The sequence below is a fragment of the Miniopterus schreibersii genome (genome assembly GCF_964146895.1).
Source record: "Miniopterus schreibersii genome assembly, chromosome: 15".
Lineage (NCBI taxonomy): Eukaryota > Metazoa > Chordata > Mammalia > Chiroptera > Miniopteridae > Miniopterus > Miniopterus schreibersii.
The window spans coordinates 51,893,856-52,173,420 of record NC_138115.1 but is presented as its reverse complement, the minus strand read 5'-3'; the positions used below and the strand labels follow the sequence as shown (position 1 = coordinate 52,173,420).

The 279,565-nt window shown below is 56.7% G+C and overlaps 3 protein-coding genes across 8 annotated transcripts; 2 read left to right on the top strand and 1 right to left on the bottom strand.

Moving 5' to 3' along the window:
* Window positions 1-39,779: 39,779 nt before the first annotated feature.
* LOC308568132 (histone-lysine N-methyltransferase SETMAR) lies at window positions 39,780-45,390 on the top strand. Its single transcript, XM_081160673.1, has 2 exons — window positions 39,780-39,940; window positions 43,702-45,390. The coding sequence occupies exons 1-2, from the start codon at window positions 39,821-39,823 to the stop codon at window positions 44,494-44,496; spliced, it is 915 nt and encodes a 304-aa protein (XP_081016799.1). The 5' UTR covers window positions 39,780-39,820; the 3' UTR covers window positions 44,497-45,390.
* A 5,129-nt stretch (window positions 45,391-50,519) lies between these two features.
* SUMF1 (sulfatase modifying factor 1) lies at window positions 50,520-67,610 on the bottom strand. 3 transcript variants are annotated; one of them, XM_081160670.1, is made up of 9 exons: window positions 67,335-67,610; window positions 64,982-65,155; window positions 62,467-62,541; window positions 59,445-59,527; window positions 58,542-58,664; window positions 57,760-57,874; window positions 57,362-57,475; window positions 55,479-55,538; window positions 50,520-51,443 (listed from the first exon to the last, which is right to left on the bottom strand). In XM_081160670.1, exons 1-9 carry the CDS (start codon window positions 67,602-67,604, stop codon window positions 51,333-51,335), a joined length of 1,125 nt encoding a protein of 374 aa, XP_081016796.1. In that variant the 5' UTR covers window positions 67,605-67,610; the 3' UTR covers window positions 50,520-51,332. The 3 variants fall into 3 exon arrangements, with proteins under 3 accessions (XP_081016796.1, XP_081016797.1, XP_081016798.1); XM_081160671.1 differs by lacking the exon at window positions 50,520-51,443 and adding an exon at window positions 52,232-52,308; XM_081160672.1 differs by lacking the exon at window positions 50,520-51,443 and adding an exon at window positions 52,251-52,269.
* Window positions 67,611-78,232: 10,622 nt separating this feature from the next.
* ITPR1 (inositol 1,4,5-trisphosphate receptor type 1) lies at window positions 78,233-260,027 on the top strand. 4 transcript variants are annotated; one of them, XM_081159977.1, is made up of 62 exons: window positions 78,233-78,411; window positions 79,212-79,292; window positions 95,896-96,003; window positions 98,447-98,517; window positions 146,838-146,953; window positions 151,222-151,308; window positions 152,068-152,226; window positions 152,350-152,448; window positions 153,432-153,515; window positions 153,616-153,762; window positions 154,212-154,307; window positions 155,927-155,971; window positions 158,798-158,952; window positions 159,808-159,907; window positions 160,656-160,816; window positions 161,731-161,872; window positions 162,111-162,269; window positions 163,832-164,004; window positions 164,973-165,092; window positions 165,834-166,028; window positions 166,421-166,672; window positions 167,255-167,396; window positions 168,090-168,243; window positions 168,967-169,154; window positions 170,445-170,583; window positions 171,430-171,484; window positions 173,356-173,521; window positions 173,674-173,844; window positions 174,313-174,378; window positions 175,270-175,407; window positions 175,777-175,902; window positions 177,972-178,172; window positions 180,196-180,447; window positions 181,158-181,283; window positions 182,047-182,175; window positions 182,517-182,637; window positions 183,620-183,804; window positions 186,465-186,613; window positions 187,220-187,331; window positions 190,923-190,955; window positions 198,342-198,377; window positions 199,426-199,476; window positions 203,920-204,052; window positions 206,184-206,374; window positions 220,123-220,303; window positions 221,733-221,986; window positions 224,183-224,383; window positions 225,818-225,928; window positions 227,561-227,656; window positions 229,430-229,576; window positions 230,530-230,634; window positions 233,359-233,551; window positions 235,794-235,916; window positions 238,292-238,467; window positions 240,240-240,404; window positions 240,754-240,949; window positions 241,092-241,184; window positions 242,226-242,368; window positions 242,778-242,943; window positions 244,105-244,265; window positions 253,104-253,265; window positions 258,701-260,027. In XM_081159977.1, the coding sequence occupies exons 3-62, from the start codon at window positions 95,912-95,914 to the stop codon at window positions 258,785-258,787; spliced, it is 8,277 nt and encodes a 2,758-aa protein (XP_081016103.1). In that variant the 5' UTR covers window positions 78,233-78,411; window positions 79,212-79,292; window positions 95,896-95,911; the 3' UTR covers window positions 258,788-260,027. The 4 variants fall into 4 exon arrangements, with proteins under 4 accessions (XP_081016103.1, XP_081016104.1, XP_081016105.1 ...); XM_081159978.1 differs by lacking the exons at window positions 190,923-190,955; window positions 198,342-198,377; window positions 199,426-199,476 and having other exon boundaries at window positions 171,430-171,488; window positions 173,360-173,521; XM_081159979.1 differs by lacking the exons at window positions 155,927-155,971; window positions 190,923-190,955; window positions 198,342-198,377; window positions 199,426-199,476 and having other exon boundaries at window positions 171,430-171,488; window positions 173,360-173,521.
* Window positions 260,028-279,565: the final 19,538 nt, after the last annotated feature.

The window sequence follows — 279,565 nt, the reverse complement described above, 5'->3', positions numbered from 1 at the left end:
TTCCCGGGCAGGGGTCAGAGGTGGTCACGGGGACACGCATCCGAGCACGTGCCCAGCCTGTGTCACCGCGCATGCGCATAATAGGAGCAGGGAGACCGCCTGGGACGCTGCCGCACACCTGCAGGCCCCTCCCCCGCACCTGCAGGCCCCTCCCCCGCACCTGCAGGCCCCTCCCCCGCACCTGCAGGCCCCTCCCCCCGCACCTGCAGGCCCCTCCCCCGCACCTGCAGGCCCCTCCCCCCGCACCTGCAGGCCCCTCCCCCGCACCTGCAGGCCCCTCCCCCGCACCTGCAGGCCCCTCCCCCCGCACCTGTGGGCGGTCCTCCGCCAGAGGAAACCAGCTGGGCGGACAGCACATTTTGCGGGAGAACAGAGCCCTGCGCTCGCCAACACTGGGGAAACTGGAGTTCAAAGCCAAGACCAGACATTAAATATCATTACGGGAGGCACGGCTGTCGGGCCCTGCCAAGGCCTAACAGCCAAATTAGCAATAAATCCTGACGCCCCGTCTCTCGGCTCCGCTCGGCCAATCCGACGGCGACGGCGCGTTTCCTTGCAGCCGGGGAGCACACACTTGCCAAAGGGAAAAAATAAATGCAGTTGATTAAATTTGGTTTTGAGTAATGGGTTCATTGACATTCTCGGGCTGGAGGAAAATGGCATTTCTAATTTACAGAAATCACTACGTGAAATACAGTTATGGCTGCTCAGAGAACACCCGTGCTAAATAAATTCAAGTCGGCCCATTTAATGAAGCTGTTTAGAGGTACCTAATGACAGCCCCTCCAATTACCACTCGGGTAGGGCCGGTGTGCAACCTGCCAGGGCCGGTCCCCTCCTCGCTGGCTGGGGTCGCTGGGTGGCTTGATGCCCAAGAACCCAGACGGGGCGATCCAGGCTCCTCACACCCTCATTTACAGATCAGGACACAGAGGCCCAGACAGGCTGCCTGAGGTGCCCCAGGCACAAGAACTGACAAGAGGCAGAGCCCGGAGGGACTCCAAGCTTCCTGCCCCCCGGCACCCAGGCACTAACCCCGTCGTCACTCCCACCCGGCACCCAGGCACTAACCCTGACATCACTCGTCACCGCCTCCTAGGTGCCAAGCACTGTGTTCTCGCCTCTGGTTCCAAGGACACATCATGGTAACAAAGTATCACGACCCTATTTGCAACTTGAGCCGAAGGACAGCAATAAACCTTTGAGAGTCTCCATGGGGGGGGGCAGCGTGTTGCAGACTCGCCTCGCCTGCGGGAAGCGGAGGCCTCAGGGAGCGGGGCGGAGCCTGGGTCTGAGAGAGAGTCATCAGGCTTGAAAAGGAATTCCAGGGCTCGCCGAGCAGGGAGACAGACAGGATTCCCTGGCTACAGAACTGTGAAATGGATTCCTTTAAAAACCATATAAAAATGAGAGGAGAAAAGTAAGTGTCGTGGCACTAAAGGCACGTGTCCCGGGACTCAGGAGGGCCACAGCCGGCCCCCCCGGCTAAGGGACAGTCGCGACCCAAAGGAAGTTAGGGACGGGTAAGGAGAGTGGGACACGGGTACCAATGTTTCAACAATAACGTCAGCAAGGGTCGTGCAGAGCCTGCTGGCTTTTTTTAAACATGAAACGCAGCATGTTGACGGCGGCCCCTCCGGGAACGGGAGCAGCTGGGCCCTCAGTGGTTTCCGCTCTGTCAGAAACGCCCGCGTGACCTCGGCGGAGCTGAGCACGTGGGAGCCACATCGGGAGCGTGGGCCTCGGCGGATCAGCCACGACACCTCCCACACTCACGGCCCCTCGGGGGAGGCCTCTCTGGCCACAGGACGCTGGCCACACGCCCCCCGGCGGCCCCCCTCAGGCTGGCCACCAGTCCCTGGAGACAGCTGGAGCGAACCTCTGCCCGGCGGGGAGGCTGAAGGAGCAGCTGCTGGGGAGGGGAGGGGAGGGGAGCGGGCTGAGCAGGGTTTGGGGGCAGCGCCCTGAATGATGGGGTTATGGGCGCCGCAGGACAGTGCTGCTGGTTTTGTACCCTAAACTTCATCTTTTATGTGTCCCCATAAAAAAAGGTCGAGTGGCACTTTAGGATGAATTTTCTTTGTTCAAAGCTTTGTCTGGCTTCACCCATTATTTCAAATCAGTTAAACCTGAAAAGCAGTGAAAATTAAGTGAGTTGTCAGCTGTTAAAGTGTGTGTACATTTGGGGGGGACACCCTATAGTTTTTCAGAACAAAGCAGGACATGTGGCCCTGTCCCCGCCACGTGTGCAGTGCACAGTGACATCATAGCTTCCGAGAGAGACCTCTGCAAGTGCTCCCGGGAAACCCGTCCCATCCGGGGCCTGGAAACGGCTCTTCACCGCCACTGACGGGAACAGCAGGAGGGAAGCAAAGCTACGCGGGAGAGAGTCCCCCTGGGGTGATGCAGACAATGCAAAAGTCACCATCAATAAAGACGCGAGGGATAAGAGACCTGAGTCAGAACGACAGGCAGGCTGCTCAGGAGCAGCCAACTATGAATCCAGTGTTTAAATGTTTAATGATATCATGAAATTTCCCTTCAGTCCACGTCGTCTCTGCCAGGAGCGTGGCAGAATCCACGGTAATGGTTTGCGCTCCGAGTCCCAGGGTCTGTCCTAATGCAAAGGTTACTGGCTTGGGTCCCACTCTCCTCACTCGCAGGCCCCAGCACTGGCACTAGTCTCCTGTCACCATTAAAATGACAAAGAGCTTTTTTTTTTTTTGTAATTCTCACCCCAGGATATTTTTTTCATTGCTTTTCAGAGAGAGTGGAAAGGAGGGAGGGAGAGAGAGAAACATGGATGTGAGAGACAGACATCGGTTGGTTGCCCCCCACACATGCCCCGACAGGGCTGGGGATGGAGCCTGCAACCAAGGTACATGTCCTTGACCAGAATCGAACCCGGGACCCTTCAGTCCGCAGGCCGACGCTCTAGCCACTGAGCCAAACTGGCCAGGGTGACAAATAGCTATTTTTGAATAATTTTTATTTTTTGATAATTGTTATAAAATTTCACCCCTGCAGCCGAGATGCCTTCTCCCCATCTTCCCACTTGGTTCTGTTTTAAGCGACCATATTAATGATATTTTTCTACTGGAAATAATTGGAGAATCTAAAGCTGAGAAATAAGCACTTTCCTTGCCGAGTTGCGTCCCCTCTGCCTTCCCTCCACCAGCCCCGGGAGATGTGAACACTGGTCCTCAGGGCGGTGTCCGCAGTTAATGATTCATGGTCGGAGGCTGGGAGCCGTCTAATGAACTAAAGGCAGCGCTGCACCGGAGCCAGCTTTGCTTGCAAACTAATAGCACCCGGTACATACAAACTCCGGGCCGTGCGCGCGTCTCCCAGCCTGCGGTGCGCTCTTAATTCAAGACTTGCCACCTTCATTTTGTCTGACCCCAACCTCCGAGTCATTAAAGATGTACCATTTTCTTTTTTTGGTCTTAATATATCTTTATTGACTTCGGAGAGAGGAAGGGAGCGGGGGAGAGAGAAACATCAATGATGAGAGAGTCACTGATCGGCTGCCTCCTGCCCACCCCCTCCTGAGGACCGAGCCCAAAACCCTGGCCTGTGCCCTGACCAGGAATGGCACCGGTGACCTCTTGGTGCATGGGTCAATGCTCAGCCACTGAGCCACACCAGCTGGGTTCGTATTCTTGTTTATAGATGAGTAAAACCAGCGTGAGCCAAGTAAAGGAACTTGCCCAATGTTGGTCAGCTAGCAAGAGGCAGATCCACGTCCAAGCCGCAGCAGGGGCCCGCTGTGCCCAGGGAGGTCTCTGAGCTTGCTACTCATGGAGATAAGACCTGGATTTCAAAAATGAGCCAAGTAGATTTTTTTTTTTTTTAGGAATGATAAAAAAAATTGTTGGACAGCCCGGCCGGGCGTGGCTCAGCGGTTGAGCGTTGACCTGGGATCCAGGTGATCGGGGTTCAATTCCCGGTCAGGGCACATGCCTGGGTTGCGGGCTCGATCAATGACTCTCTCATCATTGATGTTTCTCTCTCTCTCCCCCTCTCCTTTCCTTTCTCTGAAATCAATAAAGATATATTTTTTAAAAAATTGTTGGACAGAAATGTCACGAGGCTCCCTCTCAAATCCTTGCCAATTCACCTGCTAAGGAGCAACGGCTATGAAATTGGGACTTTGTTCCCAAACACTCTTCCTAACTCAGAAAAATGGGGGACAGATGATATTCCGACAGCTGACTTTCCCACTTAAGTCTCCGTCACCCTCAATCTTTGTCAAAATGGGTTTCTTGTAATTAAGAATCATGGTCCTCGGAGGAGACACGCGGCAACTCAGCAGCGCAGAACCTGCTGAAAAATCCCATCGCATATGGAAGCCGCACACTTGGCGCCCCCCCCCCCCCCCGCCACCCGCAGGCTCCGCTGGGCGAGGGAGACGCGGCGGGCGGCTGCCCTGGAGCACTCAAAGCACTGGCCCTCGTCCCTCGGCGACAGCCGCTCCCGTTGCCACCTCACACCATCGCTACGAAGAAAAAGACACTTTATGGGAAGGAAATTCACTCCCAGGGAGGGGAAGTCCTTCCGATTTGTTCACCTGCTGGAAGTTGTTAGTAGGGCCGATGTCCCCAATATACACCGTGTCAGGAGGCCACAGCTCCCACCGGCTCCTTCTCACCCCGACAGATGTGTCACTTTTCCTCCTCTGGTCTCCACACGCACGCGGGAGTCCTGAACTGTACCTGATCTGTCCACATCTTACAGGGCTTCGTTCTCAAAGCAAATGCTTGTAAGACTTATCTTTTTTCTTTCTTTCTTTCATACCTTGTATCCATCAAGGGGAGTTGGGTTTAATTTTCCCGGAGCTAAAAAGGGTGATATAATTGAAAGAATTAAACAATTAACCATTCGCCTGCAGTCCTTGCTGAGCACACAGCGAGCTGCTGCAACGGGAAGAAGCCTGAGCTGGAGACCCCGAGCGCCTGCCCTGAGCTCCTCCAGGTCCCGACGCAGCAACAATGTAACGATGTCTCCAGACACTTGGAGATTAAAAAATAATTCTGGACCCAGCTACTTGTTTTTGTTGAAGGCAACAAACGAAGATCCCTAAACATTCAAGGTTCAGAAAATAGACCTTCCAGGTGCCCTGTTCTTAGAACAGTTACTGGGAAGTCAGAACAGAACCAACATTTATAGTTTTTTTAAATATGTTGAGAGAGAGAAAATGCAAGAGGAAAACATCTATTGGCTGCCTCCCACACACCCCCTACCAGGGATGGAGCCCACAACCTGGGCAGGTGCCCTGACCGGGCGTCGAACCGTGACCTGCTGGTTCGTGGGTCGACGCTCAACCGCTGAGCCACGCCAGCTGGGCTAGAACCTCTTTTCCATCGCATTTCCAGAGACAACACAAATATTTCCAGAGAAACACTGGGCTTCTCACATATCCCCGATAGTACTGAGAAGAAATCTTCAGGACACGTGGAAAGAAACAAAATGGGTGGGGGTGAAAACCGGTGGTGTCTCCGGAAGCCGGAACTCTCCCAGGAAATGCTGTCCCTTTCGAACGCGTCGCCGATGGGTGCAGCTGGTCGGCAGGAACGGTTCTCTCCATGACAGGGACACCATGAGAGGGACCTGTTGCTGCTCAGCCTCGGAGACCGTCAGGTGAGAGAGCTCCAGTGGGGGAGCGTGAAGGACGCCCGGGGAGGAGCCGGGCCCGCTGGGAGTGGGGGGCTTGATCCACCCCGGATGCGGCGCGCCCCTTGGCGCTCCGGCTGGAAGGCCCGTGGGAACGCGGTGCGCGGTGCTCCCGACATGTGCAGAGAACGCCCGGTAATTAAGCAAGAGCAAAACGCTACAGAAAGTGAAATGAGATTACTTCCCACGCTTTTCAGCCAAAAATATTTCTGGTGTTAATATTAGAATGACCTAAAAACTTCTCAGAGAATAAAGTTTAGAGCTGGAAATATCTCTGTGGCAAATATCCAGGTAAGTAAAGTGGTCACGTAGCCGGATAATTTTTAAAAAGCCAGAAATAGAACCTGCGGCCAGTACCAGGCCCAGCTTAATGGTTTTGACCCCCAGGTGGCCAGCAGGCAACAGATAAACAACACACCTGATTTTCAGAAGCATCAGAGACTTTCCTCCTATCGCTGCTTATGGGCAACAGGGTCACGGCACAAACCCTGACCACAGGAGCATCACACAAAAAGGCGTGTGTGTGTGTGTGCGTGTGTGTGTGTGCGTGTGTATGTGCGTGTGCGTGGACATAACCCCATTACACACAGAAGCATCCTTCCCGTCCACTCCCAGCTCTGTGCTCTTTCCTCAGTGACAGCCTTAGCCATCCCTGTGCCACAGGAGGGGGAGTGGGGACCGCCATCAAGAAAGGCAAAAGCGGTGAGCTTTTGACCTCTCTTTTCAGGACGAAGGATCTTGTCTCACGATGCTGCTGTAACATTACCCTGTGAGGAGTAAAAATGCTCCTGGGTGAATCCAGGCAGTTCCAGCTTCTCTGGGTCCACCACAGATTTCCCTGAGCTCCTTACCTGGCCTCCACCACATTTAAAAGGCCTACGACCCCCAAATTACCCAAATCCTGCGGAGCAAAGAGAGGGACATGGTCATCGCCACAACACTCAGTCCCTCGCAGGTAGAGATGCCGTCTCCTGAAAGACAACACTCCTTCTGCGCCAACTGGAAAATTATAAGTTATCATGTTTTTAACAAGGGGCCAAGGAACTAGAGAATCAGAAAATTTTTTACTATTACTTCAAAAGGACTATTAAAGTTTTTAATTAAACAATTCTTCATAGCCCTGGGCGGGTGGCTCAGCTGGTCGGGCGTCAGCCTGAGCACCCAAAGGTCGCTGGTCGCTCAGGCTCGGTCCCCAGGAGGCCTGCAGGAGGCAGCCGACCGACCGATGCTTCGCTCTCACAGAGACGGTTCTCTCTCTCCTCCTCTCCCTTCCTCCCTCTAAAAATCAATAAACTGTTCTTTAAAAAAAAAATTTTTTTCATAGTTAATTATTTATACATTCAGCCATTTTTAAAAAACAAACTGGTTTATTCAGTCTCCGTGTTGCATTTTAATGGCACCTATAGTTATTTTATGGGTATTTACAGAGATCTTGAGCTTCTTGTAAAATCTGCTACCATAGTAATCTCAGCAAATAATTAGCTCCTAGGGGAAAATCCAGCTCTTCATAACTTCATGTTGAAACAAAAAATAGCCTTTAGCTCTCCTTCCTAAATTATCCTCCACTTGCTGCTCGCACGTTGTCCCCCCTGCTTTTCAAGAAATACATTTTTTTCTTAGAAATGCTTTCAGACATGGTACCCACTTCTTCAAAATATTTAAGAATAAAAAACAATTTCATTTTAAGTAAACTGTTAACAGGTTTAGAAAAATTAATATCCCACAGAATGTATAACCATTTAATTATTTTTAAAATGAAAAGCCAACTCTGTTCTTCCCCTCCCCCCCGTTTCACAATCCCCCGTGGCCAGAAACAGGCGGCAAATGAAGTGCGATGAACACTCCTTCTGCTCGCTCAGGGCAAGTGACTCTCCTCGAGCTGAGTGTCAGTCGCACCCCTAACGAGTTCACAAATAATGTGACGCGTAAATCCTGAGTTCTCATGTCTACATGTTTTATTGCTTATGTATATATTGTGTTTTATTTTAAAGTTTTAAAGAAACTTAACAGATGCCCAAAACAGCCCTAGCTGGTTTGGCTCTGTGGTTAGAGCCTCGGTCTGTGGACTGAAAGGTCCCGGGTTCAAGTCCAGCCAAGGGCATGTGCCCCAGCTGCAGGCTCGGTCCCTGGCCCCCACTGGGGCGCTGCGGGAGGCAACCAGTTGGTGTGTCTCTCACATCGATGTTTTTCTCTCTCCCCCCACCGGCTCCCTCCCTTCCTCTCTCTCTCTGAAAAGCAGTGGAAAAAATATCCTCATGTAAGGATTAAAAATATATATAATTAAATTAGAGCAGTGTTTTAAGTAAATTTTATCAAAAAACCAGGTGTCCCTTATAAAAAGTAAAGCAACATCAAGTAATAAAAATGATCACTCTAACTTTGCCACCAAATCTCGGCAAGACGAGACAGCTGGGCACGCGAAATGCGCCTCAGGCTGACCTATCAAGAATCGCAGTCCCACCGTGAGATGCGTCTTATGTGGGTCCATGAGCTCGTATCCACGAGGAGGCAAAAATCGTTGGCTTCGGAAAGACCCCCAACCGAACACGTACGTCCTGTCTCAAACCCTACTGTCCTCAAGTGCATCGAAACGTTCAGAAAGCTTATTTGTGATAACAGAACGCCACCGCAGAGCCAGGAAGAAAGGGACAGGTGGGCTCCCTTTTCCGCTCTCCTATTATTACTTCAGTGGGTTTATCTAAAAATCTTTCTGATCCCTCCTCTGACTCACCAAAAGCAAATGTTGAAAAGTGGAAACCCCGTGGAGCTTCTCATTTTTTATTAAGCGCCATCCGCGTCTCCGACATCAATAAAATACGACAGCCCCGGACGGGAACAGGCGGCCCTTAGACTGTGCCGACGCTTCGTCTCGCCCGTCGGCAGAGCAGCGGCCGAGCCCGGCGGGAAGGGACAGCCGTGGGCGGGAACAGAGACGTGCATCTAGTCCCGGTGCCTGGGGATGCCGGCTGCTTTCATCTGTTCTCGGCACCGAATAGTTTTAAAAAGTCATAACGCCTTTTAGAAAGTAAATATGTGAGCGTGACCAATAAAGACGCGTCCGTCGGATGAAGGTGATCATCTCTCCGAGGCAGGTGCCTGGAAGGAGGCGGCTAGAATTCACTGAGCGCCCGCCACACCCAGGCACCCCTGGGTGCTGTGGCTACAGGACTGAGTGCGAGGAAGCGGGAGGTCGCTGCCCTGGAGACGTTAACGAGAGGGCAGGTGAACCATAGACGATCCAAACCAGCGCCCTCCAAATGGAAATGATATTTAATGGACTGTTATTATTATAATTGAACAACCTAAATCGACCCTTTAAATCAAAGTCGCGAGAGAATTTTACCCTTCGACGGGGCCCTGGGAGATCACGACGACCTCCTAGCGCCTCGTTTCTGTCTGTGCGGAGCCTGCAGGGCTGAGGGTAACCGGCGACTTGGTTACATAAGCAGAACCCTAAGGCTCAACCCGTCGCATCAGAAATGCCCAGGCCGAGCATCCTTAAACCATTAGGATACCTTCCCAGAAGGTATCCTAACGCTTTTCCATAATGAAAAGCAAAATTGTGCTGATTTCTGCTTGTTAACAATAACAGTAGTGATGACAATGGACATGACACTGGCTCACCGTTTCCTGAGTGCAGACTATGGGCCCGAGTCACTGAGCTCAGCGCTCTACACACACAAACTCATTCAATCCTCAAAAAAATACCCAACTCACAGCAGAGGCAACCGCGGCTCAGCAAGTTTCAATAACTCAGCCAGGTGGCACATCGAGCAAACAGCGGAGCCACGATGGGAATCCAGACGTGTTCTGTCCCTTTCGGCATCATATATAAGCATCCAACCAATGAACCTTTTTCCTAAAACTACCGCAGCAGAAAGACGGGCGCACACCCTTTGCTGCTGTGCTCGTTCGGAGATGGCGCCCACTTCCCCCCCCCTTGAGCCTGGGCTTCCCGGCCACTCGCTTTGCGCAGCGGCAGGTGGCGGAGGCGGCTCTGCAGCTCCCACTGTCATGCTCTTGGAACATACTTGGAACAGCTCTGACATGGCCTGCGGGGCCCAAGCCACATGAGAGACCACACGGAGAAGAACCAGCCGGCGGCCCCAGCAGCCCTCGCCCAGTGCCGGCCATGCGTGCAACCCGCCCTGACAGCCCCAGGCCAGTCGAGCACCAGGATCACCGCAGCCCCATCAACATATATATTGGAGGATATTTTCACTTAGAAGAGAATTCTAAGTCAGTAAGATTGTTGTTCTGTGTTGCCTGGTATATAAAGATGTCTATTGCCTTCTGGGTTACATTGTTTCTAGCAAGAAATCAGTGGTCACTCTTAGTTGGTTCCTCTGTGTGTAAGGTCTATTTTCTTTAGCTGCTTTTAAGATTTTTTTTAATCGCTGGCTTTCGATAATTTTTTTATGATAGACTTTGGTGTAGTTCTCTTGTGTTTCTTCTGCGTGGGGGCTCATCAAGCTTCTTAGGTCAGAATGTTTAGAGATTTCATCCAATTTGGAGATTTTTCAGCCATCAGTATTTTATGTCCTGGTTCCATTCTTTTTTCTGGGACTCCAGTTACTTATGCATTTTGGATAGTGATGCTCTCAGCCGGGAATGCCTGAGGCACTCACCTGGGCTTGTACTACCTGTGGGCTCCTCAGACACTTCCCAGCTGGAGCCAGCATTGTGGCTGGGCCAGCCCTTGTGGTTCTTACGATTGTAAGATGTACCTCAGCAACAGCTGTCAGGGAACTTAGAAAGCAATAAGGTTTATCACTCACTAGTCCTGAAGGATACACAGCATGCCCAGGGCCCAACAGTGAGGTTGTGGGAGGAGACAGAGAACCTGAGGTTCTGCCCTTATTGGGTTTAGGGTGAGGTACCTAGGGTTTTGAGTTCACTCTTGCTTGGGGAATTTAAAACCTGAGAGCAGGAATGAAAGCCTGGGAAGGGAAAAGCAGTGTCACTCAAGTGGTCAGTCATCTGTGTCACCCGGGGCTTTCTACAAAGGGAGCTTCTAAAAGGGGAGATCACAGGTGGGAAGCCTGGCTCTTCATACAGCTTCGTAGCTGGCCTTGCGTTTGTTCAGGACAGATGTCTTTGAAATGAACACCTCAGCAGGCAAAAGCTCAAGGTCAAGCACTTACCCTGCAGGAAAAGAGATCACTGTCAGGAACTTACTCTACAGTACATCCGACTGCTGTGGTTCCATGGGACATTCGGGCTCTTGTCTATGTTTTTAAGACTTTTTTTCCTCTGTGTGCTTCGGTTTAAATGATTTCCACTGGTCTGTCTTCAAGTTCTATGGTCTCTTTTTCTGGGGGGAGTGGGGGTGTCTCATCTGCTGTTATACCCATCCATGTAATTTTTCATTTCTGATTCTGTGTTTCTCAGTTTTAGAAGTTCCATGGACTCTCTTTATATTTCTATTTACCTCTTCATTACATTCATGATTTCCTGTAAATCCTGATGCATATTTATCAGAGCTATTTTTAAATCCGTGTCTGCTAATTCCAGTTTCCATCATTCCTTTGTCTGATTCTACTGGCTGATTTGTCTTCTGATTATGAGTCACGTTTCCCTGCTACTTACAATGTCTAGTAATTTTTAATTAGATGAAGGGCATGGGGAATGTTCTTTTGTTGAGTATCTGGGTTTTGTTGTCTTCCTTTAAAGAGTATTGAAGTTTGGTTTTGGCTGTCAATTGACATCACCTGCAAATGGCCCGAATATTTTCAAGGATTATTTTTCCGCTCCGTTAAAATAGGTCAAGTGTAGCCTTTACTTTAGAGCTTGTTTAGTCCTACTACTGGACCATCACCCTTGAGGGGTCTCCAATGATATACCAGGTGTTCAATGAAGCCTCTCAAAATCAGGGGTGGGAAACATCTGGCCCGCAGGCTGTATCCAGCCTGTGAAATCATTTAGTCTGGCCCTGTCAAGGCAACCTTTAGGCAGGACTCGAAATTGAATAAATATAGGAGCTTTTTTCATAGCTAATTTTTAAGTTGATAATTCTGTATGGCCTGCGAATGATGTTATCAATATCCAAATGGGCCTTGGCAGAAAAAAGGTTCCCCACCCCTGTATCCAGCCACAAACCAAGACCTCAGCCTAGACCTTGTGCCTTTCCCTTACCCTTGCTCCCCCATCAATGAGACCTCGCAAGAATAACTCAGAAATGTCTCTATGTTCACTGCCGCCATCTCTGTCCAAGCCACCAACACTTCCCTCCTGACTGCCTCCTAACTAATCTCTCTTGTTCTGAGTTCCCCACTTCTGGTCATTTGCCACACAGCCACCAGGGTGACCATTGAGAATAAAATCCACACCCCTGTTAACTGCCTACAAGGCCAGACTACACTTGGCCCCTTCCTTCTCTAACCTCATTGTGCACCACCGGCTCCCTTGACCACTCACTCGGCCCAGCCATGCTGACCTCCAACACTCCAAGCTGCTTCTACCCCAGGGCCTTTGCACAAGCTGCTCCTTCCGTCAGGAATGTTCTTCTCTCCATCCTGAAAAGCTGACTGCTTTCATGCTTCAGGGCTCCTATTAAATGTCACATGTAAAAAAAGGCCGCCTCTGACCACCCACCCGGACTAGGCCTTTGCTTCCTCCTGGTCCACTCCAGAGCAGCACCTTAATTATGTCCTTCAAAGAACAGACGACATTTGTAATCACTAATTTATGTGGTTGTGGTTATGGCCCATCCTGTGTCTTTCAGCTAAATCCCAACAAGAATTAGATCTGTCTTTCCTGCTGGTGAGCCACTGTATCACCCACATGTAGCATACAGTAGATGCTCCATAAGTACTCTTTGAATTCATGAAAATGAAGGACATTTATAACACTGTTTTCTCTACCTGAAGAGGACATGAAACATATGGCCTCTGATCCTACGTCAACATATTCTATTCCATGTAAGAGCAGGAATGTGGCAACTGAGGACTGCTAACCACTGGAGGCTATCAGCACCTGCTATCCAGAGGCGCTCGTTACACGCGTCCCATCCATCAAGGGTGAATTAAATTCTGGCTTAAAGACAGAATGAAATGGCTTCACCGGCCCCTTACAAACTTACGACTTTATGAAAAATCCATCAGCTCTCCTCCTTCCAGCACACTGATAACTAGGTAATTACCCTTTTAATGAAAAAGGAACCATTTTTATATCTCTCTTCATTGAATTATGGGCCTCAGAATTGAATCAAAGTCTAATAGACATCAAGCACCACTTCCTACCCGTTCCCAGCAAAGATGAGTGAAGATCTGTAGCGATGTCTGGGGACTCGGGGCGGCGCTGACAGGGTCCTACCGCCTCCTCTGGCCACCCTCTGCTGTGAGCACCGAGCCCAGAGATGTCCCTCTGCTGCCCTCCTCAGCGTGGGAGCCGGTTCCTAAGGCAGCAGAGGGGCCTGCGTGCCCCGTGTATCTGTTCATGGGCTGTGGTCTTTTGGTTTTTGTTTTTATTAACCTTCACCTGAGGACATTTTTCCATTGATTTTTAGAGAGAGTGGAAGAGGGGGGGGTGAGGGAGAGAGAGAGAAACATTGATGAGAGACACCAATTGGTTGCCTCCTGCAAGCACCCCAACCGGGGCTGGGGATTGAACCTGCAACCCAGGTATGTGCCCTTGAGCAGGAATCGAACCCATAACCCTCCAGTGTGCGGGCCGACACTCTAACCACTGAGCCTTGCTGGCCAGGGCTCTGTTCACGGGTTTTCAGTGAGGACCTGAGGTGGAGGTTTTGCACAGATCCCTTCTCCACCCTCCCGTGTGGGCTGAAGCCAGAGGGCTCTGCCCGGAGCAGACCAGCCCCACACTGCACTGCACCTGGCCACAGTCCCAACCTACCTTCCAGGGTCCAAGCCCCTGTCCCCAGTCTGCCCGTTACTCCCTGAGCACTCACATCAGAGGACGGATCCCTGGAACCACAACACTGACACCCACCCGGCCTGTGCCCGGAGCCCACAGCCTGTACCTCGGCCCCCCGCTCACCCCATTTACTGACGCTTCTCGGTTATCAGCAGTGGCTCAGTTAAGCCCTCAGCAGCCAGCTACCCAACTCCAGAGCCAGGGCTGTTCTTCTCGCCCTGAGATTTTCTGGCCTAACCGTCGGCGTCCAGGAGCTCAGCCCACGGACATTCACGACGGAGACTCCCCAGGCTGTCATGCTCACAGCTGAGCCCACGCGCTAGGCTGGTCTCTCCACGCTGATCCTCTGTGATCTCTTTTCCTACGACTGGCCGTCTGGAAGGTCTTGTAAACCTTGACCTTCTCAACATTAGCACTAAAAATCATTATCGCCCGGTCGGCGTGGCTCAGTGGTTGAGAGTCAACCCGTGAACCAGGAGGTCGCAGTTCGATTCCCGGTCCCCGGTTGGGGCACAGGCCCGGGGTTCAGGCTTGGTCCCCAGCAGGGGGCATGCAGGAGGCAGCCGAGCAATGACTCTCATCACCGATGTTTCTCTCTCTCCCCCTCTCTCTTCCCCTCTCTGAAAAATCAACAAAAATATATTAGAGGGGGAAAAAAAGAAAAACTTCGTTATTTGCAGTTAAGATAAAGCACAGTGTGAAAATGCAGCCTCGGAAGCTGAACAGCTTCTCTCCCCTTGAGGGGTTTTGCACAACTTTCCGCGTTGGGTACCAAGGACATTTCTTTTCTCAGCTGACAGGGAGAACAGCAAGTTACATTAGCTGATGAAAGCCCTCTGCTGACAAAAGGTGCTTCAGAAAAGTCACTCGAGAAGGGAGCGCTGTCGATGGCATTATTAAAGTAAAATGTCACATCTTCGCGAAGCTAAAAGTCTCTGGATTGCGGTTAAAAGTCTGGTCGGCTCCAAATACAATGGGAAGCCTGCTAAGAGCCCTGTCTTTCTCACACTGGCCTCAACATACTTAACAGTTAGAATATAAATCCTGACTCTTGAAGCCCACCTGTCCTTTCCATTCCAGGCCATGCAGGGGCTCCTGGGTGAACGACAGAACTAGATGAGAAAGGATCTATTCTGGTTTTCTATTTGTATTGATTTTTCAGAGAGAGAGGAATGGAGAGGGAGAGAGAGAGAAACATCCATGAGAGGCATTGATCAGCTGCCTCCTGCACGCCCCCGACTGGAGATCGAGCCCGCACCCCGGCCACGTGCCTGGTGGGGAATTGAACCCTGACCTTCTGGTTCAGAGGTCGGTGCTCAACCACTGAGCCACACCGGCCAGGCAAGACAGGTTCTGTTCTGAGCACCAAATACTGGACATTGTGGAAATCATGATATTGAAACAATGTCATGCAAGTTAAAGCAACAATTGGGGAGCAGTTTTGTCCACCTGCTAGGCAAGAACGCTTCTATTTGAATGTTGGCCGGTGCGCAGGAAGCGGGTGTCCCCACGTGCTGTTACTGCAAGTGTATTTGTACAGAACGTCTAGCAGACATTTGAGGGGTGTTAGAATGTAAAATGCAGACACCCTGACCCAGTGATTCCTCTTCAAGGCAGCCTAGGGGGATACAGACCCTGGCAGGAGGACTCACTTGGACAGAGACGCCACTGAGGTCGAGGGAGGCAGCTTCCCTGGTCACTGCTCACAAAGCCAGGCCAGCTGACACGTCACCCTCCGCGTCTCCCCAGACCCAACGCCCATCCGGAGCATCCTTCCCTCCCCCTAGCTGGGACCTGCGGGGCCCTTTGGTCTCTGGGCCTTCGGGAGGTCTGCCTGGCCACGCGAGGCAGCACAGCCATCACGGAGCAGCTCTGTGCCCCAGGGAGTCCGGGCCGCACGGAAGGGCTTTCCAGAGAAAACACCCAGTGTCTGGGCCAACGAGACGCTTCAGCCAATCCCTGGCGATTCAGAGACTCGCTATAGGAAACGCAGGCTGTGCCCACCTCACCCCACCCCCCACCCCCGGTGTGGCTCAGCAGTTGAAAATCACCCTAGGACCCAGGAGATCAAGGTTCGACTTCCAGTCATCCCCAGCGAGGGGTGTGCAGGAGGCAGCCGATCAATGACCCAGCTGCTCAGTCTGTGTGGTTGGGGGGGGCAGGGGGACTTTATCTCCAACTTCAAGGGTAAGCGTGTGACCAACCAGAGCATCTTATCTCACGACCCCAGCAACTGGCTCAGACTTGGGCCTGGAATGCAATTCGGTCCAGCAAGAGTCAGGCCCAGGACACTTTTTCAAATCGATCAGTCGTAACAAGTCCCGCATTTCCTCTGTTTGGACCTATAAGGAAGGAAGCCTGGAGCTCCCGGGGTCATCGCCGCGGCCAGACTGTGTGAGCCAGTTGCCAGGACAGAGGGATGTAGAGGGACGCGTGGAGCTCAAAACTCGAGCCACTCCTGAAACCCTAGCTGAGCTCTGCAGCCGGTTACAGGAGCCCACACAGTCCTGTGGATAGCGGAGCTATTTTGAATTTCTCACATCTGCAGCCGAAAACAACAGAATCCCAAGAAAGGAAAACCTAAACCACCTGCCTCGGTGGTAGCAGCAGCAGCAGCAGCAGCAGCAGCGAGAAAGTGCCGAGCAGGCTTCCCCCCCCTCCCCGAAGAAACAGGAAAACAGGAGAGGCGGCTATGCGGGGCCAGGCGTCGGCTGCGAGGCCTGCCTGGGAGAAGCGGCGAATGCGGGAGCTGTCACATCCAGAGACGCGCAGCATCGGCCCTGTGAATGGTGCATCGCACGGAGCAGCTGCGGGGCCTGAGCAGCCGGGAGAGGGTTAAGTAACCTCCCAGCACAGCACCTGGATAGTAGGGTCCCCGGGGAGCCCTGCCCACCAGCAGCATCCCCGTGAGAGACACCCAGGAGAACAGCCCCCCGGGTTGTGGCCACAAACAACTGGACGGTCCTTTGTCCGGGGTGGCCTGGGTGGGGAACAGCTAGACGCCAGCTAGAGTCTGGCTGGGGGATGTAACCCAGCAAAGGCTCAGCCCCCGGCCCTCAGCCCTCCCAGCAGGAGAGACTGTAGGAAACTGTTCAAGATCATAGCCCCAGAGGGACAGACCTGGGCAGCTATGACAGCTGGCTCTGCCCCTGTCCGTTGCGTGACCTTGGGAAAATCTCTCAACCACTCCACGCCCAGGTTCATCATTCGCAACATGGGGATAACACCACCACTCCCAAAGTTTGGGGGCAGGTAAGATGTTTAACCCTGTGCCTGGCACCATGTAAATTGCTCCGTAGGCCTTAAGCACTGTCATCATCATCGTCACCACCCAGAAGGTGTGGGAATAGAAACTGTTGGAGTGTCCAGGTGCCGTCCATTGAGAAGAGCGGGTTATAATTTCCCTCCCTGGAACCCGGAGCAGCTGGAGGCCAGGCTCAGCTCGGGGCTCATGTGAACCACGGAGACCCTGGGTGGTGGGGACCTGGATTCCTGACGGGGGGTACGGCTTATAACAGAAGATCATGTAGATTCTACCCTGATTTATTTGCTCATTTCTCCATATGCCTCAGCCTTGTTTTCCCAGGTGGGTTATCAACTTCTACACCGCACAGCCATTCCTTTCACATCTTATTAAATCCCTCGAGGTCCTAAGTCAACATCAAAGGCCCCGGTTGATTGGCTGATTGTCACCGACGGCCCAGAATGAGTGGCCCTGGTCGTCCCCACGTGTCAGAAAATCTCGCCTGTTATGGGCAGAGTGTGAGAAGAGGAGGCGGGAAGGTTGAACGAAGAGCCTGGCGCCACCGCGGTTCACTGGTACTGACGGCAGAAAAGAAACCCTCCCTGCAGGCTGATGAGGGCAGTTAAGCAGACAGACAACCAGGTCCCCTGCCTGCCAAAGAAGAACGAAGAAAACGTGAGTAAATATGAAGTGAATTCATCGGATAGGATTTACAATCACAGCTGCTAGAGTCAGAAGGAGTCTCAGATCACGTCTCCATCTGCTGGCTCTGTGCTGAGAAGGTATTTCTCTGCCCTTGTGAGCACAGAATGAACCCCAGAAGGTGTGGGGCAGGCCTCAGGCACACAGTAGGTTTGAGTCTAGAAGGTGCAGGCAGGCCTCAGGCACACAGTAGGTTTGAGGCCAGGAAGTGCAGGCAGGCCTCAGGCACACAGTAGGTTTGAGCCCAGGAGGTGCAGGCAGGCCTCAGGCACACAGTAGGTTTGAGCCCAGGAGGTGCAGGCAGGCCTCAGGCACACAGTAGGTTTGAGCCCAGGAGGTGCAGGCAGGCCTCAGGCACACAGTAGGTTTGAGCCCAGGAGGTGCAGGCCGGCCTCAGGCACACAGTAGGTTTGAGCCCAGGAGGTGCAGGCCGGCCTCAGGCACAGGGCAGATCAGCCCCGAGCAGCAGCGTGAAGCGCGGTTTTCATTCTGAGGTTCTCCCCAGGCCTCTTCCACTGCACCGAGCTGCTTCTCTGCTAAAAATCACTCTGTCTGGAGGTTGGCGGTCACTCCTACGTTCATTCGCCACCCCCTGAGCACATGCCGCTGGCCAGGCGCTGTGCTGCGCGGCAGGAATACAAAAAGAACACAATGTATCGTCGAAGCGCTCGGGGGTCCAGCCAGGAAACATTGACACACAGCGGGCTACAGGGTAACTCCGCGGGGATGTCAGGAGGTGCTGTGGGAGCACCAAGGGGGCCGGTCGCTCCGCCGGGGGTAGGGGGAGGCCTCCCAGGGACGTTTAGCGCCAGGGGCTGGGCAGAGGCACCGCAGACAGAGGAACCAGGAGGCCGAGGCGTGAACAGCTCGTGCGAGCAGCAAGCACGAGAGAAATCCCACCTCCGAGACCAGACAGCCTCCGCCTCTGCGCAGACCTCTTCTGATCGGCATTTCACTGAGTGCACCAAGTCCCCCTGCGCCCCCAGGCATCGCCCTGCCCTCCCCGCCCCCACCCACGCTGCGCCCCTGCCCAGGAGGCCCTTCCTCCGTCCCCTGCCAGCTCCCCGCGGTCCGGCTGACGGATCCCCAGCATTACTGCTTCCCCAAGCGCCCAGGGGGAGTTCATGTTCCCTCCTTTATGCTCCAATTTTTGCATCTCCTGCTAGAGCTTATTTTAATTATTTGTTCGCATACATGCCTGTCTCCTGAACGAGTCTGTGAAGGTCTCGGGGACAGCTGGCCTTTAAGTAACTGTATGTGTGATACGCCTGTGAATGAGTGGATGACAATTCCCACGGAAAGCCGGGTGCTAAGGGAGACGGAGAGAGACAACGCAGCACCGTCCTCAGGGGAGACGGACAGACACACATCACTCGCCAGCAGGAGAACGTTCAGAACTGAGGCCCCCGGGAAACTGCCACTCGAACGAAGCCCTGACTGTGCTCCGGAGATGCTCACGGGCAACGGCTTTGCTTTTTATTTTTATTATTTTTTATTTTTGTTAATCCTTCCCCAAGGATATTTTTTCTATTGATTTTTAGAGAAAGTGGAAGGGAAGGAGGGAGGGAGAGAGAGAGAGAAACATCAATGTAAGGGAGACCCATCGATTGGCTGCCTCCAGAACATGCCCCGACCAGGGCCGGGGATCGAACCCACAACCCAGGTACGTGCCCTTGACCAGGAATCCAACCTGCGACTCCTCGGTGTGCAGGCAGCCACTCTAACCACTGAACCACACTGGCCAGGGCTCCACTGCTTTGCTTTGACTTAAAACTCCCCCTTGAGATTCATACACTCGGATCCCTCCCGGCTGTGTCCTCAGAGCCCACACGGGCGGCCTGAGCAGCGGATCTTCAGCCGTAAAGTCGTATTAAACTAGCGCAGGGGGCAGAAAATGACCGCCTGGCCTTCTCTTCATCGGCCGGCACGCAATCCATTAAAAAGGCGTTAAACTCATCGCTCAGAGTGCAAACGAGAGGAGACGCGTCTCCTGGCAGAAGAGGCAAGGAGATAACAAACTCACTGCTCCGCCGGCCCTCCGCTCCTCCGCCTCGACGTCGCCGTTGGTTAGACGCGTGACTCGTCCGAGCGAAACGCAGCCACCGGTCCTGAGAATAGAGGTTTTATTAAACCTTGTTAAGCACCGAAGGGCCTGAAGGCTTCGCCTCCCCTCGGCCCTCGCGAGCTGCTCGGCTCCTCGCTCCCAGGATTGAAGAAATAGCTCAGTGGCCGCCCCTGGTGCCCGCAGCTGTGTGTTATTAAACCGCCTGTCACTCAAGCCTCGGTACCAAAGAACACCTGGGTCATCCGGGGCTTTGCACCACCCCCTTTCCTTCTCGAAATAAGAGCAGAAGCTGTAGGCCTGCAGTTGCTGTTCATAATCATTCCAGGGCCCTGGCCGGTTTGGCTCAGTGGTTAGAGCGCCAGCCTGGGGCCCAAAGGGTCACAGGTTCAATCCCCAGCCCGGAGGGAGGCAATAAATTGATGTCTCTCTCTGCCCCTCCCTTACCTCCCTCCCACTCTCTCTAAAAATCAATGGAAAAATATCCTTGGGCAATACGCTTCAGCTCCGAGCTAGAGGCTCAGGTCTGTGCCTCCGAGAGCATTTCCTCCGTAGCTGGGGACTCTGAACATCACTCAGGCCAACCAAGCAATTCTCTACATGGCACACAATGCGACTACGGGCAGGAAGAGGTCCCCTTGGACCAGAAGGTGCTCAGGAAAGGCTTCTTGTGGGGAGGAGAAGCGTATTTTTGGTGGGGGGAAGAAACAGTGAGATTTGAAGAGCTGTAAGCAGGAAGCTGCAGCAGCTAATATTCGTGAGCATTTCCCAAGGGCCAGGTGCTCCTCCGAGGCCCTTACCCTCACCAGCGGACTCCGTCTTCACCCAAAGAGCTGGGCAAACTGTCACCTCCCTTCACGGGTGGGGAAGCCCCGGCCGTTTCCCGAGTCCACAGCTGGACATTACGCCGCTCCAGGCACAGGGAGCGAGGAGCACAGTGTCCGGGAAGCAAGTCACGTAGCAAGAGGGGGGCAGAGCGTAAACCCCTCAATCAGGAGATGAGTGGCGCAGCCCCGGCCAGTTTGGCTCAGCGGTTAGAGCCTCGGCCCGAGGACTGAAGCGTCCTGGGTTCGATTCTGGCCAAGGGCATGTACCTCGGTTGCAGGCTCCATCCCTGGCCCTGGTCGGGGCTTGTGGGAGGCAGCCCATCGACGTGTCTCTCTCACATCCATGTTCCTCTCTCTCTCCCTTCCACTCTCTCTGGAAGAAATGGAAAAAAATATCCTCAGGTGAGGGTAAGAAACCAGATGAGAGGTGCAGGTAGAGGGAGGAAAGATGGGAAACCACACGACAGTGGATTATATTAGGTGAGGCTTAGAACGGCGATTTGACAACGAAAGCGCAGGAGATGCCAGGTGTTGATAAGAAGAGAAAGTATACAAATCACCTGAAATCACTCCCCCGGCTCATCGCCAAGACACTGGCTGGCGCAGGTCCGTGGTGAGGCTGCCGTGCTGACAAATAACCACAGTGACCTTCCCCAAGGTCAGAGCCTTCCAGCAGAAAGAGCAAAAGGTCAGGTGACCCTGTTCACAGGAGGGCCTGGGCGGAGGAAGAACACGTGGGAGGAATTGTCACAAGTCCCCTGCAGAGCCGCGGCCGTGCCAACCCCATCTGGTGCCGCAGCGAAGAAAAGCCGGGACAGCAGCCACCTGGGACGTCATCCAACGCCGCGGCCCGGAAAGCGTCGCCCTGCGTCCCGAGCTCCCAGGTCGAGCTCCAGCCACGAAAAGCGTGAGCTGAGCTTGTCACAGCTGACATTTCTCCCACAAAGTGAAGATTCTATTCTGAACTTAAATGAAACTTCAAGAAAAGGAGCAGCAGAATTGGCGTCTCCCTCTCTTCTTCAGGCACGCGGCTAACAGGTGATGAACGAGGGCCGCGGGGTGTCAACGCCGAGGACATTCGCTCAGAGAGCCGAGCCCTGCAGCCTCGGCCGGCAGGTCAGACGCACGCCCAGGGCAGCAGAGGGGCCGCGCTGCTGCTCAGCCCGCCCGAAAGCTTCCAAACAAGGGGTTCTGCGTAAGCTCAGGCACGAAGCCGCAGGCCTGTGGGCTCGGACGGGTGTAGAAAGTCTAAACCAGAGCCACCTAAAGCCTAAGTGGCCGGGAATGTGTAGAAACAATGTATGAGGGAGCAAGTGAAACAATGTTACAATATGTTACAATATGTTACAATATGTTACAATATGTTACAATGTTACACAGAACAGACCCGTGTCAGTTCCCTCTGGCCAGGCGGCAGGTCATGAAAGTAAAGGAAACAAGGGTGTGTGGTCCGCTGTGGTTTTCGCAATCTTTATGCTCTCCTCTGCTTTCCACCACTTTGAATGGAGCGGGGTGGAGGGGACCCGTGGGGGCAGGGGGGGAGTGGGACACCTGTAATACTTGCAACGATAAAGATTTTAAAAAATAAATAAAATTTTTAAAAAATAGTGAACACAAAGAACTAATCCTCTAGTTAAATGTCAAGCACTGACCACGGTGAGTGTGTCCACATAATAAAATACCCTCAACGGCACGGCCAGAGGCGACGGGAAAAGGCAGAGCCCTGGACACCCAGCCTGCGGGTCAGGCTCCTCCTTCGAGGGGGAGCATCCCAGTGCCGAGTTTCACGAGAAGGAAAACATACTACTGTCCTTTGTAAAAACAAGAGGGATTTAAAAATGCTACACATTTGAAAAGCCAAGAAAAGGCAAAACTCATAAAAAGTACTATATTCTTTCCCCCGTTTGCTTCTAGAAAAACTGTCCTCAGGATAACAAAAGGTCCCGAGCTCGATCTTACCATCTGGGACATTTAGAAGGTCCTAGGGGACGGTACTTATTTATGTGCTGAGGCTTCATATCATTTTTCAAAACCTTGTTACTAAGCCACTCGGTATGTTAGGTTTTTACCTGACTTTGTCCCTCCAGCTGCCACGAGGCGGAGGCCACCGTGCCGTGTGACAGAAACGGAGGTCCAGGGATCGGACCACAGGCCCGGCCCTGTGCCCACGGCCTCGTGGCCTGGGACAGTGCGTCCCCTCTCTGCGCCTGAGTGTCCCCCTCTGCAAAAGCACAGTGTGGGCTCACCTTGAGTCTAATCCTGGCTGCCCACCCTGAGGAGCCGAGTCAGACACCGACTTTTCTCAAATCCGTTTGTCTTCCAGAGCCACAGAGGTGACACCTCCTGCGCCTGGCCGACCTTCCTTCTCAGCGGCTGTGCCAGGCAGCGTTGGGCGAGGCTCCCGCGCCGGGGCCCGGCTGCCTGAGCCTCCGAGCGCTGTCGCCCTGGCAGCGGCCACGAGCTGCAGCCCCGGCCCGAGGTCTTCTCAGAGCCCCCCCCGTGGCCAGGCCAGGGGACACCCGGGGGCCGTCGACAGCTGAGACTCTCTCCTCGGCTCAGGGCACAGTCTGGGATTCGCCGTGGCCGGGTCTAGCGCAGCGCTGCCTTCTGATGGGAGGGCTGACCCTCTACCAGGCACCAGCTAACGAAAGGGCAGAGCGGCCCCGTCATAAGCGGCCGACAGTGACAGACCCGCAGCCGTAGGGAGCAGAGGTTCAAATACGCCCAAGAGACAGTGCTTCCTGCGGACACGTCGCTGCTGAACAGTGGGGGGGGGGGGCCGGGGGTCTAACTCGGTCTTTATGACAAGGCTGTAAGGCAGCGGGAACTCTTACCCCTGCCGTCCTACAACGTGGAAGCTGAGGTTGCAGAGAGAAAGAAACCCTCCCACGGGCTCACGGCTACCAAGCGGCCCTCAGTGGGGTCCCCTGGCTGCCGTACCTCTGGGCCGGGCCCACTGGGCTCTTCAGGCCGAGGGGCGTGTCAGCCTCCTGCCAGGGCTAATCCCCGGCCCCCATCGCCATCATAAATGGGACCTTCCTCAGATTCGCTGCCACGCGCCTTCTCCTTCCGCTGGTCCCGACTGGTAAACACTTACCCCAGTGACGTGTTCACAGCTGCCAGGGACACTTGGCCACGGTGTCCAGCTCCTCGCTCGGCCCCACGCTCTCGGTCCCCAGGCCCCTTCCTCCGGCGGGCAGCTGCCGGCTCCGACTCGCCACCGTCTGCCCCTCCCTGTCCCAGCTCTTCCGGGTGCACTGAGAAGCTGCTGAGCCCTCCCCTGGCCCCTGCCCCCGCCCTCCTCCTGCCTCGTGCTCTGTCCCCCAGCTGACAGGCCCACTGCGTAATCTGGGTCCAGGAACAGCATCGAAGCACGCTCTGAAAACCTCGGGGAAAACACGTTTGAATCAAACCTTGTACTTCTTTCAACTCTAAACTTGTAAACTATTCTCACCAAGAAAAAGTCATTCTGCCCAAAAGGGATAAAAAATCGACCACCCTGCGCGTTGTGCCCTCGGGGTCACAGCCTGTTCCTACACCGATCGACCGTGCGCATCGGGCCCAGCTTCTCAGGCGAGTTTGAAATTCTCGCCAGGCTCGCGGCCGCGAACCCTCTCGAAGGCTGCCATCAATCAGCCGCCCGGCGCTCTCTTCCACCCTGGAGATTTATGGCAGAAACGGGGGCCCAGGAGTCACGTGGGCCCCTGGGGCGCGTTCCCACCAAGGGCGAGCGCTGGGTGGGTGGACGTAACTGTGGTCATAGCCTTGTCTTCCCAGAGCGTGACTGCGGGGAGGGGAGGGGGAGTGTGTCGTGGCCGCCTCCTGTTAGAGCGCAGGGCCCGGCCCAGCGGCTGGCGTTTCATTTGGGATTTCGGATCCCCCCCATCCCTCCCCCGCTGTGAGACAATGATCCCCTGACCTCCGGCTGTCCTTCAAGCCATGGGCCCAGGAAGCTCGTGTCTGTCTCCTCGCCGGCCTCCGCGTCTCTAAACGTGCCGGCTGTCACCAAAACTAAAACAGTTCTTTTGTGACACCCTCCAAACCACATTAGTCACCAAGAGCTGACAATGATACCAACAGACTGAAACGGATGCGCGGAAGGGTGACCGCACAGGCCCACAGAACAGCGGGTGTTTTCTCTACGCGCGGTTCAAGGCTCTGCGGCTTCCTAAGCGATATCGTGACACCTCGGCTGCGGAGACGGGTACCGATGACCGTGCCGCTCGGCTGCAGAAGGCGAGAGTTCAGCTTCCTGCAGCGAAACCAGTCGCTCGCTCGGCCCCGATTCCTAGGCGGCTTCGGGCGCAGGCTTCTCAGACACTGACATTTCCAAATGCGTGTTTCAAGTGAAGTCAAGCCCTCGGGCAGCCTGGGGAGGTCGGAGAGCCGCCAGCAGGACCGGCCAGCTGACCGGCACAGCTCCCTGGCCGCGCCCCCCCCCGTTGAGGAGATGCAGCCCATTAGGTGCCAAATGTTCAGCGACTGTCGTTAATCGGCGGGTATTAATTCTCCAAGGAGGCAGCAAATCTCACGCTGGACGCAGTGACATCAGCCCCTCGCAGTCAGGCACGATCCCGTCCCTGCTGGTCAAGGTGAACACTGGCTGCTGGTTACACCGCGTGTCCCTTACTTCCCAGAACCCATAGTCGGTGTCTGACAGCCTTTATCATCAACTCTTCATGATGAAGCTAAAGAACAGGTTCAGCCTGGCCGTGTGCTCAGTGGTCACGGCGTTGCCTGGGCACCGAAGGGTCTCGGGTTCCACCCCCAGTCAGGGGCACGTACCTGGGCTGCAGGCTCATCCCCGGCCCTGAGCAGGGCACTTATGGGAGGCAACCCCTCCCCGATGTGTCTCTCCCACACCGACGTTTCTCTCTCTCGCCTCCCTTCCTTCCCCTCTCTCTAAAAATCAATAGAAAAAATATCCTCAAGTGAAGATTAACAACAAAAAATCCGCAGGTGCTGATGTCTCCTCAGGCAGGGAGAGGAAGGCCCCACCGCCTCCCCGGTCCTGGGACGCGGGCCAGCTTTGCCAGCGGAGGGGCAGCTGCTCTCGCTGGTCTGTCTCCTCTCCCTCTCCGGCTGCTGCGGTGACAGGTGACAGGGGTGGGACGCGCCCCCGTAGGGGGAGGGACCTGCTTTCTTACCTCCTCTGTCCCGTCAGCAACGTGCAGAGCTGGTCCAGAGCACGGTCAACGCTGCCCTGGGGTCACACCCGATACTAAACCACCAATCCCCGTGTGCATTTTAATTTTCAGTGTTTTGCATCTTCTGTCTCATTCCACCTGCACTGCAGCTGTGTGAGTTTGCTCCAGCTGCCTGATCCAAGCACCACAAACTGGGTGCTTGAAACAACAGAAGTTACTGTCCCTTGGTCTGAAGGTAGAAGGCTAATGCCCCGGGGTCTGTCGGCAGGGCTGTGGCCTCCTCGGGGCGCCTGGGGGTTTGCCAGCACCTCGAGCATCCCTGGCTGGCAGGTGCATCACTGTGACCTCCACCCTCACCATCACTGCGTTCTCCCTGGGCATCTGTCTGTCTTTACGGGGACATCTGTGTATAAGGACACCAGTCATACTGGATTAGGGGCCTGTCCAACTCCAGCATGGCCTCACCTTAACTGGTTACATCTGAGATTAGACCTTATTTCCAAATAAGTTCCCAGTCTGAGGCATGGGGGCTGCAGTCAACGTATCGTTTTTCAGGTGGGGACACAATTCAACCCACAAAACAGCCCTGTGAGTAAGGTGTTCAGGAGGCATTATTATTAATGGGTTAAAAGAGATTAAAGGACATTCCTACATCTGTAATCCAGCCCCCTCATTCTGCATGTAAGAAAACTGACTCCGAGAAATGATATGACGGCCTCGGTGTCATGTGGCGGCGAGTGGCAGATGGGAAGGTGAGAGATGAGACGTGGTGGGTGACCTGGTTTATAAAGGTCACCTCACTGGTCCCCGTCTGCTGACTCGGCAGGTTGGGCTAATGGGACAGGTGTAGCTCCAGACATAGCCTTTCCAAATGCCACGCTTGGTGAAGGGCCGAGCATCCCGGGGGGAGGAGGCAGGTCCACAGAGGAGGGTCTGTACGGAGTGACACCCGGTCCTGGCGCGCTCAGCCCCGGCTCCCGCAGGCTCCCACCCACTGATGCTCCCAGGGGCACCACTGTGACACAAGCCATACTCGGGGGAGGCAGACACGCTCCCCTCTCAATATGCCCGTCCCAGGTGCCAACGTGAAACTGCGACCTAACCTTCCACCGTCTTCCCTGCAGTTCCAGGCCCCTGCGACTGCTCGTATAATCAGCTTCTTGCCACACCTCCCGGGGATGGGCAGAGCTGTGATTGAAAAATGAGAAGATGAGGCTCGAAGAGGCAAAGAGGAAGGTATAAACTCACAGCCGGTGCAGGGGCTGGACTAGAGGCCCGGATCTCCGGTCCCAGCCTGGAGTCCCCATCGCCCTCCCCTCTCCGTGTGACTCGGCTTTGAAGTTGTAAGATTTCAGAACCGGGAGGAAATTAATCCTATTAAGTAACACAGAAGGGACAGCAGAGGACAAACCATTTCCAAGACCACACTAAGACATCGGGTAACTGTCCCTGTCTCCACGTGATCTGGGTCAGTTAATAGCCTCACCTTTCCGGTGCAAGAGAAATATGAAATATGCATAAGCTGAGGAAATATCACCTTCCGATGAAAAGCAGTTTTACCATAACCTTGGCTCCGGAATCATTCGGAAGCCCTACAGTCACCTTTTCTGTGGGTTAAAAACTGAGAAGCTGCACAAAATTAGTGGCCACCAAACCAATTTCCACAACAATCGATAGAAAAAGTCTCAGAAGAAGAAGGTATGGGAAATAACAGAGACGGATAAAACCAGTCATGTCGGGGGAAACTCAAGCACGGCCTCGAGAGCAATACCCTTTGTTCAGCGGACACTCGGTAAGATAAATCGCTTTGAGATAAACGAAGGCAGCCGAGAGGGACGGGACAGGCCGGCTGCACCACGTCACCGCGAGTCCCTGGCTCGGCTTTCAATGCCGTCGCCCCTCCACCTGAGACGACTCGGCTCCCATGCCGAGAACGTATCCCACGAATGATAAAGTGTTTCCAAGTGTCAGTGTTTCGGATCATCAAAGGAAACATCAGATTAGTAGAAACTGAAAACATGCCGAGAAGCGTTAGTTTGTATCTCCCCCCCCCACACACAACCTGTCCAGGGGCTGCAACAAGCAGCTGAGGGTCTATCCACCTGCTTTCGGAGACATCAGACCCTCTGCCCTCCATTTACCCGCCACAGTGTTTCAGCGTCAGGAGCAGGCCGTTCCGATACAATGTAACGTTTGTGCTCATCGCAGATCATCTCCCTGCCCAGCCGTCTTCACCCAGAATCGCAGAGAAACCTATAAATAAACAACAGCAAGAGTAACAGTAACTTAGCAGGCGTTTAGCTTTGGCTTTGTGGGGGCACCGTGCTGAAGGCTCATTCACACACATGCACTTTTTCATCTGGACAAGCATGTCATGTGGGCATTCTAATCATCCCCGTTTTTAATACGTTTTTATTGATTTTTTTTTAGAGAGAGAGGAAGGGAGAGGGAGAGAAAAATAGAAACATCGATGAGGGAGAACCACCGATCGGCTGCCTCCTGCACGACCCCTACTGGGGATCGAGCCCCCAGCCCAGGCATGTCCCCTGACCGGGAATCGAAACTGTGACCTCTTGGGTTCATAGGTCGACACTCAACCACTGAGCAACACCGGCCTGGCCATTCCCATTTTACACTGAAGAAAACTGAGGCTCAGAGAAATAAGGGAACATCCCCAAGGCCACACGGCTGAGATAAAGGGTCTCCCGACTCCCACCTTGCAATCGGCGCTTGGCCGAGCCCCTCCTGTTTCACTAAACTGGTGGAGCGAATGCACGAAGACAAAGAAAGAGAGGCCCTGATGGCCACTGGTCACACGCAGCTGGAAAGCAAGGCCTGGGCGGAGGCACCGCTGCCCCCCTGCCCGCCGCTCCGTCGGACGGCGCCGGGCTCTGGGGCTGGACACTCGGCGCCCGTTTGCCTGCCCGCCACCCCCTCCCTGGGAGAGGGTCCCACGGGAGCCGCGATGCGGACTGAACGGCTCCTCCACGCTCCAAAGGCTTTTCTTCATTGCTTTTTTTTTTCTTTCTGCTTTTTCTACAATGAGACAAAGAAGCAATTACCTCTCTGGCGGCTCACCTGCTTCCCCCGCTTCACTGGGCGAGAGAGGGGAGGACGTGGGAACGCGGACCCGAAACCAAGGCCTGGAGCCTGAAGGCGATGGACGCAGCCTTCGGACCCCATGAGACCTGCGTGGAAACCGCGGCTCACGTTGCTTCCCCGCTCCGCGCCGAGGAAAACGCAGCTGCCTGTGATTCAGGCAACACAGACATGACCATGGGTTGTTTTCTGAATAATACATGTAAGGTGCAGGAAGCCCAATACAGCTTTACTTGCATTTACATAGAGATTTACATTTTACAAAGCACTTTCACATACACCATCTCACTTATTTCCTAAAACAGTGCTAATTCTTTAAGCAATCATTTGAGCTTAGAATTTAAAGGAATTTCGAGGGAAAAAAATTATCATTTTGAGCACTTACCAGGGGGAGCAATTTGCATTCAGTGTCTCCGATCCCCAAAACAACCGGTTATGTCAACAGCTATCAATCTGTGCGCCGGCGCCCGCGGGCGGGACTCTCCACCCGTCGCTAACCCACCGGCTCCGCATCTCGTTCCTGCGAACGCCACGAGGAGGGGACCGCCGGCCGCGGTGCTCCTGCCCAGATGTCCGCACCTCTGGTGAAGGAAAGAGGGGGCAGAGGCCCTTTCTCCTGTCACCGGCGCTTATTATTAAACCCGCCCCGGGCCCCGTGCAGCCTTCTCTAAGTGCCAACGAACCACCCCCCGGCCTCGCCCACCATCACTGTCACGCTGACCCACCTCCTTTCAATTAAAAACCATCCGAACTCCAGGCGCCCCCTCCCGTCGTGTCCCAGGGTCCCTCGAAGATCGCCGGCAGCGGTCCAGCCGTTTCTCTGTACCCGGATCATCCTAAACTCGGTTAAAACGACAGGCCCCCTGCGGATGTCCGCCCCTCCCTCCAGCAGCACTCCACTTACCCGGGTTTGAAAGGAATGTTCCCCGGCAGCTTCCCCCCTTTTCTCTGTTAGTTTAACTTTTTCTCACTTTTTTCTGTAGTGTTAACACCATGAGAAGTCCCTTCCACGCTCTTTTTTTAACGCAAGTATAAACAGAATATCGTTCGCTTTATCGCAGGGCTTTTTGCAGACTCCACGGCTCAGCCCCTGGCCCGGCCCGTGACTCGGGCCTCGCTGGGAGCCTGCGCGCCGGGCCCTCTGGTGCCAGCGCGGCTCCGGGCGCTAAGCCCGACGGCGGACGAGCCCACCCGACCGACCGGGGCACCAACGCCGCGCGGCCCAGGCGGGCTGGAGGGCGGGTGGAGGGGTGGCGGGTTTCCGGGGGCGAAAGTCTTCGTGGCTGACAATCAGCTCGTCATACAAGCAGAAAACAGCAGCGTTAAGCGCAGACGGTGTGCTTGGCTCATAGCCCCCGGTTTTTCCCGGTCCTGTCACTACCGCGAGCGACTCGGTGGCACAGCAGCAGCCGTCCTGGCTCCTCCGCCTTCGGTCTCCTCCGTCGACCTCACCTGCGCCCCGGCTCTGACCCCCGCGCTCCTTCCCCGGGGCGCCACCAGCACTTAGGTCCGCGTCCTGGGACGGGACAGACGTACAGTGGCTTCAGAAACCCCCGAGTCCAGGAAACCACGGCCGGTACCAAGAACCCCGGAGGGCAGAGGAGTCGGCGTAGACGCCTCCTGCCGACCCAGCTGCGTCTGTTGGAGCAAATAACCATAATTAATGGAAACAAGTTGAACGTACAAAAGGCCGTGAGCCCGCGGCGATGCTCAACGGAGAAAGATTCATATAAAGATATCAAAGCGCAGTGACGTGAATCTGGAGCGAGCACAACAGGAGGCTGAACTCGTGCGGATTTTAACGAGTAGGAAAGAAACAGGAAGGGGCACCTTCCTCCCGCCAAGCGCACGTCTGTCCGCGGAGCGCGGGCGCGGGCCCGCTTCTCTGCGTCGGGAGCGAAGGGGGAGCCTGCGGCTGGGAGCCAGCGCCCGGGGACAGCAGCCGGGGCGGGACACGGGCGCCTGGGCCGCCGCCCGACGGGCGAACGCGGGCCCTGCGGCTAATTCGTTCCAGCAACAGGACGGTCGGCTCGGAAACGTCCCACGGAAACGGGACGAGGACGCGGCTTCGTCTCTTTGCCTCCCGGGGAACAAAGCCTCTGGTTGCAGTAACTTGTACTAAGGATAACAACTTGTATTAAGAAACACACACCTGGTGTCTCACCATATGTCACGGAAATACAATGGGTAACAAATGTGAGGCCGTTGAAAGGAAAGAGCAGATCCTTTGCCAGAAACATACATCAAACCTCAAAAATCCCAAGCCTGACCCCGGCATCGCCCTGCGGTCAGGACAGTCGCGGCCACAGGACCCTCCCCGAGGCTCAGGGACGGCGTGTGCCCGGGGTCTCCGCGCGAGGCCGCTCGCTGCTGGGCGTCCGCCGCGGGGATGGGGGAGCCGCCCGGGCACCTGCCTCGGTACCCCGGCGCGGGGTCCAGTCCGGGTGCTGGGAGGCCCTGGGCTCACGTTTCAGAAACAGACGAGCGACGAGCCGCTGGACGCGGGGGCAGGACGGTGCCCTCGGCGCCACCCCGACGGGCGAAGCGAGGGGTCGTCAGCAGCAGTTAGTCCGGCTCTGAGCCCGCCCCATCCCGGCTGCAAAGCAACCCGGATACGGTGACAGCGGAAGCGAGTTCACTAGAATCGAATCAAGGCCTTCCTGCCCGCGGCCTCGCGGGAGCCGTGAGCCATGCCTTTCCGAGAGCCCGAGGTCCCTCCGCCAGCAGGTTATTTAAGGCGACAGCACGGCCTTCGATGGCGCCGAGCGTGGAGGAGGCCCCGCCGACCGCACACGGAGATGAACAGGGAAGGGGAGCGTCTGCCTAGAAACGCGGCAGAGTCTCCGCCATTCCTCCTGAGAGGCCCAAGGCTCTGCCTGCGTCACCAGGACGCGGCGAGAACTTAAGGGGAAAGGCCCGTCCGGCTCGGCCCGCGGCCCACACGGCGGCCTCCAACCAGATTCAGCTCTTACCATCGTTTCGAAAACGATCCTATGCTATAAAATAAGCCCGGGATGGTTTCAACCTGAAAAGGTACATAAGCAGATAGTAACCTTCGCAAGACAGTGCCCCAAACGTACTGAATTCAGAACAGCGATTTACTCACCAGCTGCTCCGCGAGCTGGTGGCCGGACACGGCCCATCAGAGCCCAGGGGCTGCCCCCGGGTGTGTGCCGAACGTGACCGTTTGAATGCCGGGGGACCTCCGCCAACACCGATGACGGGGGGTTTGAATGAGCTGATTTAACGTCAAGTAATTAGACCGGAGGGCCGCCGTCTGGCGCGGACAAAGCTGCAGCATCGGCCGTCAGGGCCTCGGCAGCGGGAAGAGTGAATTAGGCTCATCCAGGAATAATATCGCGTCATTAAGATACACATTTAGGAGGAGAATCCGAAATGTCTCTGCCTGTCGCCCTTAAGATGATCTAATCTGTCAGGAGACTGTCGCTAACGACCTGGGGTCCGGACGGGTCTCACGTAAGTACAGAGGCCCCGAGTCTGTGTCCAGGGCCTGCCCGGCGGCTGTGCAGGAGCCGAGGGCTGGCGGGAGGTCAACACAGTCAACGCGTTTGAGGTTCCCAAGAAACGTATTCCCAGCCGGTGACGCTTCTGTAACGGGGGCCGAGAAGGCCGGAGCCGCACCCACAGCCCAGATGCTCCTCCAGAGAGACACTGTCCCGAGGAACCTCCTGCGGTCTCCCGGGAGGGGCCGGCCACACCGGAGGGAGCGGCTCAGGCGCGCAGTCCTCCCGCGACGACTCCCGGGGCGGGTTTGCTCCCAGGTGACGCGCAGCAGGAGAACCTGACCCACCGCGGGGACCGCTGACCGTTCAGAGGCAAACGGCCACAATTCAGCTTAAAGAAAATAAGGAGCCCCGGCCAGCGTGGCTCAACGGTTGAGCGTCGGCCTAGGATCCAGGAGATCGGGGTTTGATTCCCGGTCAGGGCACAGGCCAGGGTTGCGGGCTCGATCCCCAGTTGGGGGCGCGCGGGGGGCAGCCGATCAATGACTCTCATCATTGGTGTTTCTCTCTCTCCCTCTCCCTTCCTCTCTCTGAAATCAGTAAAAACATTTTTTTTTTTTAAAAAAAAGGGCTCATCCTTTGAGGATGAATCTTGCATCTCTAGCAGAGTTTCTGTCCGTTGTCCCTGTTCGCACCTGGCGATGCCGTTTTAATCTAGATTCAGGGCAGCATACGTGACCTTCATAAAGCACCAGGCGAAGACACAGCTATGCAAGGGGCTAGCTGTTCAGGACACCGTGCTCATTCAGTATAATACAAGAGGCTCAAATGTGGGTTATTTATGTATTTCTTCCCGTTCAACAAAATAACATTTGGATTAAATGCGGGCTATGTGGCTTTTTAAACTATGGGTTTTATTTTTATTTGGGTTTTTTTTCCTATCAATAATCTCAGCGCCTTGCCTTTCGGTTATAAACAGCCCTGAACACCTGGGCAGGGAACCTGGGAAACCTCAAAATGCCAGGCGATGAATAATTCCCCGTCCGGCCTCCCCGCCGAGAGCTCGGTGGCCCTGCCACGAAGCCTGGTGGCAAAAGGATTTTTCAAATAAATAACTGCCACTAAGTAGTTTCAGATCATAAAAGTATCACTTGCACGTAGGGCGGCTGGGAAACAGTTACCTTTTATAACATGTATCTTTTAAAAATAAAGTCAATAGTATTGAGAACGTCAATGTAACCATCCTGCTGAAGGGGGGGGCGTTGGGGTGACCTGGAACGTTTCTCAGATGCCACAAGTGGCCTTGGTTTTGAAAACAGAAAAACAACGGAGATGAAATGCAGTCATCTGTCTGTCCAGCTCAATAATTAATGAATAAATCATCGTTAGTGACTCAGGAACCTGGGTCATCAGGGTGAAAATCAATTTTACAGCCGGGGTGAGGTCACTCAGGGATGGAACAGAGCTCGGAAATTCAGATGCTTACTCAGGGACCGAGCAGGGAACATAAATAAAAAATCCCGCCCGCAGAAGGCAATCAATGGGCGCTGCTCAATTCTGGCTAATGGCTGCCTTGCAAAAAAAAAAAAAATTTAAGCCCCAGTGTTATCAGTTCACCCTCGGTGCCCGGCAGAGCGTGGGGGCCTGCGCCGCGCGGACCTGTCCCTGACGCCCCAGTCGGCGCCTGTGCTGCGGGCGTCTGAGCCGATGCAGACGGACGGCGGGTGGACAGGAGAGAGGCCGCCCCCGGGGCCTGAGAGTCCCCTGAGGGTCCCACTGCATCTGTCCACGGCCCACAGGCTGTCCTCTCGGGCCGTCCGTCCCGGATGCTCACGTCGGCCAGAATCCACCAGGAAAACTATTCTGGGAGCACAAGGAAGGAAACCGAGCCCACACCGTCCGCGGCCCCAGCTTCCCAGGACGGCCAGGACAGGCCCAGGCCGCAGGCCCCATCCCGCCGCGTCCCGAGCTGCTGGAAGCAGGAGTACGTCTGCGCCACGCCTCGTCCAGGCAGACAGCCGAAAGGGGGGGTGGCCCTCCTGTCCCAACACTGGCCTTGGGGACGCCTGAAGTGCCCCCTTCGTGGCCGAGCGAACCGCAGGGTGGGATGGAGAGAGCCGAGCACGAGAAAACCCAGCGACCCTCGACCCTCGCCGCCCCGCAGAGCTCATCGGAAACCCGCCTCCGCCACCGCGCCCTCGGCCGCGGCTCCCGGACAGGCGCCTCCCTCTGAGCCCAAACTGAGCCGCATGTTCTCCGGGTCCCACCAGTGACGGAGCAGCCGGGGGACGAGGGGAGTCGATCTCCCAAAGCTACAACAGGAACACAGCCAATCCCTCGCGTTATTTACACGACCTTCCCCAGAGACGCCCATCGCTTTATTCCCTTGTCCTGGGGCAAACGGGAGAGGGAGCAGCTGTGACTCCTACGGAACAGGGGACGAGGGGTCTCAGGATGGTGAACCGAGCCCCCCCCCCCGGGCCTGACTTCAGCAATCGCTGAGCTAGGGAGTCGAGTTAAAAATAAAGCTCTCGCCCCAAAGCCCGCAGGATACAGCCCGGTGACGTGCGCTGAGCCAGCAGCCTCCAGAGCCGCCTCCCAGGCGACGCAAAGCCGCGCACCGCCCGGGGCGACACCGAGACCCGGCTCGTTAGGCGCGTGGGGAGCGGGGAGGCCGCGCGAAGGGCCGCTGGCAGCGCAGTGTCAGCACCGCCTGGCGCTCCTGCCAGCGAGCATCGCCGCTAACCAGCCCGGGAAAGGGGACTCGGGGCGACGGCAGTTTTGAGGGCCACGAATGTCCCCGTGATGGGCGGCCTCGCTACGCTGTTTCATCAGCAGAAGCGCCGGGAGGCGCCGTGTCCCAGTCCCCCCACGCGGCGTGCGGGTGTCCAGCTCAGCCGCCCTCCTGCCACCTTCCGGGCGCTTCTCTCCTGAGAGACGTAACAGCCGCTTAGGTTTTCCACGGGCCTGACTAACGGGGCGATAAAACGGGCACAGTCACAGAGTTTCCAGCGGCAGGAAGTGGGCTCGTGGCAAACGCCGGGGGCGGCCAGGAGGCAGGGGGACACTTAGCCCGCATCAGACCCGACTGCAGCAGCCACCTCCCAGCCCAACCTTCGTCGGCTAATACTCAGGGCCAAGGGCCTCCTCTGCCCCTGGCGCGAGCAGGGGGAGCCCTGCCGCGTGGATTTGCTGTCGTGACACTCGGATTCCTGCTCCGATTCCTGAGGATCCGAACGCTGATTCCCCTAAAGGTGATCTGGCCGAACCCTCGGCCCCACGGATCACAGACTCATGGGCCATGTTTTCTGTCCCCTTAAAATTCCCACAGTCATTTTAATTAAGTGACTTCAAGTGTCATTTGTCTTTTTCTTTTTCTTTTTTTGGCAATCATGATTATGGTTCCTCACATATAAATAACACTTCAGAGCTTATAAGACACTTTTTCACAAATGCTATTACTTAAATTCTCATCGTGGTATTTCTGTTAAGCGTCCCAAGCTTACCTAACTACCCCCCAAAGTATAGTGCTTCACAGACAAAAGTATTTCAAACCTTCCCAATTTATTTCTAAGCAGTAAAATGTGATTTTCTTCATTTAAAGAATGAAAGAATTACAGAATCATATTTCAGAAGTCAGAGCAGGGAACCTGCATCCCGGGCATGTGCCCTGACCAGGAATCAAACCTGCGCCCTTTGGGTGCCCGGGCCAGCACCCCACCCAACTGAGTCACCCAGCCAGGGGCATGTTTATGTTTTAAAAAAACTTCCAAACTCCTTCCCAAAGGGGCCGAACCATTTCCTGTTTCTGTTACCTTTGGTTTTTTGTCATTGATGTAAGATTAGTTGACCTACGTTCATTAAGAAACAAAGTTATTCACCACAGTGTCGCAGTAACTATGTAGCAGACCCTGGGGTATGACTCCCAGATTCTCCTTCAGGACCGAGGGGTCTGTTCTTCAGCTTCAGGGAGCTGCCAGCTGGTGTCCTCAGATGCCACCCTCACCCAGAAACTGCCTTTGGCCAATGAGCCACCTTTCTCAGGGCCGTGGGCCCTCCTGGGGCAGCCAGTCCCCGCTGACTGGTTGGCGTGAGGCTATGCGGGCGCAGTCTCCTCGCCCAGCTCAGGACAGCTCCGAGGGCGTCCAGCCTCAGGGCGGGGCCGAGCGGGGCCCTGGTTGGAACCCGTTACCCCCAGCTTCTGCCTTCTCTCTTCCCTTCCTCCGGGAAGGGTGGTCTCCAGAGCCCTCCCTCCAAAGCTTCCGCACCTACTCTCAGTCTCTGAGTGGGCTCTGGGAGGAGATCAGCCTTCAAAGCAACCCATTGCTACCTTTTATAGCCCAATTTACACTTGTCTAGTGAAGCAGCTCCCTCTACCGGCAAGAAAAAGAGTGTTTTCTAGAAGCCGGCAGCCAAACTCCAATCCCTGCGCAGAGCCAGCCCCTGTGATCTGAGTATCTACGGGGGGGGGGGGGGGGGGGGGGGGGGCTAGTTAAACAAGGAGCCCTGTGCTGAGAATAAGGAATTGAATCATCACAGAAATTCCTGCACTTTGTTCTCAAAAAAAAAAAAAAAAAGTATTTTCATTGGCTCTTCCTATATCGCCCAGAGATCTGTAGGATATGTAGGAATAAACTTTCTTTAGTGTGCTCTAGAAAAGAGCAGAATTCGCCCGGCTGGAGTGGCTCAGCTGGTGGAGCGTCGTCCTGCGCACTGAAAGGCTGCGGATCCGATCCCCGGTCAGGGCACATGCCTGGGCTGCAGGTTCGATCCCCGGTCGGGGTGCACGTGGGAGGCAACCGATCGATGTTTCTCTCTCACATCAGTGTTTCTCTCTCTCCCCCTCCTTTCCTCTCTCTCTCTAAAATGGATAAAAACTTTTTTTTTTTAAAGGATAGACACCCGTTTTTCTGAGTGGCAGTGGCAGGAAATCAAGCAATAATGATGTACGTTACTGCAAGCGAGTGAGAACCATAACCGCTCGCACTGGCCCGCGAGGAGCGTGACACCCCGCGCAGCGACTGCAGTTGTCGGGTTATAACTGAGCGTGAAAGTACTAAAATCGCAGTGCGGTATTTGCGGAGATGCACTGACTAATGGAAACTTAAATGGACTTATATGTAAATCATAAGTAAATAAGTTAGAAACCAAAGAACTGTTTGAAAGGAAGGACGCTGAGTTAAAAAGCTAACAGAAGCAGAGGTTCGATATCTCACGTGTAAATATTAGTGACTCTCAGCCGTTCTTTAACGTAGCACCTCAGGTCGCTAGGACTCAAAAAACACATACGGAAGTGTTTGCTTAGAAACTGAGGCGAATCTAAGGCAAAGAAAGTAGCTTAAATTCCACTTTTCAATGATGCAAGAGCTCAACCCGGCCGGCCCTGCTGGAGGTGTGTGAGACACTCTGGTGGAGCATGTTTCGCTGCGACTGTGGCGATCTCCAGCTGTATTCGTGACTTTTTCCAGCTTCACTGCTGATAAACACAACTAGTTCTGAACTGTATAAAATTCTAGGTTGTCCACATGGTCAACACACGTGACTTGGAATTTAAATTCCGCGTGAGTATCCAGGTGATGCAGCTCCTGTGACAGCAAGCGGGGGATTTGTCTGTCTGTTTTGCGTGTTTTTTTAAATCATCACCCGAAGATCCTTTTTCCATTGCTTTTCAGAGACAGTGGGAGAGAGAGAGGGAGAGAGAAACTCATCGGTTGGTTGCCTCCAGCACACGCCCCGACCAGGTCGGGGACAGAACCTGCAACGGAGGCTCGTGCCCTTGACTGGGACCCTTCAGTCCACAGGCCGACGCCCTAACCCCCCGAGCCAGACCGGCCAGGGCCTGCAAGTATTTTCAAGCTCTTTCTTCATTTCAGCCGTTCATGTACAATGAGTGTTTTATCATTTGTAGTCAAGTGGGAAACAGGGTGGAGTCACCGCACCACCTGCTGGAAGGTTCGGGGGTTGCTGCCTCGGGGCTAAAAGCGTCTTTGAAGGATGGGAGGGGGGAAGGTGAAGGGTGGCTGCTCAGGCCCCGCCATCCCCTCAGGCTCTTCTGCCCCCGATTCTCATTCCTCAAAACACGGAGCCCGCTCTCGCTGCAAATGAAAACGACGGGAAAACGGCTGGTGGAAGCGACCTCTGCTCTGCACCTCCAGGAGGCCGGCGCCTGCTTTCTGGCTGGTGTTCGGGTCCTGCCTGCCGGTGGACTGGGTTCTGAGGACAGACAGACAGCACTTTCTGTGAGGAGCCCGAGCCCGCCCGCACCCACCCTCATCAACAGCTTAATACTCAGGAATTTTGCAAGCCAGTTGTTAAACCGTTCGCAGACTGGCATCAGCCATGGTAGGTATATTTATACAATGAAATCAGAAAACATTACAAATCAAGACACTTTTTAAAAAAATTTTTTACCAGCGTTACCTCCTCCACACCTCATGCTCTCTACGAGCAGCATGTAGAGGGGAGAGGCGGGGCCCGCTCCTACCTCACGGGACTGTCCTAAGGACGAAGCCAAACCCGCAAAGAAGGCTCTGTCTGCTGTCTGGCGGGTAGTGTGGGCTCACCCATATTCTCACTATTCCCCGCACCCCATCCCAGTGCCCTGCAAGCAGCAAGTTCTCAATAAACACCCAGTTGTCAAATAAAATAAAGAATTTCAACGGGAAATTGTAAGACGTGGTAACACGGCTGGTCCCAGATTAAGAAAGAACGGGACCCACCGTTACCAGGAGGAAAGCGCTTTACCTGTGAATAGCCCAGGTGTTTCCTTTCTTTCCCTCTTCCGGCTCTCAATCACCCTCTCTCTCCCTTCCCCCCTTTCCCTCCCCCTCTCGCCTCTCTCCCCTCTTCCTTCCACTCTCTCCGAAAAGCAATGGAAAAAATACCCTCAGGTGAAGATTATAAAAGAAATGCCTGCAGGCTGAAACAAATAGCACTGTGCACAAGGCCTTGGTTAAATGCCGGTCACTCTGGAACATCAGCTTTGATCTTGGTCTACACACAACTCTCATCCAGGACAGGGGGCGACACAGCCTGTGCAGGAGGGTGGTCAGGGCTTAAAAGTCTGGCCTTCTGGCATCGAGAAGGGGAGGCGGCGCCTTGCCTGTGATTCACCTCCTGGGCTCTTTCCTAAGGACACGGTCAAATAGGACGATTCTTTCTCCGGCCGGCTGTCACCGCCAAGTTGTGTGTGTACTTTATAGTGAATTTTTTTCCTTTTGTGTGTGAAAGCCAGACCCAGAGCAGACGGCCGGGCTCGGTGCCAGGGCACCGGACAGATGGTTGTCTCACCTGGCCAGGTACTGCCAGACTCAGACAAAAGTCCCAGCAACAAATACCTCCAAAACTGGGGTCTGAAAGCACAGTCTCAGCGTCCTGTTTAATTTACCGAGTGAAAACAAAGACCCACGTTCGGGGAAAACTAAGTGTGATGAGAAAACTCAGATTTCATCTTCAGCGAGAGGTGGTTTGCTGCGTCACCAGCCAAGCATTTCGCTTTGTGTTCCCAAAGCTTCGTCCCAACCTGAAAGGTTTCATATTATTTGCTGCGCATTCGACTCAAAACCAGGGCGAGCCTGGTCTGAGAGGCCCCTTGTGACAGGAAAGGAAAAAAACTACAACTCCCGTGAGGCGGTGGGGCTGGGGGAGCACGACTCCCAGCATGCTTCGCGGGGCGCACGCTCCTGTAGGCGCAGGCGCTTCGGGACCGGACGTAGCCGCTCGGCGGGATGGCGGCGTCCGAAGAGGAGGAGCCTGCGGCCCCCGAGGAGCCCGTGGACCTGGCGTGCGGCCTGGAGGACGTGCCCGTGAGCGTGTGGCCCCCGGGGGCGTGGCCGCCGCCCTTCCAGGTAGGGGGCGGGGCTCGGCCTCCCGGAGAGCTGGGCGCCCGGACCCCCGCCCTCCCGCTGGGGGCGGGGCTTGGCGGCCGCGGGCGCTGCGCACGCAGCCTGTGGCGTGGGATGCGCCCTGCAGGCGGGGGCGGGGCCAGACGTGGCACGTGGTACGTGCGCGCCGCTCACGTGGCCGTGCTCACGAGGTGCAGGTGCGGCTGCAGGTGGGCTGCAGACGGGACTGTGCACCGCGCACCTGTCTGCAGGGGGCAGATCTGAAAAGCACAGGTCCGGCCTTTTTGGTTGACGTTCCACAGTGGCCTTAACGGGAGTCTTACTATTTCTGCCCGTAGACTGGCAGCTCCCTGAAGGGCAGAAGCAGAGGTGTCATGAGGTCCTTTGGAAAGAGCCCCGAAAACCTGGCTTTTTGCCCCGGTTCTGTCCCCAGGTCTCCCTGAGGGGTCTGGGGCAAATCTTGACCCTCTGGGCCCAGGTGTCTCGTGTGTAAGGTAAGGCATGGGGCCTGTTAACGGATCTCCGCCACGTGCCGTGGTTAAAAACGTGGCCCTTGAGTCGGACTAATCTGAGTCCGCCTCGTGCTGCGAGTTCCCGGGCAAATATCAACTGGCCTCCGCTCGGCCTTGGCGTCCTCCGCGCACAATTAAAATGACAGCGCCTCTCGCGCAGGATGCTTGGAGGATTACAACTAAAACGCAGTTCCTGGTTGCAGAAAGCACTCAGTAATCGCTCCTTACTATTACTACCTCAGAGCCCTTTCTAACTGTCTCATCCCTCTGACCTTGACCCGCGTGTTGCCTAAGGAACAGGAATGACCAAAATGAAAAAACAAAACAAAACAAAAAAACAAGGATGCTGGAGTGGAAAGCAGTGGTCCTCTGGACCCAGAGGCAGGGGGCCAGGTAGCCGGCTTAGCCATCTTAGCTGTTTCTCAGATCCTGTGTTTCTTCATCTGCAGAATGAAAATACTTAAAAATGGATAACCCTTGTCACATCCATTATCGATATCAAACCCTGTCTGTCCCTTCCTAGAGTTGTTCAGGGATCAAATAAGAGACTCGATAGCAATTCAAAGAGCAGAGCAGGATGTCAGTGTCAGGAATGGTTATTTCTTCAAACTACCGTGGCAGTTACACAACACTGATCCGTAAAAGCTTAGGCGAAACCGAACACTAGAATGCCTGGTCAGAAACACTAATACATGTTTCCTTTATTCAGCAAATGACTGAGTGCTAGGCATTGAAGATAAAATAGTGACAACACACCATTCCTGCCCTTGCGTTTACAAGAGCAGATAGGAAGCACTTGTTGCTATGGGGGGGGGGGGGCGCAGATGGTAAGGAAGCCTTGTCCTCACACCTGCAGTTGATGGGCATAAATGAAAATCAGGACAAAGACTCAGCCCCACAGTGTTCTGGCTGCCTGGCTATATGTGTAGCTCTGGGTAGAGTTAGTCACAGAAAGAAGACAAGATCGCTTCCTCCTGGAGTTTATAGTCTCACCAAGAAGATAAAACATTTTCGAAACATTTAAATGAGCCTAAAAATGCCTTTAAGGAGTTTGCTTGCATATGTTCATGGAGCACAGAAAGCAGTCTTATAAAAGGTCAGAACAGCTGGCTGGCCCCAAACCCTGCCTTCCCAGGCATGTGCACACTCAAGAATTAAGGCCAGAAAAACTCAAGCTAAAAATAACTTTGTGTCTAGTTAGCTTTTGGGAACTGTGTAAAAAGGCAAAAAGAGCATTCTGACGTTCCAACTGGAAACAAGTTTTTCCAACTGGGAGAAAAAGAAAAAATTGATTCTCTTGAACTAAGAGTCAGATCTAGCTATTTTTCAGGTCCCTGAAACCAGCTTCAGACATCCTTTTTAAGGTCTCCACTTGCCCTTGACAAGATTTATCTGGCTCGCAGTCTCCTAATAGCTGCTTGGAGCAAAAACAAAGTCACGCAGGGCTAGAGGCCAAGTACAAAGATTCTTGTAGCTGGTGTTTCCAAACAACCAAAAAAGGCATGAAGATTTTCACGGCACTTCCTTAGAATTCAGAACCAAGGCCTGGGTTTTAAGCCCAGGATGTTGTGCAGCATCCTGCTGCATTCTCCTGGGTTTCAAGACAGAATGGGACTCAGAAAAGTCAGGCCTCCGATCAGAAGTTACCAGGAGCTCAATGAAGCAATGATAAAAATATTCCCTGAGTCACCAGTTCCATGCCTGGTGCTGTGGACAGGAACCTGAGCCCTCACCATTGCCACACCCCAAACCTCATGAACATACGTTTCCTTGAGACAGATTTGTTTAAAAGACAAGACCCCACATTCAGTGCAACTAGAGAGCCCTTCAGTTGTGCCTTTTAGATCCCAAGTTCATGCTGTTAAAGCAAGTCTAGTTCAGGGGAGGGAGAAACTGCACATGAGAACAGCCAAGGAGATATATTTGCTCTTCCGCATGCCATGTCCTGTCTCCATTTTGGCTTCTTGGGTGACCATGGTTTATAAAAAAATTTTCCTCTTTAAGTTTTCTGTTGAAAAACTTGAACTCTCCACCCAGTTCTTCAAGGATCTGGTTTCTCGTGCATCGTTGTGCACTGAGCATTCTGCATTTATTCCCAACTCTTACCCTTAAGCCGTGGATGGGGTGGGATGTCACCCCATGGTAGATAGTGTGAGAATTGAGTTGCATTGTAGGAGGCTCAGCTGGTGTCCACAGCATTGCTTGTTCGAGGAGGGGGGGTCCTCCCTCCACCCCGCCCCCACTGAATAAGAAGAGCATTTCTTTGCATGGACACGATACATTAAGTCTAAGTATCTGTTAATACTATGTAACATCTACAGTAAGTCTAAGTATCTGTTAATACTGTGTAACATCTACAGTAAGTCTGATGATCTATTAATACTATGTAACATCTACAGTAAGTAAGTATCTGTTAATACTATATAACATCTACAGTAAGTCTAAGTATCTATTAATACTATATAACAAATATGATTTTGGGGATTCTGTCTGCAAGTTCTTGGCCAAATGCCTATTTTTAACATTGTGAAGATTCAAATAGAACTATAGTGTCTTTTTAAGACATCAGAGAGTATTTGCCCTGGCCAGGAGCTCAGTTGGTTACAGTTCCATCCCCAGTCAGGACACATGCAAGAATCAACCAATGAATGGTCTCCCCCCTCTCTCTAACATCAATAATAAACATTTTTTGAAATAAAAATCATAGACTATTTAAGAATTTACAGTCTTTAAATTAAAAAAAAAAAAATCATTTTAAAAAAACTCAATGGAAGACTGTCCCAAAGGCCATTTTTCATTCATTTCTCATTTTCACTTACCCCCAAAGGACCTGAGGTGACTTGCAGTGAAGATGCATATGTGTTTGTATTATCAGATAAATGTAAAAAAAATCAAAGCCCAGGATAAAGCCCTTCACTTCATTCAAAGCCTAAATTCAGTGCTAGTTTTCCCGACACCCAGGCTTGAAGGGTAACAAAATGGGTTAGCAAGCCTTCAGTTTCTGATAAAACAAAAAAATATATTTTTTCTATTGTGTTTCCTATACCAAAAACGAAAGCACAGAATTTGAAACCTTAAAATTAACTACCTTTTCTAAATTGGAGAGTTACATTTCAGACAGCATTTTACCACACTGCGCTCCGTTAGTGTCTTTGTCGCGTCTTTTATATCCGCGCGGTGCCGAGTAGCTCCGCCCTGCGCTGTGGCGTGCGGGTGTGACGTCACGCTGACGCCGCGTTTCCGGTTTTGCAGTACTCGCCGGACCCCGTGGCCGGGCCCGGGGCCGAGGCCGACCCGGCGGAGGTGACCTTCCCCGGCTGCGCCTGCCTCCACCGGCCGTGCGCCGCAGGCACGTGCCCCTGCGTCCGCGGCGAGCACTACGACGGGGACGCGCGGCTCAGGGACCTGGGCGCGGCCGCGCGGCGCAGGCCCGTCTTCGAGTGCAACGCGCTGTGCCGGTGCGCGGGGCGCTGCGGGAACCGCGTGGTGCAGCGGGGCCTGCGGCTGCGGCTGCAGGTGTTCCGCACGCGCGCCAAGGGCTGGGGCCTGCGCGCCCTGCAGCCCGTGCCCCGCGGCCGCTTCGTCTGCGAGTACGCGGGCGAGGTGCTGGGGCCCCGCGAGGCCCGCGCCAGGGTCCGGCGGCAGGCGGCGCGGGACGCCAATTACATCATCGCCGTGCGGGAGCACGCGGCGCGCGGGCAGCTGATGGAGACGTTCGTGGACCCCACGCGCGTCGGCAACGTGGGAAGGTTCCTCAACCACTCCTGCGAGCCCAACCTGCTCATGGTCCCCGTGCGCGTGGACTCGATGGTGCCCCGGCTGGCGCTGTTCGCCGCCAGAGACATTGCGGCCGGGGAAGAGCTCTCCTACGACTACTCGGGGAGGTTCCTGAACCCCGCGGGCGCGGAGGACGGCGGGGGGCCCGGCGACGGGAAGCGGGGGAAGCCCTGTTACTGCGGGGCCGCGTCGTGCGCGGGCGTCCTGCCCTACGACGGCTCCCTGTACCGCGCCCCGGAAACGCCCGCCGCCGCCCCGGGGGGCGTGTAGGAGGCACCCGGCCTCTGCGCGGGACGGCGAGGCCCGCCCGGGGCCCCCGGAGAAAAGCTCTGCTCGGGCCAGCAGGTCGCCCGCACCCCCGGCGGCAGGTGGTGAGACTAACTCGGGGATGGGGCGGCGGCTACAGGCGGGCCAGCGACACCTTTCGCCGTCGAGGGTGGCGCTCTGGGTCTCAGCTGACACAGGGCTGCCCAGCTAAGCGCTGGGCACATATGCCCTGGTCCGTGTGGCTCAGTGGTTGACCACCATCCCAAGCACCGGAAGGTCACCGGTTTGATTCCCCGTCAGGGCACGTGCCCGGTTGTGGGCGCAAACCCTGGTGGGGGGTGCGAGGCAGCCCGTGGGTGTCAGTGCTGTGCTCTGACATCCACGACGTTTCTCTCTCCCCCTCCCTTCTGTCTAAAAATCAATAAACTGGTCTTTACAAATGCATAAATAACTTCCGGGAAGGCAAACATCAAGTTCCTTTGTTAAAGCAAGGACGTCGCAAAAACAAGTTACTTATGAAGGTTTGTCAGATATTTTGGAAGCTATGGTTAAGTCCTAGCGTGTGATTCCTGTGTGTATGTGTGTATGTCATACAGAATCTATTTAACATATGTCACTATACACACGTGTGTGTTTGTAAATGCTTAGAAAAAAGCCTGGGAAGACACACTGGCGGTTGACAGCAGTTACCTGCGGCAGAAACGCGGAGAAGACCAGAGTCAGAGTCCAGGGCTGCTAGGGATACTTTGTATATTTTTTAGAGTTTCTATTTTTACCTTATGCATTTTATTGTTCTTACAATTTCAAAATAACAATGAAGGTTTTTGTAGTGATGCTGAGTGGGTAGCTGTTAATAATTACTATTAATAAAGGCAGTAGAAATTCAGAAAATCATCAGTAAGAGGACAAGACCATTCCTGAGCCTCGCCTCCCCTCTGCAGGTCCCGTTCTCCGTCTCCACCTTCTTAAAAATCTAGAGGCTGGAACTGAAAAATATGGTAGGACAATTACTTCCTATGGAATGAAGTTTTGCACCCCCTTTCTACCCCCCCCCCCAGATTCCCCACATCCCCAGAACCCCTTATAAAAGGTTCTTCTACGGGACAGCATTGGTACAAAAACTGCCAAAAACTATGTGGCCACTAGAGGGAGGCGTTACACACAGAACCGTTTCAGTTGCCACTGGGGGGGGGGGGCGACCCCCAAGGTTCCCAGCCCCCGGAGGCTGAGATGCAGGGCTGGCTCCACAGGAGACTGTCCCGAGCTACAGCCCACAGCGACCAGCGTGTGATTCAGCCCTTGGCTTGCCTCCTATGTCCCGAAGCAAAAGGTTTCAGGAATAAAGATGAAATTACAAGTGGGAATGTGGTGGTTTCCTCCTGGAACTGAGACAAAGCTGACTTGGAAGCTGCCCTAACCTGCGTCTCCAGCGGCAATGCCCGGTGTCCAGCCGGGCAGCAGCGTTAGGTGCAGAGTGGGGACCTGTGGCCCAGTTTCACCAGGACTGGAGGGTTTGGCCGGCAGACTCCATCCAACAAGCGCGCGTCGGGACACTTGTCCCAGTCCTCAGGGCCCCCAGTCCTTCCCAGCGCGCTTGCCGAGGGGGTGAGCCTGGCACCGTGAGCTGATGGGGCACCTCTGAGCCCCACTCTTCCCGGAGGACCAGTGCTTCCCTCCTACCCAGCCTTCCCCACTGCGCCCCTAAACATCCCTTCTTTATGAAGATGGTCGTTTTACAAGGAGGGGCATGGTCGGGGTGGGGGGGGCAGGGATGAAAGCCGCCCTGTGAAAAGGTCACGACGCGAGCTCGTTACCTCAGAGGAACTGCTGACTGCGCTGACCCTCCAAGTTAGGAGTGGACACAAGGCAGGTCCAAGTTTCTGCCTTTTCTAGAAGTATTTCCACTTAATTTTCAAAATCTGAAGAGCAAATAGGTCCAGTAACTCGCCCTAAGTCACAGTATTAGCCAGGGTAGGTAGGACAAGAACCAAGACCTGGCCCGCCTGGCGCTAACCTCTAACCCGACCCACCTCCTGCTCTGCCGCTTCTCCCTGGAGGCGTCCCCCAGTCCCCTCCCCTCATCCACCCACTACCCCCACCCCACGCTCACAGTAAAACTGTGGATTGGACGGTAAGTGGGGAGAACAGAAGTCACCAAGGTGGCGAGTCCTGGTCCCGCCTCACTCAGCCAGGTCCCCTGGGCGCTGTGCAAACCCTCTGAGTCCCAGTTTCCTAAGAGGCCGAACAGTCACGAGTAACAGCAAAATGAAGACAACCACCCCCAGGAGAAAGCTGCTTCATACAGGCAACACCTTGGCTTCTCTCACTGGCTTTAAAGTACAACCACCGTCCAAGGGGGCAGACGTGATGACACACGGGGTCCCCCTGAACGTAGCGGGGGACCTCACACTTCAAATACCGCCCGCTGAGGGGCCCGTGGGCGGAGTCCTCCCGCTCCGGCAGCTGCTGGGGTCACAGGGCCTTCCTCTGTGTCATTCAAAAGCAAATGCAATTTTATTTGGCAAGTGGAGCGGCAGAAAATTGTGAGCTTCAATAAAGCAACCCGAAGGGCTCTTCCTCACAGGCGTGGAGGTGAACACAGGTGACCCTCTTATCAGTGCCACCTGACGGGGGCAGGACAGCTTATCTCTCTTCCCTGAGGCCACCTGGTTTCGCTTTCCCCCTACACCGTGATTGGCGCAGCTCGTGTTACCCTGAGGCCGTGCCAGGCTGACCTGCTGGAAAGTTGCTCTGATCAGTCTTCCATTTCCCCCTCCACAGGGAGCTTGTCAAACGTGGCCCAGGCCCAGGGCGGGAGCAGTTCCACGCGGCCTCCAATCACAGTGGCATGGAGCCCCTTCCTGCCGACACTGGGACTGATTGCGGGGGGGGGGGGGGGGGGGGGGGGGGGGGTCCAGCCTTCTCAGCAGGACTACTCGGTCAATCACCACGTGAGGACAGATGAGAATCTGACCTGAGGCTGAAAAACCCCTCCCCCAGTGCTAAGCCCCTGAACTTTCTGATCCTAAATAGGCGGTTTCAAGAGGAAAGGAGCCTGGCTTGCCAGGAGGCCTCCCTTGATTATTTGTGATGGTTTTGCTTAATCAAAAAGTAATTAAGCTCCTGCTCTAATGGTCTCAACCTGAAAGTGAGAGGAAGGAAGGTGCTCCGGCCAGCTGCCCAGCTCAGGCTCCCTCGGGGTTAATCATTTCCACTGGGTTTCAGGATCTGAAACAACAAAGGCTGACTTCCCCTAACAGCAGGACGGACTCTGCCAGGCTAGACCCACAAGGCCTGCCCCGGGCTTGTTTTCATTGCAGAGAATGGATATTTAATAGAAGGAACCAGCAGTCAGAAACGGACATTTCTGTCCAGCCAGTGTGGTTCAGTGGTTGAGTGCCAACCTAGGATCCAGGAGGTCGAGGTTTGATTCCTGCTCAGGGCACATGCCCGGGTTGCTGGCTCGATCCCCAGCAGGGGGCGTGCAGGAGGCAGCCGATCCATGACTCTCATCATTGATGTTTCTCTCTCTCTCCTTCTCTCTTCCTCTCTAAAATCAATAAAAACATATTTTTTTAAAAAAAAAAAGCCACCCCCATTCGTGCTGTCGGGTAGTAACCTGCCCAGCTGGAAATAATATAGTAAGCGCTGACGTTGATGAAAAGGGACTGTCGGGGGCAATGCAGAGCCCTGGGCCTGCTGAGGGCCTGAGGTGGAGGGCAGGGCCGAGGAGAGGCTGGAGGGCACTTGCAGGTGAGGTGAGGCCCCTGGGCAGGCCCGTCCCTTCCTCACACTGGACATTCCTAATTGGTACTTTACTTCCTCCACAGGTCATTTTTTCCGATAGAAAACAGGTGAGATTTGGGGCTGCAGGAATGAGCCGCCTCTTCAAATCCAGGCTGGAGGTGGCCCACATGCCCAGGCCATCTCATCAGGTCTTCACAGACCTGTGTGTGGGTCGGCATCAGCTGCCGGCACCGACTCCGAAGACTTCCCATGAACAGGCAGGCAGGCGGCCACCCGGGGAGCCGCACGAGCCAGCAGCCCCAGGCCATTGCTGCGTGGCGGCCACGGGCCAGGGCGGAGCAGCATCCACACACTTGCCGCCCCCCAACCCACTTCCCCGGGTGCCAGGCCCGCAACCTCCCTTCTCCTCCTGATAGCAGCCTGCAGGGGAGGGGAGCTCTCATCGGAGAAATACTGCCATTGGCAAGGTTCACATTTGCTAGAAGGAGGGAGAAACAGGCACAAAATACCAGAGAAAATCAGTCCCACACTAGCCTCTTGCCTCAGCTTCCTGAGTCTTGGGACAGAAAACACCTGTCTCTACGTTGCTTTTTGTTTTGTTTTCAAAATACTCTCCGAAGTCAGCCACGGATTTTCCCACAGGCATCAACCCTACGAGTAGCCTGGGAATGTGATCTGTTTTCAGAGGTGATCGCCCAGGGGACCAGAGCCCCGAGGTCCTCGTGGAGGGAGGCCCACCGCCGTGGTTTACGTGGACAACAGGATTCTCAGTGAAGGCCGTCCGTGCAAAACAGAAGTCACCATCCTGTAGTCTGGAGCGACCACCTCCCCGAGTGTCCTCCCAGCCCTGCCAGCCCTGTTCTCTGGGTGTCCCCCCCATCCTGTTCTGAGTGTCTCCCCAGCCCTGTTCTCTGGGTGTCCCTCCAGCCCTGTCCTCTGGGTGTCCCCCCGGTCCTGTCCTCTGGGTGTCCCTCCAGCCCTGCTTTCCCCCATGCCCCCTCTTTTTCACATGTGGTTTTGCAGGAGGTGAGGCTTTCTGGGAATGTGCATGTGGCATTCAAGCTGAAGTCAGCACAATGCCACCTCAGTCTGTTCATTGTCAATACGCATGTCGTGGTGTGCTGGCAACCGCGTCTGCAGCCGGGTGTGCGCTTCAGCTGGGAGCCTGGAAATGTGGTTCTTAGATGAAGGGCTTGCTAGGAATTTGTCTTAAATCCTTTCTAATATTACGCTGTGGCTAAAAATGCAATTCTAAAGACTAAGCCAAAACACACGCCAAAATATTTATGCTATAGAGCATTAACTAACAGAAGGTTCCAAAATAGACAGCGAAAATGTAAGCAGGTGGGACGTAACCAGTAAAAACAAAGACGCGACTTGACAAGTGGGGCTTGAAGAATAAAATTCCTTTTTCCTCACATTCCTTTTTCCAATTAAGCAAATGCCTTTTGTCTGTTTGTTTTGCTTGGAATTAACCATCAATTGGTGAAAGTCTGTCAGGAAACATTCTACATCCACAAACTGACAGATTAATAAATGTGGAGACACCCAGGCGGAGACAAGTGTCTGACGGGAGAGGCTGGACACAAAGTAGCAATCGCGCACCTGAAGGGAGAGGCTGGACACAAAGTAGCAATCGTGCGCCTGAGGGGAGAGGCTGGACACAAAGTAACAATCGCGCACCTGAAGGGAGAGGCTGGACACAAAGTAGCAATCGCGCACCTGAAGGGAGAGGCTGGACACAAAGTAGCAATCGTGCGCCTGAGGGGAGAGGCTGGACACAAAGTAACAATCGCGCACCTGAAGGGAGAGGCTGGACACAAAGTAGCAATCGCGCACCTGAAGGGAGAGGCTGGACACAAAGTAGCAATCGCGCGCCTGACCGGACACCTGCTGAGTGTTCACTGACTTTCTGAGCAACTAACATAAAGACCAGCCATTTCTTTCAAATGACAGGTAGAAATGTCCCCAGGGTCTTCTGATGACAGTGACCCTTGCTTGACAGCATCACTCTACAGCACGGGGTCTCCTGACGTGAGGGCTTCGCGGGGCCACCAACGCAGCAGCCCCTGGATGCCACCTCCCCTCCTGGGCACCAAGACACAGATCACAGCGAGGCTCCTGGTGGGACAGCCTCGCTCTCTGGAGCAGCAATTCCCACAGGAGGCTCGCACGTCAGTTATCAAGTAGCTAAGGGTCAGGAAAGTTTTCTAGCAAACAAAACCCATCCACACCAGTCACTTTGATAAAAGAACACACACAAAGGGGAAGAGAAAGGAGCCGGAGAGAGTGAAGGCAGAAGGCAGGTAGTTTATTCCACGTCGCGCTGGCTCAGGCACCTGACCCTCAGCCGGTGGATCCTCGCTTCCCTTCACAGAAACGGGCCCCTGAACGCAGTCGCCCAGCTCCCGCTCCTCCTCCCCTCCATCTGGGATTTAGCAGCTTGCGACTGCCCCCGGAACCAAGGCACTTAACATTAGAAGATAAAGCTCAGTAGAGCCCCCCGACATCCTGCGCGTTCAGAAAGCTGAACTCAGCCCACCGTCACCCTGTGGGAGTCATGGTAACAGCGTGAAAGACACGCATTTCCTTGGAAAACAAAGTGCGAGTGACTATAGACTCATCACGGCCCCCCATCCTTCCTGAAAGCAGCCCCTAAGAGAGAACTCTTATTTACATGATTAGAATTACGCAAGGGTCACACATGGAAAAAATAGCTCAAAATAGCCTGTCATAAACTCCCTGTGAAGTCAACAGACTCCCAACAGACTCAGAGAACTGGGGACAGTCTCAGGGTCTAACCCAGCACAGAGCCCCAGAGAACACAGCCCCAGAGCCTGGCTCTGGGCTCCCTCCACCCCGTTCCTTCAAAGACCCCCAAAATGAAACATGGCAATGGTCCCTGGACACGCTGCACCCCACGGAGCACATGTGGGATGCAGGTCAGTGATCTGGCCTTGCAAGGCAGTTCCTTTGGTGGTTGGGCAGGTACGACCCCCTTGGGCATCTGTACACAGGCAGCCCACTGGGCCAAGGGAAGCCGAGCGCTGGTGAGACACGACTTCTGGGCCTCGCGAAGGCTCTGCTCGGGCTCAGCTGACAACGGGCAGGCGGTCGGCAGCGCAGCGGAACCCCAGGTTGGAGGCGGAGCTGTCGGGGGTGTTCTGGCTCCTGGCCGCACATCGGTACCTATAGCAGTAGGACTGCAGAGAGGGCAGAGGTGAGTGCTCTGAGCCTCAGCCAGTGGCTCCCTGGGCAGGTTCAGGTGGCACCCAACACCTGCAGACCCTAACCCCGCTGCACACACGGCCCACGTGCTTGGAGGAGGGCAGCGCAGAGATCACACGCTCTCCAGTGCCCTTCGCCTCACACACGCAGCACAGAAACAACACGAAGGTATCAGGTACGCACCACTCAGATCATCAAAAATAAACTTACAGGGTGTCCATCTTTTAGACTGGCGGGCAGCCACTAGTACGATGTCTTTAGTAATACTTAACGACACAGGAAAGTGTCGTGATACAATGTCAAATGATAAAGTCGGAAACTGCGCATGTGGCAGGGTCTCCCTCTAGGTAAGCAGGTAGCCGGAGAGAAAAGACTGGAGATTCCAAATGCTCCACAGCCTGACAGTGGGGACCCTTGGCTGCAGAGTCTCAAGGTCCCTACACTGTGTGTCCGACGAGCTCAGAGTCTACAGCTTTGCCAGAAATAAGTGGCAGAGATATAGCCAAGGGTCCTGGAGTCTGCAAACTGGGTCCACAGCTAGGCAAACTGGGTCCACAGCGTGCTCCAAAGAAGAGAAGAAAGTTCTCAGAGTAAGAAGCACACTCTTAGCCGGGGACTGGTCCAGGATGGTGATGGGTCACACAGCCAGGCGGTCAGTCATGGCCAGGCGGTCAGTGACAGCCAGGTGGTCTGGGCAGCCCCGGGGCTTGGATAATGGACTGCAGGAGGAGGTATCTGTGAGTCCTGCAGGGGTGAGTCCTGCCAGGGTCACCTGGAGGTCCGGACTGTATGCAGGCATCACTGGTGCAGGAATGGGAATGTTTTATTTGTATAAAAAAGCTAAAAGCCATGATGACAAAAAGGGTTAGACCTTTATTAGATGACAGCTGGCCCGAGAGTCTTCCCTGAACCCGAATGAGTGGGAAAGACCAACTCTCAGCACAAGTCGGCACTGAGTGGCCGGGCGTCACGGGAGATGGAGGCGATTGGCATCGCTGGTCCACTTCGGATGCACCCACTCGCTCGCCAATGTTTACTAACAATCCCAGTGACGGCCACTGATGAACACGCAACTGGGGGAGAAAGCGGCCTGATTCTACATGTCCTCGCTGCTCTTTTGTTCCAAGCCTTTTAGCACCAAAGCTGGCTATTAATGATGTTAGCTCTTTGAGTGGCTGAAATATGGGTCATTTTATTAATTAAGAGCAGAGGGAGTGGGAAGGACCTGTTTTCACCCTACTTCATCAAAGTGGCTAATTACTGTGTGAAATTGATCCCCACAACTGTGCTAAGAATGGGATCCTGGACAAGGGAACAACCCATTTAAGACAATGACGTATCCACTGTGGGGCTCAGAGGTCAAGTGTGGTTCCTGAGAAAGGAAGACTTTCGGGGAAAAGGGAAAGCTCATTATAAACAAAATCATCACAGAAAATCGCAAGCACAGCCCAGATCTCTCGGTGTCCCATCCGTCGCTCTTCCCACTGGCACCAGAGCCTGTTGTGAATAACCCTGGAGTAAAATGTTGGGAGGGGGAGGGTTCCCGCCATGCTGTGGGTTGAGCAGAAGACCCAGCAGGGATGAATTTAACAACATTCAGGAACAGCAGCTAATGTTTCCTGAGTGGTTACTACGAGAACTGTCCTAAGAACTTCACATGTATTAATTCACGCATCCTCCCAATAGTCCTAGGGGTGGGTGTATTATGTCTGGCTTGTATACCTGAAGGAAAACTGAGGCACAGGGATGCTGGCAGGGTGCCCAGGTCCCATGGCTGGTAAGAGGTGGGCCCATAACTACAGCCTTTTCAGTCCATCCCAGAGTCTGTGCTCTTCACTGGACGCCATGTGGCCTGTGCCCTCTTCCTCATGAAGTTGTACTGTGGATGGACTTTCAAAGGTTGCAAATAGCCCCACTAGAGTGGCTCAGGGGTTGAGCCTAGGATCCAGAAGATCGAGGTTTGATTCCCAGTCAAGACATGTGCCTGGGTGCAGGCTTGATCCCCAACACGGGGCGTGCAGGAGGCAGGTGATCCATGACTCTCTCTCATCATTGATGTTTCTCTCTCTCTCTTTCTCCCTTCCTCTCTCTGAAATCAATAAGACACATTTTTTTTAAAAAAAGTTGTGACGAATCATCAGAGATACTTTAGCTGTGCAAATTGGCCCTGGCCCTCAGTCAGAAGTAGGTCACCGTCTGAGCAAGGTGATTGTTTTCTAAATGAATTTCATTCTTCTTTAAACTTTCTTTCCTCTATTGATTTCCACCTCTGCCTTTAAGTCACTTCCAGGACCCTGCCTCCCTAATTAGGAGTTCATGAGTTGGATCCACACTCGGAGGAAGAGGAAACAGGCTAAGGATGGTGGTGTTCACTGAGTCTTCACGACGAGCCAGGCCCTGCCCCTGTGCTCACACACGTGGGTGCATTCGTTCCACATGAGGGCCTTAAGGTAGGTGCCTCCATGACCCGCATTTCACAAATGTGAATAGTGACGCTTACAAAGGTTAAGTCCCAGGGTCACTGAGCAGCAAGGGGCAGGTACAGAGCTCCCGCCCAGACTTAATGCCAGAGTCCAGGTCTTACTAATTCAGTGAGAGCTGCTACTTTAATTCAGTGGAAAGTATGAGCACCCTGGAAGTAATTCACAACCAACACTGGGATGTTCTCCTGGTATTCTCTCTTCTGGAATGTTCTCTCTACCCCTCTGAGCTTGACTAAACCACAACTTTCCTTCAGGTAGACTAAGAAAATTAAATATGCACAATAGAAACTCTAAGTCAATCACTAAAATTTTAAAACAATGAGTTATAGCCAATAAGCCAAAGGAGAAAAATACCGTGAAAAAAAAACCAAAAACCTCAATCCCAAAGAAGTTAAAAAAAAAAAAAAAAATGAGAGTGAGGAAGAGAAAAGGGAACAAAGAACAGAGGAAACAAAAACAAATTTCAAGATGGCAAATTTACACCCAACCATATCAATTATCACATTAATGTAAATGGTCTAAATAGCCAATGAAAAGGCAAAGATTATGCCAATATATTCAATAACTCAGATGAAATGAACAAATTCCTTGAAAGACACAAACTGCCAGATAGTACTCAAAAAGAAACAGATAATCTGTATAACCCTGAAGCTATTAACTAAATTAAATTTATAGTTACAACTCTAGGCCCAAAACATTTCCCGTGGGGAATTCTATCAAATACAGGGTGGGGCAAAAGTAGGTTTACAGTTGTGAGTATGAAAAAAACAGAGTTTATTCTTATATTATTATTTATCAATTATTGTATTATTTTCCATACTCAACTGTAAACCTACTTTTGCCCTACCCTGTAATATTACCATCTGGACTGAGTGACCATTGGGAAGCTTCCTGTAATAACCATGTGCAAAATGCCATCTTTTCACAGGGGCAGAAAGACAGATGCTGAAGTGCTGGAGACGCTAAAATATATAAAGAAGCAGCGAGAGAAATGGTAGTTGATATCCAAAGTCCTGAAAATGGTTCCTCATAAAACCCAGCGTCACTCTGACTCACCAAGAACAGCCAACTCTGACCCAGATGCTACCCAAAAAGCAACCCTCTGAGGTTGACGCTTCTCCCCAGAGCACACCTGGGACGCTCCCATCCAGTGCACCAAGTCCACCCTTTACAATCTCACCTACTCTCAACAGAGTCCAGACATGTGCAGAGTCTCAAGTCAATTAGGGCTGTGCCTCGACTTACGTGCTGGAGGAGGTCCACACCCACCCCGGGTCACGGGACCACAGGGTCTCTCACAGGGTCGAGACTGGACATGGACTCTGGTTGACAACAGGTCACTCACAACCTCCGCTCTGGGGCCCCTCTCTCCACACCTGCCCCAAGGTGGAGATGATTAACCGACTCTGTTGGCTCCGATGGGGTCAGGTCTGTATTAGCAGACACGGCAGGACATTATGGGCTGAGATTCACAATGGATCCGTAAACCCGCTGTGAGACACCACACAGCTCGGTGACTCCACTCACCTTGTGGCACATGTAGGAGCCTCCTTTCTTCACCCGGTCATTCCCAGACGGGGGCCCTTTCTGTGGGGGAAGGGAAGAGAGCTCCTGAGTCTAGAGCGAGCTGCCCTTCGCAGTCGGATGAGGTCATTCAGTCCGACCAGCGCCTTGTGGTTGCCCGAGCTCCGCACACACTGCCACCACGGCCCGTGCCTGCGCCCCCCCGGCCCCTCTCTAATGCCCCGCGTGCTCTAAGGTCCAGCCCCCAGCCCTCAGCGCCTCTCGCCTCGTGGCTGAGATGCTGGGCGGCGCCCTCGCATCACCTGCTCGTGCTGAACGGGGTTCCCTGCTTCCTAACTGCCTGCTCGCCGGCCGGGCCAGCCTCCGAGTGAGGTTCGCCTGCCCTCCCACCAGACGCCTAATAAACCCTTTGCCGACTGAAGAAAGGGATTTGCTGTTTACATTTAAAACAATTTTAGCTCGGGTTTACTGAGGTATAATTTACATGCAGAAAACTTTTTAGCCCTGTTACATGCAACTTCTGATGAACTTCGACTAATGTAAGGGCATATAGCCTCCATCTGGCGCCTCCTATGAGGCGACACAGTTCAGTCCTGTGCAAATACTAACTTGTGTCATCTCCATGACAACTTCTGGGGCAGGTGAAGTAAGAGGCTGACGGGGATCCCCAGGCAGCCGGCCCCAGGAGGTGGCCGCGGTTTGAGGAACCACGGCTACGGCTGTAATGAGCCTGGAGCCAGACCCAGCAGCCCAGGGCAAGCGCGCAGCTCCTCACACGGCTCTGAGGAGCTAAGTGACCCGCACAAGGCCCCACCTGGTGAGCCACAGCCACGGGGCAGCAGGCAGACCCAGCTCGGCTGGACCGCGGCGGCTCACTCCCGACGGATGATGCTGTGGGAACCGGTGGGAGAAAGCGACAGAAAGGACAGCCCAGCCCTGCCAGTGTGGCTCAGCCGGCTGGAGCGTCGTCCTGGACACTGAAAGGTTGCGGGTTTGATTCCCGGGTCAGGGCACATACAGAAGGGAACCAATCAATGTTCTCTCTCACATCGATGTTTCTCTCTCCTGCCCCCCCCTACTCTCCTTTCCTCTCTCTAAAATCCACAAGCATATCCTCAAGTGAGGATTAAAAAAATTAAAAAAGGACAGCCCACTGCCACTGGCCTCCACCTAACTGACGAATTCTAGTTTGCTAGAGATGGGATTTTTACACAGTTTTTTTCCCCAATCCCAATCTGTTCACACAGCAAAAAATATCCAGAGGTATTTTTCTTGAAGGCAGTGCTTTCCACGCCCTCCCCCCGCACGCAGTGTCTCAGTTTTGTAGACTCTGCTGGGAGGCCTTGGCTTTAGAAGCAGACAGTGGACCAGCTGCTGTCAACGCTCTCCCATAGAACAGGGAAGACTTACACAAGCAGGGCTGCCTCGGGTCCCCCAGGCACCTGAGACTGACACTGCAGAGTTCAGGAAACAGCCACTAAATGCCAACTTCCCTGACTCAACACCCAACCAGTAAGTAACCTTTCTTGTTCTCTCCGAAGAATGCTCCTGAATCAATCGGTACTTCAACCAATCGGAAGTCAGGCAGCTTATACATGACAAATACCATCTAGCAGACCGCACCAGCGATTAATAAGATGTCAGTGATTTTTCAGTTACTTATCTCACTCTAATCAACTTAGGAGACTGAATAGAAATTCTCACAGGCAGAGTCCCTCAAATATCACCACCATCATCTGCAGTGACACACAATGCTGCCAGGCTGAAATAAGAAACAGATATCCATCCCTCTGGGGAAACTCCGAGGTTAACTCACGAGCGTGTGTACACCCCTCAGAAACACAGGAAGTCCCCCCAGGGGACAGAATGCACCGGGAGCTACTCACAGGGTTAAGTGCTTCCTCCGCAGAATGGTGGACGGTCCACCAGTCCGACGTCCACTCCCAGGCGTTCCCCACTATGTTGTACAGACCGTAACCATTGGGAGGAAAAGCATCGACCTGGGGACAAGGAAGGTACAATACGGTCCCACTACTCCTCTCAGTCAGAAAACCTCTCTGGTGCAGAAATGCAGTAAGCACTGTGACTTCAAAGCCTGAATATTAATCTTCATCCCACAGTCAAATGTGTTATGAAAACACTGCCTGTTAATTACTAGGATCCACTGTGTGCGCAGTGGATGGACGTGGGACAGGACACGAGTCAGAGAGGAGCGAGGCGGGCACCCGTCCCTCCCACCTCTGGTTCCCGGAGCCACCACCTCCTTCCACAGCCCTGGACTCACGGGTGCGGTGCCTCGGAAGCCGTCCTCAGCGGTGTTGGCCACAGGAAACTCGCCCTGCCAGATGTTGGCATAGTGCTGGCCCTTCGGCTGCAGTTTGTTGCCCCAGGGGAAGAGTCTGCCAGGAGACACATGGGCGTGAGCGGGTTCCTGGCCTGAAGTCACGGGCAGGGATGCAATGAAGGGGGGAACACCGCTCACTTGCTCTGAGCTACATGATTTTAAATCTTAAATGTGTAAAAGAATATAAAGCTTTTAATTGGGATTTTTTTAAACTTCTGCATGGCCAGCTCACATCAAGTTCCCCACCACCCCAACCTCTGGGGTACTCAGGAGGCCTGGAGGAAGTCCCAGAACTAAGGGGACGTCCAGAGGCTGAGAAGACAACCCTGGTCTGGAATTCCACGCAGCCTGACAGCACTGTCACACACTTTTATAAAGGCTTCACTGTTTTAGGAGCTTCTCCTGTAAGACATGGCCCCAGTGTGAATTTCCTGTCCTGCAGCTCTAGAGGTGGAGAAATGCCGGGCTTCGGGAGACGCCTGAACTAAAAAAATGCCGGAAGCCAGGCCCCACCAAGAGCCCTAAGGAGGCCTGTTCCACCAGGGCCTGTCCTGTGGGGGCCATGGGTCTGCAGAGAGCCCGCCGCCTGACACCTAGTGACCCACTGATTGTGTTGCAGCAACTTCGTGAACATGAGGAAAGCCCAGGACAAAGAGCTGTGGCTGTCAGGTCGACTTTCTACCCAGGAGGTTGGCACAGGCTCAGACAGGATGGCCCCATACCTGTCACGCAGGCCCCCCCGGCAGCTGTACTCCCACTCAGCTTCCGTGGGCAGGCGCTTCCCGGCCCACGCACAGTAGGCCGCGGCATCGTTCCAGGAGACGTGCAAAACCGGGTGGTCAGGCCTGGGGACACAGGAGGGAAGAGGGAGGGCTCGGGAACCAGCTTCAGCAAAGCGCCAGTCACCCTCCACTCACTATGACAGCAACACCTGCTCTAGCTCCCGGCACACCTGGCCCCTTGATGAGGGCAATAACCAGGAACGTGGTCAAAACAGGGGCTTGAGGTGCTGCCTGAAAGTAGGTCAGGAGGAAGCTTTCCTGGGGACTGAGACACTGAGTCCTGGCCCAGACGTCCCACCTCAGGGCTGAGTGCTGCTCTATTTCTGTGGAGATAATTACTTCCCTGCCCTTGGAGACTTGCTGACCGACTTGCTGCTCGGTGGATCTATAGTCAGATGGTAGCTTAGAAGTGTGTCAGCCCAGGATTGGGGTAAGAGGAATCCTGAGCCAAGGCCTGAGCTTCCACAGCGGCCACCTGGCAGACACACTGCGTATCCAGAGAGTCCTTCTACTGACCCGCTCAGAGAGGAGCAGCGGACAGGAGGCAAAGAGCAAATGTGTCACGAGATGGGTAACTGGCCCATCAAAGGGGGAAAAACCTACATGAGCCCTTTTTGACAGGATGGATGAAGAAAGAAAGAGGCCACTTATAAGAGCCTCCTGTGAGCTGGCGCAGTGTCAGGCCTTCATGTAAATATGTTATTTCCTGTCACTTTACTTTCCGATGAACCAGTTCGTTTACCATTCTCACCCTTTCGCAGACGATGACAGCACTGGGTTCCTCGCAGCAGCACATCTGTTTGGACTGAAACATGTCACCTGGGGAAGAACTGGCAGCCTCACCTGTGCAGGACGGTGGAGTCGGGCCCCTCCGGGTGTCTCCAGTTGGCGCCTTTCACAGGTAACCACCAGGGAGCAGCCGCGACCTCAAAGGAAACAGAACGAGCCAGGTTAGTTAGCTGCGATGGCTGCAGGAAAGCGGCGCAGCAAAACTCACCACGGTCTCCATCCACACAATACCTTTCCTAGAACACCAAAAATAAGGACTTACATGTAAATAAGTCTTTAACAAAGAGTAGTATTGCATATCACAGAGCACTACCGTGGCCAGGTAAATATGCACTGAGAAGGCGTGTATTCCCAGGCTCCTTAAAAGGCGCACTGCTGGGTGCACAGGACAACGCCCAACCAACCGAGCCACACTGGCCAGGGCTAACTCCATGTTTTTAAAAACTTGAACTCCTGCTTGTGTCTTGAAATTAATGCCAGCCCACCACGCTTAGGAACTGATAAACAACTTTGAGAGTCATCCACAAGCCAATTACTCAAGGTCGTGCTGCGATCCTGACCTCTCCCAGTCCCTTTCTTTCTCAGGAAGAGGCCCAGGTGTGCAGTGTGCAGGGATCAGCAGCATGTGAGCGGCCTGCCCTCCATGGCAACCCTCATCCTGAAAAGAGAAATTTGGGGTGAGGTGTGTTGCTCACCACGTTTCCTGTTCCACTGAGGCACTTCCAGAATCTGGGAAATTCCCTCATATACAGGGCAGGGACTTTGCTGACCTACTTCTAGTCAACATCTCCTAGCAACTGTCTTGGGTTTAAGTTGAAACAGTTGCACCAGGCAGCCAGGAGCCAGTTACGATGTAACTAGGATCTGGTGGACACTGAGATCCCCTGAGAAACGGACGTCGGGAAGCAAAGGCCACAATTCCCACCTCTCCCTGGGGACGTAACCAGACATGGAGTAGCAGCTTCGAGACGAGGGGAAGGAGCAAGGTGCCGCGATCCGAGCCAGAGCGGTAACGGTGCTTCTCACGCGGTCAGGGTAAAGCGGTGCCAGGGACGGACAGAGCGAGCTACCACGCCCAAGCGCAGAGACGACAGGCTGACGACTTGACAACCCCTCTTAAGAATCAAACGCGCGTAGACAAGCAAATTAGAAAGACGGACGTGCCCAGCCGGGCGTGGCTCAGCGGTTGAGCGTCAACCTGGGATCTGGGCGATCGGGGTTCGATTCCCGGTGGGGGCACATGCCCGGGTTGTGGGCTCGATCAATGACTCTCTCATCATTGATGTTTCTCTCTCTCTCTCCCTCTCCTTTCCTCTCTCTGAAATCAATAAAGATATATTTTTAAAAATAATTAAAAAAATAGAAAAACGGACGTTTCCTGAGACGCAGTATAAATGTGGCTGTCACCCCTATAAAACAGCTTGGGAGGATTTCCGTACAGCACCAGTGAACAGGAGAAACTGCAGGTCTGCTCCAATCCGTGACTTATAAATAAAACAGGAGAATCTAGCAACCGAAGGAACCAAGCGGAATGGAAGGCAGGCAGTAAAATGCTTTGTTCAGCACCCAATACAAATATGGAAAGTAGACAATTGGGCTTAAAAAAAAGGGTAAGAACAAATTCATCCTTAGAATACAGTCAAGTCTGACAGCTTATTTCATTAATCCTAAGCCAGGTGCCTGGGCTACTTAACAGAATGCCTGAGAGAAACGCATGCCTTTTCAAACAGTACAAATATTTATTTATAACATTAAGGCAAAGTGAAATTTGTCAATACTTCTTGCTCGGTTCTCAGTGAAATTCCCACGTAAGAATACAGCGCATTCCTGGGCACCAGTCAGTATAATCAAGCACTGACCACGTGTCCTTCCTTCTAATCTGCAATTGTTTCAAGAAGCGGCTTTGCCAGATGAAAAGTCCCGTCCACTCTAAACTAAGTTTTTCTTAGAACTGCCGGCCCCGGGGCATGACCCCCTGCTCGGGGTCTATCCGCACTGCGGAGGTTCAAGATGCGAACGCCAACGTGGGGAGGGTGGGATGTCAGGACCGCTGTTACTTCTTAATCCAAGTCAGACCTCAAAAGACCAGGACCTGAAGGGCTGGAGGACAGTGCAGATATTCCCGCTCCGAGCCCCAGGATCCCCGCACTCTGACCCCCACGAGCAGGGGGAAAACTGCACCGATACCTGATCCTATCAGCTCTCACCCTCCACGGCTATCTCGCTTCCTGCTTCCTCAATTCCCAAGTCAGGTGCACAACTGCTCTTTTCAAAAGCAGACACAAAATACCGAGGTGGGACCGTGTTCCCTTCTTATCTTATCTGATCAGCCAGCCCCAGACCGCTCTCCTGAATAGCTCACCCCCTGTGAACCTGCCTCAACCCAACGACCAGGCCAGCGTTCTCCTGCCAAGAAGACAGTGACACTCCAACACGGGATGGGTCACGCCAGGTCTGAGCCCAGCAGCTTTCAAACATGAAGTGCTCCTACCTGGGACACCCACCAGCATCCTTCCATTTCTGACGAATGTTTACTAAGTGATCATGAGTGACAACTGCTCTGTTGGAACCCAGCGATGAGTGACACACACATTCCACCCCCTCCCCCCCATCGAGGAGCAGATCTGGTAAAGGAGAGGCAATGGACACACCTGCACAAGTCACTGTAGGTGAGATAAACTCACAAAAGGCAGGCACAGAAGCCATCAGAACAAGCAGATGAATCATCTAAGTCTGGGGTGTGGAACAACAGAGGGCATTTCAAACGGGCGTCCCAGAGTGAGCCGAGCTGACCACATACCGCAGAAGGTGCTGGTCCAAGCTCAGGGACAGGTAGGCCCTCTGCCAGGTGCTCGGCCTCAGGTGATCCCAGCACGAGCTCCTCTTTGTCCACAGGCTTCCCTCCCAGGCCTCCTCCTCACCCCGGACCAACCGGCCCATTCCCCCTCCCCTGACCAACCCACCCACTGTCCCTTCCCAGACCAGCCCGCCCACTCTGCCTGGGGGAGGAGGGGCACTGGCACGTGTCTTTCTCCACGGGCAGGAGAGAACTCCGAGGGCCCTGTGAGTTACTCACTGCCTGCTGGATGCCGGCCTTCACCTGCTCACTCAGCATGCCCTCAAAGACAAAGGAGTCACCGAACTTCTCAGCCTGCAAGGAAAGGGACAGAACCAGGAAGGGCTGTCTTGATGTGCGTCACACGGGCCAGCTCTCTGCGTGGTTCAAGTGATGCTCCTGGTCCAAGTAAATTGAGGGTCTCCTGTGACTTCCTGGGGATTCAGAAAGGACCTAAAAGCATCTGACTCCCTACCAGAGCGGGTGACTGTCACTTAGAGACCACTTCCACTCAGGGCTCAGGGTGACTGTCACTTAGAGACCATTCCCACTCAGGGCTCGTGTGGCTGATGTGAACGCCGCCCGCAGGAAGAGGCTAGCTTTGGAGAAGGTGCTGAGGGAAAGACGTCCCCTAAGCATCATGGATGACTCTGCAGAAGAACAGTATCTGCACATGAGACGCCACACTCGACCCACTGAGAGAACTATTCCACCTTGTTGCTGATGCTCATACATCCTGCCCCTCGAAGGTCTGCGCTTGGAAATGTCAGGCACAGGCGGAATCTGTACTTCATTTCCTCTATTTACCACTGCTGTCAGCCCCAGCCACTGGCTCCCTCTGCTGCAGGTGGCCCATTCTGCAGACACCCACCTGCCCTGGCTCTCCTGATGCTACAATCCCGGTTTCCTCCCTCACCTGATGCTACAATCCCGGTTTCCCTCCGTTTCCACTCTTCCTGCTCACCTGAAACACACAGGCTTTTCCTCCAGCCCCCACGCACTGCTGTTCCCTAGCTCTGCCCCAGCCCTGCTCTTCCTATTGTCCCCATAGCCTCTCGGGCTTCATGCAGTCAAGGGGGCCTGGCCAGCTTGTTAGAGATGGACTCTGGAGGTTTGGGGTAAGGCCAGGAACCTGCACATGAGAAAGGCTCAGCTGCCAACTCTCAGTCCAAGAGACCACACTGTGGGACACACCTCGTACCGTGGGACAACCTCCCAGTGTCACAGCTGTAACAAACACCAGCATGTAAATGACTCCCCCCCCCCCCCCCCCCCGCCAGCCCTGTCCTCACTAGACATCACCTGCCTGCTGGTCCCTGTGTTTCAGGCCCTGTGAGTGCCTCAAACTCCTCCTGAGTGGAGCTCACCTTCTGGCCTTTGCTTTACCCCCGCTCTTCCTCCAGGGCTCCCCGTGGCCACACCCAGCCTGGTACCTAACCCTTCATCCAACACCTACCGAACGCCTACCTTGTGTGGGCTTTGGGGTAAATGATGGAGCTACAGGTCAGTTTTAGAGAGGCGTGGTCCCTGTCCTCATAGGGCTTACATGGGGGGAGGAGAAACAGACAAAACTCCAGCTAAACAAAGACAGCAAGAAAATAACCACAACTTCACTTGACCTTGTAAGGCAAAGAATACGAGAAAAGGCTCCCTGTGGCAGAGCGAGCAGAGCAGACTCTGAGAGGGACGTGTGAGCCAAGTCGACTCACGGATGACAGGCAGCCAGCCATGCACAGCGGGGGCAGGCGGGGGCAGGACGCTCCAGGGAGGGGGACACAGGGGCCCCTGGGGTGAGAGATGCCGAGTTGTCCAGAGAAAGAAGCGAGAGCAGCGGGGCTGAGGCATGGCGAGCGAGAGGCGAGTGATGGAAAGCGAAGTGGAAGGTCAGAAAACCGTGAAGCGGCAGAAACAGGGAGCATTTTATCCAGAACAGGGGTTCTTAACCCTTCCTGCGTCCTGGACCCCTTTGCAGTATGAAGCTTAAAGGGCCTCCTTCTCAGAGTGAAATGTTTGAGTGCATAAAATAAAGTCAATACGATTATCAAGAAAACTACTCATATCAGAATAGCCATCGAACAAGTTTGTGCTGTGGTAATACACACCTGCTCTGTATTAACGTGTTAAACAAGACCTAGCGGCAGGTCTCACCATCATCATCATCATCATCATCATCCTAAAGAAATGTCATGTCAGCAGCAACAATGAGACAGAAAGTGTCTGGCTTGTTTCTGCAGGTGACAGAATTACAGGCCCTGGTATGACGGGTGTCTGCACGAGGTCCAGCCCTGCCTGCCACGGGGTCGCCTGTGAGTTGGGCACTGGTCTAAAACCAGGAACATGCAAAGCTGCAGTTCTGCACCTGTCTCTTGGGAAACGTAATACTTCTGGAACAAGCACACTGCAATTCTTTGAGCAGAAAAGCGGCCTCACTTTATGTGCTACCTGTTATCCCAAAATCCCAGTGGGCAGTGGCACTGCCGGACGTACTGAGGCACTAACACGATACAGCAGAATATAGGCGAAGGGCACAGGCCCTGGGTCACACTGGTCAGGCTGGCATCCCAGCTCCCCACCAACTAGCCCTGCGACTCAACGCCAGACCCTTTTCTCCAAGCCTCAGTTTGCCACCTAAAGAGTAACCTGCCGCAGGGAGATGCTAAAACTAAATTAGATGCTAATATGCAAAGCATTCAGCACATGCTGGTGCACAGGGAATGTGGCGGAAAAGCAGCTGTCCTTCCCCCTGCCCCATTACCTCGGTCACGTAGCCGGTGGCGTTCACGAACCTCTCAAAGTCCGAGTTACTGACTTCATAGGCGTCCATGTAAAAGGCATCCAAGGTGACCCTCCTGGCAGGCGCCTCCCCATCCTGCTTGATCTGAGGGTCATCCGTGCCCATTGTAAACACGCCGGCAGGGATGGGGACCATCTGCAGTGAGGGGGGAACACCCAGCACACAGTAAGCACCTGGAGTTAGCAAACCCCACAGCGGGAATCACTGTCCAACCAGTCAGACCATCCCACACGGCAAAGAAACCAAGGGACCAGTCACAAGGAGAAGCGCAAACACTTCAGAAAAGGGGTTTCTTTAGTCAAAACTCTACAGGGTACAAACTAGGGCCTGGCTACAGCCCCACCCCGCTAATGATGGGGGTCAGAGGCCTGGAGATTACTCCTCTTAACGCACGTGTGTGCCCTTTATCCTGGAACACGCTCAGCTTCTTTTAATTATTGTTAAAAGCAAATGTAAAAACGCCACGTGGTGCCTTGGAAAGCCCACTGAGGGAACGTGGGCCTCCCATGAGTGGAAAATCTAAAGTTTACTAAGGGACCGCGTCTCATCCTTATGTCTTTGTCCTAAATTAATTCCTTAACGAGACTCTAATTGCAATTCCTTAGTTCACGGTTCCTCCTTTGTATTTCTACTGACCGTCTTGGCTAGTGGTGGCCTTCAATCCTGTGCCTGTATTTCCCAATGAATGTGGAGCTTTGTTCATCTATGACACATGCGTAGTAACTGTCCTCACCTGTCCTAAGATTTCAGGCTTGACTCTGCCGTCCCCTGATCCCCGGCATGACAGGGGTCACCCAGTCCTGCTGGATCTCCCCAACACCCATCCCTCCAGCCTCTCCCTCTTCTATCACCCCCACACTGCAGCCGCCTCACCACTGGCCTCCCTGTCCGTCCCACCCTTCCTCACACTCCTTGCTCCTAAGCCTGGACCCTCCACTCACTCATCCATTCCACACACCCTACTGAGCCTCCTGAAATGCCCGTCTCCCGTGCCCGATGCGATTTATGACAGCTGTTTGTAACACAAAAATAAAGATCAGGAACAACCTGCATGTTCACCAATGGTGGACAAGTTAAGTAAATCTTGGGCCAGCCAGAAAATGGAAAACTACGCAGCCGTAAGAAAACGAGAAAAAAACAATGGCACTTTTAACATGTTGACCTGGAGCAATCTCCCCAAGATAAGGCACTGAGGGAACAAGGCAGGGCGCCGCAGCAAGCATGGAGTCACTTGTGAGAAAAGGGGGTGAGGGAGAACAGAGCCCCCTGTTTTCCTATTTTCTTATATTTGCAGACAGGGCCCTGGGAAGATACACAAGAAACTCAGGGAGTGGTGGTTTGAGGGGACAGGTATTAGGTCAGCGGGAAATGTTACACCGGGCACCCTTCCACAGCATTAGTTTTTCTTTTTAAACCATGTCAGCGTACTGAGTAGTAAAAAATAAACAATAGAGTGTCATCGTGAGCACGCTACCTTCCCAGTTAAATTCTCCAGGGATCCCCGTCGCCTTTCAGTGTAAGATTAAAAATCGGAACATCAGAGCCCAACTTCTCACCATCTTGCTGGTGGCCTCGCGTGTTCGAATGCAACCTCCTCCAGGAAGCCTTCCCTGCCTGCACCTCCCTCCCGTGGCCCGCACCTAGGCCCCTCCTTTGAGTTCCTCTGATAAAAATATCTCTATGGATCCTAACAATCTGCCAAGAAGCAAAACTAGAATGCTACAGACGGGAGCTACTAAAGCGGTTATGAAAACGGCCTCACGGGAGGCTCCGGGAAGGGCGCCGAGGGGAAGCCTCCGCCGCAGGCCCGGCCCAGCCGCAGCCGCCGCCGCCTGCAGGGCGCAGGGCGCAGGGCGCAGGGCGCAGGGCGCAGGGCGCAGGGCGCAGGGCGCAGGGCGCAGGGCGCAGGGCGCAGGGCGCAGGGCGCAGGGCGCAGGGCGCAGGGCGCAGGGCGCAGGGCTGACCGCGGCGTCTGCGCACCTGCGCGGCCGCTGGCGGCGAGCGAAGGCGGGGGCGGGCCGAGCGCGGGGGTCGGGGGGAAAGGGCGCCGCCCGCAACCCCTTCACAGTGAAGGTGAACTTAAACAAGACGGGCGACGGGGCCGGCGGGCGGGGTGAGGGTGGCGGACGGCGTCCCCGAGGCCAGCCCCCGGCGCTCGGAAGGAGGCCGCGCACGGGCCCAGCAGGGAGCCGCCCCGTCGGGCCCCGGCCCCCGGCGCCGACGTGCGCGCGCCCTGCCCGCCCCCGGCGCCGCCCTCGCGTCCCCCGCCCGCCCGCGGCGCCCACCCACCCGCCCGCCGGGCCCGAGCGCGCACCTTGGAGGGAGCCGGCGGCCGCGGCGCAGGGCCCAGGCCCGGGCCCGGGGCGTTCGCCTCTCGCGAGTACCGGTGCGCGGCCGCCGCTCGGCCGGGGGCGCCGGGCCGCTGGGGGGCGCCGCAGCCGCACGAGCCCGCGAGGGACCCCGCGCCCGGCCCGGCCTCCTCTCCCGCCGCCGCCGCGCCCGGCAGCACGAGCAGCGGCAGCAGGGCCAGCAGCCCGAGCGCGGCGCGGCGCCCACCGGCCGACCCCGGCGCGGGCGCAGCCATGTTGTCCCTGAGCCACGTGACTGCGAGGGTCACGTGGCTCCGCCCCCCTTAAAGGAGCCGCACCGCGCGCCGTCGGGCCGCAAACGTGGCTTTCCTACCCTCTCTCCAGTTACCTCTTATTGCCCGCGTCCCTCCTCAGCGCCGCGGATGTAAGAACGTGACAAAACCCTGCAAAACTCATCCTGGCCTGCCACAGGCTACGTGCCCCGTCGTTATTTCTTGGTTGAAAACACCGTGACCAAATTTATTTAGCATTTGCTATGCGCCCGGCACCATGCTAAGCAAGCCCTTCGCTCTGTGAAATCTCATTGAATCCTCGCAACGACCCTGCAGTATTGGGTACATAGAGCAACTAAGTGACGTGCCCAAGGTCGCAGGGCAGACTCGAAAAGGAGACTTCAGCCCCGCCGCGCTGGGTCTCGGTGCCTCGGACCTGGCCCCCGAAGCCCGGGCGTTGACCCGGACCCCGTGCTGGGGGCGGTGAAGCCGCACGAGTGCGAGGCCCTGTCGCCGAGGGATCAGCTGGAGAAACCCAGGCTGTGGGCCTATGGCTGCCGAGCGCCACTCCAGGCGCTTGAGGACAGCGCACGGAGCGAAACACATGAAAATTCCGGCCCTTGCGGAAATTATATTAAATAACTTCTAAAAATGCGAAAGAAAATACTCTGAACATTGCTTGGTACATAGGAATGCCTTAAAATGATTAGCTGTGATTATTACAGTGATCAAACTAATAGATAAGGTGGGCGTTCCAAGGTCATTTTTAAGATAACAGGACGCTTTCCACGGTGTATTTAGCAAAAGTGAGCAGTCCCAGGAGGCAGAAGCAGCCTGCCACGTGGCTCTCCTTGGCCGCGGGTCCGAGCCCCCGCGTGGTGAAGCCGGCTGGCTGGCAGGCCGCGCGTTCAGGCCCCTCCGTCTTGCTAATGGGCGCTGCCGCCGGTGGGGGAGGCTTACAGAGCGAGCTCTCCATTTCATTTCTGTTGGGGGCTTTTCTCTTCTGCTCCTGTTACGACGGCTCTGTCTCCTCGCCCTCCTGCCAAGTGCCAAGAGGAGGGGCCGGAGGTTCCTTCAAGAAAACGCAGAGGAGGGGCACGTTTTAAGGACGCGCGGGCGGCACGGGGGCTGCAGACAGCGGGAGAGCCCTATGTCAGAAGGGACGGGGCGCTGCCGAGGCCAGAGCCAGGACCGGAGGGCCTGCAGCCGGAGGGCTCCGCGGTCACGGCCACCTCCCCGGGGCCTGCCGCCCCGCCCCGCCCCGCCCCGCCCCGCGCGGCCCCGCGCACGTGGGCCGTCCCCGCCCACTCTTTCGCCTCCCTCGCTCTCCCCTCGAGGTCTCGTTTCATCTCCCGGCGCAGCTTCGGCTCAGCTACGACACAGGCCCCGTTTCCAGACGGCCCAGGACCCCTGCCGCTGACGCTCGGGACACCGCGGGCCCCCTCCCAGGCGTCGCCGAGGGGGGGGGCCGGGCCCCGGGGTGCGTCCCCTGGTCCAATCAGCTGCAAGGAGAAGTGCCGGCTCCGGCGATGATGGGCGGGCCCAGCTGCCACTCAGCCGCCCGGGGCGGGCCGAGGAGCTGCCTCGCTCTCAAGTTCACAGACGGCGGCTGACTCAGCTCCGCGGGGCCCGAGCGATGCTGTCGCCGCTCCCGGTACCGGTGCAGTGCCGGGGCCGGACCGGCGCCGCGGCTGACGTCGCCCGCGCAGCCTTGCCCTTCCGTCTTCCAGCTGCGCGCCCAGCTGGCTCCCTGATGCCCCCGGGCACCGACGGAAATTCAGAGCCTGCGGAAGATGCGCCTCTGGGCCCGAGCGGGAGGAGCGCCAGGAGTAGGCACAGTCGGGGTGCGCTTCTAGCTCCTCGCTTCCTCGGTGCTTGAGGTCAAGTAAAAGGAGGGGCGGTGAATCCCAACTTTTCCAAGGAGAGCCCCGTTGTGAAGGGGAAGTATATCACACACATGTAGTAGATCCAAGGTGTCCCCCAAAATGTTTACGCACACTCTGAATCATTAGAAAGGCAGTGTTTATTAAAATACGTTTTATTTTCAAAATCGAGCCATCAGCTGTTCAAGGGTGTAATACATCTTGGGAGGAACAGCCTGTATATTTACATTTCAGGCGCTCACACAGTAGCAGTTTTACTTTTAGTATCCATTTATTTTTGAAAATGAAATGGCAGATGCCGCCATAAGGCAGTGCATTAGCAACGGAAACTGCCTATTAAACACATCAGCACCTGTATATATTTGAAAGGTACAAATATATATTACATTTTCAGGCTTCAAATAGTGCTTAACATATAAATGAGCTCCCAGTCCTTGTCATCACTCTGGTTCCCCAGGAGTCCGCGGCCCAAGGCCTGGCAATTGCGGAGAAAGTAACTTCTTTCTGGGAAGACTACAGCTATCACCCCTTCTTGGGCGGCCTAGTGTCTGGGGTCAGAGTGAAAGGCAGGGCTTTGGGTCCCTGCATCTATATGGGAGACGGGAGGTCTAGTCACTATGTTCTAAGAGCCTGAGTTTCGTATCTTGCTACTTCATAACAGCACTCTATGGAGATCAATTAGGTAGGTATGAGTAGGGAAAGAAATGCTAACTTGTATTATTATGTAACACTTCGATTCTGAGACACATTTCCATCCCACTGTGTTGTTTCTGAAATCTGGAGGGTGAGCTCAGATGCTAGCTGTTTAGGGGAATTCACAGAAAGGCCAACGCCCAGCCCCTGGAGGACCTGAGGGCTCTGGAACCATGGGAAGCCTCAGCCCTTCTCTGAGAGACAGGCCACAGGGCCCAGCCAGGCAGCCCAATGTTCCTGGAGTCATTTCCCAGCCAGACTTCCCTGTTCCCTGAGCACAGCCATGATGCCTTCGTGCCATAGACCTGCTGCTCTAGCTCAGCACCCGTCAGAATCCCCCAGAGGGCTGATTAAAACACAGATCCCCGGGCCCTGCTCCCTGAACGGATCCGGTACACCTGGGTGCAGCCCAAGATTTTTCCTTTCTGACAATTTCCCAAAGGATGCCGATGTTGCCGGTCCGAGGCCCACAGTTTGGGAAGCATTGGCCGTAGTGTGTGAGAGCTGGAGACTCAGGCAGTCTTCCCTGCTCCCACGTTGAATGATCTTGGGCAACTAACTTAAATTTTGGAATTCTTTACTTTCTTCATCTCTCAATTAGGGTTCATCAAACCCTCTCTTACAAGGATTCAATAGAGTGATCCGTGTAAAGCACTTAGCACATGGTAAGACCTCAATAAACAGTTTCGGGTCTAATGTGTTTACCATAGTAAGGGAACGTTACCAAGTGTAACATGTAGGACCCCAGAGGCTCATCCACAGACAAGCTGAGGGCAAGCATCAGTATCGCCTGGGAAACTGTGTCCCGGGACTGTCCAACTCCTGCAAGTCTCCCGCCCACCGGGTAGCACTCAGCTCTGCCACTCCCGAGGCCTCCTTGAGACGAGAGTCTGAATAAATGCTTCACCCACCGAACAGAATAAAGAGGAAGCAGAAAGTCTTAAAACCTTCTGAGAAAATTCAGCTAACAATAGAAAGAGGAAACTCATTTGGGTGCGAGGCAATGGCTCCAGAAATGAGTAAAAAGCAAACTGGGCCAGGAGCAGATTAATTGGAAAATAATTTCAGAAAAGGAAACGGAGCTGTGCCACGCTGAGCCCTCTGGGAAATCTGACAAAAGTAAGAGTCGGAGGGGTTTTTCCCTCCCGGGTCTGGGATAATTGGTATTACAATCATGTGAAAAAAAATGTAAGTCGCCCTGGAGTGGCCCCATTGTCCTGGACAAGGAGTTCTTTCTCGGGGTCACAGACGAGCAGCTTAGGCCGCTGGGAAGCCGGGCCGTTCCGTGATGCCCCAGGAGAAAGCGTCGGGCGAGCCTGGCCAGTGGATGGACCAGCCAATAACCCAGGGGGCTAACCCACTGTCATCAGCGGTGGATTTGGTATCAGTTATGTAGTAACACGTATATAATAAAAATATGTAATAAAGGACTTTAATTGTGCCTCCTGTTTAAAACGTCACCATAACGAAGGGCTGGTTGAGAGAATAGAGGAGAGGCTGCTGGGTTAGTTTAGTGGTGTCCGGGTGGGAGACCTGAGGGTCCCCGACCGAGCGCCAGCCTGGGGGGGCGGGAAGGCTGGTCCCGCTCCGCAGAGCCTCCGCGGGCCGTGTGGTCTGGAAGAGCCATGAATCTCTAGGTGTCTGCTCCTCCACCAGCAAAAGGCGGCGCGGAGGAGATCCCTTGCTACTGAAGTGCTCCCCCCGAGTACACTTTTTCACAATTTCCCTTTCAACGGAAGGGCCGCGTGTCATAAATAACTTCCTGTAACCAGCTGCCGCGGCGCTCCTGCTTGCAAGTAGCGAAGTTACACGAATCATGAAAGGCTATGGCTTTAACTAAGCACCTCTCGCTCACCGGGTACTGACTAGCTGCTATCTTTACTTCTCTTGGGCAGGCAGATTCCCGGGAGTGGAAAAGGCAGGCGCCTGACTCCAGGCCAGTTGCAGGCCTGGTGGGCTTCTGAAGACTGGCCTGTCTAGGACAGAGATAACTTACTAGGTAGTACTGGCGATATCTTAATTTAATAAAAAACTTTAATGAATAAATTTCTCTTACTGTACATAGTTCAGTAATAAACAGTGAGGCCAGTTAGCTTGTTTATAGTACTTCAGGGATCTCCATGATCACTTTGACCCTTAGCGACCCAGATACCCCAGGCACATAAAGATGCTCAGGAATATATTGACTGCATGGGGGTCCATATAATATATATTGTGTCCACCGTGTGCCAGGCACTGTGGGAGGAGCTGGGGAACCCATGGGATCAAAGCACATAGCACTGGAAATTACTCTGAAAGCCGCCCATGAACCCTAAGCTCTACCAACACCTGCCAGCTCTCTGCTATCCTGTGCTTTATGGATGCCAAGGGTTGTCGAGGATGTGTCTTTAGCAGAATGTACCTTTCTGTGAGCAAAGTTCCCTGTGCTTCCTGAACAGGCTTCTTCTCTGTGGGGGATGATAGAAATCCATGGGGGTGATGGACATCCGTGGGGGGGGGTGGACATCCGTGGGGGTGATGGACATCCATGGGGGTGATGGACATCCATGGGGGTGGTGGACATCCGTGGGGGTGATGGACATCCATGGGGGTGATGGACATCCATGGGGGTGGTGGACATCCGTGGGGGTGATGGACATCCATGGGGGTGGTGGACATCCATGGGGGTGATGGGCATCCATGGGGGTGGTGGACATCCATGGGGGTGGTGGACGTCCGTGGGGGTGATGGACGTCCGTGGGGGTGATGGACGTCCGTGGGGGTGGTGGACGTCCGTGGGGGTGATGGACATCCGTGGGGGTGGTGGACATCCATGGGGGTGGTGGACGTCCGTGGGGGGGTGGACATCCGTGGGGGTGGTGGACATCCATGGGAGTGATAGAAATCCATGCTTTTCCTCAAAGCTAGACTCTGAGAGGCAAACTTTACTGTTTCCTTGTTTCCCCAAGATTGTTCTGCTTCTACTACATTTTGAATGAAATAGCGACTCCAAAATAAGACTCATAATTTAATGGCTGCAATTAATCAACAAGTAATTGCTTGCTGGTTGGGTTACTCCATGAAACACAGGATGGTGGTTTTCTCCCTCCTGTCGTCTGGAGTAGGGACTCACATGTCGCCAAGCGCCACGCTGTGGCTTCAGAACATTGTTCAGTCCAGCACTGCAAGGCCACCTTTCCTTTTATTTTTAATATTGGTGTCTCTTCCCTTGTGATCGTGCTCTGAAAATAAGGTAAGTGGAAGAGAAACGAAGGCTAATTTAATCTGAGGACCTACTTTCTCATACTGGTTTGGGGTCAGATGTTCACAAGTGAACTTCCCCAAAACCAGGTAAACATTTTACTTGTTCCGATGGCCAAGTGGTTATTCAGTAACGAACAGGTGACCAATAGTGAGCCGATATCGCCCGACCCAGTCTTTGAAAGGCCACACCTAGGCACTTGTTACTACGTGGGCATCTTTGTGCGGAGCCTTGTTGCAACATTTTCTCATCACTCAGGTACAAAACAGTATCTTCAGGAACCTGGAAACCTGCTTTTCCTAGGCGTGGGATTCTTGTGGAAATATTTCCCTTTCAAGTAGCCTTACACACCCTTGTTTATGGTAAGAGTACTGTCTGCCTGTTTAACTGGTCCCCTGAGGAAGCCGATTTTCACAGAAGGGCTCATTTGCTCCAGGGGGAGCCAATTCCGTCTGTCCCCTCAAGGCTTTCGGGGTGGAGGGAGGCGAGCCTGCCTAGAAAATACTAGAAACCTTTCTGCTTCCTGCCCTTCTCCTCCTAAGAGGTCACACAGGTACCGAGGAAAATAAAAGGGCTTGTTTGAGGGACAGTCAAGGACGAAGCTACTCAGAAGTGATTCCCCTCCTCACGCGCTTTACCGTGTACGCGTTTCAGTGACCAAGGAGCGTCCCGCTGGTGGGAGCCTTCGGCGGAGACATAGTCCAGGGTGAAGCGGCAGGTGCTGGGTGCTGGGCAAGGAATGGAAAACGACCGGGGGGCCTGGGCAGCACCTGGGCCATGTCCGAGCCACAGCTGCGGGGCCTGCAAACTATTACTGGAGAGAAGAAACAGTGAGCGAGGTGGGGTGGAAAACCAGCTGAGGACTACAGCCTGTGATCACAAAGCGGCCTCTGTGACCCTCCAAACACCACGTCTGACATCCCCCTGCCGGAGGTGGCGATGAAGGAAAGGCAGACGCCAGAAGCATGCCGCATTCTGCACGGCGCCTGCCATTCCCCAGCGCCCGGCTCAGCGCCCGTTAGCTACGGATGCAAACAGCAAGCGCTTAGGACCCACGAACGGCTCCTGCACAGAGCCCTCCCCCCCCCCCCCCCCCCCGGGCTGACCCCGAAACCTATCTGCTGTGGGAAGGAGGGAGCTCATGATTCAGGTGACCCACAGCCTAAAACTACAGTTAGGGAAATACTGCTTTAAGTCTGGGCACAAAATGATGTGGGAACAAAGGAAGCAGTTACGTTGCCCGAATCTGGATGCACTGATACAGCCGGGGAAGTGAGAAAGCCGCGTGGCCCACTTAACCGGCAACTCCTTTCCCTATGAGGTCTATCGATCTCTAGATAACTTTCCCAGGAGAAGTTAACACGAAGCCTGTAAAAATTCTCGAGTTTCCCACTTCCCCTTTCTCAGGCATAATTCCCTCTGCTTTTCTGGTTGACCTGAAAAGACCCTCAGGACTATTATATTGCAGCAGTTAGAACTACTCATAACCTGGAGATTCTTGACACAAACGTTGCCCAGTTATAGTAATTAGCTGGCTTTGCATTTTCCCTAGAAAGTTAAATTTAGACCATCTGGTGTGGCTCAGCGGTTGAGCATCGACCTGTGAACGAGTTCGATTCCTGGTCAGGGCACATACCGGGGTTGCGGGCTCGATCCCCAGTAGGGGGCGTGCAGGAGGCAGCCGATCGATGATTCTCTCTCATCATTGACGTTTCTCTATCTCCCTCTCCCTTCCTCTTCTGAAATCAATAAAAGCATTAAAAAGAAAAAAAAAAAAAAGAATCAGACTAGGATGCAATAATGTCTGATTGCTCCAATATCGTCGATGGTAAGTTTGGCCCCTTGGTTAATCGGGGGGACTGCTGTATTTCTTCATCGTAGAGGTCCATTTCCCACTTCACAATTCGTGGGTCGTGTTCTCATCAACCTTTCATCCGAGGAGTTGGGCACCTATTGATATCTTTGTCTAAATAATTACATGGGAAGCTGCAAAATGGTGATTTTTCTAACTTTATTATTCTTTCTACTTATATGAGCTGAACTCTTCTGTAAAGAAGAACTTTCTGTTTTCCTTTTGACAAACATTTCCTTTCCATTCATCCACTGGGATAAGATAATAGGGCTTTCCCAGGATTTCTTCAAGTCCCCAGATCTCGCCCAGCTGCTGGAGCAATTTCGGGTAGTCGTCTGGGAGATGTGAGGCGGGCGATGGGGGAATGTCTGAGATGATAGTAAACCTCTAGCTCACAGGAAAATGTGTAAGAAAGTAACAAGAGTCCTTTGTCTGCTATGGTGTAGCCATCACTCCCATATGGCATAAAGTGGTTGTCACTGTTTCATTTTTGCATTCTTTCCTTGTAGCTACTATGCGCCAAGAGGTTGCTGGTTCCATTCTCGGTCAGGACACATGCCTGGGTTGCAGGCTCCATCCCCAGTAGGGGCCGTGCAGGAGGCAGCCGATTGATGATTCTCTCTCATCATTGGTATTTCTATCTCTTTCCCTCTCCCATCCTTTTTAATATCAATAATAATTTTTTAAAAAGTAGAGCCAAAACCCCCTTTGGTTTTCATGGGGGAGAGAGGAGACAGATGGAGAAGGTGTAGACCCCTTTGTTGTGACAAGATGGGGGAGTTTCTTGATCGCTGGGAGTAGTAGTTTAAGGCATCGGGCAGAGGCCGTAGTGCCCAGTGACCAGGGACAGCGCTGGAAGAGAGGAGGGGTGGAGCGAATATAATAGGTGCAAATTTGGTCTACTTCAGAGCTGTGCTCATCCCTGGACTGGTATTAAATTCTTATAGGAGCAGATACAGAGCAAACACCTACAGCGCAAATGCTGACATTGGGGAGGCTGTGGAGGGTAGAAGTTAAGGTCCAGGGTTCAGGAGTCAGAGAGCCCACCACCCGTGTCACTTGGGGGAAGTTACTTAATGTCCGTGTGCCTCAGTTTCCCCCTAAGTGAAACATGATTCGTCAATAGGATTTGATGAGATGATGTAGGTAAGGAGCTCGGAATAACGCCTGGCACGTGGCTTGTAGCTGATACATGTCAGCTGTTATTCATTGGGCATCATGTCGGTAATAGTTATCAGCTACAGTGCTCCCCTAATTTATTCCTGAAGTTTCCCAAGACCGTCAGCTCTACACCAAGCAGTCCTGGTAGAAAGTAGGCAAGTTCTAATGGGTTTTCTCCTATAATGGCAAAACTGGGGCAAAGAGATGAAAATGAGTTGCCCCAGGGCTCAGAGGCTGCTCCTGAAAGGGGAGGCAGTGGGGGGGGGGATCTCCCCAAAGATTAGGACTCAGTACCGGCTTCGCTGCTCAGTTCACGAGTCATCTTGGGAAAGCGCCTGATCTCTCTGAGCCCTCAGGTGTGCACCTGTCCCACGGGAGTAAAGAAAATGCCTAAGGGTTGTTAAAACGCATTAACACGGGTGCATGAAACGTGCCTGGGGTCTGGGCTCAGTCCAATCAGTCTCCCGGGGTATTATGCCCACTGTTGTTACCGGCAGGTCCTGTGTGGCACAGCCAGGGCCTCTCTGGGACACTGGACGTCGTGGCTCCCCATCCTGCGCCAGCGCTGGCACCCAGGAGGCATTTGGAAACGTTTGTGGAACGAATGCACATCGTCGGGGGAAGGAAGGGCAGCGGCCGGCTGCCTGGAGCTCAGCCCGCCCTCCTGGGCAGCGGCCACAAACCCGCCTCGTCCCTGACGCCCCCGGAGCCGCGCGAGGGCGCATCGCCGGGACGCGCGCCTCTGTGCCAGCCGCGCTCTCCGAAGCCCCTTTTTTTTCTGGTTGGCGGTTTATTTATTTAAGAATTTACAGCTCCCCCGCTCAGAGGGGCTGCTGCAGCAGGTCAGGCCGGGGTCGCAGTCTGAATGTTTTCTCCCCGCCCCCCAACACACACACACACACACACACACACACAGACACACACACACGAGCGCTGGCAGGGCACACACACACACACACAGACACACACACACCCCCGAGTGCTGGCAGGGCACACACACAGACACACGCACACACACATATACAGACACACACACACACACACACACACACACACACACGAGCGCTGGCAGGGCACACACACACACACACACCGAGCCCGGGAGGGAGAGGCCGGCGCCCCAACGTCCCGCGGGGCGAGGGGGGGCGCACGCAGTTCGGGGCCCCCGCGCCACTTGCCAGTGTCCCCCCGCTGCGGGGACCGTCGCTCCCAGGCTGAGTTTTCCGTGCAAACCCGAGCTGCCCCCACAGAGACCACCTCGCGCCCTGGGTCCCTGGCCGCGAGCGCGGCGCTCCTACGGCCTGGATTTCTGAAATTCTTGGCTCGGACGCGGCCGGGGAGGGCGGGTCCCGCCGGTGAAAACTTCCCAGCGCAGAAACCCGAGCTGCCGCGGCCCCCGGCCCCCGGCGGGTACCTGGACTCTGGGGCAGGGGGCCGGCCGCGGGAGGAGGGAGGTCCCCAGAGGTCGGGGGCGCCCTCCAGGGGTGGCTTTGGGTGCCGGCCCGCAAACCCAGACAGCTCCCGGGGGGGCGGGGGTGCAGGACCAGGGTGCAGACCCGGGACACCCCGCAGGACGCCTCTCCCCGCCCGCGGGTCTGGCAGAGCCCCGCCCCCGCGCGGGGGATTCTGGGAGTTGTAGTCCGCCCCGCCGCCCCGGGCCTCCGCGACCCGGGCGGCGGACTACATTGCCCAGGGAGCTCCCCGGCCTATATAAGGCTCCGGGGCTCGCCTCGAAGTGCAGTAACCATGTGGCTGTGCTGCTGAGCGCGTCCGCGGGCTCGCCGGCGGGAGGCGCGGGCAGGCGGGGAGGCGGGAGAGGCGGAGGCGGCGCGGGCGGAGGCGAGAGCGCGCCGGGGTGCGGGCGCCGCGCTGCCATCCTCGCGGACGAGCTCCTCTGCGCGGGCATGGGGTCGCCCGGCTGCCGCTGACCCCTGTCCTCGCCCTGCTCCCCCAGACCGGCGCGGCGCCCCGGGCACCCAGGTAGCGGTGGGGCCGGGCCGAGGGCGCGGGGAGTTGCACCGTCCTCAGGACGCACAAGTTTTTGTGGTTGTTTTTTTTTGTTTTTTTTTTCCCCCGTTGTCTGGGACTTGTTGGTGGATTTGCGAGCACTTGCAGGCATCTGTGGGTTCTTTTACTGCGGGCATTTTTTGGGGGGTGGGGTGGGTGCATGTGAGGTTAAAAAACAGAAAGAAAACATTCTCGACGCCGGTGACCGGCGTCGAGGGCGACCCGGTCTGCACCGGACCCGCATCCCCCGAGCTGGGAACTGTTGCAGCAGCTGCAGGAAATAGGTGGTGGTGTTTTTTGGGGGGGGGGCGGTTGCGGGGGTGTCCTACGCGAGTCCGCTCGAGGAAACCGTCTTTCTCAAAACGTAGCGGTCGCCGGAGCTGCGGGGCCGGGGGAGTCGTGCGGGTGCGGGGGCCCCGGGGGGAGGGCTCCGAAAAACGGAAGGACGCCCGGGGCGCGGGAGGAACGGAGCGGGGAGCAGCCCCGGGGGATGCGGGCCCCCGACGCGCGGCCTGCGCCCCGGGGACGCGCGCTCGGGGTCCGCCGAGAACTTGGCCCGGTCGTGGGCCGCGCGCGTCCCGTGCGCAGGACGCGAAGTTACCTGGACTCCTCGCCCGCGTGGTCCCACCCACCTGCCCGTCCCCCGGGGGCGCCGGGGGGGGGGCGGTCTCTCCAGGACGGAGATGAAAGTAGGTGGGAGGTGGGGATCCCCAGCGTTTCTTTCGGGGACCCGCCTCCTGGTCTCACGCGCCGTCTTCTCTCTGAATCCTCAGGAGCTGACCGCAGAGGAGCCGGATCCGCGCCCCTGGCTGGACGGACGCGCTTTGGCGACAGGGTGCCTGACCCGGGGTCAGGTGAGTGGGAGCCTGTGGCGAAAGCTGCGGCCCTGGGAGCGTGTGTCCCGCGCATCCACGGAGCTGGGGAGGGGAGAGAAGGGAAACTGCGAGGCCCGGGCTCCAGAACCTGGCGCTGCCTCGGGGAGGGCCTTAGGGAGCCGGTGACACCCAGGGGCAAGTGTGCCCAGCTCCTTGGGCCCCGCGCAGAGTGGGAGCCGCGGGAAGGTTTAGGAGACGAGAGGGCAAGGCCATGAAGTGGGCAGCGGGAGGGGTGCCCGCCGGTGGCCTGAGAACCCAGCCTCCCCCGGCAGCCAGCCGATGACTTAAATTCTGAAGGATGCAGTGGGTTTCGCCTGCCAAGATGGGGAAGCAGAAGCGAACTTCTCTCCCTCTCTCTCTAAAATAGTCACTTTCTTTTTTCTCGCTGTGAGCATGCGGTTCATCAGGGCAGGTTGTACGGCGAGAAATGAACGTGGCTGCTGCCAAATGGAAAGAGTTAGACTTTAAAAAGGGAAGTTCTTGGAGCAGAAGGTACGGCATCCAGCCCTTGACTCGAGCCGTCCATCTGGATGCCCTGGGATCGGATGGGTCCCTGTCCTTAGGGGCCCTTGTGGGCTGTGAGCTGAGGGCGACGTTTATCTGTAAACACAAGCAGCTCCTGTTTTTCCCCCCGAAATGGTCAGACTGCATTTCAAGGAAGGAAGGTTTTAGTGGGGGCACGTCGGTCCCCGTTGCTGCAGATCCAGCCGTCCAAAGTTTTTTCGTCTGCAATGGTCGGGAGCGGGGTAAACAAGAGGGTAACGGGGGAGGGGGCCGGGTCTTAGTAACTTCTTTAACATTCTAAATATTTAGCTGTTCCCTGGGCTACAATCTTTGGGCTTTTCTAATTAGAAAAGAAAAGCCAGACACTTCATTATAGTAGCCTAGTGCTCTTGTTTCCTGTTGATAAGATCCTGGGGAGTGCGGGCGGGTTGGGAAGCATTAGGATGTGTGAGGTCTAGTTCCTTCTGGGGGCTCTGGGGACTCGTGTGGCTGCGTGGGCACTCAGAAGGCCAAGGGCCGGGTTCAGCTCCCCTCTCCTGAGCGAGCTACAGGCCAGGAAAAACCGGCCCAAGAGTCTTCTCCCACTGGTTGCTGACAGTAATGCCGACACATTAAGTACTGGGGAGCCGGGGCCAGGCCATCTTACAGGAACCCCCGGGGTCAGGCGCAGGTGGAGAAACAGGTGCGGAGGGTGAAATCACGTGCCCAGTGGCTCACACAGGGTGGAGGCTGGGGCTGTCCTGTGCCCACAAATGCACCGAAGTTGGGGGATGGTGAGAGAGAAGCAAGGAAATACGATAAACTCACTGCTGTTGATGAAATAAGTCTTGCTTGTGTCCCGCCAATGGGGAGTGAACCCTACTCCCCCTGATGTAAGAAGGGGCTGATGGGGCCGCAGATGCAGGGGTAACAGAGGGTGGATAATTGGGGAGGGCCTGGGCGCTTTGGAAGGCTGCACGCTGAAAGCCTGAATGTGGGGAACAGAAGCCAAACCATGAGGAGTCTTGCCCGAGTTCAGCCTCAGATGCACTTCCTATCCCATCCTGGTGATCTCCATCGGGAGTGGGGAGGGTCCAGCTGTGTACGGCCCCCAAAATCATCTGGTCTGGCCCTGCCAAGGGACCGCAGGCGGGACTCGAAATTCAGTAAATCTAGGAGCTTTTTTCATAGCTAATTTTTAAGTTGATAATTTTGTGTGGCCCACAAATGGTGTTATAAATATCCAGGTGGTCCTCGGCAGAAAAAAGGTCCCCCGCCACCCCAGTCTCCATCAAGGCCTCTGAGCAGGTTAAAGGGATCAGGCATTTCCCCACCTGAACAACTTGGAAGCTGAGGTCCCAGTGAGTCTGAGCTGTGAAATGTGGAAACCTCGCCTCAAACGTTTCGGTTCGTTTTGTGGCCAGTTGGGCAGAACCTTTTGCTCTTTCCTTTCTCCTGCGTGTGTGTTAAAAGTACAGTCTGCTCTTTGAATTATTTAAATCAGAACAGAAGATCTATCAAGGTGGCCTTATCGGGCAGAGAAAGTTCGTCACGCTCTGAATGTATTACTCCTGGCTCCACCTGGAGCCCCGTGGAACTTGCTGGAGTCAACAAGGTGTCTCCCATTCCGACCAAGTGGGCCCCTCTGGCGGGGGTGGGCCCTTCTGAGGAGACCGGGTGGTTGCTTAGCGAAGTAGATGAGCTCAACAGGACACATCTGTTGCCTTTTTCCCTCAAAATATTTCAGCTGAGGAAGACCTGGGTATTAAAGTGGGAGACAGACGAAGGAAGCTTCTAATCCGCTGGTGTATAACCAGCTGAGTTCCAGAGAAAAAAAATCTCATGGCTCTTTGCTCCTGTATAATGAGCTCATGGAAACTGATTTCTTTACAGGCAGTTCTTAAGAAACAAACCAAAGTGAAACAACAAACACCTAACACAAAAGCAGGCCTGGAGCTAGGTTTCTAGGTCAGGCTGTCCTTGGGCCCATCCCGTTAGGGGATCGACACTAGGCCAGCGTCCCATCTTGGGTGCTGCAGGTTTGCTCTTTTAAAATGAAACATAACTGCATCGCAGGCTGGGTAGTAACTGGGAGCGCATGCCATTTTTTTAGTTCGCGTTTGCTGTTTCAAGTTTTCGCACAGCTCTTTCGATGAAGGCGGCGAAGGCCCGACGTCAGCGACATGACTGACGTCATTTCTGTTACTCCTGCCAGTTGTCACAGTGCCGGTGGTTCTGAGGGTAGCGAGGCTGAGCTGAGAAAACCCTGAACGCGGCGCCTGTTGGGCCGCGGCTCAGAGCGAACCAGGCGCCGGCCGTCCAGGCTCCTGCCTGAGCTGGACGTAGTGTGAGCCGTTGGCTGAGGTAACTGTTCGAGAAGCTCTAACACCCGTTCAAGCGCTTACAGCGCAGACGGTTATTCCTTCATTTCTCCTCTGGTCTCTCGGTGGCAGGGTGTGTTTTAAAAGCTGGGGATCCAGCATGAAAGCCCGTTCCCCAGGGGCTTTGCTCCCTCTGGGGGAGCACCCAGTATGAATAAGCCAGTCTTATAGGATAACCGGTAGCGAGCGCTGTGGGGAGGGCAAAGCAGCGTCAGGGGCTCGGGGGTAAGCGTGGGTGCCGAGGGGGAGAAGCCCGATCCCTGTGCACTGTCGGTGGGCAGCAGTGAGCGGGCCTCTCGGAAAGGCAGCGTGGAATTAGCGGGTGACCAGCAGTGTACCCCTAGGTGTGTTCCTGAGAGAATGGGAGGCGGGGACTTGAGCAGGGACTTGTACCCCCAGATTCACAGCGGCGGCGCTCACGATAGCAGGACCGAAACAACCCAGTGCGCCCGGCGGGTGAATGGGTGAGCTCAGTGTGGCCTAGACACGCGGTGGACCGTCGCTTGGCCTTGAAAAGGAGCCGCATGGGTGCATCTGGAGGACACTGGGCCAAAGACAATCAGGACAAGTATTTATAATCGCAATTACGTGAGGTACCTAGAGCACTGGAATCCGTAGAGACAGTAAAATAGTGTTTGCTGGGTGGTGGGGGGAACGGGGACTTTGTTTGATGGGTATAGAGTTTCACTTTGGGAAGCGGAAACCGTTCTGGAGATGGATGCGTTGTCCAATAGTGAGTGTCCCTGATGCCACTGAGCTGTACGCTTGAAAGTGGTTAAAATGGTCAGTTTTATTTTATGTGTGTGTGTTACCACTAAACAAACAATAACAGCAGGGCAGGGGCTGGCGGAGTGCTCGGTGGGGCTGGGCGCCAGGGAAGGCTCTTTAACATGGTGCGTTTCAGCTCTGCCCGGTTGGGCTCAGTGGTTAGGGCATCGGCCTGAGGACTGAAGGGTCCCAGGCTGAGCTCCGGCCGAGGGCGTGTACCTGGGTTGCAGGGTCAATCCCCAGCCCTGGTCGGGGTGCGTTCGGGGGGCAGCCAATCGATGTGTCTCTCTCACATCCATGTTTCTCTCTCCCCCTCCGCTCTTTGAAAAATCAGTGGAAAAAACATCCTCAGGTGAGGATTAGCCATATACATATATGTTTAGTACATTTGAGCAGAGAGCTGAGGGAGCGAGTGGTTGGCCATGTAGCTACCTGGGCAAAAGGACCTTCCGAAGGGCTGGGCAGCAAGTACAAAGGGCCCGAGATGGGAGCACATGTGCCTCACTGGGGAAGGTCAGGGGGTCAGGGTGACTCGGGCCGAGGGCGAGTGTTAGGTGTTCACACGGGGGAGGGAGTCAAGGTCAGGTGGTGTAGGGGAGCAGTGGTTTATGCCTCAGGATTTCTAAAGGCTCACGATTCTCAGTGTGGTTCCCGACATCACCGCCCGACACCGTCCTCTCTGAAGAGACGGGTGAGGGTGTCAGGGTCACGTTCCAGGTCAGAACTCGATGGAGGGTGAAACTCATTTCTGGACGGTCTGGTTAAACACACGGCTTACCTGGGATTGTCATTCGCTGCAGGGGGAAAGGAGTCCTCTTTGATGAAGGGCGAACCTACAGGGGGTTTGGACAACACCTTCTAGGGACCTGATGATATTCCCATGGGTCTGTCTTCAAGGCAAACTCCTGCGCCCGGCCAGTCTGACCTTGAGGGGGGAGCCGCGCGAGGAGGACTCCGACTGGGCCGTAGCGTTACCCTTGAGGGGCGTGAGGCTCCAGATAAGCGGTCCTGCCCCGGAACTGAAGCCATCCCTTCACCTGTGCGCACTTATAACAAACACGCGTTTTGTTACTTAGTGTGTAAAATGTACATACTCAGTTACAGTGAAACGTCAGGAAGTAAAGATCAGCAACAAAGTAAAACCGGTCACCCCCAGCCCCACCACCCGAGGCGGGGGTCAGACTTTCTCCGTGTTCACATACACAGAAGTTACGCGTGTATTTATGTGTCATGAAGAGAGACTCCGACAGTGCTTCCTGTTCGGGACCTTGCCTTTGACTCTGTATCTGGAGCATTTTTCTTGTTAGTAGGTCGACATCTGTGTCTTCATTTTTCCAAAGGTGGCTCTACCTTTGATGGGATTTCACTTGCGTGATGACATGCGTGGAACCACTAGGGTACAGTGAGCGTGTCATTCAGGTGCCGTCACCGTCACCGAGTCCAGGCTTCCTCTTTCAGTTTACGCTGTTCTGTTTTGTTTTTTTTAAATAAGTGCACGATAGAGCACCATTCAAGTGTTAGCTATCTTATTACGGGGATAAAGCCTCGTAATCATTCCTTTAAATATAGAATTTCTCATTTGTTCTTCAAAGTAACCCAATGCCGTGAGGTAGGTAGGGCCAGGTGCACTTTTCTGTCTGCATTTAAAAGAAAAACTTGACGCCCTGGCTGGTGCGGCTCAGCTGGTGGAGCATCTCCCCGGTCCCCCGAGAGGCCGCCGGTCCCCTTCCCTGCCAGGGCGCGTGCCCAGGCTGCGGGTCAGTCACAGCCGGGGGCCTGCAGGACGCAGCTGATGGGTGGTTCTCATTGATGTTTCTCTCTCTCTCCCTCTCTTTTCCTCTGTATCTCTAAAATTTAATAACATATATATTTTTAAGTTTTTTTTTTAAAAAAACCTCTACTATAGAACATTTGGAACATCTGTGATACGGGATCCTAGTATATATAACGAAGCCCCTCTACCGACCCCTGCCCCCCACGGCCAGCAGCTCATGACCCGCCTTGTTTCACCTGCGCCCACCGCCCTCCCCCCCGGGAGCCTTCGAAGCAAACCCCCGACACGCCGGTTCATCTGTACCGTAGTGCGCACCTGCGGTCCTGGGTGCTTTTCTAAAATACACAGTCGCGGAACTGTTACATCAAGAAAAAGCAGAACTTCAGTGGGAAAGGACTCAAGTCTGTGCTCTCACTTCCTCGCTACATGTATTTAAAAACACACCTAACATGTATACGTATGTAACAGTTCGACTTAGGGCTCAAATAAGGCTGATACGTTACAGATGATTGGCGAGCCTTTTAATGACTGTTTCCTATTCCACCTCTTTTTTTCCATGCTGCTTTCTTTCTTTTTTTTTTTTTGGTTCTTGTTGAAGGAATGCGGTGATGTATTTTCCCAGGGCTTGGACCTTGCTGACTGCACCAGTGTGGTGTCGGTGAACGTGCTCCTTTGTCCCCGTATGTAGCATAATTCGGTCGTCAGATGTAGAGGCAGAGGCTCTTCCTTCGGCCAGGTCTGTCCTGTGGACGTCCCTCGGGGGAGCGTGTGACACCTGCGACGTCTGGGTGTGTCATCTTGTGATACGAGCAACCATAGGTGCTCATCGCCTCAGCCCGCTAGTTCCCTCGTGGTTACAAAACTCCTAATTCTATTTTCCCTTCTTCATTTCTTGTCTGGAATATTATATAAGAAGAAACTTTCTCCACTTAGGTTTTGGTTCAGTGGGATGTAGTTCATACGAGAAAGACAGGATTCGTACTTGAATCTCTCTCTCTCTGTATTTTACTAGTTTTCAAAAATAAGGAGTTGATTCTCTAGCATGATCCCTGGAAAGGGTTCTCAACTGGGGGATATTAGACAACATTTGGGGACACTTGGTTGTCACATCTGGAGACGGTGGTAATGGCATCCAGTGGTTAGAGGCCAGGTCAGCTGCTAAATAGCCTGCAATTCACTGCATTCCCCCCCCTCCCCCGAATAAATACCATCAGGGCCATTGTTGAGAAACCCTCCAAGATGACCAGCGGGTATGTTTTATTGTTAGTATCATTGTGGACTCATGGATTTAAACGTATTTTATATGTTTCTCTTTGTGTAATTTTCCCTATTAATGTTCAAAGTGTCCATCTTTGCTCAAAGAGAGAGGCTATTTAAGTGGGTTCAAAAGACACACCCTAGTTGTCTTCAGTAGCTTTCTCGCTTTTGGTTTGACAAAATGTTCCGGGTTCATCTGTCTTTCTTGTTCCCAGACCCGTAACCAGCCTTTTCTCCAGGGCCCCCCAGTTCTTTTGCGAGGGAACTGTTAGTTAGCGACCTCCGCTCAGGGCCGGACAGGTATTCTTGTCATTGTCATAGAGGTCAGAAAACAGAAATTAAAGGGAAGAAAACTTACAACCTGAACATTTTTAATGAAAGCTTTTCCAAAAGGCAGTCAACACATCCTTGCCTTTTTAAAAGGATTTCCAAACGTGCGCTTCAGCTGTTCAGTTTGGTTGCAGTCTTAGCGCTAGTTCGCTGGGGCTAAGGCACCGAGCTCGGCCCCGGCCAGCGGGAAGGTACCCCTTGCTCTACACCCGGGGTTTTCAAGCTGCGTGGCAACCCTCTGGGGGCCTGTGACAGCAGTTAAGTGGCCCTTGGTCTGTGGATTTTTTCAATGAGGTAGACTAGAATAGAAAATATCAAAGTATAGTGCTCGGGTACTTAAAAAGAACTGTGTACGTTGCAACAAGCGTCCTCGCACCGTCTCTCCCAGTGCCTCGCGTGCGCACAGGGAGCGGGGGGTTGTCAGTTTCTGGCGGTGGGTCGCAGTCCAGAGTTCAAGAAGCAGTGTCCTACGTCTTGGTCACTCCATCCCCGGTCAGCAGACCAGCATCCTGGGCTTCAGCTGCGTCAGAGCCTGCGTTTTCAGCAAGGCCCCGGGGGACTCGCGCCCTGTGGGAGTGTGAGGCCTGCGGCGGGGAGGTGCTGGCCCTGGGCCTTTTCGCGGCTCCTTTACTGCCACGATTACTTCGTGTTTTTGCGGCCGGCCCTCACCTGTGGAAACTGACCTTTGCGCTTCCCCTGGCTGCACCCTCATTTGCAGCTCAGCGGAAAGGGAGGTTCAGTCCCGCGCCTGGGCCTGGGGCCGGCAGGTCTCTCTGCGGCGCTGACCTCTGGGGACGTTGGTCTTGGCTGTTCAGATAGAGGCAGAAAGCTCCACGTGGGGACTCCGTGGGGTGGCGAAGTCACAGAAATAGACCCGCTGCTGGGCGCTTTGAGGAAGTTATGTTTTATGATGTTTAATGACCCATCGAGTCAGCAGAACGTCTGGACTATCTTGTTCCACTTCACAAAGCGATGAACGTAAGAAAAAAAATATCGCGAGTGGCCAAGTTCCTCCTCTGCGTTTATTTGCATTTCGGGAGGAGCTTTATCTGGGAAGTGATTTTTGTTTTTGCAAAAACAGCGTAAAAGCATCCCGCGCGCACGTTTCTGAGCAGAAAAGGCTGACATACCCCGAGACTCGGGGACGTTCACTTAGGCACCCCGGCCCTGCGCCCTGTGTGCGCCCGCGCCCTGCCTCCGCCTTTCCGCCTGCTGCGCCCTTCCCCGCCCCCTCCGCCCACCTTGCCAAATCCTTACCTCCCCAGCCCAAAGGCTTCCTCTTCTGTGCAGCCTCTCCTGGTACTTGAAAATCTTTTGTCATTTGAAACTTTGTGTCCCTTTGTATCTATTTTCCTCATGGGCCTTTTCAATTTTTAACCTGCAAGGTGCCTGGCACGTTGTAAATTCTCCCAGAATGTTTTGGACTGAAGTTATTTATCTGCATGTTTCATCTGCCTTCAAAGGCTGTAGGCTCCTTCTCCGAATAATCTAATCTTTTGTATCCTCCTGATTAAATATTTATTGAATTGGCGTATTTCTTTGAAACACCCCTTCTGCTGTGGACAGCGAAGTGGGGACCGTGTAGAAATGTACGAAACGGTCCCTTTTGATAGCTTTTGAGATGTTGCTCTTGGGGGGGTGTTGGGCTTGGGAGATTGTTGAGTGTTAACGAAGGGGAGTGGAGGTAAGAACTGGGTAGTGAAACAAAGTTGCGCTCGGCTGTCATTGTGTCACCCGGCCTGACCGCAGAGGGGGGGCTCCCGAGCAGAGCGTTGTCTGCCTCTTGGGTGCAGGCGAAACCTGTGACATCTGTGCCCTCTCCTGTAGAGTAGGTGCGAGAACACCGGCTCGGGGTCCCTGCCGCCGCGTTGGAGGCTAACCAGTGCTCGCAGAGGTCTCGGAGATGAAAACCAAGCAAACCTATGTCCTAGGACAGTGGTTCTCACCAGTGGGGTGATTTTGCCCCCCAGGGGGGACATCTGGCCAAGTCTGGAGATGTTTTGTAGTCACAGCTGAGGGGAGAGGGTGGTGTCCGGTGGGTAGAGGCCAGGGGTGCTGCTGGACCTCCTGCCACACAGGACGTGTCCCCACAACAAGGAACGATGTGCCCCCAAATGTTACCCACCCTGAGGTTGAGACTCCCTGCCCTAGAGTGATTTCCCTGGACCTAGTGAGACTTTTCTCTCAGGACATTAACCTAACTGCTTTGCTGGTTTCTTTGTCGTATTTTGTTTGGCTTTTGTGGTTCAGGCTGTGGGCAGAGGGGCATCTCCTCAGGCTGGGGCCGACTCGAACTTTTTAACAAACACCCTCCCTGCCTCCCGGCCCTGGGCACTGGCCTTGCTTTCTGAAGCCCTGCGGTCGAACTCCGGCCACTAATTGGCTGTGTGTACTCCAAGAAATCACTCGGAGTTTTGTGTCTTGTTTTTTTGCTTTTTCTACCTATAAAATGAGGAACTTGGCTAAGTGACTCTACCCACGAAATGTCACGTTTCTGACCACCAGCCCCGAGCTCTGGGCTGGTGGCTCTTCCATGGGCCTTGAGGAGCACGGGACACAGGAGCACATGGCCGCACTGACAGCTTTTCTGAGAAATAATGTGTAGATAATGCACCTGCGGACATGCTTGTGACAAGGCCGGTGGGTTTTATCTTTTTGTGTGTTGGTCTCTGTGTCTGTAACGAGCAACAGTTGAGCCAGAGACAGGCTCTGAAGCGTGTTCTGTCCCTGCCTGTTCTGAGGTTGTCCCGGAGGCCCTGCTGAGCACGGAGACTTCTGCTCTGGTGACGTCCTTTGGGACTGGCTGAAAACGAAAGCAGAAAGTGACTTTCTAGGCTCCGAGGGAAGTGCTTTTTGCAGTAGAATAAATTATCTCCGGGTGGGACAGGCTGCGATTCTGAGGACAGTCTGATTGGCCGCTAAAGGGGCAAGAAGGCTCGTGGGGACCGTGGGGGCCGGCCGGGCGTCCACCTCGGAAGGGAGCTGCGCATGCTCCTTTCACAGTAAAGATGAGTCTTTGCGCAAAAGAAGTTCAGAGTTAACCGTGTGAGTGCCCGGTGACGGCAGCGGCCACCGAGGGAGCCTCTCCCCTTGGGAGGGTCCCCGAGGAGGCAGTGGGCTTTCTCTCCGGCTCTCCAGCCGTGTTACCATATATGTATCTGGCCGGGGCATCCTGGGGAGGCTGGTGCTCCTCCGGAGGGAGTGGCCTTGGCCCCCGGCCAGGAGATCGATCCAGTGCCAGCGGCCCTTCCTTTTCCTGGGCACACTCTGGCTTTCCCTCCGCGAGGCCTTGCGGTCAGCCTGGGCCGCCCGGGGCTTGCGGAGGGGGGGCTGCCTGACCTCAGAGCCAAGCGGTGCCGTTTGTGTTGGTGACGGCTGTGGCCCCTGAGGCCTTGCCTGGTTGCTGGGGACCGGCCGCCTGTGGCTTCTCGGCTCTCCAGCCGCTTTTAAGTCTCCGAGCATAAGCCCTTCTCTCGGCTGCCTCACTTTAAAGGAAGCCTTTTGATTTTACTCTTTTAACAATCACTTGTAAAGCAAGCAGCAAGAAAGCCAGCGCTAAAAGACTTTGGCAGAGGCCCTTTGTTTTGGTAGGAGATGGAGGTGGGAGGCCGGCGGGTCTCCACTGGCTGCGTCTTTCAGCAGGAGAATGACCCCCCACCCCCGGTGCTCCGGGCCCAGGGACAAGGCTGGCTGACGCGGGGAACGTGGTCGTCCCTTCACCGGCAATGCTTCGGGTTTTACTGGGAACAGCGAGAGCAGGCTCCGCCGGAGTTGCCCGACCTGGTCTCCACGCGCCGAGCGTGTGGGCTCGCTGGCCCTCAGGCTGATCTCGGAGCTGGGAGGGGTTTAGTAGGAGTCGTTCACGGGCGTAGAAAATACAGCAGATCCGAGCAACAGCAGACAGGGGCGTTCCTGCGTCTGCTTCCTATTTGCCAAGGAAGCCCCTTATTTTCTTTCTCCTTTAATCCCCGGCACAGTTTCGCGAGGCCGGCCCTCATGATCCCCATCTGCAGGTGAGGAAACCGAGGCCCAGAAAGAGCAAGTGTCTCGGTCGAGGTTCCAAACGTCCCGTCGCACTTGGGAGAAAGGCAGACCCCCCCCCCCCCCCCCCGTGAAGTGCCCCAGGCCCCCGGCTTCTCTCGCCTCGGACCTGACCCCGCTCGCCCTTCCTCTCCCATTAGTCTCCGGCCCAGGCCGCTGTGTTTCCTGAACTCGCCGCTCCCTCTGCCAGCCGCAGGGCCCTTGTACCAGCAGGTGCTCGGCCCCAGTGCTCTCCCGCCTGACTCCTTTTTGCACGACTGCCTCGGTCTCAGCTTTCAGGTCTCAGCTTGGACGTCTCGACCTCTCTGACCAGCCCGAGTTGAGTTGTCACCAAGCACGTCACCCAGTCCTGACTCCCTTCATGGTGTTTCTCGCTGTCTGGCACGTCTGGCCTGTTCCGTCTGTGTGTTTACTGTCTCTCTGCCGTCACTGGAACACAGGTGCCCTGAGAACCTTGACCGTCTTCTGTTGACTGACATCCCCCCACCTGGAGTAGGGGGTGCACATAGTAGGTGCTCAATAAACGTGTTGACTAAAGAGGAGGGTTTAGGGTTCAAATCAAGGGGTCCTCTTGAAGGCCCCGGCTGTTCAGTCATATGTCTTGCGTTTTAATTCTGTTCTTTCCAGTTTCTCATATTTATAAGTGTGAGACCTAAGTGCACAGCCAGGGCCAGTGCTGATCTTAAAGGAAAGTCACAGCAGCCTTTTCCAAACCTTTGGGTCTCGGGAGCTCTTTCCATGCTTACCCGTCATTGAGGGCCCCAGAGAACTTCTCTTGATGTGAGTCATAACGACCTGTGCTTGTCGTATGAGAAATTAACACTGAGAAAATAAACAAAACATTTTTAAAAAGTCACAAATTAACACAGTGACATTTTTTTATGAACAACATATATTTAGTTTATCTTCATTGTTAAAAGCATTATGTATGTCCCCCCTTTTTTCCCATTGACCCCCCTCCATCCCCTGCCTGCCCCAGGCCTTCATCACACAGTCATCGGTGTCCATGGGTTAGGCACATACACGTATGAGATAACTATGTTTTACATTTTTGCAAATTACGTTCACATCTGGCTTAATAGAATGTAGCGGAGCCATGTGTCACGTATCTGCTGCTGCCTTCGGTCTCTCGTGACATCGTTTCTTGTGGCCCCCGGAAAGCTCCATTGCCCGCGTGTGCGAGGCCAAGTGAGGCCAGGGGTGCCTCGGTGTCCCTGTGAGAGGAGCTTTGACTTGGTCGATCCTCTGAAAGGGGCACCAGGGAGGGCCCCTGGCTTCCAGGAAGGGAGGGAGGTCGTTGGAAAGGTGGTGTGGCGGGGGGGGGGCATTTGGGAGAGCGAGGAGTCGGAGGCCTAGATGGCAGAATGCAGTCGGGATCCCCGAGTCTGGGTGCCATGTCGGACCTTTCTGTTCAGAGATATCTGCATGGGGTTTCGTTTATGCCGTTTTTACAAAACAATTGCTCCCGGCTACGGCTCCCCCTGAATTGCAGAGGAACAGCGAGCGCTGGGAGCCGGGGCTGCTTCTCGGGATCCTTTCCCAGACGAGCAGGGTTGCACCAAGCAGCCAGGAGCTCTGCTCCGGGAGGACGACCGTTAAAAGGTAGAGAGCGTGGGCTCCTCGCTGCGTCTGAGAATAGCAGCCTCCAGCACAGGTTCCTTCAGAGCTTCAGCTCGGCAGCCCTTGCTCCGTTCCCCTTGTAGCTTCTGGCCTCAGGTGAATTTGTCCCGTCATAGAAATGGGTGGTCTCGAGCCTGTGGCTCTCAGGCTCTAACAACGGGCGTTGAAGGCAGCCAGGCAGAAGCTGTTGAACGTTGATGACTCCAGCCGCTTGGTGTGGCTCGGGGGTCGAGCGTCGGCCCACGAACCAGGAGGTCGCAGTTCAATTCCCGGTCAGGGCCCAGGCCCAGGCGGGGGAATCGGATGGGGGCAGCCAGTCAACGTTTCTCTCCCTCATCCTTTCTCTCTCTCTGAAAATTAATAAAAACATTTTTAAAAATTATTTTTAAAAAAGTAGATGAGTCAAGTTAGTCTCCTGAACTGTTTAAGGAAGGTAAATGGTTACTGATCCAGGCCTCCTGGGTATTTTGCGTGTCTTGGATGATGTATGTAAAATGGTCAAAGGTAAGGTAACTGGGCGCTGAAACCAGCGGGGGCTCGGACAGCACCCAAGTGGTGCACAGGGGCGGGTGGGGCTGGGCCCTTGGTTTCTGACACCAGTGCTCGGCGGGGCCTAATTTAAGGGCAGCGTTGGTACCCCTCCCCCATTACTGAAAGTCAGACTCTAGCACCCCAGAGCCAGGTGACTTCATTTTAGTTTATTTTTTAAATATATTTTTTATTGATTTCAGAGAGAGGAAGGGAGAGAGGGGGCGAGAGAGAGACAGAAACATCAATGATGAGAGTCACTGATCGGCTGCCTCCTGCCCCCCCTGCTGGGGATCGAGCCTGAAACCCGGGCATGTGCCCTGACTGGGAATCGAACCTCGATCTCCTGGATCCTAGGTCGATGCTCAGCCGCTGAGCCACGCCAGCCGGGCCAGGTGGCTTCCTTTTAATGAAACAGAGGGGGCTTGGCTCCTGCGAGTCAGTAAAAACCTGCCCGCCTGTGGTTTCAGGCCCATCAGTGGGCACAGCGTCGAGTCAGACCTCTAATCTCCCCGGTGGCCGCCCGCCCTGGGGACAGGTGGAACCTGAGGTGACTTCCTGGCTGAGGAAGGCCTTCTAATTTCGTCTCCTTTCAGGAGCTGCTAACTTTTACATTCTGAATTGTGTGTAGGCGAAAGTGGAGATTATTATTTTTTTTTTTAGAAAAATGAATATAATGCAATTAGTTAAGTGTATGCAGGAGAAATAGGTGGGGAAAATTATAAGTGAAGTTTCTGCCACAGTCAAAGCTTTTAACCAAAAAAAAGTCCAAAACTTATCTTGAGCCGCTTGAAAGGCGAACATGCTTCTTTCTCGGTGAGGCTCTGCTTCAGCCGTCTCAACCCCACAGTGGAAGATCTTCCCTTGAAGAGGTTCCCCCGCCCAGCAGGGGCCTGTTTGATGTTAGAAGGGGGAAGGGGGAGCTGGCCCTGGCTTCCAGGTCCTGTGAATCTGGGGGCCGAACAGCAGTAAGCCTGGGCCACTCATGGGCTTACAGAAGGATTTACACGTCCCTGGGGCCTTGTTTATCGGGGTGTGTCACCCACAGACTTGGCAGAGTAAGAAGCCTGCATCATGTGGAAGGATCCCAGTTACGGGCAGGGAGAGCGAAGTGTCGCTTCCATTTGCAAAGACCAACACGAGCACTTCGTAAGGCCCGATACTGTGCTGAGCACCCTGCGTGGACTGTTAGCTCACCCCTCACAGTGAGCCTGAGAGGCAGGCAGGGTTCCCCCGTTTCCTCCGCGCCCCCCCCAAGGGACTGAATGAAGGTCGGGGAGGGTGTGTGCACAGGTGGCGATGGTGAGGCAGGAAGGTGAACCCAGGTGTCCTGAGTCTGTTTCTCGCCTCATAGACTCACAGGGGGGGTGGCCGGGGGGGGGGGGGGGGGGGGGGGGGGCTACGTCTTCCCAGGGATATAAGTCAGAAATTTTGTTTCTGGATCCCAAGTTTCTCATAGAAATCGGTTGAAAGGGGCCAGCAGGCCCCTGTTCTCCACCCTTGATCCAACAGAATAAGCTTGGCTTTAATTCATTTTAGGAAAACAATCGCCTAAAAAACAGTTCGAGATCACTTGGGCGGCAGACGAGGTGACGCTGTAGTTGCATTGAACCCGAATGTGACTGCTTGTCCTGTCCTGGCCCCTGGATGGGGGGCTGGGGTGCAGCAGAGGATTGGGCCCCCTGCCCTCAGGGCAGTTCTCCGTGTGTCCGTCCCCCCCCCCCGAGTAAGAACGGGGGACATTTCCACCCCGGGGACTGCCATTGACAAGTCACGTGGGCCGGTTACTGCGCCCTGGCCTTCCTGCTTGCTGATCAGGTCCAACTTGGGCACCAGACCCTCTCTGTGCCTCGGTTTCCCCAACGAAAGGGGAGTCATGGCAGTGCCTGCTGCAAGCTGTGGTCGTGAGGGGTCAGCGAGAGATTTTGTGAAGCCCTCAGCCCAGGGTTTTTGTGGGGTTTTTTTGTTAATCTTCACCCGAGGACATTTTTTCCATTGATTTTATTTTATTATCTTTTTTAGAGAGAGAGAATTGGGGGGGGGGGGGGAGACAGACATTAATTGGTTGTCTCCCGCACAGGGGCTGGGGATTGAGCCTGCAGCCCAGGTGCATGCCCTTGACTGGGGATCAAACCCTCGACCCTTTGTGCTCAGGCCAGTGCTCTAACGATTTAGCAACACTGGCCAGGGCTGAACTGGGGTTGTCTGCGGGCTGGTGTCCAGGACCAGCACTCCTGCCAGGGTGGGAGAGGCACTTCCCGGGCCTTCCTGTGGGTCCTGGCTGCATAGTTCTTCCAGGAAGGCAACTGGGCCCCCAGAAGGCAATTCCAGGAGCGAGTGGCTCCCCTGCCTCCCAGCTCCCGTGGCGGGGAAACCGGAGGGGAGACACGGGAAGCGAGGCTCTGGGGGTCTGCGTTTACAGGAAAGTCTGGGGACAACCCGATCCGCCGCGTGTCTACACAGCAGGTGCCTGCGGGAACGGTCGGGCGTCACCCGCAGTCCACACCAGCAAGGTCTTCCCACGGAAAATGACCTCGTGTTTTCAGCGTCAGCGTAGCTTTTTATAACCGGCTCCCACTCCTCAATATTTATGGCCCTGACGAAGGCTGTTCCCAGGAGTCAGGACGAGCGTGTGTGTGTGTGTGTGTGAGATGGATTTGGGGCTGTGGAGATTTCCTGGAACTTATGAGCCATTTCTGGGACTGCCCCCAACTAGCTGTGTGCACTCCTGACCCCGGCTCCTGACTGACCGGAGCCTCAGTTCTTCTCACCTATGTTGGGGGAAGGGCTTGGGGGGCTGAGGCCCTTGCCCCCCCGCAGGTGTTTCGGGCGAGGGATGGGAAGGGAAGACTGAAGTGGCAGCCGGGAGGGGCGTCCGGTCTGGAGTTCTGAGGCCGCCGGAGCTGCGCGGGGCCTGTCCCCAGGGCTCCCTTTCTGAGGTTCACCCCGTTGCTCAGTCCCTGGCCCGGGCACCTCCAGGCCACGTTCTACACCAGCGTTCCCTTGGGCCTCACGCCCGAGGCCGACCGAGTGAGTGTTTCACAGGGCAGACGCCCAGCCCCTGCCGCTGCAGTGTTCTCGGCCGGCGTCCCCACCGTGGCATAGTCACCATTTCATATCCAGGGTCCCCTGCGGGCGGGAGCAGATCCGTCATGTTAGGACCGTGCGTTGCTGTGCCCGGAACATCCTGAGACTCGATGATATAGGGGGGAAATGTGGTGGCACATGCCCTCTCCTGGCGCACGTAATTGCCTGCCTGTCACACTCTTGTTTCTATTTGACTTGTAAGTAGGGCGCTTTGGAAAATGGAGCTAAGCAAAGCTGACGCTCGGGGACGTTTTTCCCCCTCCCCTGAACATTTCTTTCCTTCTGAAAACGTTGCCTGTTTTACTTTGTCTAGGATCTTCGAGCAAGACATGTCTGACAAAATGTCGAGTTTCCTGCATATCGGAGACATTTGTTCCCTGTACGCCGAGGGGTCGACAAATGGATTTATCAGCACCTTGGGGTAAGAGCACCTGACTTCTTCTGTGGCGGGATTTGTTTAAGGCATCGTAACATCAACTTAAAAACTGGTTTTTCTAAGATAAGAATGGTCCCATTGTGCTTGGCTTTTCCAGGGGTGGTGAGAATCATGAAACCAAATCCCGCGTCAGTTCAGAGTTTACTGGTTTCCCCTTCCTTCCTCTAGACGGGGGACGTGCTGAGGATATGGGGTAAAGCTTAAGGTTGATGTTTACAGACCCAAAGACGTGCTTTTGAGAGTCACAAACGCTGCAGGTCACACAGCAAGTCCCACAGCGAGTCCCACAGCGTCTTGTAAATCGTGTTTTTGCCCTTTTGAGCTTCCTTCAGTTCTTACCCAGCTTGTGACAGTGCAGACAGACTCCGCTGACTGCACAGCCTCCCCGCCTCTATCGTCTCGAGGAGGCAGCGAGCAGGGATGTGGCCCCCGTGGCGGACGCGGGACGGAGTCGGGGTGCTCGGCTCCGGAGCCGCAGGAGGGGTCCACGCTGTCTCGTGGAGGAGCCGCGAGGCCCGGGCGGCACTGCTGGACTTGGCAGGAGCTCCTCTCAAGGAGATGGGGGGAAGGAAGGCCAGCAGCCCCCCCCATAGCAGCCGGAGCCCCCCTTTCCATCACAGCCGTGGCTTAGAGCCTGCGCGTTCTCTGGACTGTGCAGCGAGGGCCCTGGGCTCGCACTTGGGTCGCCCTGGCCTCAAGGAGCAAGTATTTCAGATGCGGAATTATAGCTCTGTGGGACCCCACTGTGTGAACATTTCATTTTCAGAACTCACTTGGTAGAATGTCATCCCTGGCTTTTGGCAAAGAGCCCTTCTGTCCCTTTATTTTGGCCGAGTCCGTCCGTCCTTCCATTCCTGGTTCCCTACCTTTTAGCAGTAACAGCAACAGTGCTAATTCCGTGAGTCCCGTGGGTGTTCCCGGCTCTGTGCCTGCGGCGTTGCACCTACATCAGCCTCAGTCCCCACACAGCTCTGACAGCACCGTCCCATGTCGCCGTTCACGGAGGCGACACCTCAGGATCAGAGAGGTTGGGCATCTGCCCCGGGTGCCAGGATCCCGGAGACTCAGGACAGCGGGACCACGGCCCTAACGGTGCCCTTGGCAGGGCTGACCGCCCCTCCCTGCCCACCGCGCTGATCTGGATGCCCCTTTAATCTGGATGCCCATCTTTTCTCCATGGCCCCAAGTTCTTTTAATGGTGCCGCCCCCCCCCCCTTCCAGCTGCCCAGGTTCAGTTCTAGTCAGTGGCCGAGCCCCTGCCAGCCCTGAAATCTCGGGGCCCCCTTTCCCCACAGCCCCTTCCTCCAGAGCCTCTGTTCTTAGTTGCGAGGCGGCCCTGGCTCTTCACTTCATCGGAGTTTTCTGCAAATGTTCCGAACACGTGACTCAGAAGGTTCCTTTTCCTTCTGTGCCCCGAGGGTGGCTCTGCTTTGACTTTTGGGCTCTGATGTTCCCCCCAGAGGCGTCTTTTCCCCCTTGGTTCCCTGGACATGAAGTTTGAGGATAACTGGGTAAGAGTGGATTTGGAGGGTTAGGTTTCAGCCGGTCCCGCCACGGCCCCTTGGGGACGTGCAGGAGTCCCCACGCCTCGCGGCCTCGCTGCTCCGCCTGCTCAGGACAGAGCCTGTAACTGGCTCCTCCGGAAGAGCTGAGTGCGTTTGACGGCTCAGGACGTCAGCCACGGGGCTTCACTTCATTTCGGGCTGATTGCTTCTAATTTTTCCACGTGCCCCGCTGGTCATTTCTGAGGCCCCGCTGGTCATTTCTGAGGCCCCGCTGGTCATTTCTGAGGCTCCACAGTCCCTTTTATTTCCACGCGTTGCGGCCCCCTGCTCCCACGGCGCCCCCGCCTCCCTCCTCCCACCTTTCTCTCTCTCGTCTCCCAGCTCAGCGGTTCCCCTGGCCTCCGCCCAGCTGCTCCGACAGCCTCAGGCACAGCTCGTTCCTGGGGGCGCCCTGTTCTTTCTTCCCTTACAGCCCTGAGGTTATATTCTCCCCCTCAGTTTGCTTCTGAGGCTCCTATGCTGACCTTGAGCTCCCTACGGGCAGGGGCCTAGCGCACAGCCGAGCACGAAGTGGGCCCCTCCGCTACCCACGGCTGAGTGCACCGGCCCCTTGCTTGGGCCTCCCAGCTTGGGCCTTACTGCGTGTTGGGCACGGGTCCATCGTGGACGTGGTTAGGAGGAAGGAGCCACAGAAAACAGTGGCACAGGTGGCCTTGGCCGAGGCAGACGCTTGGGTGTCTGGGTTAGGTTTCCGCGCCTGCAGGGGAACCTCGGGGTCAACAGCCCCCGGCAGGAGAAGGCGGCGGGAGAACACGCAGTCCGCGCTGGGCCCGGGAACAGGCCTGGCCGTTTGATTTCTGCGTAGTGCTTAGGGTTTTATTTTCTTAGGCTTGATGTAGCATTCACCTTTGTCTTCTCTGCAGGCTGGTCGACGATCGCTGTGTTGTGCAGCCGGAAACCGGGGACCTGAACAATCCACCCAAGAAGTTCAGAGGTATGGTGGCGACCTTGAGAGGGCGGCTTGCCTCGCTGGGAAATGTATGAAGCGCGTTGCTGTGTGTGGTTTTGTTTTCTAAAGCCGTCGAATGTTTCTTTCCTTACGTATTTTTTTAAAAAGTGTGGTTTGCATTCGGAGCTCTGTGACCTCTTGAACACGCGTGAGTGAGTTCTGTGTCGGGATCGGGATGACCGTAATTGGGGCCATCACTTGTCTGTTGCGTGTGCGGGAAAGGCCAGCTCAGTCTGAATCCTGACGTGTGTGCGGCTCTGTCCCTCCAGGTGGTTGCTCACAGGCCGGGTCCAGGGAGCGTGTGTCGTTTCTGCGGACATTGTGCCCCTGGGGGCTCCGGTGCTTAGGACACCACCCTGGGCACGAGGTTCCAGAGGGACAGGCGGGGCAGCCTCCTGCTGGCCTTCCCTCGGGCCTCCTGCATCTGGTGTCTTCCTCGGGAGGTAGCTCAGTGTGTCCCAAGAGGTGTTTAAATAACAGTGGGTACCTTAAGATGGTAGAAATCGTTTTGCCTTTCGTGGTGGTGGTTGGGGAGGCTCGGCTCTAGCTGCAGAGTTTAATCGGGGAGCGATTTTGAAGACGCTCAGGGCCCCGCCCCAGACCAAGCCGTGAATCTCGGGGGGTTGCTGCCCCAACACCGGCATTTTCAAGGCTCCCCAAGTGGCTCACGGGAGCCGGGGCTGAGGGATGTGACTGGGCTCGGTGTCGGACTGACGGCCTCAGTCCCAAAGGGCTTGAACCTTGCCATTCGCAAATTATATCATTTGAGTGAGAAGCTCTTATTGTCAGCTGACTTAGAAACGGATGTTTTTGGATCAAAGCTAAAGAAATTTGGGTAAAATAGAAAGCAGACATTTGGTGGAGAGAGGCCACCGGGAAGAGGTTGGCGTTGGCTGCATCCAGTGGGCCCGAGGCCGTCAGAGGAACGTTCCGCCTGGGGCTGGTCAGAGGGAAGGCTGGCAGCAAGCCCGTGAGACAGGACCCTCGAGGCCTCCATATCTCCTCCCAGCTCACAGTCCTGAAGGCGGCAGAAGTGGAGGATTTGAGCCGACGATCGTAGTCGTCAGTCGCAGAACTAATTCCCCGCTCTGAGTAACAGAGTGGGCCTCAGTTTACCTTTCCACAGGCCAAGACCGGTGGCCTCGGCGCCAGGGGTGTGCTAAGGGTGGTGTGGGCCTTTTTAGCTCACGGAGCCGGTGTCCACCCTATGAGGGGACAGCAACCCTCCAAGGCAGGGGTCCCAGCTGGTGGCGGGTGAGAGGAATCACCTGGGACTTGCCGAACTGTCGGAGTCTGAGTTTCACCCCCAGGGAGTGAGATGTAGGTGGGCACAGGGATTTTTAAACGCCCCCCCCGCCCCAGGCAATTCTCTTGGAACCAGGGTCCAGAACCACTGTGGATGGCGCCTGGGCTGTCCCCTCCGGCTCTGTGACAGGTGAGCGGGTCCAGGCGTGGCTTTTGCAGCTGAGACGCCGAGGTGGCCCGTGAGTTGTGAGCTTGGCGCTTGGGTCCAGGGTGAGCCCTGGCGTCACTCTCCACACGGGCCTCCGGAGTCCGGGGAGGAGCCTGGGAAAGCTGTCCACGCACTGTGCGAAGGTGGAGCCTTAAATAGGGTCATCGCCGGGGGCCGTCAGGGGCTGTTTCCCCGGCTCTGGGGTACATACAGGTACCGGGTGCTCAGATGTGAATCTGGCGGCTGATTGGAAGGAACTGTTTGGAGATAAAAGCAACAGTCTGATGGGAGGTCGTTAGGAAAGCACCGAACTCCGTTTATGGCCCGGCTGGGTCTGCAGGTGGTCACGCGACAGGGACTTGGTTGTTGACGGCCTTTCTCGGTGAATTAACAACAAAGGCTCCTTAGGTCGGACGGTGCTTAGAGCTGGTGGGGAAATCTGGTCCAACGCCAGCTTTCCTGCAGGCTTGTGGATGGAGGTCAGGGCAGCCTCCATCCCTGTGCTCAGCCGAGGTCCCGCACACAGGTGAGGCCCCGGCGCCTCCCTCTCTCTGCCAGCTGCTGCCCCGGCCTGTGAGGTCCTGGCCACCTTGGCACCTGGGCAGTGAGGATTCAGACATTTTCCAAAGCGTCCCTTCAATCCTGGTGCGGCACACTTTACACATTTTTTTTTTATTTCCCTAAAATGAAGAAAAAGACCTCTCTGTTGGAAGGGATCACCGCCTTTCCAAATGCAAGTGTAGTTTGAAGTTGACGCCGTCTCGGTGGTTGGAAACGGTGCCAGGGTGGCTGGGCGGGCCGGAGGCGCTCCTGGCCCAGCTCCCCGCCCTGGCGCTGGAGACCCTGCAGCGCGGCGAGCACGGAAGCAGGCGCGGGACAGCCGCCCCGGACGGCGCGTCTTCCTCTGAGCCGTCTGCAGGGCTGCCTGCGCCGCTCGGGCCTGCTGTCCCGTCCGCTGGTTTCCTGCCGGGTTATTTCCTAAACTGCACCGAGAACGTCACAACCCGCTCTTGAGTAAACGGCGACCAGAGGCCTGTTTATGCAACACTCCCCGCGGCTCTGACCTGGGGTGGGCGCCTCCTAGAACCCGCCCCCTCGTGGTCAGTCACGCAGGCCCCAGCACCAGGCTCCCGGGGTTCCAGTCCAGGGTTGTGGGCTTCTCTCCGGGGTCAGGGCACGTGCCAATCGATGTCTGTCAGTCTGTTCCCCCCCTCTCTCTTTCCTTCTCCCTCCCTCCCTGGGTCCCCCTTTCTCTCTCAAAAAAAACATATCCTCAGTGACGATTAAAAAAACAAGCCAAGTTCCACGAATCCTGAGCTATGTGACACGTGACCTACGGCTTAGCCTCGTGAACCTTGGCTTTTCCCGTCTGTGAAATGGGCGAGGGCAGAAGCTGTGCTCCCTACAGTTACTGCGGAGACTGTGATCTGAGCTGAGTACCTGGCCCTTGCTGAAGGGCCGGCTGTGCCCTGCCGGTCTTTCCGTTTCCAGCACCTCGTGGGGGGCCCGGCTCGCACAGGGGCAGGACCCGCCTGTGGCCCCTTTAACAGCGTGAGGAGGACACATTCTCTTTTTGACCTGAGATGCTTTCGTGGGTAGGGGTGCGCCCGTGGGCCCCGGTTGGAGACCCCCCGTTTCCAGAGACAGGCTGAGTGACTCGATGGGCTACTTAGTTTTTCCCCACCTGTAAATGGGGGAAGACAGTCCCCTCCCCATAAAGGAAACGGGGTTAAGATGATACAGGTAATGAGCCGGTGCGCTTGGGAGGCGCAGTGAGAGTAGCCGCGGTTTTCAGAATAGACGCAGTGGCTTCTTTCTGATGGATAAAATCACATTTCCAAGTGAATTGAATTTTTTTTTTTTTTGCAATTCCCTTGGCTGTGTCTCCTGCCCCCAACTTCATCTGTCAGGGGAAGGACTGGCCGCGCGCCTGGTTCACATCCGCCACGTCGCCGGCCTGGTCCGATGAGCTTTGGACAGTGCGTGTGTCCGCTGGGTGGCGGGGCCCTGGGCCGTAGCATGAGGCCTCGTGCTGAGCACCTTCTGGAGCACCCGTCTGGGGAAGGGGAGGCGGGGTCTTTTCCTCCCTGACTTGCGTTGTCTTGGCCCAAGTCTTGAAAGAACAGGGAAGGCAGACATCTGGTGGAAACCGGGAATAGAAGCGTTGTGGTTAGTGAATTCCTTTCTCTGCGGGATCTTTCCTCGGCCAGGCCCGTGGCCCCGCCCCCTGCGGGGACATCCTCAGGGAGGGAAGGTGGAGACTGGCGGCCGGTCTCCGTCCTGGCCCCAGAGCCCCTGCTGTTTTCATCCTGACCTCCAGGGCCTGCGGAGTAGCCACAGGGACGGTGGCCTGGCTTTCAGGGGAGTGCGATAGGCCTCGTGTGGGTCACGCCGCGTACGTGTAGTGAATTCCCTCTTCCAGGTGGGGTCGTCTCCATTCGGTTCGGGAGGCTCGCCTTGGCCCCAGTCTCCATCCTGCCCAGGGGCCACCCTACCGGTGTCACCCGAGTCTGGGAGGCTTTTCACCTTGTAGGAACTTCTTGGATTCAGAGAATCGCTGTGTGAGGGGAAACAGTTAGGATGGGAAGGCGAGGAGGAGGGAGGCCCTGTGATGTGAGCCACTGGCGACGTGACTCGGGAAAGAGGCGGAGGCCAGGCCGAGAGTGTTCTAGGTGAGCCCCTACCTTGTCCCCGTGTTTCTTCTTCCCCCCCCCGTCAGGTGGCATCAGGCACGACCCTCACTAAGCTGATGTGAAAACGAATGTTCAGCTGAAGAAGCCTCAGGGTCCTGCTCGTCCCGCGGCCTCGGCCTTGGCGATGGGGGTGGGGAGGCCAGAGGCGCTGAACACGGTCCCCCGTGCTTTCCGGAGTCTCGGGGTTTCACGGAGACACAGACCCCCGTTATAAGTAACAGCAGCCAACGTTAATAGAGCGTTTACCGTGCGCAAAGCGCTTGGGGACTCTCCTGATCGTGTGGCCTGCCTGCGCTGTGGAGGCCCCGCGTCCCCACGGTGCAGGTGAATGTCCCGCCTTAGAAGGATCAGCGTTCGCTCCACAGACACCTGTGCACTGGCCGCTGTGCTCCTGGGACAGTGAGCTCCAGAAAGTCACCACCGGGGCCCAGCGAGGTCTTTAGTGACTCGTCTGGAGAAATTTGTCGTCCACACAGAGGCTGTTGATGTACAAGCAGAAGTGACGCGGCTGAAATGCCTTCACCCGGCGTACAAGTTCCCCACCGTCTAGAAGTTTCCCAGGGCGAAGCAGATGACACTTCACCTGCAGTCTCCCCTTGGCTCCCTTCACCCCCAGCCCAGGGGCGTCTGTTTTAGGCTCAGTCCATTTTGGCTGACGAGGGTGGAGCACTTGGCCCGAGCTGCGTGACTTGTGAGTGTTGCGGTCAGATCAGACCAGAACCCTCTCTAAGGCCCAGGCCCTGCCCCTTGGGCCCCCTCCACGCAAAGTACAGGGGTCCCGTCAAGCTGTGGCCCTTGTCACCTCCGGTGTCTGCACGAGATTGGGCCCCGTTGGTCCTGTCTGCCACCCTCGCTCTAGCTCTGACTGGGTTCCATTTAAACGAGGGAGAGCCCGGCCGGGCATGTCAGCGGTTGAACGTCGACCTAGGATCCAGGCGATCAGGGTTCGATTCCCGGTCAGGGCACATGCCCAAGTTGCGGGCTCGCAACCAGTCAGTGACTCTCCCATCACTGATGTTTCTCTCTCTCTCTCTCCCTCCCCCTTCCTCTCTCTGAAATCAATAAAGATATATTTAAAAAAAAAGAAATAAACGAGGGAGAAAGCCAGTGGGCAGACAGGAGCCCCGGGCCCTCTCTCTCAGTGTCTGTGTAGGACGAGCCCTGGGACACACAGCTTGTTCCTGCAACACGTTGTGAGCTGTGTGTGTGGTGCGGACAAGGGTCTGGTCTGGGCAGTGCAGCCGGACACGGGGCAGCTCTAGAGCAAACCACTGGCTGGACGCCCGGTCCCTCGGCGTGTGTCCTGCTTCAGACAGTGACAGCCTGGAGTGGTGGTCTTAGGGTGACCCTGGTGAAGACTGTTGTTTGGCTGGGACAAGCCACTCTGGTCCAAAGCATGACCATGAATTTGAGGATCGGGCTCGAGGCCTCTGCTTTACGGGGCCCTTCCCTCAGTCCCCGGTGCTTGCTCTCTGCCGCACCCATTAGGGGGCTTATGGACTTAGTAGGGCGGCTTGTTGGAGAGAGAACCAGGGTTTCACATCCCACGCGAGCTCCTTGTGAATCGGCCTCAAACCTCCCGGCAGCTTTGGTGGGGGCCTCGAACAGGAACGGGACTTTTTCTGACCGAGCGATGAGACGTGTTCGAGTGCCAGCCGCCTGCGAGTCAGGCTGAGGCGGGGCCCGGTTCTCACAGATTCAGGGAGAACCGTCCGATGCGAGAGCTCGTGTCCAGCCCATGTCTGCAGCCGACTGCTCTGATACCTCAGGGGTCAGGGGTTCAGTCACCTCTCCAGGACTCAGTTTCCCCGTCTGATAGATGGACTTGGGGTGAAATGACTTCCGAGATCCCTTCCAGCTTGAACCTGGGGCCTGTGCCGGAAGCGGGCCGGCCACCCCTCCACAGGGAAGCCTCGGCGGGTGGGGGCGCCGGGCCTCGGAGCAGGCTCCCGTTCCCCTGGGGCCCCCGGACTCCGTCAAGATAAGACGAAGGGGTGGACACCGCCAGGCCTTGCTCAGGGGCCACATGGGGACACAGCTGGGATGTGGGTGGCAAAGGTCGCTGGACGAGTGGCGACCGGCTCCCCGGCCCCGCTCTCTTCCAGCCCCCCTCCTTCACCACGCGGTGTCTTAATTGTTGCTAAGCAACATTCGTTCTTTTTTGTGTGTCTTTAGGAAAAGCATGTAAGGAATGAACTCATGTCTCGTTTAGTGTTAAACACCCCCTTGGAAAGGGGGGGTGCTGACTTAACATTTTGCTTGTGCGTTAGATTCTAAGCCGCGACGGGCCTTTTGGGGTGAGGGGACGGGGCTCGGCTTCCACCTGTCTTGAGAAACAGGCAGAAAGGGTGTTTCAGGCGCCTGTCGGGCGTGTGCCCAAGGGCACGGAAGGTCTCGTGGGGAAGCCTCTTGCCGCTTGTCCTGTGTTCACAAAATCAATTCACATTGAATTAAAAAGATTAGGAGGCTTTAGAATAATCCTCATTTCAGACGTGCCAGCTTATCTCGGTCTCCCACCGGCAGACCCTGTTTGAAGGGAACAGCCCTGTAATTTAAATCAGTGCCCCGGGCAGCCTAGAGGGCTCCCTCGGGTCACACGGCTGCGGGGACCGTGCCCCTGCCTGACTGCGCCCGAGCCCCGCACGCCCCGCGCGCCCCGCGCTGGATCTCTGCGCACCGCTCAGGCTTCGAGACACCTGTCGGCAGGCGCCGGGCACGCCGGGCACGGGCGGCCGATGCCCCTTCGATGTGCGGACGGCTTCCTTTTTGAACGACTGAGTCAGTCCCCGTGGAGTGCAGACCCCAGGCCCCGGTTTCTTGTGCTTGGACTCGTGACAGCTCATTTGCGGATGGAGAGCAAATTTCAGCTCTAGGTGCATAAAGTGGTTTTAGTGCAACGACGATTTGTACTTTGTCATCGAATTGGACCTCAGTGTTGCCCTGTGGCTTCCTCCACGGAGGGCGGGATGGATGGGGACCCGGAGCAGGTCCCGGGGTCGTTTGTCTCCTGAGAGCAGAGGCTTCTCTGATCCGTCTCCGGGGCTCTGATGGGGACTTGCTGCGTCACTGGAGCTTGGACGACTCTTTCCCTTCCTTCTCGACAGACGAAGAAATTAGGCAGGTGTAGGAAGTCTCCTGGGGTCCAAGAGCAGTTCAGAGTTAAATTGGGGCTGGAACACACCCCAGTGCCCCCCCCAGACTTTCAGGCTGCTGCGTTTGGGCCACAGATTTAAAAAAATTACTTTTGTCCCATCCCCCTATGCAGTTAATCATAATCTATAAGTGCAAACGATAGTGACTACTTTGTATGGTGCTTATATACGTTAATAATTTATTCTATTTAATTTGCATTGTTTCCTTCATGCACCTTAATTTTTCATCTCATAACCGCCCCGCAAGGCAGCTGCAGTGTTATAAAAGCTTACCCCCCTCTTACAGGTGGGGAAACAGACCACAGGATGCTGAGTGTTGGGTCCAAGGTTACACAGAGGTGACAGAGCCAGGACTCGAACCCAGACAGCCTGACGTCGGAAACCTTCCTTTTCAGACCTGCGACCTGCTCTAAACTGCCCGGGGAGGGGACTGGATGTAGAGTGTCCCTTTACTGAGTTCCTGGGCTTCTTGTCAGCTTCGTTCTGAGGCCCCTGACACGGGCAGGTGTCTGTAATGTGCTGGAGATGCGCCCTGGCTGCCCACGTAGCGACGTCCAGTCCGGTGTTTATCACGCCCTCTTCTGTCCTGTCTTCCCGGCCGGAGTTCGGAGCATCCCGAGGGACCAGATCTCAGTCTGCACCCCGGCCTGGTGCTGGCATAATGCTGCCTGGGGTAGAAGCTCGTCTAAAGGGATTAGCGTTTTTTGAAATGGTTTTCACTGTTTCCAGTCCTAGCTGTGTTTTTTCCCTGATGACAATTTAGGTCAACTGGTGGCTGATTTTTTTAAAAAACATTTTTAAAAAAGTTGATTTTAGAGAGAGGGGACGGGAGAGGGAGAGAGAGAGAAGCATCAATGATGAGAGTCATTGGTCGGCTGCCTCTTGCACGCCCCCTACTGGGGATTCGAGCCCACAACCCTGGCCTGTGCCCTGACCAGGAGTCGAACTGGTGACCTTTTGGTTCATAGGTCGACGCTCAACCACTGAGCCACACTGGCTGGACAACTGGCAGCTGGTTTTTTACACACATGCCTTACACTGCCCTCCGATCTCTCTCACAGTACCCGTGTCGTATTCCTGGAAAGATTTCTTGCGGTTGACCTGCCTTCTCCCTGGAGAGGGGACTGGCCTCCCCCTCCGAGGGTGTCTTCTCCTTGGCCCCCAGCGCTGGCTCTTTTTTCTCTCTGTGCCTATAGAGTTGAGATTCCTCGGCTTCATTCAACACGTGATCGTGAAAAACAAATAATTATTAAGCGCTGTTCTCCTCGGTGCCTGGCCTTCAGGTGGGGTCAGAGCCTGCTTTTGCCCTTGACCCCCGGGTGACCTCTGTGCTGTGGGTGGTGCTGTCACCCAGTTTTATAGTCAGGGATCCTGATCCCGGGGAAGGTCAGCAACCAGGCCGGGCCTGGGATTTGAACCCACCTCCGGAGGGCACACAGCCTGTTCCCCCCACGCAGTGAGCGGGCGCGTTCCGCTGCTCAGGAACCGCCTGGCGCCCCGAGTCGCACGCCCACGTTTCAGAGGCACGCTGCCCGGGGGAGTAAAGCAAGAGGAGGGGCCCCTAGGCGGACGGGTCTAAGAACGGTTTCGTTCGTGCTGAGCGATGGGTCACTGAGAGAACTGGGCACGGTTTAGACACGTTCAAGCAACACTCGCTGCTCAGCGGCTGCAGCGGCCCCTCGCCGAGTCTGGCTTCAGTTGGTTAGAGGTGCCGGGGAGGCCGTGGGACGCAGGGCTCGGGTCAGACAGCTTCAGGACCCCGCCCCGCCTCTTATTAGCTGTGGGACCAACTTACCTAACTGCTCTAAACGTTCGTTTCCCCTCCTGGTACTAGTGATTGATACCATGGGTTGCCTGATTGTTTTCGGGTGAGGCGGCACGTGGTAACGCCGTTAGCGACACGCCCAGCGCTCCATCCGTGGTGGCAACTAAATTAGCCGAGAGCACCTCTCAGGACGTCTCTTAGGAAGATCAAACGGCCCCCTGCTGTCTTGTAAAACACCGATGTGTCTGTTTTGAAGTTTCCGTGCGTCAGTACCCAGAGGTGTCCAGACACGCTTTCATCTTCCCGAATTTCGTGGAGTTTATTGGGTGCGCCTCGCAGTCAGGAGGGAGCCCTGGGTCCTGGGCCCTTTGAAGAGAAGCGCCCAGGCCTCTCCCCTCGCAGGAGCTCTGATCAGCTCCGGGCATTTGCTCAGATGGTGGTCCCACCGCACATGCAGAATTACAGGCCCCACGAGAGAGGAAGCTGTGTTATCTTCACCCGGCAGCAGGCGCCCCAGCCTCCCTTGACAGGCAGGGGAAGACATTGCCCGTGTGCCGCTTTCCGGGCCCGCCTCCCCCGGCTGCGTGGGTGGTGAGATCTGAGGGGTTCCTGCCAGGTGGCCTGAAGAGGGACCCTCGCTACCTGGCCTTGAGAGTCGTCGAGCCCCTAGGAGAAGGGCTGGCTCCATCCTCGGGAGCCGTGGCCAACGGGGAGGCACATTCTCCAAGGCGAGAGGCCAGCAGGGCTCCGGGAAGTTGTGCTTGTGCTCACTGGCCCTGGTTTGGGGAGGGAGGTGCCGAGTGGCCGCAGGCGTGGGGAGGCGATGTCCTTTCAGAGAATCTACCTTTTTTCCTTTGCAAAGCAGTAGCTGGAGGTCAGTGCAGAAAAACTCCCATTTGAGCAGCTGCAGTAATTGGGAAAAATTAAGTCAGGCAATTATTCCCCTCAGTGAGAGTTAAACGTTCCTTTTCCCACCTGGCATTTTTCTGGGTACATGTGAGATCCAGTTTGAGTGCTGCTGAAATACCTGGGTGTTTTGTGCTAAAATTATACGTGTCTAAAAATGTTATCAGTGATGACAGCCCGTGAGCTCTCTTGGACTCCCGCTGGCGCACATCTGTGCTGGGGTCCCCTCCCCCCATAAACATTCCCAGGAGCAGGACGTCGCAGGTGAAGGCGGGAGACCAGGACCCCGCCTAGGGTCCGCCGTCCAGCAGCCGCTCCCTCGTCTCTCAGGAACGTCGCTTCGGTCTCTTCGACAGAATAGTGGGGTTTTGTTGCCATAGTTTCCGTGAAAAATTTGACCTTAGCTACAATAACATACAGTTAGAAAGAACCAGCTAATCGGTTTTCTAAAATTAGCGTTTGCTAGTGCATGAGCCGGCAGGGACAGGGCATTTAATTAAATATTGTACAAGGATAAAGGGAGCCCCAGGGAGCGCAGCCCCTGGGCCTGCGTCGGGGAGGGAGGACCCGCGTCGCCCGGTCGCGGTTTCCGAGCTGGGCGTCTGTCAGAGGAACTTTTCTTTCCTTTGGGCGAACGTTAGCGTTGGCTGTGCTCTCAGTTGTGAGGACCGAGCGTAGGGGACTTGTTGAGAGCTCGGAGCAGGACAGTCGGCTTTCCTTCCGCCGTCCCCGCGGGGCGCAGGCCACCCGGCCAGGCGCGGGGAGGAAGCAGGGCTGGTTAGGACGAGGCGCCTGCTCGTGGCCGCGCCGTCGGCCTGGGGGCAGGGAGGGGCCTGTGGAAAGCTGCTTTCTGCTCTGGGATCTGGGCGCTCGGGCAGCTAGGTTCTAGGCTCTTGCTCCCCTGAAAGCTGAAGGTGTGATTGAGGGGTGACACCCCCTCCCTGGCCCCCCGCCCCACTTCTGAGCCCAGCTGTGAGCTCCTTCCCTCACCCCCGTCCCGTCACCGAGCGCCGACCGGCCGAGCAGTGGCCTGCCCGGCGGTGATGCAGAGCCCGCGTCTCCCGTCGCGTGCCCGCGAAGGCCTCTGCACAGCCCGTCAGCGGGGCGATGGCTGGGATGCCGCCCCGCTGTGCCCCCCGGGAGCCGTGGTGCCGTTTCTAGAGTGGGGTGGGTTTCAGGTTTTGCGGTTCCAGGACACACGTTCGCGTCCCCGGTGAGGTTCCTGTCTGCCCTTGTCACCTGCCGCGGATGTGCCGGGGGGCGGCCGCGGGCAGCGGGTTGGTGCCCGACTGGGAGCGTGGCCGAGGCGCCCGAACGTCCGTGCCCGTCACCGCTCGATACGTTCTCTCTCAGCTGCATGCTTACGATTTCAGCTTTTTTTTTCTTTTACCACCTTGAAAACAATTCCTCGATACGAGTTGGAACGTGGGATGTGAGCTTTCCCTCTGCCTTTCTCCCTCTCGCCACGTTGCACGCTTCTGCGTCGGCCTCTGGGCCGTTCGGGGGAAAGCGTGTCTTTGGCGAGGCTCAGTCCCTGAGGTCACGGCGAGGCGGCTTGACCGTTCTCAAGGTCAGCTGCCTGGACGGAGAGAAGACGCGGCCGCGAGGGACTTGCCGTCTTACGAGGCCGGATGAGTGAGAACCACCTGGAGGATTATTCGTGGAGAATGTCGGGCCCTAGGCCTGCTCTTCTCTGATGGTCGTTGCTGCCATCTCTTCCTCAGGCCCCTGTGCCCAAGTAATTTGAATTCATCTCAATAGTTGCTTAAGAAACACACAGTTAGTACTTTGAGTGGCGGCTTCCATCACCTGCGCGTCCTTTAGGCCCTGGCATCCGTGCGGGTCATCGAGTTGGGGGTAGTTAGCAGGTGTCGCTGAAGAGGCCGGACACGCGGGGTTGGCTGGGGAGGTCGATTCCGCCGGCGGCCTGCTTGAGCTTCCACCGCGAGTCCGGCTGAAGGGCTGAACTGCAGGCAGGGCCGCCGTGGCGGGCGCAGGCCCCGGGCACCCTCAGCCGCTTTGTGCCCTTGTCCTGCTCTCTCGGTGCCGAGGTTCTGCTGAGCCCTGCGCCGATCCCTGCTTTTCTGCCCTCGGAGGAGCAGGCGGGTGGGTGGGTGGGGTTGGGGGAGGTTGTATTTGTATTTTAGCTGTTGGTTTCATCTGTTCCTTGACCGTTCGGCCGACCCAGTGAGTAAAGCCGTCTAATTTGTTCTCTTTATGGTCAGATTCACCACGGATTCACCTTTCCCGGGTCTGTCTTCTCGGGTCAGTTTTGCAAGTTGCATTTTTCTAGGTGTTTACTTGTGTCATCTAAGTTTTCAGACTTATAATATCCTCCGATTATTTTGTTAGTCCCTGAAGCGTCTGGTTTGGCCCCTGCCTTTGGCTTAAGAACGCACCCGCCTCCCCCACCGCGTTCACTTTCTAATTCCCCAGACCTGTGACTAGGTTCCCTTATTTGGTGAAAAGGACTTCACAGGTGTGGCTGAGTTAAGGCCCTCGAGATGGGAAGCGTTCCTCGGATTCCCAGGTGAGCCCGACGACACAGAGATGGACACAGGTGGGGGGACACTGCCCTGCGCCCGGGGGGGCAGAGGGCCGGGGAAGGCGAGGCCCTGCAGCGCCCGGAAGGGTCCGGGAGGAATGCCGCCCTGCCTTGGTTTTACACCTCCTGGCGTGAGGGGGAGATTTGTGTTGCTTTAAGCCCCTAGGTATTTGGTGCTTTGTTATAGTATCAACGCTACGTAATAACAACCCTAAAGTTATTTACTTGAGCGTTAAATAGATAATAGCTACTGGACACGTTTTTCTGTGTTACTGGTCTTCAGAGGAACAGATTCTGGCTTTATTGATTCTCTCGCAGGTTGGGTTAGAAGTTCATTAACTTCTTCTGCCTTTTGTTGTTTTCTTCCTTCTGCCTGGATCTGTTCTGTTTTCCTTTACGACGCCCTTAAGTCGGGGAATCAGTGTGAGCCCTCCTCCAGCTGTGGCGCGGGCGCCCGGCCCTGCCCACGCCCGACCCTGCCCGCGCCCGGCCCTGCCCGCGCCCTCTCACTGCTGCGTGCTCGGAGACCCGTGTTTTCCCTTCTTTCCGAGCTCGTGTCAGGTGTGTCGGGTAAGGGCTGATGGGGCTGGGTGTCCCGTCCGGGACCCTGATTGTGCCGCACGTGCCCCTGAAGAGGGCCTTACGTAATGACCACCCAGCCGAACGCAGCTGCGCCTGCGGGTTAGCGCCCTGCTGGCCGTGGGCTATATAACCGGCGCTGCGGCAATGAAGGGAGGAGTCGTTCTCTCGATGTCGGCCCCGCCGGCCTTCCTCACGCTGGGGGTCTCGCCCCCGAGACGCCCCTACGCAGCCTCCGTCCCCCGGCAGCTCTCAATGTTTTCTTACATCCCGGATCATTCCCGGTGCCTGTGAGTTGTGTAGAAGCGTTCTCTGTTTTCAGCTGTACGGGGGATTTCTGGTTTTTAAAAGAAGCTTGATGGCTTAGTTGTGTGCTGGTCGGATATCATGATCTGTATCGTATCAGGTCCTTTAAAACTGGAAAGTCCTGTTTTGTGGCCTCGCACGTGACCAGGTTTGCACGCGTCCTGCTGGGTCTGAGAGAATGTGCCCGTCCGGCCTGGCGCGGTCCTGCGTGTGAGTGCGGTGGGCGTGGGTTGGTTTTGTTTTTTCGGTCTGTTTGACTTGTCAGTGGTTGAAAGGCAGTTTTTGGAGTCGTTAAACTGTTCTATGTCCTGATGGTGGTGGTAATTTACACAAAAGTCTCATAGGATCTATTCCAAAGAACAATGTGACCTGTACTGTACGTAAAAATTTCTTGCAGGTTTAAAATTTCCCCGCTACGACTGTGGATTTTCAGTTCTGCCTTGCAGTTTATAAGGTTTTCTCATGTTTCATTGTTTGTTTTCGGTTTGCTGGAGTTAAGGGCCAACACTTGTAAAACCGTGTTAACCTCCTGGTGAACGAAACGTTTTATCAGTATTTATTTGATAAAACTTTTTCTTTTTTCAAACTACCTTCACGACGTGTTAGCGATGACGCACGAACTGCACACAACCAGATTTTTAAAACTGTTCCGACCATCTCTGCCTGTCAGTTGCAATGTTTTTAGTCCATGTACGTTTGTTGTAATTAGTGATGGTTTTGGACGTAAAGTCTTAGTTTGCTTTTCTCTTTTACCTCATTTTTTTGCCTTTTTCCCTTTAACTTCTTTACGCTTCAGTGAAGGTTCACTGCCGTTACCCTCCATTCCGCCTCCCTTCTTCAGCTCGAGGGTCACACTATTATAGCAGTTACCCAGCATGTTTCCCTGTGTGCACTGAACTCGGCCTAATGCCAGCAACCCCCATTCTCTGTTTTAATACAAGGACCTGAGGACGTCTTAACCCCGGTCACCTCTCAGTATATGCTCTTGGTGTTCACCGTGTTAGTGCAAAGGCATCTCCAGTGGGTACAAGGCACCAGAAGCTGTATCCACCATTAATGGTGTTAATTAGGGAGAGCAGATGGTGTCATGAGTGGTGGCCACTGGGTTGGTTTGTTGGCTCGCGTGGGACAAGCCTGCCCCCAGCCCGTTGCCCCTTTTTGTTCTAATGCCTTAGTCTGGCTGGATAAGTGGGGCCGGGGGGAGACGAGCGTTTCCTGCTCGGCTGGGTTTCTGTCGGCCGGTCGGGACCATCCATCCCAGTCCCTTCGGGACGACACTGCCCGTTTGCAGAGGGAAGTGGATAGTTCTCGATTTTGTTCTATCTGTCGCCCCTCCTCTGCGACGGCGACGCGGGAGGGTTGTTCCGCGAGCTTGCCCTGGGGTTTGCTTTCCTTGGAACAGCTTCTTAGGACCAAAAAGCTCACTTGCCGTTTTCAAAGCAGTTTGGTAAAAGAACTTTCATACCCAAAAAAGATCAAGCTGGAGAGAGAGAAAAAACACGAAATAAATGAGGTTGGAAGCAGTTTTTCCTGGAAAGTGGTAGGGAAACCGTTTCTCGTTCCCAGCGCTTGGGGATGGAGGCTGCGTACGGGACAGGTAAGAATTTGGCTCCGGGGGCGTCTTTATGGGGTTCAAACCCTGGCTGGTGAGGGAGGCCGGGAAAAGTATTTAACTTTTCTGGGTCTTGCTTTGCTCACGAATAAAAGAAGGGCAACAACGTCAGAGGGTTTGGCGGAGTGAAGGGCGTAAGAGACGCTCCTAGAGGGTCAGGGCCAACGCGCCGTAAGCACGTGGTCGGCGCCCAACGTAATTGCTGTCGCGGTGGCGACGCAGACGTTTCCCCTCTTGACTTCTGCCTCTTAGCGGGAGGAGAAAACCCACCTTCGCTGGAAGGGCCGACTGTCGAGCACAGCTGTCTCGAGTCACCGCAGGAGGACGCGTCCACGTGGGCCTTGCCTTGCGTCAGGTCGCTCGGCCCTCATCCCCACCCTGCGGTTGGTGGGTTATGGCCGTTTTCGGGTTGAGGCGAGGTGACCTTGGCGGTTATGAGACCTGCCCAGACTGAGAATTCTGGCCCACGGCAGAGCCACGGCTTGAAGCCAGGGGTCAGCGCCCGACCCTTCCTCCCGTGCCCGGAGCTCGGGCCCGGCATGTGCCCCCTCACAGGGGCGTCAGGGCCCACGCGCCCCCTGCCTTCAGCCCACCCGACCCGGCCCGACAGCTGGATCCTCCTTTGTTGTTTCTTCCTAAACGTCATCTGCTTGAAAGGGTTGTGTGTGTGTCCGAGGTGCGGGCAGATAATTGAACGCGGAGGATTAGGGTGACCTTACGGACTGAGGCGGCAATGAGAGCTGTGGCCGTCCCTTCGTTGGCCGAGGGGTGTGCTCTGTGGCCAGTCCTGACGGCCTCGTGAAGGAGTGGGGCCAGCGAGGTGGGGGGGGGACAGAAGCCTGCGCTCGGGGCTCCAGCGCAGCCCAGGTTTAGGGGCCGCGAGACCCGAGGCCCGGCCTCTGCTTCTCCCCCAACGAGCCGTGTGACCTCGGGCGACGCCCCGAACGTGTTGGGGCCTCTCTTCTTCCCCTGTGATGTATGCTGATTGGAAAATGAGACGCGGCAGAGCTTCTGCTGAGGGCCCGTCCCGGGCAAGGTCCGGGCGCGGCGCTGATGGTATCACAGTTGTATTTATAGCGTCTCGGGTCCCTCTGGGTCTCTGCTGACTTTTGATTTGTTTGAGGAAAGCTCGGGTCTGACATTTTGTCCTTGCCCCCCGGTTGTCAGAAACATACCGACCCCTCGTATGTATCTCCCGCACTTGCTCACGTGAAGAAGCACCCTCTGTGCGTTAACATCAACCGTTGGCTAGGGCCCGGCCGGTGGCTCACTGGTTAGAGCGTCAGCCCGCAGACTGATCCTGGGCCCGGTCGGGGCGCATGCGGGGGGCAGCCGATCGATGTGTCTCTCACGTGATGTCTCTCTCTCCCCTCCCTTCCACTCTCTCTAAAAATCAGTGGAAGAAATAACCAAAAAACCCATTTGGCTAAGAAGTGACCACAGTAGCTAAACTTCTCCCTGACCAAAGCTCTGCGATACAGCCGAGAGAAGACGGATCTTCAGCTGTTCCTTGTCCGATTGCTTCTGGAGTCCCTGCCTCCGTCCCCGCCGGTGACACAGACTGTCTCTCGACGGTGCCTCCGGGCGGCGTTTGCGTGTTGGGGACGTCAAAGGCTCTGGCTCGGGTTCGGACGTTAGCTTTGCCGGGTACTCCACACGAGTATCTGGGAAGCTCCGTTACTTAAGCTGCAGAACAGTCTCTGCCGAAAAAGACGGTCTGTAAACGCTCATTCTGGGCCCCTTCCCGTCTGGTGACCCTGGGGGGTGTGTGACTCAGTTGCCCAAGGCCAAGGGGTTCAGCCTCAAGGGCACCCGATGACACGGGAGACCAGCCGTTTCTTTGCAGGAGGGTCTTAGGTTTCATTTAGGTCTTTCTATTCACTCGCTGAAATACACGTTTTCCTCCGGCCCCACCGCGCGGCACAGCTGCGCTCGGCTCAGTCCCGCACCTGCCCCCACCAGCCACCCTGCCCGAGCTCCTCGGTTGGGCCTGTAACCAGGCGTGTGCAGCCTCGGGCGCCGCCAGGGCTGTGGGGGTCCCCGAGAAAGCACCGGCGGGAAAACACCCCCGTTTCATTCCTCTGCGTGGCGTCCGCCCCGGGAGCTGCTCGGGGCTGCTTTCGGTGGCGGGTAAAGTTAATAAAACCTCAATCAGGCTGCCGATGGAAAGACCTTGCCACGATTAAACTGCAGTGGACCTGAAACCGGCGCGATCCAATTGGGTTAATTAATCGAGAACTACTCCTCGGCCAGCGCCCGTCTGCGGGGCTTCACGCCCGCGTGGGGCTGGCTCCGCGCTGGGCCTCCCTTCCCGCGGCGTCTCCCAGCCGCGTCATCGAGAACTCGCGAAGGAAGAAGGGGGTACCCACGTGTGTGGACCCGGGAGAGTCTTGTCTTTCTAGCAAGCACTCGGCCCTTTATTCCTCACTTCCCAGCGGCTTTAATTTAATATTGTTCCTCCGGCTCAGCAGCTGTTTGTAGAAAATAAATCTCGGCTCCGCCCTGAAGCCCGCATGCCCCTCAGGAAGCGGCCAGGTGGCAGAGAATGAACCCTTTGTCCCCGAGACTGGAGCCCTGCCAGTGACCCTTTCTCTGGCCACCTCGGTCCTTTCAAGGTGACTAGAAAGACGTTTTGCTCGGGGGCGGGGTGGGGAGGGGCAGGGAGCCTCTCGCGTCACCCGTTTCACTTCGGGGCTGAATTCTGGGGCTGAGGCTAAGTGATCTTTTAATGGAAAAGCCGCTCGGGCCCCAGGTCTCCGAACGTCGGAGAAACGGGCTGTGTGCGCGGGTTTGCGCCCGACGCTCGGAGCGAGGCTGTTCCAGTTCTCGGGGAATCTAAACCCTGGGGAGAGAATCTGGGCCCTTAGCTCCCCCTTCTCGGGGGCGGCGCAGATGTGTGTTCTCGGGTTACGCTGGACTCGCTGTTCAGGAGAGCACAGCTGGTTTCTGTCCTGGTCTCGGGGGGCGGGTGACCCCGGGGCCCTCTGGGTCGTCAGGTCAGCCCTCTGGGTTTTCTCATCTTTAGAAATTATTGGTGAACGACGGAAGTATAACATGCAAATGAAAAGCCTCCGAGTCTGAGTCGACTCTGCAGTAATTAATTTACGTAAACGGGACACGTCTCTGCTTCCTAATAGACGCGGCCACGGGCCGTTTGGTGATCAGTCCTCCCCTTCCCGTCGCGTCCCAAGACATTTAAATCGAAATCCTCGGGAGCCTCAGGACTCCCCAGGGCTGCTTAAAGCACGGGGGCTCGAAATCAGTTTTCTGTTGCAAAAAATAAAACATAGAGGACGTCCAGGCTTCTAAAACCCTGCCGCCTTCACCCAGAAGGAAGCGTTAAAGCGCTTTGCTCATTTCTCAGAAGTGTGTCTGGAGCTTGAGGTGGTCTGGTTTTGTTTTTTAATACAGGGCATTTGGATGTCATTGAACAGACCCCCCCCCCCCCCCCCCCGTGTATTCCACGCGTCCTCCCTGGAAGCGTGTGGACGCCGCACTGGCCTGGTGGGGAGCAGGGAGCTCTCTGGGCACAGTTGGGGACCTGCAGGCCTCCTGTGACCCCCCAATCTCGTGTGTCATCAGCAGCCTCTGACTCTCCCCCCACCCCCCAAAACGTGGGTTGCTGAGTAGCAGGAGACTCGCCGCTGAGCCTCCCTTCTTCCTCTTGGCCGCTCCGCGGGCCGAGTCTGGCCTGTGTCCCGCCCCCGTGAGCACTGGGAAGGGGAGAAGGAAGGGACGTGGGTTCTCCTGCTGACCGAAGAGCCGAGGACGGTGTTTTCCTTTCCCTGCGCCTGAGAAAGCAGGACAAGGCTTCCTCCTCGGGACAGCCCTCCCGGGGCCGTTTTCTTTGGGGCTGTTGTCGCCGACGAAGTCGGTGTCTGCGGCGTTTCCTGTGCTCCATCTCTCCGCGGTCTCGCGTTCGCGTGCCTCCGAGTCCCCTGACACCTGGGCCGCGCCAGGAAGAAAGCCGCCCTCGGGGGTTGATTCCTTGCTACTAAAAATCCCCCAAGACCCCAGTGCCTGGCGCTTAGCACACGTCCCTAAGCTGGTAAAAGGAAAACACATTCTCCGGGTGCATAGTTAGACCGTGTTCTTTAAGTGATGTCTCGTCCGCGAGACGAGTGACACGCTTCCTGACGGCCTTTAGAGGTGGAAGGGAGCGCTGGCGTGGGGGGAGCCCTCCGCCAGGAGAAGGGACCGAGCCGCGCTGACGGCCCGCGGCGTGGAGCGCGTGGAGCGCGCAGGCCCCAGCGCCTGTGCCCGAGTGCCGGGCGTGCGACTGGGAGGACGGGACCCCAGCGGTGGCTGCTCACCCGGGGTTGGGAGTCCGTGGACCCAGGGACCCCTCTCCCCCGACATGTGTGTGTAGGTTTTGTTCTGGCCTCAGCCTCTGCGTAACAACCACCACAAAACAAAACAAAAACAAAAGAAATGAAAAGTAAAAAGGGAGCGTCTGGAGCCTGGAAGGAAGCAGTGATGGGAAGGGGGAGAGCGTTACTCCCCCGGCACATGTTTTTGCGGGTGAGCTCCCTCATCTGCCCCCGCGTTTGGTGCCAAGATCGAGACGTGAACTCGCCCGACGACTCAGAAACGTTCCCTTGGAAAATGCCGAAAATGCCGTCCCCCGATAGCCCCGCAGCCGCTAGGCCAGGGGACAGCTTCTGGAGGCGCCTCCCGGCTCCCTCGGCACCGCCAGGAAATGCCGATGCTCTTATCTCGAGTTTGTCCCGAGTCTTAATTACAAGGGGTTGAGGAGATGTTTCGGGGTGGATGCCGGTCACTGCTCGCGAGGCGGGTCAGCCCCGAGCCAGCCCGGCCGCGCCAGCCAGCGGCCCTCGTTCAGTACATGGTTCCCCGATTCTGGCCGTTTACCCGCGTGCGCACGGCGCTGGGGCGCAGGCCACAGGCCGGGCGCGCTGCTCTGCACGGCTCCTGAAGGCGCGTGGCATTTTTCGTGGCACGAGTTTATTGAACTGGTATTTCGTGCTTGCCGTGGGCCAGCCCTGCCGCAGGTGCTGGGACCCAGCGCGCAGCTCGATGTTGGGTGGGGCTCGAGGGCGAGGCCGCGGAGAGGTGGGAAGGGGCGAGGGAGAGGCGGCAGGGCTCATCACGGGCGGGGAGGGGAGAGGAGCTTGAACACCGGGGTGCCGGGTCCCTGGGCCGCGACCGGGAGTCGCAGTGGGTGTCAGTGACAGAGGCGTCTCTCCCAGGGGTCACTGGGCAGAAGATGGGAACACGACCCCAGTCCTAGAACCGCCGTTTCTCGCCTTGCTGTCCGTGGGTAGATGAACCGGGGTGTGCGTGCCTGCGACGGGTGGCATAAGCACGTCTGTGACGACGATCCCCGAAAAGGCAGACGTGGCAAAGGGAGGCTGTTGCTCCACCCCAGCCGAGGAGCGAGGCCCTGTGAGAACCACGCAGCCCACGTGGGGGCCGGGAGCGTGATCGGGGCGGGAACCAAACCCACGCGGAGTGTCGCCATCTGGCACCGGCTGCGCTTTTCAGACAGCACACCCTGTTCCTCGGGGTTTCTCATAACTACCGAGCGGGTGCTGCGCTGGGAGGGCAGGGTGTTTGTTTATAGAAAGTGCCCGCATCCCGTAATCAAACCAGGGTGTTTGGGGGGCAGAGTAAATCGGATGGATTACCAAATCCACTCACCCCGACTCCCCCATCTTTTTTTTTAAAATGTTTTTTTAATTGACTTCAGAGAGAAAGAGAGAGAGAGATGGAAACATCAATGAGAGAGTCACTGATCGATCGGCTGCCTCCTGCAGGCCCCCCACTGGGATCGAGCCCCTAACCGGGGCACGTGCCCCGACTGAGAATCGAACCGCGATCTCCTGGCTCATGGGTCGATGCTCAACCACTGAGCCACGCCAGCCGGACTCCCCGTCTTTTAAGATGAGGGCGCCACCCTGGCGTGGTTCCCGAGTTTGGCGACCTCGCCAAGGTTGTGCAGCTGGTCACTGCAGAGAGAGACCTGGACCGGGGTCTTCAGAGGCGACCGATCGCTTTTAGCTCGTGGGTATGTGTCTTCCCAGAATGTTTCCTGTTCGCAGGAAGGCGTATAAGATGTATATAAAAATGTACGTTTCTATGAGTTTTCTTAAGCCAGTTGTTTTTCTGCAACTTGCGTTTTTCCGCCCGGCTGTACTTATTTAAGCCATTTCTTATGAAAGTCGGTCTCTAGGTCTTTCCAGCTGTTGAGGATTATTCCACGGTATGGATATGCCAGGGCCTACGTAGGTGCTCTTTGAACGATAAACATAACGTCGTTTATTTTTTTTAAACTGTTGTGAACAATACTGCAGTTTATTTATCAAAAGCTCAGACAGCCCCCGCCTTGTGCTAGATGCTATTCGCATGCTAACTGGTGTAACCCTTATCACTGCCAAAGAGGCTCGTCTCTGACGAGGAAACAGACAGGAAATTTGCTGAATGCCCGGTGCCTGGAGCGGGGATGTGAACGCAGCCGTCTAGCAGGGTCCTCACCCGAGGATGTTTTTTCCATTGCTTTTCAGAGAGAGTGAAGGGGGGGAGAGAAACACGGATGCGAGAGACACACCGATTGGTTTCCTCCCACACGCGCCCCAACCAGGGCCGGGCATCGAGCCTGCAACCCAGGTCCGTGCCCTTGGCCAGAATCGAACCCAGGACCCTTCAGTCTGCAGGCCGACGCTCTGGCCACTGAGCCGAACTGGCCAGGGCTGGCTGGATTGTTTCAATCACTTTGAGCTTTGCGGACGCAAAACGGGTGAGAATTTGTGCAGGAGGAACCCAGACCCGTTAAGGTCTGTTTCCAGGTTCAGACTTACCGAGTCTTTTGAGCCCGGTGGGACGTGCTGCTGACCGGAGGAGCCAGGAGGAGAAAGCGAGACAGCGTCCGCTCCTCACCCCGGCTCCGCTTTCCGGTCTGCGGCGGGTGTCGGACGGCGTTGCAGTTGCCTCGGGACTTCTGTGCGTGTTTTTCATTCGCGGGGTTGGCTGGTAATAGCTGTGGTTTAACCCGAGTGACTTAAGGGCTGTTTTTGTGTGTGTGTGTGTGTGTGTGTTTTTTAATGTGAGATAAAAGAACATGAGTAATCGACCTGCCCATAACTGTTATGAAATATAAACAGACAACTGTTTGTTTTGCTCTCAAGGTCACACTGGGGATCCCGAGCCTGTGGCTCTGGGGCGGCTGTGCTTCCTAGAGGGGTGGTTTAGAAAAGCTGGACTGAGCAGCTCCTAAGCCATCGCATTACTGTTCTGTTTTTAATGCTTGTTTACTTTTCAGACACCTAAAAGGTTGAAATTTACATCCGTGTGATCAAAATATCTAGATATTGTAAAAAATTCTCAATTTCTTTTTTTTTAAATAACAAAAATTGTTGGACCTAAATATTCAGTTGCAGCAAGTAGCTTTGCATTCAGGGCTGTAGCCGTCCCTGGTTATGACAAGCTTGTCGCGTGGTGAGCGGAGACTTTCACTTTAAACTGATAGTGTGGGGAAACCCAGCCGGGCGGCCGAGCAGGGGGCCGCTTGTTTCAGCTGAGGTCGCCTGGGAGAGGCCGTCGGACGCGTTTGCATCGCACCGGGCAGTTGTCTCTGGGGATCGTTGGACGGGCGTCGCCGGTACCCTGGGCTTCCGTTCGCCAGCTCCGTGTGTGAGGACTTGCCGGGGCTTCGTAACGGTGCCCGCGAGCGGCTCTCCCGAGTAGGCCGCGGCACTTGGCGCCCAGCTGGAACCGCGCGGCTTCGTGCACTCAAAGCGAGGCGCCCGGGGCGCGCCGGGCGAGACGGGGAGCCTGCCCTCAGAGCCGCGCCCCGGTGGGCACGGCAGACCCCGGGCGGTCACAGCAGATCCTAGGGGGGTGCGTCGGAGAGACGCCGTAACGAGTGGGCGTGAGACAGGACGCAGCGAGACGGGGGGGGTGGGGTGGCCACTACTAAGGAGGGAGACAGACCAGTTTGTTCCACGTATTTACGCTTTAATCGGTTGCTGCTTGTATGGGCCCCGACCAGAGACTGAGCCCACAGCCTTGGCGTATCGGGGTGGCGCTCTGACCGACTGAGCTACCGGCCGGGCCTGGGCTGAACTCTCGACAGGTGTCACCTTGCCGACCACCCGTGTGCCTCTGGGCTCGGTTCTGTAACCCACCTGACTCACGCCCGGGGGGCTGAGGCTTCGTTCCGCCAGGAGCCCTTGGCCTTGTCCCACATCAGCTTCTTGTTTCAGCGCTATTTTCACCTGGATTTAAACCGCTGGCCTTGGTGTTCAGGAGCCTGCCCTGCCACGCACAGCGCCTCCGGGTGGAAGGGGTCTCTCCTTGCTGGGGTTGCTTCTTACGTCCCAGGTTGTGCCCCCTGGCCGGTCAGGGCCTCCCCTGGTCTGTGTCCTTGAACGACTGAGTCCTTGCAGAGCAGTCCTGGGAACATTAGTTAATATTTGGGAAGCACTTTGAAGATGAAAAAGCTCATGAGCATGAAGTCAAATTAAATTTTGTCTCCTGCTGCCAAGAAGTAAACAAGTTCTCTCTCCTGCTTGGCTGCGGGAGGGCCGTCCTCCCGGGGAGCGGCCGCCGTGATTCCCTCCCCCACGGGGGGCCCGTGTGGTCCCCAGTCTCTCTCAACCCCCACTGGCTTCTGCTGACTGTCGAACAGCGGACTCTGCTGAGCAGGAATGAGACCGGTATTGAAACAGCTTTTACATCTTAACGCCCAGGGGATTCAGTTGAGCGCAGCCTCAGAAATTTGGAGATGAAGGTGCGAGTCTTTGAAAAGCGGTTCTGGTGTTTGGCTCAGGGCATCAACGCCGACGTTGCGGAGCGGGGGGCAGGTCCTCCTGGTCCCCCTCGTCAGGGGTCTGAGCGGCCTGACGTTGGCCCCGCCTTTGCCGTCACCCCTCCGGTGGCCAGATCCCCGTGACAGTCCTCAGGTGAGCTCCTAAGAGGGCGTTGGAAATGGGGGCGATAAACTCACGGGACAGATAAAAGGGTCGTGACTGTAGGAATCCAGAAGCCAAATCAGGAGCCGAACTGAAGAATGAATCTTGGGCTTTGAAAAGACTTTTTCCTGCTCCTGTTGGCTGGATTTTCCGAGCACTGCCCTCAGCTCACAAGTTCAGCAACTGCTTTTCCCAAAGATGTTGGCCGTAGTGACCCCTGACTTACGTGTGAGCGATAGTTTGGGGTGCAGGCGTCGGTTTCCCGGAATATTGACCTTTGCTCCAGCCCCCCACGAGCCTGCCGGCCTCTGCCTGCTGACTTCGGCCTGGACCTGGGTGCTGAATAAATAGGTGAGGGAAGGAGCAGGTCAGCCAGGTGAGCTCGGGTCAGCCGGGTCAGAGCCGGGAGCGGCGAGAACTGGCCAGCAGCCTTTGGCCCGGAGACAGACGGACACACACACACACACACACTCTCACTGCAGAAGGAGAGGTTTCCCAAGCTCTTGCCCTCCTGGGCCCAGTGCCCCTGCCTCCCCCACCTTGTTCCACCTGCCTGACCCGTGCGACTGGACAGTAACCAACCTGCCCTGGGTCTTGGCCATAACTTGGCGTTTTTCTGGCACCAAGAGCAGCCTCAACCAGTTTTCCTTCTCTTAGTTTCTTCTCAGGACGGCTGGGGGGACATCAGGCTCCCCTCCTTCCCTCGGCCTTCCCCGAGCCCCGGGTTAGGGAACCTTCCCGTTGGCCGTCCACCTCCTAGACGTCAGCTTGAGAGGCGGCGTAGTGTAGGTCAGGGCTGCCTCGCCTCAGATGCTGGCTCTGCCACGTACAACCTGTATGACTAGGGGAACTTATTTAGTCTCTCTGCCTCAGTTTTCTGATCAGTGAAATAGGTATATTAATAATACCTATGAGAAACCTATTTTTAAGCTAAAGGATCTTAAACTCAGAGCCGTGTGCCTGTAAGAAAGTGGTTAATTTTTTTGTAGGGGTCGTGGAGATCCCGGGATCCATGACCCCCACACTGGGCACCTGCGATTCCGTGTGCGGCTGGCTGGCACAGGTGACCCAGCAGCTTATAAAAGTGCTGAGAAGGGGCTCGTCTATTGGGTATCTAAGTCTTTGAGCGTCCCGGGAGTTGTGTAGCTCTGGAAACCGGTGTTGAACTTAAACTCTGTCCTCACTGAACTCTGGAATCGCTGCAGTTCCCGAGGACCAGCCATTGAATAAATACATTCAAGCATATTCTGTTCAGTTGCTGCTGAACAGCCATCAAGGCCCCGAAGACAGTTCTATTCGGGTCCCGGGAAAGCACTTCCTGTGGGAGTGAAATATTTTTAAGCTCTTGGCTGACCGAGGACTGGAACGCACTGATGTCCCAGCCTCAGAGCCCCAAGCACAGCGGCTGAGGGTGGTTTCCTTTCATTTCCCCGCCTCCCGCCGTGCAGGTGAACCGCAGGTGGAGCCCCGCACAGGCTCTTCCTCCGCCTCGGGCTCACGGTCCCCACGTGCGGTGCAAATACAGCTGCTGAGAGAGTGACGGGATTTCAGACCTGACCAGAGGCAGGTGTGGCGTTGTTAGCGGGCTACTTCCCTGAGCCTCGTGATATTAAATAAAATGTACAGACGATTGAGAGGTTGATTTCAGTGTTTTCAGAACTTTTGCAGCTGGAGTAGAATAGCTCTGTCCGCAGTTTCTTAGCGTCTGTGAGGAGCCTCGTGAGGGCTGTGCTGACCCGAGCTCGTGCAGGATCGTTCACCAGGCCCCGCGTGGGGAATCCGCGTGCGCCTGACCTGGCGGACCCACCCCCGGTGCCACAGCTCGTGGAGGTGAATGGTGTTGTGCTAAAAGAGTAGAGGGCTGCCCGGCCGGGCGTGGCTCAGCGGTTGAGCGTTGACCTAGGATCTAGGCGATCGGGGTTCGATTCCCGGTCAGGGCACATGCCCGGGTTGCGGGCTTGATCCCCAGTGGGGGTGTGCAGGAGGCAGCCGATCAATGACTCTCTCATCACTGATGTTTCTCTCTCTCTCTCCCCCTCTCCTTTCCTCTCTCTGAAATCAATAAAGATATATAAAAAAAATAAAAATAAAAAAATAAGAGTAGAGGGGTGTTTCTTAAAGAGCAGGGGTTTTCATCACCCATATGGCACGTCACGCCTGGAAGAGTCTGAACGTCCGGTAGTCTCCCATATTTTATTTATTCTATTTATTTGTTTTACAACACTTTATAATTATAGCTAATTCTACAGTAGCTGGGTTAGCCAGGCCCTGTATTATCTAGATATATTTTCAATCACTTTTTATTTTTTCAATTACAGTTGACATACATTATTATTAGTTTCATGTGTACACCCAGTGATTAGACATCATAAAACTTACTAAGTTTATCTAGATGTTTCTGACATTCCCTCTTTTGCGTCTGTCCTGTCATTTACTTTTTGTTCTATTGGCCCACTTTGGGGATCCACGTTTGCCCTCACTCTTCAGTGGCGATAACTGTGAGTAGGAAATATATTCATCAAACCCAGTCAGGGTTTTTATATCTGATGTGCCCTCATCTTTCGCTGCATGAAGTTGCAAAACCTCAGATCACAACGACAGTCCGAGTTTCTTGCTCACGTGCCCGGGGTCGCTGAGGTCTGCTGATTGTGGGTGAGCTTGCCCCGCGTCTGGGGCTGGCGGCTGTTGGACGGGGCGAGCTGGCTCCGAGTGTCCCTGGCTGTCCAGCAGGCACAGCGGCCCCGGCGAGCCGTCCTGGGTGTGTGCACTGGGCCAGCTCTGCCTGCATCGTGTCTGCTGACCAGCGCGTCACACTGAGCCCAAGGTCAGGAGGCGGGACAGGCCACCCGCCCTCGGTCGGTTGGCACTGCCGAGTTGCGTGGCAAAGGGCACGGCTGTGGGGCGGGGGAGGCTGGGCCAGGTGTCGCAACCCACTGCGTAGGCTGAGGACTCGGCGGGCGCAGCGGATTTCGCTCCGTCCCCAGCACGCACGCTGACCCCCGTTCTAGGGTCCACCGGGGACTGTCTGCTAGGAGGGGACAGAACCTGCCCAGGGTGGCTCGCCGGCTCCTGTGGACACCGGGCGCTCACAGGCACATAGACGCAGAAATCCCAGGGCAGGCAGGTCTCGCTGTGACCGCGGGGCTGAGACCCCGGAGGCATCCTCTTGTCTCCGAGAGTCCACGTGTCCTCTCTCATTGGTTTTGTTGTTAATACTCACCTGAGGATATTTTTTCCATTTTTAAATTTTTTTATTTTTTTATTAGAGTGGAAGGGAGGGAGGGGGAGAGACACACAGAGAGAGAAACATCAATGTGAGAGACACATCGATTGGTTGCCTCCCACATGGGCCCTGACCAGGGCTCAGGATCGAACCTGCAACCCAGGTACCTGCCCTTGACCGGGAATTGAACCCATGACCCTTGGGCCAGGGGCCGACGCTCTAACCGCTGAGCAGCACTGGCCAGGTGTCTGCCCTCATTGCTGTTCCTCCATTTCTCTTGCTCATGACCCGACGTGGCACCTCAGTCCCGAATCCATGCAGCCTTCAGCTCAAGCACCCGCCATTCTCGCCGCCTGGATCTGCCCGCCTCAAGTTCACGTCCCAGAATCCCAGCTCAGGGCTTGGCTCTTCCTGCGTCTGCCCTTTGAGTCTCCAGGGCTGAGGCTCAGTAAGTCTGTGTTGGACGAATGAATTAAAGAATACGTTGTCGCCTGGCCGGCGTGGCTCTGCGGTTGAGCATCGATCTAGGAGATCAGGGTTCGATTCCCGGTCGGGGCACATGCCCGGGTTGGGGGCTCGATCCCCAGCAGGGGTGTGCAGGAGGCAGCCGATCCATGACTCTCATCCTTGATGTTTCTCCCTCTCCCCCTCTCCCGTCCTCTCTCTGAAATCAATAAAGATATATTTAAAGAAAAGAGAAAAAGATTGCCTTGTACCCGTGTGCCTAAGCAGCTTGGCCGAGGTGAGGAAGGTGCCTGGTGTACACCGGCATCCAGGGTGGGGGTGACCTCAGAGCAAGCCGCCTGCGGCGCGTCTCCCTCCTCCGGCCGACTTCCCTGCTCGGTTCACCTGCGGGCCGTGGTCCGAGGCCCGAGTGGGGAAGTCTCGCTGCCGCCTCCAGCCTCTGAGCGAAGGAAACCTCAGGGACGGATGGGAACGGCCCGCCTCTGTCCTCTAGGCCCGTCACCCTTCTAGATGAGTCCCGGCGCCTTTCTCACCTGCAGTCGCATTTCCGGTTGCACTGGGCGGGCAGGGCCTGGGAATGGGCTTTGGAGCCCAACGTGAAGCCAGAGGAGTTCCTCCTGCGGGGGGAGGGTGGCCTCAGAAGGCCGCGGGTTACACAATGGAGTCTCCGCTGACCCTCCTCGTAAAAAATACCAAAATGCCCCAAACAATGGGCTTTTCTTCCCGGTTCGGTTCGTTTGGGACGTTCCTGGCACTTGCCCACCTGCTGGCCTGTGCCCTGCGGGCCTGGGATTAGAGTGGTGTGTAAGGGCTTTGTCTCCCCAGCCCGGCTGGCGGTGAAGTTATTCTGATGGAAAGTGTGGCATCCGAGGGATCTGCACATGCTTGCTGGGCAGAGCTCCTGCCTTACATGGTCGCCCCTGCCGCAGAAACGGCAGTAACGTCACGGGACTGGGACGTCGCCCTGACCTCCTCACGCCTCCTCGCGGCCCTGAGACGTCCGCTCCAGCCTTGCTGGTGCGGTGCAAGCAGTGATGTTTAAAACAGGCCTGTAGACACCTGGGGGCTTTGGACAGGTAACCAGGTGTATCGATGACGAGAGATTCAGAGATGACGGCGGCCCAGTGTGTGCGTCTCGGTCCGGGCGCTGCGTACGCGGGCGTGCTCACCTTGCGGAGATTCGGCCTCTCTGCTCAGGATTCGTGTGCTTTTTTGGGTGCATGAGACCTCAGTGAACGGGCCTTCGTAAGGAATAATTCCTCCCTGCAGGGTCTCCCCCCGGTGGGCATGTTCCAGCAGAAGATGGTCTCAGATTAGTGCTGGGATGAAGGGAAGCACCTTAGAGGGAGGGACACAAGTAAAAGGCAGCAAACGCCTCTTGAGTCGGGTGGGAAACCTTTTTTCTGCCAAGGGCCGTTCGGGTATTTATAACATCATTCTCGGGCTATCCAATGTTATCAACTTAAAAACTGGCCTGCTCTATCTGGTCAAACATTTAATTAACTCGCCCCTAATGCGGTGGCTGAAACTGCTTCTCTTTGCTGAGGCCTTGGCAGGGCCGGACCAAATGATTTTGAGGGCTGTATACGGCCTGCGGGCCAGACGTCCCTTACCCCAGGGTCGGCAGCACCCAACTGGGTTTCAGAGAGTGGGTTCCAGACTTGCGGGTGCCTGAGAAATACCTTGGTAACAGGTTTAAAATGCAGCTTCCTGGGTCCTGCCCCCAGTTCCGTGGGTCCGGGGGAAGCCAGCATCGGGCGAGTGTAGGCGAGTCACGGAGGCGCCGTGAGCGATGGCTGGAAGTGATGGTGCTGGGAGAGGAGGGGTGGTGGGAGGCAGATGCTTGGGGGTAAAGAGCGATGCCATTCAGGCAGGAGCCAGCTCACACCCAGCTCACGCCCAAGATAGAAGCAGAACATCTATCAGGAGCCGGGTGGCAGGCGGTCTCCAGCATTGGAGGGGCCGATGGATCCGATAACAGCGGTGGAACCTGCTCTCCTGAGAATGCTGGGGCCTGGACTCCATGTTTTTCTAGGGCCCGGAGATTCTGCTGTTAAAGAAAACAACAAAGATACAGTCCTGTCTTCATGGAGTTTACGGTCGAACGTAGGTGTCAGGTGTAGAAGGTGCAAGGGAATGTCTTCTACCGTGAGCTTCGTTTCCCGGGTAAATGCAGCAAGGTTGCTTTATCAGAAAACAAGCTCCTATTGCACGGATCCCCGCCGATGACATGTGATGGGCATGGGGCCCCGGGCACGTGCGAGCCCTGCAGCTCTCCCCACCCCTCACTGTTTGAGTGGCGGGTGCTGCGTGGCCCTCGGCCCCTACATGTAACTCACGCTGCTGTGATTTATTGGGATAAAGCAGTTGCGCTTCTCGAACTTGGCCCATGCAAGCCTGTCACCCAGGCATCTTGTTAAAATGCAGATCCTGTGGGTGCAGGGTGAGGGCCCCGATCCTGCACGTTCAACAGACTCCCAGGGGTGCTGAGCTGCCTGAGGTGGACCACACCGTGGAGCAAGTCCGGCAGCCTGGAGACGTGCGAGGGTCCTGCGTCACTGAGGATCTCCTCCATAATTAGCTTGTGGGGTGTTTTTTTTTCTGTCTTGTAATAACAGGTGCACAATAACTACAAAAATACCTTTGCTGTTGAAATTCGTCCAGAAAAACAAGTTCATGGTTGCAAGTCCTCTCCTCTCTGACCCTTCTTCACCTCATTGAAAATATTATAACGTGGCCCGCCCGGCTGGCTCAGTGGTTGAGCGTCAACCCATGAACCAGGAGGTCACGGTTCGATTCCCAGTCAGGGCACATGCCCGGGTTTCGGGCTCAATACCCAGTGGGGGGCGTGCGGGACGCAGCCGATCAGCGACTCTCTCATCATTGATGTTTCTAGCAGCAAATAATTTAAAAAACCAGAAAATATTATAACATCATTTTGGGCACCACAGGGTTTCTTGAGCTCATGAACTCCAGTGCGACAGGTGGTGAAGGGATGGGAGGGACAGCAGGGTGCCTGCCGCAGTGGGTGTTCTCCCTGCGGCCCCTGCGCAGGAGCCGGCGCGGTTTCTGTCCCCTCCCCACCCCCCCCCCCCGCTTAGATTAGTGCCCAAGTCAGCATATCCCGGCACAGACTCTCAGGGCGAGGGCATTGTCACCTGCAGCGACTCGCCCCACAGCCAGCGCGGGGAACTCGCCGCATTCCACACGGGCCTTGGGATGTTAGCCCTTCACTTCCGGTTCATAGTTTGTTTACAGTTTGTTTACAATTAGCATGAGAAAAATGATTACTTTCCTCTTTCTATCGAGCCTGACACTCGGGCTTCTTAAAGGTCCTAAGTGACTACATCGAGCTTTTGTGTGGGCGTGTTTCTTTTTTTAAGTTGATGTGATGTTAAAAACTTAATTACGTAAGATTTTATAGCGAACAGATGTTCTCTGTCACTTCTTTAAGAGTGATTTTCTTCCGTCGTTGGGGTGGGAGTATCAGAGAATACAGAAAAATCCTCGGAGGGGCGAGTTCAGTTCGATGTTCTTGACTTATTTCCTTCCATTGTCCGCTGACTTCCATGTTCCAATCGGAAATTTCCATGACTGGCAACGGGGCGCTCATCCAGTTGCTTTCCGGGCTTGTCTGGCCCGTAGGACTGTGGGGCTTGCGCTCTGTGGAGGGATTAGGGGCCTTGGCACTCCTCCGGCCCTGGGCCCGGCCTGAGTTACCTGGGTCTCTCCCTCCCTCCCTAAGGGCCCGTGTTCTCTAATATCCCACCCGGCGCCTGTGGAGGGCCCTCCCGATGGCCATAGTGAAGCTAGGAAACAGCTGTGTCCCAGCCTCAGGCAGTTTTCCTTACTGTGGGTTTTTACATGTTCTCTGTGCAGTGAAATTCAGAACAGCGAGCGAGCTTGGCGGTGCCATCGAGAGGGCCCAGGTGAGCCACGGAGAGCTTGCTGGGCCTTTGCTCTCCAGCTCCGGTTAAAGCACAGAACGATGAGGCCTTACCCCTGCTCGTCACTGGTCCCTCACAACTGTCCTTGTCCCCAGCCCCTTGGAGACAGCTTTCCTTGGCTGAGCTGGTCGGGGCAGACGCTGTCCGCGGGGAGGCCCCAGGGGCGAACTGAGCAGGCCGAGCCCCCCGCAAGCCCGCCAGCCGCCGAGTGGGACCGGAGGGCCTGAGGGCTGGAGAGAGGCTGGGAGTGTCACCCTGGGCAGAGCCCCCTGCCAGGGCAGACGTCCGGCCGGAGAATAAGGTTCCCACCTTGTCCCAGCAAATATTTATTGCCTCTGTAAATACCAAGCAGTAAGTCAGGTGCCGGAGCAGCGAACTCCGCTCTGGACCCCTGGGCTCCGAACCCTTAGCGCTCAGCTGTGTGGACCGCAGGACACCAGCCGACCCCCACTTCCCGCCACCGAACTCAGACGCGGCAGAAACGTACATACGACCTGTTGGGAGGGAGCTTCCCCAAGTGCCCCTTTGAAGCAACGCCGGCCTGTCCCGGGAGCCCGGTCGTGGAGAGTTTTGCCGAGGGAGCCAGCGCGAGGGAAGGGGACCGTCAGGTGGCTGCCCGTCGTCCGCCCGCGCCCCGAGAGGTCCGTGAGCTCCCCGTCCGGGGGGGCTGCGGCGTGGACGGGACGCCCCTGCCGGGACGCCGTGGCTCCTGCCGGGGTTTGCTCCGTGGGAGGGTCAGGATTCCCAGGAACGGCTCTCCGCTTCCGGACTGGCGCGGATGCGTCGGTCGCTTGGACATCCTTTCGGGCTGCTCGCCGCAGTCCGTGTACGGTTCCTTTAGGGACACTGGGCCGCGCTCGTCCGTGCCGGGAGCCATGCCTCCCAGCATCAGAGGCGTCTGGACAGCAAGCGCCGCCCACCCCCTTACGAGCTTCATGTGAAGCAAACATCTATTTTTGCTTTGTGCAGACTCCACCGGGTGAAGCGCTAAAAATAACCCAATGCTCAGAAGCCGGTTGAGATGCAAAGATGACCGGAGGGGGGACCTGATTCCGCCCCGGGCGGGACTAAGCAGCACAGGCCAGAGGGGCGCCCGGACGGTGCTCCTTCCCCGAGGCGCTGGTGGTGCCGGGCCGCGTTCTCCCTGGGACTGGAAATGTCATCTCGCCCACACAAACTGTTAAACTCAAAATAATGTAGACAGACTTTTTCTTTCTTTTTTAATTGCCTTAAAGAAACGGTCTATTTGGGTCTTGAAGACTTTGTGAGTGTTTTTACAACTTTAAAAAATGAGAGAGGAATGGAAATAAACAGACCGCAGGTCAGTCACCAAAGGACAGGGCTGTCCTGCCGTTGAATCTTCGTGTTTTCTAAGGGTGACGTCGTTTCTTAAGCTCTGCTGTGCGTGCAGCCCGAGTGCTCCGTCCGACTGACTGTCCTCTTACCAAGAGACAGAATTGCCAGTGTTGTCAAACCGGCCTCAGAAACCAAGAGCTGCCCTGGCCGGTGGCCCCTGAGCCGTGGTTAGAGCATCAGTTCACACACCAGAGGGTTGCGGGTTTGATCTCTGGCCCGGTCTGGGCCGTGCAGGAGGCAGCCAGTCCATGTGTGTCTCACGTCAGTGTTCCTCTCTCTTCCCCTCCTCCCTCCCTCCCGCTAAAAAAAAGAATTCAATGGAAAACCAACCCCCACTTCAGAGCTTTAATCCTCAAAGGATTAGCAAAAAACAAAAACAAGAAAAAATGAAATCAAGCTCAAGTCAGGTGAGCCCTTCACTTTTATCATCAAGGAGACCCCCTTCCCCCCAGCACACGAACAGGCTTCAGGTCAGAAACCCTGGAGCCAGAGGAGCAGCTGGTCATTCTGATGCCTGGAGGCTGCCTTCCTGCTGTGTCTGCGGAAACCCCCATCTTGCTGTACCCTGGACGAGCCCCTCCTGGGGCGCTGACTCCTCGCCGCCCCCAAAGTGTGTTGGGGAGGGACTGGGCTTGTCTGCCTCTCTCTACCATTTGTGTTACCATCTCCAGACTTCAAGGGGCATCGAGAGTCCGAGGTGGTCAGTGACTGACCCTGTGGCATTAGAAGGAAAGGGCCGGAGAGGAAGCACATTCTGGGTTTACAGGGAGCGGACGAAGCGTGTTCTCGGAGGCCTAACCCTTCGCGGGCGTCCCTCCGTGGCTGCGCGGGTGTCTCACCATCTGTTCGGTTTCGCTGCGAGGTGACGGGCTTTCGGAAACCCAGGTGACTGGAGGAAAGCGAAAGCAGGCCCAGACTTCCAGGAAACATTTATGGGACGTGCCGTCCTCCCAGCCACGTCCCTGCTAAGAGCCACGGGCTGGTGGCCTGTCCGTGGCACGGTCTAGGTCAGGCCTTACAGAGAAGTTTTCTTTTTACCCAGCCTTGATTTTAGCAATATTTTTTAAAATTCATCTTTGGCATATAAAAGACTCATGGCATAAGTGGGGGAGGAAGAGATTTTTTCTTTTAAAAAATCCAAGCCATGTCTACTGTACAGGAGATTTGTTAAAACAGGAAGCTGGGTTGGGAGCCTCTTTGGAAGCAAAAAAAAGTCAAATGTTTAAACCCAAGTAGTCTAATGAGTATTTTCAATTTGTAGGAGATGAAAATTTATGGGGTAACCTCATCTGTAACTACGTCTGTGTTGTATCTGAACTTTACCCGAGAAAACCATACGTAGACAGATGATGGTGTTGAAAAAAATGAGGGTTTGGATTGTGGCTGGTTGCGGCCTGGGGGCCCTGGGAGTTCAGGGACCCGGACCCCGCCCTCCGGCCTCTCCTCTCCCGACGAAGGCTTCCCTTCCCATTCGCAGCCCATCCAGGCGCGTTCTGGACACTTCTGTCGCCCAGCTGGCTGGTTTTAGGAAAGATGCCGGGAGCTGCTGTTCCTTGGCTCCTCCCGGCTCCTCCTGGGCTCCAGCTTTCACTTGCCTTATTTGGTGAAGCCACGGGCTCCGCGGTTCCTGGAAAGGCAGCTTCGCCAGTTTTCGGGACGCTCTCCCACTTTCCGGAGAGTTCTGGGCTGGAACCGGGCGCTTGCTTTGCAGCCCCGTGGCCTCTGTTTGAACTGGGCCGATGACAGGGCCGCAGTGTCCTTAAGAACCCTCAGTGCGTCCAGGACTGGTGGCGACGTGTCCCTCCCTCCGAGGGGTCTGCCTGGGGCCTGTGGAGCGCAGAGGAAACTTGCTTCTGCCCCCAGGGAGGCGTGAACCGCGTGCGACCTCGCTGGCTGACGCGGGCTGTCCCGCACGGCCAGTCCGGGGACGGGCCCGCCCTTCTCACTTTGCCCGGCACCCCGCCATCCAGATTGCCTGTCCCCCAGTTACGATTTCCAGTCCTGCTTTCTCTCTGCCTCTTTAGGGGCTTCTTCCTGTCCTTTTTAAGGAGTAGGTCGTTCTGCTCACAGGAGAGCCCGCGTCACGGGTGTAAAGAGAGGGCTCGTGCGCCGTTAGCCTCTGAGTGCCTCTCCGACGGTGTCTGTAGGAACACGTGTCCCGTCCGCGGTAGAGGGAGCCACGCCCTTAGCACCCTGCCCATCCAGGTGGAAGCCCGCGTCCTAACGGCACAGCCTGCCCTGCCTCTGCCCCCCTTGTCTTACGGATCATCAGTGCGGCTAGGCCTAGACGAGGGGTGGCTCGTCTCTCGGAGTTTCTGCTTGTTTTGTGTTTTAGCCTAAAAAGGAAGTTTGTAGACCCCCAGTTCCCAGGAGGAGAGTTTTATTCTTTCTGATAAGAGCTGGGGATGGAGAAGGGGGGGGAGAGGAAGTGAGGCTGAGGGAAGCCAATCCCTCACTCTGCCAAAAGAAACCTTTTTTTTTTTTTTTTTTGGTTTTTGGTTTTTGTTTTCTTTAAGTAGAAGGAAGTTGAATTCATTAAGGGCTCAGAGGGAGGGGGCCCTAGGAATTGGTTTCTGCCTCTCAGAAAGCGGGGCTGAGGAGGCTGCCCCTCAGCGGGGGGGGGGGGGTCCCCGAGGCTCCCCGACTCGCTTTCACCTCTCAGGACCCACGGGGGGATGTTTTGCCATTTCCACTGCTTTTCTCTCCTGGGCCCTGCCTGTCACAGACGCTCCTGCTCGCTCACCTGGCCGTTCGTGTTCGGCACGCGAAGCTCGGGGTGCCTGCTCCAGGGGCGTCCCGGAGGCCAGCGAGGAGCCTGAGTGTGACATTAGGAAGCGACTGGGCTCTGGGCCTGGAGAAAGCAGAAGGGCCACCCCTGGATGCGAACCACCCCAGACCAGTGCGAGCACACTGGGTCCCCCTCGGGCCCTCCCTGGCCCGCCCGCTGCTGGGGCACCTGGGTGCTCAGTCCCGTCAGGTTCGGGTGTCCTGCTTCCTCTTTAGAAAATAGTGAGCGGGTTTGAGAAGATCCAGCGCAATATGCTGAGTCTGTTCCGAACCGGCTGGCCCAGTGCTGGGTTAAGAGCACAAACCCAACCGATTATGTGTCGGTGCGGGACCCACGGGCATATTCTGATTTAACCTCCGTGAGTCCTGGGCCGGAGGGTGGTCCTCGTGGCTGGAGTTAATTCCCGACCCTGCTTCTCGCTCGCGCTCCCTCCTGGGGCCCTCACCCACCCCACCGACGGCGACGGGCCCTGCTGACACCTCGGAAACACCTACAGGGCACGGTCTCCCGTTTCTTCCTCGCTGCAGGGCTGTGCTGGTTACAGCTTTGTCTTACTGTTGGGGAAACTGAGGCTGAAAGAATTAACAGAGCAGCGCGGTTAGGAAAAGGCGGCCTGGCCGACGGCTCCGCTGTGCTGCCTCCGGACACCGTCCTCGCTGCTCTGGGCCGCCCGCGGCGGGAGCCCGCCCTGCCCCCCAGCCCCTGGGGTGCTTCCTGCTGGCCCTGTGCCCGGTAGCTGGGTGGTGGCACGGGGGCCGCCTGGATTAGGTGGGCTCGCGCTGTTTGCTGTGATTGCAGGTCCTGGATAAGCTCTGTTGCTATGCGCGCCCGTTACCTTCCTGGACTGTCCTCTGACTCGGCTCCGTTGTTTCCCAGGTACCTCCCGGGCCTGTGGATCCCACCGCCAAGGCTCTCAGAAACACCTGGGAAATTTAAAAAATGAGAGTGCGGCCCACCCCTGCGCGGGAGGGGGTGTGGGAATAGATATTCTTACATCTCTCTGGAGACGATGATGCTGGGGTGGGACGTGAGGTGTGATCACGTTAGGAGGCAGTCTGATTGCTCTCTGCCTGCCCGGGGTCCTGCCGTGGTCACAGGCCCCCGAGTGACACCAAAGCACAGTTCACAGCCTTGGTCTGGAGGAGCTGGTGCCTGGACTGTGCTCCCCTCCTTCCCAGGTCAGTTCAGTGAGCGCGTCCCCTTGCGGCTGGGCTGCCGTCTGTGGCTTCCAGCGACCTGGTGGAGGTCATTGCCTCCGGGCCGAGTGACAGAAAGGAGGGGCAGGAAGCGGGGAGAGACGCGGTCGGTCTCGGTTCGGAAAGGGCTCGTTAGAAGGGCAGGCTCTCCTGGTGAGCAGCTTAGCGTCGCGCTGTGGCTCTGAGGGCCGCCACAGGCTGCCTGTGTCTCCCGAAGGCGGCGTGGTGCAGAGGTGGCTCACACCTCCCGTCGGCCGGAGTCAAAATAGAAGCTGTGTAGGGAGGTCCTGCCTGCCTGGCTCAGCAGCCAACATGCCGTGTTGAGGCTGTATGGGTGGTTTTTTCCCTTAGTATAAAACCAGGCACATAAAATCTCACCCCCCCCCCCCCCCAAGACATTCGGTTCAATCTAGTATTTGGTGCTGGAATGTGCCCTCGAGCACCCCGACCGCTGATCCCGGGACTTGGCTGCAGCTCAGAATCATGTAGGAGCTGAAAAAATAGGTTTCCCCGTTATATAAGAAGTAGATAAATGTAGTCTCATCATAAAAGAACAAGATATGGGTGTGTGCCCAGCCAGTGCGGCTCAGTTAGTTGAGCCTCATCTGTGCACCAGGAGGTCAGGGTTCGATGCCCGGTCAGGGCGCAGGCCGGGGTTGCGGGCTCCATCCCCCGCAGGGGCCGTGCAGGAGGCAGCTGATCGATGTTTCTCATCATTGATGTTTCTATCTCTCCTCCTTTCCCTTCCTCTCTCTCTCAAATCAATAAAAACATTAAAAAAAAAAGATTGTGAGGTGGAGGCCTGCCTTCTGTTGTTCCCTCCCTGACCCTCCTCAGCCCCATTGCCAGATTGCCGTGTGATCTCCCGGACGCGTTTTCTCTGCGGTCACACTCACGCACTTACCTGAGGGTGTCCGTGAAGGTTCCAGCAGGTTCTAACACCTGCATTCAGAGCCGCGATGACGTCCCCTTGTTAGCTGGCTCTGTAGACAGCTGACTCTGCTGGTTCTCTGTGGCGGCCCCTCCGGGTCTCCCTGAATGTCCCTTCCTCTCTGTCACCTCTGACCCTCGGTCTGGTCCGGGGCTCGGTCCTCAGCCCTCGCCTGTCTCTGTCCGTGTTCGCTCTCTGGGTGACCTCACTGGGGCCTGCGCGGTTGAAGGTGCTGATGGCAAATGAACGTGTCTCCAGCTCCTGTCAGCCTCGCAGAGCTAAACACACACACATCCAACTTCCTCAGCGAGTTTTCCGTGGAACGGATCACAGAGGCACCAGGAACTTCGCACCTGTCTCAGCAGCAGGTTCTTGCAGCCCCAGACCTGCCCTGTCCCTGGTCCACCCGGCTCGGTGGTCTCAGTGTGTGGTGACTCCTAGTGCTCGGGCCCCACCTGATGCTCTCTGACTCCCCTCCATCTGTCGTTCATCACAGCTGAGTTCAAGGCCCGGCCTCCCCTGCGGTGAGATCCCAAAGCTGCCTTTGGAACAGGGAGGTTGAGTGAGCTCCACCCAGTCCCCGGACCCCAGAGTGGGTGGGGGCTGGTTCCCTGGGCAGGTGTGAGTGTGTCGTTGGAAGGGCGGGGATGAGTCTTCCCTGGACGTTCTGAGAACAGCTGGCTTCTTGGTGGAATCATTGCAGAGTGACCCGTGGTCTGGTGACCTAGGCCACGCCACCTGCTGGGACAAGAACTGGCTCAAGGTCAGGGGGCCTCTGCTCTTTGCCCTGCCCTGGCACCTGGGACTGTGTCTCACAATGTCCACGCGTCACCGCCAGCCTCCACGCGTGGTATTGCTTTGCGGGCTTTGTGAACTCACGCACACCGTTTCCCGTCTCTGAGTCACTGTTGTAAGTCTTTGGAAACGGGAGGCCTAGACAAGGCCTCTTTAGGCTCTAACTTTGCGGTGCCAGTTAGGCCACTTCCTCCATCTCCGCAGGAGGCATGTGCCGCTCCCATCGGGTGAGGGACCCACCGGAGCCAGTGGTAGAGTCGGGGCTGCAGTTAGCGTTCGTCCCAGAGCTGAGCTTAGAAAGAAGCGGAGAGCCTTGGGTTCGATTCGGCGTGGAGCTGGAATAATTATGCGTGAAGCTCTGGCGCTGGCTCCTCGGGAAGATGCATACAAGGGGATGCCGGCCTGGCTTCCCCGGGCGGAGGCGGGAGGGCGGCTCCTGTTACAGGCCTGTTGTGAGGCAGGAGAAAATAAACACCGAGGGGACTGTGGGATGTACCCGGGGAGCCCGGAGCGGCAGGTGGTGTGCGCCGTGGTGGTGAAGATGAGGCGCGGGGAGGAGAAGCTGCAGCTGCGGGTTTAGGTCCCTCACCGTGGGCGCAGGTCCCAGGCCCGGGCCTCTGTTCTTGGCAGCGAGAGTCCGAAGGTTCCTGGGTAGGGAAGGGCGTGGTCACCGGGTTCCAGGGCCGGCCCTGGACAGAGGCGGGAGGCTGCAGCCGGAGAGGCTCCTGGGAGCGTCCCCGTGGGAGCCGAGGGGTTGGACCCCCAGGCAGAGGCAGTGTGAGGGCCGTGGCCACAGGAAGGTGGTCGGCTCGCTGGGACCTGCTCATGGGCTTTGGGAGATGGGGGGGGGGGGAGAAGTGGAAGGGAAATGAACCATTTTTTCCTGATTTTCCACTCCTTGGGACAGATGGTTCAGAGAAGGAGGGGTTTTAGGGTGGGGATGGGGCAGAGAATGACCTGACCCTGGTCCACATGGTCCTGGGCCAAGGGGCAGACGTCACCTGCCCTGGGGTCTTGGCTTTGACTTCACTGGCACCGTCAGAGCTGCCCTGTGCCGGAAGGCCTTGGACCAGACACTGTCCCGTTGGCACATCAGCACGCGTGTGTATGGAGCGGACACAGTGTTGGTGGTGGTGGCAAATAGCTGTGTTGAGGTCTAATTGGCACAGTAAACTCCACATTTTCAAAAGGTACAATTTGATAAGTTTTGATGTGTATACACCGGGGACCCACCACCAAAAGATGATGGTCTTAAGATAAATGACCTTCTAAGAAGGTCAGGTTAACATAATGAAGCTTCCACCACCCCCAAAAGTCTCATCCTGCCCCTTGGGACTTCCCTTCTCCTTACCCCACCCCCACCCCAGGGACCCTGTTTGGGCTTCATCGCCGTGGGTAAGTCTGCATCTCCTAGAGTTTTGTTTGAGATGGACTCGTATGGTTTGGACACACCCTCCTGTCGGACCTGGTTCACGCAGCAGACCCAGGCCAAGACTCGTTCATGTTGCCGGTTCTACCGATAGTCTGGGCGTCCAGGATTCCTAAGGCCGTAAACAACCGCGTGATTGTAAGGTTATACCAACCCTGGGGGGTGGTGTGGGTGGCCTTGCTGGCGACGTGCAGATGGGCTCCTCGAGGGTCCAGGGACTGGGTCTCAGCAAGGGCTCCATCTCTGTGGACCTTCCCCGTTCTGTGCTTCTTGAGAAGGGTTTAAATAATTTTTAGCTTCTAAATTGAGAACCCTTTCCTGACCCACGTCAGCTATATGTATGTGGGTGTTTGTGTTTTCTACGTAAGATGATCGTCTGTGGGCTGTTTAGAAATGGTAACGTGGGGGGGATGGTGTGAAGGGTGGTGTTCCGGGAATTTAGAGGCGATGGAGGTAGACACATTCCTTGGGAGAAGGTCAGGGTTGTGGCGCTTGAGCTGATTTCCGTGGCCGTCCCTCTAAGACTGATGTGCTCCCCAGCAGCGAGTTCCACAGTGACGCCAGCCGTCCTAGCACAGGAGTGGAGAAATACAGAGTGTGAGCCTCGCCCAGTTTCTTGGTTGGGTGGGACAGCTCACGAAACCACATCATAATTTTGTGGTCTTCAGGGGAATTCATTCGGTGTTACGAGTTGCATTTATTCCTGGAAAAGAACTTGGTCAGAGCTGCATTCACCAAATATGGTGTCACATCCATTGTTTCAAAGTCATTGACCGCAAAGGAACGCGGCCTGGGAATGTCACCTCACAGTGCCTTCCTGTGCCAACAAGATCTGTGTTGAAGACCTTCATGCCTCTTCCCATATTTGAAAAGTTGGGCTTTCAGACCCACGTGCGCTCTAGATGCTGTTTGTGTTCTTGTAGGCTGTATTTGTTTAAGTTCTGGAGAAGTTATGCTAATTTTACATTTCAAATATCCTTATATTCGTGTTCTTTCTTGGTGAGTTTCTAGAACATCATTTTAAAATAATTGAGAAGTTCTTTTTTTCTTTTATTGATAAGGAGGGCTGGATGGACATTGATCCCCTGTTAAGAGGAGAAGGAGACCCATAATTGAGAGTTCATGGATTTTTAACATGGGTAGCAAGGCAAATAAAAACGAAAAGTAGTCATATATATATATAAATCTTTATTGATTTAAGAGAGAGGAAAAGAGATGGAGAGAGAGAGAAACATCAGTGATGAGAGACTCATTGATCAACTGCCTCCTGCACGCCCCTGACTGGGAATTGAGCCCGAAACCTGGGCCTGTGCCCTGACTGGGAATCGAACCCCGATCGCCTGGATCCTAGGTCGATGCTCAACCAGAGCCATGCCCGGCCGGGGAAAAGTAGTCTTTTTAACACTTGGTCTGGGACACCTGGATTTCCACACACAAAAGAATGAAGTTGGACCCCTACCTTACACGGTATATAGAAGTTGATGCAAAATGGATGAAAGATCTAAATATAAGAGCTAAAACTATAAACCTCTTAGAAGAAACCACAGGTGTAAAAATTTTTCACAACCTTGGGTCAGGCCGTAGTTTCTTGATAAATTGGACTTCAAGCTTAAAACCTTTGTCTCTTAATAACAATATATTTTTGCAGACAGGTAATGGAAGGTTTATCTGTATCCCAATTGGAAAATGCCACTTAACCCCAAAGGGCTCCTGTCACGGCCTGGGAAAGGTGACTAACGTGCCACCGACCCAGCCACGTGGAGCTGTGTTGTTTGCGGAAGGCTTTGGTTGGGGTGGAGCAGGTTTTCCTTTCCTGAGCTGCCTTTTCAGTGCCCCCTCCCGTCCCGCGTACCCACCCGTGTCCTCACTGGCCTCATCTTCGCTGAATGCCACGGGCCCAGGATGATGATGCGTGGGGCAGGGAAGGCCAGCCCTCGGGGAACTTCCAGCGCAGTAGGTTTGAGCTGGGCGAGTCCTGAAAACAGACTGTTTTGTCCCGTTTCATGACTTCTTTTAAATCTTAGCTTCCTCGGTGGGGAATTAATAGTCCCCCTTCTCTTTTTTAATTCTATTGTCCTTTCTGAAATTGTTATTCTGTTGCCTCTTATTCTTTTAAAAAGGCAAGATAAGAACAGTTAACACTTAAACTTTTCAGAATTGTAGCTAATGTCAGTCTCCCCTTGAGTTATCTCTATAGAAAGTTGCATTTTATATATACCACTGAGTGAAGAATTAAAAAAGAAAGAGAAGACAGCCCGGCCTGTGTGACTCAGTGGTCGAGCATCGTCCCAGGTACCAAGAGGTCACTGGTTCGATTCCCAGTCAGGGCACATGCCCGGGTTTGGGGCTCGGGCCCGAGTAGGGGGCGTGCGGGAGGCAGCCGATCAGTGATTCTCTCTCATCATTGGTGTTTCTCTCTCTCCCACTCCCTGCCTCTCTCTAAAATCAATGAAAGCACTTTAAAAAAAAATGACAGCCTGCGGATTACCTTTTTGGTCACTGGGCGGGTTTGAAGAGCTCAGGTTCTGAGTGCGGGGACCGTGTGTGTCTAGTTAACTGCTGCCGCTCGCCGGAGGGTGGGGGCGCGGGACCGTGAAGTGGGCACGTGGCCCCGAGGGCAGACTCAGCGGGACTGGGCCAGGTACCGGCAGCCCCACTTCTCCTGCCTGGGCGCTCGGCTTACTTCCCTCCCAGCTCCGTGGCGTGTGGCGGGTGTGGGACTGGTGGTCGCTCCTGCCCTGCTGGGAACAGGCGCCTTCTTGAGAAATGCTCTCCTCCCCGCACCTGCTCCCACCTGTGGCTGCGAGACCCGAGGGCCTGGGCGGGGTTTCGTTGCGACACACGCCCACTAGCGGGGGCGGGGGGGGGGGGTACATTATAGGTTATGTGAATTTACCTAACTGGAGTCATGCCCGGGTGCTGTCCAGAGCAGCCACCCCGTCCGTGTGGCGCCCACTGTGTGGAAAGGTCTCCGTGGCCCTCTTGATCCTGAGCCTTACTCAGCCCAGGGCTGCTGTCACTCTGTTGATAAGTGACAGCTCAGTAAAAACTGAACAGCAACTGAATACGAAAAGGTCCTTTAAAAAAGGCAGTATGTTCACTGGTACGTGCACATCCTTTAAAGGTGAAATACTGGGGGCTGTGGGGGTGAACTTCCCAGGCACAGAGCTGCCTTCAGGGGCGATGAAGATGTTTTGGACACACACAGGTGGGTTTGCACAACACCGTGAATGGACTAAGTTCTGCGGCGTCACTCACTTTACAGTGGTTGATTTTATGGTGTGACTTTCACCTCAGTAACAAAGGTCAAATATTGATAAAATGCAGGATAAAACCAACAGTCCCGTGTGTGAGCCTCATGCCTTCCCGCTTCCAGCGGCAAGAATTTAAAATGTTTCAACCTTCTGTTCTGGTATTTACCCCCGTTTCCCGATGGCGGGAGCCTCTCGATGCCTGAGGATTAACCTACTTTCAGCATCACCCTTGGCCTTCCTGTTGTTGTGGACGAGCTTGGCTTTCCGACGCTTCCCCGCTCCTCCTGCAGGCTCCCATTGGAGTTACGTCACTTTTTTCTTGGCTGAAGTAATATTCAGTCTCAGGCTCTTATGACTATGTAAATACTGGTCACTGCTGAGCTGAAGACATACACCTGATTTTAATATGCATCTTTCCCCTGGAGTTAGTCAGATCCTACTTTTCTTTATTTGCTTGGCTCTTCTGTAGCATTTGCTGAGTCCTCTCTCCCTCCAAAAGCCTCCGTGTGTTTCCACGTGGGGGGCGGACAGGGCGATCTGCCACTCCCGGTCCTCGCCACCGTCCTCAGCCCCCGGAGCCCGCTGTCCCTGCTCCGCGTGGGCAGTGAAATGCCCTGTACGGTGCCATCCCGGCTTCCACAGGGCCAGTAGACACGGAGGTTTGCTCCCCTCCATCTGCAAGGCCCACCTCCACTCTTCCCATCTTCATTTATGGCACCTCGGGACCGTGGAGTTGAGTTTCACAGAAGATGGAGTTGGGTTTTTGAGTTTTAATTTCCTTTGTGTTGTTTTTTTTGGGAGGTCTGGGGGGTGGAGAAGAAGAGAAAGGGCCTTTATTCCGCCCTACGGAAACCGAATCCAGTTCTAGCTTTCGTCAGCCTCCAGGAGCATGTTCTCCGGATTTGGATCGATCTCCCCGGTGGCAGATGGGAGCTGCGCTGTGTTTGTGATTCTGACTTCCTCCACGCTCCTCGCCGCCCCAGCAGCCCCATCCTTCCCCTGCCCTGTCTCCCCCTCACCGCCTGAAATAACTGACAGCTCTGTAGTCTCACCCTGCTCCTCGGTGGACGGCCTACTCTCCTGTCAGCTGCGGTGTTGGTTCCATAGGCGTTTGAAAGTGCGCATCGCCAAAATGAAATTCTCCATTCTCACTCCTGTCCCCCAAACTGGCCCGCCCAGCCTTCCCTTTCTTAGAGGCACCATCACCAAAAAAAAGCTCCCTTGGGAACCTGAGCCGCGCCAGGCAGGGTGGGAGCCCCGTGGGGGCTCCTGGCAGCTGCACCCTGCCCCGCTCACCCTGCAGGAGGCGAGCCCCCGGCTGCTCCAGCCTCCCAGCCCCAGCGCTGGCTCTGCCGGGACCCTCAGGCCCATCTCCAGGCTGGGTGTCCAGGTGCTTGACCAGGCCGGCCCCTGCCCCCCCCAGCTCTCCTTCCCTGACGCCCCCGCTCCGCACCAGCCCCACTGTGACCTTGGGGCGCTCTTGCCCCCAAGCGCTTAATACACTTGTGTCCTTGACAGATCGCCCGCTGTCGCTGGGGTTGTCTTAGGAAACTTGCACGCCTGGTTCATGGTTGTCTTATTTTCAGAACCCACTACTGTCCCCAGCACACAGTGGGCCCTTTAATAAATAGTGGTGGGATGTGCGAATAGGCTCCTGGGGGCTCAGGGCTGGAAATGACTCCGGAGGACCTACCCGCGTCCCTCCTGGAGCCCCGGGGATGACAGCCGTGAATGATTGATTCGGGGGTTACCGGGCCGACAGAGCAGAGGAGGTCCCCGCCCTCGGGGTCCCTCTCCCAGGCCTGGGGAGGCCTGTGGTCTTTCAGCTCTTCTTTGGCAGCCCCCCGCGGAGGCTCCACGTACCCCTTAGGCCCCGCCCACCTCGATGGCCCCTCCTACAGTGATGACCCCTCCCACCTCAGGGGCTCCTCCCACCCTGACAGCCCCTCCTACTGTGATGGCCCCTCCCACCCTGACAGCCCCTCCCACTTTGATGGCCCCTCCCACCTCAGCGCCCCTCCCACTTTGATGGCTCCTCCCACCCTGGCGGCCCCTCCCACCGCCGGTCTCGCTGACCTGCGCAGAACCGAGCCCCTTCCGTAGCTAACGCGCCTACTACGCGCTCGGCGTCCTCCCGGCAGCCACCCCCCGGGCCGGCGTTTGAGCCACAGACCGTCACGGTCCACAGCCCTGGGCGGCCGCCCCGGACCCTGTGCGCCGCCGACTCCCGCGCGGGCGGCGTGGCTCTGCGGCGGCTCAGGAACCGCCGGGTAGTTTTTTGAAAGCTCAGCCCAGCCCAGCCCAGCCCAGCGCGCTCTGCAAGGCCTGGAGCGGCGCTGGCCGCGGGGCGGGCTTCGTGGCGTTTCTTCGGAGGGAGATAAACTGTGTGCGTGCGTGCGTGCGTGTGTGTGCGTGCGTGTGTGTGCATGTGCGTGCGTGTGTGTGCGTGTGCGTGCGTGTGTGTGCGTGTGCGTGCGTGTGCGCGCTGACACGCACTCCGTGCTCTCTCACCCCTCCCGGCGGGCGGCCTGCACGCGCTCCGCCGGCCCTGAGCTTCCCACTTCTGCACCGAGCACGGGAGGGGCTCCAGCAGAACCTCCCTCTCGCCCGGCTGTGCCCACCGAGGGGCAAAGGGCGGCTCGGAGCTGCCGAGCTGCAGGGTTTCGGAAGGTGGCTTTACCATCGCGTTTGAGTTGCTTGATTTAATTTCTTCACTTTGCATCAGTTGCTAAGCAACTGGGAAGCCAGGGCGAAATCAGCAAGGCTAACGCGGGCCTGGCACGAGCGCCTCGGCATCCCTTGTGTGTACACAGACGCTTGGTTGTACACGCGCTTAGTCCAGTGTAACTGTTGCCCCAGGAACGCAGCGGGCGTGGGAGTGGCAGCAAGGCTGTGGCTACGCCCACGGTGCTTAAATTCAGCTCTTCCCCTGGGTGATCGTCAGGCCATCTGAAGTTTGCAGCTCGTGTTGTGGCCCATCGGTGTGTTAGGTGGGTGCTTGACCCCACCGTGAGCCGTCACAGGGGAACTTTCCGTGGCATGCGAGTCCCTTGGCATCGTGGATTCAGCCTGGAGGTTCCCAAAATCAGCTGAAACCCAGTTTGGTTTTGGACTGTGTACCCTGCAGCGGTCAGTACATGACGCGTGGGGGAGGGAAGGACTGGGCCGTCTCTCACTCAGTGTCTTGTTATTGACCAGATTCGAAGTTGTTATTTCACGTGGTCCGTACAGGGGGTCCTGTGTCCGATGCTAATACTGGTGACTGAAGTGTTCTGAATGCTTTTTAAAGTCGTGATTGTCGAGGAAGCCCCCTTGCCCAGCCCAGGTGCCCCCCTTGGCTTCGTGTCTAAGACACGACATTTGACGCTGGCCAGTCATCTCAGGGTTGTGTGTGCTTGTTCTCAGGGTGGTGGAGAGTTCACTTACATCAAACGGTGGGAAAATGTGTCTCTCAGTGTCAGCACTAAGTTGCCACTGATACCGTAAATGACAATGGCCTGTGGCTTCCACACGAGGTGGGGGGGACAGCCTGTTTTTAGTAGGTTTCCTGCTGTGTGCTTTGCTCTCCAAAGACCTAGATGGTGTCTTTCGTGGGCTCGAATACTCACAGTAACGGATTCTCGACAAAAACAGACCTCAGTGTCACGTGACCAGGTAGAACTATTTAGTGGAGGAGATTATAGAAAGGGGAAGGTACCTTTCAGTGCTACAATTAATTTTTCTTCTGAACAATGTCAAGTATGTGTGCAGGTGCTGCACTTGGTAAAACGCACTCCGACTGGAAGGGTGATCCGGTTCGGAGGAACTCCTAGCGTCTGTGTGCTGATGGCAAACGAGTGTTTGTAACCCCAAGGTTGTTATTTGGCCAAGATGGCCTAGGTGTTCGCCTGCCCAGGGTCCTCTGAGGGAATCTGAGTGTCCAGTGAGTAGACGAAATGTTCTGAACGCTTGTGCTGATCTACTTTCAGGGGAAATTCTTCAAATCTGGGTATTCCTTCCAAATTTATTCATTTTACTCTACAAGTGTTCACCATCTGAAACCCAGTCCGTCAACGTAAACTTTTCAGGGAGCGTCCATTTGGGTACTCATTTTTAAGAGCAGTTGTTTCTAAACTTTTTTGATGGCATACCGCTGTTTAAAAAATTGACACGTACACCCCTGAACTATGTGTGTGTGTATTTGTTACATACATATTATTGGATATAGTGTTACTGTACTAATACATTATAGACATTATGAAGACAAGCAGAAACACAGACGTTGGTGGGAAGCATTAAGACTAACAGTGACGGCGTGTCCTGGGAGCGTGGTGGTCAGTCTCGTTAGCGCCTTAGGCACGCGGGTGCTTTCGGTGAGGTTCCTCACTAGAGACAATATTCTCAGTGGTTTTGTTTATTACGTCTAATATCCGGGTGACTGCCGCCACCAGTCCATTCTGCTAGGGCTGCTTCTATGTAGGACAGTGTGTAGGGGGTCACGCGCGCCCAGGCGAACCTCACAGGAAGGAGGCCACGATGCACTGAGACCGAGGGACAAGGACATGACTGTCCCGGGTCAAGTCCAGATACTTTCTGCTCCCAGAGAATCGCCTGTACACAACCCGAGAGAGACCTCTGCCCCCGTAGGTCCCTCCGTGCGAGCGTCTCTCGTAGCCGTTACGTGAGCTGGATTGAAGAGTGGGGTTTACACAGACGATGCCCCTGTGTGTTGATGTGCAGCGGGGGTGTCGGTCCTCTGACTCGCCCGTTAAAAGGAGAGGAGAAGCTGTGGGCAGCAGCGAGAGCCTGGGTTGGACGCTGAGCCCCAGCCCTGCTCCTCCCCGGCCTCAGTTTCCCCCTCTGTAGCCTCACGTTCCGGTGCTGAGAGTTGCCTGGGCCTGTTGTTGATACCCACACGGAGTCCCTGACACCTGTGCCTCGGGGGGAGGGTTCCCGGCCGAGCACCTCCCTCTCGTGACCGCCTCTCTGCCTTGCCCCTAGACTGCCTCTTCAAGCTCTGCCCCATGAACCGCTACTCCGCGCAGAAGCAGTTCTGGAAGGCGGCCAAGCCGGGCGCCAACAGCACCACGGACGCCGTGCTGCTCAACAAACTGCACGTAGGTACCGGGGCCCGGGGGGCTGCGGGCGGCCGCCGGCTCGGGCCCGGCTTCCCGCACTCTGCTAAAGCGGCAGAGGAGCCAGCCCTGGGGAGAGGGGTCCGGGCCGCCACCCCGGGGAGTGTGCCGTCAGGCGTGAGCATGCAGTCTCCCCGCCGCACCTCGCGCCCGGGGCCCTGCATGGCCTCGGTGCCGGCCGCCCTGGGCTCCCGCCTTCCTCTTCAGGTGTCTGAGCCCCACAGATTCTTAGCAGCCCCACGACTTTTGCAGTTTTCAGTTCTGCCTCGAACTTGCTTCTCCTGGCTCTTCCTAAGCTCAGAGCTTTGCCTCCCTCGAATCTCAGTCAAGGTCTCATCTCAGCGAGGACTTTCCCGCCTCCTAGCCCAGTGATGCCTGTGTGCCTCCTTCCCCCACAGCACCCCATGGGTGTCTTTGTCAACACTGATCATGGTCCAAGTTACACTTAGCAGTTCCCTTATCATCTGTCGCTCATTAGAATGACGGCTCCATAGAGCAGGAACAGTCTGTAATAGTGTCAGGCACACAGTAGGTGCTCAAGAAATATTTGTTGAATGCACGAGCACTGTGCTGGGCGCTGATGAAACTGAGACGGCGTCTGAACCCTCCAGGAGCTCAGTACAGCTGGTAACGAACATAGGGGGCGGGGGAGCATGTGCAGGCCTGTTACAGGGCGGCCACCGAGGCTGGGGAGCACCGGAGGGGCACCCAAATCCATCTTTGTGAATTAGGGTGGCGACATGTGGTCAGGGAGTGCTTCCTGGAGGAAGCGGAAGGGACCAGCCTCTGCCTGAGGCATCTGTGGGAGTCAGAGGGTAAGAGAAGAGACGGTGGAAACAGCGCCTTGAAGACAAGGAATCGCATCATTATTTGAACAGTTCAGAGCAGAGCATCTCAGCCCCCACCGACCGTAGCAGACACGTAACTGTACAAATAACAAAATTCATAAATAATGTATCAAGATTCCACATGTTAGAAAATGAATTATCAAGGAGGAATAAAATGTTGGCAACTAGTGCAATTAAACGTTTAAAGCACACACCCAGCACCAGCCCAGCAATGGCTCAGGCCAGGGTCCTTCAGCCGCCCGTTTGCCCTGAGATCTGTGCTGCTTCATCAGCGGTTCCTCCCGGGCCCCTCCCCACAAGTGGATTGTGACAAAACTGCACAGTCGGTAAAATGCAATCCCAAAGGTGATCAGGAACTTCGAACTCCTCATAAAAACAGAATAAAACAAAACAAGGCAGCTCTTTTATGCTGTTTGTGCATTAAGAGAAGTTTAGAGGGAGGCAGCCCTGATTTAGGATTGCTGCCGTGACTTTCGGGCCCCGGGTGCTGACTCTGCGGGTCCCGTTTCTGGCTTATTGGGACCTTTTCCCTCTGGTGTCGGGCTCAGCACAGTCATTAAAATGTTGTATTTTAGGCAGCGACTTGCCACTGGGGGCTGATGGCCGGTCTCCAGTGGGTTTTCATTTTTATTTTTGTCAACTAACTGTGCAGGACCCCAATCAAAGGTCAGATTATTTTAAATTAATGCCATTTAAGGAATTATTTGTCTAGACCACTTGACTTCCTTTGCTGACTGGGGTTAGCAACACTAAGCAGCCGTCTGGAGGATGACATCTAGTGGCCGGCTCCCTCTGGTCTCTCCCGTCTCCCGAGCCTGGGTCCCGCCTGCATCGCTTGTTTGCAGAGGCCTTAGCTCAGTATCACGTTACATAATGCAGAGCTTGTTGGCCTTTGATTCAGGTCCCCGGAACAGTGACCTTTCTGCAGTAATTTAATAATGGCTTCTCTATTTCTGAGATAAAACAACAGGTGACTGTGTGGGGTTGACCTTGACGTTGCTCAGGGAACATGGTAACGTTCGTGGTGAATGATGGTGGTGAAGGCCACAGTGTAGAGTGTGATTTCTTCCTTAGAAATCCAAAACAGCCCTCAACCCCTTGTGCAAGGGAAAAGACCAATAGATCTACATGCATGTGATTTTTTTGGTTATTTATCTTCACCGGACGAAATTTTTTCCATTGATTTCTTTAGAGAGAGTGGAAGGGGGTGGGGATCGAACCTGCAACCCAGGTACATCCCCTTGACCGGGAATCGAAACCAAGACCCTTTGGTGGACAGGCCGATGCTCTAACCACTGAGCTATACCGGCCAGGGCTACCTGATGTAATTTTAATTAGCCAGGCCCTAGGGCGGTGGGGAGTATTTGGGATCCTGACAATTTTGGCAGTTCTGGGGGGGAAGGTGTTGTCTGGCCTTGTGCACCTGCCAGATTATTTTAGGAGAAACTCCTGAAAGTGGAATTGATAAATCAAAGTTCGTCCCGTTGAAAAAATTTCGATGGGCTTGGCCAAATTGTCCTTCAGGAAGGTTGTACTGGGTCTGGCCTTACAGTGTGGGATTTAATGAGCCAGATCTGATCCTCGAGGGCAGAGGCAGCCTTGGTCGGTGGGCCCAGGTGTCGTTCGAACCTTACCTCCTCTTGACCGACCCTTTGCCTCACCTGTTGGACCTAAAAATCCAGATGTTTCCATCGGAGAGCAGAATTTGACAGTGCTGGCTGTCAACTAGACCTCCTAAAACGGGGGGAAAGACCGGATTTGGTTTTGCAGAAGGAGTTTTCCAAGGATTGGTGTGTGAGTGCAGATGGACACATTCAGTGTTTATGGAAAAGGTGAAATGCATAGAGCGCTTTCTCCTTGGACAAAGCTTACAGGGGAAGTGAGCTCTCAGAATGAGCTGCAGGCTTCACGCACCCAGTGCGCACTCGGTGGGTACGCGGAGGCTTGGGCGTCGCCAAACCTCTTAGCAGTTTCAGATGTGAGGGGATATTTTAAGAAAACTTTGTGGATATTTATCCTACAATTTGTTGCATTTTCTATTCTGATTTTACCTTTGGTGTGTTTTTGGACAAATGCCCTGGACTTTGTGATGCTGTGTTTAATCTTTAATATAGAGACTATGTCTTCGTGATGACTAATTTGACATTTTAGATATGGCAGTGACTGTGGAGTTGACACTTTTATACTTAGTCTGAACGTAGGTAGGAATTAATATTTTAGGTTAGTGTTTCTTATATGAGGCCACTGGCAGTTCTTGAGAGCAAGTCCAGAGGGGCCTGTGGAAATGCAGACACATTACCTGGGAAGAGGCCCGTTATCCACTGGCACCTGGGGTGTCTCACCTCATGGAAAGGGGACCTCGAGGAAGACATGCTGGAAACCGGCCCAGAGTACATGAGTGGGCGCCCGGGTGTCCCACCCACCAGATGAGCTGCTCAATTTAGTCTCTGTGATTTTACCCGTGTCTTACTCAGTTTCAGTTTGGGAGACGGGCTGGAAGGACGGTTTCCTCTATGGCCTGGGATGAAACCCGTTCTCTGGTAGCATTGTTCTGAGGTGCTAACAGGACTTTCAGTGCCGAAGGAGAAATGGCCGTTCAGGTTGGCGGCCCTGGGAGGCGATTCGGGGGCTCTGTTCAACATCATTTTCCCAGCCTGCGGAATGTGTACCAGTAATCGCTCCCAGCCTCCCGCGGAACAGTGTAAATCTGGAGTTAACCCAGATGTGGCTTCGAGGATTATTTCTGCTACTCAATGGACAAGCCACTTTGAATAAAAAGAGCTTTGTAAGCAGAATTTCAAATACACACAGAAGAGAAAATAGTGTAACAAAGCCCGGTTGTACCCAGCATCCACCTGGCGACACAACCGTCTGGTCTCTCGGAGCCGGTTTCTTTCTGAGAACTGGGATACGGGTCCTCCCCTCGAGGGAGCCCGGCGAGCGTGAGATGAATGGCACCTACCGTCCAGTAAGAACGCCGAGCGCCCCGGGACGCCGCGGGACACGCCGCGGGGCCTGGGTGCGGGCCCCGCGGTCCGCATTTTGCAGACGGGAAACAGGCTCGCGCCTGCCCAGGGGCAGCCAGGCCCGGGCCGGCAGCGGCCCCACCAGCGTTTCGAGTCGGCCTTCGTCCACGCGCAGCTCCAGGCGGGGCTTCTACGCGCCCTAAGGGGTCACAGGCCCCCTCCGCCCACCCCGCCGCCCTCGAAAGCACGTGGGCTCAGGGGAACGAGAATGAGAACGCGTCGCTCGTGACGGGGCCTCGCCCTGAGCCCACGCGCGGACCCGAGGGGCAGAGGCGGGGGCGGGGCCTGCGCGCTTCTGGGCTGGTCGGCCGCGGCCTGGCTCGGACCACGGCGCGCAGGGACCGTGACCGTGACCATCTCCCGTCTCCACGCGCAGCACGCGGCCGACCTGGAGAAGAAGCAGAACGAGACGGAGAACAGGAAGCTGCTGGGGACCGTGATCCAGTACGGCAACGTGATCCAGGTGGGCGGGGCGACGGGCCCAGGTGGGCGGGGCGACGGGCCCAGGTGGGCGGGGCGACGTGATCCAGGTGGGCGGGCGACGGGCCCAGGTGGGCGGGGCGGTGTGATCCAGGTGGGGGCAACGTGATCCAGGTGGGCGGGCGACGGGGCCCAGGTGGGCGGGGCGACGGGGTCCAGGTGGGCGGGGCGACGGGGTCCAGGTGGGCGCGCGACGGGGTCCATGTGGGCGGGGCGACGTGATCCAGGTGGGCGGGCGACGGGGCCCAGGTGGGCGGGGCGGCGGGGTTCAGATAGGAGGCGACGTGTCCAGGTGGGCGAGGCTATGGCGTCCAGATAGGGGGCGATGTGGTCCATGTGGGTGTTCAGATAAGGGACGACGTGGTTCAGATAGGGGGCGACGGGGCCCAGGTGGGTGAGACGACGGGGCCCAGGTGGGTGGGAGGGACACCCTCCTCTTCCCAGCCGGAGCCCTACTGAGAGCAGAACCGAAAGCCACGCATGGACCGGGCCGGGCCGCATTTCCGGGGACTCGGGACAGCCGTGCCCGGGAGGCCTAGTGCTCCTCCCGCCCCCCACTCCGGCCCCCCACTCCCGCCCCCCACTCCCGCCCCCCACTCCGGCCCCTCTGCCCTCCCATCCCCGGCCTGGGGCACCTCTGTGGCTCCCCAGCTTCCCGGTGAGCTGGGCCCCCACTTTACCTGCTGGGAGGAGCCGCAGAGGTCAGAGCCTCGCCGACACCCTCCTGTCCCCCCGGTTTCAGCTGCTGCACCTGAAGAGTAACAAGTACCTGACCGTGAACAAGAGGCTGCCCGCCCTGCTGGAGAAGAATGCCATGAGGGTGACGCTGGACGAGGCGGGCAACGAGGGCTCCTGGTTCTACATCCAGCCCTTCTACAAGCTGCGGTCCATCGGGGACAGTGTGAGTCAGGTCCCCCCCGGGCTGTGGCGGCACTGTACCCGTCGGGTAGGAGAATTTTAAATCAGAGCCTCCGGCGACTCCTGACCTGCTTTGTGACAAGCTGTCACGGCCCCTTCTTTCCAGGTGGTCATAGGTGACAAGGTCGTCCTGAACCCCGTCAATGCTGGCCAGCCCCTACACGCCAGCAGCCACCAGCTGGTGGACAACCCAGGCTGCAACGAGGTAAGGAAGGGAAACCGAGGCACAGCCTGGGGCGGGGGGGCACTGCAGGAGCAGGCCCCGGGGCCACAGCGTGTTTGTGGACAGTGACTCCGGCAGCGACATGGGCATGTGTGGAAACTGAGGCCCAGTCAGGGCCACCTCAGGAGGCTGTGCTGGGCTATGTGATGGGTGGGGCTGATTGTCCCCCGAGGGTGCAGTTTTTGGAGCTTTAAGTCACGGGAGGATTGGTTTCCAGTTGATTAAGCCATAGAAGGGACTCTCTTACCAGGTTTTTCTGGCCAAAGGGCCCTATTGTCTAATTTGTCCTTTTAGAGAGAGTGCTTTTTGCTGATTTCTCAGGAGGATCCACTGCGGCCACCAGCAGCCCTGTTGAGTGACACTTGCTTCTGGTAGTTCCCCCCCTTAGCCTCTAAACTGACAGTTACAGGACGCAGGACAGGGACAATGGGGACGTGAATAGTTGTCTAATGTTTGAGGACACAGCTCTGGAGTCAGTAGGTGTGGGTTCAAATCCCAAATCTGCCCCCACCCCAGCTCTAGGGCTCTAGGTTAGTCCCCCAGGCTCCCTGGGCATCAGTCTTCCTGTCTGTGGAATGGGCGATGGTCACTCCTGTTTTCAGGGTGTGGCTGAGGACTGGATGGACTGTCACTAAGAGTTCAGTGTCACGAACGTTTCAGAACGTAGACACTGGACACTTTCTCACCTTTGCAGTTGGTCCCCTTTTATAGGATTTGTTTTCCCTGGGCCTTTACTTTCTGGCTGCAGAAGAGACTTAGAGAAGAGGGACTATGTCGCTCCAGAAGGGCGGGGCCTGGCGGTGTAGTCGGGGAGCGCACACCGTGGCTGGTTCAGGCGGGCCCTTCGCTCCGAATGGGCCGGCACCTGCACCGCCTCAACCGCAAGGGTGCCGGCCTTCGGGTCTGGGGCTGGAAGTCAGAGTTGCCCTGAGGGGAGCGTGAAGTGAGCCCCGATTCTCTCCCAGGTCAATTCCGTCAACTGCAACACCAGCTGGAAGATCGTGCTTTTCATGAAGTGGAGCGACAACAAGGAGGACATACTGAAGGGGGTGAGCGTGGGCGCCGTGGCTGGGCCGGGGGCCTCTCCCCGGGCGGCGGCGGTGTCCCGATTGAAGTCCACGTTCCTTCATCCCTCGGTGTGACACGCAGGGGGACGTGGTGAGGCTGTTCCACGCCGAGCAGGAGAAGTTCCTCACCTGCGACGAGCATCGGAAGAAGCAGCACGTGTTCCTGCGCACCACGGGCCGGCAGTCGGCCACGTCCGCCACCAGCTCCAAGGCCCTGTGGGAAGTGGAGGTAAGGGGGCCGGAGGCGGGATGCCCACCCTGTTTCCTGGGGCTCCTAGAGGAACCCCCATCCCGCCACGTCCGACCCGCCACGTCCGACGCTGCTGGTGCGCCTGGGGCAGAAACAGCGTCTACTTTGGAGGCAAACACACTGACACCGGGAATTCCTTCCCCCGGCTGTCGAATCCTCTCTTCCGCCTGGTTTTCTCTCTCTCGCCGTTTCTCTGTCGCAACTCACGTTAACCGGGAGACTCGATTTCCTGGGAGACGTGTTGCTAGCGCTTCCTGTGCCTGGGCTCTGGCATCACATACGACACGATGGGCTCGCTGGGAGATACTGATTTTTTCAGCTGGTAAACGTCGCTGCCGGACCGTGACGTGTGTGCGATGGCCGGGATTCGGGTCCCCGGCTGGGGCTGACACTTCCTCCGCCCTGACCGCTCCCTCCGCCTCTCACAGGTGGTGCAACACGACCCCTGCCGCGGCGGAGCGGGGTACTGGAACAGCCTCTTCCGGTTCAAGCACCTGGCCACAGGGCACTACCTAGCGGCAGAGGTAAGTGCAGCCCCGGGTTCGTCCTTGAGGCTGGCGCGGCCCCCTTCCCTCCCTTCCCTCCCTTCCCCGCAGGCCTTGGGCAGCGAGGGGCTTGGGTGACGCCCAGGCACTTGCTCCTGTCCTGCCTTTCTGTTTCCTTCTGCCTCCTTTCCCTGCGTACAGACAAGGAAAGGTAACTGGTTGACACACCTAGTCCCTCCCGCGGGTTTCCATCAAGATGTGGGGAGAGGAGATGCTGTCCTGGGCACGTGATGGACAGCAAGGTGACCGCAGTCAACACTGCGTCGTGCATTTAAAAGCTGCTGCCAGAGTATATATATCTTTTAAAAGGATGCTAACCTGGGGCTAGGACTGCGGTTCTGTTCTGCTCATTAGCTCTGCTCTCCCCACATCTTACCTGCCCACCCTGCTCCTGACGGGAACGCCTGAGACACGGCTGTCGAGACGCGTGGCGGGCGATGCCGGCAGCACTGAGGCACATAAAGAATTAGTTTCATGAGGCATGTAGTTCTCAGAGCATCAGTGGAACAAACAGACAGGGCTTATCTTGTACTCAGGCGGGGGTGGGGAACCTTTTTTCTGCCAAGGGCCATGTGGATGTTTAAAACATCATTCGAGGGCCATACAAAATTATCAACATAAAAAATTAGCCTGCTGTATTTGGACAAACATTTAATTAACTCACCCCTAATATGATGGCTGGAACTGCTTCTCTTTGGGGAGGCCTTGGCAGGGCCAGACCAAAGGATTTCTCGGGCCATATACGGCCCTCGGGCCGAACGTTCCCCACCCCTGACTTAGAGGAATGTCAGTGTCAAAGAAATGAACTTCACCTTAAACGTCTGATAAGGGTTTCTGAAGAAAGACAAGACTTATTGCCGAAGGACAGGAGGAATTTACCTCTTAATTTTTGTGCCAAGTTAAGGAGCTACCCTCCTGTGTGACAGATGCTGAGTTTTACTACGATCTGCTGGGAGATGCACGATGCACGTTCCCACCGGATTCTAGTCGTGCATCAGATGATCCCCCCATGGTCTGGGGCCAGCATTTGGGGCTGTGCAGAGATTCTCAGGGTGAAGCCCGGCTGGGAGCCCCTCCCTGACCCCAGGGAAGCCCAAGTCTCATGTACCAGCCCCCCAGGATGCCTGACATTGGTATGAACTGGTGGCTTGGAACTCTTTAAGAACTAAAGGTCACACTAAGTTAAGTTTAATACGGAGCCCAGGGCATCGGGGACCCCACTCCAGCTGTGGGAAATGTCGATTCCACGGCTCAACCAAGATCCATGGTGGTCTCTCTGTTCCACAGCGAGTGTAGCTCCTGAGGCCGCAGACTTTTTATTTCTCACTGAAGTGAGCGGGAGGATGTCAGACTGGAGACTGGTCTTCTGTTACCGCAGGCTTTTTTCCCTGCTGTGTGCCGCCCGTCGGGGGCGGGAGGTTGTCCGTGTGTGCTGTGGTCCTGTGACGTGTTGTGGCATGCTGGTGTCGTGAGCAGAGGGAAGGGACATGTTCTCAGCCGCTCGGAGGTGCTCGCAGGCCTGGGCGCCTCCTGCAAGTGGGGCCGAGTCCTTGAGCAGTGGGTGGATGTTTTAATTTCCAACGATTCTTTCCCATCAGGTAGACCCTGACTTTGAGGAAGAGTGCCTGGAGTTTCAGCCCTCAGTAAGTATGGGCCAGAGCCTTCTCGTCTTTGTCTGGTAGGGCGAGGCCAGCTGTTCCGCCAGCCCGCCGCGGTCGCTGAGTGCTGGGGACGGGACGCCATCGGCCGCCTTCAGAGACGGTCTCGTCTGGGCCTTTCTTGCGGGCAGTCCTACGTCCTGTGTCCTGATTGGTTCAAGGGCCTGTCCGTCACGACGCTGTGTGTGTGCTCGCTCAAGGGGCCTCCGTCTCTAAGTTTTGCAGAAGTTCGTGGTATCTCTCGGAAGACTCCAGGGTTGGAGACGGCGTTTTACAAACAAATGTTCTTTTGCTGTTGACCCCAATCTGTCACTCATTCAGAATTTTCAAGGAATGCGTGTGCAAGGTGGGCGGTGCCCGTTAGCCGGTGGAGGTGACAGGTGGCTCGGTGCACCTGCCGTCTGTTAGACACGCTGCTGTCTAACCGTGTGTTCTTGCTTCCGCAGAGTCAGCCATGGGCTTTGTAACGCGGGAGGGATTTCAGTGCCAGCTGGGCCTTTCTCTGGAGGCCACGCTGCCAGTCGGTGCTGATGCGCAGGCTCCTGGGGCGCAGGCGTCCACAGCGGTGGGCTGAGGGGGGCAGGAGTTGTGTGGATGAGGCCGTTTCCTCGTCCCGGCTTCCTTCTGGTGCAGGGGTAACAGAAATCCACACGGTTGCTGCTCTGTTGGACGTAGCGTGTTCCCGTGATGGTCTCTGGTGCATGGGTTAAGTGTTACTGGGGCTATTTTTTCCCTAAGGAATTGGAGGGACTTTACAGTAGGCACATGACGGGAATTGAGTGGAGATAAGACGACGTCGTTTTTGGAAAGTGAACCTTCTCGTTGCATCTGGGTAGGACATTCGCTCTGGAGAAGACGCAGAGGGGCTCTGCCGAGGGCGTGTCCTGGACTTGGACTTGCTGGGGGGCTTCCCCTCCTGTCCTCTGTTCTCCCCGGGGCCCTCTTCTCCCCACTCCCAGAGCCCGGTGTGAAAGCTTTCTTCCCACTGTTAACGGAAGGTAGAGACACTTCCTCCGAGTTCTGCCAGCGTGCGCGGCGACCTGCGCCCCCCCTCCCGGCGTGGCGTTCACTGTGGAGGGCGCTCGGAGACGGGGCAGCAGGGGTGTCCCTTCTCCTGACACTTCTTGTCCCCGAGACTTCTTTATGTTGAGAGAAAGGTCTGCCCTCGTGGGACTTGCCTCCTTGGTCTCCCTGCTGCCGTCTGGGGGACAGTATGTGTCCCCCGAGGTTACTTTGGAGGAGACTGTGGCCTCCTGCAGGGAGCGGGGATGTGGCGGGAAGCCAGGCGGGGGAGGTGGGGGCGATGGCGTTTGGACCGCGGGACCCAGTGCCTGGGGGCTGTGAGGGCGACTCCGGGGGCGGCTCCGCCCGAGGGCCTCTGCACTGTGCCCGGGCTCCCACCAGGTGGCGCTCGCCCGCCATCAGGGAGGCGGTGGGCACCGAGAGCTGCGCAGAGGGTGAGCGGCTGCTCTTGGCGCCGGACGGCGGCCTGAACGGCCTGAACGCAGTGCTGGTTTTCCTCTGGCTCGGCAGGTGTCTGAGATCTCGCTGCCGGCCTGCGGTCGTAAACCAGAACCAGGTGGGGTTACCGTGGACGTGGCGTGGGGACGCCTTGCAGGTCGCAGCGGCTGGGAGAGGACGGTCCACGCAAAGCTCCCTGTCCCGAGTGGAGCTCGGAGAGGCGTGGGGCTCCCGGGAGGGTTCTCATGCTGCTGTGGACGGAACCGCGAGGTGTGGGATCATCTGGAAGGTCCACGTGGTGTTAGAGGCGGGAGCTCGGGAGAGGGAGGAGGCAGGTTTGGGGTATAAAAGCAGCATTTTTTCTTTTTCTCTTTTCTGCAGACAGGAGTTGGGGCTGCAGGCGAGCTGATCAGGCTGCCCATGGCCTGCAGCCCTCGGGTGGGGCCCACGGGTGCCGTCTCCAGGCTCCTCCCCTCTGCCCCTAAGACTTCACCTCCCTCTCTGCCCCCCTCAGGGAGGAGGCAGGGCATCCGCCTGAGCAAAGCACACTAAGGACCAAAACAAATGTCCCCGAGTAGATGCAGGTGGTTGTCATCCTGCAAGGATGACACTAATCGTTGCCAACAAGCCCCTTAGCGTCGCCGCGCTGAGAGCGGCCCCGCGAAGCCTCCAGCAGCGGGTGCTGGGCTGGGCACCTGCTCCCGCCTTCCCAGGCAGGCGGCCCCTGGTGTCTAGGTTCTCGGGGACACTTTCGTCATCGCTCATCCGGCCTCCCTCGAGATCGTCAGTCCCGGCCAGACGCTCACGTAGCCGGGGCCCCTCCCGGCCCTGTTGTGGGCGGCCCTCGCGATTAACGACGAACTTTTTTTTCAGGGCTGGCCTGACCTCTCGGGTATTTTCTTGGCCACCCTGGGATCATTGCTTACTGACACTTGGGGCCAGATCTCTTTGTTGTATTTCTCCTCCTGGGAAGAGGCCGCATCCGATTACCGCGAGGCAGTGTCACCGTGGCTCACGCCACGGCCCTTCGCCGAGTCCCCTGGACGCGTTTCTCCAGCTGCCCCCCCTCTGCCCAGCTGGATGTGGCTCGGCGGGTCCCCTGCTGCACTCCGCCCTCGGACGGCGACAGTCATAACCCCCTTTTCTAAATATTTCTGTTGCAACCCAAGGAGGGAGCGCGTGGCTGTTCTCTCGTGGAGGCCGCGCCCGTCTTGTGTGGCTGCTCTGAGGCGCCGGAGCTTTCCTGCCATTGCTCACGCCGTGTCTCCTCCCCTCCTGTGGCCCGCGCCCTGCTGGTGTCGGCGATGGGTGCGGCCCGCAGCATCCCTGACTCTGGCCTTGGCTCCTCAGGTGGACCCCGACCAGGACGCCTCTCGCAGCAGGCTGCGGAACGCCCAGGAGAAGATGGTGTACTCCCTGGTCTCCGTGCCCGAAGGCAACGACATCTCCTCCATTTTTGAGCTAGACCCCACCACTCTCCGCGGAGGCGACAGCCTTGTCCCCAGGTGCGACTCTAACGTGGCTTATCCCACGCGAGTCAGGCCGGTGGCTGTGGCCTGGCCGGTGTCCTGGAGTCTTTCTTGAAGGTTTTCTACGGGGGGTGGGGGTTGGAAAAGGCCTTGTTCTGACTGCCCACTGGAATGGTGTCTGATTTAAAAAAATTTTTTTTTGGCTCATCAATCGTGAGTCCTCAGTGGTTGGGTAGAAGTGCCACGTGTAGGTCCCCAAGCCAGACCGGAAGGTCGCGTAGCTCGGTGTTCCCATTGCGTTCCTCTCGTCCTTCCCAGCGGAGGGGTCTCCTGGTGAACTGAGTGAACAGTTGAAGAGAAATTCTAGAGACGGGAATATTTGAAATTCACGGAGTACAAAGTAAATTTTATTATAAGTATTCAGAAATCAGACCAGTCTTTGGTTACTTTACTACATTTAACTCTTGGTTCTGTTGCAGAAGAAAGAATTTCTGGGGGGATAACTGGCCTATAAAACGGGACAAAGCTCACCCCTAATAAAGTCAGCAGCCATCTCCCGAGTAGCGGCTGCCATTCCCGAGCATTGACCGCACGCCGTGCCCAGTGCCACACGTGTGTTCTCTCATTTCATCTTCACAAACGCCCCGTGAGATAGGTGTTCCTATCGCCCCTTCTCACAGATGGAGAAACTGAGGCTCGGAGAGTTTAAGCCACTCACACAGGCAGCAAGTCCCAAATCTTAAATGTTTAAGCCCAACAGGGTTGCTGGGACGTCTCTGACTCACCCCAGCATCGGCTGCTTTGGTGGTTTCGTTGTTGGATAGAATGTGTCCTAGGCCGGCGGCTGTGGAGAACCTAAGGATTCCCACCCGAACCCCTCTTCCCCCATAGGAACTCCTACGTCCGGCTCCGACACCTGTGCACCAACACCTGGGTGCACAGCACCAACATCCCCATCGACAAGGAGGAGGAGAAGCCTGTGATGCTGAAGGTGAGGCCGGGGCCGGCGCCCCTTGGCCCCCCCCCCGACGCAGGGCCCTTCTGGGGCCCCGGGGTCCCCGACACCCCTGAGTGCGATGCCAGCCCTTTGCCCCAGGGACCCAGTAGAGCGAGCCCGGGCTTCTGAAATAGCCGGCGCCTTTTGTTTTTTCCTGTGGCCTCTGCCCGAGAGGTCGAGCAATTGTCCGGGCTTCGTGTCAGCCTGAGCGATGTTCTGGGCTTGGGGGGTGGTTGCTTGTGCCCTCGGGTGCATCAGATACCGGTTGATTTTCCCCAACCTTTATTTTCTCTTGTGTGGACTTAACCAGGTTTATTTGGTGCTGGGGAAGTTATCGGGGTTCCTTCTACTATTACGAACGTTTTCAGGTACATAGAAAAGTTGAGGGCCTGGTGCCGTGCCAGCCCTGTACCACTGTGACTTAGAGTCAGGAGTTGCCGCCTTGGACGTTTGCTTTCCCCGTGTATTTGTAAACGGGTCGCGAGTCGGCCGTGCTCCCCGTAACGGGCGGGACTGTCGGTGACGGGGGAGCCCCACTTCCTGCCGCGCTGTCCGGACACCACCGGTCTCTGGAGGTAGCGACGTAACGACCGGGGCGCTTTCTTCCGGATGTTTCCGTGTCTAGTTGGCTTTGTCTGCAGCGTAGCTCCCAGCTCTGTGCATTGCCCAGTGTCCCCTAAGCGCAGTGTTGACGTCGGCCCTCGGCCGCCAGGCTGCCCACAGACACCGCCCCGTGTTTCAGATCGGCACCTCGCCCGTCAAGGAAGACAAGGAGGCGTTTGCTATCGTGCCCGTCTCCCCCGCCGAGGTCCGGGACCTGGACTTCGCCAACGATGCCAGCAAGGTGCTGGGCTCCATAGCCGGGAAGCTGGAGAAGGGCACCATCACGCAGAACGAAAGGAGGTAGGGGCCCCGCGGGGACCAGACGTGCTCCCCGGCCGCTGCGGACCCTCCGGACCCCTGGCGGGGGGCGGGGGGAACAGCCGTGCGGGAGAGCACAGGTCTCAGCATTTGTGGGCGAATCAACTGTGGTTTTCAAGCAATCGTGTCGTTCGCTTTCACTTTTTTGAAAGCCTCTGAGGTTGTAAAGATCCTATCGCTTCGTCTCTGGGACGAGCTTATGAAACGTTGGGGGTGGAGGCTCTTCTGAGATAAAATGTGATGACTGATAGTTTGCGAAGGTGGTGATCCTTCCGGGGACACTGACGTGTCATCTACAGGGTGTCCCCCGAATACGTGCACACACTTTGAATGATTGTGAACTCAGTGGTGATCAACACACAGTTCATTTTCAACGTTTAAAAGAACCTGCAGGAATGAATAATTTTTTGTCGACGCCTGTTTTCAGACTGATGCCCGTTGTGGCCCAGGCCCTGCTGGTGACGAGCAGCAGTGGAATCGCCAGCGTCAGGAATCATTTCGTTCGGCGTCTGTGCCCTCAATTCATCGGCTGTTGCCCATTTTGCACAGTCAATTTTATCTTTTCTGTGTCCCCATAAAACAAGTCCAGTGACACTTTAAGGATGAATTTTCTTTGTTCAAAGCTTAGTCTGGTTTCACCGATTAATTCAAATCAGTTAAACCTGAAAAGGAGTCAGAATTAAGTGAGTGATCAGCTGTCAAGATGTGTATACATTTGGGGGGCACCCTGCCTGTGTCACTCTGACTGGTAATTGGCTCGTTGTCAGTTCTGAGGTCGTTGGGTGAATGGGTCTCCTTTTGTGGAACTGGTGCCTTGGGCCTGAGACCCCGCGGGCAGTGTCCTACCTGTTGAACACTGAGCCCCTCCAGTGTGTAACAGCCTCTTTGCCCCCAAGGTCGGTCACCAAGCTGCTCGAGGACTTGGTTTACTTTGTCACCGGTGGGACCAACTCCGGTCAGGATGTGCTCGAAGTGGTCTTCTCCAAGCCCAACCGCGAGCGGCAGAAGCTGATGCGGGAGCAGAATATCCTCAAGCAGGTGGGTGAGCAGTGGCAGGTGGGGCTGGCGTCGCGAGAAGTCGGAATCAACAGGTGCCCAGTCCCCGTGGGCGGAGCGATGCGGTGTCAGAGGGTTGCTGTGTTTGGACAGAGACTTTCCTGGGCCGTCCAGCCAACCTTGAGGGTCCGGTCAACCTTGTGGTTTTATTAGCTCCAGACGGAGGGTCCGCCGTGAGACACTGGGCGGTGATAGTTTTCCTCTCTTTTTTTGCAAACAGATCTTCAAGCTGCTGCAGGCCCCGTTCACGGACTGCGGCGACGGCCCGATGCTGCGGCTGGAGGAGCTGGGGGACCAGCGGCACGCCCCGTTCAGGCACATCTGCCGGCTCTGCTACCGGGTGCTCAGGCACTCCCAGCAGGACTACCGGAAGAACCAGGTGCCGGCCGGCGGGTCCTCCCCGCGCTCGGGGACGGCCTGCGGGTTCCGGGAGCCGGGAAGGGTGGAGCACAGCTCACTGTTAGGTTTGCTCCTAGGGAGGAAGTGGAGTTTAGCAGCTGCGGAAGGTGTAGCACTGAGTCCTTCAGCAGGAAGCCTGAGGCTTCCCCTCGCGGCCACCTTGCCGTGAGGTTTTCTTCTTTCACGTTGGTGGCACATCTTTAGTTTTTACGGAGCGTTGCCTTAAGGCTTGGGGACATGATTCTGTGTTTGTACTGAAGATGCCGGACAAAGGGATGCTTCACGTCTGGGTGGACGGAGCCGCGGTTTCAGCCCGCTGCTCGGAATGACGCACAACTTAAAACCTACCAACTGTTTATTTCTGAAACTTTCCATTTAATATATTTGGACTGTGGTTGGCCCTGGGCAACTGAAACTTGGGAAAGTGGAGTCTCGGATACGGGGGGGACACTGCACCGCAGAACGATGCCTTTACCACTTTGACTCTGAAAGGCTTTAGTTCTTAAGCTCCGACTGCCCTCTGTCTGGCTTTTGAGTTCGAACTCCTCTTGGTAGTTTAATTTTTTTTTTGTCATAAAGACGGTGTGGATCTTAAGCAAAGATCCAAAGTGTTAGATAAACCTCGTTAGCAAGTGTTTCTAAACCGCTGACTTTGCTGCTGTCTAAACGTGAAGCCCGGTGTTCCGTGGGTGCCGTGTGCATCGGCCGGACAGGTGACCGCTGGGTCCTGGGAGTGCTCCAGGCTGTCCCCCCAGCTTTACTGCTGCTCCAGGGTGTGCCAGAGGGCTTATTCCGCCCCGTCTGCCCTGCTCCTGTGAGTCCCAGGGCATCACGCCCGCTCAGAGGAGACGGACTGACCCCGCCCATGCATGGAGCCCTTGGCCTGGTGGTCGCGTGCGGGATATGGTGGTAATTTGTCCTGAAGGCCGGTCAGCTCCCAACCCGCATCCTGATTGCATGTGGGCGGAAAAGTGGCCCCTGTCCACCTTGTTTGTCCTGAACACTTTCCAGGATTTTGAAATTAATTTTAAAAAAAGGGGGGCCACTTGAGCTTGGAGCCGACACGTCGTTTGTCTGGAGGTTTGTCAGAGGTCTCCATGGGTTTGCAAGTATTTCATGGAATGTGACGTCTGAGCCCCAAAGAGAGATGTCCTTACTGACTTTAAAAATGTGTTTGCACCCCAGATAAAGATAAGAGGGGGTACCATTGTTCTAAAAACGTGTCTTCTCTGGTACAGAGCAGTGAGGCACAGCTGACTCTTCTTGAATTAGGAGTAAAACCAGAGCCGAAAACAGCTTTTGACCTTTTAGAAAATTCACAACAGTAAAGTGTATGCTGCACATGTGATAAAAGGCCCATTGCAGACACGGGGCATTTTGCTGAATTACTTTGATGGGGCAGGTTGAGTGGAGCTGGGCTGAGGGGTGAGTTGCCCTGGGTGCAGCTGTGGGGAGGGGTCCCTGGGGACGTCCCCGGGGCAGACGTTCTGCTGGGATGCCACGAGCTCCCGACCTTCAGCTCACCTGGGCCTCCCCCCCCAGGAGTACATCGCCAAGCAGTTCGGCTTCATGCAGAAGCAGATCGGCTACGACGTGCTGGCCGAGGACACCATCACCGCCCTGCTGCACAACAACCGGAAGCTGCTGGAGAAGCACATCACGGCGGCCGAGATCGACACCTTCGTCAGCCTGGTGCGGAAGAACCGGGAGCCCAGGTGAGGGCTCCTGCGGGGTCGCGGTGCGTTTCCCGGAGTTCCTTTGTCGGGGGCCCGCCCGTGTGACCCGGCAGGTGTTCAGAGGGACCTGGATGAGCCATGCTGAGAGCGTGGTCCTGGGGCGAGACCTGGGGCGGATCTGAGCTCTGACTCCGGCGAGCTGGGTGACCCTGGCTTTCCCTCTGAGTTTGAATTTCCTCCCCTGCTAACTGGGTAACTGAAAATTCAATGAGCATAATAGGTGAAGCACCTGGCCCTGAGCAGGTGCTCAGTAATGGCCATGGCTGTGGCCTGTCACTTACTCTTTAGCACCCGATTATCGGTCAGAGCACCCGCCCCAAGTCGCATCTGCGAGTCTTTTGCCAGCTTGGTTGTCCCTTGAGTGTCTCTAGTATGAACCGTTGCTTGTGTAGAACCCGCACAGCCTCCCTCACACCGACTGCCCCTCCCCACGCTCCTCCCTCTCCTGGTTGAGACCCACACCACCAGCGAGCGTGGAAGAGTGCACAGCGTGGGCGTCACACACGGTCAGCCTGCACACCTGATTGTGTTTTTGGAAAAACGACTCCTCCCACCCATAAAAATGACATTCTATGGAGCATTCTCACCTGGCAGGGAGAGAACCAAGTGAGCGTCCCACACGAATTACCTCATTGACTCCTCGGAACAGCCCTCGGAGGTTACGCTTCCCTGCGGATGGGAACCGAGGCTCAGAGAGGCTGAGCAATTCCCCCGGTGACAGCACAAACGAGGGCGTGGCTGGTGAGGGTCACGCTGGGGCTGCCGCTCAGCAGTCGGGCCTCGGAGCCTCCCCCACTCTGGGTACCGCTCCTTTCTTCCTTCTCTGGTGGCACAGTGGACACTGGTACCCAGACCTGAAATGTCACCTTTTACAGAGGGTCAGGCTCTGAGCGCCACACCTGGCTCTGTGTACAGGTCACGCCTTGTTCGGTTTCTCTCTCCGGTAGGTTCCTAGATTACCTGTCCGACCTCTGCGTGTCCATGAACAAGTCCATCCCGGTGACCCAGGAGCTGATATGCAAAGCTGTGCTGAACCCAGCCAACGGCGACATCCTCATCGAGACCAAGTGAGTGGGGCCGGGCTCTAGGCAGAGGGGAGGAAGGGATGGTGAGGGCAGGTGTGTGGTTCGATGGGTGTCTGCACTTGTGAGTGAGAAAACCGAACCCACAGGTTCTGTGGACTCGGCCTGGAGTCAGGCCAGCCGGTGCCCGAGCGTCCCTTTGCGGAGGCCTTGGTCGGGGCCTTGAGTGAGCTTCGTTGTGGCCACCTGTGCACGAGGCGCCTCTTTACGTGCTGGTTTCAAAGTAACTCGAGCTCACCTGGGAGCATTTGACACGCACCTGGTTTAATTTTAAGAGTTGAAAGTTCTCTAAGTAAAATCATTTATTTTGAATGTTAAAGGCAGTATTAATTCAGTGTTGGAAAAAAGTTTTTAAGTGATCACTGTTCAAAAAGTGTTTACTGGTCCATTGCAGTTTTGGTTAATAGCAGCGATTTAATTTTAGGAAGGGAACGGCTTTCCCAAGAAGCATAGGACCAGTAATACGGACAATGTTTTTTAAAAAAAAAATCCAAAAACTAAATGATGCCTTAAACTAGTGATGTTTTTTGTTTCTCATGCATAACTTAATTTGGGTTTGGGCTGCGGCGGGGTTTGTCAACCTTGGCATTTTCAGGTCCGAGGCTGAATGATTACGGGATGGTCCTGTGCACTGCGGGACGTTGGCGGGATCCGGGCCTTGCTGTGGTTGGTCAGATCAGCAAGGATTCCGAAACAACGCGTTTCCCCGCCCGTTTCGCTTCCCAGGCTGGTTCTGTCTCGGTTCGAGTTCGAGGGGGTCTCCTCTGGGGAGAATGCCCTGGAGGCCGGCGAAGACGAGGAGGAGGTGTGGTTGTTCTGGAGAGACAGCGGCAAGGAGATCCGCAGCAAGAGCGTGCGGGAGCTGGCGCAGGACGCGAAGGAGGGGCAGAAGGAGGACCGCGACGTGCTCAGCTACTACCGGTGAGGGCGCGGCCGGGGCGTTTGTGCCCGGCTTGTGATGACGCCAAGCAATCGCAAGGTGTCCTCAGGTTGTCCAGCGAAAAGACGGATGTGTACCTGAGATGTTTAGTGGGAACATTTAGTGGGACTATTTCACCGACTCAGGCTGTACATTGGTATCTGGGTGTGGCCAGGTCAGAAGAACGGCGGGAACTGGAGTCACCAGGTGCAGGCCCTCATGACCAGCCTGCACGTGCCTTTTGTAGTAGCAGTTTAGGGGGTGTTGTCCTGTAAGTCCAGATGGCCACCTGTTGCTCCTGTGATACCCGGGGCCAGCCGGCCCGTCCTGCATGGGTTCTGCTCATCCACAGTGATTCCGGAGCATGAGCTCTGTGTCATTTCCTTCCTTCCAGGTACCAGCTGAACCTCTTTGCCAGGATGTGTCTCGACCGCCAGTATCTGGCCATCAACGAGATATCGGGCCAGCTGGACGTGGACCTGATCCTGCGCTGCATGTCGGACGAGAACCTGCCCTACGACCTGCGGGCCTCCTTCTGCCGGCTCATGCTGCACATGCACGTGGACCGGGACCCCCAGGAGCAGGTCACGCCTGTCAAATACGCCCGCCTCTGGTCGGAGATCCCGTCCGAGATCGCCATCGACGAGTGAGCCGCCCCTCCGCGCCGTGTCCCTGTCAAGACGCGTGGCCTTTTAAACCATGTTTATGCTGTTCTGTGGGACAAACCACATGTGGTCCAGCTAAGTCTAGTCAACCACAGACAACAGATGTGAAGTTATTTTTTCTAAGATTAACATAAAATGGATGGCAAAGAGCCCTGGCCTGTGTGGCTCAGTGGTTGGAGCATCTGCCAGGCACCAAAGGGTTGCGGGTTCGATTACAGGTCAAGGGCCTGCACCTGGGTTGCAGGTTCAGTCCCCGGCCCGTGTTGGGGCTGGTGTGGGAAGCAACCAATCGATGTGTCTCTTTCACATCAATATTTCTCTCTCTTTCCTCCTCTCTCCCTCCTTCCACTCTCTCTAAAAAGCACGCTAGTGGGGGAAGACAGATGCTGAATAGTACAAATGGCTAAGATTTAGACCTGGGTGATATGGGATAAGGGGGAGAAATAAAGCCGGGATGGGGGTGGGGCGTGTGGGGAGGGGCGTTTGCTGGCTTTTGAGGCCAAGTGGCTGGGGAGGCCTCCCTGGGAGAAGCTGAAATCTGGCATCTTTTCCTCTTTTTCCAGCTATGACAGCAGCGGGACCTCCAAAGATGAAATTAAGGAGAGGTTTGCGCAGACCATGGAGTTCGTGGAGGAGTATTTAAGAGACGTGGTTTGTCAGAGGTTTCCCTTCTCTGACAAGGAAAAGAACAAGCTCACGTTTGAGGTAACTCACGGAGAGGTCTGTGTGTCCCCTGCTTCCCACTGGTCGTCTTTCTCTGGGGAAAAGAGAAAATAGTTCAGATTTTTATCACGGTATGCTGGTTTTGTCATAAAAGGGATTCAGCTCAAGCTTTATTGCAGAATAACACAGAGCGATCCCAGCCACCGGCCGAATGGGAGTCACACGCAGGAGAAATGCTCAGGGCGACCTGCACCGTGTAAAATGACAGGAGACTTGTATACTCTGTTTATTACCGTGTTAAAAATGACAAGACAGGAACAGACTGTGCTCGGGTCTGTCACAGAGTAACCATCTGAGGACACATCCTATTACCTTGGAGTCAGAGTGTTTCTCTTCGAGGCGCTTTTCCTTTTGAGGACTTGTGTCCACGAGGGTTACAATGTTGCAGTCTGCGTCCTGTCGAGGACCTGGCTCGGGGTTATGCCGGGGAAGCTGTTCAGACCGACCGATTCCGTCAACCTTTTATTAACTAGTCATCAAAGCAGATCAGCTTTGCAGGTTTTCGTTTCTTGTTACTTTCTTACAAAATGAAATTTGATCAGAAATCGTAGGCAAAATGTACACCTCTTATAAGGGAGGTCGGAATTGGTCATTTACGAACTAGTTGATATAAAGTGGCCCCGAAGGATGCAGTTTATTTAATTCCATCTTCCTCTCTTTCTTTTTAAACAATAGGTTGTAAATTTAGCGAGGAATCTCATATACTTTGGTTTCTACAACTTCTCCGACCTTCTGCGATTGACCAAGATCCTCCTGGCCATCCTGGACTGCGTGCACGTGACCACAGTCTTCCCCGTCAGCCCGATGGCGAAAGGAGAGGAGAGCAAAGGTGGGCATGTCCTGTCCTTGACCTCGGTGTGCCACAAGGTCCTCGATGATGACATTAGTGCACGTGACGTAAAACCCAGGCTTGTGCTGGTGTCCTGTGTCCAACCTGTAAATGGGAAAAGCTGCCTTTTTGTGTTTAGTTTTCCTCTGTTACAGGCCAGAGCGGGTGCGCGTGGGCCTCTGGCTGGTCTCACAGCGCCGAGAGCTGCGCACCTCCCGCTCTGTCCCGGCCTGTGCGCAGCCGTTTGCGCGCCTTTACCCGTCGGGCTCTGTCATTCTCATTATGGGTGAGGACACTGGGCCTCGCGTAAGCTGTGTGCTCGGTCCGGGCAGCTGTCGGGTGGCACCAGGTCTGTGCCTCGTTAACTTCTGTGTCCCTTGTCTGCGCACAGCAACGGGCACATAGTAGGTGGCCAGTAACGTTTGGCAGGTGAATTAATACACAGAAATTCTCCTTTGGGGAGTTCAACACTCACATTGTTTCCAGTCTTCCTCGAAGCCCCTAGTTTTTGATGGTATTATTAATCTTTTCAGGTCCCTAGGGTCCTGAGAATCTGTCAGAACAGAGACAGTTAAATAGCGTGTCTCAGAGCTCGTGGTCCGTGCCAGGCCCCTCAGAGCGCTCTGTAGGGGTGTGGTCAGGACCCAGGTCTGTCCATCCATGGGGTCGGGGAGCTGAGGACCCAGGGTACGCTCATGACCAAGGTCTGTCCTGGCCCTTTAGGCAGTAACGTGATGCGGTCCATCCATGGGGTCGGGGAGCTGATGACCCAGGTGGTGCTCCGGGGAGGGGGCTTTCTGCCCGTGACCCCCATGGCCGCCGCCCCCGAAGGCAACGTGAAGCAGGCAGAGCCGGAGAAGGAGGACATCATGGTCATGGACACCAAGCTGAAGATCATCGAGATCCTCCAGGTAACCCTCAGCCGGAGGAGGTGGGGGGAGAGTGCCCCGCGGGGGCCGTGTGTAGGCCGCTCCTGCTCTGATGGGCCCTGGCTTTCTGGGACGGGAATGGAGGGAAACGCTCGGCTCAGCCCCGAGTGCCACTAGGACCCAACCCTCTCCATCCCTCCCCTGCCGTCTCCTCTCCATCCCTCCCCTGCCGTCTCCTCTCCATCCCTCCCCTGCCGTCTCCTCTCCATCCCTCCCCTGCCGTCTCCTCTCCATCCCTCCCCTATCATCTCCTCTCCACCCCTCCCCTATCATCTCCTCCCTCCCCAACCTGCCCTTGTCCCCCCAGCCTCGCCCGAGCTTCCTGAGGTCCCCTTAGCTTTCCGCAGTCGCCTCCATGCGCACCTTTGCCGCTCCCTTTGCTTCGAGTGCACCCACTGGCGCTTCTGTGTAGCTGACTCCCTGCCGAGGGTCCTGAATTCGGTTCAAGGCTCCCTCAGCTTTGCAGGGCCTGCCTGCCCCCGCCTCCCGTGTTCCTTCGCTCGCTCAGCAGCTATATTGAAACCGATCCTGAGCCAAGTATTTCTAAGCCTTAGCCACCCAGCCTGAGTAAAATGGGTTATAGTCCTGCTTCTAAAGAGTCTATGTTCTGACATTACTGTTAGATAGTGATGAGTGCTGAGGCTGCCAATATACAAGGAGGGTCAGGATGGTTTGGAAGCCGCTGGGGACCGGGGCCAGGAGATAAGGGGAGGGAGGGTGTTGGTAAGGGCCTCACCTAAGGCCAGGTGGCCACCTTCCTGCTTGGCTCCTGTAACAGTCATGGAAAGAATGGCTTTGTTGGAGCAGAGGGCAGGGGATCCAGGAGGTGAACGCAGAGGGGGCCTGAGGCAATCGAAAATAAGCACAAACCAAGCCCACTTTCAGCAGTAAGAACGTATTTCCCCTGTTAATTCTCTTAAATGAAAAGCAGCCACGTTCCCCATTCTCAAGGCCCAGGGTTGGCATTCAGCACTCGCTGAAACGTGGTGTTTGGTAGAGGGTGCAGAGGAGGGTGAGTGACTCTAGTTGCTAAATTAATTGCCGGGATGCTGAAGTCCACGCCGGACGCTGAGGGGCTGTGGGCAGACTTGACCTGCCCCACGGAAGTTGGTGGTCACAGTGACCTGAAATCGAAGCCAGGTATTTGGCTCTCTCGGTGCTCAGGGTGGCCGATGCCGAGGACGGCAGGCCCAGCTCGCAGCGGCTTGGCGGCGGGTCGCGGGTGGCATGCTCCTGTAACCGCTCTGTCTCCGTTTCCACTTGAATCTGTAGTTTATCTTGAACGTGAGGTTGGACTACAGGATCTCCTGCCTCCTGTGTATATTCAAGCGGGAGTTTGACGAAAGCAATTCCCAGACTTCGGAAACGTCCTCCGGGAGCAGCAGCCAGGAGGGGCCCAGCAACGTGCCGGGTGAGTGCATCCAGGTGGCACCTGGGCTGGTGAGAGCGGGATCCAAACAGTGCACTTGAGAAAGAGGGTAAGGTGGGCGTGTTTGGGGGATGATTGTATTTTGGAACGAAGTCCTAGGGGTTCCTCTTTGGGGGCAAGGGAATGATTGACAGAGCCCAGAGCCTCCAGGGATGGGGCTTGTTTCCTTCCATCCTGGAGCCTTGGCCCTAAGACGACTGAAGGTTCTAGTGTGCGGTTACGTGAAATGCAAAAAAAACAAACCCAAAACAAAACTCTCCAAGAAAACTTACTGCCCAGCCCGGCCGGGCGTGGCTCAGTGGTTGAGCGTCGGCCTGGGATCCAGGCGATCAGGGTTCGGTTCCTGGTCAGGGCACATGCCCAGGTTGTGGGCTGCAGCCGATCAATGACTCTCTCATCATTGATGTTTCTCTCTCTCTCTCCCTCTCCTCTCTCTGAAATCAATAAAGATATGTTTAAAAAAAAGAAAACGTACTTCCCACTAGCCACTTTTACTCCCTGCCCAGGAGCTAGTGGTGAAAGATGGGGGACAGGGTGGGGGGCCAGAAATACTCCCCCCATCAAGGCCTCAGCTCCCCTGGCAGGAGGGTCACCCACCCCGCGCTGTCACAGGGGGTCTTGGTGTGTGTAGAAAACCGGCAGAGGTGTGGGGCCCTGCCCTCCAGCCAGGGGCAGTGAGACAGGGCTGACCTGGCTCATTCTCACCGTGGAAGACCCTGGAAGACTCGAGGTTGACCGTGGGCAGGGAGGGGCAGGGCTGCAGGGGGAGGTTTGCCAGCAGCTTGAGTTCGGACCGTCCACGTGTGAAGCTCATTCCCTGACTTGCAGGTGCTCTGGACTTTGAACACATCGAGGAGCAGGCGGAGGGCATCTTCGGAGGAAGGAAAGTATATTTCCAGTTCCGGCTTCGTAAGTGGGTCTGAGACTGGGGCTCCTCTCTCCTGGCTCTCAGCTGCTCTTCCGCCGCTGTGCTGGGTTTAGGCTGCTTGGCTGCTGCCTTTCTAATGCTTCGTGCTCAGGTCAGACGATCTTAGTTGGCTTGGGGGGGGGGGTGTTTCCTGCCTACAACAGAAAGGATTTAAGGAGGTTGCCCCAAATACACACATTACAAGATTTTTTAAATAGTGAGAAATAGGGTTGAAAGAAAACGGGCTGAACCCAGAGTGGGGTTAGCAACATTGTGCGCTCGTGGGCCGCTGGGCTACAGTGTATCCCTCCCCGAGCCCTTCATGGCCCCGGCAGCTGCAACAAAAATGCACTGTCCTGTCGCCGTCCAGAACTGAGGTGTGAACCCTTTTTAAAGATCAGGTTACTCAGAGTTGACTTAAAACACGATTGAGACCCAAGTACTTACTTTTACGACTCAGATACCCACAGACCTGGAACGGAGACCCCCTGCACGTAGTTCCTGCAATGTAGACGCTTGGCGTCGTTACGCTCTGCTGCGTGACAACCACCCCAGACGTGTAATGGGCTGGAAGAGCTGTCATTTTTGCGGCCTCTCACGGTTCTGTGGGTTGGCTGGGCTAAGCCGGGTGGTTCTTGCTGGTCACTGTTGGGTCTGTTGTGTGACTGGTGAGCTGGTGATTTGGGGCTGGCGCTTCCAACTTGCTTTACTCGCATTTCCGGCTCCCTGGTGGCGATATCTGTAAGGCCGGGACCTCTCTCTCCCCCTCCCCCTCCTCCCATCTCCATGAATATGTCGGGCCCAGAGTCTCTAATGCTAAATATAAAACCCGTGAAACTTGAATTAGTGACATTACTTACTACGTGGATGATGTTTATCTGCCACGCAGAGTGTTCTGGGTTTGGCATGATGACACGTGTGTGCCCTGTGGTGTCAGCTCTCCTGTCACTTTCCTGAAACCGACTAGCAGGGAATCCCTCCTCTCACCTTTCTGGAGCATATAGCACGAATAGTCACGTGATTAGTCCTGAGCTGCTCTCGCTGCTGCAGCCACGACAGTCTCGCCACTCGGCTGTCATTGGGTGTAAGCGTGGGCGGGTGCTGGCATAGTCACCGAGTGGCGGTGCCCAGTGGTGTGGCGGCTGCCGTGTGACCCAGGCCACGCTTATTCATAGTTTATTCAAATAACACAGATAGTGATAACCCCCGACGCTGTGCCGGTTAACCCCGGTTTACCCCGGTTTGAAGAGCAGTGCACTGGAACGGTGGAGGGCAACGCCCCTTCCTCACAGTGGGGTTTGCAGGGCTGACCGGCTCGCCGCCGGTTTGTGCCGAGATGAGTGCAGAGCACAGGAGAGGCATTTGGCTCTTTCATGGCAACAACGTTGCCTTGACGTCCAGGTTCCTGGTCAGTGGGTTGGTGGGACTGAGATGTCAGTGGCTACAAACTTGAACTCGCCATGGGTAGCTGGGTAGGCACTGAGTTACTGCACCTTAAATAAACGACCTAGCAGCGTAGGAGAGACCCAGCTGTGTGCCGTCCTCACACCGCGGACGAGGCAGGGGCCCCTCGCTGGGGAGCCGGGAACCTGGTGGCACAGCCAGTCCCGTCACCGTGGGAAGGCGGGGACTTGGTTTGAAATTTGACCATCGTGACGGCTTTTCCTCACACAGTACAGCTGAAGGTGAAACACGGCTGTTTTGTTAAAGGAGCTAATTAAAAATCAGATCCCCTGGGGTGGACTGCAGTGCTGGAAACCCAAGCAGGGGAGGTGTCCGGGCCCAGGTGCCCAAGGGCGAGGAGGGCGTTTGTGGTTCACCGGGCCGTTTCCCTCGGGCTCCTGCAGTGAGGAGAACACCCCGCTGGACCTGGACGACCACGGTGGCAGGACCTTCCTCCGGGTCCTGCTGCACCTGACGATGCACGACTACCCACCCCTGGTATCGGGGGCCCTGCAGCTGCTCTTCCGACACTTCAGCCAGAGGCAGGAGGTCCTGCAGGCCTTCAAACAGGTAGTGTGGGGCACCCTGCACACGTGTGTGCGTGTGTGCATGCATGTATGTCTCTTTGTGTGGTCTGTTGTGTGCATGTGTGTGCACATGTGCGTGTGTATGGGTGCATGTGTGTGGTCCGTCGTTGCCACTAATGGGTTGCACTCGTTTAGGTTCAACTGCTCGTTACCAGCCAAGACGTCGACAACTACAAGCAGATCAAGCAGGACTTGGACCAGCTGAGGTCCATCGTGGAGAAGTCCGAGCTCTGGGTGTACAAGGGGCAGGGCCCTGACGAGACCATGGACGGTGCGTCTGGAGAAAACGAACATAAGAAGGCGGAGGTAGGTGCCACTCGGGTAGCGCCCAGAGGAGGTGGGTGGGCTCCTCGGAACAAGTCCACCTCCTGCTCTGGTTTATATACAAATGCAGATTATGGGATGGGCTTTATTCTCGTTGGATCAGCTTGTTAAGTAGCCAGGGGCACAGCCCTTGTCCTGGGAAATAAGCGGCAGTCGAGCTCCTTCTCCCGGGTCTCCTTGGGCCGGGTGCAGTAGACCAGGTTTCCCTTAAAAACCCACGGGGCAGAGCCTGCCCTCCAGCCCTGCCTGGCCCACCACCCTCTCCCATGTCAGCAAAGCGGCCTGGATCAGAGAGGAGCCCATGTGGGCCGGGAAGTGATGGGCAGGAGCCCAGCGAGACTGGGGGAGACCCCACGGCCCTCCTGCTCTTGTAAGGGGGGTGCTGGACCTGCCAACGCACAGGTGCCCAGAGAGGTGTGCAAAGCTCACTCACGCTCGCTTTGGTCCTAGGAGGGGAACAACAAGTCCCAGAAGCACGAGAGCACCAGCAGCTACAACTACAGGGTGGTCAAGGAGGTGAGTGCCCGCGCCTCTCCCCTGGTCCTCTGAGCAGCGGCGGTCGCGGTGAAGGTGCAGGTCACTTTCTATCCGTGTGAAGTTGAACCGGGAACGGAGACCTCGGGGTCCAGTGCGTGGATTGTAGGGTCAGACCTGGGTTTGAATCCAGCTCCGCCACTTGCTCTTTGCACGGGTTCAGTTTCCGTACCTGTCCCAGGTGCTCCTGTGCCGGTTTGCGGTGGAATGAGGGTCGGATGCTGTAACTCACGGGTTAATCTCGGCGCCCGGCGCGCAGTGTCCACCAGAGCGTAGCTCTTTAGAAATCTGCGTGTGGGGTGGGTCGGAGTCGGGCGGTTGGAGCTCTGTGGTCAGTACCCCAGACCAAGGTCTTCCCACGTCCGTGGGCAGTGATGCCACATGTCTGCATTTGGACAGAGCTCTCTGAAGCCGTCCACCTGCTGCTGAAGCCGCTGTCCCCTAGTTATTCTGGAAGGACTTGGGCGGCCACGTCGATTGTTTGATGCCATCAGCAGGGGTACTTCATGGGGGAAGAGTTTCCCCTGTTTTAGGTTTTTAATGTTTTGTGATCCCTTTGGCTTCCCTGCTCTCCACCCCTTGCAGTCTAGTCTTCTGAGGTTAATTTCTTTAAAAAAAATTGTTTCCAGCTTCATTGAGGCAGAACTGACACAATTGTAATGTCCCTAACATCTGCGATGTGATGATTTGATAGATAAGGTGATGATTTGATAGACACTGAAATGATGCCCATGTCTCTCACAGTCAGCTTTTTGGGGGGGTGGGGGGTGAGGGTGCGTAAGGTCTCTGTCCTAGCCAGTCGCAGGTGCGCAGCGCAGTGTTATCAGCATGGCCACTGCGCAGGCCCTCAGAACTGGCCGACCCTTTCTGCAGATCTTGATCCGGCTCAGCAAGCTGTGCGTGCAGGAGAGCGCGTCCCTGCGCAAGAGCCGCAAGCAGCAGCAGCGGCTGCTCAGGAACATGAGCGCGCACGCTGTGGTGCTGGAGCTGCTGCAGATCCCCTACGAGAAGGTCAGGCCCCGGCCCCGACCATGCCCCAGACCCCGCGTGGCCCAGACCCCACCCGTCTTCCCAAGGGTCCGGCAACAGCTGGAAATGGACCCCAGAGGCCTTCTCTCAGGGTCCACACAGGACTGGCTTTTTCCCCAGTAAAACCGAGGCTCGTGGGAGAGGATGGCAGTGGCTGGCTGCCTCCCGGGGTGGGCAGGGCAGCGGTCAGGGCTCTCACGCAGCGGGTCCCAGCGACGTCTAGAGCCCTGGAGAGCGGGTGTTGGGCGCGGCCTGGGCCCTGCCCCCGTGGCCCGAGACGAGCGCTCTCTCCTGGTGACCTCCCTTGTCCACCGGGCAGCCTGATGTTTCCTCCTGTCCCTCCCCACACAGGCAGAGGACACCAAGATGCAGGAGATAATGCGGCTGGCGCACGAGTTTCTGCAGAACTTCTGCGCGGGCAACCAGCAGAACCAGGCCCTGCTGCACAAGCACATCAACCTGTTTCTCAACCCTGGGGTGAGACGGCCGGAGCGGGCAGGGGCCGGGGGCGGGCGGGGACGGCTGGTGCTTTGCTGTTGGCCGCTGGGACCACTCTCACTGGCACAAGCTCCCCATCTTTTGCAGGGAGCGGGAAGGGGAAGGAGGGCAGGTTGATAAGGCCAAGGTGAGGTACATTTGTATGTTTTTTAATAATAACCCTCGTTACATCGCCCCTCAGCAACAGGGAGGTGCGGATCCTCTCTCCACCATCCCGAGTGAGGCACAGGTTCTCTGTGTTTATAGAAACGCAGAATAATTCATCTGCAGCGTAACTATGTAACAGTGTAGTTTGCTAAGTATCTGTTTTTAAAATATGTTAAGTACGTATGTTGCAGTTTTTAAAGAAAAACGGGGACACGGTACATGTTTTGCACCTCGCTTTCCCACGTGACACAGTGCGGCCGTCTTCACAGGTGAGAGATACGTGAGTGTCTCTCGTTCGAGTGGATGGCTACGTGGCACCCCAGAGGTGGCGGCAAGTTTTTGTAGAAGCCACTCTCGGATTAGGGGACAGTTAGGCAATGTCTAGTTTTTGGTTTTGTGAACGGTGCACACGCATGCACACGCATGCACACGTGCACGCACACGTGCACCCTTAGCACTGCCAGAGCTTTGCAGGAAGAGGGCTGCTGGATGAAGGGTGATTTTCCATCTTTGTCGTGTTAAGAGACAGAAAAGGCAAAAGGTAAAAAGTTTAAAGCCCCCCACCCCACCCCTAACAAAACACTCAGTAACCCAACGAAACAGTAACAAAGCACTCAGTTACCCAACGAAACAGTAACAAAGCACTCAGTAACCCAACGAAACAGTAACAAAGCACTCAGTTACCCAACGAAACAGTAACAAAGCACTCAGTTACCCAACGAAACAGTAACAAAGCACTCAGTTACCCAACGAAACAGTAACAAAGCACTTAGTTACTGTTACTCAGTAACACTGGGTAAAAAGTAGAAAATAAAGCTTCTGGAAGAGAAGATGAAATGTCTTCGTGACCTTGTGGAAAGGGACCTTTTTTACACAGTCTGCTAAAAGTTCTAATCAGAAAAAAAAAATGTAGGTAAGTTGGACTGCTTTAAAAATGCCTGTTTGTTAAATGACAGTTAAGGCGTCCACGGGCAGGCCGGGAGGGGAGGCGGCATTGGCAGTGCGTCCGTCCAGTGAAGAATTTGTGTCCAGAATATGTAACAAGCTCGGAAAAGTCAATGAGGAAAAATCGGACAACCCCCTTTTCACGGTGGGTAAGAGCCTGTAAAACGAGACCGTCCGTAACGGAGGATGTCCTCGCGGCGGGCGACTGACCAGGTGCAGACCAAGAACGACTGACATGGAAAGGACGGCCGGCGCTCGGTGGGGACGGACCTGGAACGGCCGTGGTGGAGCCTGAGCACTGGCGTCTCTTGAAAGCTGCTTGGACGTGTCTCCTGACGCCAAACCTTTCAACTCCGCGCCCCGGCACTTCCGCTCTCGGTCGGGCATAACCCAGCGGAAGCGAGTGCGTTCAGTTTCCCGGGTCGCGCAGGAACATCTGGAGCAGCGCTGTTCGCGTCTGGATGGGACGAGTGTCGCGACTCGTCGCTGGGCCTGGACGCTTCCCCAGGTGCCCGTTACAGTGGAGAGAGACGTACATTGGGGTTTGTTCAGTGAAACGGCCACAGCAGTGACGAGGGACAAGCTGCCGACACGCAGCAGCATGGACGACAGCGTCGCAAGTGTGATTTGGATCCAAAGACGCCGGGTGGAAAGGGACCCGTGAGGGCCAGGAACAGGCCAGACGAGCCGGTGGTCGTGGAAGTCAGAATGGGGGCGAAGTTGGGGGGCGGGCCTCCCTTACGGCTGGTTCCTTTCGCGGTCCGGGCGCCGGTGCCCCCTTGCTAACCACGTGGCCGAGCGCGACTTGCTCAGCGCCGGGCGTGCGCTGGACGTGATGGGAAGTTTGCGGAGGAGGCAGCGCGGGAGGCGAGGGGGGAGAGCAGAGTTTGGGGCGGGCTCTGCTTTCTCTCGGGTGCGCCCTGTTCTGCCGCTGACCCCTCCCTGTTCCCTGCCAGATCCTGGAGGCGGTGACGATGCAGCACATCTTCATGAACAACTTCCAGCTGTGCAGCGAGATCAACGAGCGGGTGGTCCAGCACTTCGTGCACTGCATCGAGACCCACGGCCGCAACGTGCAGTACATCAAGTTCCTGCAGACCATTGTCAAGGCCGAGGGGAAGTTCATCAAGAAGTGCCAGGACATGGTCATGGCGGAGGTGACAGCGGTTTCTCTAGGCCTCACCCCTGCTCCGCAGAAAGTTTACAGTTATTAACCCTGTGCTGGGAACCGGCGCCCCTCCTGAGCCTGTGAGGGACAAGAGGAATTGTGTGTGTGTGTGTGTGAGCAAGAGTGTGTGTGCGCGTGTGTGAGCGAGTGCGTGTGTGTGTGTGTGTGTGTGTGCGTGTGACTGTGTGTGAGTGTGTGAGAGTGTGTGCGTGTGTGTGTGTGTGTGTGGTCTCATGTTGGGAATTTAAACTGCAGACACAGGCAGGAGTCCCACCTGATTTTTTCCCGCGCTCAGTCTGTTCATTTTAAGGAAGCTTGGCCCGGGGTCTCTGACAGCCCCCCCCGGAGCGATGAAGTAAAACACAGCGGGTGGATATTAAATGTGGACAGGGCCGCGCGAGCCAGGACAGACTCCCTTCCGTGGCGTGTGCAGCGTTTTCTTTAGCTAGTGACCTGATGGCTTATGTGCAGACAATGTGTTGCCGGATGATCCCGGAGAAGAGGCGGGTCGGGGAATCGGGGCGAGTCCCACCCGTTCTCTGCGGGAAGGCGGTGCCCCGGCCACACCCGTGACTTGGGCTTTCACACACGCTCCGTGTAATCTTTCCACCTTTTTAAAAATGAAAACTTAAGTACATCTACCTCCCGTTTGGCTTTATGATCCCATCTATACACAGGGTGTTCCCCCAAAATGTGTACACGCTTTGCATGATTATAAGGTCGGTGTTGATTAACACACAGTTCATCTTCAAAACTTAAAAGAATCTACAGAAACGGGTAATTATTTTTGTCAACTCTTGTTTTCAAACTGATGACCGTCTGGCCCAGGCCCTGCTGATAACACGAAGCAATGGACTCGCCAGTCGTTTTGTTTGGTGTTCGTGTGGCCTCAGTTTGTCGACTGTTGCTGGTTTTGTACAGTAAACTTTCTTCTGTGTCCCCGTAAAAAACAGTCGAGTGGCACTTTAGGATGAATTGTCTTTGTTCAGAGCTTAGCCTGGCTTCACCCCTCATTTCAAATCAGTTAAACCTGGAAAGGAGTGAAAATTAAGTGAGCTCCCAGCTGTTAAAGTGTGTGTGCGTTTTGGGGGGACGCCCTGTGTGTGATTTCAGCAGAGGGTATGTGGTGTAACTAAGAGTCGGCTGCCCCTGACCCATCAGCCGGACGCCTTCTGGCTGAGTGACCGGGGATGTGCCCCCTGACCTCTCAGACCCTCAACAAAAGGTACAGGAGCCGTCGCCTGAGGAGCTAACAGGCAGGTGAACGGAGACAGTCGGTGGCATTTCCCGGAGGCCTGCCCCACTCTGGTTTCCGTCCCAGGCAGTTTCCACGCGAGCGTCAGTGTCACGCGCACTGTGGGTTGGGGACCAGGACCGTCCTGCGTCCTGCAGGCAGAACTGAGGCACAGGGAGGCTGGGGACCCGTCTGCGGTGTTTGTCACGGTATCTGGCATGTAATTGCCGCTCGTGAGGGTGGGTTGTTACCGTGTGAGCAGCTTCGACCACGCCTGTGGTCCCTGTGCCTCCCTCTGGGGCCGTGGTGTTTCACGCAGGGTGAGGTTGGTTTGTCCGTAAGGAGCTGCGGTGCCGGGGGACTAGTTCCGAAGGTGAGCGCCTTGAGGAGTGTTGGAGGCAGGCGAGTCTTAGTTAGAAGTGGGTAATTTGTGAAGCGATGTCGCAGCGTGTGAGAGAGTCGTAAGAGGGAGGCTTTTAAAGTATAAGAAGAAAATGGGAACATTTTAAAAGGAAAAAAAATCACAGCCTGACCACTCGGCCTGGAAATACAAGCGCAAGGTCTCGATCTGCTTCCGCCGTGAGGTGCGCCGCGGGCGCCCAGACGCCCCGTCCCCGACGGTGTCCCGGTGACGTTTAGGGTCCTGTGGGTGAAACGCTGCTGCTGGTTCTCAGCCCTTCCGTGTGTGAAGGGGTGACGGCGAGGCGGGCTTGGCGCGGGCGAGCGGTGGGGGGAGGCAGCCCCCGCGGCCCTGACGCAGCCCCTGTGCTCCCCGCAGCTGGTGAACTCCGGGGAGGACGTCCTCGTCTTCTACAACGACAGGGCGTCCTTCCAGACGCTGATCCAGATGATGCGGTCGGAGCGGGACCGCATGGACGAGAGCAGCCCGCTCATGTACCACATCCACCTGGTGGAGCTGCTGGCCGTGTGCACCGAGGGCAAGAACGTCTACACCGAGATCAAGTGCAACTCGCTGCTCCCGCTGGACGACATCGTCCGCGTGGTCACCCACGAGGACTGCATCCCCGAGGTGAGCGGGGGGCCGCCCGACGGGACCGCCCAGCTCGGGGACCTGCAGCTCCTTTCCCTGTGAGATCTCGAGTGTGGGTTTTTGGGGAAAAGGGGTGTGGGGGTGCCTGTTCTTCCTTCTGTGTCCCTGGGGTGCTAACGGACTGGTAGCCCAGCCTGTTGAGCGCAGCGGGTTTGGTCTGAAGAACTTCGCTGAGATGCGCTCACAGCGGGTTAAGCCAGGGTGCCTGTGGGCGTGGCCCCTTCCTGTGAACTTATTTTCTGGAACGAGCACTCGTATTGCAGAAATAACGAACAACAGGTTATGAAATACTCAGGAATCGCCCTGGCCGGCGTGGCTCAGTGGTTAGCGCGTCGCCCGCACAGCGAGGGGTCATGGGTCCGATTCCCAGTCAAGGGCACGTACCTGGGTTGCAGGTTCGATCCCCGGCCCTGGCTGGGGCGTGTGTGGGAGGTGGACAGCCGATGTTTTTCTCCCCAACCCCCCCCCCTTTGCAAATCAGTGGGAAAAAATACCCTCAGGTGAGGGTTAACGGAATTATTCTCTTCCGAAAGCTCTATGTCTTTAACTTTCATAAATGTGAATCTTCAATACCAAAAAGCCAAGGAAGTGGAAGCCGGCCGGGGAACGCGGAGGGGCCACCGCGGGCCGTCCCCACTGTCCCCGTGCGCCGAGCGGGCTGCTCACAGAAGCCCGCGCCTACCTTCCAGGTGAAAATCGCCTACATCAACTTCCTGAACCACTGCTACGTGGACACCGAGGTGGAGATGAAGGAGATTTACACCAGCAACCACATGTGGAAGCTGTTCGAGAATTTCCTTGTGGACATCTGCAGGGTGAGGCTTCCTGGAGCGGAGGAGGCGGAGTTGGCGCGCGTCCCTGTGTGTGTGTGTCTGTCTGCGTCCGTGTGGGGCAGCCCTGTGCAGGCGTCAGGGGGCGGCCGCCTCATTTCCACCCACCAGTTCGTGGCACAAGGAGGCAGGCGTGGCTCTGACTTCCTTGCGTCTCATCTCTCCTTTACCTCTTAGCTGAGGATCGGGCTTGTTTGTCGGGCCTCAGGGAAGACCCACCAGCCTTTTCTGGGTTTTATTCCTTCCTCTGTAGACTGATTTATGAGCGATAACCTGGGGCATTAAACCCAACTGATAAGGCTTCCTTGCCCTCGACAACACCTCTCTCCTCGACGAGCCCCTTCCTGAGCTGGAGCGTTTCTGTCGAGGGTGTGCAAAGCCTCACTTTCCGTCGGTGGCTTTCCTGACCGACGGCCGGGTGGGCGTCAGTTCTCCTGGTTGGGTTTTGCACCGAATTTAATGTACCCTCTACATTTAATGTCCAAGGCTGCTGACTCACGGGACACTGTGTGCATTTAATGTGCCTTTCCCGGTGGTGGAGCTGGGTGGGGAGGGGTAACAAGGCTCTTCAGAGAGTAATTGTGGATGAATCCCAATCTTAGGAATGTCGTGATGTTAAAAACCAGAAAAAAGGTGTTTGTAGAGTCAATGTGTATTTTCTTCTTGACTTTAAATTTATCAGTGCAAGACAGGAGCCTGCAGGCACTTAATTTCCCCTCTAACCACGGCCTGTGTTTGGTGCCCGCAGGCCTGCAATAACACGAGCGACCGGAAGCACGCGGACTCCATCCTGGAGAAGTACGTGACCGAGATCGTCATGAGCATCGTGACGACCTTCTTCAGCTCGCCCTTCTCGGACCAGAGCACCACGCTGCAGGTGGGGGCGCGGACCAGAGCGCCAGGCTGCAGGTGGGGGCGCAGACGGGTGTGGGGCGCAGACCAGAGCACCAGGCTGCAGGTGGGGGCGCAGACCAGAGCACCAGGCTGCAGGTGGGGGCGCGGGCCGTGGTCAGACTTGGTCAGACAGCCTCGAGTTTGTGCCCGAAACTGCCTCTGGCGTTTCCTCCCTCGGCCAGGCGGCTGCTGGAATCCTCCCCTCGCCAGCACCCCCCCCCCACCCTTGCAGGCGGGCCATTAGCCGGGGGGTCAGGCCGTGTCTGCTGCTGATGGCGCGTCGGGCACCAGCGATGAGCCCCACCCCTCCCGCGCCTCTTTCAGACCCGCCAGCCCGTGTTCGTGCAGCTGCTGCAGGGCGTGTTCCGCGTGTATCACTGCAACTGGCTGGCGCCCGGCCAGAAGGCCTCGGTGGAGGGCTGCATCCGCGTGCTCTCCGACGTGGGTAAGCGGCGGGACCCGGGTAAGGCCTCCGTGTCACGGCTCCACAGAGCCAGACCTGCGCCGAGGTCTCCATCCCTGACCCGCCGCCCTCAGCCACAGCCCCCAAAGTTGGAAGCCAGTCAGTCCCGGGGAAGGACGGGCTTTGGAAGACGAGCTTCCAGGGTTAAACAGTGGCAGCTCCTGGCAAGTCCTCGTGCCCGTGAGCTGGTTCAAGGCCTGGCGGTCGCTCACCAGGAAGTCATAGGTGTCGTCTGGTGCACGTATGTAGCCACGTGGAAACATGTCCCGTGAGGCACACGTCCTGTCCGAGGAGCACCCTTTCTGGAAAAAAAAAATAGCTTAATGACATCATTATAAACATTCCTTTGTGTGATGTTGTTTGGTTTATTTATTATTATTTTTAAATAAGTTTTTACTGATTTTTTTAGAGGGAAGGGAGAGGGAGAGAGAGAGAAACATTGGTGAGAAACAAACATCACTATCGATTGGCTGCCTCCTGCACGCCCCCTGCTGGGGGTGGAGCCTGCAGCCTGGGCCCTGACCAGGGATCAGACCAGAGACCACCTGGCGCAGGGCGGACGCTCATCCACTGAGCCACACCGGCCGGCATGGTGTTCGGTTTAAATCAGCATTTTGTAGACCAAACCTGAAAGAGAAACTTTGGGAAAACAGTTCACTGGCCAAACACATGCCCTGTCTTGATAATTTTTTACAACATAGAAGCTGTTTGGTGATGAAACCCATTGAACTTGAGCTGTGTGACCTCAGAGCACTTGAACACCCTTCAGAGCTGCCCCCTCCCCAGAACTCGCCTTGGGAAACCTTGTCCCCAGGGGGGCGAGTTCCGCTGAGCCCTCAGTGCTCACACTCGGTGTTACACGAGCTGATGCGTGTGGACACGGAGCACCTGGTGGGCGAGGGGCGGTTAGTCTGTAACGTCTCCCGCGTGAGCTGCGGGCTCACGAGTCACCTCCTCTGTGCAGCCAAGAGCCGGGCCATCGCCATCCCTGTGGACCTGGACAGCCAGGTCAACAACCTCTTCCTCAAGTCCCACAACATCGTGCAGAAGACGGCCCTGAACTGGCGGCTGTCGGCCCGCAACGCGGCTCGCCGGGACTCGGTGCTGGCGGCTTCCAGGGACTACCGGAATATCATCGAGAGGCTGCAGGTAGGCCGGGCGCCCAGAGGGGGGCGCCTCGCTGGCGGGTCGGGCCCACACGCGGCAGTGCGCCCCGAGCCTGGCCGAGGGAGAGGCCAGTGGGAGCAGACAGGCAAATGCCATAGAGGATGGAGGCCGGGAGGGCGGAGCTGCCTGGTGAGAGGAAAGCTGACAATCAAGGTCGTTAAAGGTCATTCGTAGACTTGCCGTTTCCTTTGTGAAGCGTGGGGACCGCTCCTGTCAGGCAGGAGTATTGGAGGGTCACAAGAGGAAGTTTCGAATGTGGGCATCAGAGTCCATCTCCCACCACCACGTTGGAAGAACGCGGCGTAGGACATTCGTGGTGGCCTTTGGAAAGCAGGGTACACATAAGGCACAGAGAACGGTGCCTGCAGGTGCTGAGCGAGAGCTGCCAGTGGCATTATTGTCACTGTCAGTATTGTCGTTGCTGTGACCCTAATAAGTATTATCATTCGATGAGATAAAGCGAATCTCCTTGAGGTTACTTAACTTACCAAAGACAAAGAGCTCGGAGATCCGTTCATCAGCCCCTCGCTGGGCCCTGGGGAGAGGCGGGAGCATAAAGCCAAAGTCTTTGTGTTCGTGGAGTCTCAGGTTTTGCAGAGGAGACAGACAGGTGTCAGCTAAGCACACAGGTAACAGTAAGTAACAAGGGACAAATGCTGCAGAGGCCTGAGTAGGGTCACAAGACCCTGGCGAGGAGCCCAGTCCCCTGGGGCCGGGGATGGTGATTGAGGAAGTTACATTTGAGCCAAGATCAGGGAGATGCAGGACTTGTTTACAGAAAAAAATCGAAGGGAGAGAAACAGAAACGTGAAGACCAACATACAGGAGAGAGTAGGGTGCACCCCGAGGCCAGAGGAGGCTGGTGTGGCCGGAGGCATGGAGCTGGGGAGCTTCGCGGGCCAGGGGGAGACTCAGCCCCCCTGGGCCTTAAAGGGGGGGTGTTCCCCATGGAGGGCCTCTTGCCCCCACCCTGCAAATGCTCAGTACTTCCTCGCCTGCTCCAACCAAATACATTATCTGCAGCAAACACACCGTTTCCTGGTGCTCTTCTTAGGGTTATTAGGCATAGTCTTGGAGAAAAAAATGAAATAAGTACAGAGATTGCTTGTTATAAACACCTGGCCCGTGGCTAATGGGTCCTCGTTACCTAACGAGTTATTGTCTGAGTCCCTAGAGCTGCGAGATTGCCCGGGTCAGAAGGTGTCAGATGTAAGAACATTCGCTCGCAGACTGAATGCTGTGGATTAACCCCATTCAGACGCCCCTCACTTAACACCGGCACCTCTCCCCGCCCATCGCTTTGCCATCTTTGTCTGTTGGTCTCTCCAATTGTCGGATGTTACGCATTTGGCGACACGGTGCAAGCCGACTGCCATGTGAGGTTCAGACCTTGCAAAAGATGCAGGATTTCATGCGCGTGATGTTGATGAATGGCTTCAGTCCCGTCAAGTGCTGTAGATTTGCAAGTCAGGACCAGCCACTGTCGAAGAAGAGAAAATCGGGTGCTTTCAGAGAGGAACCTGCTGGGGAACCTGATGAAACCCTCAGAGAATTTTGCAACAACAGCCCTCCTTTGACTGTGCTGTGGAAGTCACTAGGAATTGAGGGGTGTTGCAATCTCTCTGGGAAAATGCCCCCAATAGTTTGATTCATCTGGCATTCTGAGTATTTTTGTGATTATACGTTTTGTTAAGCATAAGATAAAGTAAAATTATATTCACACACTTTAGTTTCTGGGCAAAGGCCCATCGACGCTTCATTGACTGTGGCCTGTGAAATTTGGGTCCCCAGTCGGGTGAACACAACTTCAGTGGCCTTTTCCGTGTGAGCCTCCTGGGTTCGCGGGTTCCTCCTGTGTTACCCCTCATGCCCCGCCCTGCCCGTCTGGGCCAGGATGCCCCTCGCGAGGCCCTGTGACCAAGCCAGCCAGCCAGCCAGCCAGCGGTCGCATCTTCTCGAGATAATGTCTCATCTGTTTCCTGCCGTTTGCCTGTATCTGGTGTGTGTTGTGTTGGTTCTGCTGCTATTTCACCTTCTCTCTGTTTTCCTTTCCCGCAGCTGTGTGTGTGCATTTGAAGACCACCATGCTCTCAGGGTACATGTACTTGGCATGTTGATAAGCATGTTTGTTCATTTGTGTTTCCATCTTTGCATCACTTTGTGTTATGTGGATAATTTGTGCTCATTGACAGTCATTGGACGGTGCTCACAAGTACCAGTGTGTATAGATCAGCGTCCCCCGAAACCCCGCCACCCGCCCGCCGGCAATGTTTTATGACGGGCGCTGCGTGGCCTTTAGATGTTGGTGATGCAGAAGTGGGGTCATGGAGCCCATGCTGTCCTTTGGCCATTTCTGCGCTCGTTTCGTAGACGTCCTTCCATGTGGCTGAATGTGTCTTTTGCATCGTATTTTAAAATATATGGAATGTTCCCTCGAGTAGCCCAAAGACCGTCCCACGAGGAGGGCTGGCGGGAACACCGACTTTGTTTTCTGCACCAGGGCTGATGCTTCAGGTACCCGCTGGGCAGCATCTAATCCGTGCTGAGCTCCGCTAACCTCGCCCAGCGGTGGTTGTGTTCCGGTGAGAAATGGGTGTTGTCACCCCCCCGGCGCCGGCTCACCCAGGCTGTGCTTCCCCCAGGACATCGTCTCGGCGCTGGAGGACCGGCTGCGGCCCCTGGTCCAGGCGGAGCTGTCGGTGCTGGTGGACGTGCTGCACAGGCCCGAGCTGCTCTTCCCGGAGAACACCGACGCCAGGAGGAAGTGCGAAAGCGGGGGCTTCATCTGCAAGTAAGTGGCCCCCCTCTCGAGGGACGGGAGGGATCAGTCACTGCGCCCTGGGGACCAGGCACGGCCGTGGGTCCTGAAGGCGGGAACGCTGGCCTGGTTTTCGACTTTGATGAGACAAGGCCATGTCCTGCCTTCCCACGCGTGTAGGTTCACTGCGGTTTCGGGGAGAGTGTCTCCCCCTAACCACACCTGTTCAGTCGTCTTCCACCCACCGAGTAGCGTGGGCTGCGACACCGACCTGAGAAAATCCCGACCCTTGTGCCCTCAAAACTCCCAGGCCTGTCGGGGCCTCACAGTCTTCCTGAAACTTTGCAGTTTCTTTGTTTACGCCTTGGGGCATAATCGAAGAAAAAGAGCCGCCCGAGCCCAGACACCCCCCTGACGTTCACCCTGAAGCTGGCCGCTTACTGAACTTGAGAGCGGGCTGTGCCCCTGAGTTTACCTTTCTGGGCCCCTCGAAGGGCCTGCCTCCCCCCCCCCCGGGGGCGTTTACTGTCACCAGCCAGCAGGTGTCGCCGCTGAGACACCATCCTAACAGCTCAGGGCCGGGGTCTCAGCTGCTGGGGCCGGTCGGCTGAAGGTCGTGGGGTGCCCGTGTCCCCCCAGGCTGATCAAGCACACCAAGCAGCTGCTGGAGGAGAACGAGGAGAAGCTCTGCATCAAGGTCCTGCAGACGCTCAGGGAGATGATGACGAAGGACCGCGGCTACGGAGAGAAGGTACCGCGTCTCCGGTCCCCCCAGGGCCAGGCTGTGCCGTTCGCTGGGATGCAGGTCACGGCCCCCCGGTTCAGGCCTGCGGCCGAGAGGCCAGCACTTGGGGACTTTTTAAGCTACTTTCCTGCCCCTGAGGGTGGCTGAGGCATGAGACTGTCTCCGTAGAGGTCGGGTGCGTTTCCCTGTGTCTTGGAGGCTGCTCCCCACACAGCCTGTGGTCAGAGAAACAGTGATAACGGGACTTCCCACCTGTGGAAGTTCCCAGTGGGAACGCGTGTGTCTCCTCGCCGGGAGGCGAGCGGCGGCTGGGCCTCCGCTGTCCGCGAACCCGCGGGCGCACCTGCTCCTTTCCGCCGCGGTGTCCCGCGGCCCTTCCCGCGGGCGGAGCAGCACCCTCCTGTTCCAGCTGCAGATCAGGCAGGCGAACGTGTCGCCCTTTCTGCGTGAGGCTGTGCGGCGGGCAGTCCTGGCACGTGACCCTTCCTGGCGTGTGCCATGAGCAGGGGTGTGCAGGGGACATTCCCACAGCCCCTCCCTCCCCACACGTCTGGGCCCGAGATGAAATCTCACCAGTTTTCCTTCAAACGCGATAATGTTCACTAAGTGTCTCCTCGCCACGAACAGCCTTTTCTCGGGAGGTAAATGCACTGATACCATCGACGTATCCAAATGCCCGGGGGCTCCTTTACTCCCTGGCTAAGGCTTGATAATCAGATCACAGCATCCCGGTCAGGACACACGGCGACAGCCAGACTGCTGCATGTAGAAAAGTCTGCAGGAGTCTCCCGGCATATCAGAGCCATTCGGTGTCAGCCTTCACAGAAGAAATAAATGAAACAGACAAGCACACGCTCCTTTTAGCAGCTACATTCCTCCGCTGTCCCCAGACCACAGGGCTCTTAAATGTCGCTCTGCACTCTCAAAGTATGTGCGTTAACAGGTGAATAAGTGCTGACTGACTAGGAAAGAAGTAACTAACTCAGTAGAAATTTTGTGGAGAAACCTGCCAGAAAAGAGTGAATAAGTGTAAATAGTAAAAGCAAAGAGCCCAGGTACCCGGCAGAAGTGACCAGACAGCCCGTTCCTTACAGACACCTGCAGAAGGAAGGGCTAATGGCAGAGGACACCTGACAGGTGAATAATAGCCATTTATTCCACAAGGGCTTTACCAAAGGGGCCTAAATGAGCTGTGAATGTATTTGCACCTTTGGGGCATAAAACTGGATTTTAAAATGTGGCAACCACAGTTTTCTCTTCTCTAGAATGTTCCTTTGATAACCGAGGTCCCTAACGTAAGCCGGGTGTCAACTCCAGGGACTGTTACAAGTGGGACGATACTTTCGTTTCTCTTAGGTTTTCTTCTCAGTCCATGGAAGGTAGACGCGTGGGGAGCGTCTGGGTCTCTGGGGCCGTGTGGAAAGTTGACCTCTTCGCTGCCTTGCACGCCCATTGGTGCAATACGGGAGAGCATCTACCTTAGGCCAGGCTATCCGCAGAGATATCACTATTATTATATTTACATGGTTGGGGGAAAGAGAAAACATAGGCTCAGAGAGGCTCAGACACTTGCCTGGGGACACACAGCTAATAACGAGAAGCCAGGAATTCAAACGCGGACTGACAGTCTGGTTCCAGAGTCCCAGCTCCTCATCACCACGCAGTCGGGGAATAGATGGGTGCCGTGTGGATGTTTTGAAGCCCCCCCCCCCAAGTTTAGCATTTAAGTTCTGATTCTGTGACTCGATTATGTAAACGACCAAAGGGCCCTGAGCATAGCAGAACTTAAACATCAGCCTTGGCTCACTCCTGATTTCTCACCCCCTTGAAAACAGTCTCCAGGGGATGCCAAGTGGCTTTACAAATTGATCGTCCCAAGATCACCCAAAGCAGTGGTTTCGGTTGGATCCCATATGAAAGAATAGGGTCAGTGAGTGGCCAGCAGTGTGTCCACCTGTCTTGGGCCCACCCCCACCCCCACCCTGGGAAGTGCTCATCCAACACCTGTCACATACAGTGGCCAGCTAGGGGCCGGTCCAGGTAGATGGTCACAAAAATGTAGTCATGATCACTGAAGAGTGAAAAACTCATCTTTAACTGTTACGTCTCTAAAATGCAAAGGACCAGCCATGCGCACTCCTGTCAGAGAGCAGGAAATACAAAGACACGTCGAAAATCACCCCCCAAATAACAGTGAAATGCGTTCCCATAGGATATGTAGAGCATCTTTGTATCTTGTACATTCAATGTCAGTAAACCTTAAAACGTAATTACGACATTTACACCCACTCTGTGTGCCCTGCCTACTAGGCCACTTTTAATCTACAGGTTAAACCATGTCCAAGTTTAAAAAAAAAAAAAAAAACACAAAAAACTTTCACAGCTACATATCTCTAAATCAAGTCCGACTCTGTCTCTAACTCAGAAGATCTCCAAGACCCCCGGCCCCGCGGGAAAAGGGGATGCGGCTACTCTGTGCATTGGCCACTCGGCAGTTTCCTGTGGGTTTTTCACTAAGCTGCTGCTGTTAGTCAAAAAGTTCTGGAAAGAAACTCAGAGGCCAGGAGTTGATGTAAAAGGATATCTTAGGATTTATATAGGCCCCACGTCCCCTTCTGAGCAGGATTAGCTATTTTATTTCTGCCGAGCGCTGACCTCAGCAGCGCCGGGGTTTTCCTGTCGTGGATTGTCGGCCCCTGGTGGTACCAGCGTCGCCCTCTCTCTCTCTGAAAAAAGCGGCGTTAGCTTTCCCGGGCACCCGTGTTCCTGGCAGCAACTTAAATTTGCTGAATGTCGTAAATATTAACAAAGCTTGATAACAGTCAGGATCCTCCATCCGGCCTTAAGCCATCGTCATGGTGACCAGCACGCTCAGTTTCCCGTGAGCTCGCTGCTGGGCGGGTTGCCGCTCATGTCGCTTGAGTTGGCGGAACTGTCTGCAGGGCAAGCGTTTCCTTTAACCAGCAGCAGCACCTGGGTTTGAAGCCCGGCTGTGAGATGTGCGGTTGGCCCTTGAACAACGCGGGTTCGAGCTGTGAGGCCCGTGTGCGTGCAGATTCTCTCCACTGACCCGCTCAGCCCCGTGGATCTGGGCTGCTCGAACCCGCCTTGTCCGAGGCTCGGCCGGGTCGGCCTGTTGCTCGACTGAGCTGGAGCTGATCCTGACTTAACCCAACTGCAGTCGGGACCCCAGGCCCCCCCGAAGGGTAAATTGAGTCGAAGGAGACTTTTCGGAGCTCAGGGGACCTGGCCCTGGATGTTCACACTGCTCTTTCCCGCCCTCCCCTGAAAGGCTGGTGGTTCTCGATGGGGACAGTGCCCTTGCCCCCGAAGGCGGGCGCTGGGCTCCTGGTCAGGTCACCTGTGAGGTCTGAGACCCCCCACGGGAAAGCCTGTGGCGGCCTCCCGCCCGCTTGTCCCGAGCAGAACATTTCCGGGAACAGGCCGCTGGGAGGTGCGGTGGTGTCCACGGTGCCACCTGACGAGGCTCCACCCGAACGCGTCCGCGGCAGAGCGCGTCGACCGCGGCCTGTCGCGCAGCCCGCTGTTGGTCCTTGCCTAACGAACGTCTCCTCTCTCTCTCTCCTTCTTTTCCAGCCTATTTCCATTGATGAACTGGATAATGCCGAGGTCCTAATTTCAATTCTTTTCAATGTCCGTGGTGGTGTTTCCATGACACGTTTCCCGTACACACTGTGGTCTGTCTTGGTCTCTGTCGCATCCAGTGTCTGACTGTCGTGTGCCGCCTGGGGAGGGGCCACATCCTTCGTGTCCGTGTTGTTAGCAGACGACCTGTGTTCCCATGAGTTCGTTTGCCATCTGTCCTTGGGGGTCCCACCTGAGTCTAGATGAAGATTTTCTAAACCGAGATAAGATTTCACTCGCTGTCTACAGTCTGAACTGAGCTTGTGGTTGGCGCTGGCCATCCGCCTGTCCCAAACGCAACGCTGATGTTGTTGAGAGCATTTCTCCGTGTAAAGCGGGTGGGGAACGTCTGGCCCGCGGGCCGTATGTGGCCCTCAAAATCATCTGCTCTGGCCCTGCCAAGGCAACCGCAGGCGGGACTCAAAATTCAATAGATCTAGGAGCGTTTTTCATAGCTAACGTTTAAGTTGATAATTTTCTATGACCCTCGAATGATGTTATAAATCTCCAAATGGGCCTTGGCAGGAAAAAGGTTCCCCACCCCTGGTGTAGAACATCAGACATGAAAGGAAGCGACTGCATTGGTCCAGCGTGAGAGTATTTTTGAAAACCATAGTCTCTCGATCTCCGCGTTGGAAAGTGCTGAGTGCGAGGGAGAGGAGGGGAGAGGTCGGGGGTCACGGTTAATTTTGCCCGAGAACGAATTCCAGGCGCCCATTGAGTCTCTCCAGCCACGGGCTTGTGGGTCCAGAGCGCGCGGCACCCACGGCTTCTCTAGGGAAGCGGCCTCCGTGCGAGGCCGGGAAGGGACGCGCCACCCGGTGGCCTCTCCCTGAGCTGCCGCGTTGGCCTCCCGCGCTGGGATCACCCTGGGGACCAACGGACGAGAAGTCGTTTTGTTTGGCATTTGAGGGCCTCTTAAATATTTTCTGTTTTGTGAATATGTTTCAGGGCTTCTCGCCACATGTTTAGGGTGCGATACGTGCCTGGTATGTGGCACTGGAGATTAACGTGTGAAATTCATGTATATAATTGGGGAGTCTAATCGCTTGGCACATCGAGCACGCTGGAAGAAAATCTTGACTTTCAGAAAATCACGTTTTGGCCGACTTCCTTAGATGTCCGTTCCTGCTTTGGGCAGACAAGGAAGACCTTGCTGTGGGTGGGCCAGAGCTGCCCGAGAGAGTGTTGCCCATTCTAGTGTCGCCACCGTCATTTCAGAAATACGAGGGGACGGTTCATGCCCACCTAAGGGGAGTGTGCGTCCCAGACCGAACCCTGAAGCGACGTGAGTGGTCAGGAGCCTGGTCCAGGTCCCTCGGGAAGTGGCCGGTCTTCGCTCACACGGCTGGGTGGCAGCTAAACTAGACCCGCACCCGGCCGCTTCTAGGGGTACACGCTTCCCTAGGGTACCAGCACCCGGAGGTGGGCGGCCACACCCTCCGGGGCGGATCGAAGCGGAGAAAAGCCAACGGTGGCGCGGCTCCTCCGGCCGCGGCGGGGACGGCGCTCTCTGCCGCCTCCTGATTATTGTCCGTCGTGGGTCGTCAGCCAGGAAAGCATCTCGTGCTGGATTTACTTGCCGGCCCCTTCGACTCTCGTCTCTGCCTCCGGCTGTAAGTGCCTCTCGGCTTTGAATTTTCCCCTGAAAATGGGGGTTGCGCTTCTTCTTGCTGAAGTACAGATGAAGTCGGGACCGGCAGGCCTTCCGCGATGGAGCCCGTGGGGTCGCCAACACGCTGCGTGGCATCATCGCCGTCGGCTGATGGGTTCGCTCGCTCGAGATGGAACGTGGGTCTCGTGGCTGCGCTTACGGAAGATCCCCGTCGGAGCCGGTGTGTTTATAACTCTCCTGGGAAACAGAATCCCGTCTGTCTGTGATGTCCTGGCAGCGACGCGGATTCTTTGAAAAATTCCCTGAGGAAGCAACTGCAGATCCGTCTCCCTCGGTACCCCCGGCAACCATCCGAGCCCCGGGACACCAGCGCTGTCTCCAGGCCGACAGATTGGCCTTTACATCATCGAGGGCCGTTCTGGAAACTCCCGCAGCTCCTGTGGCTTCTTCCCCCACCAGGCCTCCGGCAGCGTGTCCGGGGGGCCTGCCACCCACGGCCGCAGCCCTGCAGGAGCCTGACGAGCGATCACGCAGGCGCAGGGATGGGCAGGGCCTGGCACCGGAGCTGCAGACCAGTGTTCCAGACTCTACACGTGCTGGGGGACAGCCCCTGGACAGTGCGAGGTGCACCTCGTGGCCTGCGAAGGGCTGGAGAAAGCCCAGCACCCCGAACCTCGGCCGTGCACCGAGCACTCGGGGAGACGCCAGGCAGGTCCCAGGGTCCCTGCGAGGAGAGCGCATGGGCAGGGCCTTCTCAGCTGTCTTCTGGAGCAAAACCTCACCAGCAGCCAGGAAGGGGCGGTCGTCCTGTCTGTCTTTGGCAAATAGAGGGGTGGGGCATCCATCCATCCTCACACCCTGGTTTTGCCTTCTCGGGGGGCTGGGGAGGAGTCCGGACGAGGGAGGAGGAGAGGAAGCCACTGGCATTAATGTCGCTGCTCACGCGGAGTGGACAGCTTGGCGCGTCGTGACCAATGTAGCCCCACAAATCAAGACACAGAGCATTTGCACCAGCCGGGAAAGGCCCCTCGTTTTCCCACTCGTGGCTTTGAATGGACCTCGGTGGATGCTGAAGACAGGCATTGACGTGGCTGATATTTGAGTGTCTGCTCCACTCCACTCCAGACACGGTGCTGGGAGACTTGGACGGAGTGGTGCCCAACCCAGCATCTGCCCTTCTGGGGCTCGTGGTTTTATGGGGAGAGGGACAGGATACAAATTAGTGTCACATGAGGGGCATCCACCACGAGGAGTGTAGAAAGGAGAAGTACACGGGGTCACGAGAATGTGTCACCGGGGGACTTCTGAGCAGGGAGGCCACGTGAACATTGAGCCACGTTTCTAAACCGCACTGTGCTAACCCAGGAGAGGACTCCGATTCGTACGCCAGCCTCGTAACAGGAGCCGCTCCGTTTCGCCCGTGTGCCTTTGGAGAGGGACGGGTGTCACCACGTGTGTGCCGTGGCTCCGTGGCCAGGCTGCCTTTGTACGTGTTGGAGGTGAGATCGCGTTTCGTCACCGCCACCTGGGACCATGACCGCTCCAGAGCCCCTGGGTCCAGCTGGCAGCCTCTGCTTCCTCTCGGCCCGAAGCAGCCCGGGGACGTCGCACTTGCCCCGGCCTCGGCCCCCGCCCGCCTGAGCAGCGATGCGGGGAGAGGAGAGGAGCGTGGAGCTGCTCCGTGTCGCCGTCAGGGGGCGCCCCCGCGCCGCCCAAGCCCGGCGGCCGTGTCCTACTTTCACACTGCTGCGAACGGCTGGCTTGGGCACCTGCCAGCGCTCGGCGGCAGTTACATAAGAGCATCTTTTTCCTGGAATTTAGGCTTCCTGCTGATGTGTGACCTTCAGCCGCAACTGCCAATAAATGCAGGGGCTGTTTACTGTCACACACTGGCAGCGGGGACCGGCGGCTCCACTCGGGCACGCTGGGCTGGGCAGGGCCCGGGACGCGGCCCCTCGCCCCCCCTCAGTGCCGGGTCGCTCCACAGTGGCTGAAGTTATGTAACTGAGTCAGTGAGAATGCGTTTTTATTTAAAAATGAACTTCGCCGTTGAGTTCTGCTGGGCTCGCCCTGCGAGATCCAGGTGAAGCTGAGTCACTTTGGCTGCTTGTTTTGTTCCTAAGAGCAAACGTCAGGAGTAAAGGGCATCGTGTTAGCGGACGCGGATGTACCGCTGCTCTGCTAAAGTGCCGGGTGGCTTCTGTTCTAGCTCCGTTTTCTTAAAAGTGCCCTGTGCGCTCCGTGTGGGGTTTCCAGGGCCCAGCGACACTCTCGCCAGCCCCGGCAGTGTTCCTCGGCTCCCTCCCCTGAGGTCATGAGTCAGCGACTGATTCAGGGGGTTAGAGGTTCCCTTTGCCGGGCTGATAACTGATCTTGAAGACATTTCCTGAGCTGCATTCCACTTCTGCTGGGGTGGCCCGGGTGGGAGAGAGCTTATTTTAAAGGAAAATTCTAGAAGCCCAGAGGTCGCAGAGGAACTCACGTTGAAGACAGTAGAAAACTAAGGGTATTTCCATGTCTGCTGGCCTGTGGCGGCACACGTGGGAGGGAGGGATGGACGGATGGATGGACGGATGGATGGATGGATGGGCGTTCGAGGGAGGGAGGGAGGGAGGGGGGGTGGGTGTGAGTGGGTGCAGATGTCATACACCAGAAATAGTAACCCTAGGAAGTCTCTGGCCTTCTTTTTATCTGAGGTCGACGAAGTATAATTTCTCTCACTTGCAGTAGAAATTCACCCCGTGGTAAACGTTAAGCACTTTACGTGTTGGAAGTGAGTGCTTTGGGGTCTCGTGGGCACATATCCAGTTACTGCTCAGGTGCCACAGTCGTGACACCCCCGTGGCCTCAGCAGGAGGACCGTGGGATCCTGTGACTTGAGATTCACTTTCATTTCTACTTCGAAGCCAGTCATTTGACATCTTTCTTCTGTTAAGTTTGATTTTGCCCGCCTTGTCCGAAAGCGTGGGTCACAGGCGGCCTGTGAGGAGGCATTAGGGGCAGGAGTGGTTGCCGGGGTCAGAGCCAGGCAACATTAGGTCGTTGCCAGTTGCCCCAGTGGAGGGGTCAGCACCTGGGGGTGGCCCGAGGTGAGAGACATTCAGACGCGCCCGTTGTCTCAAGAACGTCCGCGTTAGTGTGTGGTCATCGGGAATGACCTTTTTTGTAAAAAAAAAAAAAACAAACACATCAATAATAAAAACGTGCTGAGAAAATCACTCGGTTCACTTACTAAACGTCACCTTTTGCTTTGGGTGCTGCGCGTTGTAGTTATACAGCTATGGTCTGATGTGAACACAGCTTACGAGTGTGTTTATGTTTCTCAAAACTGCAACTTGCTGCTGTAAAATCAGCTTATCCTCAGGGAAACAGGGCAGAAGTCCTCATAGGAGGAAGTGCAAGTAAAAAGGCTGTTGGGTTGTGTGTGTTGTGTGTGTGTTTTGACCAAGTTACATGCCAGGCGCGTGTGGCCCGCACCGCCGGCGTGGTGTGTCCTCGCGGTCATAGCTGGAGCTGGCCCGCTGGGTGTCGTGAAATGGAGTTTGCCCACAGTGTGAGCGGGCAGGGGTCCCGATGGCTGCCCGCATCTCCTGGAACTCCGGTCAGGAGGCGGGAGCCCAGGGCCCTGGCCGGCTCGGGGTGGCACGGAGAGCCCGGGCCCGCGCCAGCCCTGCTCCCACGGCGGGTCCAGGCCTCCCGGTGTTTGCGTCCTGCTCCGCGAGTGGGCGGCATTGAACGAGGTCCTTCCGTTTCGAGAGTGATCCCTGAAGGGGCAGATCCGTCGGCGTGTCGTCTCCACCCTTCACGAAATGTTCAAGGGAGGAAGATAATCTGTTTACGTTTCGTTTGTGTTTTAAAAATTTGCTGAGTTTAGAAACAAGCCTGACCGCGGTTTGGGAGGCGTTGGGGTATCCGTGCCCATCCTAAAACGTGCCAGACACGCCCGGTCTCTGAGTGACTGAGGAACTGGGACCCCTCTAGAGGACGTCAGGATGCCTCTTCGGACAGAGACGCCTCAGACGAGAGAAAAGAAAGACACCAGTTCTCGGCCCGTCTTCTCCGCCTCCCGGAGCCTCCGTGTTGCCCGGCAGGGACCGGGGGCAGCTCTGGGGGCTCCTGCAGCAAACCTGAGCCCGGAACCCTTCATCCTGATCAGCCAGCGCCCGTGTGAGGACCGGTGTAGGCCCGCGGCCAACGCCAATAGTAGGAGACACTTTTCCATCTCTCTCTGAAAGGCACGGGCATGTGCCTCGATTCTGTGTCGTTTCTGCCCTGAGGGCAAATAGCACAAATGTTTGCTCCGTTTTAGCGCTCTGGCCAAAGCGTGCCGAGCGTGAGGGTGGGGCTCGGGCGCGTCCTCGGATGGTGGTGATACTCACGTCACAGCCCCCCCCGTCCTTGCCGCACTCCGCGCCCCCCCTCCCCCGGAAGCCAAGGCTCGGAGGGGAACGTGTCCCGAGGCTGGTGGGGCGGCTGTCCCGTCTGAGGGCCCTTCTGTGCAGAGTGGGCGAGCGGCGCTCCGTCCGCAGATCGTTGTCCTTGGTAAACCGGTTGAATCTTGTGCTTAAAGCATCCCCTGTATCTTCACTTCATTTTCTGTTACCTGTTTGGAATAGAAAAAAAGTCACTAGGCGAGAGCATTTTTTCCCACCTTGGGGGCCAGACCACTGGGCCAGTTGGTTGAGCTGCGCTAATGGCACCTAGTCTCTCTCACAGCCCTGTCCCCAGGCTGCCAGCCCGGCCCTGCTCGCCACCCGCAGCACCCTGGCCTCAGGGTGTGGCGGGTCACTGGAGCTCCTCAGAAGGAGGCCAAGGTCGCTCTGTTGAGCCGGGAGCCTTGGCCTCTTTCCAGGGCCCAGACTGCACCTTGAACGAGCCAGGCATGCCCGGTGCACCACCTCGGTCCAGCGAGGCCCGGGTGGGGCCTGCGGTTGTACTGACGGGTTTCCTGCTCCGGGCACACCCTCCGGGGGACAGATTAGGACCGCCGTGTTCACACGGAGCCGCGGGCCTTTCTCCAGCCCCGCCCTGTGGCCGCCACGCACCCCCTCACCGCTGCTCTTGGTCTCCCTCGGGCCCCTTCTAGTCTCGTGAATGGTTTGGAAACAATGAAATCGAGGGGGTGTCGTGGCCTGGCAGGACTGGGCCAGGGACCCAAGTCCACGGAGCTCCTGAGGGAGGAGCCGGGCGGGTAGCCCTGCTCTCAGGAGCCTGCTTTTCTCCTCCCAGAGGCGGCAGGGGAGTGTCTGCAGCCCCTGCTCCAGAGCCGAGGCCTCACCTCGAGAACAGGCGCAGGGTGCGGGACTGGGAGACCGGGAGACACCCGGAGAGGCTGTGTTGGAGGGGGAGGGGGAGGGGGAGGGGGAGGGGTCACGGCCCTAGGCCCCCTGGTGGCTGCCCGAGGCCCCTCTGGCCGGCACCTCCCTGGCTCCCGCCCGCGCCTCCCTGGCTGTGTGCTGCTAGCTCTGTGGATGGACCTCCTTCCTTAAAGACACTTGCGTCTTGGTTGTGGGGAGTCTGCTTTGTTTCTTTGTTTTAAATGTTTCCCCGTCTCAGGCCATGGTCTCTCCCAGGACAGACACTTTCAGGTCCATTTAACAGAGAAAGTGTCTCCCCCTGGATGCTGAAGCCCCTCCTTGGTGGGCACCAGGCCCTCACTGTGCCTCCGCGTATGTCCCTCGGTGTCCGTCTCTGGGCGTCTCCGGCCCGTCGCACGCACCACCGCTACTAACCTGCTCTCTCTTGCTCCCACCCAGCTGCCTCAAGCCCCGGATGCCGAGAACTCCACGGAGGTGGGTGCCCCCCCCGCCCCGTGTCTGGGGTGCCAGCAAACACGGATGTCTCTCAGCCGCCCTGGCTGAGTGTCTGGTTGTCGTGGAGACGTGTCTGTCCAGCAGCAGGAGCGAGGGGAGGGAGGCAGCCTGCGGCCTGGCCGGGAACCGAGGTGGCTCTTGGGATAGAAGATCAGTCCCGAGGAGCTCGGGCTAAACCAAGGCCCCTGCAGGTGACGGCGGTGGCTCCGGAGGCTGTCCCACAGCACCGCCGTCCCAGCCCTGAGTGTTCGGGGGAGACTGGGGGGTGCAGCCCCGTCTGTCCTTGAAACACACTCGGGGTCCCGTGCAGAGACCTTGCGGGTCTCGGTCTGGGTCTGAAGGTGTAGGTTTGGAGGGAGCTGCTCACAGACTCGGTCTCCCGGGCGCTGTGCTCTCGGTGCACCCACCCTCGCTCCGTGAGGGGCTGGATTAGTGAGGGCGGCAGAGCCACAGGGGAGCTGTTTTGGGAGGCATGTGATCGAGGATCAACCTCTACCAGAAACCGCCCTGATAGCCCCGTGTGGAGGGCGCCCAGGGGAGGGGTCCGAGGCTCCTGATGAAACGCCCGCAGGGCCCGGCTGCCGCAGGCAGCTTCCTGACCAGCAGGGCCCCGTGTCCTCATCGGAGCTCTCGGCTGGGAGCAGCCACGCTCCATGTCCGTGTCCGTGTCCGCTCGGCGTGGCTCGTGGACGTTCGCACGCATGCGCCGTGCGGGGGTGCCTGTCTGCGCTGCGAGGACCTGCTCGGTTGAGCTGCATTATGCAAAAGTGCATAATACAGAACGTTCATCATCTTTGCAAAAAAGAATGTTGGCGGAACATTCACGTGTCTGCTCGTTTTCACAGCACCCTGGGGTGGGGGGTGGGTGGGCGCTAAGCATTGTCCCCTGGGGGGGAGCAGGGACAGCCCTGTCCTCCTGCGTGCGAGTCTTGGCTGGCTGTGAGCTCTCCGTGTGCGTTCGAGGCTGATGCTAAGGACGGTAGCGGCTCCCTGCTGTGCACTTAACACGGAATTTCTGCATGTTTAGCAGGAGGCCGAACCCAGCCCACCCCTGAGGCAACTGGAAGACCATAAAAGGGTACGTAGTCTCCAGCGTCGGGGCTCCCTCGGCCAAGCCCTGTGACTTAAAGACCTCGTTTCTGGTGGCTGCTGTTAAAACGTGACTCGGCCAGGACAGTCCCCGGCCACTTACCTGTCAGACTCACCTGTTCCCCCTGCTCCCCGCTGCTCCCAGCACTGAGCCCCTCCCGAGACAGTGACCGTGTCAGCTGTCCAGGTCCCCTCTTCTTCCTCCACTGGATTTCTACTTAGGTGCAGTGTTAAAATGATTTTCTCTGTGGGTAACATGATCATTATGGGTAATTGATAATAAAGTATAAAGACAGAAATGTTCCTGATGGCGCCACCCAGCTGCGGAAGCGGCCTGCGATTGGCTGTTTTCTCCTTGCACAGGTGAGGGTGTCTCCCAGCTCACACAAGGTCACCTCTCACCTGTCACTGTTCATGCACAACTTTCGGTCCCTGGGTTTGTTCACATCAGAGTACGTTGGAGTGTGTTCTTTGAAAGTCAGCAGCTGCCTAAAGTCCCAAATTTCACGCGTGGTTTGTAATTTTCCCTTTCGACGGGAAATGAACGAGGGGGTGTGTCTGTGGATAGATTCCTGGGGGTGGAATCGCTAGGCCAGGGGGTAGACACTCCCTCCAGGTGTCGACTGCGCCCCTCTAGCCGATTTCTAGGTGGCTGGCTGTGCCCCCAGCATGCTGCCCACACGGCCCCCATTTTCAGGAGATACCCAGATGTCCCGGTTTTCTGAGCGCTCGCCGGCGACACAGCCTTCGTCCCCATTTCACAGATAAGGAAACCGAGACTTGAAGAGGCTGGGCAGTGAGCCCTTCCCTCCAGCATCCTGCGCGTCCTGCGGTTCAGGGACCCAGGACGCCCGGCGTTCAAGTATTTTCCGTCCCTGCCTGTCCTGGGTCTTGGAAGTAGCTGGTCTCTGGTGCCCCAGGTTCCCAGAACACGCAGCCTTGAATGCCGCCCGAGCGCGTGAGCTGTGGCCTGAGAGCAGGTTTGGTCTCCCCTTGCCAAGCCCCCCCTGCGTGATTTGGGGAGAGCTCTTTCAGCGCCCTGGGTCTGTTTCTTCCCCCGTAAAATGGGGGTGGTAGCCGTGTCCATCTCTCAGGACTGTCCGTGGACTGTGCCCACGAAGTGCCCAGCACAGCGGCGGGACCACGATAAGGGATGTTAACTAGCGTCAGCTAGCGTCGCCTTGCAGACAGGCATTCGGTGGCGTGGTAGGTGACAGGTGTAGGAAGAGGAGGGCGCTTTTCAGCGGTGCTGACGGAGGTGTGGAAGCTCACGCGGACACCGGTCTTTCCCGAGGCCCAGGGTTTTTCGTGGCTGGCACCTGGGAGCCAAAAGGCCACTTTCGCCTCTTTGCGTGAGGCTGTACTAGCACCGCGGGGCCCGTTCCCCGCACAGCTCCTCGGCCGCCAACTCCATTGACAGAAGCGAAACTCGCCTGAGCCCAGCTGCAGGCAGGGGCTCGGCCTCCTGGCTCCAGGTCACCGAGCTCACGGGACACTTGGTGCGAAGGGCCCGCTCCCCTCCTCTGTCTCACGTAGTAATGTGCGGGGTTTCTTACCGGAGCCCAACTCCTGGTGCTCGTGTGCCCACCGAGGTGTAAACGGGGGAAACGCGCCCTTGGGGGGGGGGCGTCAGTGGGGAGTCGGGTCCCTTCTCCCGCAGGTTCCCGGGTGGGCAGCGACCTGCGGCTGAGCCGTGGGCACTGAGGCGGCTCGGGAGGCTCCCTCCGCGGGTCTCCGCTCCCCGAGTTCCTCCCCCGCTCAGGAAGGCGGCCTCCCCGGGAACCTGCTTCTCGCGAGGGACTCGCGCAGCTTCTGATCATGCGCCCACAGTCCTGTCGCCTTTCCCTAAACGTCTCGGTCTGTCCCTTTCAGGAAAGGAACACATCTCACTTCGCTCTTTTTAAAAAATCCCCACGTTCTGTTTTTTTCTGTTGCTGTTTATTTACTTGTTTGTTTGTGGAGAGAAGGTGAGATAAATATGTCCCAAGACCTTGTCATTAAGAGGGGAAAGTAAAAGTTTGTGGGGTGGGACGTGCACGTGGGGTTTCCGCCCCCGTGAAGAGCACGGTTCATCGTATCCCCCCAGGGGGCCGAGCGGCCGTGGCCCGTTGCTGTGGTGACCGCGAGGCTGCTCTGCGGAAGGAGAGGCAGCGAGCGCCGAGAGCCTCCTGTAGCTGGGTTTGGTCCCCAGGCTGTGCGCGTGGGAGGTCGCTGCTCCCGGAGTCGGGGTGTTCCCGAGGTCGCGTGTTCCTTCTCTCCCGCCTGCTTCCATTGGCAAAGTGACCCCGGTCCTGCCAGGGACCCTCGACACCTGCGGCTCCACCCCCTGGGGAGCTGTGGTGCTGAGGGCCTGGGGGGGTCCCCACAGGCTGTGTGGGGGGGCCTGGCAGCCACCCTGCCTGTGACCGTTCAGCCCTGTGACCTTCCAGATCCTTCACACAAGGGCTGCGCTGGCCGCCTGCTCCGGCCGCAGCCTCCGGGCCCCAGCCCAGCCCGCCCGCCCTGGCCACAGCCTCCGGGCCCCAGCCCAGCCCGCCCGCCCGCCCCCCGACGGGCCCTCCTGGGGCAGAGGGGTCCCGGTGCGGAGCCGGCGGCTCTGCTGCCCACCTCCCTGTCGTGGGAGCGCAAAGTCAGTATCTTAGAAAGACCATCGCCTAGAGGCGTCGCCAGGTGGGAAGCAGGAGGTGGCATTTAACCTCCTTAAGTTGGGGCCATCGCGGAGGTGACCTTTTTCTGCCTCAGTGGGCCGTCTTGGCTGTTCCTTTGAAATCTCTGTTGCTCTTACGACGCCATCCCCTTGAGTCCGCGTGCTCTCGGTGACGGGAGCGTGGACGGGTTCGTGCCGGTGCCAGAGACCCGAGCACCAGCAAGCTTGATCGCTAGACCAACGTGTGATTTTCTGAGCTGTTCAAAAATATTGCACTAAAAGCAACTTATTTTAAAAGCACTTGAAAACCTCCCAGAGAACTCCCCCTCGGAAGCACTCGGAGTTTTGAGCTTGCCGCTGGTCGGGGCAGGAAATGAGTTCCGTGAGCTAATGGAAGCCGCTGCGATGGGAGCCGTTTGTGGGCAGAGTGGAGATGAGTTTATTCCCTGAAACTTCATTTAAAAAGCAGTGTCTCTCCCCCCGCTTCTTTCTCTCCTGTGCTCCCGTCTCAGTTTGTCCCAGAGCCTGTGGCCAGCATTAGGCACCAACAAAGGAGAAAACCTGTGTGGCCCTGAGACCTTCCCCGGGCACCCCCGGCCTCCCCACCTCCCTCGGGCGCCCGTCCCCCTCCCGTCCGCTCCCTCCCGGCTCGTTTTGCAAACTCCCCGCTTGAAGCCTCCAGACCTATTCTCGGAGCTTGTTAGCAAATCACTTTGAATTCTCCTGACTCACGTTGAAGCCGCAGGTCCCTCAGAGCCCCGGGTCTCTCTGAGACCTGCTGTGTGTCAGCACCTCTCCCTGCCAGACTTCTCGCCCGCCTCCCGCTGACGCACGAGCTCTGTCCTGGGGAGGGAGTCGGGCGCCGCGCACCCTCGGCTTTTAGAAGCTTGCAGGCCGGGAGGCGACCTGGGTCCCTCAGTGACTGCTGCTCGGCAGCGAGCGCCCCAGGAGTAGAGGAAACATCCAAGGTCTGTAAGGTCTGTTTTCCGGCGGGAGTTGGGCACGGTTACAATGGCCCCCGTCCAGAAGTCCTTCGATGTTCATATTCTTAGCGCTTTTCATTCTGGAAACGTCCAAACACATGCAAAAGGCGTCAGAAGAGATTCAAGAAGCCTCTTTCAAAACAGCTGCGCCCACCGTCAGCACTTGCCCGCTCTCGCCTCAGTCACACCCTCCCTGCCCCCTGCTCCGCCCCGATGGTGCCCGTGAGATGCCGTCTCTCCCGCGAGGCTGGCTTTCCCATTGACGTCGGATGCCCGCCACTCATTCATTTTCTGTAGCACAGTTTCCCCCCACCGCTTGGTCGTCGCCTGTTTCTGCGCAAAGGCTTCCTTTCCGCTCATCACTTCATCACACGCCCTTACTCGGATGTCGCCCTGTTTTCCCAGGGTCCTGGGAATAAACCCTGGGCTTCAGTGACGTGTTTAGGTCACTCTGCTGAAGGGGAACCTGTACATTTTCAATTACCGGCTTACCCTGAAGGGACTTCTGGGTGGTTTTTGTTACTGTTAGTTGCCCTTCAGAATTAGTGTTCGGACTTGATCACTGTGGGAGGGAGTCCTCCGATGCTTAATATTCTAGACGCTCCCTTGTTTACAATCTGGTTTCCTGAGAAACTAGCGAAGGAGTTCACCGTAGAGTTTCCAGATGCTTCTATCAATCATTGGGTTTTTGCCCGAGTGAAACTGTGCCAGTCATGCCCGGTCCCCCTGTGCATCTTGACTGTCGGTCGCTCGGTTATGCATGAAATTCAGAACCTGATGTCACTGTCCTGTTTGAATTAAGGGCGAGGCGCTCAGGCAGATTTTGGTCAACCGTTACTATGGAAACGTCAGACCGTCCGGAAGAAGAGAGAGCCTCACTAGCTTCGGCAACGGCCCGCTGTCGCCGGGAGGACCCAGCAAGCCCGGGGGCGGAGGTAGGCCGCGTGGCACGGATGGGCTGCCCGTGGGAGCTGAGTGTGCCACGGCGGGTCACCCGACGGGCTGACGCCCTGGTCGATGACTTCGGGGTGCGAGTGTGTTTTTTAGCGACGTGTTTTGCCTCTGGTCTGTCATCAAATTGATGTCTCAAAACATTTGCCTGCAGTTAGACACTGGCTGAGCCTCGCAGCCCTCTTTCCCACGGAGGGACCCTCTCGGTGACGTTTGAATGACTCGGGGAACTTGGTTTTATTGCGTGTTTTCTTATGGCCATGCGGACGCAAGTTTCCCCTAAAAGGACAGTTTGCAATGAGGACGGCAAAGGTACCATTTCCCACATGGAGGCTTAGTGCCAAGGGCTCACCTGGCATTTTGCATCCTTTCCGTGGTTGTCTCCTTCAGGTGACCCTGTGTGGCAGGACTGTCGTCATCCCGTTGAACAGGGGAAAGGGAGGTGGTCAGTGACGGGCCTGTAGTTTGAACCCAATTTATCTAATTCTAACACCCGTCCATGTGCCTCCCCAAACTCTTATGGGAGTTTACCCCAAAAATCCCTACATGGAAATCTTCAACAGAGATCCTTAAAAGGGTTCCCATGCCAGGAGAGAAAGTGGCAGGGACCTGAACCCAGCCATGGGCGTTGGTTCTGGCTTTAAGGGGGCAAGGAGCTCAGTGCTCAAGCTCAGATGTGTCGCCCCAGCCCTTGTCCTGTGATGACTCCTGGCGGGCTCTCCGGGGAGCACAGAGACACTCGACTGCTCCCCCAGCAACTTCTGGAGGGACCTTGGGCTTCCCAGCAGAGGCGACCTCGCAGCAGGTCTGCCCGGCTCAGGGAGCACGTAGCCCTTGTAGACGTGCCTCGGTCCAGGGCTCTTCCGTCCTCCCCAGACAGGCCCTTAGCTTTTCACCCCAAAGTTCCCAGCAGTTCTCAAGCACAGTTTCCTCACACCTCTCAAAACGATTTCCCGTTACTCTCTGTGGTGAGGTCTTTCAACAAATAGGGGAGGCCCCCGAGGGAGTGGGCAGTGTGGCAGAGACAGACTCTGCCGTCAGGAGACGCTGCAGGGAGACGCTCAGCCCACCGTGCCCTGGAGACCGTGGGTCTGGGTCAGGGGTGGGGAATTTTTTATTTTATTTTTTGCCAAGGGCCATTTGGATATTTATAACACCATTCGAGAGCCACACAAAATTACCAACTTAAAAATTAGCTATAAAAAAAGCTCCTAGATGTACTGAATTTCGAGTCCTGCCTGCGGTTGCCTTGGCAGGGCCAGACCAAACGATTTCACAGGCCGTACACGGCCTGCAGGCTGGACGTTCCCCACCCCTGGTCTGGATAGTCAAGGGCAGGAGGTGGCGGCATTGGAACCGGGCTCACAGGGAAGCACTGAGATGGTTTTCAGTCTTCTACCATCGATCGGCCCCGCTCCCCACATACAGTGTTCTTGCCAATAACAGACAGACTTTCCAAACACAGCATCTGTTCCCTAAAGGGCGTAGCCTCTCTTCTTATATGTGTTCATCTCCCCTGAAGGTCCGCAAGAATGGGAACTTCGTTGGTTTTGTGCATGCCCCCTCCCCAGCTCCTGGCTCCACAGCGGGCACTCAGTAGATAGTTGATGGATGGATGGATGGATGGATGGATGGATGGATGGATGGATGGACGGACAGATGAATGAATGAATGAATGAACAGATAAGTTTTGTGAGAGTGAGTTTGGGGCCAGGATGAATTTGCTAGAGGGAGGGCTGAAGTGGTTAGGGGCTGTTTTTTCTTGGGAGTGTTCTAAGAAGTATTTAAGTTTGGTTTGTCTCTTAAAGTCAAAGCAGCTAATAATTCAGCCCCAAGTCTGTATGTTAACGTAAGGGAGAGTCCTGGCTGGAAAAGCACTGTTTTTCCGTCTTACCTGCCTGCATTCAAATACCATCTCCGCAACTTACAAGTGGGTGTCCTCGGACCAGGGACTTCCTCCCTGTGCTGAGTCAGTACCTGGTTATTAGAACTGCTAAGAACGAAAAGAGACAAAACCTTTGAAATGTTGAGTGCGTGAAGCGTTGGTACAGAGCGACGTGTGACCACTGCCCGCCGCTGACTGTGGCTAATACGAACGATGCTCCGTCTTCCCAGGGGGAGGCTCCGGGTCCGGCTCCGTGAGCAGGGGTGAGATGAGCCTGGCTGAGGTGCAGTGCCACCTGGACAAGGAGGGCGCCTCCAACCTGGTCATCGACCTCATCATGAACGCGTCCAGCGACCGAGTGTTCCACGAGAGCATCCTCCTGGCCATCGCCCTCCTGGAAGGAGGCAACACCACCATACAGGTAGGGAGGCGGCGTGGCAGAGACGCGGCACGGCCGGGCCGGGGGCGTCTGCGCCCGCGAGGCGCCGAGACTCTCGCGTGGGCAACGGCTCGTTCTTAGAGCACGGCGTTCCCTTGTCCTGAAAAGTGAACTGTTGATACCTTGCGGCGGTCGTTCAGTCAGAATTCAGACTTGGCTCTAAAGCATGAGTTACGTTTACAAATGGATGAAATGCTGAGAATGTGCAAAGAGCATCGGCCCGGGACCCGGGCATGGCCGGTGCTCAGGGAGCGCCCGGGTAAAGCAGAGGCGGGGTGGTTTTATCCGCGATCGTAGAAGGTCCCCGCGAAGGTGACCCGGAGGAGCTCGGACGGCGCACGCTGCGTGGGTTTCCTTTCTGTACCTGTCGGCACGGCGGCTACTCCGCCTGTGCGTTCCTCTGCCCTCCACCTGAGACGCTCGCGAAAAGCAAACCGCCCGCTTTGGACAAATAGGAAAAAGCCGGGCTGGTTCGTCGGAGACGAGGGGATGGTCTTGTGTTCGCCGGGCACGGTACATATTTAAAAAATAGTAAAAACTGGAATTCTTAGTAGAAGTCCTTAAAGGAGCAGTTTTGGTGAATTTTAATAACGTAGAGATGAGATCATTTTTATATAAAAGTGATAATTAAAATTATTCCCGTAAGTGTCTTCCTGCCCCCCCTCGAGCCTCTCCTGCCTTCGCTGGCTCTGGAGAAGCGCTCGCTTGGCTGCGTGTGCCCACAGACACGCTGTGCCCACAGACACACGCTGTGCCCCCAGCCTTACTGAGGTCGCCTGTGTACCACGCAGCTCACCCTTAGTGTATGTGTGAGTGGACATGATATTCTCGGTCCTGAGTTTAAATTCGGTGAGCAGAGCGGCCGAGGGGTGGGAGGGACGGGAGGTGGCCTGGGGTTTGTATGTGGGGCAGGGCAGCCCTCCGGGGGCCTCGGGCTGTAAGGTAAGGACTGAAAGTCCGTGTAGGGCAGGTCCGTGGAGGAAAGCAGGCTCCAGAAGGAGAGGTCAGTTGTTAAATAGTTGACAACAATTCAGAGGCGGACTAGTGAGAGAGAGAGAGCCTGGCCTCCGGCCAGATCCACGAGGGCATCAGCCGTCGCTTGGGTGTTTGCGGAGGGGCACAGGGAGCCTTTGGGCGCAGGCGGCAGTCTGCATCTTGGTCGGTACGTGCCTGTTTCAGACTCGGGGAGACGTGTGGTTAACCCTGGTGTGCTTTACTGCACCCACATTATACCTCAATGGAAAAAAATGGGGGCGCAGAAGAGCCCGGAACCCAGTGGGGTCGGGGTGAGGGGCAGGATCTCCTGGTGAAGGCCCCAGCGCTCCCTGCTCGAGGCCGGGCCTGGGCCACCGGTGGGCAGGAAGGGCGGGGGGATGGCGCCCGGTCGGATGCCCGGGGCGGGGACGAGGCGGCCCGAGGGCCCTGTGGGCGCTCGAGGCCTCGAGCCCGACGAGCCTCCGCGTGAAGACGCCGCGGGTTAACCAGGAAGCGCGGAGAGGGCGGCGGGGGCGGGCTGGCGAGGCGCCGCGGTTCTCACCGTGTACCCTGCTGCTGACGGCAGGCTCGCAGAAGCTGTTTTTCCTTCCAGTTCTTTATCTTGTAAAGTAATTATGAATATTAGTTTCATGTTTTCACACATTTATTACTCATATGCTCAGGCTCCAGATGAAATGCCACGGCGGAGCTCCAGCCTCCGGGGGGGAGCTGCCTCCTCTCCAGGGAGCCGCGCGCTCATCAGTGGGTGGGCCCGGCTGGGGGGCCTGTGCACCCTGCCCGGAGGGGGACACGGGGCTGAGGGCCTCTCTCCCTCCCCGTCCCCCCCGCCCTTCTCCCCGTCTCCCCCCTTCTGTGATCTGGGGGGGGTTGGAGGGGAGAAGCTGACCCTAACCCGTCACTTCGTTAGAGACCTGTGGTTCCAGGAAAATGTATTTCAGCCTCGAGCTGACTGAGATCCCCTTGGCTCCGAATGTGTCTTTCTCTGGAGAAAATGACGTCGAGCTTGGCTTGTCCAAGGCCAGTTGAGGACAGACTCCCTGAGCCCCAGGGGGGTGATTCAAAGCTGCGTCTCGCTTGTCTTGCTTTAGAGAAGCCGGTTCACGGTAGTCAATGACCAACTGGGAAGGCAGTGAGAGTCAGGCTGAGGCTGCGTGTGGCCATCAGTGATCACAGACAGGCTGTAACCCACCCCCGGTGGACAGGTGCCGGTTGCGTCTCACCCGCATCACTTCCTGTTCCCGTGACAGGCGACGTCGCAGGAAGGGAACTTGGTTTGTGGTCAGGTGGGCCTCCCAGCTTCCATGTTTCACAGGGGCAGGTGGCAGGAAGGGCCGTCCCTGGGGAGCTTCAGGGGTGCTCAGTGCTGGACCCCATGCTGTCTGTTGCGAACAGGGCAGCTCTCGGGGGGGCATTCACAGCAGCTTTGAATCAGGACTTTTTTTTTTTTTTTTTTACAAATATTGGATATTTTCACATGAATTCTTAGAACCCAGTATCATTTGCTGGCTGGTTCCATTTACGAAGTCTTCCGTAGTTTGTGAAAATCATTATTGAAAATATGGTGATTGGACAAAGGATGGTACATCCATTCAGTGGAATACTACTCAGCAGTGAAAAGGAGTGAACTCTTGATAAATGCCATAATTTGGGGGCGTCTCAGAGGCCTCATGCAGAGTGAGAGAAGCCAGTGTCAAAGGCTGCACGCTGTGTGGTCCTGTTTTTATGTCATTCTCAGAACAACAAGGCTGCAGGCAGAGCACAGGTTAGCATTTGCCAGAGTGGAGGTGGGGCGAGGGTTTGACGCGAAAGAAGTAGCGCACACAATGGTTTTGGATGATGACACTGCAGTGTCCTGCTTTTAGCCACACAAGTCTATACCTGTGTGAACATTTATAGAATTGTACACCAAAAAAGTCCATTTTACTGCATGATCGTTTGAAAAATTAAAGTAAAAACCACAGTGATGATGATGGTAACTAACATTCATTAAGTGGTTCCCATGGGCCAGGAACTACGTGGAAGGTGCTGCTCACAGTCTTCCCATCTCACCCCCACGACCTCCCTGCGAGGCCAGTGCCGTGGCTGCTCCCTTCCGCAGACAACGAAGCTGAAACACACGATCATTAAGGAACTTGCCCCAAAGCATACAAGTGACACGTAGCAGAGCCAGGGTTTGAACCGAGGCAGCTGGCTCCGCGGGCTCCTCGATGTAGTGACTTCATTCGTCAGGGTGATGGTAAGGGTCTGAGGAAAGCAACTTTCTCGTCGCACAGCAACTCTGTTAGCTCCAGAGACACAGGCGGGGGCGGGTCAGGGACGGGATCCTGGCCCCAGAGCTCAGTAGACGAGACATTTCCCTGAGCTCTGTCTAGGGCAGCCTTTCACTCGAGCTGTCTCACTGGGTCTCCCAGTTACGTGAAGTGTGTACTCCCATCATAGAGCCGAGGAAGCAGAGCTCAGTGAGGGCGATAAGCCCGGGCTCCGCATCGCATCCCTCTTGTCCCCTCCTCCACGCTCCACTGTAGCTATTGCAGAGGAACTGACCACCTCAAAACGCAACGGCTTAGAGCACTGGCTCTTCTGATACCTGCCACATTTCTGTGGGCGTGGGCTCAGCCGAGCGGTTCTTCTGCTCCGTGTGATCTTGGCTGGGGCTGCCGTCATCGGGGGCTTGACTGAGCCCGAACAGCCAAGGTGGCCATTTGCGTGGCTTCGGCTCTCGGCGCTAGCTCTCAGACGAGAGCTGAGCTGGGTGGTCACCTTGGTTCTCCGTGTGGCCTCTCCCTGTGGTTTGGGCTTCCTAGAGCGTGGTGGCTGGAATCCGAGAAGCAGGGAGTGGAAGCTACCAGTCCTTTTAAGTCCTGGGCTTGCAGTTCTTAGCACGATCCTTCTGCCACACTCTGTTGGTCAAAGCCAGTCCTGAGGCCAGCGCAGCTCCGGAGGGAGGGGAGGAAAGCTGCCCCTTGTTGCGAGGAGGGGATCCTGGGGCCACCTTTGGAGACTGGCTCCCCCACACCCCCATTAGAATTGACTGAGCACCTACCGTGGTTCAGTCAAGCCCCAAGTCGGGTGCTACAGACGCGGGAAAGGGAGACATTTATCTCCGCAGAGGAGGCATGGTCCTCCCTGGAAGTCCAGCCCCATCTTGGCAGAAGCGTCGGCTCAAGTCCCTCCCCTTTTGGATGGTGTGTGAAAATTCAGCCCTGTCCCAAGGGCGAGGTCACCAGGGTCATTGCTCTTTAGTTCTGAACCTCACTGCCCAGACCTCGGAGGGTGCAGTTGGTGGGAATCCAAAGCTAAGACGTACGGCCTTGCTGGATACCTTCTCCTGAAACCTTGTCACCTGTGGTCACACCATCACCTGAAGCCCAGAAATGCCTAGATGCCGAATTGAGGATACTTCCCAGCCTGGCATAGTGGACTCCTGGGGACAGTGTCCCCAAATCTTCCAGCATCTTCTGTCCCCACCCTGGCTTCTCTGAGGGTGGTAACATGAGGATGGATGTTGCCTCCAAAATTCCTCCTACCTGGGGTCCCTCAGAGCAGCTCAGACTCCATGGCGAACCCTCTGCTTCTGGAACCAAGGGAGACGATGGTCCCACCACCCTCGGGCTCCCCCGGAATGGGTGACATGGGATCAAGCCTCTCTTTAAGGGCCACCCCTGCTGTGTTTCTCCCCACTCCTGTGCCATCCCCTTCCTGCCAGACCCCAGAGGATATCTTCCCTTTCTGCTCGATGTTTTGCAGCAAGTGGGAAGCTATGAAATAAGCATTTGCTTCTGCATTAATTTCTGGCACACACGGGGCTCGGCAAGCCTTGCGGCGCTAGCATATCCGTCCCGAGCCCTTGCCAGCTTCTGTGTTCCTTCCTCCTGAGACGCTCCCCCGACACCTGCAGGAAGGTCCCCGTTTCCCCTTCCCTGCGAGGGGCTGGAGCTGTCCCTGCCTGGGAACAGGAGGAGTCGGGTGTACGTTTGAACACGTTTAGTGTTTGGGCGTCTTTAACAAATGCAGATGTTTGGGGAGGTATGTGCTGAGATGACCACAGAGAACCTCCCAGCGAATTCAGGGGACTAGACACAAACTGGTTTTGGACTGACTGCTTCTAGCGGCAGGAGTGCAGAGCATGTTCCGTGTCAGATGGCTGCCCACGGCCTTTCCCGCGCCAAGTCTGGCCTCCAGACACACCCGGCGGGGGCCGCCTTCTCTGCACGTACGCAGCCCGGCTTGGCACAGGTGCGCAGCGCCGTCAGGAAACTGGCCCGCGGCTCGGCCCGAGAGCAGTCCCTGTCCGCGGCCCTGCCCTCCCCGCATGCTCCGTCTATAGGTTGGCTGAGAGCTCAGCCCAAGGGCCGGCGTCAGACGTGACATCTCCCGCCCCTTAGAGAAGTCACCCCAGCGGGGGAGGGGAGCGCCCTGGCTCGCCCGCCTGTGACCCGGTGGGCGGAAAGGCCGCTCGGCTTCCCTTTTCTGGAAGCGAGGGCCAGCTGTGGGGAAGATCAGCCTCTGACAGGCAGTCACCCCCAGGACGAGGGGGAGGAAAGGCTGGTGTGTGAGGAGTTACGTAAAAGGGTGGTGTTCTTGGCAGGCCTGTCTGCAATGAGTCAGTCCTGCGTGGTGTTTTCTGACCTCGGGTCTTCTCCGTGTGGGAACGAGTGTAGCCAGTGGTGGAGTCAGAACGGCCTGGGGGGGTTGGGAGCCGCTGGCAGGAACATGAGAGGGAGGCAGGTGGCCCGGCCCCAGCAGGGGCCCCTGGGACTGTGCCCTTCAGCCGAGGCCTGAGGGGTCCCAGCGGCTAGCTGCAGCTGAGAGGTGGTGGCGGAGGGTCAGGCCCTCAGCGGGGAGAGCCAGGAGGGGCGCTGTTTCCCTGGGTAGGAACGTGGCCTCCAAAGTGGAAACACCTGCCTTGGATCCCAGCTCCGCCCCGCCAGCTGGGTGACCTTGGGCTTCCTCGGGACAGCGTGCAACTCGGTCTTGTCCTTTGTGAAAAGAGGGTTAGGAAATGAGTCCCTCCCTCGTGCGGTTGTCCAGGGTGTGAAACAGTAACGTGGGCAAAGCGCACCCCCACTCAGGCAGTCTTTGACCACCCAGCCTGGCTCCTGCCTGAGGTGCCCCCCTCGCGGGTCCTGCGATGTAGACACAGTGGCTCACAGCCCCGCCTCGTGCAGCGTCAGGGTCGCAGAAAGACTTTAAAGTGGGGTGGTTACTTTTATTAATAAAAGTTTTATTATTTAAGAAAGGGCTTCATTCACCCTGGCCAGTGTGGCTCAGTGGTTAGAGCATCGGCCCCCAGACCGAAGGGTCACGGTTCGATTCCATTCGAGGGCATGTACCTCGGTTCTAGGTTTGATCCCCGGCCTGGTCGGGGTGCATATAGGTGGCAACGAGTCGATGTGTGTCTCACATCGATGTTTCTCTCTCCCTCTCTCTACCCCTCCCTTCTACTCTCTCTAAAAATCAATGGAAAAAAATACCCTCCAGTGCGGGTTAACAACACTAACAAAGAAATTACTGCAAGGACATCAGTGTGTTCACTGTGGTTCCTCCTCAGGTGGGTTCCGAGAGGCAGGGTCCAGCTGAGGTGGCCGAGGGGCCCGTGGGACCCGGGCCAGGCGGGGAGGGCTGGAGAGCTGGTCCTTCCTGCCTGAGCAGCAGGCCCACCGGCCAGGCAGAGCACGTGCTGTGCCCAGGTCCCCGTGGGAGGAGCGTGGCTGGTCCAGGGCAGGTCTTGGGAGAATGTTCATCTCCTTCCTTCCTGCAGACCCACGAGCAGGAATTAGTCGCCAAGAGCAGATTCTTCAAAGGGACTCTCGGGTTTCCACGGTCTCCCAGCTCCCTAAAGAGCTGGAAACACAGAGAAGCCGTGAGCAGAGCCTGCGGCGGAGCCTGCGGCTCGTTTTGCCCTGAGGCCTCCACGAGTCCGGGCCGTGCTCCTGTTGCTGCTCCGCGGGCCCAGCGCGAGGCCTGGGTCTGCCTCGCTTTCCCGATGGCTCCGGGTGTGGAGAGCCTCCTGCGGCCTCCCGGCCCACGGGGCTTCTCCTCGCCGGGGAGCGGCGGTCGGTCGGGGCTCAGCTCGCTCCGGCTGGCCTTTCCCATCGGCCACCGCCTGCTTTTGAAGCTGAAGTGCCATTGGAACAGCCACGCCGAGGCCTTCGGGTCCTCTTGGGCTACGAGGGCAGAGTAGTAGCCGCGGCAAAGACCGAATAGCTCCCCGAAGCCTAAAATTTTATTTACTGTCTGGCCCTTTGCAGAACTTCTTTGCCAGCCCCTGTTTGCTGGATCTTTGCTCCCAGGTGTTAAGCTGCTTAAGGAAGGGAACCAGGACTTTCCCCGCCGTCCTGTGTTCCCCACCCCCTGGGTTAGCAATGACAGGTCCAGGTGAACGTCCCCAGGGGACTAGCACCCTGGGGCCACTTACTCAGCTAACGAATGGGAACTCGGAGAAAGGGGGGGCTCTGCCTTTTCTTTCCTTCCTGGGTAGGTCCTGCCATGACCTTCCTGCTGAGAGGGGCACAGGATCTGAGAGGTCAGGTTACTTGCTCGGGGCCACGGAGCTAGCCGGTAGTGGGGTCGTGGCGTCAGGTTTGTTTCCTGCCCCAGCCTGAGCTCTTGGCTGGTCCACAGAGCTGCCTGCCTCCCGTACGAGAAGCCCCCACCAAGGCCCCTGGCACCAACACGCTCCCCCCTCCAGGGCCTGGCTTCTGGCTGTCGGGCAAATCAGAGTCCGTGCCTGTGCTCTTGGGTGTGCTGGCTGCTGGCTGCCCAGCGGAGGGCGCTCTGCCTTCGGGACGCGGCTGAGGCAGCTGGTGCGCTGGTCTTTGCTTTGGTTATGATATCGGCCTGTGAGCGACAGGAGGAAATCGTGAAAGACGACTCCTCACCTGCCTGCCGCCTCACCTCCGGCCACTCCCGGTTCCCAGGCTGGACGGACGGACAGGGAGACTCTACAGCGTCCTCTCCGTGGGACGGGGCGGCTTGTTGAATTAGGGCTCTCAGGAAAATGCGACGACGTTCCTGACGGTTGCGTTTCTTCCTCTGTCTAAAGAAGCAGGTGCCCTTGGACACGATGCCAGGCGCTCAGGTCTCAGCTTTTGCCCATTTTCCACCAAGGAGCTCAAGGTGCCAGATCCTCCCCACATTCAAGTCTTTAGCCAAAGAACCTGATGTTTTGGGGAAGGCAGAGAGAGGGACTTGTTACCCTTATAAAGGGCGCTTTCTAGGGCAGGCACGGTGCTGGGTGCTAGGCTGCGCTGTCTGGACGAGGTGGGATAGCCCGGTTACAGATGAGGAACCCGAGGCTCGGGAGCCAGGGGTCCGCGCCGAAGTCCCCAGTTAGCAGAGCTGAGACTGGAACCCGGATCTGCCTGCCTCAGAAATCTCGGGGCTGTGTGCCAGGCTGTCAGCCTGGCAGTTCACAGGCCACGTCGCGGAGCTGTGCGTGCCCATCGCCCCCACGCTGTGCCCGCTGACAGCGTCTCTCTCGCCATTTGACCCAGGAAGCAAGAGCTCGCTGCTTGGGGACCCCGTGAATCTTAAAAGCGGACGTATGAGCCACACAGTGGACGCAAAGGCAGTTTTACGTGACAATGAGTTTTCCTTTAGTTTACGCTGGGGTCCCTTTATGAGTGGTGTTCTCGGGTCGGGGGTGAACTTGTCCCTTAAGGAGCTGAGTTCCGCGTCTCCGAGTTTTCTGGAGGTCACGATGCAAACTCCTGTGCCGTTTCCAACGAGCGGTGCGCGTGTGAGTTGTGCGCCTGCCTTGTATTTACAAGAGGAAGTATCCCGTTTAATTTTATTTTCACACCCGAAGCCCGGGCGTTGAGAACATGGTGTTTTAACACCCCCTCGGTTGTCAGCTGTGGAGCGGAGGTTGTACACTGTCACAGACAGCTTTCAGGGTAGATTTCCACACTCGTTACCTGGCAGCATGGCAGCCAGGGGTCACGATGATGCAATGGCTCCGCCGGGTCCCCACGGTCCTGCTGGAGAGGCAGACGGCACAGCTCCTGGGCCTCAGCTGGGAGATGCTGATGCGAGAGGCGGCCGACTCACCTGAGACGGGGCTCTGTGGGGACTGGGGTCCTGCCTGGATCTACGCATCCCTGTGTTGTTGACCGTCCACCTGGTGAGAAAGGAGGTCCCACAGTGGGGATGACAGTCACAGCGTCTCTCGCCGGGATCCCCTCCGAGCAGGGGCTGTGGTGTCACCCCTGTGACGCACTGAAACCACTGCGGTAGCCGGGAATGCTGGGTGGGGCTGCAGGTCCTCTCGGGCCAGCCCAGCACGGCCCTCGGGGCCTGTGGGACGAACCCCGTCCCTTGAAGACGTTTGCGCTCAAAACCCTTACATCATGGGCTTGAAAGTCCTCCCAGTCGAAGCCACACATTCTGAAATGAAAAAATTAAAAAAGGACCTTACTGAGACCAAGGGCATCGGGTTCTCCGGCACCTGTAACATTTCTGGAGGGATGCGGGAGAGGGACAGTTCCCATGGCAACAGTTTCTCAGAGACTGTTGTGGCATCAGTGTGTCAGACAAGATAACAGGGGCCCGGGTGCAGCAGCAGAGCCCATAAGCTCGCTCTCCTCCGAACCTTCCGGGGAAGATGCCCCCACGAGGGTCTGTGCAGAGGCCCCTGGGGTCGGGGTCGAGCCGGGCCGTGTCTGCCTTTCCCTCTGCACGGCGTCCGGGGGGCGTCCTGCCTCCAAGGAGGCCTCGGCAACCCACTGGGCTCTCACTTGTTAAAATAGGGAAAAGAACCAGTGAGGCCGGGAGGTGTTTGGAAACCGTCCGTTAGCTTTGCACATATGCTTTAAGAGCTCGGACTTCCCTTAGAAAACCCAAGAAGCCACTTTATGAATGGTTCTTGCTCTTGGGGGTTAATATTAATCCTGGCACCATCGGGGAATGTTCCAAACAAGCCACAGGATTCCCTGAGCTTCTGTTTGACAGCGAGAGAGGAGGTGCTTTTTACACCTGAGGACTTGACCCTGAGGGTTCCCAACTTGGGCCGTCACCCCAAATACTGGGCGCCCTTCGCTCAGAAACCTAGCCTGCTGTTTAAAGATGATCCCCAAAAGATTAGAGTCCACTGCCAGCCAGCCGGGGAAAACGCCGCAGAGAAAAACAAGGTCATGCGGCATTTTTTGGGGTAAGCACAGGAATCAACAAAGAGCTGTTACATAACTTCTATTTATATCCCCCGTGCTCGGTGTCTGCAGGCAGACAGGAGTCGCCGAGGAGGGATTTAATGAGCTCGCTGGCGTTGCTCACCTTCCTGAGCTGGTAGGAACCAGCCTGTTCTCAAACACGTCAGCAAGGGATCTGGCTGTGGGTGGGCGGCCGGGGTAGGTGGACGGGCTGGTTGCCATGGTGCCTTCCCGAGATCTCGCTCCCCCTTCCCTGACTCCTTCCCTCCCCCTCTCTCAGCTCCTCTCCTTCCTTTTTGAATCTGTGGTTGTCCTTGTTTCTCTCACCTACTCATGATCCTCGGACCTGTCACCGGAAGCTGGACTCCTTCCTTCCCCGCAGACAGCCCCCCGTGGGGCTCCCACACGCCGGAAGGCTGTGGGTGGAGGTGCATCTCCCCAGCCTCCCCTTCCAGCCCCTCCGTCACGGGGACCTTCCTAGAAGTCCTTAATCTCACCTGGGAAACGCTGACTCCTCACTGTTGCATTGCCCCACACCCGGTGGATCCCACCGCCGGTGGGGCCGACAGGGGCTGCGCCCCAAAAAAGCGCTGCTGTGTCCCCCTGCATCCCCCTGGTGCCTGTGCCAGGGCGGGGGGCCTGTCCAGCCCCTGCTGCCCTGGGGCCCCACGCCGGCGAGAGAAGGTGTGTGTCCCACAGCCGGAGTTCCCGGAGCTCGGGCGGCGCCTGTCACCTGAAGGCTGTGCGTGGAAATTACTCAGCCTGGACTGTTTTTTTTAAGGACGTGGCTGCTCCGTCCAGTTCCCAGTAGGGAACCGGAACTGCTGTTCTGAGAATCGCCCGTGGCGCCCTGGGAGGGCCACCTGCGCCCTGGCTGGGCTGCTGGGCCCAGCCCTCGAGCATAGGTTTTTAAAGACGTGAGCTGGGAGGCGACAGTGACATGTTCTTAGAAAAGTAAAAGTCATTCGTGTGAGGACAGGCTTTAAAAAAAGAACAAAAATCCCAGAACCCACCCTGCCTTGCCCAGAATTGTGCAATTCTTAGCAGGAGCCTGTTCGGACCGTCGAGGGCTCACTGACTTCCCCTTAGTAACGGTTAGGCGTCTGCATGAGATATCCCCGGATTCCAGACGAGGCCGTAATTTCTTTTCCTCTGAGTAACCAGAGGGACTTTCCCTCTGGAGTGTTTCCAGGGAGTCGGCCTCAAGGTGGAAACACTGTTCTCACTAGAAACTGCCAGCTCGCGCGGTGCCCTGGGGGCGCCGAGGGCACCCGCACACCAGCTCGAGCCCCGCCTCCGAGACCCTGGTCCCTGGGCACAGCCGTGTGGACGCTTCAGCCACGAGCCGCCTCTTCAGAGAGACACCCACGCCCACGTTTCCCACGGCCCTCCGTGTTCCCGCGTGGGCGTGTCCGGGGCTCTCGAGGTTTCCACCCGTCTCTCATGTCTGGGTTTACACTTTCATCGGACGGGCTGTGACTGGACAGTCGGTCGGGCTGAGCAGAGGCCTGAGGGTGGCTGGGGCCTCCACCCGTCGCTGGGCTGGACTGTTAGCTGTTTGTTAGCGGTGTCCTTGCCCCCTGCCGGCCAGGGCGTATTTATTTTTCTTTGGATTTTATGGTTGAGTGGATTGGCCACAGCTCGGTTTGTTTGGTTTGGTTTGGTTTTTCCACTAAGGCATTTTATTTGCACGTATGTATTACATCCCTAGAAAAAGAACCCCAGGACTCTCCCTCCTGAGTGTGTTTGGCTTCTTGAGGGTCCGTGAAGCCCCCGAGAGTGTCCGTACGGTGAAACCTCGCCGACAGACGGCAGCAGGTGCTTCTGTCCTTTGTCTAGATCTTCAGTTCGTGCATCGGACCTGGGGCAGTCACGCCACACTTGTTCCACCCGCCTGTGAGGGTCACCACAGTTTCCCCAGCCCAGGGTGGGGATGCTTCCCTTGGGGAGGGTGACCAAAGTCTCAAAGTTGTCCTGGTGGCGCCCCAGCCTGCTCCCCCCCGAGATCCCCGCCCCTGCTGGGCTGCACCCTGGACACAGCCCCTCTGCTCCGGCAGCCAGGACGGGTGCCGGCCGGCGGGCTCAGGGGGCCTGGGCTGCAGCGCTCCAGCTCTCCGGGCACGAAGCAGAGCTTTTTCGTCTCTCCCGTTTCATCGCGATATCATCTACATACAATACTATCCCTAGATTTTAAGTGCACAGTTTGATCTGATTGGACGAATGTTTGTACCGGTCCAGTTTGTTTTCTCTGGCCGCCCTAGCGCAGGACTTGCCCACTGGCGTGTGGGAGCCGTTGGAGGGGAAGAGACAGAACCAGGGAGCCCAGGGAGGGGCGGGTCCCGTGTTGTGTTGGAAACAGCCGGAAGTGCGGAGGGACAGAGAGGGAGCGGAGACCGGGAGGTGCTCTGTGGGCGGGTGGCACAGGTGTTCGCCAGCGGAGCGCGCGGGCTGGTGGCCAGGAGGTCGGAGGGCGGAAGCTGTTCGGTGGCCGATGGAACCGTGGTGGCTGCGGAGTCCTGCCCCGGGGGAGGGGGAGGACCTGGGAGAGTTAGGGGGCTTCCGGAAGCCGGTGGGATCTCAGTGTCTCCTGGGATTGCAAGCCGAGGGCTGCCTTCTGCGGGGAAGGGCCTTCCTTCCGAACGGGAGGGACACGAAATCGGCAGAGAGATCCAACCAGGAGAAGCCAGTGTCTTGTTTGGAGCTTTGCCTTGTTCTCCTGGAAATGGCCGTGTTGTATTTTTATGTAAATAACTCACAACAGTGCGGTGTCTGCAAAGGGGTGAAAAACAAACGGTCGTAAATGGAGTTGAGGCGCCATATTGCGTTTTTATATCAACAGCTCTGCCGTTGCTCGCAGCGGGTCCAAAAACAAACGTGTATCCCAGAGACGAACTACCTGTTGAGGCCCGAGCATCTTTGCCTAAACACACTCACCTGTCCTTCAAGGCCTGACTGGAAAATCACCTCTTCCGTGAGGACTTTGGGCTCACGCCAGCCCAGCACCATCCTTGCCAGCACTGAACTCCTAGAATTGTCTGTGTAGCTCCTGGGGCGTTTTTACTTACACCTTTTAGTCTTACTGTGGACATGTCATGCTCACCTGGTACGGAGGGAGCCCACGGGGACAGGTGGCCCCTCTTACTCATCTGTATATGTCACAGGGCTGTGCAAAGAGGAGGGGCTGGTTATAGAAGCCCTTAAACAAGGGACTGGCCCTGCAATAATCACCAAAAATACATTTGGTCGCCACTGCTAGTGGCATCGTTTCGTGTGTGTGTGGTGTGTAGGGGGCTGTTCTTGGTTGGCTAAAATCCGGCCACCACCCCTTGTGCTTCCCAAGCCTGTGTGACTGCCCCAGCGAGGACATCCCACAGCCGGTAGCTTTAAAGGCTCTGCGGACAACCTCACGCCGCAGGATCCCGAGACGGGCGGAGCACAGAGCAGCGTTCAGCCCTGGTCCAACTCGGGCCGCCTGTGAGCTCGCGGGGCTGGCTCAGATCCCGCGAGGTTTTGGTGTCACGAGTGGGACTCGCTCACCGGCCCGGCCCTGCCCGGTGCTGAGAGCCTGTGGGTTTCCCTCGGCAGCATTCCTTCTTCTGCCGGCTGACGGAAGATAAGAAGTCGGAGCGGTTCTTCAAGGTCTTCTACGACCGGATGAAGGTGGCCCAGCAGGAGATCAAGGCAACTGTGACAGTGAACACCAGTGACCTGGGGAACAAAAAGAGAGACGACGAGCTGGACAGGGACGCCCCGTCCCGGAAAAAAGGTAGGTGCCCCGGGCAGCCTTCCCGTCAGCCGGTCTGCGCAGCCGGGGGGCACCCTTGCTCCCGTCACTTCCGGGCTCCACGCTGTGTGCACACTAGGCTCTCACAAGTAGGAGGTGAACCCACGAATGGTCCGCTTCTTCCTGCAGAACCCAAGCGGGATTCCTGCTGCTTTGGAGGTTCTTGTTTAATAAACTAACCCCCTTTCCTCCTGGTCAAACTCCAGGTTTTATTGGCAGGACATTCATTAATAACCCTTTTCCGTGATTTTCCGTTTAATGTTAGAGGACGTTGAGGATGGTACATGCTTCAGAACGGGGGTGCCCTTCTTCTGTGGGCGCCCATCTTCCGCAGGCTGGCTCTCCCTTATTTTCTAAACTGCTTGTGTGGTTGTGAAGCTCTTGGTCCGTCGCCTCGTTGGGGAGAAGCCGTACTTGAGAGTGGGTAGACCCAGGGTGTTGAGTCAGGGGCCTGCAGCAGGTTCGCGAACCACCCAGAGCCTTGCTTTTTAAGGTGACAGCTGGGTTTCTCAGCCGCAGCACATCCGACATCTGGAGAACGTGGTGCCGTTGGGGCCAAGCCCTGCGTTGTAGGGTACTTAGCAGCAGGCGTGGCCTCCACGCAGCCGATGCCGGTGCCCACCCTCACGCCCAGTGCCTCCAGATATCGCAGACTGTCCCCTGGGTGGGACGAGTGCAGAATCGCCGAGGTTGGCGCCCACTGGTCTGGGACAGGGAGGAAGGGGACCCGTTCACTACGCACCCCGGGGGCCGGGCACCGCTCCGAGCCCTTTACACGGGCCACTTCGTTCAGAACTCCGGTCAGCCCTGTAAGGCAGATACAGTTGTCCCCATGTTACAGACGAGGGGACAGAGGCACCGAGATGGTAATGAACTTGTTCCTGTGAGAGGCATGCAGCTGGCAGGCAGCAGGGCCAGGATTTGAACCCGGGCAGCCTGGCTGCAGCGGCTCCGCTCCCGCCTGGAAGGCCCGTTGCCTCGCAGGGTCCTCTGAGGACCGGGAGGGTGACGCGCCTCGTGCTCTGTCACAGAGCAGACGGCTCGGTCAGTGGTCACAGCGGTGGTCACGGCAGCGATTAGCATCCCGTTTGACCTTCTCAGGAACCTCCTCCGGGTGCGGTCCGCCGGCGCCCTCCCCGTTTTACAGATGGGGAAGCTGAGGCCCAGAGCCGTAGGTCTGTGGGCCTGACAGAGCCTGTACTAAGGCTTTCACCTCACCCACAGCCGGCGCAGATGAGGCGTCGGCCCGAGCAGGCTGGCGGGCGGCTGGGTCTCGCCCACCTAAGGACTGAGGGAGGGGGGCTCCTTGGAGCGCCCGCCGGCCGGGAGGTCCCGGGGACACGAGGGCTGCGCTTCTGGCGCGGGGCCCTCCCGGGGAGTCGCAGCACCGAGGGTCTCGCTCCCGTTCCAGCCAAAGAGCCCCCGACGCAGATAACGGAGGAGGCGCGCGACCAGCTCCTGGAGGCCTCGGCCGCCACCAGGAAGGCCTTCACCACCTTCCGGAGGGAGGCCGACCCCGACGACCACTACCCGCCTGGGGAGGGCACGCCGGCCGCGGCGGACAAGGCCAAGGACGAGCTGGAGATGAGCCCGGTGATCAGCATCATGCAGCCCATCCTGCGCTTCCTGCAGCTCCTGTGCGAGAACCACAACCGCGACCTGCAGGTGAGGCGGGCCGGGCGGACCGGGCGGACCGGGCAGGCCGGGCGGGTGACCACCGCGCCACAGCCCCCCGACGCTGGGCCCGTCCCCGGGCCCCTGTCCCCGGCCAGGCTCCTCGCGTCTGGGCCCAGGACGGTTCTCGGTGTCGGTGAGGGCGCGGTTCCGTCTGTCCTCCCTGCCGTCCCCGCGGGGCAGGGGAGCTGTCGCCGGCTCTCACTCACGGCGTGGCCGCTGCTCCGCGTGTGTTTAGTGCGCGCACGTCTGCTCACCTGCCTCTGCTCCGCGCCGCGGGTGCCCAGGTGGAAGGTGGCGGGTGGGTGGGTAACACAGCAGGCTTTCCAAGTCTGCTGCTTAGAAAGTTTAACTAGTTTTTGGGCGGATGGATGAGTGGCTTTCTGGAATTTTACACAAAGAGGTATTTTTGCTCAAAAGTACTTGTGGAAACGATTATTCTAGAAATCCTTGGTTCCCTTTTTTCCTGTTGTTAGAATGGTAGCGGCCAAGGGGCACCTCGAATGGTGTGGGTTCTGAGTGTCGCCTCTGCTGTGACACTCGTCTCGTAGAAGAGGGCGTCCTGAGGTGCAGGGGACACGGCCAGGCCTGCAGAGCAGGGCCTGGACCCAGGCAGTCTGATGGCAGAGCTCGAGGTCTCCCTCAAGGTGTCCCCACTGGCAAACGCTCTTAGGAAGGGCCGCGGTGGACCCTGCAGCACCACTGCTTTCTGCTGACTGGCACAGACCTGCGGGGAAGAAGCGTGGCGCAGTGCCAGGCCTCGGCTGAGCCCCGTGCACTGCTGGCTTTCGGAAAACAGCCCCGTCCGCCCAGAAGGGACGGGGGTGAACCTGGGCAGGTGCCTGGACAGCTCCTCTAGGGACCGGCTGTGTCCTCCCCCACCTCCCACCGGATCTGATGGTGGCTCAGTTTTTGGAGCGGTTGGGGAGCTGAGGTTCACGGGGCTTGGGGGAGGTGGGGAGTTTGTTGATGAGTCAAGCATTAAACTTGGCTGCCAGCTTTTCGTGTGTGCATTTACCAACGTTTTAATTATACAAGGAATGCATGAATATGTTCTAGTTATAAAGGTGCAAATGAAAGTAAGTGTTTAATTAGAAAAAAACGTTCCTCTCCCCGTTCCTCCCCCTCCGCCCGGAGAACTCTGTCCTTGGTCTGGACGGTGCTCTCCAGTCCCCCGTGCGTGTTTGGCAGGAGCGCTGGCTACATGGTCATCTTTGCCCTCTGGTTTTAACTTAACAGCCTAGCCCAGAGATCGTCCCATTCTGGCCCACGGGGACCCCGTTGGTGTTTCTAACTTATCATTAGGTGGTGTTGATACATTGTAACTACTCCCCACTTGACTGGCATTTAGGTTGTTTCCAGTTCTTCCCTGTTACAGACAGAGCCGTAGTGACTGTAGGTCACCAGGTCAGAGGTTACCTTCATTTTATCTTTTGGTTTTATCTTTTTGTAGCACCAATTTCCTACAGTAAACACACCAACCTTTTATAGCTGTGCGCAAAAGGATACGTGTGGTTAATTTTTGCTTCTCCCTTAGAAGAGGTGAATGGAGTCCCTCACAAAACCTCTTCATCAGAACAGACTCTGCCTTAGCAGGTGGTTGAAGGTGGCTCTGTCGTGTTGAGGAAGCCCCTGCTCGCGTCTCGTTGGCGCTACTAGGTTACCTGCAGGGCACGTGCTCGGGCACCTGCACACCCGCACCATGCCCCTCCCCCTTTAACAGCGGGCATGGCCACACGGACCGCTGGGTTCCCGCCACGGCCTGGCCTGAGGCCAGCCTTGCCCGGCTTGTAGAGCTAGGCCGTGGGCACTCGGCATCCAGATCACAGCATCGCCCTTTCTGTAAAATGCCAGGTGCCCGTGAGCTTAACGCCTGGTGGGAGGGCGGGGGCTGGGGTGGGACAGAGAAGGACGGGACCTGGGAAAGGCCGCAGGAGTCTGAAGCGGGTTGTCAGGGACGAGCCCCCCTCCGCTGCGTCCCGTATAGAATCACCCTGGGGAACCGGCCAGTGCTGATGGCATTGCCACAGAGCACATCCACGGCTGACCACCCCGGGGCTCGCCCGCCTGTGCTCCCCGAAGCACAGCCGCTCCTCAACCCAGGGCACCCCAAAACGGCGGGCGAGTGACCTTTCCCTCTCTCCTCTGCCCCGCGCCCCCGCCTGGGGACCGACTGCCCCATCACAGAACTTCCTCCGTTGCCAAAACAACAAGACCAACTACAACCTGGTGTGTGAGACGCTGCAGTTCCTGGACTGCATCTGCGGCAGCACCACGGGCGGCCTGGGGCTGCTGGGGCTCTACATCAACGAGAAGAACGTGGCCCTCATCAACCAGACCCTGGAGAGCCTCACCGAGTACTGCCAGGGGCCCTGCCACGAGAACCAGGTACTCCATCTGTCCGGGGAGGGGCCGGAGGCAGCGCCGTCGCCGGGGACGCGCTCGGGAGTCACGCGGCGCCTGCCCGGCGGCCTAGGGAGGCGGCCGAACTGGAGCCTTTCTTCCAGCGGTCAGGGCGGTGCTCTGAGCTTCGCGCTCAGGGCTTCACCTGGATGCAGGTGTTGGGGTCCTCCTCGCCCGGCTCAGCTCAGTTTGGTTTGAATGTTCAACTCTAATTTGGCTGCTGGCAGGTATTAAAGTTGGAGTAAATTAAGACCAGAAGTCTGGGCTCTATTTTAAATGCTATGAAAGACCCTAAGAGGTGCCCCTCAGGGGCAGGAGGTTCCCGCCCAGCTGGAGGGAAAGCTTGAACGTCACGTGAGAAAGTGTGTGGCTCAGATTTTCACCCCCCAGACACTCAGAGGAGAGAGAGACCCGCTAGTTTGGACCTTGGCCTCTCCAGAAGTGTATTTTTGGACTGGAACCTACCTGCACGCCCCGAGTGGAGCCATCGCCTCTGTGGCGTCGTGTAGAGTTTGTGACTTTTTGCACTGGTGCTGGGGTGAGGAGGATTTTTAACTCAATTACAGCTCTACCCCGGCGGGCGGGGGTGCTGGGGTGCGGCCAAGGCTTCAACGGCCGGTTTTAAACCCAGTGGCCAGGGAGGCGGATGCGCCGGGCTACCTGGGGGACCTTCACCCAGAGGAGAAGGGGCTCAGAAGAGGGAGCCCTCACTGTGTCTAAAAACCTGGTCGTCGTTGACTGTGAGGCTAGGATTTGGTTAGATCCACTTTCCTCCCCCGGTTCCCTGAGAAGGCGGAGGGTGTGGTCCTAGCGACAATAAAAAGGAACCAAGAGTTTCAGCAGCTGTGGGCAGAGGCTCTCTGACATCTGAGTGAGTGTCCCGGCCACCTCAGGTGGCTTTTCTGCCTGGCGGGTCTGTCGAAGGGACCTGCCGGCCTGGCGTCTGCTGCCAACGGGGATCGTACCTGGGAGGGGGGAAGATACTGATTTTTATCTCTGCGAATGAAATGCAAACTTGCTTCCCAAGCATCAGCCTTAAGTAAAAGTAGAGTTTGAAGACTGAGCGGTGTAGAGAGAAGGGAACAGCCCTCGAACAGGGAGCCGGGGAGCGTGGGGCGCAGGACCCAGAGCAGCCCCACACCAACCTTTCCCTTCAGCACAGAAGCCGGCCCGGCACTGTTTGGATCACACGCGACCTGCGTATCGGTTCCAGCGTACGGGGACTTTCCTACTGTTTACTGTTCATTCTGAAACCAGAGATTTCCATCTGCCTTTTATTTTTACCACTTTCTCACGGAAAATTTGCAGCTTCCCCGAGAGATCGCTGGGAGTGGCGAGCCGTGTGTCGCAACAGCAGCTCAGGCTGCCGGCCTGGGGGGCTGGTTGGTGACCAGCCTGTGCGTGTGTGTGTTTCCACAGAACTGCATCGCCACCCACGAGTCCAACGGCATTGACATCATCACGGCCCTGATCCTGAACGACATCAACCCCCTGGGGAAGAAGAGAATGGACCTCGTGCTGGAGCTGAAGGCAAGTGGGAGTTGAAAGCAAAAGCCGGTAGCATTTGGAAACTGTCGCCCTCGGGTCATGCCTCCGTGTGTGGCACGGTCAGTGTTGGGAAACGAAAAACATAAAAGGCAGTTCTTTTAAACCAAGTGAACTACCCACGCAGTGAGTTCTGGCTCAGATGCAGAACTCAGTCTCTCGCTTCCCAGTAAGGGCCTCGCGAGGGGAGCGCACGTGCCGCTCCGGTCCCGGGAACGAGCGCTCGACTCTCACTCGTTCGTTACTGGGACACGGACTCGGGCCCAGAACCAGACCCGCGATTCCGAAGGCCACAGGCCAAGGCGCCGTGGGGACACCACCCATCGTGGCTCCTGACGCATCCCCGGCGCGGGAGGCGGGCAGCTGAGGGGCAGTGCGCTCCCCGTGTGACCACCCGCTGTCTCGCCGCAGGAAGCCCCCGTCTCTGCTCTGTTGCTGATGTAGCAGGAGGTGGCTCATCACATTGGTTTAACGTCAGGAAAGTGACCCTGGCCAGTCCTGTGCCCCCCAGGCCGACACGTCCTTCTGAATCGTATCCAAGTTCTGGGCCACAGACGGGGCGTGGGGGCCGCGGGCACACTGACTCGCGTTACACCGAGAGAGTTTCGGGGACCGGACGTGGCATCTTCCAGATGCTTCAGCTCCGGTTTGCAGGCTGCCCTCTGGGATATTTGAGAAGCTGACACACCATTCCTGAGCTTGAGCTCCTAAGTGCGTGCAGACAAGCCCCCCCTCCTGTTTAGGGGGCTAGGGATCCCCGAGATTCAGACACTTGGTCCCGAGAACTGGGCTTTCGAGCCATCCTGGCTGTGAAAGAGATTTTGGGGTGTGTTGGCCTCGCTGTCGCTGTGTTGGAGTGTGTTGGGCTCCATGCTCTGTCGCCCACCCGTCCTCGGCCGCGAGCCTGATCGCTGACCTGCGCTCGCTGCGCCAGGTGTCACCGGGAAGAAGGGAGGCGTTCACGCAGATGCCTGTGGCAGTGGCACAGTTATTTTTATTTTTCCTTTAGAATTCAGAACTGAGAGTCCAGACGAATCGCTGATTAGGGCGTATGGATTAGGGGGACTTTTATTTCTTTGCTGTTAACTCCTCAGACAGCCTGTGTTGTGGACTCGCCTTGAGCATCGGGCAGGCTCATTGCCTGCCCACCATCTACCAGAGTGTAGACGGGGGGAGCCTGGGCTAAACCGAGGGCTTCCTGGGCTCCGGTCGGTATTTCGGGGGCTTTTCAATCCAGAAACCTGTGGGTTATATAGAAATTCCTGCCCTGCGGAAAGCCACCCTTCCGTCGGCCGCCCCCATTACACGGGGGTCAGAAAGCAGATGGCACCGTTGGAAGACGGGGAATCACCCGCAGTGCCCACCTTCTCTGGCCCGCAAGGCTGACCGACAGCCGTTTGTAACCACACCTGCCCCGAGGCGTGGGGGGCCGGACGGCGGGCCCTCCCTGACCACGGTTGCCGTGTGGGCCCCACAGCCCCGCAGCCCCACGTGTAAATGTCCACTTCCCGCTGGACTTGCGCCTGCTAACAAATGCGGGCCCCCGACCCAGGCGGGCTCTGCGTGCTGGGCCCCTGGCTGCCCCTCTCCACGCCCTCCCGCCTGTTTCCCCTCTAGAACAACGCCTCCAAGCTGCTGCTGGCCATCATGGAGAGCAGGCACGACAGCGAGAACGCCGAGCGCATCCTCTACAACATGCGGCCCAAGGAGCTGGTGAGTGGCCCGGCCGTGGCAGCGGGGGGCCTCCGGAGCCTCCGCGGGGTGCCCGGGCCAGGAGTAGGAAGAGAGCGGGTTCAGGCCTCCGCTGGTGGAGGCAAAGCGCCGCCGGGGAGGGGATACGGGCCCTCCCTCCCCTCGGGGTGGCGAGAGCGCCCTGCCCCACCCTCGGGAGACTGCAGGCTGGTCCGGGGCCTCTGCCGGTGCCGGGCTCCCTCAGGCGGGCCCTCGGCCCTCAGGGCCGCGCTTCCCCCATCCCGACGGGGGACAGGGTAGTGTCACCTAGTGGGCCGGCTGTTCTGGGCACCGGACGGGACCGTGCCCAGGACACCGGCCGCCCTTACCGGCGGGTGCCGCCCCCGTTCCCCTTCCTCCTCGGCTGCCACCCTCCCTGTCCTGTCTCGGCCCTGAGCTCAGAGCCCGAGGCGCTCTTCTTGCTGCCAGTGGTCCGGGCAACAGAAAGGTGTTCTTGGGGTGCTAGTGTTTTATGTGTTTTTTAAAAGAAAACACAAACCTCATTATTTCCAAGGGGTGATGTCCACAGTGGGCTGCGACTCTCGGGGCAGGAGCTGGCGCTGCCGCCGGTGACACCTGTAGCTCTCAGACGGTGTCGCGAGCTGAGGACGAGACTCCGTTTGGACTTTTCCCACACAGATAAAGTGTAACCGACAGACTGAACAAGGGCACTGAGCCCCTCCTGCCGCCGTGCCCTGGAGTGCCCTCGGGGCGAGGCCGAAGTCCCCTCGTGCCCTCCTTTAAATCAGGCTCACAGTGAGCCCCGCTCTGGGGGCTCATTGATCTCGGGGTCACCCGAAGGGACGTCCTTGGGCTTACATAACAGCTTATGTAACTGCGGGGGGCGGGGCCAGGCTAGGGCTTGTCACTCTCGAGCAGGGACCAGTGACTTCGAAGAGATCCCATTCCAGCTCCTGTGACTCTAGAGCAAACCCCCAGATGGAGACTTCACAGCCCGGGGCTGTGGGTGCCGTGGGCACCTGGGTCGCCCCCTTGTGGGTAAATGGCCCCGTTCCCGGCTGGGGGAGAGTCACAGGCTTTCGGGAACAAACCCAGTTCTGAGACCCTACATCACAGGGGAGCTCTGATATCCAGAACACGTGTGTGCATGTGTGTGTGTATGTGGATGTGTGCACGTGTGTGTATGCATCTGGCCTCCACATCCTGTGCAGCTCGTTTGTTCAGTTTGGCGTCAGAGCGGACGGGAGAGCAAGGGCCCCGTGTCCACTGAGCGGGTGTCGGCAGAGGTGTGTCCACGGGCTTGGCCGTGGACTCTGAGGAACGTTTAATGTTCTGTGTCCATGCAGGAGGCTCCAGGCCTTCTGAGTCACCAAAGAAAATGGTCCGTTTTCGGGACAGCGTAGGGGTGAGGGCGGGTCCTTACTCTGAATGGCGGCATCGGGAGTGACAGGCTCGCTTGGCGGACATTGGCCGCCCCGTTCGTCCTTTCTGAGACGGCGCAGGTGGGGGTGCAGAGCCGGCCGAGGGAGTGTGGAGGTGGGAGACGCCTGCCTTCTGGCCCCGTTTGTGTCCCATTTTCTCGTTCGGAGTCACTTTGGCAGCCGTGGTCCCCTTCTAGTCGAGGGCGTGCGCCAGCCCCGGGCGTCTCCTGGCCCCGCAGAGCAGGCGCCCGCCTTGCCCAGTCGGTGGGGCGGGTGGGTGGTGCTGAGCCCGAGCAGGAAGGGCCGGGGCCAGGGCCGCGCCCCGCGGGCTCCCTGACGCGGATCCGCGCCCGCCGTCCGCCCTGTCCTGCAGGTGGAGGTGATCAAGAAGGCCTACATGCAGGGGGAGGCGGAGGGCGAGGGCGGCGAGGAAAGTGAGGACGAGGAGGGCGGCGAGGGCGGCGAGGACGGCGCCTCGCCCCGGAATGTGGGCCACAACATCTACATCCTGGCGCACCAGGTAGGCCCGGGCACGCCCGCCGTCCCTGCGGGTCCCGCCCGTGTCCCTCCCGACGGCTTCTCTCCCCTCTAACCCGGCTGCGCGTGTCCGTGACGGGGCCCCGGGCGCTAAGGGCAGCCTGGGCCTTGTGCTGAGCCCCAGGACCCTCCCGCTTGCCCACCTGCTGGGGCCACGTCACCAGAAACCCCCGATTCTGAGAGCGGACACTGGACAGGCACGGAGGCAGTTGAGAGGCGTCGCAGGCTTTTTATCGATGTTGATGAGCCTCTGGCCCATCTGACAAAACCAGCCTCGGCTGCCTTGCCGGTTGCATCTGGGAACCTCTGGGCACAAGCCTGGCCCTAGGTCTTCTCTTTGCCTTTTGGGGATGTGGAAACCCTCACACCCTGGCACCCGAGCGCCCTGTTTCCTAATACTCTTCCCGAGCGGCTGAGCTTTGGAGACACCCCCTCTTTCTAGAGGGGCCGGTGCCTTCTCTGCAGGTGTGTGTGGCAGCCTGTGGCTGTGCCGAGGGCCTGTGTTTCCTGTCCCCTTCCCCCCCGTAGGTGCAGGAATTAGATATAAAGGTGACGGCATAGGGCCGGAGGTGGCCAGGCCCTCGCACTGCAGGCCGGCAGCAGAAACGCGGTCTCCTGCCCTTAGCGCCTCCATCTGTGGCTGAAGCCACCGAGGGGGCGTCTTAACCTGGGGGAGGCCTGGGGCTGTGCAGAATCCCCATCTCCCCGCTGCCTGGATGAAGAGGCCTGGGAAGCGGGGCCTCGCGTGGGCACACGCTTTCCGTGCTGTTCTGCCAGCTCCCAAAATAGCCGCCGAGCAGAGCACACCTTGGAGGAGGCGGCTGGCCTCCGCCCCACAGCCGTCCCGGTCACAGTGCACTCTTCACACCCAAAGTTGGGAGGGAGCGTGTGTCCCGTCGCATGAGGACATCGCCCGTTCTCTGTCCTGTGTTCCAGCTGGCTCGGCACAACAAGGAGCTGCAGAGCATGCTGAAGCCGGGGGGCCAGGTGGATGGAGACGAAGCACTGGAGTTCTACGCCAAGCACACGGCCCAGATCGAGGTAAAGCAGGGGCCAGGGGTCCCAGCCCCCGCTGAGCGCCGGGCCCCACACTCAGGGCTGAAGGCCTGGCTTAGGGCCTAGGCGTCCCGATCCCTGCTGGGGTCCTGGGGGGGAGGACACACTGAGCAGACCCACAGGAAGGTGTGGCGGTCACTGCAAGTTCCAGCCAGGCCAGGGGACGAGCAGGAGGTATTATAAGCAGGTCCAGCAGAGGGGACCCCTGTACACTGCGCTCGGGAAGAAATAACACCCGAGCCCAGACCTTAAGGGAAATGAGGCTGACACAGGCAGAGACCAGAAGAAAGAGGGTTTTGGACCGGGTGTGGTGGCCAGGGCAGTGCCCACTGGGACATGCTAGGCGAGGGTGAGGACTGGAGCTCAGTGAGCCGGAGGGAGGGAGCCACCGGTCAGAGGGAAGGACAGGAGTCCAGCTCCCGAAGTCCTGTCAGCATCCCCAGGAAGTGTGGACTGTACCCCGAGAACAGTGGGGATCTCTGGATGGTTTTGCACAGAGGAGTGATGACCAGACCTGCGTTAGACAGGCACACTCAATGGACCGCCCCGTGCTCCCTGAGCCAAGTGGGCTCGTCTCCACTCGCAGAGAGGTCGCGTCGCCTGTCGGGTCCCCACGGTCGGGGCTGGAACTGTAACCCAGGCCCTGCCAACCCCAGGACCTCCGTGCACTTTAGTCTCAGAGCCGGGAGAGCAGACTCGTCGAGCTCCAGGCAGTGAGGGGAGACGGCTGAGGAGGGATTGCACTAGCTCCGTGTCACCGTTGGAGCAGACGTTGAAGGGCTGATGGCTCCTCTGAGGCACATAAAATATTCAGGATGCAGACTTTTAAGAATATATTCTTACCCGTGTCTCAAGTTTTTGTCCTAAGAAAACACATCATGTGGCTCACTTGGTGACCATGACAGTGATGCAAGCAATGCCCTTAACTTATTGTTAGTGACTAGAAGGTCTCCGGGCGGGCCAGCTCTGCCCTCTGAGCCCTCACAGTACAGGCTAGAAGTGTTTGCAGGGTCATGTGCCAAAGGAGAGCGGGACCAAGTCCCTGAGAGCCTGGGCCCACTGGGCAGACACCGAGGCTGGGTCAGGGTAAGAGGTGTGGACAGGGTGGCCCCGCCATGAGGGGTGGGCAAAGGACTGGGATGTGTTCTCCTGGATCCCCATTGTAAGACTGCTGAAAAAGAGGTGTGGCTAGGTCTTAAATGCTAAAGGGAAATGGCTGGGCCTGGTGTCCCTAGCTCTCCAGTCCTGCCTTTGGCCAGCCACCCATCTCTCTCAGTTTCCCAAGGGTATAATCTCTGCACAGCCAGAGACACACTTACCACAGGGGTTTTCCCCGCAGGCCCTGGGGCCGGGGAGCCCTGGAGACTAGGACTCAGTTCCTGCCGGGGGGCCTCCTGTCTCCTCCACCATCACCTCCTGAGCCCAGATGCACCTCTGAGGCCATAGTCTTTTGATGTGAAGAGGGGCGGGTCCAGCGCCCACCAAACTGCAGCAAGAGGCTGCAGACTTGGTCCCTGAGCCCTGTGACTCCAGCATCACCTGGGGAGCTGGCTCGAGGGCAGGCTCCAGCCACCAACCCCACACTACAACTCCAGTTCAGTGAGGTCAGCTTAGAGACCAAGCAGTGTGATAGCGAAGCTCCTGGAACCTGATCTCCACCCGGATTTGGGAACCAGTGGTCGGAGGACCATGTCTCCCAGAACCTGCGGAGCCAGGGAACCTGCCTGACCTCGAGCGTTTCCCATGACAACGGGACCAACAATGTGACCCGGCCACAGTAGGGAGCGAGAGAACCAGGTCTTCCTGTAGAGGGTGTGGCCCGGGAGTCACCTGACGCGTCCAGGCTCTGGAGAGGATCAGTAGCTAGGCCACACCCCTATTGTACCGCACCTCGGGTCCCTTGTGAAATCTCTCCCCCCAGGACTGTGACTCAACACACGGTCTTAGAGTTTGAACAGTCCCGACCATACTACCTCCTCTCTGGGGTTGAGCCAGTCTAGGCTCGAGGTGTCCACCCTGAGGCTGAGCAAAGCGAGTCAAAGGCACAGCAAGTGCTGCCCCAGCGTTAACCAGGCCGCCCCAGCGCTAACCAGGCCGCCCCAGCGCTAACCAGGCCCACCAGTTCCTGCCTCATACATTTCAGATGCTGTGACAAGTAAGAGGTGGGGCGTCACTGCAACCCAAGAAACCAAGATTGCTCTTTCAAGTTCCTCTCTAGGGAAATACTCCACATTTGCTACCTGAGGACGATAGGTGGGGTGGGTACCACGGGCCAGGCCGGGCCATTCATGATAGTCACTGGCCAGGTGTGGCTGCTCACATCCAGGTGCAGTAAAACTGCTCAGCCCTGCAGTTGCACTAGCCACGTGTGCTGGTGCTCGGTGGCCGCGGGGGACTCGTGGCCCTGCTTGTGGATGGGGCAGGCATGCAGACACGGAACAAGGCCACCATTGCAGGACGTTCTCGTGGACAGTCCCTGCCTGGGCTGCATCTGGCTGTGTGCATAAGTTAGTAAAACATGGTGTGTGGTCAGAAAGGTACTTGTACAGACTCTCCCAGGCTGGTGGATGTGAGTCCGCGAGACAGAGCCCCGTCTGGAGGTCACACGGCCAGCGACGCCGGGGAAAGATCCGTGCGACACTCCGTGGCCGGGGTCCTCCGGGAAGGTGCCTGAAGGCGACTGCTTACGCTCGTCCGCTCTCACCCTAGATTGTCAGGCTGGACCGGACCATGGAGCAGATCGTCTTCCCTGTGCCCAGCATATGCGAGTTCCTGACCAAGGAGTCCAAGCTGCGCATCTACTACACCACAGAGCGGGACGAGCAGGGAAGCAAGATCAACGACTTCTTCCTGCGCTCCGAGGACCTCTTCAACGAGATGAACTGGCAGAAGAAGCTCCGAGGTGGGTGCGCAGTGCCCGCACGAGCTCCCGGGAGGGCGCGTGGGGGCTCCCAGGCCTGGGCAGCGTGCGTCTCCACGCGGGAGCAGAGCCGGTGTGGTTCGCGACGCTTCCCACCTCCGGGCGCCAAGCAGGCCCACCGCCCCATTTGTGCTGGTGAGCAGGCGGTGGCCTGAGGGCCGCACCTCGAGCGGGCTCCCCGCCTGCGGCGTTGCGCCGAGCTGACAGGAGGGCTCCACGGGCGCTTTCGGGAGGCCGTTGGTACCTGGCTGGAACCGGGCCTCCAGCTCCCGGGACAGTGCCCTGCCTGCCGTGGGCCAGCACACCTGCCCGGAGGACGCTGCTCTTCCCGCTCGCAGGGCAGCTTGGGTTTTAGACGCCAGTGTCGCTCTGCGGGCAGCGCTGTCACCGGCTTCTGTCCTTGCTGGCTGTCTCATGAGTCCGGCTTTAGGAGATGACCCTGAATCCGAGGGACCAGACCTGCGCGGGAGCCATTGAAACTGTGGTTTCACCCTTATCAGGGGAGGGTCCGCTCTCTCAGAATTATGTTATCAAATTATTTTGTATTGTGGGCTCGCCAAGAGGCTGGTGAACTGGCAGAAGGGTGTTTGTTCCCCTCTCTCATCACCTTCTCTCTGAGGTGCAGTCTTCACCCTGACGTAGCAGGAGCCTCAGCCCTGAGGTGGGGTCTGATTTCCATTCTCCACCTGCCACCCACTGGCTGTGTGGCCCCAGACAGGTGACTTAACTTCTTTCAGACCCTCCCCTGCAGAGGGAGATGAAGACCACCTGGTTGATTGATATCGATTGATTATTGATTGCAGACTGGCCTTGTCATTCCAAGATGGATAGCCCATGTAGCTAACGCCTTACTGAGTCTTTGTTTCAAAAACAGCTTTCGTTTCAGTGAAGCTTAAGTGCAGCCAGAGTTGTCAACGGAAAGATTTTAATTGGCTTCAAAGCTGTCTGCTGGGAAGAGAAGAGAGTAACGGAGTTAAACATGATTTGCATGCTGCGCAGAGGGAGAAATGTGCTCATTAGAAGAGTGACTGAGATGAGATACATTTTCCCCGAGTAGCTTCTCTCTCCTGTAGTTGGTCTCAGAGGCGCTTTCTCTACCTTTTCGTGAGGATCCACTTCTTTGCTCCCTCACATGGCTGGTGGCACGTGGGCCTCCACGGGGCTACTTGAGCATCCTCACGACATGGCGGTTGGTTTCCTCTGAGGAAGAGGCTGTTCAGGGAACCAGCACTAGGCCAGGGTGCCAGGCAGGGTACGTGGGGAAGGGACGTAGGGGACGGGTCTGGTAGGTGAGGACATGGTCCCACCCACCTGGTCTCCAAGTGTCTCCTTGCACCTGGATGGACGCCCAGCGGATTTGAAGGATCAAATGTTTGTTCATAGTGAAAGTAACACTACGATTTAAGGTTTTTGGACTGTCTGCCGTAGAGGAAGGCCGGTTACTAGACGCCAGTGGTGGTGTCTCATTTGCAGTGGAGCCCTCCCTCCAAAGACAGTGCTGGCTCACACAGACCATGTCCGAACTTGGCCATTTCCTTTCTTTTTCTCTTTTCGCTTCTTCTCGTGAGCTTTTCACACTTGGGCCAGTGTGGAAAGGAGATTGTAAACCCCATGCAGCCACCACTCTGCTTCAGTGATGACCAACCCGTTGTCACTCCTGCCATCCATCTCTTCTCTCCTCTGGAGTTTCCACATTTTGAGGAGGGGAGGTTTGTAGAAATGGCAACAGTTCCTGTCTGGGGCCAGCTGGGCCAACTCTGAGTGCCGACTGTCCCCCACCCGTGCCCCACACTTCTCAAAGGGTCATTGAACTCTTGGGTCACTCTGGGCATCTCAGCTGGTCCCAGAGCCCTGGGGGAACTAAGGACTCAGTGTGAACTCTGGATACCCCCCGATTCCATAGCCGAGGGTGTTGACCGGGACATGCAGGGTTCTCCATGCTCCAGCTTCCCTCCCCTTCCCCTCTCCCTTGTCCCCAAATACATCCTCTGTTCCAGTAAGTGCTCCCAGCAGAAATCAGCCAATCCGAGGTCCTATGAGCCTGTGAGTCACCTTCAAAACACATGATTGTTTTCACTGTTGTGGTGGGAACTGGGAACAAGGGTGCCCTGTCGGGCTGAGCAGGGGTGGGAGGGCTGGGCCCTGCTGGCCGCCCGCACCCTCACCCTCACCCTCACCCTCACCCTCACCCTCACCCTCACCCGCACATGCTCCTCTCTTCCAGCCCAGCCCGTGTTGTACTGGTGTGCCCGCAACATGTCCTTCTGGAGCAGCATCTCCTTCAACCTGGCCGTGCTCATGAACCTGCTTGTCGCCTTCTTCTACCCCTTCAGAGGCGCCCGCGGAGGTACCTGTCTTCACGTTCAAGGGATCGATGATAAGCGGCGGGGAGGCCGGGACCTGCACCTTGGCTGTGATCCCTGGAAGTGTCCTTGCAGCCCACAGGATCCCAGGGACCCATTTCATACAAGACGAGGTTGTCCCTTTCCCCACAGGTTTAGCTGTAAATCGAACTTAAAATAATACATTTTCTGTTCATATTAATTGCTGAGAAAGAAGGAAGCTGCATACTGTGAACCCTGTAAGGAATCTTAGTGAGTCTCCTCCCTGTGTAAGTTGGGAAACTGTCTCAGAGAAGGTGAGACACTTAGCCAGAGTCACACAGCTCGTGGGGTGCAGAGCCAAGAATATAGATACTTTAATGCTCAGCCCAGTAGATTTTTTTCCCCACACCGTGCTTCTGGAGTTGATTTCAGACCAAGGAATTCGTAAGAAATCTCTGGAATTTTTTTGTGGGGGGAAGCGGGGCTTGAATGACCCCAGGCTGCATCCTTGGACGATCGGTCTTCAGAGCTACTTGCCCGTTACTCATACAGTCACACGTGGTGTGACCTTCCTGGACCTCTCCCCCTACCCCACCCCTCCTCCGGCCACCTGTGTGCCCACTGTCCACGTTTTGCTGAGGACAGGTGAGCAGTGCAGGAGGGACACGGGCTGTGGGTTCTGGAGGATGCGCCGCCTCGGGTATGGTCCATGGTCCGCTTTCCGACGCCCACGGCTGCCTCTGGAGACGGGGAAACCGAGTCCTCAGCTCAGTCTCTCATCAGAGCTTCCCGGCAGATCAGCTCACATGCACACGTGAAAACCGCCAGGAGCCACCTGTGCAAAACGTGTGGGACAGAGGGCCCAGAGTAAGACGCTCACGGTGCAGGGAGGCCTGAGGGCGCAGGGTGGACACGCAGTAAAGCCTGTGTTGGCGCCGTCGGCGAGGCCGACTCGCGAGTGGCTGCGTGTCCCCTGATGCTGTCTGCAGCTTTCCCTCTTGAGGAGCTGACTTTTCTGTCGGCCTTAAGTTACATTGAAAGCTCCATTCGAGGGATTATTTTCCCCCCAGAAAGCACTGTGTAAACACAGTCCCGGGGACTTTGCTTTCGGTGCCGTGTCTGGAATCAGGTGCCCTGGCTGCCGAGACTCGGTGGCTGACGAAAACCAGGAGCCAGCGCCAAGGTGGTTCTGTGTCTAAAGTGCCCACATCCCCCTAATTGCACACTTAAAACGGGAGGGTTTTTGCTTCTGTTTTTTTCTCTTAAATGGTGGTGAAGGGCCGTGGACTTCAGGGGCTGTATCCCCTGAGGTGAGATCTGTAACCCAAGACTCAGTGTCCTCTGGCCTAAACTGGAGAAAGTGGCACCGACCGCGGGGGGTGGGTGTGGAGAGGGCCAGACGTGACCACCAGCCCGAAGGCGTCCAGGACACCTGGCCGGTGTTCCCTGCTCAGGTGACCCTCAGCCTCCGGTCCTCCCGATTCCCGAAGCGCCCCTGCCTCTTGGTGCCCATTTCTAATCAGCTTCCCCTGGAAGGCTGTCGGGCGGGGAAGGGGGAGCGGCTGGGGCTGGGGAGCAGTTTTCAGGGCGAAAGTGAGTCGGGGGGGGGGACACCGTGGGGTGGCTCTCCCCGGGCGATGGGGAGGGAGACATCCTTTATGTAAGCGGCCTTAATCCCCGGGCGCTTGTTTATACCCGAAGGAGACGCGAAATGCGACAGCATTTGAAACGGGTGTTTTTAATGAACGTTTTACAGAACTGTATTTTTAGCCACGTCGGCTCGTGTTATATAACAGGCCGTCTCGTGGGACACTCCAAATAGAACTCGCGGTAGCAGGAGGCGACAGAAGCTGGTGTCAGCTCTCTGCCCGCAAGGAGAGTCCGATGAGGGAGGTGCTGGCGCGGAGGGCACTGCCGCCCTTCCCTGAGGAGCCCGGCCCGGGGGGGCTGCACCTTCCCCCCCACACTCCACAGAGGTCAGACGTTTAGGGTTCCCCTCGCCTTCCCCGAGAGCAGAGCGTGGCACAGCCTGAGTTTTATTTCTTGAACAAGCACGTGATGGGTGCCTGTCTGCTGGGTGCCAGGCGAGCACTAAAAAAGCAGTGTCCTGCGTGGATAACCAGGGGACACGGAGAACCGAGAGAAAAAGGGGCGCCGGGCACATGAGGGGACGGGGGGGCAGCTTTGCAGAGGAGGTGACAGCTAAGACCTGAGGTGGCCAGGAAAGAGAGAGACTGTCGCAGGTAGAAGGAACACGTGAAGGTTTAGAGGTGAAAACGTGGGTGTGACGGGCCACGTCCGGGCAGAGAGGCGACGGAAGGAAACCCGGCCGAGCGGTGTCGGGGTCGCCTGTGCGTGTGGGAGGCGCTGGCCCGTGACACTCGCCCTGTCCTTGCAGGGACGCTGGAGCCGCACTGGTCAGGGCTGCTGTGGACGGCAATGCTCGTCTCGCTGGCCATCGTCATCGCGCTCCCCAAGCCCCACGGCGTCCGCGCCCTGATCGCCTCCACGATCCTGCGGCTGATCTTCTCCGTGGGGCTGCAGCCCACGCTCTTTCTCCTGGGAGCCTTCAACGTGAGTGCAGACACCTTCAGAGCCGCTTCCCTGTTGATGTGGGACTGGGGACACCTTCCTCACCGGCCCCCGACCCTTGGCCTGTGGTTTTGGCGCAGAAAAGTATCGTTTGGGTCCACTGTTAAAACCGCGGGGCCGAGGCAGACCCCTCGCACGGCCCGTTGGCACAGCCGAGCTCTGCCTTAGGGAGCGATCCTCAGGCGTTCAGCAGGGAGGGCAGAGCAGCTGAGATCTAACTTAGCTTTGCCCAGCCGGTCACAGGTGTGCTGGGACCAGAGATTCTCGCCAATAAATCCGGGGATCAAATATGAACAGAGCGTCCGGTCCTGAGGCCGCAGCTGAGCGGGAGCGCGGGGCGGGGGATGGGAGCGGAGGGCCCGGGCGCTGCGGAGCTGGGACGGGTGCTCGGAGCGGGGTCCTTGGGGCGCCCTCCAGAGACACGGGGCTGAGAGGCAGGTGTCAGACCAGGAACACTAGGAAGTGGGGACAGACGGGGCCCACGGCCAGGACAGAGCTGCTGGGAGAAGCAGAGAACGCTGGGGCGCGGGTGGGAGGGAGGCGTGGGGTCGGGAGGTGGCAGGAGCCTGGCGCGTCGGGGTCCCGGGAGGTCAGCCAGACCGTGGCCTTCTCTTTGCTGAAACCGAATCAACACAGTTCGTCGGATGGGCGACAGTCTCGGCTGCGGCGGCTCCCGCACCGGTGAAGGTCAGGGTACTAGACGCACCCGCGGGCAGGCCGGGCGTTCACCCGTCTGCGAGCGGGACCTGGAAGCTCTCCCCCCAGCCTCCCCGAGCCAGGTGTGTCTGTCAGCTGCTGGAGACGGGCTTCTGGGTGGTTTCCACCCAAGGCGGGACTGTCACACAGTAGGTCAGCCTTCAGAGCAGGTGTCAGAACCCAATCCACCGTGTAAGCAGCGGAGAAAATACTGGTGGCCGAGGCTCGAAAGCCTGGCTTTGGGTGTTGCCGCCGACCGAGGGGGCAGGAGGGGCAGGGCCCAGGGGCTGGCGCTGGCGGCTCTCGGAGGCTCCATGGTGCCGCAGCTCCGAGCTCACGGTCTCAGGTTCAAGGTCGCGGAAGGAGCACAACTGTCCCTTGCCGCAGTCCCAGGACGGACCCCAGGAGGGTCACCGGCTCCATTCGGTCCTGTGCCTGCCCCTGGGCCCGTCGTTACTGCCGGGGGTGGCAGGGGTAATGCTCTGACCGGCCAGGGGGGAGCCGCCCCTCCCCCGGCCGCAGGGACAGGGCTGCGTCCCCGAGGAGGCAGGAAAGAAAACGCGCCCTGCTTTTCTTTCCCCAAGAAAATTCCCACGTTCCCTGTGGAAGTGGGAGCAGCGGGGACAGGAGCTGCCGGCGGCTTGTCACACGCGCCCCGCCCTGCCCCGGACGTAACATTCGGAAAACGCTCCAATCTGCCGCGCGCGGGGCCGGTGGGTCGGGTGGCGCCCGTGTCTGCCCGGCCGTGAGGATGTCGGAAATGACTCACGTCTCGTTTTGAGCATGATTTCAGTGTGCGTTTGTTTTGTCACATACGAGCGCCACTTGGCTGCCGTGGCCCTGAGGTCGTTGGGTGCGTCCCCTGGGATGTGCCTGAAAAGCAGCCGCGGGTGACGTGGGTCCGCAGGGCGGCTCTGGGTGGGTTTGCTGGGCGCTCGGTGCAAAGGAAGCTTCGGGTTGGACGCAGCCGCTGACCTGCGTCCGCGTGACCACGCCCGGAGCTCGCGGGGAGCCTGGCACCGCCGCGCTCACGTGGCCGACCCTGTGGTTGCTCCCAGGTCTGCAATAAGATCATCTTTCTGATGAGCTTCGTGGGCAACTGCGGCACCTTCACCCGGGGCTACCGCGCCATGGTCCTGGACGTCGAGTTCCTCTACCACCTGCTGTACCTGCTGATCTGCGCCATGGGGCTCTTCGTGCACGAGTTCTTCTACAGCCTGCTGGTGAGTGCCCGCTGCGCGGCGTCACACGTGGAAAACCGGGAGCGTGTCCCGTGTCCCCCTCGTCGCAGACCCTGCTTTCGGCGGCGACCGCTGAGCGGGTCTAGCGAGGCAGGCCCCCCCCCCGCCCGCAGCGCTCGCCCCCCACCACCCCCCGTTTATTTCCCCCGTCTCGTCTTCCCCCGTGAAGCCGGGCGCGGGTGAAGCGGGCGGGCGGGCGAGCGCGGGACGCCCCTGAGCTTCCAGAAGCGCGAGCTCCCCGTGAGGCAGGTGCTCGCTCTGGGCTCCGGTGCGCATCTAGCGCAGGGGCGTCCTAACGCCGTCCCATCGCCTCCCTTTCCTGTGTGTGAAGCTCTTCGACTTGGTGTACCGCGAGGAGACCCTGCTCAACGTCATCAAGAGCGTGACCCGCAACGGGCGCTCCATCATCCTGACGGCGGTGCTGGCGCTCATCCTGGTCTACCTCTTCTCCATCGTGGGCTACCTGTTCTTCAAAGACGACTTCATCCTGGAGGTGGACCGGCTGCCCAACGACACCGCCCTCCCAGGTGGCTGGCGTCTCTGGCCCCTCTCCCACCCAGATCACCCAGCGGGACTGTGAATTGCGCCCCCGCTGTGGATGCGTGTGCGGGAGCCGGGGAGCCACCTGCCGTGAGACTGTGTGTCACAGAATGTCCTTCTCTCTCCCAGAAGCCGGCGAGAGCTTGGCCAGCGAGTTGCTGTACTCGGGCGTGTGCAGGGTGGGCACCGGAGAGAACTGCTCCTCTCCTGAACCCGAGGAAGGTAGGACCTCACTGCCTGAGGCCCCCCGTGGGTGCCGGGCCCCTCCACGGGCGTAGGTGGTGCCCGTCATGTGGGCATCAGATGAAACCAGAAGCGAGGCCAGTGGCAGAGGGGACAGGCTAGGGGAGCAGAGGGAGACAGGAGGCTCCAGGGGAAGACAGACCAGCTTCGTTGAATTAGCCAGTACCTCCTGAGCGCCCGCCGTCTGCCAGGGACCGGGTTGTACGCTAAGATACAGCGACATAGTGGGGGAGGCAGGCGGGCAGCCTGGGATCCCCTGAGGGCTGCTAAACGCTGAGCATAAGGATGGGATACGGAAGGTAGGCGCCCAGCCTGGCAGTGCAGTACGCCTATCACCAAGGAGGGGAGAATCTCAGGCGGAGGCGGAGGGGCAGGCGTTCGGTCGGAGGGACCAGCCTCTCTGAAGGCTGGGGGGTCGACTCCGGCAGGTTTAGGGAGATACCAGCTACGAGGAAGGAGAACAGCAAGAAATGAAGCCGGAGAGGCTGACAAAGGGCCAGATCACGAAGGGTCTTACATGTCAGACTAAGGAGGTTAAATTTCATCCGAAGGATGACTGGACATTGTTGAAGGGAGGGATGTGATGAGATTAGCAAGACGTCCTCACTGTAGCTGGAGAAGAGCAGAGGCGGCCGGGCCTGGGCCTTCCTCCCAAACCAGTGAGAACGGGCGGCCTCCAGCATGAAGCGGTTCAGCCGGAGGACCTGCTGGGCTTCGCCCCTTCGGCACCCGCGGTGAGGAGCCCGGGTCCCGTGGCCTTACCCTCAGCTGAGGGAAGAGGCTGCCGCTCCGTATTTGCGGCTTCTCGGGTCAAACGCCTGCCAAGAGCTGGGCCTGGAGTCTGAAACCTGAAAGAAGGGGCGTTTCAGACGCGACGGTGGGCGGGCAGTTCTGACGCGCTGGAGAAACGAGCGGGGGTCGTGACGCACGCAGAGCTGACCAGACGACCTCAGCTTCTCGGAAGGGGTCTGCGCCGCGGGGGCTTCACTGTATTCCTCCTGCCCCCGTCTGTGCCCGCAGAGCTGCTCCCCGCCGCCGAGGAGACGGAGCAGGACCAGGAGCACACGTGCGAGACCCTGCTGATGTGCATCGTCACCGTGCTGAGCCACGGGCTGCGGAGCGGGGGCGGCGTGGGCGACGTGCTCAGGAAGCCGTCCAAAGAGGTGGCTGCGTCCCGGGGAGGACACCGGGCGGTGGGCGGGCTGGGGCGCCGACAGGCGCCGCGCGGGGGGACTGGTCCCCCAGTCCCACGCGAGTGACCAGCTCCTCGGGCTGGGTCTGCCCGCCCGGACGCGCGCCCACGACCCCGAGCTCCCAGGCAGGCCCTGGCCCCACGGGTCCCGCGGCACTCGGAGGGCTCGGTTGAAACGCAGGAGTGAGGCGCAGTGCGTGGCGGGGCCTTTAACGTGCGACACCCTGTTCGGGTTTTACCAGGAAAGGCCGGTGGGTGGTGTGGGGGCTCGGGGGGCTCCCCGGGAGTCAGAACGGGGAGTCAGAACGGGGTGTCTGCGTGGGTGTGCGAGTCCCTCCGGCGGACCAGGGCGGGGCAGCTGACTGGGCCGCCTCCCCCAGGAGCCCCTGTTCGCCGCCAGAGTCATCTACGACCTCCTGTTCTTCTTCATGGTCATCATCATCGTGCTGAACCTCATCTTTGGGGTGATCATCGACACCTTCGCCGACCTGAGGAGCGAGAAGCAGAAGAAGGAGGAGATCCTCAAGACCACGTGCTTCATCTGCGGTGAGCGCGGGTGCGGCCGGAGCGGGGCTCCGGGGAGCAGACGTGGGATCCCGCAGGACCTGAAATGAGTGCGTCTCGGGGTCTCGCTGTGGCCGGGTGCCCGAGCGTCCCTCGGCGTCGCCGCGGGGCCCAGGAGGCCGGTGCGCCCGTCCCTGGTCACGGTAGCTCTGCTCCCTTGGTTGGGGGTAACGAGGCTTCTACCCCACCATGAAGTTACTTTCTCTCTGCAAGGAGGAGCCATTGTGTGGGGAGGTGCTTGGATACAATGTTGAAACAATGTAACTACTTTGTTCCTCAAAGTAAACATCCGTGCGCTCGCTGAAGCCCACTGCTGATCCCTGTCCGAAGGCTGTTAGGAGGCTGCCGAAGGGCGGTTTCTTATTTTATTACTCTCGTGCGTTTCTTGGCTTTTTGTTTTAAAGTATAGCTTTCTCGTCTCCCTACATATGTATATTTGCATGTTTGTATTTGTGACAGGGTGGGTTCATAGGTTTTCATTCCGTGTAGCGGATTATAATTTCTTAGTCATTTATCTTGATGCTTAAATGGCCACGGATTTGCCCACTGAGAGTCCCTGCGAGCTGGTGCTGTTTGTCATGTCACCGTCATTCTTAATGGACTTCCTTAGTGGTTTTTTTTTGTTTTTTTTTTAACACCACGAGATAATCCAGGCTGCAGCTCGCCTGGGCCTTCCCAGACCCAGCCTGCTGTCAGACGGGAGAACCAAGGAACCCTGGTTCTTTTTGGTAGAGAATGGCTTTTAGAAGCCAAGATCTGGGGGTAGGTGTGCTCATTCCTGCCAGCTTATATGACTATGTGTGTGTGAATATACATGTATGCACACACACACATATATGTATCCGCACACACCTCTGTATCCATTTCTTTACCTGTATGAAAAGCGGGGGGCTCACACCGGTACTTCTCCTCCTGGGTCAGCATCGCAGCATTTATTCTGCCCCCTCCCCTCACATACTCATGTTCCCTCCCCGGCCGCGAGAACTCCGGCTCCGTGGCCCGCCTGGGCCGGTGCTCCGCCGTGAGGTGCAGGGCCCCGGCGCCCACTCTGAAGGCGGGCGCGGAGACAGCCCTCTGCGCCGGGTCTGCGGCGAGGGTTCCGCCCAGGGCTGCTCACCTGGGCCCCCCTCTGGCTCTTTCCAGGCTTGGAAAGAGACAAGTTCGACAACAAGACTGTCACCTTTGAGGAGCACATCAAGGAAGAGCACAACATGTGGCACTACCTGTGTTTCATTGTGCTGGTCAAGGTCAAGGACTCCACGGAGTACACGGGGCCCGAGAGCTACGTGGCAGAAATGATCAAGGTGAGCAGGGCCCGGGCACAGGGCAGGTCCGTGGAAGGCGGGGAACCTCGGCCGTCCGCTGAGCCCCCGTCATGGACGAGGCACTGGACCCTGGGCCTTTGTGTGTCATCCCCAGTGACCTTCGGAAGCAGCAGGCAGGCGATACATCCCCATTTTAAAGGAGGAAACGGGCTCAGAGAGAGGAGCGCGTGGCCAAGTCACTAGGGCTGGGGTTTTAGCCCCACTTCCACCTCTGCTCTCAGCCCCTCTTCCTGATCATGGGTGTTTTGTTTCTGTCTGTATTTTGTTTTTTTGCCTTAAATAAGACCTGGTCTCAGGGCGGAGTCTTTAGAAAACAATCGCCTGGCCTAGTTCAGCTGATTGGTTTTCTCGTTTGGACCCTGCCTGGCCTTCCTGGGGACCCTGTGCTGTGTTTTTTATTGTTGTTGTTTCTAAATAATGTGATGAATTTTTTTTAAAACCCTTATTGTTGCGAGTATTACAGATGCCCCCCCCATCTTTCCCCCATTGCCTCCCTCCACCCTGCTCCCGCCCCCCAGGCCTTCTCCACGCTGTTGTTCGTGTCCACGGGTTGTGCGTATGCATGTATGTCCTTCAGTTTGGAGGTGTTTTGAGTGACTTGCTTGGGTGTTTTGGGTGATCAGATGGGATGTTGCCTGATGTCTTGGGTGCTGTGGCGGCTCCTCTCCAGGTGGCAGGTTAACCGACAACCACCCTGGTCAGTGAGCTGACGGGAGAACCTGCCCCCCGGATGGCAAGTGTCCTGGAAGAGGCGCTGCCTGGGGGGGGTGGGGGGTCTGGGGAGTAACTCTGATCATAGGTGGTGTTTAATTACTGTGCGCTGATCTAGACGCCGGGCGGGTGTGACCCCGCTTCATCCCCGTCAGAGCACTGTTACCATCTAACGGATGGGACCCCACAGCCCGGGCAGGCTGAGAAGCTCCCCCAGGGTCACTCTTGGGAGATGCTGGAGCTGAGCTTCAATGAAACCCAGGTCTAGAGGCCGAGCCCACCGAGCTGTCCCTACACCGCGTGTGGTGTGGCCCACCTGGTTGTCCCGACTGCTGTGGCTCCCCCAGCCCCCCCATGGTGTGGAGGTGTCCACCTTCAGAGGAGGCGGGGGAAGCGTGGGGAGGATTCCCTCGGCAATGCTGCCCGGCTGGCACAAACATCAGCAACACGGGAGCCCTTCGGGTTTGTGGGTTCAGTGGGGTGCATCCCCCACCCTGAGTGCTGCAGCCGTGGAAATGGCCTAGTTCAGGGAAGGAGAGCCCGGCTCCAGCACAGGAGGGTCTGAGACACCTGGGGATGCCGGCTCTGGAATCCGATCCATCCACTGCCCTCACCCGAGCTTGGCACGGGGGTGACAGGTCCTTGGTGGCCGCTTCAGGGGAAAGTGGGGTGTGCAAGTTAAAGGGGAAAGACAGTTCACTAGAACCACAGCCAGACATGGGCGTCCACACCCAGGTGACTCATCGGAATGGGTGTAACGCCCTGATGATTAGCACCAGAGCTCCATCCATCACCCTCTAAGCCTGCTGCTTTCTCACAGCTACAGTAGACCCTCCCTCCCTCCCCCTCCACACACACACACACACACACACACACACACGCACGCGTGCACAGATTCCAGTCCAGATTTTCCAGTTTGTTCCATGTTACAGTAGTTCACTCGCCGTCTTCAGAAACCAGTTGTCCAGGAATCTGAAAGCAAAGCAGCAGTTTCCCAGATCACGTGGTCCCGGCGGCAACTCGGGTGCTCTCGAGAGATAGTGGGGTGCTTGCTTTCCCATGGGGGGGTTCAGGAGCCCACACGCCTGGAAAGTACTTTGCTGAGAGCCCTTGTCAGTTCACGTCCAAAACGCCTTTTTGCCTGAAAACACCTCCCGGGTAAACTTCCCAGGCAAATAAACTCCATTAGCAGATTAAACACTGCTTCAGCGCCTGTGAGGGGCTGTGACATCAGGGCGGGGCCCCACCGCCCTTATCTGTGTTTGACGAGATGGAAGCACAGTCAGGAAGCCCTGTGTTAGCAAGGGCAGAGGTCAGCATGGGGACCAAAAACCTATGTGCCACGACCTCTGTTTACCGGGGGAGCCGGCCTGGGTCACGAACTCTGTTTACAGGGGAGCCAGCTGGGCCCTGCACCTTCCCTGACCCCAGCGAGAGCCTGGCACTGTCAGGTCTGCAGGCAGCACTTTCCAAAGTGAGGACAAGCTTTCCGCCTGAGGGACACCAGTGAGGGCCAGGGGAGTGTCTCGGGACCCACACGAGACCCAGAGCTCCTGCGGGTCATAGATCAAGGCAAGGCCCTGGGCATGTGCAGGCGGGAGGGGCGGAGGCGGCTTGAGTAGAGTGAACATTCACACAGCCACCATGGGGTCGCAGTTCAAGGACATGGGACACTGGGAGGCCCTGGCAGACAGGACTTCATAGCGCAGGGGAGAGTCAGCAGGGCACGCACCTGGCTCTCCCTCACCTCTCCTCTGTCACCTGTCACCCGTCTGCTTCATTCTGCGCCCGGCAGGCGGGGCCTGGCTGTGATGCGGTGATGTGGAGACGTGGGAACCGTCTGCTCTGGGCAGATGTGCGGTGGTGGGTGGGGCGTTACTCTGGATTCTGGTGGGGACACCTTGCTGCGTCCCGGGAAGGAGAGGCGTCCACGTTGGTAGGGCTTTTCTCGGCTCTCCTGCCGTCCCTGGGTGTCTGCCATGGTCACGATGTCCCCAGGGCACCGAAAGCCCTTCGCCGTGGGTGAGGACACCGCCCGCGCTGCCCTCCGACAGGACTCCCAGAATGCCCTCTGACGGTGGCCGACACCGGGGCAGAGTTCAAGAGCACGGGTGCCAGGGAGAGCGGGGAGGGACTGGGCACAGTGCCCCGGTGGCTGGAAACAGAGTGTCAGCATTGCTGGACGCACCTCCCCGCCGGCAGGCCGCTCTCGCCCCGCCCTGAGCACTGCGCTGGGTCCGTGGCAGCTGCACAGAGAGGTTGCCAAGCCCGAGTCCCCCGCCCAGCCCCCTGCACATGCTGCCCTGTGGGCATGAAGTCACCCTCCGCTGCGCACCTCACGGGCAGCCTCCTGCGTGGCCCCCGGCTGCCTCGCCTCCCTGCTCCCCCCTGTGAACCATCCCCACTCTGACCTTCGTGGAGAATGACCGGGCCCAGCTGGTCACAGCGAATGGAGCAGAGCCACGGTCTGCCTGGAAGGAGCCCACATGCAAGCCCGTGGACAGTAAATACCATTTGACCGGCCCTGTGCGCGGAGCACTTCAGCAGGGAGGCAGGTGGTGTGCGTGTGTGCACGTGTGTGCAAAAGTGACCGCCGAGGACCTCCCTGAAACAACAGCGAAGAGCTTTGGAAGCTTAAGGAGACTTAAATCAACCAACAGGAAGCCCATTATTCTAGGAAGGGAGTAAGATCAAAGTTTAAAACTCATGGGATCAGGAAAAGCATAGGGGAAACCCAGTGGCAGTGGCTGAAATGCCACACACAGGCTCTGGGAACGTTCTGGTAGGTTTCTTAGCTAAGAGACGGCGCAGGGAAAGTTGCCTCACTATGGTCCTGAGCCAGCTGCGAGAGGGCAGGCTGGGCCGGCTGGTCCTTTTTTTTTTTTTTTTTTTTTTTTAATATAGCTTTATTGATTTCAGAGAGAGGAAGGGAGAGGGAGAGAGAGAGAGAGAAACATCAATGATGAGAGTCATTGATCGGCTGCCTCCTGCACGCCCCCGACTGGGGATTGAGCCTGCAACCCGGGCATGTGCCCTGACCGGGAATCGAACCCTGATCACCTGGATCCTAGGTTGACACTCAACCGCTGAGCCACACCTGCCGGGCCCAACTGGTCTGACTGGTCTTGATCAGGGATCTCCAGTGGCCCGGGCCTGCCCGCGTCTGGCTAAGGCCACCGGCCCCACCTTCCTCTCCTCCGTGACCTCCTGCTCCCGCCTCTGGCGGCCCAGGTGCCCAGGACCCAGCCACGTGGCTGAGTGGTAAATGCTGCCTTCTCACGGCCCTGGGAGGCCAGGAACCTGCCACCTGAGGCCCCAAATGACTTCAGCTGTGGTTCTGCAGCTGGCTTCTCCCAGGATTTCGTCAGAGCTGGGTGCGGCCCTCCCTGCTGGCACGGGCGTCACTGCGGCACTGTATCGTCCAAGAACAGCCATGAACTGGGTCTAGGGAGGACAGGCCGCCCTCCCAAGCGCAGCTGGAGATTATATAACTCGGCCTGTCAGAGGAATGTCACTCTGAGCTCACAAAGAGCCACCCGGACACTAGACCTGGGAGTGGCCGCGCTGGAGAAAGCGTGGCCTAGAGCTGTACCCAAGGGAAGGCAGGAGCCGGCCACATGGGGCTCGGTGCCGGCTGCAGGCTGACTCCAGGCCAGCTCTGCATACTTCTGGGTTCGGGGACCTTCTCATCTCAGCCTTTGATCCCGAAGGACGCAGAGACCTAGGCTGGTTGATGTCTCATCCACTCGCTCACCAGCCGGGGAACGCGATGGGCGGCAAGACTTGAATCCTCAGCTCCTGACTCCAGGCCGTTGTCTCTCCTCCTGACACTGTCCTCACGTATCCTGTAGAAATGCACCTGCCAGCTGTGGGGACATCGTGTGGGACTTGGAGACAGAAGGAACAGGGGTTGGCCTTTTTTTCTTTAATTGCTAGACTATTTTACAGCAGTTTTAGGTTTCCACACACACTGAGCAGAAAGTGTGGAGTTCCCATACTCCCCGCCCCCCCCCATTTCCCTATTATTAACATTTTGTTACTGCGCTGTATTTGTTACAATTGATGAGGCAACATGGATCTCTCATCAGCTGGATACACTGTTACTAGCTGAAGACCACAGTTTACCCCTGGGTTCACTTGGGATCATAATAACATGGATCAGCATTGCAGCCTCAAGTGGAACAGTCCCTCCACGTGGCCTGGGTGCCCTCTGTGCCCGGCCTCATCCCCCCCCAATCTCTGATCTTTTCACCGTGTCCGTAGTCTGTTTCTGCAGTTTGGCTTTCTTTAAAACGCATGAGAGAGACTGTAAATGGCAACGGCAGAGCCACTGAGCGTGGTCAGTGATCGTCATCACGATTTCTCACCCAGAGCAGTAGGGGCCAGGTTGGGTTTTGCTCTTTGCTGTGATCATAGAAAGGGGGCTCTGAAGGCTGTTCTTCCTCTTTGATGGAAATCGTCACCCTAAGTTGCCAAAGAGGCAAATGATTTCAAGTTTGTCTCCTGTCTCTGCCTTTGAAAGTTAAGGGTGACCTTCGACCCTCCTCCTGCCTCTTCCAGGCATTTTCTAAGGGTTGGGACACACGGGGAGGCCAAGTATCTGCTTCCAGGTCACCCCCAGCCCTCTCGTCATTCCTGGCACCTCAGCATCCCCAGGCGTCCCAGAAAGACCCACTGTGTCATCGCGCCTGGTAAGATGAGACCTGGAAGGGCAGCCGGCGTCTCCCCAGAGGGGACTCTGGAGGGCAGGGAAGCAACAGGTCCATTTTCCCAGGCCCCTCTTCTCTCCATGACACTTTCTTTTTCCCCTCCTCTCCCCTCCCCGCCCGGAAAAGACCCTCCGCCCTCTAGTGCGGCTGTGGATGAGCAGACTTAGCAGTGCGCTCGCCGTTTGCAGGGAACAGAACTCCCTGCCCGGGGCTCAGCTCTGAGCAGGGACCGATCCCCGCGCCCGCTCTTAGAGCAGCCTCTCAGAGCCATTAGCGCTTGCACCTTGCTCCAGCTTCCTCTCCTCCTCTGTGTCTCTGTCTCTCCCCCTCCCGTCTCTGTCCCCCCACACGCACACCCTCCCTCTTTCCAGTCAAGGACACCTCCAGAGGTCAGCGCCGCCCCGCCCGGGCCGTTTGCCTCTGCAGGGGCTTTTCCAGCGTCACCCACAAACCAGCCGGGCCGGGCTCGCGGGCAGCTGCTTCCGCTGACAGGACAGGAAGCCGCCCGGCCGGGACCGCGCTGGCGGGGCTGCCCGGGCAGACGGTGCCTAATGCCATCGGTATGCGCCATGCCAGCAGCCGGAGAGCCGGGACGCAGAGGGGCGGCCCAGGCCCGAGCGACAGGCGGCCGACAGATGCTCAGTGAGCCCAGCAACCACGGGCCCCACCCCTCGACCACACACATTCCCCAGGACGAGGTCACGTATAAACAGTGTCTCGGCAGAACTTGACTTTCTCAGAAATGCAGCAGAAGCTGAGACACAGACGGTTTTGATCTTGAAGAGACATGAAGGCAGGATCTGCGAACATGCAAACCCCAGGCTCTGCCGGCGGGGAGCCCTGGGCGGCGGGCGGCCCTGGGCCGTCGAGCCTGAAACAGGCCGGGCCTTCCTGTGGGCCGGCTGGGCCGGCAGCGGGCAGGCGGGCGTCTCTCTGCCGTGCTCATGCTGGGTGGTCTCTGCGAGGTCATCTGGAGACTCGGGCTCCTGTGGTTGCAGACGGGGGCCCTGGGGGTGCAGAGCCACAGGGAAATCGAGAGGACAGTTTGGCCAGAGTGGCTCATTAGTTTTACCTCCAGGATGCTCCTTGGGAATTCGAGATCTGACTTAAGAGCCCAGCGTGGCCAATTAACATCCTGGCAACACCCAGGGCCTGGGTTTGGGACCCACCCTCTCAGGGTGAAGCTGGCAGTGCCCCCTGCGTTGGGCTGATGTGTGGTTGGGGTTAGTACCCCCCCCCCCAGCTCTTCATTAGGTATTAAGGTTGGAGGAAGGCGAGGTGGGGAACCTATGTGGTCGTCACCGGTCACACGGACTTCTGCATTGAAGGAATTGTTGACGGTTTGTCTGTCTAGGATCGGGGTAGGTGGCCGGCAGCAAGTGACATTTCTTCAAAATCTCAGGTTTTATCTTTAAATTTTGATTCAATTTTGTATTCTGCTCCAGGACATCATCTTGGTTCAATGTAAAAACACTTTCTCTCGCTCAGCACTGACTAATGCATGCGTTAAAAGGCAGGTTCTTTCTGTCTGCGGCTGTGTGTGGGTTATATTTTTATATATTTTCTTCCAGGAGAGCTCATGGGGCTTACACTTTTGATTTGAATCTAAAGAACTATCAAATATTTCCCAAATATATATATTCAGTAATAGCCATTTACAATTTGTAACCACCAGGCCATTCTCAGGGTCCCCTTTGAAAGATGCCCCCCCCACAAGTTACTGTCCCTTTTGGGGGTCAGGACTCTGGACTCCCTGCTGGGATGACATCTGTCCCCTCCCAGTCCCTGCACCCACATACCCCTCAGCCCAGTGAGACCGTGGACCTCTCCTCTTCAGCTTGTCCCCTCGGGGGTGAGTCTGCGAGGATGTGTCGCAGTCTCTGCGGGTACCGGGGCCTCTGACAGCTGGGCCGGCCTGTGCTTGGGGGTTGTGGTTTCACCGACCACCTGCACCGCCTGTGTTCCCTCCGTGGCCCGTGAGCCCCCTGAGAGTGAGCATTCAACCAGCGAAGATGGTTTTATGGGAGCCCAGCCACACTGTCCACTGATGTCAGCCATGGCTGGTCTTGGGCTACAGTAGCAGAGCCGTGCAAAGGGCACCCTGAGGTCCACACAGCCGGAGACGCTATCAGGAAATATTTACTAACAGAAAACTCCCCGGACCCCCAGTGTACACAGCGGCAGTGACCAACCTCGTGCGTGTGCTGGTGGGGAGAGGGGGGCACGGTTGTATTAGACCGTCTCTTGGAATCAGTCCTGGTGAGGCCCGGTCGGCCGCGTGGGTGAGAGGTGACAGTGACAGGTGTGGAGTCAGGTGTCCCCGTCTCCTGATGGCCGAGCTTCCCTTATGGGTCGTTCCTGCCTCTCTGGATAGAACAGGTGTGGGGCCCGCCATGCAGACGGGCGGGTGGGGAGGAGCGGCCTGGTGCCTGCAGGGGTCGAGGCCGGGATTCGGGGAGGGCCCTGCCTGGGCCTTTCTTACCCCTGGCGGCACCCAGCCGCCATCCCCACAGGAAGGAGGGAGCAAGGGGAGGACAGGTTTCCACAGATGCACAGACAGGGAGGCCGAGCAGGGAGCCCGGGCACCACCGTCGGCCTCCTCACAGCCTCGGGGACCGAGCAGGGAGCCCGGGCACCACCGTCGGCCTCCTCACAGCCTCGGGGGCCGAGCAGGGAAGCCGGGCACCACCGTCGGCCTCCTCACAGCCTCGGGGGCCGAGCAGGGAGCCCGGGCACCACCGTCGGCCTCCTCACAGCCTCGGGGGCCGAGCAGGGAGCCCGGGCACCACCGTCGGCCTCCTCACAGCTGCGCCTTCAGACACACACAACAACATACAAGGCACACGCACATACCCTCACACGAACACCTGGTAAACCCAGGCACTTGGGATCTTAACATTCATTCCACCTCCAGACTGTTTGCAGATGATTCTCCAAGTGTAATGCTTTTAAAAATACGCCCGCAGAGCGAGGCGTCCAGAGTAGCCCAGGGCGAGCAGAAGCCGCAGGCGCTGCGGGGCAGGGGCCGTGTTTCACGGCTCGAGCCTCCGGTGGGGGAGACGAGGATTGCGGGGTGGGAGGTGGAGGCGCCATGGAGCCGAGCATCTGCGGGTGGTGGACGTGGCTCTGTTACGTGTGTTTCGCCACAGCTCTAAACTCGGCACACGTGAGCCTTGTGGTTGTGAAGCTCAGGTTCGCGGGGCAGTGTTCACGTTGGTGACTGGGAACCCTGCTTGAAAGCCTGCTTTTCCCCTACATTTAATTTTAACGTGACTTCTAAGAATTAAGAGAGTTCGGTTACATTCAGTTAAGATGTCACCAAGACCACATGATGTGGTAGCCTGGCCTTTGTCTCAGCTCCCAGACGTGACCCCCACTCTGTCCCCCGTGATTCTAGGAAAGGAACCTCGACTGGTTCCCCCGGATGAGAGCCATGTCCTTGGTCAGCAGCGACTCGGAGGGCGAGCAGAACGAGCTGAGGAACCTGCAGGAGAAGCTCGAGTCCACCATGAAGCTGGTCACCAACCTCTCTGGCCAGCTGTCCGAGCTGAAGGACCAGGTACGGAGAGAGGGCCCGTCTGCTGTGTGTGCACCACACACACCACACACACACACCACACACACCAGACACCCCCCAAATGTGATGAGAAAGTGAATCCTGCTCATGGTAAAAGGCTGGCATTTCTGTCCCCTGGATAGAAAAGAAGCCGAGCCACACAGGACTGTGTTTGTCCACCAGTGTCCCCTGCACTGCCCTTAATGGGACAAGCCCATGACACTGTTCAGTGCCCCTAAGGACAGGGCTGTCATGGAAAACAGACCCCCGAGTGGAGCCTGGGGACTCCTGCTGTTGTGGGGAACACGCGTATGACCCTCTTCGGTCCACTCGCAGCGGATCCAGGGTGCGTCTGGTTCTCCGTCCTGGCCTCGGATCTATCAGCTCCTCAGATACTTAAACTCAGCCTCGGGGATGAACCACAGTCACGGCTCCCTCACTGGCCGCATCCTCACTGAGCGGCTGCCATGGTCCATCATGTGCCGGGACCGCGGGTCAACCAGGCATGTCCCCCGTCCCAGAGCTCAGGGTCTGCAGGTGGACGCCCAGCTGCTCCCTGTCCCCGAGGCCCACGCGTTGCCCCTGGAAGGGGCAGGGGCAGGTTTTCCCACCACCTGCGTGTCAGGGACTCACGCCCTGGGTGGTGAACGGTGCCTGGCCATGGCTGCCCAGGAAACCCCGGGCAGACACGGCGACAGCTCAGCGCTCCGTGCGGGTTCTGAGACTTTAATCAGCTCCGTAGACGCGGTTACCGGGCAGGGCTGCCCTGCAGGTGGGTGCGAGGCTCGCCCACGGGTGGCTCACTGCGCTTAGGGGCATAAGGCGAGCGAAGGCCCATCCAGAACAAGCTCTTCCTGGGGACGGCGCACAGGGCACTTTAACAGCCTTCCCGGGAATTCTGTTTCTTCTCCCGCTAACTTATTCCAGGCTGTGCCCCCGGATGCCTGGGCCTCGAGTTGCTTTCTTTCACACAGATTGACAGGAATAAAAACCAGTGAGAACAGAGGCCTTGCTACAGAGGCCCCACCGCGCAGAGCGTGGCCGCCACCTGCAATGGCCTAAATGAGTAATCCCAGGGGGGATCTGACTAGGTTCCCCTGCTCATGATCTCGCTAACTTTCTGCCCCCATGAGACCTCTGACGAACACTCGCAGACTGAGCTGAGCTGCTTCCCGGGCACCCTCTCTGCCCCGCCGCCTCCGTTTGCCCCGGAGAGCAGGGCGAGCCCCTCAGCGCATCTCCCCACGCTTGTGTTGCCATCCACGCCCCTTGGACACTGTGGTTCCAGGAATTGCAGTCTAATCACATGTTTTACGTTAGATGCTAAAGAATTTGCAGAAATTGATGTGACACAGACCTAAGCCGAGGAGCCGGCCGCGCTCCGCGAAGCGCTGCCATCTCTAGTTGTGTCTGAACCGAGCGTCCGCTGGGCACTCGGTGGCGACACCTCGCAAGCCTCTGCAGGCCCCTGGCCCGCTCCGCGCTAGAACCTGCCGTGTGGAATCGCTCACTGAGGGTGATTCTGAGGCTGCTTCATGGGCACTTGGCAATCCCAAGAGCCCGGGTGAGGGTGCGAGCTCAGCTGGGGACTCCCAGAGAGGCTCGTGGGTGTGGAAGGGTGCCCGGGACCGCAGGTGTGTCTCCCCTAAGCCCCCCGTCCTACCTGTGAGGATGCCGCGGTGCACCAGAGGCTTCAGGTGACTTCAGGGCTGGGACCCCGGGGCCTCCAGCCTCTGTTTGATCTTTTGCATCATGTGCATTTTTGTTTTCACACGTTTTTGTCTTTCATGGTTGAAGGACAAGGGTGGCACCCTGTTTGCTTCCGTGGTTTACTGTTCAAACTCTTGTTCATTTTTTTAAAAAGAGCCTCAAGGGTTCAGAACTCCCGCCAGGCACCCAGACACTGGGGAGGGGAACTTGTCGCCTCTTGACCCAGCTGAGCACAGTGCAGTTGGCGTCTGTAAAACCCAAGGTAGAGTGGTTCCTTTTAAGCCAAAATCCGGGCCTAAACAAAACATGTAGAACTTGATGACATACGGCCTCAGGCTCATTAAGCGACAGCAGAGCCGGTGTGGTTTAAACTGCTTGGTCCCGGCCCTTCCTGCGTTTTTGTTTTAAAGCTGGCGGTTGGAACCGCTCTTCAGGAAACCTCTCCCCCGTGAATAAAATTGAAATTGGACTGTGTTTTTCTCGGAAGATATTCAGGCCACAGAGAACTGTGAGGAAACCAGTGGTATCTCTTCAAGGGGCTTTGCCAGGCTCGATCGGCTCGGGTTCTGAAGTGCCCGGGATTGCAGGAAATGTTCAGCAGAGCTGTGTCTATTGGAGAAATGGCTCTAGCAGGAATCAGACATTTTCTTTCGATTATGTAACAGCTTTTAATGCATTTACTTGAGAATCAACTTGTTGAAAAGGCTTGAGTTTATTAACTTTGGTGTGTGACGCTCGGCTGTGTTACATTGTTCCGCATACGGAGCCGCGCGTGCTACAGTAGCTGCTGGTTCCTCACAGCCGCCGTGAGAACCCTGCCCCTCCCCCGATGGGGAAAAGTCTCCGTTGAAAAACAAAGCCCCGCAAGTGATTACCGAGGGAGGAACTCTGATGGGTATTTTTAAACAGCTATGAAAGAATGCCATTCACTGGTGAAAGTGCTGGGAGATAAGAAAATTGCTTCATCGCTTAGATATGTTCTCAGATCTGCTGGTCCAAACATGAGCGCGACGGGACCGTGGCAGCTGGGAGTGAACGTCTTGGTTTTCGTCGTTACTGTTGCCGGCTCGGGGGCTGGTTTCCTTCACACGCCAGTGTGAGGAGGGGGCTGTTAGTAAAAACCTGGTTATCGGTGCCCCCAGTTTGTTACCGCCAAGAACCGCGGGTTAGAACTGCCACTCCGGGTGTCGCCCAGCGGTGCCTCGCTCTCATTTCGGAGTCCCCCCCCAGGAGACCGGGAAACCGATGCGGCTCCCCTGCTCCCGCCCCGAGGCGGCGGCTGACCTGAGAACTGTAGTTTGTCGGTGTGTTTTCCTCGCTGTGCAAAAGAGCAGATGCTGAGAAGGGGGTTCGCTTTCTTGAAGCTGTGACCGGCTCCCTACAGGACAGTGGCCCTTGCTCGTAGGAACACAAGAAGGGCTTGAAAGCTCAGGCCACGTTAGCGTGTTACGGCGCTTGGCGGCTTTCGTGCAGGGGACTGTCCCGTTAGCACTAACTGCCGGAGGGAGGGAGGCAGGGAGGGCCCAATGCTGCAGCGGTTGCCCTGTTTCTTATTTATTGGTCACTTAAATAACAGCCAGTCTGTCTGAAAGGCCACAGTTGATCAAAACCGGGTTTGGACGGTCAGATCCGTGTGCCGGCCCTGACCTACGGCCTGGAGCTGTGAGGGGCAATGGGACCATCCTCGACCTGGGAGACCAGGGCAGGACCACCGCTGGGGGGGGGGGGGGCAATGTCAGAGGCGGGCGGGAAGCGGGCCATCGGGTGAAGACTCGGGGTCACTAGGCGGGAAACAGCTCTAGAGGCTTTTGAGTTTCAGAGAAGGGCTGCGTGGACCTCTGGAGAGCTGAGGGAAGTTGGTGTAAGGAACAGGCAGGGAGACAGTGACGCGGCGAGGCCGTCGCCGATACCGGCAAACTCCGGGAGCAGCTCTCGTGGCCACTGCCAGCTGAGAGCTCCCCAGCCTCAGGTGGGAGCTCGGAGTCCAGCACCTCCGACGGGGGTGAGGCCCCCCGAGATTTCTCAATCCGTTCAAGCGCTCGAGGTGTTTAATTTAGTTCAGTTCTCGTGGATTCCCTCCAGGTCACCTGCCCAGGGCCGTGGGGGGGTGCAGTCTGAGCTAAGGACCCAAAGTGTCAGGCAGGAGGGTGCATTACTGATTGTAACACACGGGCCTCGGAGTCAGTGCCAGTTCGTTCCGGGCTCCAGACACCGCGGGAAAGCGAGCCCCAGCCCTTCTGCTGGTGGAGGATCTTTCCCTCAGTTTGTAAAAATCGCAACATCCGTGAGCGATAAAGCGGCACCCGTGGTCTCGCTGAGAGTTACCCCACCTGCCACGCTAGGCTCGCCCCGCGAACCCGGGAGGCGCGCTGTCGGGCGGGCGCTAAAGACCCGTCACTCAGCCGAGGGAACTGGAGCCCAGCTGGGGCGTCCCAACTCAGTTCTTCATAAAAAGCATTATAAACAGCTGCCTCTTGGAAACACTGGCTCCTTGGGGGAACCTCTCCTAAATTATAACCAAAGGCATTTCGCAGGAGCCTAAAAATTGTATTTTGATTTGAAAGGAAAACTGCTGTTTTCTGTAAGAAAAATGCCCACTTTGAAGTTGAACGTAGGTGAGTTAGTCTTGTTTTATGTTTTCTCAGGATATTTTGTACTAAAAATTAGTCCAAGCTAAAGTTAAGGCCTAAGCATGGACCATGTGACAGACAGACACTGTCCTAAGAAGCTGACACACACCCTCTCCTTGTCACCTGTGAGGACAGGCTTTGGAAAGTTAACATCAGACCATCAGGAAACGGGTCTGCCCGATTCTGAAGCCCACGTTCTTTTTACTGCCCGCCCCCCCCCCCCCCCCGATTCCTCTCATTTTAGGAAACCAAAACAGCACTTTTATTGCTGTATATTTCATAGCCTTTTCATCTTAATTGTCTTAAATGGCCAGCATGAAGTCCAGGGCTGGGACCAGCTGGATTAAGATGATGTTAGTGCAGAGAAGTGAGTGTGCCCCAGACACCCAGGGCAGACCTAGACACCCATCCACACAAGAGTGGTGCTGTCTTCAGGCAACCACTAGGGCCAGCCTCCCGTCCTGCGACGGACGGCGCGCTCCCTGGGCCTGTCGGGCGGCGTTCTGTCCCAGTCCCAGCCGCCCTCGGCGTCTGCGGTGGCCAGACTGTGATGTGACTTATCACTGGATTCTCAGTGACATGTGAGGACACCCATCACCGTCCCGGGTATGCTTAGTAGTTTTCCCTCGAACCGAACTTCCCAAGAGCCCTGCAGCGAGCACCCAGGACCCCGCAGATGGGGGCTCGCCCATCCCGGGGCCGGGCTGTGCACACTGCTCCGCTGTGCTAGTTCGCGGCACTGTTACTATCCTAGGGAGCTCGGGATGGCAAGACCCACTATTATCCCAGTGAGTCCTGCCCTCATTTGGAAATGGATGTGGGAAACCGCCAAGACTCCTGTGCGTTTGCGTCGTCACGCTCTCTGTGAAACACCAGCAGGCGGTACTTCTGAGTGTGGCGCCGCTGAGCAGGCCGCAGAATTCCCCGCCCGCTGCACAGGACGCCCTCGCGGCAGCGGCTGATCCGGGGCCGGTGCACTGTTTGTAGAAAGTGGGTTTCAGTACAAACCATAACCACAGAGGTAAACCTACGGGTCGGTGTGCGATCTGACGTGCAGGAAGCGTCTGGGGCTAATGATGAAACTTTTTAACTTTCCAGATGACAGAACAAAGGAAGCAGAAGCAGAGAATCGGCCTTCTAGGACATCCTCCGCACATGAACGTCAACCCCCAGCAGCCCGCGTGAGCGAGGAGCCGGGCGTGGGGTTTACCTCTAAGATCACCAGTGGGCGTGGCTCCTTGGCTCTGACGCCCCCGGGGGCGCTGGTTGCGCTGAGCACATGTGTAAATACCCAGTTTTATACTGTATGTATATGATCGCTACTCTCAAGGTCTGGATATATGTATTGTAATTAGACTGTTGGCATGATGGAATTTCTATTTGTGCCAGAAAATATTAAAAATGCCTTTTTTGGAAGGACTAAAGAAAGCACCTGATTTGCACTTGAACCAGAGTATAGATTTAAAACTATATGACATGTATTTTGTATTTAAAACTAGCCTAGCCAGTATTTATGTTTTTTATAAAACTGTGCAATACGGATTATGCGATCACAACGGATTTGTAACTCCCGGGTGTCCTAGAGGGAGCGCACATCTTTGGAGCTGGTGTGTCAATGCTATGTTATAAATATCAAATGATGCTGCTGCCAAAATCATGTTACTAGTGAGTTTCAGGCCCTTGGGCACTTTATACCGTGATTCTCTGTGCTGATACTGTTTCCCGCTGCTAGTGGCATCTGCTCCAAGGCCAAGGCTACAAAGTAGCAAGTCCACATTCATTTTAAGAAAAGCAACTTTAGCTCCAGAGATACTTTTAAGCTTCTGAATTGATTGTTTAAACTATGTCTTTGAGCAAGAGCTAGATTAGAGGCTCAGACTTTAGCTTGAGAAGTTAATGGGTTTTTTTAAAGGGAACTTTTTAGGCAGCATCTGGGTGAATGCAGACTGCTGGCCAATCAGTGTCATCTCCTAGGTGAATTTTGGTGTCACGCTGTAAAGAATAAATAATTGATGGTCTCTAGATTATCTAGTCCAAACAGTAGATTCTTTTTCTCTTCATCTGAACCAACATGCTATGGTAGCTACGAGGTATTAGCATAGTATAATCCATAAAAAGACGAAACGGGACCGATCCCCATTAGAGCTCAGAGTTGAACACTGACATGTTATTCTTGTGAAAGAGCCACGTTTTGGTTTTATTTCTTTGTCACATGATTTCTTCTGTTGATGGATGAAGAGTGTGAAAGGAAACTTGTATCTGTTGCTCAGTTTTGTACCCGGATCTCATTTTACAAGAGAATCTCTCTGCAAAAAAAAAAAAAAAAGCTAAAAAATGTGTTGAGAGCAGCATTCCAAGCGAGTGAAGTTTGTAAATGCGTATGTAAGGATAAATATTTAATAAATGATGCAGAACCTACAGAGTGGCCGGCTGGTGGCTTCTGTTCGGGCGGGTGGCTCAGTGCATCAGCAGCTACTCCAGTTACCGATACAGCTGGTTTGGTGACCAGGTGACTTCAGAGACGCTCACCTGGTTAGTGCAGACTCTGGCGCACGTGAACGATCCCCGGGCGCATTCAGGGCAGTGTCCTTCCTTCTTCAGACGTGCGACTGCCACCAGGCGTCTCGGGCACCCAACAGCATAGTGAGGCCTGGGGCCTCCACGGCAGGAGCTTGAACTTGGGGTGGTTTTTGTGCATGACTGGTGACCAGGGTCCTTCCACAAGGCATAGGGAGGTGTCACAAAGCTAACGCTCCATCAAAGGTAGTGAGACCTGCTCCCACTCAAGGCCACGCTTGCCAGGGTGGCTCTTCTCACCCCGGTCTCCCCAGGCTTTGATAAATAATTGCCACCCTACACTGGGAACTAGGTCAAAATGAAATTCCAGTTCAGCGACCGGTTTCTTAACCAATGCTTTGACTTTATAAATTTGATAACTTAGAAAAACAAGTGAAGACTTTCCCCGTCGGTGCAGCGTCCGCTCGGAGCTTTTCCACAGTCAGGCAAGCGAGACAGACTCACGTTAGAAAGTATTGGCTGTGATGCTCTGTCCAGAGGAGCTCCTAAAATCTCTTTTACAAACCCCGTGCAAGCCCCTCATTTAACTGGGTTTCGCGTTTTTCTGAGGAGAGCCTGCCCTCGCCGTGGAGGGGCTTTCTCCGGGCGAACAGCCCCCCGGGATGTTTATGAGCCACTGCTCTGCTCTTCCTTCTGCTGATCATCTGTTAACAACAGGCTAGGATGTTGGAAACCCCCACAACGATTTCGATTTTACAGAAAGTACCCAAAATTCCACCACTTTTGCATCACAAAGTACTTGTTAAAGTGTTGAGTAAAAATGCTGCGTGTGGTTTTTGTGGGTGGCTGCCGCTCAGAAGGACCATCAGGCCCCCGGGTTGTCTGCAGGGGCCACTAGGATGACAGTGACGAGTTGAGACAGTTACAAGTGTCCTAGCAAACATTTTCCATCCGGGTGCTGCGAGCCACACGCAGCAACCCTGCGGCCTGCGGGGTCCTGGGGAGCGCGGCCAGCCCCCAGGTCTGCGCCCAGGCCTGCCGAAGGGAAGGACATCAGAGGCAGGCCCGGGGGGGGGCTCTTACCTTCTGTCCACCCCCACAAAGCTGCGGACTCTGGACACCAGCTGCTCCCCCTTTAAACTCATTTGGTAAAACAAATCTCCAGCTTACTGGGTATTACATAAAAAGAGAGAGAGAGACAAACATGACCAAAGGAAAAACTGCGGTAATGAAAATGCTTTAAGGTCACGGCGGCCAGGGTGAGAGCGAATCCTAACACCTCGAGGGGAAACTGCACCAGCCGCCCCGCCTGGAAAGAAGCAAGCAAGCTGGAAACCACTAGAGAGTCAGAACGCGGGGGCCTGAGAAAACCCCTAGCGTGGGCCCTGAACGACAGCCCCACAGCACCAAGTGCGGGCCCCGCGCGCGGAAACACGGGGCCAGCATTTCTGAGGTCGCCCCACAGACGGCAGCGGGTCCCCTGCAGAGAAGGACGCTTTCGACCATCCAGGAATTGAACCTGCTCGCTCCAGGCCATGAGCCCGTAATTCAACCCTTCTGCGCACACCGGGCACCTTCGGCGCCTCCTGAAGCCCTGTGGGGAGCTTTCTGCAAAGCTCTCCGGGGAAAACACGACGCTTTCACGAGACTGGAACGAGGCTCGGGCGCGAAGTGTCAGTTTCCTCGCGGGTCCACGCGGCGGCTCGGAGGATGGGCAGAACCTGACTGATTTCTTTCCTAAATGTTTTTATTGATTTTTAGAGGAAGGGAAAGGGAGACAGAAACATCAGTGAGAGCAAGACATGCGCTGGCTGCCTCCTGCAGGCCCCCCCCGGGGATCGAGCCCGCAACCCGGGCCTGGGCCCTGACCCGGAATCGAACCGGCGACCCCTCGGTGCACGGGGGCAACGCTCAACCGCTGAGCCACACCGGCCGGGGCAGAACCTGCAGCTTGACATGGGTCAGTCACACCAGCTCTGCCACGCCAGGGCCATGACTGGGCGAGGTCCCCAACCCCTGCAACTGTCACAACTGTCACCCCCCCAAAGAGCGCACACGCCACCCTCACTCTGGGTAGTGATGATGGTGAGGAAGGATGACCTGTGTCCCGTGCCCGGTGTCCCCCCACAGGCCGCCTCCCGTTCCTGGCCCCGCGGCCCTGTCCCTTGTCTCACACCTGTCCAGTCTGCCGAGCACCCCGGCCGGCGCTGCTTTCTGCTCCCGCCACTGGGCCGGGTGTCGGTTCCGTGGGATCCTAGCTGCCCGTGTCAGGATGGCACGTTTGGGGCATTTTTTAAAACTATCTCTAATGTCCAAATCATGGGGGGCAGTTTAATCCTTACCTGAGGATACTTTTTTCCATTGATCTTCAGAGAGTGGAAGGGAGAGGGGGCCGGAGAGAGAGAAACATCACCGGTCGGGTGCCTGCTGCACAGGGGCCGGGGCCAAACCTGCCCCTGAGGCGCGCCCGACGGGGGCAGAGCCCGGGCCCTGCCGGCTGCCACTGGTGCTCTGCCCGGTGAGCCGAGTTGGCCGGGGCCGGGTCACGCGTGTCCACCTGAACCGAGTCCACGGCGGAGGAGACCGAGCGCGCGGCTCCGGGAACTCTCCTCACCTGCGACCCGGCTTGAATTCACGTGTGACTTTAAAGGCGTTCGTGGGAAGGTGCTTTCTCTTAGGCCGGTGACGAGTTTCCTTCGTCACTGGCGTGCTCTCGTTCAAACCTCCCGCCCTGTCCCGCCGCGGCCGCTGGTCCTACACTGTGGTCCCTCAGCCGCCCCAGGGGCCCGGGGGTGCCCGCGGCTGCCGGCTCGGCCCCTCTGATCCTGACTCCTGCTGCGGCCCGGGGCTCGCCCGTCCTCTCGGCCCGCCTTCCCCTGGGTGCGGACACGGCCCTCTACCCGGTCCCCAAAGCGCGTCAGCGTCATGACGGGTGCTGCGGGGAGGTCTGCACGGGAGGATTCCGACACCACAGGCGGTGTGAAGTGGAGGTCAGCGCCGGCCCTCCTGGGCACGGGGGCAGCAGCTCCTCCCCTCCAGCCCGCGCCAGGGCCCCCTCCCCACCCGCCCAGACAAAGCAAAACAAAACATTTCCATCCAGCTTCAAGCAAACACTAACAATTCTGTGTCTTCGTTACAGAGCAATTTCCGCCCCCCGGGTCCCACCCCCTCCCACCTAGATTAGCCCCTCCCTTGACCAAACAAAAAAACAAACGACTAATTCAGCATCCTTAGCTTCCAACCCCAAGGGCAGCCAGCTTTTCCAGCAGCTTAGCCTTCCTCCTGACAGCCCCTGCCCGTCAGAGGACAGCCTCAGCTTAGAAAGGCCACGGGGTGGCCCAGCCAGACGTCAGACCTGGGCTGCGAAGGCGGCCAGGCCACGTGACCACAGGTCCCCTTCTCCCACAGGCCATCGCGTCACGGCGCCAGGTGCCATCCTGCCGGTGAGGCGCTGGGGCCTCGGCCCCTACACCGCCTCCACCCCACCCCTCGTCTACCCCTCTGAAGGGATCCCCTCCCCAGCCCACGGGGGACCCGGCCATTCTCAGCCCCAACCTGGAGCGAGAGCACGACTTAGGCAATGTAAGGAGAGTGCGGCCATTGGGATAGTCAAGAACCATGGCTCCCCCACGTAGGAACATAGGTAAAGCGAGAGCGATTCGCAAAAGCGTGATGTTCGTACGTAATCGAAGTCGGACCCAAAAGGCTGCACAACGCGTCACCCCGTGGATATAACGTTCTGGACAAGGCAGAACCTTAGGGCCGGAGACCCGATCGGTGGCTGCCAGAGACAAGGAGTCTGGAAAGCGGATTTATCACGAAGGGACACGGGGGAAATATCCGTGACCGAAATACCTTCGGTGGTTACGTGACTATAGCAGGTTCTCAAAATTCATAGAACTGTAACGTACAAAAGGAAAATTTTACTGAACGTAAATTATCCTTCAGTAAACTTAGCTTAAAATAAAAAATTAAAAAAACACACCTGGTGAGAGTGAGAAAGGCCAGGCCCAAGATTTTGCATTTTGAACCTACTCCCCAGGTGACTCTTGTATAAAGTGGTATGGCCACTATAGAGAAGAGTATGGAAGTTCCTCAAAAAATAAAACTACCCTGTGACCCAGCAACCCCATTGCTGGGTATTTATCCAAAAGAACTGAAGTCAGGATCTCAGTGAGATAGCCGCACGCCCGTGTTCACCACAGCGTAGTCACCGCAGCCAAGCCACACAACCTCCGCGTCTAGGATGGATGGGTGGGTGGACGGAGGTGGTATGTGCCTGCCGCGGAATATTACTCGGCCATGAAAAGGAAGGGAATCCTGTCCTATGATACAAAACGGATGAAGCTTGAAGGCATTATGCTGAGTGAAACCTGCCAGTCACCAAAGGTTAAATATTTCACGATTCCACTCCTATGAGGCCTCTAAAGAGGTCGGAGTCATCAAAGCAGAAAGTGGAATGGCGGTTGCCAGGGGCTGGGGCGGGGGCAGGGAGCTGTTATTCAGTGGATGTGAAGTTCCAGCCACGTAACATCAAAAGGTCCAGAGGTCTGGTGTACAAATTGCTCTTAAGAGTTAACCACACTGCACTGTACACTTCACGTTTATGAAGGGGGCAGATCTCAGGCTATGTGTATTTTTACCGTAGTTTTTAAACATCACTGTCTTGATTACTGGAACTTCCTAGTAAGTCTCGAAATCGGGCCGTGCGAGTCCTCCAACTTTTGGCCTTTCTCAGTTCTTAGCTTCTCTATATAAATTTTGGAATTACCCTGTAGGTTTCCACAAAGGAGGCCCCTGAGGTTGAAGGTGATTTCACTGAACCTCTGCGCTGACCTGGTAAGAGACGACACTCTGACGCTGTGGCGCCTTCCCACCCGCGCACACGGCGCATCTCTCCACTCACTTGGGCCTCTGGCTTCGGTCTTCCTGCCTCGCTGGACGTCGGCCCATTCTCCGGGTCTCAGTGAAGGTGCCCTCTCTCTGGGAAGCTCTGAGACACCCTGACCTGGGTTATGGGCTCCTCATCCCTTTAGCACATCACATCCTTTCCGTCTGTGCCTCTCCCTCTGCACCGCAAGGCCCGGGCCGGCGGGGCGGCTCCCGTCTGGTTCACCATGCCGCCTGCTGCGAATTCACAGGGCCTCGCTTTCGTGGCAGAAATGGGTACAAGTGAGAAAAGGGAGCCAGCGGCAGAGGGAGTGTAATTTAGGCATGTGGACACACTGGCCATGAGCCTGGTCAATAAGACAGTGCCCACCTCTCTCTTTTTTTATCGTATGGGCACTGAACTCAGAAGACCTGGGGCACTCCCTTCACCTCCGAAATCCTTTCATTTCTTAGATCAGTTAAGCAATACCTGTATCAAGAAACTGAAGCATTAGCAGGTACACTCTACAATTTTTTTAAATACTGAAGTGAAAAAATTGAAAATAAACGGAAGTCAAGCCATGGAAGTGCTCTCACACTTTCAACGACATGCCTTTTAATAATTATTCATAGGAAGCATCAATCCAATGGCCACAGGGAGCTACATGTGGACCCACCACTGGAACAAACACCTGCCAGTCATGGGGGGGCGGGTGGCAACCAGCTGTTTGCCGGCGTCTGAGACGCGAGGCATGCCAACTGTGTGGTCATGGTAGGTTTACAGAAAGCCAGTCACATCCTGGCAAAGCGCGTCTACGATAAACAGACTATAAACAGAAACGATCACCGCAGCTCGGGGCAAAATCCAGCTGGGTTTATCCCTAATCCTGGTTCCAGCTGCAGGGTTTCGCCAGGATGAACAGTAGTGCGATTCAGTCAGCGCTCCGCAGAAGCCAGGGCGTGGTCGTCCTCTAAAGGTTACAAATGGATTTTCCCTGAACTCTTGTAGCAACAGGATCTTAAAGTGGTTACTGGTAGGAAAAGGTGAGACTAAGGTCAAAACCCATGTCTGCAAAAGTAAATAGCGCCTTTCAGGGACCACCATAGCAACAGAGGAAGTGGGGGCATTGCTGAGACCAACGACAGAAAACCAAAAAAACCCACACACAAGGGTGCACAGCACGGAACTCGAATATTTGTCAAGCTTTCAACACGGGGCCACGGGAACCGCGGAAGAACATCTGGTTTTGTCGGCTCGCCTCTTAGGCACAACTTTATCCCCAGGGATTCCAGAAAACTATTCACTGCCCCAAATGCAGGTCTCGATGGTCAGAATGAATTCGGAAACGGCAGTGAGACGTGTCCTTAAGGTCAGCGCGGGGAGGCCCCTGGCAGCCCTGGCAGGAGGCGAGCGCGCAGCGTGGGCGGCCCCCGCCCGTCCCGCCCGTGGCCGGGGCGCAGGTGGACACGGGCCTCTGAGCCCCGGCGGCGCCGCCCCGCCCACCTGGGGCCCTCGGCTGCACCTGCGAGCCCGGGGCGCTGCCTGAAGCCCCCGGCCCGCGCGGTGGGCCCCCTGCGCGCCAGGCGGGGCGCGGCCCCGGGGAGTAAACTGAGGCCCGAGCTGCACGGGCAGAGGGCTCGCCCTCCAGGGGGGCCGCCGGGGCCCTGGGCCAAACCAAGGTGGGATTGGGGTCCCGCTTGGTGCCCCCCCCCGCGGGCACCAGGCCCCCTGGAGGCAAGGGCGTGGCCGAGGCGCTCTGCGTGCCCACTCGCGCGCAGGGACTGGGACCTGACTCTCCTGGCCCCTCTAACGGCGGGGAAACTGAGGCCCGCGCTCAGAGCCGGCGGAGGCGGGCCTGGCGGGCTGCTCCTAGCGGCGCCCCCGCCCGGCTGGCCCGGCCCCCGGGCCCGCAGCCCTCCCGGGAGGGGGCCGGGGCGGGGACGCGCCCCTCCCGGGAGGTTTTCCCGGCAGCGGCCCTGTCGCGGGGGGAACCCGGCGGCCCGCCCGGGGCCCCGCCCGCCGCCAGCTGCAGGGCTCCGGCCCAGGCCTTCGCCGCCCGTTCCCAGGCGCTCCCTCCCCCGCCTCGCCCCGCGGCCGCCTCCGCCCTCGCCCGGCCCCCCGTGCGCCTGCGCGCCCCGGCCCGGGAGCCCGGGGGCCGGCTGCTCACGTGGGTCTCCGCATGGCCCGGCCGCCGCCGAGGGCGGGCGGGGCCTCGCGCTGGTCACGCCCCTCGGGGCCCCGCCCTCTCGAGGGGCCGCAGGACCTTCGTCTCGCGCATGCGCCCCCGCGCCGGGCGGGCCGGCCGCGTGCTGGGTGCGCATGCGCGCGGTGGGGGTTCCGCCGGGATGGACGCGCGCTCGAGGCTCCCGCGCGAGGGCGGTGGAGACGCGCGGGAGGGCGGGTTCCTGGGGCTGCACGGCCCGCCCTCCCCGGGCGTCGGAGGGAGGGAGGAAGAGGGGCTCCAGGTTTTCCCATTTCACGGCTAAATGCGCATCAGCTGAGCCCCCGCGAGCAGCGTCGGGTCGGCTGCGCGGTGCGGTGGTGGCCGCGGCTCTGCGCGGCGGGCGGCCTCCCGCTCCCTGCGGGCATACCAGGCTCACGGCCCCTCTCACCTGAGGGCACGCGCCTGGCCGTGCCAGGGACCCGACGGCAGGGACGCTTGTCCGCGCCCTCGTGTCCAGCTGCGTTGCTCCCCCCAGACCCCGCACCTGCGCCCTGGCTGTGCTTATCCCGGTGCCATGAGCCCCCCGTGGAGCCGCGTGTCCGTGCCAAGGAGGAAGCTGGCTGTCACTTCCCGCAGCGCCCCCTGGAAGGTGTGGACGGGGCGCCCCGATGCGGGACCTGGCTGAGCCTGTGCCCCGCGTTCGCGTCACTGGGCAGCAGGGAGCTGTGCTCCGTCCTGAGCTGCTGTGGACAGTTTTTTAGGTTGATACCTGGGTGCAAATACCACGGGGAAATGGCCCCAGGGCTACTCTATCCCCAAATTTAATTGTTACTATAGAATTGTTGCTACACGTGTTTTTTCTTCTATCTTCTCATGGGGGGGAGAGGGTGTGGACGGTTTTACTGAAGATTCTTGTCAGGAGGTTGGAAGAACGATAGACGAACGTTAAGGAGCATTGAGAACGGAACAGATGAGATGTTTACAGCCGGACCCGAGTCACTGCTGGTTCGGGGCCAGGTCACAGCCATAAAGCGCGTCCTGATCGTATTGCTGGCCGAGGGTCGTGCCTTCAGTTGGTGAAAAGCACAACACCTGCGAGAGCAGTCAGCCAGGCGCAGTGAAGCGGGCGTGGCCGCCCGCTTCTGTCTGCCGGGCGGGTTCCTGCGTGTGGTTCGTGTGTCCTAAGCTGGAACCTTGTCAGAATGGAAGCCCTGGGAGTAGGGTGTGGGGGAGACGGTGTCGGGAGAGGAAAGGGAGGAGATGCCCGTTGGGGAGATCAGGGCGAGAGTTTAGAGGGAGTGAAACAGAGCGCTGGCGGGTCCAGGGGACTGTGCTGACGTTCAGTCAAAGGCACGTTACATCTTGAGCATGAGGACTTGGCATGTTGCTCATTGTGAACGAAAAACACGACCGTTTCCTCCTTGAGGAGTCCTGAGAAATCCGGCAATAACGTAGGAACGACCCAGGCAGGGGCTGGTAGTTCCGTGCCAGGGAGGTAACCGGGGACCCAGTAGGTCTCCTGCACGCTGTCTCCGTGTCTCCACCCCACCCCACGTCGAAGTTAAAGACGGTGGCGAAGGAGTGAGTGTGAAAGACCAAAGTTCTGAAGACAGAATGTGCCTCCGGAGCTGAGCTCCTGTGATGACCGATTAGGGAGAGTGTCTGCCGGCCACAGCTAATCGTTAAGCCCAAGCCAACAGCATCCCCCAAGGGCACAGATGGGCCATTCATTCATCGAGCTCCTGTCTACGTTCCCCCTCCCCATTGGGTTCTGCCTTGATTAGAGGCCGATTCAGGGAACCGGGCAGGGCCTTGGAGCTCACGGCTCATTCTTCTCACCTGCATGTGAGCAAATGGTTAAGCATCACCAGGTGACGTGGCCAACAGGACACAGCTAGTTAGGGACACAGCCAGGACTAGACCCGTTCTCTCCCTCTGTAGGGCCAGTTACTCCCCGATGTGTCTCCAAAGTGACACCGGCCTCCTCCCGCTCTGTGCACACGACCTGCCACCCTCACCAGGCGGAGGCTCCTTTCCCTCCCCTGGACTTGGTGTGTGACTTCCTTTGGTCAGCGGGAGGCAGTGGAAGTGACCTCGGGAGCTCTGAGCTCAGTCCTTTAGAGGTCGCGCTCTGGGAAGAAGCCAGCCCCCCCTCTAAGGAAGCCTGGGACAGACCACGGAGTGCGCGGGACGCGCGGGGAGGAGCAGCAGACACGTGAGAGGTGCCCAGGGCTTTCCAGGCGCCCAGCTGACCCGTCACGTCACGTGGAGCGGAGCTACCTGGCCGAGCTGTGCCCCACACCCCGACCCAGAGAACCGTGGGAAGCAGACGGCCGGAGGACCGCTGCCACCTCTGCTCAGTTAATATGAACTTGACCGTCACAATAAAGGACAGAAGACTATGGGTAGGTTTTAGAAGCCTTTTTTAACTTTTTTTTAATTGATTTGAGAGAGAGGAAGGAAGAGAAACATGTTTGCCGTTCCACTGATTTATGCGTCATTGGTCGATTCTTGTATGGGCCCTGACCAGGGATTGAACCCACAACCTTGGCACATTGGGGTGACGCCCCACCCAGGGTCCAAACTCGGCATCTGAGGTTCACGCTAGGGATAAAATCTTGAAAAACTAATTCCAGGAGTTTTTGATATCAAAAAACAAAAACAGAGAAAGTACTACGCAAGTTCCTTTCCCTTACAGATGACTTGGCTCGGGGGCGATCGTTCGTCTCCCACCCCCAGGGGTTTGGATGTGAACTGGGGGGAGGGGGTATGAATAGCCCACTGTTACTGCTGTTTTGTAAACCTCCCCGCCTCTTAGAAAAATAGATTCGCTGCTTACAGTTGAAACAAGCAGGGTATTCATAGCAGGGCGGAGACGGTCTGCATTGGATCTGGCCCGGCAGCACGCGCCCTAAAGGAGACGCATTTTGTGTGCTCTGCGACAAGTTCTGCGTGACGACTGCCGCCTCACGTTTCCGAATGCGCCCGCCCGCCGCGCTCCTGCGGTGGCCTTCGCTCCCAGGGGTTTCCAGCTCCCCAGCCCAGCTTACGTGGTGTCTTTTTTTTTTTTTTTAAACCTGGCAAGGCCACGCCAAAGGTACGCGGTGCCTTCTTAACTGTTGCCTAGCAACACTGGAAAGCTCGGGACAGGAGGGAAAGTGCGGAATCTCACCCTGATTCTGATCGGAATCATACTGTGCCTAAGACTTAATTATCCAAGTTGAAGTCCACGTGTGAACGGCAAAGCTAACAACGCTGATTGCAGAAACGTGCCCCAGGACACGTGCCAATTAGAGGCGCCGCGATGCATCCCAGGCGCTCTGTCGCTGTTTTGAAACTGTTGCAAGTAAAAAACATCCAGTAAAAATTAGCCATGTAACCCTTGCAGATTTTTCTTGCCTGTGTTAAATACTTCAGTAGCCGTGGTCTGACTCTAAATCTAGTTTTTCCAGCTTACCTTCCTAAACTGTGCTTTCAGCATGATCCAAAGATATGATTTGATAAAGATTTCACGTCGGCTTCCCAGACGATCTTTCTAGATTCTGCTTTGAAGTCGACCCCACAGCTGCACTACCAGAAACAGTGGGATGGGTCGAATGTTTGCATGTTTAATTGATTTCAGGTTTTGCTGGTCAACTATGTCACTTCACCCCGTAACTTGGGTGTCTCTCTAACAGAATCTACCTGTGAACAGAATGTTCTGACATGTGGGTCATCACCCTTCAGTGGGGAATTTTTCATTTCTATAGTCAAAGCTCAGCAGTCCAAGGAGGCTTTTGCAAGAAGCACAGCGAGGGAATGAGGAGGGAAGTTGTTCGTGGCCAAAACGTTTTACCATTTCAGTGCATTTTAAAACAAAATAAATTTGGCCTGGCCAGTGTGGCTCAGTGGATGAGCATTGTCCGGTGCGCCAAGAGGTGGAGGGTTCACTCCCCGGTCAGGGCACAGGCTTGGGTTGTGGGCCCGATCCCCAGGGAGGGGCGTGCAGGAGGCAGCCCATCGATGATTCTCATCATTGACGTTTCTCTCTCCCCCTCCTTCCTTCCTCTCTCGAAATCAATAAAAACATATTTAAAAGTTGTAAAACAAAATAAACTTGTTTTAAAAAGCATTGGCTCGGGAAAGGAAAATCGGGTGACCTGCCAAAGCACAGGGGAAGTGTGCTGCGAGGAGGTCACTCTAACCTAGTTAAAGAAACGTAATAGCTAAGGAGGCATTCGGGGAGCATCTTAGTCACATGCCCGTGAGGTGCATGACTTTCCCGGTAGTTTAAAAGAAATGCCCTGTCATAGGAAGCCGCCGGATCGACACATCTGGCCAAATAAGGCCAGGGCCAGCCAGCAGCCCGTGGTCCCCAGCCCCTGTTCCCCTTTGCAAAGCCACATTCACCCAGGAAGCGGGGTTCTGAACTACACACTCACAGAAATTCTCAGAAAAGTCCTCTTTATTTAGAAGTGAGAAAGTTACTGAAATTCATATAATGTATGTGCAGCATCTCCCTCCCCTCCCCCAGCCCCAGAGTGACGATCTGGGCCTGCCTTGTGGATGTTGAACTTGGGGCCATCAGCCCGGTGACCGCAGAATATCCCACAGGGTCAGGTGCTCAGGGCTTCTCTCGGCCCCAGGAGGCAGCTCAGCAGGTGGTCCAGGTTCCCAGGTGTGAGCTCCACCCTGGAAAGAGGTCCCCGTGACCCCACCCCATAGCCCTGTCCAGTCCTGGCGTTAAGACTGCAGTTGCAGCTGGGTTTCAAAACTAAAGCATCACTTGTCACCTCCCCTAATCTCTCCGAGCGTGATTTTCTTTGTGGTTAAAAGATAATCCCACGTGCTCTACTTTTTCACATGTATGGGGGGTGGGGCGTCAGAAAATAAGGGATGTGACGGAAGGTTCTAGATTCACAGCTCACTGCGTGTGTCATTCCACCAAATCCCCGTAAAAACAGGCCGGGGAATCGGGGGGTCCACGCCTTGCCGGGCCGGCGAGGCCGGACTCGCACTGCCTGGCCTCTACCCCTGAGCTCTCCACCTGCCATACAGGGGCCAGGAAACGGTAGAATGATAGGTGAAATATCACCATTATTGAAACTTCCCGGCTGTGGGCCTTTTATCTAAAATCACATTGTGTGTGTGTGAGAATCTCCGTGTATCATTTTTAAAAGTTTAAAACCTTTCCTGATGTTTCAGACTCTCCCGGCGGGGTTTGTGTTTCTTAAGGGATGATGAAGCCCGTTCTGTGCTTAAGGGGTAAGCCTTGGCCCCATCCCTCGAGCACATTGCCTCTGAGGGACAGTTTACAGCCTTTCATGGACTAGTTAAGTCTAAGCGTCTACGATGGTCCAGGAGATAAATCTCAGAAAGAGAACTGCCGGCCCGGGCCAGGTTTCCCGAGAGGTGACCGTCCCTTCTCTGCCACCACGTGCTGCCTGTAACTGGCCCAGAACCAGAGGTTCACACTTAGGAAAGAACAAAGGGTGGACCTTTTCGGGAATCAAGAACTTCGCACCTGATCGTGGGAAAACCGCTCTCCCGTCTTGGGGCACGTTGAGGGTGGCAGCTCCTCTGGGTGACGCTGACATTAGCGGCAGGGAGCCGGGGGGACACAGCTCAGGAGAGACCAGAGGTGCCTCCGATAGGACTGGAGCCGGGGGCAGGTACAGCTGACGTCACGGAGGCTCTTCCATCCCTGGAACCTCCACAGGCTCCCTGGAGGCCTCTGCAGCCCTTTGGGATATACTAGCCTCTTTTTTTTTAATTTAAAAAAAGCCTTTCCTATTTTCACTTCTCCCATGTGGTTTTAATGAAGAGCCACTGGAAAGGACTCGAACAGGGAGATCTGTGCCGCGCGGGCGGAGCCACGCGGGCGCTGAGGTGCAGAGGGACTGGCCGCAGGCGGGGCTTCGGGCTTTGCCACCAGTAATCGCCGCTTCTCCCGGCACCTTGCTCGCGGGCAACAGCAAGTAAAGTAGCCACTTGTTTCCTGTCAGCTGTGTGGTTACTATGTGTCATCACACGTTACCTCCTGAAGGTAACACTCCCAGCAGAGTGCTATTTTAAAGTTTTTTAATTTATTGATTTTGGAGAAGGGAGGGAGGGAGAAACATCGATTTGTTCCACTTATTTGTGCAGCCGTTGGTGGAGTCTTGTACCCTGACGGGATGGGACCCACACATTTGGGTTATGCGGACGGATGCTCCGAGCAACTGAGGTGCGGGGCCAGGGTCTGAAGCGCTGTGTTTAGAGCAGAGAAAAACATTTCTCTGGGCAGCATTTAAATCGCCGAAGTTCCTTACCCCAGCTTTGATTCGCCTGCAGCCGTGTCACGCGCGTGAGGGTTGGCTGGGGAAGGTAGCCGCCCACCTGCGCCCCCCGCGCCCACAGAGAAATGGGCTCCGAGGTGGAGAATGGCCCCCTCGGGCGCTGCGGTGCCGCTCGGCCGTGCGGGTGCTCTCCTGCCTCTGGGAGACTCCCACCTAACGACGCCGGTTCTCTCGGAGGCCTGCTGGCTCTTGACCTTTAAATGCAAGGCCTTTTCTGCCCGGCCGGGCGTGGCTCAGGGGTTGAGCTTCGACCTGGGATCCAGGCGATCGGGGTTCGTATTCCCGGTCAGGGCCCATGCCCGGGTTGTGGGCTCAATCAATGACTCTCTCATCATTGATGTTTCTCTCTCTCTCTCTGAAATCAATAAAGATATATTTAAAATAAAATAAATGCAAGACCTTTTCTACTTAACCTTCGCACGATGAAGACTTTATCCCGGCTCATTGCAAACACGACTTAAACGTCAAGAACCTCCCCCGGAGGACAGCGTGCTCCTCCGCCCACTCCGTCTGCCCTGAACCCGGCCCGTGGGTTTCTTTGGAAACACTTTTCATAATTATTAATTCTTTGTATAATTTGTTGTTTCACCAAAACTCTACGACTCCCCAGGCCCCAGGAGACTGGAACGAAGCGCCTTGCACGGTAGATTCTCAGTAGATAATTTGTGGGATAAAAGAAGGAGTGAGTTGCCTTCGTTTTCTCCCCACATCTTTCCGCCTGTGACAGGCAAGCTCCCAGCGGCAGGGGAGCGGGTGAGGAAGGGCGCGGGGCACCGCCCAGGCCGCACGGTCACGCGCCCCGACGGAGCGGCCGCAACCCTGACTGAGAAATCCAGCAACTCCGCGCCCTCGAAGCAACGGGCTTTGGCTGCCTTGGCTTTTACTAATACGTTTTGCACCAATAATCCTGACAGTGTCTTTACACTTTTTACTAAGATCAACCGGAGCCATGAGGTGCTACGCGCCCTCAAGGCGGGTTTGAGGCGGAATACAGTGCACCCCCTGCGGGCGGTGCTTTCAGAAGGACCAGCAAAACCAAGTCAGCGCCGGATATTAAAAATACTGCAGGCTGGCCGGCGTGGCTCAGGGGCTGAGCGTCGACCCATGAACCTGGAGGTCAGAGTTCGGTTCCAGGTCAGGGCACATGCGGGGGTTATGGGCTCGACCCCCAGGAGGGGGCGTGCGGGAGGCAGCCGATCCATGATTCTCTCATTGACGTTTCTCTCTCTCTCTCCCTCTCCCTTTCTCTCCCTAAAAAGTCAATAAAAACATTTTTAAAAATATGACAGTGGGTACAAATGGAAGGTCTATTTTCTGTTCAAAATGGTTTAATTTTCCTTGGGTTGTTAGGAAGATAATTTCCTTAACCTGGTAAGAGAACGGATTTTTTTCCAGTGTAACCGTGTATTTATTTTATGTTTCGCACAAGATGTACCTTTGGCGCGTCCGGATTTTCCTAACCACCAGGCGGTTTCTCGGGCTGCGGGGTGGCAGGGCATCCTAGCGCTGCCAACGGGAGGAGATGCGCAGCGCCGCCTGCAACTCACTCGTTGTGACCAATTAGCATAAGCGGCCCCGTTTTAGAAGGAACGGCTTTTACGAGCTCCACAGGAAAATGATGCGATTCTGCGTTCCTGTCATTAAAAACTGGCCGCGTAGCGTACAGCTTCACCGTGACTATTAAACAGCCTGGAAAACGGAAGGTAGCCAGTCTGTTGGGGTGGAACTCTGTAAGAAACAGACTCGGTTACGGTCTTAAGACTAACCAGGGAGACTAACAAGTCCCTATTTTTATGAATTTTTTTCTACTTAAAAAAAATGCTTATCAAAGGGGAAAAAAAACCTCTCAACACTTGTCAGCTCTCCTGTGAACAGCCATATAAATGGACTGGCACCGACTCCAGCGAAAACGAGAGGCAAGTTACTCTCTTCCCCCCGTGCTGTGCAGCTCGGGGGGAAATCTGTCCTAGGCCCCACAGAGAGCACACAGCGAGCCACTGAGGAAGAGCCGGGGAATGGCTGAAATGCTTCGGCGTTCTCCGCACAGTAGCAAAGGGGGCATTTTCGCGGTCACCTCGCCGTTTAAACTCCCCCTGCCTGGCTGGTCACAGCACAGAACCAAGGTGAGCGTTTTCAGATGTCTAACCTGAGAACTCGGTTAATCCCGGCCAAAGGAATGAGGAACTCCGACGGGCAAGGGAAACCGCGCCCGCGGGCTTATTGCAAACATGTCCCCGGTGCAGCTGGTGGCCAGGGTGTACCAAAGGGGTTTCACGGGTACCCAGAATAAATTAAAAACTAAAATAGCGTAGCGTGTGTCTCGTACCCTGTTCTGGTGCCCTGGACCCGTTAGGTAATCGTCTTTCCCGCCTGAAGACTATTCCCTCTTTACAGGACCTAACACACTGCGGGCAGCAGCTGAGTTTTTGTAAATGCGGCAGCTTCCAGGGCAGGGCCATTGCCGCCCCTTCCACTCGATGGGGAGGGGCCGAGGCTGTGGGCAGGAAGGGCAGGGTGGAGACGGACGGACGTGCCAGCCAGTCAAGGGCAAGGAGAGGTTAGGAGCCGCCTGAGCTGCCACGGACCCCCACCCGCTGCCTGATTTCTCCACCGACCCCCACCCGCTGCCTGATTTCTCCCTGGGCCCCCACCCGCTGACTGATTTCTCCCTGGGCCCCCACCCGCTGCCTGATTTCTCCGTGGACCCCACCCGCTGACTGATTTCTCCCTGGACCCCCACCCGCTGCCTGATTTCTCCCTGGGCCCCCACCCGCTGCCTGATTTCTCCGTGGACCCCACCCGCTGACCGATTTCTCCCTGGGCCCCCACCCGCTGCCTGATTTCTCCGTGGGACTCCACACTTGAATGTAGCTGCTCCGTCTCCCCCTCCAACTCGGAACGTCAAACCCGACCTTCACTCTCCCAGGTGCCTTTTCCCAAAGTGCCTCCCCACCTGCGTTCCCCTCGCAGTGAAAAGCACCTGGCCGCCTGTGCCACTAATTCAGGGGGGGAGGGTCCCAGCGACATCCCCTCTCAAGTAATCACAAAGTCCTGACAACCTGTTTTTTAAATGACTTCAGAATATTCCCCATTTTCCCTGTGCTGGGCGTCAAATTCAGGCCGCTCCTGTCTCTTCCCTGGGTTTTGCCAACAGCCTCCTAAGTGATCTCCCTTCCTCCACGGTGACCCCCTTCCAATCCTTTCTTTTACAGCAAAATCCAATTTTTCCACTGATTATATCATGGCCAAACGTAACACCTGACTTTCAGGGCCATCCTATTCTCCCCGCCTCATTTTGACCGCAGTTTACCTCCTGTGGCACCGCGGCCCTCTCCCCGAGCACCAGTGCGCGCCGGTCAGGTGCCTGGCAGCCGCTGGCTGCTGGAAACCCGGCCCCGCTTGCCCTTTTCTCTGCCGGGAGCGCTCTCCTTCCCGTTCCCTTTGCCGCGTCAGCAGCCGCGCCTCAGTGTGGAAACCCCTTCCTCCCCCAGCCTCCCCTCGCCTGCGGTGCCAGGCCCCCTCCCCCCCTGGGCTGGGGGCGGTTCCTCCCACAGGCTCCCTGGGCTGCGGGAGCGGTCCCGGTCACCCCGTCCTCGCCTCGGCAGGTGCCTGGGTGAGCGGCCCTAAGCATGGTTCCCCGGGGGAGCCCAGGCCAATGCCCCTCCTGCGGCTCGTGCGCAGGGGGCTCTCCAGGCCCCCAGTCTGTTAGGACAGGCGCGGGCCCCACGCACACCACGTGGTAAGAATGACCCGAGTCGCTAGTTAAAATGACAGTCCCGTCTCTGAAAGACACACCAGTGTCAGGTGGGCACTGGGCGTTTCGGGGGGTCGCTGTAAGCCTGTCTGTCTGCGCACTGTGTTGTACCCTGAGGCTGAGCTAACACTGCCGGTCAGCTGCAACGGGCGAGAAACCGGTGTGGAATCGGAAAAGGACGGGTCCTGAGGCCCGGGCTGAGCCTGCTTCTGTTCTGTTTATTTGTTTGGATTTTGATTTGCTTTAAAATATACATGTGTGTGTGTGTGTGTGTACGCACATACGTATGTAAAATAAATACGTTTACTTGCATGTTTTATATTCAGATGCTCCTGGGCAAACACCACACAGGGAAAGCCCGGGAACCCATCCCCTCTCCCAGGAAAGTGAGTTGGGACGTCGGGAGGACAAGGTCGGGAAAGAGACTTTCTTTTAAACCCTTTGGAGTTTCCAGTCATGTTGAATGTATGACCTGCTCAAAAATTTTAAAAATTAAGCAGAAATACAGGTTTTTGGGCCCCTCCCTGGAGTGTCTGACTCATGAAGCTGCAGGCGGGGCCTGGAAAGCTGTCTTTTTCACCAACTCCCCGGGTAGCACCTGTGACCGGGAACGTGCTGGGAGCAGGGTTGAGGTTGGGCTCGGCCTTAGAGACCGTGGAATCGCGTCGTTCCCAAGCCTGGGCCTCATCCCGGATTTAATAATATCCGGGGCGGGCCCTGGGAAACCAGAGTCGCTCAGAGCGGCAGGCGGTTCTCAGGCAGGCTGGCTGGCAGCTGGCCCTGAGACCACTGACCTGGTGCAACCAACATGCAAATGTCTCCTCTATCTTTGTGCACAGAATGTCTCCATCGTCGTGGTGACAGCCTCCCAGGTCCCCAGGGACTCCCACCGCCTGTGGTCACACCCCATGCCGTCCCCTCCCACGCTGCACAGGGACGACCTTACAGACAATAGGCTGTTGTGGAAACAGGCGAGTTTTCCAGCACTAGATACGAAAGACTGCGGCTCGCCTCGCTTTCTCTCCGACTGCCCACTCGAGTAGCCACGTGGTGGGTAATTAAATTCTGCCTGCAGCCAGCCTCCGTTGTCACCTTAAGAGCGAATGAATAACAGGTCACGAGACAGGGCCTAGGCGCTAAGCCACGCAATTCCTAAGCCCCTGAAACTGTGTGAAGTAATAAGTGTTTATTATTTAAATTGCTATGTTTTGGGAGAACTTGTGACACAGCTGTGGGTAACTAATCCCGTCTTATTGCCCGCAAGTGTAGTTCGTATCGTTACATTTTGATCTCCCGATGGCAACAGTGTTGCAGTTCTTCCTAAGCCTGCAGCTGAGCCAGCCGAGTTTGCTGTCCCAGGAGGGTCCGTGGAGGGCGCATCTCAGGACTTTCTCACCTGGGCGGGGCTGCTTAATGCCCGTCAGCGTGTCAGGACTTGAAAGTCTTGCTGCCTGTGGTTCCCTGAGGTTCAGCTCGAGTGGGTGGGAAAATCAAGGGGTCTTTTTATAGGGATGGAGGGCTACGCGTCGGTCCACTGAGGGCCCCACTCGGGCATTCTCCTTGCCCACCGGCACCTCCCCCTGACCTCTCCCTAGAAACGGGGCCGGAGGACTGGAAGTGGCTTCCATTTGTGGCTCGGGGTTCATTCACGGCGCTCTGCTAAACTCTGACCTGAAAAGACTGGTTTCTGTGCCCACAGGGAACAGAAGCTGCGTCCGATTTTCACCTGGCAGATTGTATATGTGCGACCTCACCCGTACCAGGGAGAGTATTCCGTATACTCTCTGAGTCCTAGGACCACCCTGGGGGGAAGCCAGCACCCTCTCCTCCCTCAGTCCTCCGCCCTGCCAAGTCAGGAGGGCGGGAAGCACCTTTGATTTCACTAATGAATTCTCAGCCAGAGTCTTCAAGATACGTGCGCGTCTGGCCCATGCCAGCTCTTCCTCTTTCCTGCCCATTTCCAACACTTACGGCCATTTGGCTTCGATCTGCGTGGATTCCCACTTAAGCAGCCCAAATCCCAAGCCCACTGGTGTTAGCTGCTTGCATACAAAAGTAGGGTCCATTCGTGAAACAACGAACGGAATTAGGAGAACGTGGGAGGTGCGTTGCTTGGTGTTGCCTAGCAATATGGTTGGGGCACAGGAATCAGAGAGGATGGCATTCACACCCACGGGGAGAGCGTGTTATTCATAAACACGGCCTGCACACGCACACACATCTGACATCGCAGGAAGAATGTTATAAACTGTGAGCACAGAATGACAGTCACAGCGGAACAGTCCTCGGAGCGCTGAGGAACCAACACGCCGGGTGGCCCGTTAGCTGCGCCCGTCAGGGC

Coding starts and splice junctions, on each gene's coding strand:
- LOC308568132 (XM_081160673.1), top strand. CDS start 39,821: ATGGCGGCGTCCGAAGAGGAGGAGCCTGCGGCCCCCGAGGAGCCCGTG. Junction 39,941..43,701: donor CGTGGCCGCCGCCCTTCCAG/GTAGGGGGCGGG, acceptor CCGGTTTTGCAG/TACTCGCCGGACCCCGTGGC.
- SUMF1 (XM_081160670.1), bottom strand. CDS start 67,604: ATGGCTGCGCCCGCGCCGGGGTCGGCCGGTGGGCGCCGCGCCGCGCTC. Junction 65,156..67,334: donor GGCCGCCGGCTCCCTCCAAG/GTGCGCGCTCGG, acceptor CCCTCACTGCAG/ATGGTCCCCATCCCTGCCGG. Junction 59,528..62,466: donor AGGCCGGCATCCAGCAGGCA/GTGAGTAACTCA, acceptor GTTTCCTTTGAG/GTCGCGGCTGCTCCCTGGTG.
- ITPR1 (XM_081159977.1), top strand. CDS start 95,912: ATGTCTGACAAAATGTCGAGTTTCCTGCATATCGGAGACATTTGTTCC. Junction 220,304..221,732: donor CGCCCCGTCCCGGAAAAAAG/GTAGGTGCCCCG, acceptor CTCCCGTTCCAG/CCAAAGAGCCCCCGACGCAG. Junction 229,577..230,529: donor TCTACATCCTGGCGCACCAG/GTAGGCCCGGGC, acceptor CCTGTGTTCCAG/CTGGCTCGGCACAACAAGGA.